The sequence below is a fragment of the Coregonus clupeaformis genome, chromosome 25 (assembly GCF_020615455.1).
Source record: "Coregonus clupeaformis isolate EN_2021a chromosome 25, ASM2061545v1, whole genome shotgun sequence".
In the NCBI taxonomy this organism is placed as follows: Eukaryota; Metazoa; Chordata; class Actinopteri; order Salmoniformes; family Salmonidae; genus Coregonus; species Coregonus clupeaformis.
The window spans coordinates 1,007,148-1,220,314 of record NC_059216.1 but is presented as its reverse complement, the minus strand read 5'-3'; the positions used below and the strand labels follow the sequence as shown (position 1 = coordinate 1,220,314).

At 45.0% G+C, this 213,167-nt stretch overlaps 2 protein-coding genes across 2 annotated transcripts; one reads left to right on the top strand and one right to left on the bottom strand.

The window, feature by feature from the left end:
- The first annotated feature begins 38,042 nt into the window (after positions 1-38,042).
- Positions 38,043-171,131, top strand: LOC121539139 (leukocyte tyrosine kinase receptor-like). The gene is made up of 29 exons (XM_041847412.2): positions 38,043-38,195; positions 82,270-82,359; positions 85,629-85,778; positions 87,704-87,932; positions 90,233-90,378; positions 90,499-90,639; positions 119,690-119,839; positions 121,147-121,247; positions 121,622-121,782; positions 122,014-122,108; positions 137,599-137,697; positions 137,945-138,119; positions 139,431-139,581; positions 140,094-140,213; positions 148,409-148,565; positions 149,028-149,210; positions 153,159-153,257; positions 153,862-154,014; positions 154,263-154,376; positions 156,805-156,991; positions 157,117-157,207; positions 157,981-158,045; positions 158,790-158,919; positions 159,026-159,123; positions 159,217-159,309; positions 161,415-161,516; positions 168,045-168,179; positions 168,321-168,411; positions 168,522-171,131. The coding sequence occupies exons 1-29, from the start codon at positions 38,141-38,143 to the stop codon at positions 169,527-169,529; spliced, it is 4,569 nt and encodes a 1,522-aa protein (XP_041703346.2). The 5' UTR covers positions 38,043-38,140; the 3' UTR covers positions 169,530-171,131.
- A 1,757-nt stretch (positions 171,132-172,888) lies between these two features.
- LOC121539140 (inositol-trisphosphate 3-kinase A) lies at positions 172,889-199,046 on the bottom strand. The gene is made up of 7 exons (XM_041847413.2): positions 198,193-199,046; positions 177,532-177,631; positions 177,062-177,275; positions 174,946-175,150; positions 174,570-174,671; positions 174,125-174,196; positions 172,889-173,858 (listed from the first exon to the last, which is right to left on the bottom strand). Exons 1-7 carry the CDS (start codon positions 198,622-198,624, stop codon positions 173,631-173,633), a joined length of 1,353 nt encoding a protein of 450 aa, XP_041703347.2. The 5' UTR covers positions 198,625-199,046; the 3' UTR covers positions 172,889-173,630.
- Between the last annotated feature and the right edge of the window lie 14,121 nt (positions 199,047-213,167).

The window sequence follows — 213,167 nt, the reverse complement described above, 5'->3', positions numbered from 1 at the left end:
AAATGTTAAATGGCGCCAGGTTCATCATGGCTATTTTATTATAGGCTGTTTAATGCTGTGGTACGAACATGTTGATGACATAGCTTCCAAGATCTAACTTTCCAAGATAACATTTCACACCTGATTTGTTTCCCTGGTCAAATGCCTGGTATGATATACGGTATGTGTTCTCCATGACCGTCTCCGTCTATTTACCACTGCACAATGGAGAGCTGATTATTACAGAACACGTACATAACTCTTAATTGTTTAAGATGGTATTTTGATTGGTTAGTTTTTGTGTTTTTTTTGTCTCTGGGGAAATCGATGTTGTAATGTATTTGCCACAATTATTAAAACACCTTCAAAATAAGTCCAGAAGTGTCACGACTTCCGCCGAGGCTGCCTCCCCTCCTTGTTCGGGCAGGTTTCGGCGTTCGGCGTCACCGGCTTACTAGCTACTGCCGATACATTTATCATCACTCCATTTGTCTTGTCTTCAATCACACACCTGGTCCTTATTCCCTCATTAGTCATGGTATAAGTGTTCCCTCTGCTTCCTTGTCTGTGTGGGTGATTGTTTATTGTGGAGGTTAGTGAAGCTCGGTGGAGCTCGTGTATTGTGTATCGACAGGAGTATTTTTTCCTGTGTGCCTTGTATTTTCCAGTGCACCTGTTTTGTGCCCTGGAGTGTGTTTGACACATTTCTGCGTAAACCTGTATTTTGCGGATTAAAGCCTGTTATTCTGTGAATTACCCTCCTGTGCCTGACTCCTTCATCACCACCTCATCACAGAATCACCCACCCGCTTATGGAGTCAGCGGGAGAGACGCACATGCCTGGAGTCGTGGAACAGGTCCAGGAGCATTCAACTATGCTAGCCAGCTTGGGTGAAGCGATGGGTCGGGTTCTTCAGGTCATCCAACGCCTGGAGAGGAGAGAGCCCGATCCGTTGAGACCAGCTGGTCAACCGCATCCCGCCACCTACACCCCAGCACCTGGAGGGATCCAGATATCCCGACCAGGGGAGTTCGACGGGACAGCGGCGCTGTGCCAAGGATTCCTTCTCCAACTGGAGCTCTACTTCTCCAGCATCCGACCGGTTCCATCGGAGCGGGAGAAGGTGTCCGCCCTCGTCTCCTGCCTCTCGGGGAAAGCCCTGGAGTGGGCCAACGTGGTGTGGAACGAAGGAGGAGCCGCGTTGGAGAACAACGGGGAGTTCGCTCGCCTCTTCCGGGCGGTCTTCGATCACCTGCCCGAGGGTCGAGAGGCGGGCGAGCGGCTGGTCCACCTGAGGCAGGGGACGAGGACTGCGCAGGACTTCGCATTTGAGTTTCGGACGCTGGCAGCAGGGTCCGGGTGGAATGAGCGGGCCCTGATCGACCATTTCTGGTGCCATCTGCGGGAGGATGTCCGACGGGAGCTAGCCTGCCGAGACACCATGTTGTCCTTCAACAAACTGGTGGACATGGCCATTCGTTTGGACAACCTGCTGGCAGCCAGAGGACGTCCTGGTAGGGGTCTGCCCGTTTCCACCCCGGACGACTCGGATCCCGAGCCGATGGAGCTGGGTGGAGCCGCCGGCCGAGAGAGCGGAGGAGGACAGCGACAGTACCACTCTGGTGGCACGAAGGGGCAATACACCACACGTCATAGTCAACGTTCTTTTGGGCCGGGAGGCGGCAGGCAGGGCACTCTCGCATCACCCCAGGTATCGAACACCCACACTCGTTCAGAGCCCTCTGCTGCGCACTGTAAAATACACATCTCCTTTCCTGAGCACATGATAGTTCCCCAGTGTAAGGCGCTAGTCGATTCAGGCGCAGCTGGGAACTTTATGGATAGGGCATTCGCACACCGTATATGCATTCCATTGATTCCCCGCCATTCCCCGCCCCATCAGAGCACTTGATAGTCGACCATTAGGGTCCGGGTTGGTTAAGGAAGTTGCTGCACCAGTCACCATGATTACCCAGGAGACTCATTGTGAGCAGGTTACTTTTTCCATTATTGTCTCCTGCTTTCCCTGTGGTATTAGGTATCCCTTGGCTAGCACTCCACAACCTGACCTTCTCATGGCCGCAGAGGGTTCTCACGGGGTGGTTGCGAGAGTGTAGGTGTCTAGGTGTTTCCGTTGGCGCAACCACATTGGAAAGTCAAGACAGTACCTCCACCGTGCGCATTCCCCCTGAATACCTCGATCTGACGCAAGCGTTCTCTAAAACGCAGGCGACTAAATTACCACCTAATCGGGCGGGGGATTGCACGATAAACCTCCGGGTAGACGATGTACCTCCCAGGAGTCATATATATATACCCCCTGTCACAGGCTGAAACGGTGGCTATGGAAACATATGTCACTGAGTCCCTGCGCCAGGGGTATATACGTCCCTCCACTTCACCCGCCTCCTCGAGTTTCTTCTTTGTGAAGAAGAAGGACGGAGGTCTGCGCCCGTGCATTGATCATCGACCACTGAACAGGGAGACGATAAGATTTAGTTATCCTCTCCCCCTCATTCCTTCAGTGATTGAATCAATGCATGGGGCGCGCTTCTTCACCAAATTAGATCTCAGGAGTGCGTACAACCTGGTGCGTATCCGAGAGGGAGATGAGTGGAAGACAGCATTCAGCACAACCACAGGACATTATGAATACCTGGTGATGCCCTATGGTTTGATGAATGCTCCCTCAGTTTTCCAGTCCTTTGTAAACAAGGTGTTTCGGGACATGCTTGGTCGCGGTGTAGTGGTCTACATCGATGACATCCTGGTGTATTCCGCTACGCGCGCCAAGCATGTGTCCCTGGTTCGCAAGGTGCTGGCCCGACTGTTGGAAAATGACCTTTATGCTAAGGCAGAGAAGTGTATGTTTTTCCAGCAGTCCGTCTCCTTCCTTGGATACCGCATTTCCACCTCAGGTGTGGAGATGGAGGGAGATCGCATTTCAGCCGTGCGTAATTGGCCGACTCCAACCACGGTCAAGGAGGTGCAGCGATTCCTTGGCTTATCCAACTACTATCGGAGGTTTATCCGGGGCTTTGGCGAGGTCGCAGCTCCCATTACCTCCCTGTTGAAGGGTGGGCCGTCCCGGCTCCGCTGGTCTGCTGAGGCTGACCTGGCCTTCAGCAAACTGCGGGGTCTGTTCACCTCAGCCCCAGTACTGGCCCACCCCGATTCATCACTACCGTTCGTAGTGGAGGTGGATGCGTCCGAGGTTGGGATAGGAGCTGTCCTGTCTCAACGCTCGGGTACGCCACCCAAGCTCCGCCCCTGTACGTTCTTCTCGAAGAAGCTCAGCCCGGCGGAGCAGAACTACGCCGTTGGTGATCGGGAGCTGTTGGCTGTTGTTCGAGCCTTGACCGTGTGGAGGCATTGGCTCGAGGGGGCAAAACACCCTTTCCTCGTCTGGACGGACCACCGTAACCTGGAGTACATCCAGGCAGCGAGGATGCTGAATCCTCACCAGGCCAGATGGGCCCTATTCTTCACCCTGTTTGATTTCACTCTATCATACATCCCAGGTACGAAGAACGTGAAGGCCGACGCGCTGTCCCGGCTGTATGACACAGAGGAGAGGCCCAGCGACAACACTCCCATACTGCCGGCCTCCTGCATTGTGGCGCCGGTTTATGGGCGATGGACAAGGATATAGAGCAGGCATTACGCACGGATCCCTCTCCACCTCAGTGTCCAGATGGGTTACAGTACATGCCTGCTCTTATCCGTGATCGTCTGATCTACTGGGCCGTACAGTGCGCTGCCTGACCGGAAAATACTGGTGGGTCTACCTTGGCTAAGGATGTGAGGGTGTATGTCTCCTCCTGCTCAGTGTGCGCCCAGAGTAAGGCACCTAGGCATCTCCCAGCTGGTAAGTTACAACCTTTACCAGTTCCACAACGACCATGGTCTCACCTAAGTGTTGATTTTCTAACTGATCTTCCCCTCTCCCAAGGTAACACCACCATCCTGGTCGTTGTGGACCGCTTTTCTAAAGCCTGCCGCCTCCTTCCTCTGCCCGGTCTCCCCACGGCTCTGCAAACTGCGGCGGCCCTGTTTACACACGTCTTCCGGCACTACGGGGTACCAGAGGATATAGTGTCTGACCGAGGTCCCCAGTTCACGTCCAAGGTCTGGAAGGCGTTCATGGAACGTCTGGGGGTCTCGGTCAGCCTGACCTCTGGGTTCCACCCCGAGAGTAATGGGCAGGTGGAACGGTTAAATCAGGACGTGGGTAGGTTCCTGTGGTCCTACTGCCAGGACCGGCCGGGGGAGTGGTCGGTGTTCTTGCCATGGGCAGAATATGCCCAGAACTCTCTCCGCCACTCCTCCACTAACCTAATGCCTTTCCAGTGTATTCTAGGTTACCAACCGGTTCTGGCACAAGAGCCAGACCGAGACTCCTGCAGTGGATGACTGGTTTCGGCACAAAGAGGAGACATGGGATGCTTCCCACTTTCACCTCCAACACGCTGTGCGTCATCAGAAGGCCAACGCTGACCGCCACCGCAGTGAGGCCCGCGTCTTTGTACCGGGGGATCGGGTCTGGCTCTCGACCCGGAATCTGCCTCTCCGCCTGCCCTGCCGGAAGCTGAGCCCGCAGTTTGTGGGGCCGTTCAAAGTCCTGAGGAGAGTCAACAAGGTCACTTATAGGTTATTACTCCCCCCTGATTACCGTATTAACCCCTCGTTTCATGTGTCTCTCCTCAGGCCGGTGGTAGCTGGTCCGCTCCAGGAGGCTGAGGTGCGGGAGGTCCCTCCACCTCCTCTGGACATCGAGGGGGCCCCGGCGTACTCTGTCCGTTCCATCCTGGATTCGAGGCGTCGGGTGGGGGCCCTTCAGTACCTCATGGAGTGGGAGGGGTACGGTCCGGAGAAACAGTGCTGGGTCCCGGTGAGGGATATCCTCGATCCCTCCATGTTACGGGATTTCCACCGTCGCCATCCGGTTTGCCCTGCTCCGCGTCCTCCTGGCCGTCCCAGAGGCTGGGGTCGGCGCGCTGCTGGAGCCGCGCGTCAAGGGGGGGGGTACTGTCACAACTTCCACCGAGGCTGCCTCCCCTCCTTGTTCGGGCAGGTTTCGGCATTAGGCGTCACCGGCTTACTAGCTACTGCCGAGCCAAATTATCATCACTCCATTTGTCTTGTCTTCAATCACACACACCTGGTCCTTATTCCCTCATTAGTCATGGTATAAGTGTTCCCTCTGTTTCCTTGTCTGTGTGGGTGATTGTTTATTGTGGAGGTTAGTGAAGCTCGTGTATTGTGTATCGACAGGAGTATTTTCCCCGTGTGCCTTGTATTTTCCAGTGCGCCTGTTTTGTGCTCTGGAGGGTGTTTGACGCATTTCTGCGTAAACCTGTATTTTGCGGATTAAAGCCTGTTATTCTGTGATTTACCCTCCTGCGCCTGACTCCTTCATGACCACCTCATCACAAGGAGATTGAATATCACAAGTCTCTCTCTCAAAGGATGTTACGATAATTAGGTTAAAATAACTTAACAGATGTTTTCTCTCTTAAACACTCTCCTTTCTCTCCTTCCTGCTGCTATAACTTTGTTCAAGAGAGTCTGAGACAGATTACAGACAGGTCTCTGTAGACACAGAGCTTGAGCACACTGCTCCTCCAGAAAGGAGTCTCACCTGATTGATCTCCTCTGTTTCCTCCTGGAGCTTGTATATGATCCATTAAACCATCTGCAACACTTGGTAAAAGCTCATCCCAGAGGGCTACTCATAAACTATTTTATAGGAAGCATAGTCTGTCAAGTATTTATACTGAAATCAGAAATTGACAGAATTAGGTTGGGGTGGGATGGCGTTAGGCCTATTTCTACAGGCAGAATTTTTCCCACTCACCACACACCTTGCAATCTCAGTTCAGTTAGAATGCTCTTAAATGCTCAGCAACTTGTATGATTTTGTGTGCAGTTGCTATAGAGCAGAAACCAATTCTTAAGAGTTGCTGAAGCTGCCGTAGGAAGCGGCAGGTAGCTTAGTGGTTAAGAGTGTTGTGCCAGTAACCGAAAGGTTGCTGGTTCTAATCCCCGAGCCAACTAGGTGAAAAATCTGTCGATGTGCCGTTGAGCAAGGCACTTAACCCTTCTTTATTTTCTCTCCAAAACTCTTGAGAGTGCCGTCTTTAGCCAACTCTCTTACTATCTCTCTCAGAATTACCTTCTTGATCCAAACCAGTCAGGTTTCAAGACTGGTCATTCAACTGAGACTGCTCTTCTCTGTGTCACGGAGGCTCTCCGCACTGCTAAAGCTAACTCTCTCTCCTCTGCTCTTGTCCTTCTAGACCTGTCTGCTGCCTTTGATACTGTGAACCATCAGATCCTCCTCTCCACCCTCTCCGAGTTGGGCATCTCCGGCGTGGCTCACTCTTGGATTGCGTCCTACCTGACAGGTCGCTCCTACCAAGTGGCGTGGCGAGAATCTGTCTCCGCACCACATGCTCTCACCACTGGTGTCCCCCAGGGCTCAGTTCTAGGCCCTCTCCTATTCTCGCTATACACCAAGTCACTTGGCTCTGTCATATCCTCACATGGCCTCTCCTATCATTCCTACGCAGACGACACACAACTAATCTTCTCCTTTCCCCCTTCTGATAACCAGGTGGCGAATCGCATCTCTGCATGTCTGGCAGACATATCAGTGTGGATGACGGGCACCTCAAGCTGAACCTCGACAAGACGGAGCTGCTCTTCCTCCCGGGGAAGGACTGCCCGTTCCATGATCTCGCCATCACGGTTGACAACTCCGTTGTGTCCTCCTCCCAGAGTGCAAAGAGCCTTGGCGTGACCCTGGACAACACCCTGTCGTTCTCCGCTAACATCAAGGCGGTGACCCGATCCTATAGGTTCATGCTCTACAACATTCGGAGAGTATGACCCTGCCTTACACAGGAAGCGGCACAGGTCCTAATCCAGGCACTTGTCATCTCCCGTCTGGATTACTGCAACTCGCTGTTGGCTGGGCTCCCTGCCTGTGCCATTAAACCCCTACAACTCATCCAGAATGCCGCAGCCCGTCTGGTGTTCAACCTTCCCAAGTTCTCTCACGTCACCCCGCTCCTAAGCACACTAACGCCAACTGGCTTCCAGTTGAAGCTCGCATCTGCTACAAGACCATGGTGCTTGCCTACGGAGCTGTGAGGGGAACGGCACCTCTTTACCTTCAGGCTCTGATCAGTCCCTACACCCAAACGAGGGCATTGCGTTCATCCACCTCTGGCCTGCTGGCCCCCCTACCTCTGCGGAAGCACAGTTCCCGCTCAGCCCAGTCAAAACTGTTCGCTGCTCTGGCACCCCAATGGTGGAACAAGCTCCCTCACGACGCCAGGACAGCGGAGTCACTCACCACCTTCCGGAGACACTTGAAACCCCACTTCTTTAAGGAATACCTGGGATAGGATAAAGTAATCCTTCTACCCCTCCTTACCCCACCCCCCCAAAAAAAACATATTGTAAAGTGGTTATCCCACTGGCTATAAGGTGTATGCACCAATTTGTAAGTCACTCTGGATAAGAGCGTCTGCTAAATGACGTAAATGTAAATGTAAATGTAATTGCTCCTGTAAGTCGCTCTGGATAAGAGTGTCTGCTAAATGACGTAAATGTAAATGTAAATGTAAATGTAATTGCTCCTGTAAGTCGCTCTGGATAAGAGTGTCTGCTAAATGACCCCCCCAAAAAAAAAGAGGGCATAAAGAGGGCTCCATGCAAATTAAAAACATGGATTCCTCCACTACTGAAAACATATGAATAATACATAACAAGAGACTTAACAGTTGTAGACAGTATAATGATTATTTACGTGGAGTTGTCGTGCATCCGCCATTACTCAGCTGCAAACTTCCATGTAAAAACTCCTGCAGAACAATCCTGTGAGTCGTTTTTGTTGAACAACCTCATATTCAACTCAGTTAACCTTTTTCAAAGAGTGTTGTGTTATGACCTACTGCGCCATAGTAGAATTGACTATCAGAAGTTTGGGTCTCAGCCATCTTGATAAGCAAGATGTTTTATCAGGGAATAACCACACTTCCTGTAGTGAAGTGTGGAAAGACGACATAATTAACCAGGATGTGAGATGGGTTCTAAAGTCTAAACAACCGTACAGTAATAATGCATCTCTTTGTGTGTGTCTGATGTCTCATTGTGATTAAGACTGCCTTGTTTTTGAAGGTCTGAGATGAAGAGATGAAGAGAGCACCCCCCGGATGGGTTTAGCTCAGAATACAGACATGATACCTGGGACTACTGAAACAAAAGCCTGATATACAGTTGAAGTCGGAAGTTTACATACACTTAGGTTGGAGTCATTAAAACTCGTTTTTCAACCAATCCACAAAGTTCTTGTTAGCAAACTATAGTTTTGGCAAATCTACTTTGTGCATGACACAAGTAATTTTTCCAACAATTGTTTACAGACAGATGATTTCACTTATAATTCACTGTATCACAATTCCAGTGGGTCAGAAGTTTACATACACTAAGTTGACTGTGCCTTTAAACAGCTTGGAAAATTCCAGAAAATGACGTCATGGCTTTAGAAGCTTCTGATAGGCTAATTGACATCATTTGAGTCAATTGGAGGTGTACCTGTGGATGTATTTCAAGGCCAACCTTCAAACTCAGTGCCTCTTTGCTTGACATCATGGGAAAATCAAAAGAAATCAGCCAAGACCTCAGAAAAATAATTGTAGACCTCCACAAGTCTGGTTCATCCTTGGGAGCAATTTCCAAACGCCTGAAGGTACCCCGTTCATCTGTACAAACAATAGTACACAAGTATAAACACCATGGGACCACGCAGCCGTCATACCGCTCAGGAAGGAGACGCGTTCTGTCTCCTAGAGATGAACGTACTTTGGTGCGAAAAGTGCAAATCAATCCCAGAACAACTGCAAAGGACCTTGTGAAGATGCTGGAGGAAACGGGTACAAAAGTATCTATAGCCACAGTAAAACAAGTCCTATATCGACATAACCTGAAAGGCCGCTCAGCATGGAAGAAGCCACTACTCCAAAACCGCCATAAAAAAGCCAGACTACAGTTTGCAACTGCACATGGGGACAAATATCTTACTTTATGGAGAAATGTACTCTGGTCTGATGAAACAAAAATAGAACTGTTTGGCCATAATGACCATCGTTATGTTTGGAGGAAAAAGGGGACAGCTTGCAAGCCGAAGAACACCATACCAACCGTGAAGCACGGGGGTGGCAGCATCATGCTGTGGGGGTGCTTTGCTGCAGGAGGGACTGGTGCACTTCACAAAATAGATGACATCATGGGGAAGGAAAATTATGTGGATATATTGAAGCAACATCTCAAGACATCAGTCAGGAAGTTAAAGCTTGGTCGCAAATGGGTCTTCCAAATGGACAATGACCCCAAGCATACTACCAAAGTTGTGGCAAAATGGCTTAAGGACAACAAAGTCAAGGTATTGGAGTGGCCATCACAAAGTCCTGACCTCAATCCTATAGAAAATGTGTGGGAAGAACTGAAAAAGCATGTGCGAGCAAGGAGGCCTACAAACCTGACTCAGTTACACCAGCTCTGTCAGGAGGAATGGGCCAAAATTCACCCAACTTATTGTGGGAAGCTTATGGAAGGCTACCCGAAACGTTTGACCCAAGTTAAACAATTTAAAGGCCATGCTACCAAATACTAACTGAGTGTATGTAAACTTCTGACCCACTGGGAATGTGATGAAAGAAATAAAAGCTGAAATAAATCATTCTCTCTACTATTATTCTGACATTTCGCATTCTTAAAATAAAGTGGTGATCCTAACTGACCTAAAACAGGATTAAATGTCAGGAATTGTGAAAAACAGAGTTGAAATGTATTTGGCTAAGGTGTATGTAAACTTCTGACTTCAACTGTATGAAACAAATGTGACGGCTGGGTCGTATTCCTCTCCTGTCATGGCTGGGAGCCATCTGGAATAGCTGCTGGGCATGTCTGCTGTTTCAGACAGATAGAGCTAACTCTATCAGTGGGATGATGCAGCCTGTGGCCAATGTGCAGAAGGCTCTGTTCCACAGGCATCATCTCTGGTCTAAGAGTGCGTTAGAAAAGGAGGGGGTAAAATATGGTCGGTCTAGATAGTACAACTGTAACAGCTTATGGCCATTATGCATGGATCTTTGATACCTGGATGATTGATATTCATGATGAACATAACGTTGGTCTCATCCATCTCTCTGGTTTCCCCCATTTTTTCTCTCGATCCATAAGCCTAAACTGGTTCAATGGAGTGAATATGCTTTAACCTGATTGTTATAGTGAATTATCTTCAAAGGGCTGAATATCATTTGGACCTCCAGTGGCACGTTGTTGTAAAGTTCATGTTGTCCAGTAGGAGGCGCTGTTTGGTCATCTGAGAACTCCCTAAGGTGGCAGGCACACTGGGCCGATTGACCCGGTCCTACTAGAGGACTAGTGAGCCCCAGCATAAGTGGACAAAATTGCTGTCACCGGGTCCTAATGTCATTACCCACAGTAGGAATTCTGTGGGACTGATTATATTAATTTGACGACATGATGCTCTGGTGATGGCTTGGTTTCTCAACACTGCCCACATTGAGTCCAAGTTGTTCTCGTTGCAGACAAAAAAAACTAAGACAGGGTCAATACATACTTCCCTTTACTATGCTTGTGGCCACATACAGGCAGGCTTCTGTCTGGTATTCCAAAACGGCATCTTACTACAGCAGGTATTGTCATTCACCAACATGGTCTATAGAGCATTCCTGTCCACATATGGGAAGTTGAAGGGCAGATGTGTGTGTGCATGTGTACGTTCGTTGTGTGTGCATACATGTTTGGTGCTGGGGTTGAGGTCGAAGGTGGCTGATGTTCTTTCTTTTACTTTCAGGATGACGTGGTAGGAGAACTCAATAACTCACAGAGACTGTAAGCCATCTCCTTGTTGTTGAGGTAGATTACTCCTTTACAATTAATTAAACTGAGACAAGCATTGTGATTCAGTTAGTGGCCAGCAATAACTTGCCTTGTCACGCAACTGAGAGAGAGGCGGAGAGAGACAGTATACCACGCATTCTCTACCTCTGGCATGTGAGGAATATAACAACTCTATAAAGTTATTCATAGAGAGCAACATCAATTACAGGTTGCTAACACCTGCTTTACCTTTTGTCTTGTATGTATTTTAAAAAAAAAATCCTATCACGGTCATTATCATTATCACGGTCAAGTCATATCAAGTCATCATTATTATCTGCTAGCTGAGAAAGAAAGCAAGGCCTCCCCTTCAGGGCTATTTAGTCCTTTGTCCCAGAAGGCTAATAGAAATATTCAAGGTCGAGCCTCCCAAGTGGCGCAGCGGTCTAAGGCACTGCATCGCAGTGTTGCGGCGTCACTACAGCCTGGGGTTTGATCCCATAGGGCGTCGTCTGGGTTAGGGGAGGGTTTGGCCGGGGGGGCTTTACTTGGCTCATCGTGCTCTAGCATCTCCTTGTGACGAGCCGGGCGCCTGACAACTGACTTCGGTCATCAGTTGAACGGTGTTTCCTCCGACAGCTGGCTTCCGGGTTAAGCGAGCGGGTGTTAAGAAGCACGGCTTGGCGGGTCATGTTTCGGAGGACGCATGACTAGACCTTTGCCTCTGCCAAGCCCATTGGGGAGTTGCAGTGATGAGACAAGATCGTAATTGGATATTATGACATTGGGGAGAAAAATGGGGTAATAATTTCTTTTTTTAAAGGTCAATTACCACCTGAGCCACCAACCACTCATAGACTTTAGAGGGTGTTAGATATGTGAAATATTGATTGCCCACGGAAAGGGCACTAAAACCACTTTAAACATTACCACCAAGTGTCTCAAACATACAGATAATGTTTTTCATACAATCAACTCTATATATAGTACACTACACAAGACTGCAAACATAATTGTTTGTGTCTCTTTGACCACAGTAAGTTTTATAACATAGTCTGTATGGTTGATTGTGTCTCCCTCAATGCAGCAGCAAGGAATAGCTAAATTAATGTGTATTTCTCTTTAACATGTTGGATTAAATAATTATTGTCATGCTGATAGGACTCTATGAAACCAATAATTTAGAAGCCATAACTAAATGGAAAGTGCATTTACCTGTAAAGGATGTTAGATTCTGAAAATGCCCCATGCATTTGGTGGGCTTATTGAGTTTACCATATTGTATGCCTATTGATTCCTGCAATAATAGGAAAAGGTGTTTAATAGTTCCTGTAATATTAGATTTTATCCGAAAGTGAGTATTGATTTATACACAATCAGTGGTGGATATACTGAGGCGGAAACGTACGAAAACAGAAAGACTAAGGAAATTGTGTTTAAGTAGTTCAATGAGTTATAACTGTTCATTAAAGATGTATATACATGCTTTATTGTCTTATGCTTTAGAGATGAGGCATTGTGCAAGTGATATTTGACCAACTGGTATTTCTAAAGAGTATGCTATGGTGAATAACCGTCCATTTCGCAACTACGTCATCTGCACAACACGGGGTCATGTTTAAACCATTAATGACGCAAGTTTCCTGCCAGCATAGGTTGGGCTGGTTTGTGGATGAAAGCTTAGCTGACGTCTTTAGAGTATAAAGCCTTTGATACTAGCCGGACCCAGGACTCAGAGCAGACGGACAGACAGAGAACGAGCAGAATCCGAATGCCATGGTGATAGTCAGTCCGCAGAGTTTTCTCTCTCTGTAGTTTGGGGCTTGTTCATTATTTATCAGCTAGCTAATGAGGCACTATCCTTACCAAGTAGGGCTGAGAGAGACAGAGAGTGAGCGGAGGGGCCCGAGCTTGGCATGAAAGGGTTTTGATTGTCAGATTACAACTTCACACAACTGGGGGAGAATCTAGTCAATAATAAGAGATGGAATTCTAGCCTTTACCACCTCGCTCCTCTCTCAGAAGAATGGTGGGAGCTACCTGCAGCACATACAGAGAGGGTAGGCCAACCTTACCCTGCTGTTCTGTGTCTGTCGGCATTCGGTGATTCAGCCTGTGGGTTCCCATTCTCCAAAACTGATGCCCTGTTGATGCTAGAATTCAGAGAATTTTAGGTGACATTGCCATTTCCCTTGTATAAAGCTACTGCACGAAATAATGCCAAAACAAGGCATACTGTAGGTCACCTCGAGATACAATAGAGCTGTCCTCATATACCCGTCATGTATGCAGTGTCTGTCCTGATTGGAGCCCAGTCATTCATCGGCACCAAGCCCTTTTGTTTCAATCCATAAATACCCTAATGTTTGGAAATGACAAGTTCTTTGGTGGCTTCCCGCCCACAAAATTATTTCAAACCCTGACATTTCATGGGGGTGTTTTGTTCGAGCTCTCACCATGGAAATTAATATATCCTTACATAAGCTTTTTAAGCTTTTTAAGAACACTTTGAGAGATGGCTCGTCAGCCATCTCAAGGACTACAGATTATTTTACTTTGACCTTTACAGTTGGTAGTTTTTACATTCTGATCTTTTAAATAGTTTAATGTTCATCCATGTATTTCCTAGTTCTCTGCCTGTTCATAATGCACATGGCTTGAATTTACCGAGGAGAGACATGGAGAATTATAAATGGGCCATAGAATTGATTCAATATCGATACATCACACCACTAATCCCAGGCTAATGACTCATTAAAAAGTGAATGCACATTAACACCCAGATACTAGATAACCTAGACTGACAACATTAGTATCTCACTTCCCCATCACGCATGTGACAGAGGATGTAGCAGGAAAGTCCAATTAATTAATTAATCAGTGCCTGCAGCGTTTTGCAAGTATCAATATATCAAGCCATTAAGCCAGTCAATACCGAAGTGGTCATTCGGGACAAAAGACTGCTAATTGGATAATTGTTTAACACCATTCACTGTCTCCCCCCCAGGCAGGCGGATCATTTAGGTTAATTTGGGAAAAGTGCAGTGAGAGATGTAAAGAGCAGCGTTTGTGCCAGCTGAAGGCTCCCCGGGCAACAGACATTGATCCTCTGTGTGCTTTGTTTATCAGGGCTGCTGTGGGGAGATCATGCTTTTGGAAATGGAGGACTGAGGGCTCCAATTAGGTCTGCCGCCTGGCCTGGCACACACAGACCCCCTGAGTGTCTGTGGTAATCACTGACTGACCTGCCTTCTGTGTGTCTGTGGTAATCACCACTGACCTGGTCTGGAACAGAGCTGACTATAGAAATGTCCATAAAGAGGAATAACTTACTGTATATAACATACTACCCTAGGAAAAGTAAATACTGTAATGTGTGTATTCTGATAAACAAATGTGCCTTCAACTTTTTATGTTTCTGAAAATCTTCATTTTGCTACTGGTCATTGTCTTGTTGGCTACCTTAGTTTGTTAATGCAGTCCCATCACCTTCCTCTAGCGCTCACTCAGATGTCCCATTTGCTCCATTGCCCTGTTGCTCAAGATCTGAACTAACAGGACGACTCGCCGCTGGGTCATGACACCCACACTGTACCGTTACATGTACAGTGCCTTGCAAAATTATTCATCCCCCTTGGCGTTTTTCCTATTTTGTTGCATTACAACCTGTAATTTAAATTGATTTTTATTTGGATTTTATGTAATGGACATACACAAAATGGTCCAAATTGGTGAAGTGAAATGAAAAAAATAACTTGTTTCAAAAAATTCCAAAAAATTAATAACGGAAAAGTGGTGCGCGCAAATTTATTCACCCCCTTTGCTATGAAGCCCCTAAATAAGATCTGGTGCAACCAATTACCTTCAGAAGTCACATAATTAGTTAAATATGGTCCACCTGTGTGCAATCTAAGCATCACATGATCTCAGTATATATATTCACCTGTTCTGAAAGGCCCCAGAGTCTGCAACACCACTAAGCAAGGGGCGGCACCATGAAGACCAAGGCGCTCTCCAAACACGTCAGGGACAAAGTTGTGGAAAAGTACAGATCAGGATTGGGTTATAAAAAAATATCCAAAACATTGAACATCCCACGGAGCACCATTAAATCCATTATTAAAAAATGGAAAGAATATGGCACCACAACAAACCTGCCAAGAGAGGGCCGCCCACCAAAACTCACGGACCAGGCAAGGAGGGCATTAATCAGAGAGGCAACAAAGAGACCAAAGACAACCCTGAAGGAGCTTCAAAGCTCCACAGTGGAGATTGGAGTATCTGTCCATAGGACCATTTTAAGCCGTACATTCCACAAATCTGGTGTTCGCCAAAAGGCATGTGGGAGACTCCCGAAACATATGGAAGAAGGTACTCTGGTCAGATGAGACAGGTGAATAGTTATGCACGCTCAAGTTTAATGTTTTTTTTGTCTTATTTCCTGTTTGTTTCACAAAAAAAAATATTTTGCATCTTCAAAGTGGTAGGCATGTTGTGTAAATCAAATGATACAAACCCCCCAAAATTCAATTTTAATTCCAGGTTATAAGGCAACAAAATAGAAAAAATGCCAAGGGGTGTGAATGCTTTCGCAAGCCACTGTAGTTCTGAGCGGCAAGCTGAGCTGGGAGAGAGCAGTGCACACTTACATGACAGAATGGAGCACTGTGTGCTTCCTGGCAGAACCACGCTGGGAGATCAGCAGCAGCCTCTCCCTAGGTGCCGGCTCAAGGCACATTGTTTCCGGTTATTTATGTCTGCACCATTTGAAATTCCATCTGTACACCATCCCATGGGAACTGTGATTCTTTACATTCACAATTAATTATTGATTTCACTCTGATTTCCACCAGGAAATGTCCATTGTTTTAATTGTACAGTAGGGGATTTTAGGGACAGAGATAAAATGTGTTGGGCAAATTGTGGGTATGATTTATTGATTATAGGGTTTGAGGTGCCAGTGCATTGTTAATTGGGAAGGCTGTGCAGCACATGCAATACAATGTGGTATTTTGTATGATCTCTCGTTTTCTATGCTATCCCCTGCGTACTCTTGTCAAATGTCCAATATGATAGCTTAGATTGGACTTAAGTTAGTGATTTGGACATTTTGAATGCTATGATAATATTCATGAACTAGCTAGTTTGATTCCACACAGTGAGCCAATGACAAGGTCAGAGGATAAGATTTACATATTGTCTCCTTGGCCAGAGATTCAATTAATGTCAAAGTAAAAAAAGATTCTACATAGCATACATTGTTTCATGGTTTCAACTCCTGAGAGGTCCAAACTTTTCATTACATGACTTATACATTCTTACATTGCACTGTCAAAAGTGAACAATGAAGTGGGGGTATTACATTATTCCAGAGAAAGTCATGTTCTGTATGCATTTATTTTCTACCTTCCCTGGACATTAATAAATACATTAGAGACATGTACAACCATAACTTTACACAGACTGTAACGTTGGTGTCTGTCACATATTCTGTGGGAAGCCAAGGTTATGTATTTTTTCACTCAATCAAATCACTGCGAACACCTGTTTTTCTCCAGGAGGGTTACCACAGGAGTGCGCTAACATGCCTTGGAGTTCTGTTTAAAACATTCCAACCTGCAACAACACATATGGGGAGGTTTGGAATGTACCTCCACCGTTATTAACTCCTGGGTTCCCATTGCTGATAAATTCATTGTCAAATTTCACTAGGTTCCACTGGAAATGTTTCCCTACTTTTAAAGTAGCCATTAAAACTAAAGTTAGTGGCTCAGAGCTGAAACTTGATCCAGAAGACAAGTAATGGAGAAAGGTAGATGTGATGGTTCTGTGGAAGTCCCAACTCTTATCGGATCCTCCCTCTTCCTCCCTAGCTACCTCAGTTATTGTTGCAGTATTAGAGGAAAATGACAAAGATAGACTAGTACATTCTTCCCCACATTTGTGTGGAAAAAGTAGATTCAACCCTCTCATTGGCATCTTTGAGAAAAGGGGAATTATAAAACAAAGTGAAACTTCAATGGAACGCTCTGCCTACATGCATGTTCCTGATGTTAGAGGATAACAGGGAAAACCTGTCACGGGTGCTGTAGGTGGGTGTGGTGCAGGAATCAAGCGCAGGACGCAGAAACTAAGTCCAAAAGACTTTAGTGAAATATTCACTTAGTACACGAGCTCAACAAGCCCGGAGGCGAAATAAAGGCGCACACAGGCGTCAAACAAAAGGCGCACTAACATGTGCGAAAAACCCTCTCCAAAACAACGGAGGGAAACACGTAGCACAGAACACCAAACAGAAGCGCAATCACACACAACACCTGACACACACAACGAGAACTAAATAGGACACTAATGAACACTAACTGGAAACAGGTGTACAACATCAAGACAAAACCAAACGAACATGAAACATACAACGGTGGCAGCTAGTACTCCGGGGACGACGACCGCCGAAGCCTGCCCGAGCAAGGAGGAGGAGCAGCCTCGGCCGAAACCGTGACAGTACCCCCCCCTTGACGCGCGGCTCCAGCCGTGCGCCGACCCCAGCCTCGGGGACGACCAGGAGGACGCGGAGCAGGGCGCGCGGGATGCCCCCGGTGGAACTCCGACAGGAGAGACGGGTCTAGGATGTCCCTCCGCGGCACCCAGCACCGTTCCTCCGGGCCGTACCCCTCCCACTCCACGAGATACTGGAGACCCCCCATCCGACGTCTCGAGTCCAAGATGGATCGAACGGTGTACGCCGGAGCCCCCTCGTTGTCCAGTGGGGGCGGAGGAGTCTCTCCTATCTCACCTTCCTGGAGTGGACCAGCTACCACCGGCCTGAGAAGAGACACATGGAACGAGGGGTTAATATTCTTATTTTCAATAGGCAAATGTAACCTATAACACACCTCGTTCAGTCTTCTCAGGACTTTAAAAGGCCCCACAAACCGCCGACCCAGCTTCCGGCAGGGCAGGCGGAGGGGCAGGTTTCTGGTCGAGAGCCAGACTCGATCTCCAGGTGCGTACACCGGCCCCTCACTGCGGTGGAGATCGGCGCTCGCCTTGTGTCGACGGATGGCCCGCTGCAGATGGACGTGTGCAGCGTTCCACGTCTCCTCCGAGCGCCTCACCCAATCATCCACCGCAGGGGCCTCGATCTGGCTCTGCTGCCAAGGTGCCAGAACCGGCTGGTAACCTAACACACATTGGAAGGGGGTTAGGTTGGTAGAGGAGTGGCGGAGAGAGTTTTGGGCCATCTCCGCCCAGGGAATATACCGAGCCCACTCCTCCGGCCGGTCCTGGCAATACGACCTCAGAAACCTACCCACATCCTGGTTGACTCGTTCTACCTGCCCATTGCTCTCCGGGTGGTACCCCGAGGGAAGGCTCACCGAGACCCCCAAACGCTCCATGAACGCTCTCCAGACTCGGGAGGTAAACTGGGGGCCTCGATCAGACACTATATCCTCGGGTACCCCGTAATGCCGGAAGACGTGGGTAAATAGTGCCTCTGCGGTCTGTAGGGCAGTAGGAAGACCCGACATAGGGAGAAGACGACAGGCCTTAGAGAACCGGTCCACAACGACCAGGATGGTGGTATTCCCCTGCGAGGGGGAAGGTCTGTCACAAAATCCACTGAGAGGTGGGACCAGGGTCGTTGTGGAACGGGCAGGGGTTGTAACTTACCCCTGGGCAAGTGTCTGGGCGCCTTACACTGGGCGCACACCGAGCAGGAGGAGACATAAACCCTCACATCCCTGGCTAACGTGGGCCACCAGTACTTAGTGCTAAGACAATGCACTGTCCGGCCAATACCCGGATGTCCAGAGGAGGGTGACGTGTGAGCCCAGTAAATGAGTCGATCCCGAACCTCGAGCGGAACGTACTTCCGACCCACAGGACACTGTGGAGGGCTAGGGTCGGCACGCAACGCCCGCTCGATTTCAGCATCGACCTCCCACACAACCGGTGCCACTAGACAAGACGCCGGTAGTATGGGAGTAGGCTCAAAGGACCTCTCCTCCGTGTCATACCGCCGGGTCAGAGCATCTGCCTTACCGTTCTGGGACCCAGGGATGTACGTGATTTTAAATACGAACCTGGCGAGAAACATACTCCATCGAGCCTGGCGAGGGTTCAGTCTCCTCGCTGCCCGGATGTACTCCAGGTTCCGATGGTCAGTCAAAATGAGGAAAGGGTGTTGAGCCCCCTCAAGCCAATGCCTCCACACCTTAAGGGCCTGAACTACAGCTAACAGCTCCCTGTCCCCGACGTCATAATTTCGCTCCGCCGGGCTGAGCTTTTTAGAGTAAAAAGCACAGGGGCGGAGTTTAGGTGGCGTGCCGGACCGTTGAGAGAGTACGGCCCCTATACCGGCCTCAGACGCGTCCACCTCGACCTGAAAGGGTAAGGCGGGATCCGGATGCGCCAGCACCGGAGCCGACGCAAACAGGTCCTTCAGTCTCCCAAAAGCCCTGTCCGCCTCAGCTGACCACTGCAGGTGCACCGGACCCCCTTTCAGAAGGGACGTGATGGGAGCTGCCACCTGTCCAAAACCCCGGATAAACCTCCGGTAGTAATTCGCAAAGCCCAAGAACTGCTGCACCTCTTTGACAGTGGTTGGGGTTTGCCAATTACGCACGGCTGACACACGGTCCACCTCCATTCTCACCCCTGACGCGGACAACCGATAACCCAAAAAGGAGACCGACTCCTGGAAAAACAGACATTTCTCTGCCTTGACATACAGGTCGTGCTCCAACAGCCTCCTCAATACACGACGCACCAGGGCTACATGCTCGGCTCGGGTAGACGAGTACACTAGAATGTCATCAATGTACACGACCACCCCTTGCCCCTGCATATCCCGGAAAATCTCATCCACGAAGGATTGGAAGACTGACGGAGCATTCATCAACCCGTATGGCATGACGAGATACTCGTAATGACCCGAGGTGGTACTAAACGCTGTTTTCCATTCGTCGCCCTCCCTAATGCGCACCAAGTTATACGCGCTCCTGAGATCCAGTTTTGTGAAAAACCGCGCTCCGTGCAATGACTCCGTCATGGTCGCAATCAGAGGGAGTGGATAACTGTATTTCACAGTAATCTGATTGAGACCACGGTAATCAATGCACGGGCGCAACCCTCCATCTTTTTTCTTCACAAAAAAGAAGCTCGAGGACGCAGGAGAAGTGGAGGGCCGTATGTATCCCTGTCTCAAAGATTCGGCTATGTAAGTCTCCATAGCTTTTCTCTCCTCTTGAGACAAAGGATACACGTGGCTCCGTGGGAGCGCTGCTCCTGCCTGGAGGTCTATCGCACAATCTGTGAGGAGGCAACTGCGTCGCCCTAGCTTTACTAAACACAATAGCCAAATCCCCATATTCAGGCGGAATGTGCAATGCGGGCACTTGGTTTGGACTTTCCACCGAAGTCGCCCCCACGGAAACACCCAGACATCGCCCCTCACACTGAGCAGACCACCCATTGAGAGCTCTCTGTTGCCACGAAATGTCAGGGTTATGGGTACTTAACCAGGGAATTCCCAGCACCACCGGGTACGCAGGAGAGTCGATCAGATATAGCTGTATAGTCTCCTCATGACCCCCCTGCGCACACATCCTAAGTGGCGCTGTGATTTCCCTAATCAACCCCGACCCCAACGGGCGGCTATCTAAAGCATGAACGGGAAAAGGCTTGTCAACAGGCAGGAGGGGAATCCCTAAATCTAAACAAAACTTCCGATCAACAAAATTCCCAGCTGCGCCTGAATCTACTATGCTGGGAATGAGGTGCAACCTGTGGAAAACGAACACGTATACAAAAGTGCACAACAGAGAGCTCTGGGTAAGTGGGGCGTCTACTCACCTGGGAATGCTCCCCAGTGCGTGGCCTGTTGTCTCCTCCTCCTGGAGACCCTCCCCAGCACCTGGCCGCAGTGTGCCCTCCACGACCGCAATTGGTGCAGGGGACAGGCCCCCTCGGGCTCCTTCTCCTCCTTTCTCTAGCGCCAGCACCCCCGAGCTCCTTAGGGCTCGGCTCGGAGGTGCTGGAGGATGGAATGGACGGACCCCACTCGGGACGTCCACGGGTGGCCAGCAGGGTGTCCAGACGGATGGACATGTCGACCAACTGGTCGAAGGTGAAATTGGTGTCCCTGCAGGCCAACTCACGTTGAACGTCCTCCCGTAGGCTACATCGAAAATGATCGATGAGGGCCCGTTCATTCCACCCTGTGTCTGCCGCTAGAGTCCGGAACTCCAGTGCGAATGCCTGTGCGCTCCTCCTCCCCTGTCTAAGGTAGAATAGACGCTCCCCCGCCGCTTTGCCCTCAGGTGGATGGTCGAACACGGCCTTGAAGCGACGGGAGAACTCCGCGTAGGAGATGGTGGTGGCGTCTATCCTCCTCCACTCGGCGTTGGCCCATTCCAACGCCTTGCCCGTGAGACAGGAGATGAGGGCGGAAACGCTCTCGTGTCCCGAGGGCACCGGGTGTACAGTGGCCAGGTAGAGCTCCACCTGCAGGAGGAACCCCTGACACCCGGCAGCTGTGCCGTCATACGCCCTCGGGAGCGAGAGCCGAATCCCACTGGGTTCCGGACCTGGGACTGGTGGACCGACCGATGGTGGTGGCAAGGTAGGTGGAGGTGTGGGTACCCCTCTGGACTCCCATCGGTGCAGGGTGTTGATGACATCCTGTAGAGCGGTCCCCAGTTGTCTGATCTGGTCATCCTGGCCGCGGACATGCTCCTCCAGCGACTCAGGTGCGGCTGTTGCTCCTGCTGATTCCATTTATAAGGTGTGTGATTCTGTCACGGGTGCTGTAGGTGGGTGTGGTGCAGGAATCAAGCGCAGGACGCAGAAACTAAGTCCAAAAGACTTTAGTGAAATATTCACTTAGTACACAAGCTCAACAAGCCCGGAGGCAAAATAAAGGCGCACACAGGCGTCAAACAAAAGGCGCACTAACATGTGCGAAAAACCCTCTCCAAAACAACGGAGGGAAACACGTAGCACAGAACACCAAACAGAAGCGCAATCACACACAACACCTGACACACACAACGAGAACTAAATAGGACACTAATGAACACTAACTGGAAACATGTGTACAATATCAAGACAAAACCAAACGAACATGAAACATACAACGGTGGCAGCTAGTACTCCGGGGACGACGACCGCCGAAGCCTGCCCGAGCAAGGAGGAGGAGCAGCCTCGGCCGAAACCGTGACAAAACCACCTCATGAATGTTTGATGGATGATATGTAAAGCAGTGACGTAAGATCTCACACTTTATGCAGCTTTGAAATGTAAATATTGTTGCAAAGGGCTCTAGCTAAGAAAGTATTATTATGAATATAATAAACTGGAAAAGGCAATTACCATGCCAAACAACTAAACTGTCAATCAAAGTTCTAATCAAAGTTCTAATCTTTACATCTAAAATCCTTATTTTGTGATGTCAAGCTTCTTCCTTTTGGAAAACATAGTATCCTACTTTTTTGTTTGTTTATTTTACTTCATATAAAGGCTACACCTTGTATGGCTCCAACATCCTTGGGATTTGTCCAGTTGTCAATGGTGTGATTGTTGAGAATTTCATAAAACAAAGGGAACTCCTCAAAACAATGTCTATGCTGTACAGAAATCTCTGATTTCATTCATTCCATTGCAATAACATAAACAGACCACATCAAATGTAAGAGCTCCACTGACAGATGTAATTGCTGTAAGAGAAATAAACAAATCATTTCCATCTGTTTGTCCCCATGAAATGATTTAGAGACCTGTCAGTGGCTTTCTGATGGATTTACATGACCAGTGTAGTGTAGAAGAAAAGCTTATTTCTCTCAAATTTTGTGCATAAATTTGTTTACATCCCTGTTAGTGAGCATTTCTCCTTTGCCAAGATAATCCATCCGCCTGTCAGGTGTGGCATATCAAGAAGGGACAATAAAAGGCCACTTTAAAATGTGCAGTTTTGTCACACAACACAATACCACAGATGTCTCAAGTTTTGAGGGAGCGTGCAATTGGCATGCTGACTGCAGGAATGTCCACCAAAGCTGTCGCCAGATAATTGAATGTTAACATCTGAGACCAGCCACCCGGACAACTGATGAAACTGTGGGTTTACACAACCAAAGAATTTCTGCACAAACTGTCAGAAACTGTCTCAAGGAAGCTCATCTGCATGCTCGTCGTCCTCACTTGGGTCTTGACCTGACTGCAGTTCGGCGTCGTAACCAACTTCAGTGGGCAAATGCTCACCTTCGATGGCCACTGGCACGCTGGAGAAGTGTGGTCTTCACGGATGAATCCCGGTTTCAGTTGTACTGGGTAGATGGCGTTGTGTGGCCGAGCGGTTTTCTGATATTAACTTGATAAACAACTTACCCGTGTGCTACACATCATCCTGGCGCCACCACCTCCTGCTGCTGCTCACCTTACTATCCATGCAGCCCGCTGCAATGCTTCTTTGGGAAATCTAACTATAAACTAAAATTTTACCCGGAAGTAAGGACCATCCCGTTCATGAATACCATGGTCAAAAATGAGAAAACAACTGACTAACTGGACTCTATTCTTCCTCTATCGAAGTCTCCTTCGACAAGTCTCATATCCCCTTGTAAGATATTCTCTCTCTCTCTCTCTCTCGCTGTCTCGCCCTCTCTCTAGAAAAGCTTTTTTTCCACTTTGTGACCTGTTAAAAGTGTGATGAATGACTCAGTCCCATTAATCAAGCGCCAGCCTGTTTCTTTAGAATCAGATGTGCTAGATTAGGGTTGGAGCAAAAACCGACAGGATGGTAGCTCTCCAGGAACAAGGTTGGGCAGTCCTGCTGTAGACCTTCATTGTAAAACACTGAGTTTTAATCTATTATTTGGTGCCGTGAATATATTTAGTATAGTTTTATCTAAATGTTTCACTATTTTGATTTTTATTAAATTCACTGAGGATGGTCCTCCCCTTCCTGCTCTGAAGAGCCTCCACTGCTTCATATATACTACACTGAATAAAAACATAAACTCAACATGCAATTTCAAAGATTTTACTGAGTTACAGTTCATAAGGAAATCAGTCAATTGAAATAAATTCATTAGGCCCTAATCGATGGATTTTACATGACTGGAAATACAGCTATGCAACTGTTAGTCACAAATACCTTTAAATAAAAGTAGCGGCGTGGATCCGAAAATCAGTCAGTATCTGGTGAGACCACTATTTGCCTCGTGCAGCGTGACATCTCCTTTGCATAGAGTTGATCAAGTTTGATTGTGGCCTGTGAATGTTCTCCCACTCCTCTTCAATAGCTGTGCGAAGTTGCTGGATATTGGCGGGAACTGGAACATGCTGTCGTACACGTCAATCCAGAGCATCCCAAACATGCTCAATGGGTGACATGTCTGTTGAGTATGCAGGCCATGGAAGAACTGGGACATTTTCAGTTTTCTTACATCATCTAATTCGCATGCTATTGTACGACATATGAAACTATACGTCCTCTAATTCATATGATATTGTATGACTGCTATTCCATTCATAATGTAACCTAACATATCAGTGTCACAGATTTACATACCGAATAATACGAATTGCCCTGAGACCACGTTGGTTACCACCACAATGTACAGTATGACAAAAACTCCCCTCTCTAGTCCTCTCTATTTGTACCAATCAGAAATGTGGGCATTTGGTAGTAATTGTCCAAAACATCACTTTGTAATGCCCATGCATCTTCGCCCACTTCTGGTCCATTTCCCAAGCCTTTGGATAGGATTCAGACTGCTCTAGCAGCGCAGGGGGACCCATCATGTTTTATGGATGATGGTCCACTAAGTCTATGGTGGAGTAGGAACAGCAAGTCTATGGCTGAGTGGGAGCAGCAAGTCTATGGTGGAGTGGGAACAGCAAGTATATGGCTGAGTGGGAGCAAGAAGTCTATGGTGGAGTGGGAGCAGCAAGTCTATGGCTGAGTGGGAGCAGCAAGTCTATGGTGGAGTGGGAACAGCAAGTATATGGCTGAGTGGGAGCAAGAAGTCTATGGTGGAGTGGGAGCAGCAAGTATATGGCTGAGTGGGAGCAGTAAGTCTATGGTGGAGTGGGAGCAGCAAGTATATGGCTGAGTGGGAGCAAGAAGTCTATGGCGGAGTGGGAACAGCAAGTATATGGCTGAGTGGGAGCAGTAAGTCTATGGTGGAGTGGGAGCAGCAAGTATATGGCTGAGTGGGAGCAAGAAGTCTATGGTGGAGTGGGAGCAGCAAGTATATGGCTGAGTGGGAGCAGTAAGTCTATGGTGGAGTGGGAGCAGCAAGTATATGGCTGAGTGGGAGCAGTAAGTCTATGGTGGAGTGGGAGCAGCAAGTATATGGCTGAGTGGGAGCAGTAAGTCTATGGTGGAGGGGGAAAAGCAAGTATATGGCTGAGTGGGAGCAGTAAGTCTATGGTGGAGTGGGAGCAGTAAGTCTATGGTGGAGTGGGAGCAGTAAGTCTATGGTGGAGTGGGAGCAGCAAGTATATGGTGGAGTGGGAGCAGTAAGTCTATGGTGGAGTGGGAGCAGTAAGTCTATGGTGGAGTGGGAGCAGCAAGTATATGGTGGAGTGGGAGCAGTAAGTCTATGGTGGAGTGGGAGCAGCAAGTATATGGTGGAGTGGGAGCAGTAAGTCTATGGTGGAGTGGGAGCAGTAAGTCTATGGTGGAGTGGGAACAGTAAGTCTATGGTGGAGTGGGAACATTACTTTAATGGGGAAGGGAAAAGAGGCATGAGCAAATCTTTGTCCTTTTTTAGACAGTAGAACATTTTGTTCCAATGATGTCTTTCAGGACTGTTGTTATTGATATAATTGATACCGTATGGCTGTTGTGGTTTCTCATGGTTTGCATTTATGTTACCTATTCTATAGTGTTTTGAGATTTCTTACTGAGGAAGCTATAGTTAATGTATACGTACATTAACCTTCAATGTTCATAATTATCTATATAATGATCTATTACTGCTCATGCTCAAGGACAGGACTGTTTATTAATATATTAATATAGTCTCTCTCGTGCATTATGTCCATATCATATAATAGAGTAAGACCCAGAACCATTCAATTGCCTTTACAGTGTCTTTTACATTGACTACCTATTTTCTTTGGTGATTAAGTATGGACTTATCTATCTGATGACCTTACTTGTTGACTTGAATTACAGTTGATAGATTTTGACAGTTGATAGAAGCACTCAAAGGTCAGAATGTCTCTACTGCAGGTAAGTTGGCTTGGTGTTTGTATGGGAAATCTGCTTTTCTTCAACAAGATCTCTTCAATATTTCAAAAGTGACACAAAGAGCCTATGTTTTCCAGTGTGATGTACCTTAAGTGCTGTAGCGCTTTCCAATAATAATATCACTGGAAAGCAACATCTCGATGAGTGTTCCTCATACAGTGGAAGTGATTAATTGTCTGTGGGCCACGTGTGTGTGTGTGTGTGTGTGTGTGTGTGTGTGTGGAAGTGAATGTGTGCTATGTGTGTGTGCATATGCGTGCTATATGTGTGTGCTCGCGTGTGTATACCAACCTGTGTGTGTGGGCCCAGGGATATTTGACCAGAGTAGGCTTTCTACTGTCATGATGACATCAGCATGAGAAGGATGAAATACTCTCTCCTCTCAGCCTTCTGGCTCGCTGCCCAGAGCAGGTAATATGCAGGCCTTTCACCCAACACTCTCCTGTTTCTCATGGATGGATTATTTTTTACTGTCTTTGTGAATGGCTTTGCCAAGCTGTCCCTCTCAGTGTTTTATGGAAATGGAGATATAAAGTGACATCAACATTTGGCAGCTCCTTTAGTACTGCATATTTTTGCTGTACTAGAAGCTAATACAAGTGCATCACTCTTGATATAGAATTATTTAGGATGCAATGCATCAATATAATCCTTTTATAACATAATTTTCCTTCCTCATAATGCCATCTATTTTGTGAAGTGCACCAGTCCCTCCTGCAGCAAAGCAGCCCCACAGCATGATGCTGCCACCCCGTGCTTCACGGTTGGGATGGTGTTCTTCGGCTTGCAAGCAACCCCCTTTTACCTCCAAACATAACGATGGTCATTATGGACAAACAGTTCTATTTTTGTTTCATCAGACCAGAGGACATTTCTCCAAAAAGTACGATCCTTATCCCCATGTGCAGTTGCAAACCGTAGCCTGGCTTTTTTATGGCGGTTTTGGAGCAGTGGCTTCTTCCTTGCTGAGCGGCCTTTCAGGTTATGTCGATATAGGACTCGTTTTACTGTGGATATAGATACTTTTGTACCTGTTTCCTCCAGCATCTTCACAGGGTCCTTTGCTGTTGTTCTGGGATTGATTTGCACTTTTCGCACGTACGTTAATCTCTAGGAGACAGAACGCGTCTCCTTCCTGAGCGGTATGACGGCTGCGTGGTCCCATGGTGTTTATACTTGCGTACAATTGTTTGTACAGATAAACATGGTACCTTCAGGTGTTTGGAAATTGCTCCCAAGGATGAACCAGACTTGTGGAGGTCTACAATTTTTTTTCTGAGGTCTTGGCTGATTTCTTTTGATTTTCCCATGATGTCAAGCAAAGAGGCACTGAGTTTGAAGGTAGGCCTTGAAATACATCCACAGGTACACCTCCAATTGACTCAAATGATGTCCATTAGCCTATCAGAAGCTTCTAAAGCTATGACATCATTTTCTGGAATTTTCCAAGCTGTTTAAAGGCACAGTCAACTTAGCGTATGTAAACTTCTGACCCACTGGAATTGTGCTACAGTGAATTATAAGTGAAATAATCTGTCTGTAAACAATTGTTGGAAAAATTACTTGTGTCATGCACAAAGTAGATGTCCTAACCGACTTGCCAAAACTATAGTTTGTTAACAAGAAATTTGTGGAGTGGTTGAAAAACGAGTTTTAATGACTCCAACCTAAGTGTATGTAAACTTCCGACTTCAACTGAATATACAGTACCAGTCAAATGTTTGGACACACCTACTCATTCCAGGTGAAGCTGGTTGAGAGAATGCCAAGTGTGTGCAAAGCTGTCATCAAGGCAAAGGGTGGCTATTTGAAGAATCTTGAAGAATCTATAAAATATATTTTGATTTGTTTAACACTTTTTTGTTTACTACATGATTCCATATGTGTTATTTCATAGTTTAGATATCTTCACTGTTATTCTACAATGTAATTTTTTTTTTATCTTACTGTCTGTCTCTCTAGTCTACCAGACTTGAATAACAAAGATAATTTGAGACGGGGTGGGGGGGCTGCTGTATGGACTTGCCTTAGGCACTGTGCACCCCTCCAAGCCCAAATAAGTGACACAGTACTTTCAATCACTGTCAAGAGACTCTCTGTCCTCCAAAACAACTTTATCTCTAACTGCCCTAAGTGCTGGGCCTCCTTACTCCCTCTTGTATGATCACACTACTTTTGGTTTGGAGGCGTGGTTTGTGGAAAAATATATCCTACATTGGTGTTTTGTTCAAGGGCTCCACATAAGTGGGGAGATCTTTCTGTAGTAATCTGTCCATCTAATAAGATAAGGATCAGCTTTTTTGGATTTAGTACTACATTTTTGTGAATTTGCTTCAGGTTAGACGTTAGCTTGTAACAAAAACAAGTACTGTGTGTAGCCAGAAGGAAATTAAATCCAGTCATTTTCATTTGCCAGATTGTTTCTGAGTATTTGCCCCATCAAGAACCAAAACACTATCTCAAGTCCAAAAACGTTTCCTTCTTGAGGGTTTGGATCATAATTGAGGGGTAATAGCTTGTTCTGATAAACCTAATCTTAACTTAATTTCTTGCTGTTTGAAATAAGGCATACGGAGACCTTAACTATTTTTTACTATTTTCATATATCTCTGTGTATCTATATTATCAAACAATTTACAAACAAATCATGTAAAAAATATAAGAGCACCAGCAGCAATTGTAGAAGCAAAATCATCATCCCAACAACTCATTGAAATGTGCAGCTTTTCCATTTCTCTGAAACAATCCAACTTCTGAATCTGAACAAATCATTTAAATGTGGCTTTGGTTTCTATCCAAGCCTGCTACAGATGTAGGATCTTAATTTGAGCCAGTTTGCTACAGCAGGAAAATAATCCTGCAGCAACAGGAAATGTGAATTATTATGTGGATTATAATTCATGGACATTTTTGTAGGGATTTATACATTTTTCGTTAGGGAAAATCAAGTCTGGAATTCCAAAGTGGAAAGTTATCCTGCAAAACTTTTGACCACGACTGTAGTCTGAACGCAGTCAGCTCAGATGCACCCTGTGAAGATGGGGAACCTGAGCTCTTTGGCATTCACTGACCCATGAACAGATTCAACAATACAAGCTGTTCAGTCACATCATCCCACAGGGAGAGAGAATTGACCAGCCAGCAAATAAAGCATCTGTCCTTTGTATTCCCTATGCATCAACTGAGTTGTTTTCATATACATTGTGCAATCACTGTATAAATCAATAAGGCCTTGTAACGGTGACAGATGTTGAGTACTGTATCGTTGTAATGTATCTTATCATGAAAGCATAGCGAAAAAAATAAACATTGCCTCTAAAATAAATGACTATATTGGCAACCAAAAGGTGGCATCTTGAATTAGACTGCAGGCTAATTTATTTAGGAGAGCCTTTTCTCCAGATTCCACATTACTTTAGTGGAAAAATATGCTTAGAATAGTTCTGAGCCAACACTTCCATTGGACCTTTACATTTTCTGTTGGAGTTTATACTTGAGGTTGCATTGGGACTACTTTTAGTATTTTCTTGGTTTACAAATATTTATTTGGACTTGGACTTCCTTTCAAAGACTCAACCAGAGGTTCTGGTAGGACTAAGGTTTTCAGTTACATTGATAATTTGCTAATTGGCTCTGACAGGACTATTAATTTGTTTTTGATTATTAAATAATTATTGTGTTATTTATATTGAACCTCTTTGATTTTACATTTACATTTTAGTCATTTAGCAGACACTCTTGTCCAGAGTGACTGACAGGAGCAATTAGGGTTAAGTGCCTTGCTCAAGAGCACATCGGCAGATTTTTCACCTAGTCGGCTCGGTTATTCGAACCAGCAACCTTTCGGTTACTGGCCTAACACTCTTAACCTATCCGGTGTATGTGACAATAAAACATACAAATAATAATTTTATACACTATTGTTGCACTGACCAAGCGCCCCAATCTCTTATTTCTGGCAATTTTGTGGTTTATGCAAGTTTGTTACATCGTACCTGTCATTTTTACGGTTGATATTTAGGTTTGTTGTATGGCAATGTGAAACTTCAATGGTATATGTTGTTTTCCAAGCCTTGTGAGGACACTGAGACATCGGCTGTTGAGTTCAACCTTAGTGACAGGGGAAATACACTGCATTTGGAAAGTATTCAGACCCCTTCATTCACATTTTGTTACGTTAAAGCCTTATTCAAAAATTGATTAAATTGTTTTTTTCCCCTCATCAATCTACAAACAATACCGCATAATGACAAAGCAAAAACAGATTTTTAGAAATGTTTGCAAATTTATAAAAAATAAAAAACTGTATGCAGAAAAACTGCATGTATTTCTTAGTAAGAAAACAATCAGCTGGGTTTGTGGACTTAATACGCTGTCTAGTCACAGCAGACTCTGTCATCTACTACTGTTGACAGAAAGCTAAAGGTCATGATTTGAACTGTAGGCAGGGTATGATAGCGGCATTAGCAATCTTTGTGAAGGGAGATGTACTGTACTACTCTATCAGGGAACTTCAGTGGTACTTCCCATGAAATGATGGATGGGGCGAAATTTGGTTCAAATCAAACTAAATGAAACCCCAGGCATCATCTTATTTATCTCCAGCCAAATTAAATATGAATCTTTAAACAATGTGCTAAACGAGTTTCGTGCCAGAATGGGGTATCCACTATGTGCCAATCACTGCACATGGCTGCCATGCAAAACACATCTAGCGTAGATCAGCTTAATATTGCAGATAGATTGTAACTTCCATCAATGTAATTGTCTGCATCACTTCCAATCCCCCATGTTTTTTATATATATATTCCCCTTTATTACTTTCCAACCCCGCCACCCTTTCCCTACTTGGGGTAAACTAGTGAACAACAATGCTTAGGCCTCTACTTCCAGCTTATACTTACTATCTACATTTTATGGACACAGTCAATTTTACAATAATTATATTTTGTTTGTTTTTTTCTCCTGAACTTCTTCTACTCTCAACCTCTCCGATCATTTTCATGATGTCCATCCGGTTTGCTTCTATATGCCATATCTTTCTAACTGTGCTCTTTCCCAAAAGCTCCCAACATACAACCTACATACTTATTATGGACACAGTATGCTTACATTATTAGTTATCTTGTTATTATTTTGTTGTTAGTTGTTATTAGTCCCATCCTTCAGCTCCATTCAACACCTCCCATCTATCTCTTAACACCATCCATATAGGATTTCTATTTGCCATATATATTTCTGTGATGTTTTACAAAAATTCTGAACCTTTCTATTCTCATTGTTTCTACAGATTGTGTATTAAAAATAAACATTTTTGCTAAAAGTATTATTATATTATTGATTGATTGACTATGACTTTTCAGATCACCCAGTAATGCTATCTGCAAGGTTAGCTCCAGGTAAATATTGCAATCCTTTAGCCATTCCTGGACCTGTGTCCAAAAATAAGCTACAAATGGACAGTACCAAAACAAATGATCTAATGATTCTGTCTCTTCGCAGCAAAATCTGCAGAGCTGGGAAGATTGTATCCCCCATATAAATAACATTATATTGGTAACAAGAATTCTATATAATAATTTAAATTGAAAGATTCTAATTTTTGAATCCGGTGTCGTTTTGCGTATCAGTATACTTTTTAGTTTTAACCCTAAACTGGCACACCTGATTAAATTACTCAACTACTCATCAAGCCCTTGACTAATTGAATCAGGTGTGCCAGTTTAGGGTTAAAACTAAAATATGAAATGTCTGGGGGGGCCCGAGGAGAGGGTTGGGAAACCCTGCTCAGTAACATGGGCCATGGCTGGTCTACCGGGATCAATATGTCTTACAATAAACATGCTGTGCATTTGAAATTCTTGCCAGTTTTCATCCAATGCCTCTGCTCAGTAGAGGCATTGGAATGTGTGGAATGCACTGAGTGAATTGGACAGCTTTAAATGGTGAGGCATTATATTGAGAGGTGCCCCATAAATCGCTCAGAGCGCAGAACTGCTGGAGGACGAGGAAAATATGAAATAGGCCACAGCTGTCAGACATATCATGCCACTTTAATTAAATAATTAAGATAGGCTGATGTGGGTTAGTGGTTTTGAGGATTCAAAGCCCCCTTATTTTGCGGGAGCTCTCCCCCTTCTGTCTTAAACGAGGCCATCTCTAAGAGAGGAGAAATGTCTGTTAATGAGCCCCAAGACAAAGCATTATCTCTGCAAGCAATTTAAAGTAATTACGTTCTGCTAATTCAATTGATTAAATATGTGATCATCCTTAGAGATGGCTGCAGTCATATGGAGTTCATGCTAGCATTGTGATGAGACCCCAGCCTGGCCCCCTAGTCTCCTGTCCTGTAAGGGAATTCTGAGGGGGCATAACACAACATTTGGCCCATAGACTTGCCCGAAACATGCAAAGTGACAGGGTAGAGCTATTTGTTCCAGTTCCGATCCTCATTCTATTTCTTCTCTTAAAGGGATATTTTGGGATTTAAGCAATGAGGCTAAAATCCCTTCAGAAAGTATTCATACCCCTTGACTTATTCCACATTTTGTTGTGTTACAGCCTGAATTCAAAATGGATTAAAAACATATATCATTCTCACCCATCTACACACAATACCCCATAATGACAAAGTGAAAACATGTTTTTACATTTATTGAAAAATAAATACAGAAATATCTAATTTACAAAAGTATTCACAACCCTGAGTCAATACTTTGTAGAGGCACCTTAGACAGTGATTACAGCTCTGAGTCTCTAAGACCTTTCCACATCTGGATTGTACAACTTCTGCCCGTTATTCTTTTCAAAATTCTTCAAGCTCTTTCAAATTGGTTGTTGATCATTGCTAGACAACCATCTTCAGATCTTGCCATAGATTTTCAAGTAGATTTAAGTCAAAACTGTAACTCGGCCACTCACGATATTCACGGTCTTCTTGGTAAGAAACTTATGTTTTAGGTTATTGTCCTGCTGAAAAGTGAATTCATCTCCCACTGTTTGGTGGAAAGCAGACTGAAGCAGGTTTTCTTCTAGGATTTCGCCTGTGTTTAGCTCCATTCTGTTTCTTTTTTATCGTGAAAAACTCCCCAGTCCTTAACGATTATAAGCATACCCATAACATGATGCAGCCACCACTATGCTTGAAAATATGGAGAATGGTACTCAGTAATGTGTTTTATTGGATTTGCCTCAAACAAAACACTTTGTATTCACGACAAAAAGTGAATTGCTTTGCCAAATTTTTTTTTGCAATCTTACTGTAGTGCCGTGTTGCAAACAGGATGCATGTTTTGGAATATTTTCATTCTGTATAGTCTTCCTTCTTTTCACTCTGTCAATTAGGTTAGTATTGTGGAGTAGCTACAAAGTTGCTGATCCATCCTCAGTTTTCTCCTATCACAGCCATTAAACTCTGTAACTGTTTTAAAGTCATCATTGGCCTCATGGTGAAATCCCTGAGCGGTTTCCTTCCTCTCCAGCAACTGAGTTAGGAAGGATGCCTGTATCTTTGTAGTGACTGGGTGTATTGATACACCATCCAAAGTGTAATCAATAACTTCACCATGCTCAAAGGGATATTCAATTTGTCATCTACCAACAGGTGCCCTTCTTTGCGAGGCATTGGAAAACCTCCCTGATCTTTGTGGTTGAATCTGTGTTTGAAATTCACTGCTTGACTGAGGGACCTTAGAGATAATTGTATGTGTGTGGTACAGAGATGTGGTAGTCATTCAAAAATCATGTTAAACACTATTATTGCACACATAGTGAGTCCATGTAACTTATTACTGCTGAACTTATATATGCTTGGTGTTGAATACTTATTGACCCAAGACATTTCAGCTTTTCATTTTTTATTAATTTGTAAAAATGTTGAAAAACATAATTCCACTCAGTTTAATCAATTTTAAATTCAGGCTGTAACACAACTAAATTTGGAAAAAGTCAAGGGGTGTGAATACTTTCGTTCTACTAAGCTTACAGTGCTTTGCAAAAGTATTCATCCCACTTGGCATTTTTCCTATTTTGTTGCATTACAACGTGTTAATTTAAATTGATTTTATTTGCATTTCATGTAATGGACATACACAAAATAGTCCAAATTGGTGAAGTGAAATGAAGAAAATAACTTGTTTCAAAAAATTCAAAAAAATAAATAACGGAAAAGTGGTGCGTGCATATGTATTCACCCCATTTGCTATGAAGCCCCTAAATAAGATCTGGTGCAACCAATTACCTTCAGAAGTCACATAATTAGTTAGATTGCACACAGGTGGACCATATTTAAGTGTCACATGATCTCAGTATATATATACCTGTTCTGAAAGGCCCCAGAGTCTGCAACACCACTAAGCAAGGGGCGGCACCATGAAGACCAAGGCGCTCTCCAAACACGTCAGGGACAAAGTTGTGGAGAAGTACAGATCAGGGTTGGGTTATAAAAAATATCAGAAACTTTGAACATCCAACGGAGCACCATTAAATCCATTATTAAAAAATGGAAAGAATATGGCACCACAACAAACCTGCCAAGAGAGGGCCGCCCACCAAAACTCACGGACCAGGCAAGGAGGGCATTAATCAGAGAGGCAACAAAGACACCAAAGATAACACTGAAGGAGCTGCAAAGCTCCACAGCGGAGATTGGAGTATCTGTCCATAGGACCACTTTAAGCCGTACACTCCACAGAGCTGGGCTTTACAGAAGAGTGACCAGAAAAAAGCCATTGCGTAAAGAAAAAAATAAGCAAACATGTTTGGTGTTCGCCAAAAGGCATGTGGGAGACTCTGGTCAGATGAGACTAAAATTGAGCTTTTTGGCCATCAAGGAAAACGCTATGTCTGGCACAAACCCAACACCTCTCATCACCCCGAGAACACCATCCCCACAGTGAAGCATGGTGGTGGCAACTTCATGCTGTGGGGATGTTTTTCATCGGCAGGAACTGGGAAACTGGTCAGAATTGAAGGAATGATGGATGGTGCTAAATACAGGGAAATTCTTTCAGTCTTCCAGAGATTTGAGACTGGGACGGAGGTTCACCTTCCAGCAGGACAATGACCCTAAGCATACTGCTAAAGCAACACTCAAGTTTTTTAAGGGGAATGGCCTAGTCAAAGCCCAGACCTCAATCCAAATGAGAATCTGTGGTATGACTGAAAGATTGCTGTACACCAGCGGAACCCATCCAACTTGAAAGAGCTGGAGCAGTTTTGCCTTGAAGAATGGGCAAATATCCCAGTGGCTAGATGTGCCAAGCTTATAGAGACATACCCCAAGAGACTTGCAGCTGTAATTGATGCAAAAGGTGGCTCTACAAAGTATTGACTTTGGGTGGGGGGGTGCATACTTTCGCAAGCCACTGCACATATGGAATTGTTTTAAGATGGTCATACCATGGATCATTAAGCTATTTGATTTGGAATTTTAGGACCCCTCTATGTATAAAAAAATATACAAAAAATGTATTTGGTAAAATATTGAATCTGGCCTTTACTACTATACCCCAAAGAAACGCATTGAATAACATATTCATAAATGGGAAAAAAGACAGTCAAAAAATGAATCATAAGCAATAAGGTTTTTAAGTGTATGTCCTATAGCTAGTCGGTGTAAGAAAGCTCAGGAAATATTTTTTGGACACAAAACTACCTCCATACTTCCATTAATTTGTATGGGTTACCTTCAGACAAGTCCCGTAGACGAGTCCCGTGACACTTGTGGGGGTCGTAGAGCAAAACGGAGAACACCATCGTGTTCGTGCGCGTCTCCCCTTTCCACAGTAGCCCAAACGGCCGGACGGTACAGACAGAAGTTGGCACATCGGCGGTACCGACTTCAGGCGAGTTCTTAATCAGTAAAATGCAGAAATGCTTTAGTTATAAATGCACATTGCTCTAAAATATGTTTTGCACTAAACTACACTCGAAGATTGCCTTACAAATAATTCCCAGTGTAAGTTGCATAATAAATACAGCTCTGATAAATACACCCCTTATAAGTGTGGAGCTGAGATAGCTGTGGCCTTTAATCTTCACTTGTCTCCATCAGCACATTGTAGGCTCTTATTAGCAGGTTATTATGAAGTGAAAGGCGTATCCATAGTGTGACGACCCTCCCACTCTGTCTGCCGTATTCTCTCTTTGCTCTTGTTTCCTTATTAGGATGCCGGTGGGCGGAGTTGGGAGGGTCGTCAGCTACATGGGAAACACCTGGGCCGGGTGTGTCCCAGCATAAATGGACCTCTTCCACATTCATGAAAGAGACTCTCTCCAGGCAGATACTTTGACTTTGGTTGTGGTATTTTTGTGGCCTTTTTGGTGGTTTGCTTTGGCACTTCTCAACACTTTTCCATATTACATTTATGCAAGCAAACACTCACTTACACTACTGATTACTGATTACACACCCCATTGTTATTTCAGTTAGTTTACTTTAGTTAATAAATATATACTTTAAGTATTCCTTGTCTCCACGTGTCTCCCTTTTGTTACGAACTTGAGCCGGTTCGTGACAATAGCCTGTATTGAAAACATATGTCAGACACTACACATGGATGCTCGACATAGTACAGTTCTATGTTACGAGAGGAGGACTGGTGAATTATAAGAAATTCCATGATTTCGCTGAAATATGACACAGTAAGAAGAACCCAATGGCATAATGGGACCATATAGAATAGAGGAATGGACTTTTGCACTTTGCAATAGAGACTGTATTTCAGGTGTGCATTGTTTTTCAAGTAAACAGTAATTTGGTCTTGTGAGACCTAACATATTACTTCCTATTTATTTGTCTCTAACTGAATCATAAGTCGGATGTCATTCAGTCCAAACATAAGGAGGGAAACAGTGAGTTATTGTAACCTTTAATTGCATAACTAGGCACCTTTGGCTGAATAGATACTGAGCCTCTAATGACTGAAAACTGCTCAATGAAGTAACCCAAATGCAAGGTAACATACTGTAGGCTCATCATTGTTTCCTCTTGATACTACAGCTGGAATTCAATCAAACAAGTACAACTGGAAAGCTCTACTGTGGAAAAAGCATATAGATTATGTGCAACAGGCAGTGTTTTCTGAGTAAAATAAAGAAAACCTCAGATTTATGCAATGCAAGGTTTAATGGAATCTGACCAAAGGTCTTCAAATGAACTTATACTATATATTTTCCCTTTAAAAAAAAATGATTTAAAGTAACTGTCCAGTGAAAATATCACTTTTAAATGTTACTATTCTGTTAACTCATACCCAAATAAGGTTGTTGACTCGTTTTATACTCGTATTTGTGGCCAAAGCATACATTTGAGAAAAAAACACTTAAAACCCCCCATCTCAAACTTGTATCTCAAACCGACCATTTCAAAATGCTTGCTATCTCCTCATAGAGAATGATATCATCCTGTCTCATTGGCTGAGCTAACCAATCAGCAGTCAACTCACATTAATATTTTTAATGACAGTATATGCCCACACCATTCTGTTGTTGTGGTATGCCCACACAATTCCAACACAGAGAAGCTGCTTTTTAACATACTTAATTAAACAAATTTGGAAGGAAAAGTATTTCACTCACGTTGTAATTAATTACAGGTCATATTTCATACAAATCTGAAAACACTGGACAGTTACGATTTCTTAATGCAAGCAATACACCATGGCATGACCATACCAACCCCCAAAGCAGCGTAAAGCATGGCACCACAACTGCTCGGGAGAAACGACAGGCAGGCGTTAGGACCAAGTTTCTGAGTAGGCAGAGGTAGTAACCCAAAGAGAGAGAGAGGGAGTTTGAGTCTGTCACGAGTTCAGACCCAAACGCTGCAGCATCAGCATCAGTATGTACTATTAGGCTACTGCAAGGGGGAAAATAAACTACACGTGAAAAGAGGCTGCGCGTCCTTGGGACTTGGTGATCTCTAAATTGGCAAAATTGCAAAATAGAGACCTCTTTCCAGGATCCTTCCAAAAAGAGCCATGGATTATATAGGAAGACATACTTTTATTTATATTGCGCTCAGCGTTTTGATAGGTAAGTAACCTACTAGCTAGTCATTTATTGATAATCTGCTTGGCTATATTTTGGCACTTATATTACATCAATTTCAGTAATGTTTTTTTAATCGCTTTAGTTTGGTGTAGGTAGGCTTACTAAACTGAGTAAATGTTATTTGAAGTTTCAACATCAGTTCCCCTCACGGTCATGAGATTCGTCTTCTCATATAATAGGCATATTAATCAATTAACTTTATTGTGCGATTGTTACACTGTCCCGACCAAATTTCATTATGGTAAACATAATTTTGGAGTAATTTAGGGCTCTATTAAATCTGTATCACTGAAGCGTTACAGATTGGGCGCTAGAAATGTAAAAGTAATTTCCGATTGATCTGACATATGCAGCGTTTACCGGGAATGCAGTCTCCGCGGGAACATCGCCTTTAAATTTAAATCATGCTGTACCGCAGAATTTCCGTGATACGGATTGAATGGATCTCTTAGAGTCATTTTCAACTGAGTTGCTTCTGGAAAATTGCTATTTGACAGGCAACGTGATTCTTGAAAGTTTGAAACCCTGCATATTTGGAATGGTGCTGGAGTATATCAAAACACAATATCCACATGGATATATGTCCATGTTGTCAATATTTAGCCTACTTAACTGTGCTTCATACTTTTTTCGTACTGTAGGTTATGTCCTTGATTTACCTGTATTCCCTTCTAAACTAGAATAAGCCTTCATTGTCCATACATTATGCAAATCCTCCCAATCTCCACAATCAGTAATGTCTCAATCAGATAGTTCCTGAGGTGCCTGCTTGTACATGTCTGTTTTAACTGTAGCCTACATTTCTGAATATAGTAGTTCTTTAGAAAATGGGCACACTGTAAGTTTACACACACAACCCACTGACTGTTTTATGAGGAATTATGACTTCACTCCCACACACTACCACACACTTAGTGCCTTATGATTTAGCATTAGCAACAAATCAGCGTTTTCTCAATTAGTTTTATGTAAATATGACATGAGAACACTCATGTAAGATTCATGAAGTTCAAATGTAAATTTAATCTGAATAATTTATGTAATGTTGTTTTGATTTGGTTAAAAAAATAAAGTACTTGCATAATTTTCTGTCAACCTTTTAAGGAGAAGAATTATAAATTCTATAAAAAAACTCCAAATTATAGTAGGTGGTTTTGCTCTGTTCGATAGTGGCTGATTTCTTTATAGTTTTATGAAATCGTTATTGCTATATATCATGGCAAAAATATTCCTTAGATGATCATTGAAGTATTTCACATCAAGTGTGTTAATTACATCAGAACAAATTAGTAATTACACTGTAATTAAATTGTATCAGGGGAGAGTAGAAGTCACTCCCTATTTTACTCATATACCTTAATCTCTTCAATGTGAGAACCAGAACTCTTTTATAATAATAATATGCCATTTAGCAGACGCTTTTATCCAAAGCGACTTACAGTCATGCGTGCATACATTTTTTTTGTGTATGGGTGGTCCCGGGGATCGAACCCACTACCTTGGCGTTACAAGCGCCGTGCTCTACCAGCTGAGCTACAGAGGACCACTCACAGACCTTTATTCCAAATCAAATCAAATCAAATTGTATTTGTCACATGCGCCCAATACAACAGGTGTAGACCTTACCGTGAAATGCTTACGTACTTTATTACTCTGAGTAGTGCAGCTGCACAGATTCTATTATTTTGGTAGTCATCCCTGGTCATTAAAACTGAAGGGATGTCTTATAGATGTGCACCCATCACCAGAATGTATCCAATGCATCTTATTGTAATATACAGTGGGGGAAAAAAGTATTTAGTCAGCCACCAATTGTGCAAGTTCTCCCACTTAAAAAGATGAGAGAGGCCTGTAATTTTCATCATAGGTACAGGTCAACTATGACAGACAAATTGAGAAAAATAAATCCAGAAAATCACATTGTAGGATTTTAAATGAATTTATTTGCAAATTATGGTGGAAAATAAGTATTTGGTCACCTACAAACAAGCAAGATTTCTGGCTCTCACAGACCTGTAACGTCTTCTTTAAGAGGCTCCTCTGTCCTCCACTCGTTACCTGTATTAATGGCACTTGTTTGAACTTGTTATCAGTATAAAATACACCTGTCCACAACCTCAAACAGTCACACTCCAAACTCCACTATGGCCAAGACCAAAGAGCTGTCAAAGGACACCAGAAACAAAATTGTAGACCTGCACCAGGCTGGGAAGACTGAATCTGCAATAGGTAAGCAGCTTGGTTTGAAGAAATCAACTGTGGGAGCAATTATTAGGAAATTGAAGACATACAAGACCACTGATAATCTCCCTCGATCTGGGGGCTCCACGCAAGATCTCACCCCGTGGAGTCAAAATGATCACAAGAACGGTGAGCAAAAATCCCAGAACCACACAGGGGGACCTAGTGAATGACCTGCAGAGAGCTGGGACCAAAGTAACAAATCCTACCATCAGTAACACACTACGCCGCCAGGGACTCAAATCCTGCAGTGACAGACGTGTCCCCCTGCTTAAGCCAGTACATGTCCAGGCCCGTCTGAAGTTTGCTAGAGTGCATTTGGATGATCCAGAAGAGGATTGGGAGAATGTCATATGGTCAGATGAAACCAAAATATAACTTTTTGGGAAAAACTCAACTCGTCGTGTTAGGAGGACAAAGAATGCTGAGTTGCATCCAAAGAACACCATACCTACTGTGAAGCATGGGGGTGGAAACATCATGCTTTGGGGCTGTTTTTCTGCAAAGGGACCAGGACGACTGATCCATGTAAAGGAAAGAATGAATGGGGCCATGTATCGTGAGATTTTGAGTGAAAACCTCCTTCCATCAGCAAGGGCATTGAAGATGAAATGTGGCTGGGTCTTTCAGCATGACAATGATCCCAAACACACCGGCCGGGCAACGAAGGAGTGGCTTCGTAAGAAGCATTTCAAGGTCCTGGAGTGGCCTAGCCAGTCTCCAGATCTCAACCCCATAGAAAATCTTTGGAGGGAGTTGAAAGTCCGTGTTTCCCAGCGACAGCCCCAAAACATCACTGCTCTATAGGAGATCTGCATGGAGGAATGGGCCAAAATACCAGCAACAGTGTGTGAAAACCTTGTGAAGACTTACAGAAACCGTTTGACCTGTGTCATTGCCAACAAAGGGTATATAACAAAGTATTGAGAAACTTTTGTTATTGACCAAATACTTATTTTCCACCATAATTTGCAAATAAATTCATTAAAAATCCTACAATGTGATTTTCAGGATTTTTTTTCCTCATTTTGTCTGTCATAGTTGACGTGTACCTATGATGAAAATTACAGGCCTCTCTCATCTTTTGAAGTGGGAGAACTTGCACAATTGGTGGCTGACTAAATACTTTTTCCCCCCACTGTATTAATGAATTTACTAACTAAGCATTTGTTGTGGTTATAATGTTCTGCTTATTTAGTCAAAAAGACGCAGGGAATTTCAAGCATTTATATAATATTTTGATAACAGACGTATCGTGTAATTGAGTGTGAAAACAACCAAAACAAAGATTGATTTATAGTCTGCACATTTGTAGATCATCTTCTACAAAGTTAGTTCTGTTTACTAGCTTGCAAGTTATAGTGGTAGCTACAACATATAACAATATATTCATATCAAGTTATAGCCAATGTGAGCAAGACCTTTAAACAGGTCAACATTCACAAGGCCGCGGGGCCTGACGGATTACAAGGATGTGAACTCAGAGCATGCACGGACCAACTGGCAAGTGTCTTCACTGATATTTTCAACCTCTCCTTGACCGAGTCTGTAATACCTACAGTTGAAGTCGGAAGTTTGCAAACACCTTAGCCAAATACATTTAAACTCAGTTTTTTACAATTCCTGACATTTGCTCCTAGTAAAAATTCCCTGTCTTAGGTCAGTTAGGATCACCCCTTTATTTTAAGAATGTGAAATGTCAGAATAATAGTAGAGAGAATGATTTATTTCAGCTTTTATTTCTTTCATCACTTCATCAGAAGTTTACATAAACTTAATTAGTATTTGGTAGCATTGCCTTTAAATTGTTTAGCTTGGGTCAAAGGTTTCGGGTAGCCTTCCACAAGCTTCCCACAATAAGTTGGGTGAATTTTGGCCCATTCCTCCTGACAGAGCTGGTGTAACTGAGTCAGGTTTGTAGGCCTCCTTGCTCGCACACACTTTTTCAGTTCTGCCCACAAATGTTCTATAGGATTGAGGTCAGGGCTTTGTGATGGCCACTCCAATACCTTGACTTTGTTGTCCTTAAGCGATTTTGCCACAACTTTGGAAGTATGCTTGGGGTCATTGTCCATTTGGAAGACCCATTTGCGACTAAGCTTTAACTTACTGACTGATGTCTTGAGATGTTGCTTCAATATATCCACATAATTTTCCTTCCTCATGATGCCATCTAATTTGTAAAGTGCACCAGTCCCTCCTGCAGCAAAGCAGCCCCACAGCATGATGCTGCCACCCCCGTGCTTCACGGTTGGGATGGTGTTCTTCGGCTTTCAAGCAATCCCCTTTTTCCTCCAAACATAAAGATGGTCATTATGGACAAACAGTTCAGATCTTTGTCCCCATGTGCAGTTGCAAACCGTAGTCTGGCTTTTTTATGGCGGTTTTGGAGCAGCGGCTTCTTCCTTGCTGAGCGGCCTTTCAGGTTATGTCGATATAGGACTCATTTTACTGTGGATATAGATACTTTTGTACCCGTTTCCTCCAGCATCTTCACAAGGTCCTTTGCTGTTGTTCTGGGATTGATTTGCACTTTTCGCACCAAAGTACATTCATCTCTAGGAGACAGAACGCATCTCCTTCCTGAGCGGTATGACGGCTGTGTGGTCCCATGGTGTTTATACTTGCGTAGTATTGTTTGTACAGATGAACGTGGTACCTTCAGGCATTTGGAAATTGCTCCCAAGGATGAGGAAGAGGTCTACAATTTTTTTTCTGAGGTCTTGGCTGATTTCTTTTGATTTTCCCATGATGTCAAGCAAAGAGTCACTGAGTTTAAAGGTAGGCCTTGAAATACATCCCCACGGGGGGCCAGTATAAAAAAAATAAAACATTTATGTACTCACTAACTGTAAGTCGCTCTGGATAAGAGCGTCTGCTAAATTACTAAAATGTAAAATGTAGGTACACCTCCAATTGACTCAAATTATGTCAATTAGCCTATCAGAAGCTTCTAATGCCATGACATCATTTTCTGGAATTTTCCAAGCTGTTTAAAGGCAACTTAGTGTATGTAAACTTCTGACCCACTGGAATTGTGATACAGTGAATTATAAGTGAAATAATCTGTTTGTAAACAATTGTTGTAAAAATTACTTGTGTCATACACAAAGTAGATGTCCTAACCGACTTGCCTAAACTATAGTTTGTTAATAAGAAAATTGTGGAGTGGTTGAAAAACGAGTTTTAAATGACTCCAACCTAAGTGTATGTAAACTTCCGACTTCAACTGTACATGTTTCAAGCAGACCACCATAGTCCCTGTGTCCAAGAAAGCAAAGGTAACCTGCCTAAATGACTACCGCCCCGTAGCAATCACGTCGGTAGCTATGAAGTGCTTTGAAAGGCTGGTCATGGCTCACATCAACACCATCATCCCAGAAACCTTAGACCCCCTCCAATTCTCATACCACCCCAACAGATCCACAGATGACACAATCTCAATCTCAATCGCACTGCACACTGCCCTTTCCCACCTGGACAAAAGGAACAGCTATGTGAGAATGCTGTTCATTGACTACATCTCAGCGTTCAACATCATATTGCCCACAAAGCTCACCACTAAGCTAAGGACCCTGGAACTAAACACCTCCCTCTGCAACTGGATCCTGGACTTCCTGACAGGCCGCCCCCAGGTGGTAAGGGTAGGCAACAACACATCTGCCACGCTGATCCTCAACACGGGGGCCCCTCAGGGTTACGTGCTTAGTCCCCTCCTGTACTCCCTGTTCACCCACGACTGTGTGGCCAAGTACGATTCCAACACCATCATTAAGTGTGCTGACGACACAACGGTGGTAGGCCTGATCACTGACAACGATGAGACAGCCTATAGGGAGGAGGTCAGAGACCTGGCAGTGTGGTGCCAGGACAACAACCTCTCCCTCAACGTGAGCAAGACAAAGGAGATGCTCGTGGACTACAGGAAAAGGAGGGCCAAACACGCCCCCATTCACATTGACGGGACTGTAGTGGAGCGGGTCGAGAGTTTCAAGTTCCTTGGTGTCCACATCACCAACAAACTATCATGGTCCAAACACATCAACAAAGTCGTGAACAGGGCACGACAATGCCTTTTCCCCCTCAGGAGACTGAAAAGATTTGGCATGGGTCCCCAGATCCTCAAAAAGGTCTACAGCTGCACCATCGAGAGCATCCTGACTGGTTGCTTCACCGCCTGGTATGGCAACTGCTTGGCATCCGACCATAAGGCGCTAAAGAGGGTAATGCGTACAGCCCAGAACATCACTGTGGCCAAGCTTCCTGCCGTCCAGGACCTATATACTAGGCAGTGTCAGAGGAAGGCCCAAAAAATTGTCAAAGACTACAGTCACCATAGTCGTAGACCATTCTCTCTGCTACCGCACGGCAAGCAGTACCGGAGCACCAAGTCTAGGTCCAAAAGGCTCCTTAACAGCTTCTACCCTCAAGCCATAAGACTGCTGAACAATTAATCAAATGGCCACCCGGACTATTTGCATTGAACCCCCCCGCTGCTGCTACTCGCTGTTTATTATCCATGCGTAGTCACTTTACCCCTGCCTACATGTACAAATTACCTAGACTAATTTGTACCCCCGCACATTGACTCGGTACCGGTACCCCCTGTATATAGCCTCATTATTGTAATTTAATTTTTAATTTTTAATGTTTTACTTTAGTTTATTTAGTAAATAAATAAGGTCTTGTAAGTAAGCATTTCACGGTAAGGTCTACACCTGTTGTGTTCGGCGCATGTGACAATTTTTAGTTTTATTTAATCTTTATTTAACTAGGCAAGTCAGTTAAGAACAAATTCTTTTTTACAATGACGGCCTACCAAAAGGCAAAAGGCCTCCTGCGAGGATGGGGGCTGGGATTAAAAAATAAATATATATAAAAATAGGACCAAACACACATCACAACAAGAGAGACAACACAACACTACATAAAGAGAGACCTAAGACAACAACATAGCATGGCAGCAACACACGACAACACAGCAAGGTAGCAACCCAACATGAAAACAATATGGTAGCAACACAACATGGCAGCAGCACAACATGGTAGCAGCACAAGACATGGTACAAACATTATTGGGCACAGACAACAGCACAAAGGGAAGAAGGTAGAGACAACAATACATCACGTGAAGCAGCCACAACTGTCAGTAAGAGTGTCCATGATTGAGTCTTTTAATGAAGAGATGGAGATAAAACTGTCCAGTTTGAGTGTTTTTCGCAGCTTGTTCCAGTCGCTAGCTGCAGCGAACTGGAAAGAGGAGCGACCCTGGGTTGTGTGTGCTTTGGGGACCTTTAACAGAATGTGACTGGCAGAACGGGTGTTGTATGTGGAGGATGAGGGCTACAGTAGTTATCTCAGATAGGGGGGAGTGAGGCCTAAGAGGGTTTTGTAAATAAGCATCAACCAGTGGGTCTTGCGACGGGTATACAGAGATGACCAGTTTACAGAGGAATGCAGTGATGTGTCCAATAAGGAGCATTGGTGGCAAATCTGATGGCCGAATGGTAAAGAACATCTAGCCGCTCGAGAGCACCCTTTCCTGCCAATCTATAAATTACGTCTCCGTAATCTAGCATGGGTAGGATGGTCACCTGAATCAGGGTTAGTTTGGCAGCTGGGTTGAAAGAGGAGCGATTACGATAGAGGAAACCAAGTCTAGATTTAACCTTAGCCTGCAGCTTGGATATGTGCTGAGAGAAGGACAGTGTACTGTATAGCCATACTCCCAAGTACTTGTATGAGGTGACTACCTCAAGCTCTAAACCCTCTGAGGTAGTAATCACACCGGTGGGGAGAGGGGCATTCTTCTTACCAAACCACATTACCTTTGTTTTGGAGGTGATCAAAACAAGGTTAAGGGCAGAGAAAGCTTGTTGGACACTAAGAAAGCTTTGTTGTAGAGCGTTTAACACACAATCTGGGGAGGGGCCAGCTGAGAATAAGACTGTATCATCTGCATATAAATGGATGAGCGAGTTTCCTACTGACTGAGGTATATTGTTGATGTAAATTGAGAAGAGCGTGGGGCCTAGGATCGAGCCTTGGGGGACTCCCTTGGTGACAAGCAGTGGCTGAGATATCAGATGTTCTGACTTTATACACTGCACTCTTTGAGAGAGGTAGTTAGCAAACCATGCCAAAGACCCCTCAGAGACACCAATACTCCTTAGCCGGAGTATATAGGACGCACCGTGGCTGCCTTCCAAGCAATGGGAACCTCCCCAGAGAGGAGAGACAAGTTAAAAAGGTCAGAGACAGGCTTGGCAATGATAGGGGCTGCAACCTTAAAGAAGAAAGGGTCTAAACCATCTGACCCAGATGGTTTTTTGGTGTCAAGTTTAAGGAGCTCCTTTAGCACCTCGGACTCCGTGACCGCCTGCAGGGAGAAACTTTGTAGCGGGGCAGGGGAAAAAGAGGTAGGAGCATCGGGACTAGTCGCATTAGAAGGACTGGAAATGTTGGACGAGCAAGGAGGCATGGCTGAGTCAAATAGGAATCCTGACTTAATTAAGTGGTGATTAAAGAGCTCAGCCATGTGCTCTTTGTCAGTAACAACCACATCATCAACATTAAGGGACATGGGCAGCTGTGAGGAGGAGGGTTTATTCTCCAGGTCTTTAACCATTTTCCAGAACGTCTTGGTGTTAGACCCACATAGAGAGAACTGCACCTTAAAGTAACTAGCTTTAGTTTTCCGGATAGCCTGAGTACACTTATTTTTTCCGGATAGCCTGAGTACACTCATTTGCCTGAACAAGAGACAGTCAGCCAGAGTAAAAGTGTGCCAAGCCTTTCGCCAAATGGAATTCTTGAGGTGGAGTAACTCTGCCAGATCACGGTCGAACCAGGGCGGAACCTGTTTGTAATTCTCATTTTCTTTATGGGGGCATGTTTGTTAACAATATCTCTGAAAATATCAAAAAAGAAGGTCTAAGCATCTTCAACAGAGGGGATCAAGCTGATTCTATACCAAATTACAGAGGCCAGGTCATGAAGGAAGGCTTGCTCATTAAAGTTTTTTAGCAAGCGTCAATGACAAATCAGGACAGGTCGTTTCACTGAGTAGCCATTACGAACACAGGCTGTAAAACAGTGATCACTAAGGTCATTACAGAAAACACCAGACTGATACCTATCAGGATTATTTTTGAGGATAACATCAAGGAGAGTAGCCTTTCCTGGGTGTTTGGAGTCATACCTTGTGGGATTGGTAATAATCTGAGAAAGATTTAGGGAGTCCCATTGCTTTAGTACTTGGTCAGGTGGTTTAAGCATGTCCCAGTTTAGGTCATCTAGCAGTACAAATTCAGACTTAGTGTAAGGGGCCAGGAGAGAGCTTAGGGCAGGTAGGGAACAGGCCGGTGCTGATGGTAAAATTTGATTTGAAGTTAAACATGTTCAATCCTTGACCTTGAAGCAATACCTTAAAAGGCAAGAAACATTAAAAGTGACGCTTCACTCAGCAGAAAGCAAATGCCAATCATTGTTTCTCTACTGATCTTATGTAGTATTGCCAGGTAGTGCTTACATACAGTGCCTTGCAAAAGTATTCATCCCCCTTGGCATTTTTCCTATTTTGTTGCATTACAACCTGTAACCTGATTTTTATTTGGATTTCATGTAATGGACATACACAAAATAGTCCAAATTGGTGAAGTGAAATGAAAAAAATAACTTGTTTCAAAAAATTCTAAAATATTAATAACGGAAAAGTGGTGCGTGCATATGTATTCACCCCCTTCGCTATGAAGCCCCTAAATAATATCTGGTGCAACCAATTACCTTCAGAAGTCACATAATTAGTTAAATAAAGTCCACCTGTGTGCAATCTAAGTGTCACCTGTTCTGAAAGGCCTGCAACACCACTAAGCAAGGGGCACCATGAAGACCAAGGAGCTCTCCAAACAGGTCAGGGACAAAGTTGTGGAGTACAGATCAGGGTTGGGTTATATAAAAATATCAGAAATGTTTAACATCCCACGGAGCACCATTAAATCCATTATTAAAAAATGGAAAGAATATGGCACCACAACAAACCTGCCAAGAGAGGGCCAACCACCAAAACTCATGGACCAGGCAAGGAGGGCATTAATCAGAGAGGCAACAAAGAGACCAAAGATAACCCTGAAGGAGCTGCAAAGCTCCACAGCGGAGATTGGTTTATCTGTCCATAGGACCACTTTAAGCCGTACACTCCACAGAGCTGGTCTTTACGGAAGAGTGGCCAGAAAAAAGCCATTACTTAAAGAAAAAATTAAGCAAACACGTTGCATGTGGGAGACTCCACAAACATATGGAAGAAGGTACTTTGGTGAGATGAGACTAAAATTGAGCTTTTTGGCCATCAAGGAAAACGCTATGTCTGGCGCAAACCCAACACCTCTCATCACCCCGAGAACACAATCCCCACAGTGAAGCATGGTGGTGGTAGCATCATGCTGCTGAGATGTTTTTCATCGGCAGGGACTGGGAAACTGGTCAGAATTGAAGGAATGATGGATGGCCCTAAATACAACTTGAAGGAGCTGGAGCAGTTTTGCCTTGAAGAATGGGCAAAAATCCCAGTGGCTAGATGTGCCAATCTTATAGAGACATACCCCAAGAGACTTGCAGCTGTAATTGCTGCAAAAGGTGGCTCTACAAAGTATTGACTTTGGGCGGGTGAATAGTTATGCACGCTCAAGTTCTGTTTTTTTTTGTCTTATTTGTTGTTTGTTTCACAAAAAAAAATATTTTGCATCTTCAAAGTGGTAGGCATGTTGTTTAAATCAAATGATACAAAATAGGAAAAATGCCAAGGGGGATGAATACTTTCGCAAGCCACTGTAGCTCACCAATGACATTGGTTTTCTGGTGCATAGTTGATTAGCTGCCCTTCTTATCCACATAACTGATTAAAGAACTCATCCAACAGTATGCTTTGAAGGTCATCTCAGTTAAGTTTACTAAACAAATATTCCCTCAGGCAAAACAGGAAACAAAAATATGATATGACCTCACTCTGAATTACCATTTGGTATCATTTTGACCTCTCTGGCACACTCAATTAGGACTAATTCTTCTTCTAGCATAATAATGGTCGGCAGGTAGCCTAGCGGTTAAGAGTGTTGGGACAGTAATTGAAAGGTTACTGGTTTGAATCCCTGAGCCAACTAGGTGAAAAGTATGTTGATATGCCCTTGAGCAAGGCACTTAACCCTAATTGCTCATGCAAGTTGCTCTGGATAAGAGTGTCTGCCAAATCACTAAAATGTAATGAAAAGAGAGTATCTACAACTTAATATGCAGCACATGTTTGAGACTTCATTATTCTGCAAGATGACAAACATTTCTTCCTGTAAATGCCAGTTAACCAATACCAGAATTATGCCTCTTTGTCTGTCTAAATAGCCCTGTGCATTGTTTGGGTTTGGACTTTTGCTTTTAGTATGATTGAAGAAGCAACTGCCAGAAGTAAGGAGGGAATCCAAACCTGATTTGAGGTTACTTAAGAAAATATCACTGATTCATGAGAATATCCATGCACGACTCAAGAGACGCTCTCATTGGAATTATAGTGGTATGTACTGTAGGGCTTTTTGTTCATTGTATACTTTTCAATAGCCAAGATTGGAAAGGAGGAGACCAGCTTACAGTATGTCTGTGACCTATTCAACTTCATTTGTGTTTTGATAAGAAGAACTGAAATAAACGTCTGATCCCTCCTTCCAGTAATGCTTAGTATTCTGTCTAGGGGGAATGAACACTAAAAGCAGACAGCAGAGGAATGTATCTATATGTTGTATCTGAAATCTACTGTCCACACTTGCAGCAGCTTCACATTCATTTCAATTAGATGTAATCTAAACTCAATTTGATTATTTTGAATTTATTTACGAGCTGAGTGAATTCAAGGCCACTTACCTTTTTCTTGGAACAGATCCAATATATAAAATAAAAAACGAATGTTGAACTTGATGTGAGCAGCAGGCATGAGTAGAGTGGTAAATTGATTAGGTTTTGCCTACACAACATGGCTACTGGAGAAAATCTCAGTTGGGAGGGAGCTCCTGTCATTAGACTACTGCTATAGTAAACAGTCTTTGTGCATAGACTATACATCATATTGAATTCTGTCTATGTTGACTGTGTGTCTGTATTCTGTTGGTATAGTGTCTACTACTGGCAGCACCGTCTCACTAAGGCACATTTTGGGTAGGTGATTCTGATATTATCGTAGATACACGACCACTGCAGAAGTCTTCAGTTTACAGTATTACAAGTTCAATGCAGAGCACATGCACATAGCTTTTTTGGGCTATGTTCCTGCTCATTGACTGGGCCGGTATTGTAGATGAATTAGAAGGCTGTACTGTAGTAGAGTTTCAGTTTCACTTCAGAGAGACACTAGAATGACTAGAGCAAAGCTCTGCCTGCTGGGCATCATGTACTGCTGGAGTGACATAACATGAGACTGCAGCTCTGCATGTTAGGCCCAAGGATGCCAGCTGCTAAGCTTTAAAATGGAAGAGTTGATCAGGCCATTGTGAAAACCTGTCTGTACTATAAAGCACAGGGGTTCCTAAACTTTTTTGGCCCACGACCCTATTTTGGTATCTGAATATTTCCGCAACCACACCCATGTGAAAAACATTATGGACTGTAATTAACAGCCAATGTTTACTTTTTTATTTGGGGCTATGGCAGTCAATTGAAAAACATTCTAACAGTATATCTGATTGTCTTCTCAACTCACCATCACATACCTTTAATGTGGGGCAGTCAAATTCAAATTAGTCTGACATAATGTTTCTTATCTCACCACCACTAATGAGATGGGTGTGCTTGATGCATGTAGTGTTGGAGCTTTTCAAAGTCAGGGGGTGTGGTCGACAGTGCGCACCTCATCTCTGCAGTCACATCCAACCTGGATCAATATTTGGTTTTAATACAGACGAAAGCACTGAATCCAGCTTCACACAGATATGAGCTGGCAAAGTGTAGCCTACCAAGAGATTTATGGTGCTTTCAAGACGACTGGGAACTCTGAAAAATACGAGGTCAAATCATGACGTCAGTGATCTTTAGGTCAGAAAGTCAGAGCCCCAGAAAGAGGCCAGAGTTCCCGAGTTGGAATTCTGAGTTGGATGACCGTTCAAAACGATTTTTCCCAGTCGGCGCTTGTTTCTTTCCGAGTTCCCAGTTGTCTTGAACGCACTGTGTCGGAAGTCGGAGATTTACGAGTTCCCAGTTCCCAGTTCCCAGTTGTTTTGAACACGGCATTAATGCTCAGAGGGAGACGGCAGGGTATTCCCTTTGAGTCCCTTTGACCTACCCGCCGGAGCCCCATCTGTGCAAAAGCCCACCATTCGTTCCCATATAGAATCAGTGTTTCGTCAATATACAGTGAGGGAAAAAAGTATTTGATCCCCTGCTGATTTTGTACGTTTGCCCACTGACAAAGAAATGATCAGTCTATAATTTTAATGGTAGGTTTATTTGAACAGTGAGAGACAGAATAACAACAAAAAAATCCAGAAAAACGCATGTCAAAAATGTTATAAATTGATTTGCATTTTAATGAGGGAAATAAGTATTTGACCCCCTCTCAATCAGAAAGATTTCTGGCTTCCCAGGTGTCTTTTATACAGGTAACGAGCTGAGATTAGGAGCACACTCTTAAAGGAGTGCTCCTAATCTCAGCTTGTTACCTGTATAAAAGACACCTGTCCACAGAAGCAATCAATCAATCAGATTCCAAACTCTCCACCATGGCCAAAACCAAAGACCTCTCCAAGGATGTCAGGGACAAGATTGTAGACCTACACAAGGCTGGAATGGGCTACAAGACCATCGCCAAGCAGCTTGGTGAGAAGGTGACAACAGTTGGTGCGATTATTCGCAAATGGAAGAAACACAAAAGACCTGTCAATCTCCCTCGGCCTGGGGCTCCATGCAAGATCTCACCTCGTGGAGTTGCAATGATCATGAGAACGGTGAGGAATCAGCCCAGAACTACACAGGAGGATCTTGTCAATGATCTGAAGACAGCTGGGACCATAGTCACCAAGAAAACAATTGGTAACACACTACGCCGTGAAGGACTGAAATCCTGCAACGCCCGCAAGGTCCCCCTGCTCAAGAAAGCACATATACAGGGCCGTCTGAAGTTTGCCAATGAACATCTGAATGATTCAGAGGAGAACTGGGTGAAAGTGTTGTGGTCAGATGAGAACAAAATCGAGCTCTTTGGCATCAACTCAACTCGCCGTGTTTGGAGGAGGAGGAATGCTGCCTATGACCCCAAGAACACCATCCCCACCGTCAAACATGGAGGTGGAAACATTATGCTTTGGGGGAGTTTTTCTGCTAAGGGGACAGGACAACTTCACCGCATCAAAGGGACGATGGATGGGGCCATGTACCGTCAAATCTTGGGTGAGAACCTCCTTCCCTCAGCCAGGGCATTGAAAATGGGTCATGGATGGGTATTCCAGCATGACAATGACCCAAAACACACGGCCAAGGCAACAAAGGAGTGGCTCAAGAAGAAGCACATTAAGGTCCTGGAGTGGCCTGCCAGTCTCCAGATCTTAATCCCGTAGAAAATCTGTGGAGGGAGCTGAAGGTTCGAGTTGCCAAACGTCAGCCTCGAAACCTTAATGACTTGGAGAAGATCTGCAAAGAGGAGTGGAACAAAATCCCTCCTGAGATGTGTGCAAACCTGGTGGCCAACTACAAGAAACGTCTGACCTCTGTGATTGCCAACAAGGGTTTTGCCACCAAGTATTAAGTCATGTTTTGCAGAGGGGTCAAATACTTATTTCCCTCATTAAAATGCAAATCAATTTATAACATTTGTGACATGCGTTTTTCTGGATTTTTTTGTTGTTATTCTGTCTCTCACTGTTCAACTAGTCCTACCATTAAAAATTATAGACTGATCATGTCTTTGTCAGTGGGCAAACGTACAAAATCAGCAGGGGATCAAATACTTTTTTCCCTCACTGTAGCTACACAGCACACTGAACATCCCATATGCCGTTTCATGCTTGGGAATTGTGAGAGAAAAATATGTCCTCATGAATAGCATCCCCCGACATGTATAGCGAACAAAAGTTAATATATGGGCATCTCGGCCCTCACAGCTAACATCCATTTGGAGAGCATAAACTGGGGAGTTTGAGTCGTTTAGAGTTGCTAGAAATACTGTTACAGACTACAAAGGGAAGCACAGCCGCGAGCTTCCCAGTGACACAAGCCTACCAGACGAGCTAAACCACTTCTATGCTCGCTTCGAGGCAAGCAACACTGAAGCATGCATGAGAGCACCAGCTGTTCCAGATGACTATGTGATCACGCTCTCCGTAGCCGATGTAAGTAAGACTTTTAAGCAGGTCAACATTCACAAGGCCGCAGGGCCAGACGGATTACCAGGACATGTACTCCGATCATGTGCTGACCAACTGGCAAGTGTTTTCACCGACATTTTCAACATGTCCCTGACTGAGTCTATAATACCAACATGTTTCAAGCAGACCACCATAGTCCCTCCGTGCCCAAGGACACTAAGATAACCTGTCTAAATGACTACCGACCCATAGCACTGACGTCTGTAGTCATGAAGTGCTTTGAAAGGCTGGTCATGGCTCACATCAACACCATTATCCCAGAAACCCTAGACCCACTCCAATTTGCATACCGCCCCAACAGATCCACAGATGATGCAATCTCTATTGCACTCCACACTGCCCTTTCCCACCTGGACAAGAGGAACACCTACGTGAGAATGCTATTCATTTACTACAGCTCAGCGTTCAACACTATAGTGCCCTCCAAGCTCATCACTAAGCTAAGGATCCTGGGACTAAACACCTCCCTCTGCAACTGGATCCTGGACTTCCTGACGGGCCGCACCCAGGTGGTAAGTGTAGGTAACAACACATCTGCCACGCAGATCCTCAACATGGGGGCCCCTCAGGGGTGAGTGCTCAGTCCCCTCCTGTACTCCCTGTTCACCCATGACTGCATGGCCAGGCACGACTCCAACACCATCATTAAGTTTGCCGACGGCACAAGAGTGGTAGGCCTGATCACAGACAACGATGAGACAGCCTATAGGGAGGAGGTCAGAGACCTGGCCGTGTGGTGCCAGGATAACAACCTCTCCCTCAACGTGACCAAGACAAAGGAGATGATTGTGGACTACAGGAAAAAAAAGAGGACTGAGCAGGCCCCCATTCTCATTGACGGGGCTGTAGTGGAACAGGTTGAGAGCTTCCACATCACCAACGAACTATCATGGTCCAAACACACCAAGACAGTCGTGAAGAGGGCACGACAAAGCCTATTCCCCCTCAGGAGACTGAAAAGATTCGGCATGGGTCCTCAGATCCTCAAAGAATTATACAGCTGCACCAGCGAGAGCATCCTGACTGGTTGCATCACCGCCTGGTATGGTAACTGCTTGGCCTCCGACCGCAAGGCACTACAGAGGGTAATGCGTACGGCCCAGTACATCACTGGGGCCAAGCTTCCTACCATCCAGGACCTCTATACCAGGCGGTGTCAGAGGAAGGCCCTCAAAATTGTCAAAGACTCCAGCCACCCTAGTCATAGACTGTTCTCTCTGCTACCGCACGGCAAGCGGTACCGGAGTGCCAAGTCTAGGTCCAAAAGACTTCTCAGCTTCTACCCCCAAGCCATAAGACTCCTGAACAGCTAATCATGGCTACCCGGACTATTTGCACTGCCCCCCCAACCCATCTTTTTACTCTGCTGCTACTCTGTTAATTATTTATGCATGGTCACTTTAACTCTACCCACATGTACATATTACTTCAACTACCTCAACTAGCCGGTGCCCCCGCACATTGACTCTGCACCGGTACCCCCCTGTATATATAGCCTCCCTACTGTTATTTTATTTTACCTCTGCCTCTTTTTTCTCAACACTTTTTTGTTGTTGTTTTATTTTACTTTTTTATAAAAAATAAATGCACTGTTGGTTAAGGGCTGTAAGTAAGCATTTCACTGTAATGTCTGCACCTGTTGTATTCGGCGCATGTGGCCAATAAAATTTGATTTGATTTGATTTGATTTGAACTGAACTAAATGACTATTTCCCCATAGCACTCACTTCTGTCATCATGAAGTGCTTTGAGAGACTAGTCAAGGATCATATTACCTCTACCTTACCTGCCACCCTAGACCCACGTCAATTTGCTTATCGCCCCAATAGATCACAGACGATGCAATTGCCATCACACTGCACACTGCCCTATCCCATCTGGACAAGAGGAATACCTATGTAAGAATGCTGTTCATTTGACTATAGCTCAGCATTCAACATCATAGTACCCTCCAAGCTCATCATTAAGCTCAAGACCCTGGGTCTGAACCTCGCCCTGTGCAACTGGGTCATGGACTTCCTGACAGGCCGCCCCCAGGTAGTGAAGGTAGGAAACAACACCTCCACTTCGCTGATCCTCAACACAGGGGCCCCACAAGGGTGCGTGCTCAGCCCCCTCCTGTACTCCTTGTTCACCCATGACTGCGTGGCCAAGCACGCCTCCAACTCAATCATCAAGTTTGCAGACGACACAACAGTAGTAGGCTTGATTACCAACAATGACAAGACAGCCTACAGGGAGGAGGTGAGGGCTCTGGGAGTGTGGTGCCAGGAAAATAACCTCTCACTCAATGTCAACAAATCAAAGGAGATGATCGTGGACTTCAGGAAACAGCAGAGGGAACACCAGCCTATCCACATCGACAGGACAGGAGTGGAGAAGGTGGAAAGCTTCAAGTTCCTCGGCATACATATCACTGACAAACTGAAATGGTCCACCCACTCAGACAGTTTGGTGAAGAAGGCGCAACAGCGCCACTTCAACCTCAGGAGGCTGAAGAAATTTGGCTTGGCACCTAAAACCCTCACAAACTTTTACAGATGCACAATTGAGAGCATCCTGTCGGGCTGTATCACCGCCTGGTACGGCAACTGCACCGCCCGCAACCGCAGGGCTCTCCAGAGGGTGGTGCGGTCTGCCCAACGCATCACCGGGGGCAAACTACCAGCCCTCCGGAACACCTACAGCACCCGATGTCACAGGAAGGCCAAAAAGATAATCAAGCACAACAACCACCCGAGCCACTGCCTGTTCACCCCGCTATCATCCAGAAGGCAAGGTCAGTACAGGTGCATCAAAGCTGGGACGGAGAGACTGAAAAACAGCTTCTATCTCAAGGCCATCAGTCTGTTAAATAGCCTTCACTAGCACATTAGAGGCTACTGCCTATATACATAGATTAGAAATCACTGGCCACTTTAATAAATGGAACACTAGTCACTTTAATTCTATAATATTCTACTGTATCTTAGTCTATGCCGCTCTGACATTGCTCGTCCATATATTTATTTATATATTCTTAATTCCATTGCTTTACTTAGATTTGTGTGTATTGGGTATATGCTGTGAAATTGTTAGATATTACTTGTTAGATATTACTGCACTGTCGGAGCTAGAAACACAAGCATTTCACTACACCCGCAATAACATCTGCTAAACACGTATATGTGACCAATAACATTTGATTCGATTTGATTTTATGGGTATGCTTGTAATCGTTAAGGACTGGGGAGTTTTTCCCGGATAAAAAATAAACGGAATGGAGCTAAGCACAGACAAAATCCTAGAGGTAAACCTGCTTCAGTCTGCTTTCCACCAGACGCTGGGAGATGAATTCAACTTTCAGCACGACAATAACCTAAAACACAAGGCCAAATATACACTGGAGTTGCATACCAAGACGACATTGAATGTTCTTGAGTGGCCTAGATACAGTTTTGACTTAAATCGGCTTGAAAATCTACGGCAAGACTTGAAAATGGCTGTCTAGCAATAATCAACAACCAATTGACAGAGCTTGAATAATTTTTAAAAGGATAATGTGCAAATATTGTAGAATCCAGGTGTGCAAAGCTCTTAGAGACTTACCCAGAAAGACTCACAGCTGTAATCGCTCCCAAAGGTAATTCTAACATGTATTGACTCAGGGTTGTGAATACTTATGTACAGTGGGGAAAAAAAGTATTTAGTCAGCCACCAATTGTGCAAGTTCTCCCACCTAAAAAGATGAGAGAGGCCTGTAATTTTCATCATAGGTACACGTCAACTATGACAGAAAAATGAGATTTTTTTCCCCAGAAAATCACATTGTAGGATTTTTTATGAATTTATTTGCAAATAATGGTGGAAAATAAGTATTTGGTCAATAACAAAAGTTTCTCAATACTTTTTTATATACCCTTTATTGGCAATGACACAGGTCAAACGTTTTCTGTAAGTCTTCACAAGGTTTTCACACACTGTTGCTGGTATTTTGACCCATTCCTCCATGCAGATCTCCTCTAGAGCAGTGATGTTTTGGGGCTGTCGCTGGGCAACACGGACTTTCAACTCCCTCCAAAGATTTTCTATGGGGTTGAGATCTGGAGACTGGCTAGACCACTCCAGGACCTTGAAATGCTTCTTGCGAAGCCACTCCTTCGTTGCCCAGGCGGTGTGTTTGGGATCATTGTCATGCTGAAAGACCCAGCCACGTTTCATCTTCAATGCCCTTGCTGATGGAAGGAGGTTTTCACTCAAAATCTCACGATACATGGCCCCATTCATTCTTTCCTTTACACGGATCAGTCGTCCTGGTCCCTTTGCAGAAAAACAGCCCCAAAGCATGATGTTTCCACCCCCATGCTTCACAGTAGGTATGGTGTTCTTTGGATGCAACTCAGCATTCTTTGTCCTCCAAACACGACGAGTTGAGTTTTTACCAAAAAGTTCTATTTTGGTTTCATCTGACCATATGACATTCTCCCAATCCTCTTCTGGATCATCCAAATGCACTCTAGCAAACTTCAGATGGGCCTGGACATGTACTGGCTTAAGCTGGGGTACACGTCTTGCACTTCAGGATTTGAGTCCCTGGCGGCGTAGTGTGTTACTGATGGTAGGCTTTGTTACTTTGGTCCCAGCTCTCTGCAGGTCATTCACTAGGTCCCCCCGTGTGGTTCTGGGATTTTTGCTCACCTTGTGATCATTTTGACCCCACGGGGTGAGATCTTGCGTGGAGCCCCAGATCGAGGGAGATTATCAGCGGTCTTGTATGTCTTCCATTTCCTAATAATTGCTCCCACAGTGGATTTCTTCAAACCAAGCTGCTTACCTATTGCAGATTCAGTCTTCCCAGCCTGGTGCAGGTCTACAATTTTGTTTCTGGTGTCCTTTGACAGCTCTTTGGTCTTGGCCATAGTGGAGTTCGGAGTGTGACTGTTTGAGGTTGTGGACAGGTGTCTTTTATACTGATAACAAGTTCAAACAGATGCCATTAATACAGGTAACGAGTGGAGGACAGAGGAGCCTCTTAAAGAAGAAGTTACAGGTCTGTGAGAGCCAGAAATCTTGCTTGTTTGTAGGTGACCAAATACTTATTTTCCACCATAATTTGCAAATAAATTCATAAAAAATCCTACAATGTGATTTTCTGGATTTTTTTCCCCTCAATTTGTCTGTCAGGGTTGATGTGTACCTATGATGAAAATTACAGGCCTCTCTCATCTTTTTAAGTGGGAGAACTTGCACAATTGGTGGCTGACTAAATACTTTTTTTCCCCACTGTAAATGAGATATTTCTGTATTTATTTTTCAATTGTGTGTAGATGGGTGATTATTCCTTATGTGGAATAAGTCAAGGGGTATGAATACTTTCTGAAGGCACTGTATGTCCGCATACAGGCAAGTGCACAGATAGGGGTTAACCTGTGCCCGAGAACCTGCCCCTTTGCCCTCCCACTCGCCAAGTGCCCTTTTGGGTAGTGGTATACAGTCTTGCAAAAGTATTCATACCCCTTGGATTTCTTCCCATTTTTTTGTGTTACAAAGAGGGATTCAAATGGATTTAATTGACATTTTGTTGTCAACAATCTACACAAAATACTCTAATGTCAAAGTGTAAGTATTATTATTATTTTGATTAATAGAAATGAAATAGTCATTGCAGAAGTATTCAGTTCCCTGAGTCAATATGTGTTAGAAGCACCTTTGGCATCGATTACAGCTGTGCGTCTTCTTGGGTAAGTATATAAGAGCTTTGCACACCTGGATTGTGCAATATTTGCGCATTATTCTTTTCAAAATTCTTCAAGGTCTGTTAAGATGTTGGGGATCATGGCTAGACAGCGATTTTCAAGTCTTGCTATAGATTTTCAAGCAGATTTAAGTCAAAACTTGGCCACTCAGGAACATTCACAGTCTTCTTGGTAAGCAACTCCAGTGTAGATTTGGCCTTGTGTAATTTCCTGCTGAAAAGTGAATTCCTCTCCCAGTCTCTGGTGGAAAGCAGACTGAAGCAGGTTTTTCTCTAGGATTTTGCCTGTGCTTAGCTCCATCCCGTTTTATTTAATAATGAAAAAGTCCCCAGTATTTCTGATGTCAAGCATACTCAAACCATGACGCAGCCACCATCATGCTTGAAAATAAGGAGGCAATTACTCAGTGATGTGTTGTATTGGATTTGCCCTAAACCTAAGGCATTGCATTTAGGTCAAAAAGTGTATTCCTTTGCTGTGTTTTTTTATTCTTTCAGTATTACTTTAGTGCCTTGTTGCATACAAGATGCAAGTTTTGGAATATTTGTATTCTGTATATTTTTATTTTTGCTCTGTCATTTCGGTCATTATTGTGGAGTCACTACAATGTTGTTGATCCATCATCAGTTTTCTACATCACAGTCACAGTCAACTCTGTAGCTGTTTTAAAATCACCAATGCCCTCATGGTAACATCCCTGAGCAATTTCATTCCTGTCCAGCAGCTCAGTTCAGAAGGACGACTGTATCTTTGATGTGTCTGGGTGCTTTAATATATAATCCACAGCATAATTATTAACTTGACCATGCTTAAAGATATATTCAATGTCAGATTTGTTATTGTTACCCATCTACCAATCACTGGCCATCTTTATGAGGCTGTCGAAAAGCTCCCTGGTCTTTGTAGTTGAATCTGTGCTTGAAATTCAATACTTGACTGAGGGACTTTACAGCTGTTGGATGTATGGGGGACAGAGGAATAGTTAGTCATTCAAAAATCATGTCAACCCCTATTATTTCACACAGAGTAAGTCCATGTAACTTATTATGTGATTTATTATGTGAACTAATTTAGGCTTGCCTAAATAAAGGGGCTGAATACTTATGCAACTACTATATTTTAGTTATGCATTTTTTATTTATATATATACAGTACCAGTCAAAAGTTTGAACACACATACTCATTCAAGGGTTTTTACTTATTTTTTAAAACTATTTTCTACATTGTAGAATAATAGTGAAGACATCAAAACTATGAAATAACACATATGGAATCATGTAGTAACCAAAAAAGTGTTAACAAATCAAAAAATAGGTTATATTTGAGATTCTTCAAAGTAGCCACCCTTTGCCTTGATGACAGCTTTGCACACTCTTGGCATTCTCTCAACTAGCTTCATGAGGAATGCTTTTCCAACAGTCTTGAAGGAGTTCCCACATATGCTGAGCACTTGTTGGCTGCTTTTCCATCACTCTGCGATCCAACTCATCCCAAACCATCTCAACTGGGTTGAGGTCGGGTGATTGTGGAGGCCAGGTCATCTGATGCAGCACTCCATCACTCTCCTTCTTGGTAAAATAGCACTTAAACAGCCTGGAGTTGTGTTTTGGGTCTTTGTCCTGTTGAAAAACAAATGATAGTCCCACTAAGCGCAAACCAGATGGGATGGTGTATCACTGCAGAATGCTGTGGTAGCCATGCTCGTTAAGTGTGCCTTGAATTCTAAATAAATCACTGACAGTGTCACCAGCAAAGCACCCCCACAACATCACACCTCCTCCTCCATGCTTCACGGTGGGAACCGCACATGCGGAGATCATCCGTTCACCTACTCTGCGTCTCACAAAGACACGGCAGTTGGAACCAAAAATCTCAAATTTGTCTACAAAGAAAAACTCTCTATTTTGGACTCATCAGACCAAAGGACATATTTCCACCAGTCTAATGTCCATATTTTGATTTGTTTAACACTTTTATGGTTACTACATGATTCCATATGTGTTATTTCATAGTTTTGATGTCTTCACTATTATTCTACACTGTAGAAAATAGTAAAAATAAAGAAAAACCCTGGAATGAGTAGGTGTGTCCAAACTTTTGACTGGTACTGTATATAAGTATATATACACATTATAGAGTATTTTGTGTAGATTGTTGATAGAAAAGTACAAAGAAATCAGTTTTAATCCCACTTTGTAACACAATAAAACGTGAAGAAATCCAGGGGGTCTGAATACTTTTGTATATTTTTTTGTATACAGTTTTTGTCGTTGTTGTTCTCTACCCACTGCGTGATGTGGTCAAGTTCTTCACCTCCCACCTCACCCCCCACCCCCACCCTGTCCATTGGTTGGTTTCGCCTGTTGGTCTACCCTGTACGGAGCTTGCGTGCTCCAGGTGTTAAAAAATGCATGGCTTGAGAAACAGTCACCTGTCGAGTGTGTGTGTGTGTGTAGCGAGCTACCTACTTTAAATATCAACAGTACTGCCATACCAGCTGCAGCATAACATTTGATTAACATCATCATCAATATTGGATTTGTTTGGCTGATACCCGCAGCAGAGAGAGGCAGAAAGACATAGAGAGGAGTGGCTGCATCTACAGTGCCTTGCAAAAGTATTCATCCCCCTTGGCGTTTTTCCTATTTTGTTGATTACAACCTATAATTTAAATTGATTTTTATTTGGATTTCATGTAATGGACATACACAGAATAGTCAAAATTGGTGAAGTGAAATGAAAAAAACTACTTGTTTCAAAAAATTATAAAAAACTAATAACGGAAAAGTGGTGCGTGCATATGTATTCACCCCCTTTGCTATGAAGCCCCTAAATAATATCTGGTGCAACCAAATACATTCAGAAGTCACATAATTAGTTAAATAAAGTCCATCTGTGTGCAATCTAAGTGTCACATGATCTGTCACATGATTTCAGCATATATACACCTGTTCTGAAAGGCCCCAGAGTCTGCAACAGCACTAAGCAAGGGGGTTATATAAAAATATCAGAAACTTTGAACATCCCACGGAGCACCATTAAATCAATTTTTTTAAATGGAAAGAATATGGTACCACAACAAACCTGCCAAGAGAGGGCCGCCCACCAAAACTCACGGACCATGCAAGGAGGGCATTAATCAGAGAGGCAACAAAGAGACCAAAGATAAGCTCCACAGCGGAGATTGGAGTATCTATCCATAGGACCACTTTAAGCCGTACACTCCACAGAGCTGGGCATTACGGAAGAGTGGCCAGAAAAAAGCCATTGCTGAAAGAAAAAAATAAGCAAACACCTTTGGTGTATGCCAAAAGGCATGTGGGAGACTCCCCAAACATACGGAAGAAGGTACTCTGGTCAGATGAGACTAAAATTGAGCTTTTTGGCCATCAAGGAAAACGCTATGTCTGGTGCAGCAAACCCAACACCTCTCATCACCCCGAGAACACCATAGGCAGGGACTGATGGATGGCGCTAAATACAGGGAATTTCTTGAGGGAAACCTGTTTCAGTCTTCCAGAGATTTGAGACTGGGACGGAGGTTCACCTTCCAGCAGGACAATGACCCTAAGCATACTGCTAAAGCAACACTTGAGTGGTTTAAGGGGAAACATTTAAATGTCTTGGAATGGCCTAGTCAAAGCCCAGACCTCAATCCCATTGAGAATATGTGGTATGACTTTAAGATGGCTGTACACCAGTGGAACCCATCCAACTTGAAGGAGCTGGAGCAGTTTTGCCTTGAAGAATGGGCAAAAATCCCAGTGGCTAGATGTGCCAAGCTTATAGAGACATACCCCAAGAGACTTGCAGCTGTAATTGCTGCAAAAGGTGGCTCTACAAAGTATTGACTTTGGGGGGGTGAATAGTTATGCACACTCAAGTTTTCTGTTTTTTTTGTCTTATTTCTTGTTCGTTTCACAAAAAAAATATTTTCCATTTTAATTCCAGGTTGTAAGGCAATAAAATAGGAAAAATGCGAAGGGGGGTGAATACCACGCAACTCCATCCCTTCTTCAGTCGGGAGTTGCACGTGTCAGGGCAGCAGAAACACAGGTAGTCTAGACAAAAACACAAGTAGTCTAGCTAACCACCCTATACTAAAATATCCACACAAGCCTCTAGCCAGCCAGCCATATATCATTAGTTAGAAGATATCATATTTAAGAGCATTGAAGATAAATCACAATCAGTAAAAACAAATTTGAGCTAGCTAACTAACATAATTACATCAGTCATCAACATCAATGATCAGCTGACAACCCACCCTCTTTTCCCGATCATGTCTTTAGGAGGCAGGATATCTGGATGTTGTGGGCTTTTAGTGTAAAGGGAAGGACAGGGGTCTGAGGGACCCCTGCATCTAATTCAAGCTTAGCTGCCACCAATTAAATTATAAATGTAATTATGGAGTTACATTTTTGGGAAATGCCAAAAGCCTGATTCACTGCATATGAATAGGTCCATAGAAGTTTGGCGGGAAAACACCAGCATTTTGCTCCAACAACAGACCCTGTATTTTGTTGCAGACTTGCGGCGCAGTAGCCATGTTTTTCTAGTGGTCAAATAGTATTTTTGGGTAGGACGAGGCAAGTGGCAGCATAGACCCTGTTCCCTGTTGCGTTTAGTTAGAATATCAAAGAGGAACTTATTACAGCTGTAAGCCTGGATATTTCCATCATATCTCTGTGGTCAGCCCAGATCTATGGGTTCCTCCTGAACAAAGTCCTCCGAAAATTGCCAATTTCCACTGAAATGAAATCACTGTCGTGTTATTTTTGCTTGCTGATTGACAGAGAGCAGATTCTACCGAGTTTACTCATGACAGTTGAAAAATGTGTGCTCTTGAGGATATACAGTGAGGGAAAAAAGTATTTGATCCCCTGCTGATTTTGTACGTTTGCCCACTGACAAAGAAATGATCAGTCTATAATTTTAATGGTAGGTTTATTTGAACAGTGAGAGACAGAATTACAACAAAAATATCTAGAAAAACGCATGTCAAAAATGTTATAAATTGATTTGCATTTTAATGAGGGAAATAAGTATTTGACCCCTCTGCAAAACATGACTTAGTACTTGGTGGCAAAACCCTTGTTGGAAATCACAGAGGTCAGACGTTTCTTGTAGTTGGCCACCAGGTTTGCACACATCTTAGGAGGGATTTTGTCCCACTCCTCTTTCAGATCTTCTCCAAGTCATTAAGGTTTCAAGGCTGACGTTTGGCAACTCGAACCTTCAGCTCCCTCCACAGATTTTCTATAGGATTAAGGTCTGGAGACTGGATAGGCCACTCCAGGACCTTAATGTGCTTCTTCTTGAGCCACTCCTTTGTTGCCTTGGCCGTGTGTTTTGGGTCATTGTCATGCTGGAATACCCATCCACGACCCATTTTCAATGCCCTGGCTGAGGGAAGGAGGTTCTCACCCAAGATTTGACGGTACATGGCCCCGTCCATCGTCCCTTTGATGCGGTAAAGTTGTCCTGTCCCCTTAGCAGAAAAACACCCCCAAAGCATAATGTTTCCACCTCCATGTTTGACGGTGGGGATGGTGTCCTTGGGGTCATAGGCAGCATTCCTCCTCCTCCAAACACGGCGAGTTGAGTTGATGCCAAAGACCTCCATTTTGGTCTCATCTGACCACAACACTTTCATCCAGTTCTCCTCTGAATCATTCAGATGTTCATTGGCAAACTTCAGACGGGCATGTATATGTGCTTTCTTGAGCAGGGGGACCTTGCGGGCGCTGCAGGATTTCAGTCCTTCACGGCGTAGTGTGTTACCAATTGTTTTCTTGGTGACTATGGTCCCAGCTGCCTTGGGATCATTGACAAGATCCTCCCGTGTAGTTCTGGGCTGATTCCTCACCGTTCTCATGAGCATTGCAACTCCACGAGTTGTGATCTTGCATGGAGCCCCAGGCCGAGGGAGATTGACAGTTCTATTGTGTTTCTTCCATTTGCGAATAATCGCACCAACTGTTGTCACCTTCTCACCAAGCTGCTTGGCGATGGTCTTGTAGCCCATTCCAGCCTTGTGTAGGTCTACAATCTTGTCCCTGACATCTTTGGAGAGCTCTTTGGTCTTGGCCATGGTGGAGAGTTTGGAATCTGATTGATTGATTGCTTCTGTGGACAGGTGTCTTTTATACAGGTAACAAGATGAGATTAGGAGCACTCCCTTTAAGAGTGTGCTCCTAATCTCAGCTCGTTACCTGTATAAAAGACACCTGGGAGCCAGAAATCTTTCTGATTGAGAGGGGGTCAAATACTTATTTCCCTCATTAAAATGCAAATCAATTTACAACATTTTTGACATGCGTTTTTCAGGATATTTTTGTTGTTATTCTGTCTCTCACTGTTCAAATAAACCTACCATTAAAAGTATAGACTGATCAATTCTTTGTCAGTGGGCAAACGTACAAAATCAGCAGGGGATCAAATACTTTTTTCCCTCACTGTATGTAATCACAAGAGCCCAGTCTCCTGTGTATTCAGCCTGGTCTCATAGACTAGACGTAACATAGTAAACGTCATAGCCAACGTTAGCCAGCTAGCTAGCGTTAGCCACCTAGCCACCTAGCTAATGTCAGCAACAACAAAATGGAATTCGTAACATATCATACGTTTAGCAAATTCATAACATATTGTACCTTTAGCAAATTTGTAACATATTGTATGAATTGCAATTCGTAACATATTTTACCAATTGCAATTCGTAACATTTTGTACAAATGGGTAATTTGTAACATATCATACGAAATGGATGATTGACATCAACAAATTAATACATACCATACGAAACGTAACAAATCATACTAAATTGAGTCTCGGATTTACGTAAAGAGAAATATGAAATGCTCTGAGACCAGGTTGGTGTATTTGATCATCTGCAGCGCTGCTCTCCTTGATGTGTATCTTAAATAATCCTCCTCCTCACCTTATAAAATAAATACACTTAACCATCACACTTAACCATCACCCCCTTCTAGCTCTGACTCTACTGACAGATACGTTATGTACTTTCTATGCCTGTGATATGTGGTTGTCCCACCTAGCTATCTTAAGATGAATGCACAAACTGTAAGTCGCTCTGGATAAGAGCGTCTGCTAAATGACTAAAATGTAAATGTTAAATGTGTTAGTGCTGTGTGTCAGAGTTCTGGTGGACAGCCCTATACGATATGTCTGGAATGAGTACGAAAATAAAACCTGAAACACAATTTCCTGTGGTGGGTCAGACCTCTCTGGTGGAATGAGTTTTTGGAATTCAATGTTCTGTTATCATAAGTTTGGTTCTATTTGTCTAATGGAGAACAAACTACTTTAATTCCTAGCAACAGGGCTTAAATTCTTCAGATTGACATCTTCCTAATCCTTTAGAATAATGAGGTTCATTGGAGAAGTTGTTGGTTGACGCCAGAGTTACTTCAGTCTGTCTCGACAGTAAGTCTGGTACCAGTCACAAACTAACAGACCTTAATGCAAATAGGCTAACCAATTAGGTTGCTGGATTTTTCATTTTCCCTGCCCTAGTGGGACAAATGAAAAGGGCAATATTCCTCCCTGAATGGATACCAGTCAGGAGGAGACATGTCGACCTGTATAGTATAACATTTGAAATATGATTGGGATGTACTTAAGACATAAGATATGAATAGGAAGGACTGCAGAAAGTAATCCCTTGTTTTATTTGATAATATCTCTACAGGGTAAGGAACTGGTTAAGGAAGCTGTTTTCATTAATTAAACTCAGCTCTATATGATATGACAGGTATGTGAAAGCCTTCAGTGAACCCCTGTGCAACCCTCTTAGATCACTCTTTCATCTAGCCACAGATTGCTCCATTAAGACCTAAATTAATTTAAACATTCCTGTTAACAGGCTTGGTGAAGAGCACCTTGCAAGTATGCAGCCAATGTGCTAGCGGTTTCACTGTCCTGGAGCCTAATGAATGAGTGTTGCTACAGTGATCAGGCTGGTTTTGGCCTGTCATGTTCTTCTAATGAAGAGTACAGACGTGTGTTCAACAGATGTGCTGCTCTGTTTATCAGTGAGTCCACTGTCTGTCTCATCAGCTCACTTCTCTTCTTTCAAGATACAGTCACATCCAAAATGATTGGCACCCTTGATAAAGATTAGCAAAAAAGACTGTATAAAAAGCTATATTGTATGCAAAAAAAAAGGGAAAATTATATTATTTTATACTAATACAATTGCTCAGAGAAATACATTTCGTTTAACAAGTAAACATTTTTTTTGCTAAAAGATAGGTGTCAAAATTATTGCCACCCATAAAGATTATTATACATAAAATCAAACAAAATAAATTCTGCATTAATATTCAGCTTTTTAAAAAATGAATCTCATCTTCAGGAACTGTATTGTGGCCTTCAATGGCTTCCTGTTTAACTGGGGTATAAAAATGTGGTAACACGTATGTAAAATCGCTTTGTCATCCATCAACATGGGGAAAGGCAAAGAACTCACAAATGGAAAGGGACAAATTATTGTTGACTTTCATAAATCAGGCAATGGGTACAAAAAAACTATACAAATATACCACTTACCACTATTAGGGCAACAATTAAGAAGTTTAAAACCACTGGAACAGAGGTAAACTTGCCTGATAGAGGATGCATGTGTATTTTGTCCCCACACATAGCGAGGAAGATGTTTCGCGAGGTAAAGAGTCCAAGGGCCACAGTTGAAGAAATTACAGAACTTGGTCGCATCTTGGGGTCACTAAGTCTCCAAATCTACAATTAGACGCCACCTCCCTGCCAATAGGCTATTTGGAAGGGTTGCCATAAAAAAAGCATTTATTGAGGGCAACCAACAAATGTAAATGCCTGGAGTTCGCTAAACGGCATTGGCACTTGGATTGGAACTGGGTGCTATGGTCAGATGAGAGGAAAATAGAGCTCTTTGGCCACGCACCGCAGTGGTGGGTTTGGCCTTGTAAGAAGGATGCATATGCAGAAAATAACCTCATACCTACTGTAAAATATGATGGTAGATCTTTGATGTTATGGGGCTGTTTTGCTTCCACTGGTCCTGGGGCCCTTGTTAAGGTCAACGGCATCATGAATTACCAAGTACCAGGACATTTTAGCCAAAAACCTGGTTGCCTCTGTTAGGTGGCTGAAACTTAGCCACAAGTTGATCCTCCAAGGCAACGACCACAAGCACAAATCAAAATCTACAAAGAAATGGCTAATTGACCACAAATCAACATTTTTCAATGGCCATTTCAGTCTCTGGACATGAACCCCATTGAAAACCTGTGGTTTGAATTGAAGAGGGCAGTCCATAAGTGCAGACTGAAGGATATCAAGGATATGGAGAGATTCTGTATGGAGTAATGGTCTAAGATCCCTCCCAATGTGTTCTCCAATATAATAAAACATTATAGAAAAAGGCTAAGTGTCGTTATCCTTGCAAGGGGAGGGTGCACAAAGTATTACAATATAGCTCAGTATTTGTATTATATATTTTATACAGTTTCTTTTGCTCATCTTCATCAAGGGTGCCAATAATTTTGGATGTGGCTGTACTTTACTCCTTAGCCTCAGAGAGCAGAGATCTGGTTTGTATTCAAGTTCAAACATATCTGCTTCACTCACTAATGGCTCAGGTTCAGATGATACTGTTTAGATATTACAGTGGGGGAAAAAAGTATTTAGTCAGCCACCAATTGTGCAAGTTCTCCCACTTAAAAAGATGAGAGAGGCCTGTAATTTTCATCATAGGTACACGTCAACTATGACAGACAAAAGGAGGAAAAAAAATCCAGAAAATCACATTGTAGGATTTTTAATGAATTTATTTGCAAATTATGGTGGAAAATAAGTATTTGGTCAATAACAAAAGTTTCTCAATACTTTGTTATATACCCTTTGTTGGCAATGACACAGGTCAAACGTTTTCTGTAAGTCTTCACAAGGTTTTCACACACTGTTGCTGGTATTTTGGCCCATTCCTCCATGCAGATCTCCTCTAGAGCAGTGATGTTTTGGGGCTGTCGCTGGGCAACACAGACTTTCAACTCCCTCCAAAGATTTTCTATGGGGTTGAGATCTGGAGACAGGCTAGGCCACTCCAGGACCTTGAAATGCTTCTTACGAAGCCACTCCTTCGTTGCCCGGGCGGTGTGTTTGGGATCATTGTCATGCTGAAAGACCCAGCCACGTTTCATCTTCAATGCCCTTGCTGATGGAAGGAGGTTTTCACTCAAAATCTCACGATACATGGCCCCATTCATTCTTTCCTTTACACGGATCAGTCGTCCTGGTCCCTTTGCAGAAAAACAGCCCCAAAGCATGATGTTTCCACCCCCATGCTTCACAGTAGGTATGGTGTTCTTTGGATGCAACTCAGCATTCTTTGTCCTCCAAACACGACGAGTTGAGTTTTTACCAAAAAGTTCTATTTTGGTTTCATCTGACCATATGACATTCTCCCAATCCTCTTCTGGATCATCCAAATGCACTCTAGCAAACTTCAGACGGGCCTGGACATGTACTGGCTTAAGCAGGGGGACACGTCTGGCACTGCAGGATTTGAGTCCCTGGCGGCGTAGTGTGTTACTGATGGTAGGCTTTGTTACTTTGGTCCCAGCTCTCAGCAGGTCATTCACTAGGACCCCCCCGTGTGGTTCTGGGATTTTTGCTCACCGTTCTTGTGATCATTTTGACCCCACGGGGTGAGATCTTGCGTGGAGCCCCAGATCGAGGGAGATTATCAGTGGTTTTGTATGTCTTCCATTTCCTAATAATTGCTACCACAGTTGATTTCTTCAAACCAAGCTGCTTACCTATTGCAGATTCAGTCTTCCCAGCCTGGTGCAGGTCTACAATTTTGTTTCTGGTGTCCTTTGACAGCTCTTTAGTCTTGGCCATAGTGGAGTTTGGAGTGTGACTGTTTGAGGTTGTGGACAGGTGTCTTTTATACTGATAACAAGTTCAAACAGGTGCCATTAATACAGGTAACGAGTGGAGGACAGAGGAGCCTCTTAAAGAAGAAGTTACAGGTCTGTGAGAGCCAGAAATCTTGCTTGTTTGTAGGTGACCAAATACTTATTTTCCACCATAATTTGCAAATAAAGTCATAAAAAATCCTACAATGTGATTATCTGGATTTTTTTCCCTCAATTTGTCTGTCATAGTTGACGTATACCTATGATGAAAATTACAGGCCTCTCTCATCTTTTTAAGTGGGAGAACTTGCACAATTGGTGGCTGACTAAATACTTTTTTTCCCCACTGTATATGGATGTTGAAGCTGTATTTTACAGTCACTATGGATGGACACATAATGTATCAGAAAATGATCTAATAGAAAATGATTACACTTGGATTCAAATCACTAAGCAATTTTTTAAACAATAATAATAATAATAATAACTATTTATAGAGCGCTTTTCAATAACAAATTAACAAAGTGATTCATATAAATAAATACAAGTACTACAAAGATACAGAGACAAAAAAAGGGAGAAGTAAAACTAAATACCTAAATAAAATCATACATTAAAAAACGTTTTATATATTTGGGTTTTCCTGCAAGCCTGATCTCCTAGAAGTTACTACTATTTTAAGCTCATGGGAGTGTTATTCCTACATGTTTTCTTCAAATCAAATGGTGATAAACTATACCCTCGTGGTTAAATGTGTTTGAAGGTAGTGGGTTGGATCAGCACCAAGCTCATTTGTCAGGTTTAATTGTCCAGGCCATATCACCACAAAAACATTCCTTTGTGAATAAAGAATAATGATGATTCCTTTTGGCAGGTCTTGTAACCTTCATCAAATAATGTGTTATTGGCAGTAGTTATTGGTCAAATATAGTCTACTACTTGGACCTTCAGCAAATAGGAAAAGGCTATACAGTGAGGGAAACAAGTATTTGATCCCCTGCTGATTTTGTACGTTTGCCCACTGACAAAGAAATGATCAGTCTATAATTTTAATGGTAGGTTTATTTGAACAGTGAGAGACAGAATAACAACAGAAAATCCAGAAAAACTCATGTCAAAAATGTTATAAATTGATTTGCATTTTAATGAGGGAAATAAGTATATGACCCCTCTGCAAAACATGACTTACTTGGTGGCAAAACCCTTGTTGGCAATCACAGAGGTCAGACGTTTCTTGTAGTTGGCCACCAGGTTTGCACACATCTCAGGAGGGATTTTGTCCCACTCCTCTTTGCAGATCTTCTCCAAGTCATTAAGGTTTCGAGGCTGACGTTTAGCAACTCAAACCTTCAGCTCCCTCCACAGGGAGTGGCTAGGCCACTCCAGGACCTTAATGTGCCTCTTCTTGAGCCACTCCTTTGTTGCCTTGGCCGTGTGTTTTGGGTCATTGTCATGCTGGAATACCCATCCACGACCCATTTTCAATGCCCTGGATGAGGGAAGGAGGTTCTCACCCAAGATTTGTCGGTACATGGCCCCGTCCATCGTCCCTTTGATGCGGTGAAGTTGTCCTGTCCCCTTAGCAGAAAAACACCCCCAAAGCATAATGTTTCCACCTCCATGTTTGACGGTGGGGATGGTGTTCTTGGGGTCATAGGCAGCATTCCTCCTCCTCCAAACACGGCGAGTTGAGTTGATGCCAAAGAGCTCCATTTTGGTCTCATCTGACTACAACACTTTCACCCAGTTCTCCTCTGAATCATTCAGATGTTCATTGGCAAACTTCAGACGGGCATGTATATGTGCTTTCTTGAGCAGGGGGACCTTGCGGGCGCTGCAGGATTTCAGTCCTTCACGGCGTAGTGTGTTACCAATTGTTTTCTTGATGACTATGGTCCCAGCTGCCTTGAGATCATTGACAAGATCCTCCCGTGTAGTTCTGGGCTGATTCCTCACCGTTCTCATGAGCATTATAACTCCACGAGGTGAGATCTTGCATGGAGCCCCAGGCCGAGGGAGATTGACAGTTATTTTGTGTTTCTTCCATTTGCGAATAATCGCACCAACTGTTGTCACCTTCTCACCAAGCTGCTTGGCGATGGTCTTGTAGCCCATTCCAGCCTTGTGTAGGTTTACAATCTTGTCCCTGACATCCTTGGAGAGCTCTTTGGTCTTGGCCATGGTGGAGAGTTTGGAATCTGATTGATTGATTGCTTCTGTGGACAGGTGTCTTTTATACAGGTAACAAGCTGAGATTAGGAGCACTCCCTTTAAGAGTGTGCTCCTAATCTCAGCTCGTTACCTGTATAAAATACACCTGGGAACCAGAAATCTTTCTGATTGAGAGGGGGTCAAATACTTGTTTCCCTCATTAAAATGCAAATCAATTTATAACATTATTGACATGCGTTTTTCTGGATTTTTTGGTTGTTATTCTGTCTCTCACGGTTCAAATAAACCTACCATTAAAATTATAGACTGATCATTTTTTTGTCAGTGGGCAAACGTACAAAATCCGCAGGGGATCAAATACTTTTTTCCCTAACTGTAAAAGGTAGTAACACTGATGCTCAGAACATTGTGATACGATTCTGGGCTGTTTCTGTACCCAAAATCGTTCGTCTTGAGAGTTAATCTTTGTTGTGCTGCTTTCAGTTTTCAGTCTTATTCAGTTCTGGTTGTTTAGAGTCAGTACAGAACTTTATAGCTTTGTTTCTGGCATTTCTGATGACTTATGAAAGATGGTGATGAGTGAGTTGTACATGCATTCAATGGTCCATTGGAAGAATAGCACAATGGTCTATGCCTTTTAGCTCCAGTAAATTGCCCATGCACTGTCAAAGCTCTATTATTAGTCTATCCCTCTGGACATCCTCTCTCAGTGCGTACAGCACCATTCTTTCTTTACACCCTGCAGAGCTTTTAACACCAACATGTGTGATATGTGTAGCCTTTTCTGGATGAATAGACAGTGGATGACTCAAACAGGATATATCCAGCAAACAGGGGACGTCCTGATGACTTTACGCGACCATTTCGCAATGTCCCGGGGACGTCATAACTACTCATTATTGTTTGCAGGGTAAACTAGTGTCAGTTGGGAAATATGCAGACCACCGATTCTAGTTAATGTCGCTCTACAACTAACCATGCCTCAGGATTTGGATATGGTTTTCATTAAAACAAGACTGGAAATAAATGGCTCCCTCCTAAAGGGAAATTCATCTGTGAATGATTTATTTTCCTGCAGATGATATCAAGTATTATACGTTTTGGGCACTCTTTTGGTCAGAATACAGTTTGGAAATATCTGAAATAGCTCAGTATTGCTTTATTTCCGAGCGGGTCGAGAGCATCAAGTTCCTCTGTGTTCAAATCACTAAGAACTGAAAATGGTCCACACACACGCGCACAGTCATGAAGAAGGCGCGACATCGCCTCTTCCCCCTCAGGAGGTTGAAAAGGTTTGGCATGGGCCCTCAAATCCTCAAAAGGTTATACAGCTGTACCATTGAGTGCATCTTGACTGGCTGTATCTCTGCTTGGTATGGCAATAGCACCGCCCTCGATCGCATGGCAATACAGAGGGTGGTGTGGACAGCTCAGTACATCACTGTGGCTGAGCTCCCTGCCATCCAGGACCTCTATATCAGGCAGTGGGAAAGGAAGGTCCAGAAAATTGCAAAAGACTCCAGCCACCCAAGCCATAGACTGTTCTCACTGCTTCCGCAAGGCAAGCGATACCGGTGCATCAAGTTTGACACCAACAGGCTCCCGAACAGCTTCTATCCATCCCCAAGCCATAAGACTGCTAAATAGCTAACTAAAAGGTTAACAAAATGGCTACACGGACTATCTGAGTTGAACGTTGTATTTATTTATGCTCACTCACAGGGCCCTACACACTCGTGCACACTGACACCCCAACACACACACAAACACTCACTTCATTTGGTCACACACATAATATGAACATACATTTATACTGACTCTACATGCACGCACGCACACCCACTCACATACAATCATCATATACGCTGCTGCTACTCTGTTTATCATATATCCTGATGCCTAGTCACCTTACCACTATACATACAGTTCATTCGGAAAGTATTCAGACCCCTTGACTTATTCCACATTTTGTTGTGTTACAGCCTGAATTCAAAATGGATTACATAGATTTTTTCCTCAACCATCTACACACAATACCCCATAATCACAAAGTGAAAACATGTTTTTTTAAATGTTTGCAAACGTATTGAAAATGAAATACAGAGATATATAATTTACATAAGTGTTCACAGCCCTGAGTCAATACTTTGTAGAAGCACCTTTGGCAGCGATTACAGTTGTGCGTCTTTCTGGGTAAGTCTCTAAGAGCTTTCCACACCAGATTGTGCAACATTTGCCCATTATTCTTTTCACAATTCTTCAAGCTCTGTCAAATTGTTTGTTGATCATTACTAGACAACCATTTTCAGGTCTTGCCATACATGTTCAAGTAGATTTAAGTCAAAACCTCCCTGGTCTTTGTAGTTGAATCTGTGTTTGAAATTCACTGCTCGACTGAGGGACGTTACAGATAACTGTCTGTGTGGGGTACAGACATGAGGCAGTCATTAAAAAATCATGATAAGCACTATTATTGCACACAGATTGAGTCCATGCAACTTATTATGTGACTTGTTAAGCATATCTTTACTCCTGAACTTATTTAGGCTTGCCATAACAAAGTGTTTGAATACTTGGTGACTCAAGACATTTCAGCTTTGCATTTTTTATTAATTTGTAAAAATTTCATAAAACATAATTCCACTTTGACATGATGGGGTATTGTGTGTAGGCGTAGTGACAAAAAACATCCCAATTTAATCCATTCTAAATTCAGACTGTAACACAACAAAATGTGGAAAAAGTCAAGTGGTGTGAATACTTTCTGAAGGCACTGTACCTCTATCACTCCAGTGTCCCTGCACATTGTAAATATGGTACTGGAACTGACTAAGCCTGTATATAGTATACTTTGTTACTTTCTCGTGCTCTTCTTATGTCTTTTTTTTTTTTCTCATGTGTTTTTGTTCCACCTTGTGTTATTTTTACTACTACATTGATATTGATTACTGCATTATTGGGTTTGGAGCGTGCAAGAAAGGCATTTCACTGTACTTGTGCAAGTGATATTACAACTTCAAACTTGAAACTAACCCACTGTGTACGGTTACCCTTGGAAGTAAAAAATTGACTATGAAAATACAATGAGCAAAACACTCCAGTCTGAGAACTGTAGGCTACAGTGTTCCCTGAAATAAATATCTTTCAAGTCCATTTTGTGTTTAAAAAAAAATATGTTTTACTGTAGGTCTTTGTTCTGTTTCTCAGACCTCCTCAGAGCATGAAAGGTGTGAGGTGAAATTGAAGTCATGCAAACAATTAAAATGACTCAAACGTACCCAAAAGGCTGTTATCAAGAGTAGACATTTCACATTGGTACCAAGTGTGGGGTTTTTGTAGTGTGTGCCCGGTACACCAGATGTTACCCTTGTAGTTTGACTAGATATGCAGCACGGCAAGGGGGGTTATGAACCCAGGTTTGTGTGATGGAGCTGAAATGCTGTGGAGTACCATCTTTGTTCTCAGACGGTGGGGCGTTGTCTCTTAGATCAAGTGGCTATAGTGTAAGTTGACATTACTCTTCCCCAGTGGGACTCAGAGGGGATAAAGCCTTTCTGAAGCAGGTAACACTTGGTCCAGAAATTTGAGTAAACAAATAAAAGGCTGTGGAACCAGTTACTTAATAATTAGTTGAATCAACTAGATAATTTTTTTGACAGTGCAGCCAGCACGCAACACAGCCTGGACCTGAATCACAGGCTCCGTTCTGAGGCTGGGGCTGTACTAGCTAATGAGTCAGATCATCCATTCCTGGCATGTCTGAAGACGACCAGATATCCTGCGATTGATGATTGAATATAATTGTCTTTTGTTATATATTTTTTGCCAATCTTAGGGAGTCATCTTAACTTTGGTCTCCACATGTGACATTAACCTTTTACTGCAGTGGGCTAAATCAGGGTCAAACAAAGTGTTTCTTGGTAGTCTTTAACAAATCTACTTTCAAAAAAAAGTATACACCTCACACACATGGTTATAGGATTTTTAAAAGAAGACACCTGTACCATGTCAGATATAGATTCAATTTTTAGTTTGTATCCCAATATTACACTTTATATACATCACAGAAGACTGAAATATAACAAAACCATTTGACATAGAAACATCGGATTTTCAGCTGGTTTAACATTCCACCCATGAGGCCACTAGGTCATTTGACTGCAGAAAATGGCTACACAGTCAATCAATTCCTTACTCTTTGCCATATTTGATAGCCAGTAGCTAGCCAAGAAGCCAACGCCCCCAAAGTAAACATCAATTTATGAGTTTTAATGTTTTCTTCAGCGTGTTTTTGAACCAACAATTGCTTTATTCTTAAGCCAAGGGCTTTTTTTGTATAGCTTTTGAATGTCAAGCAGTCTCTGTGAAAATGGCATTTAAACTGAGAAAATATGTTGGTGTTTGCAGTGAAACTGCGGCATCTTAACGTATATACTGTATTTACAGTCCGACCCCATTTAGCGAACTGCTTTTAATAACTACATTTCTCAAGCATGGCAAATGTGACCTTGTCTCTTATGTTTGTCTTACATACAGACTGTACATTGTCATGTGAGCTTTTCATACAATACTAGTATTGTCTTATTTCGATTGTCTCTTTTGTCCAGTCTTGTTGAGTTATGCCGACCCACTGTGAAACCCCCTATCCCTGTTAGTGTATGTTGATCCTAACTGGACCGTGGGGGTGTGTCACATGATTGGTCCATTAACCCCTAGGGCTCTGATTGTTGGCCTTGTGTCCTGTTTCCGGCCCTCCACTCCATAGAGCTAAAACTGTCATGTCCCATTTATTTTTGTGTGACTGTGTTGTAGTCACAATTCGGCGATGGTTGTTTCTAATTCGGCTCACTTTCTATAATTAATCTGTTTATACACATTTGATCTATTTCAATCCTTTCTGCTGAGTTCCTGTTTGGGGAGTCAGAGATGTAAAGCGTGTCGGTAGCCTGGAGCCTTCCCTTACAGAACAACCACATGATTCCACGTGGAAAATCACATGATTTCACATGAAATTTCACATGTGAAATCATATGAAAACTGTTTTTGGAACACTTCACATGTGATCACATGTTTTCACATGTGTAGTTCAAATCAAATCAAATTTTATTGGTCACATATACATATTTAGCAGATGTTATTGCGGGTGTAGTGAAATGCTTGTTTCATGTTATCACATGTTGCTTTACATGTTGTCACGTGTTATCACATTAACTTCACATAAGATCACATCCGATCACATGAAATTCATGAGTTTTTTCCATAAGAGTTGAGTCAGAGGGATCAGTAAACATGAGTAGGGCTTTATAGAGGTTTTTGTGTTAAAGCTCGGACACACCAGCAGGATTGTCATATGTTTGCCAGACGACAGTACTTAGCACATCTGAACAGAGTGACAGAAGTAAATCTCTTTTGTGTTCACATAGCAAAGACCTTGGAAGTCGTCAGCCACTAGCCAGATGACCACAGCTAGATAACTACCTAGCAAGATGACAAAGAAACAATTTAATTCACTCTCCATAATCCCATACAGCCAGTGCCAGCCCATAGCCAAATGTTTAGCTAGCTAGCTAACTTGAGCATATTCGCTAGCTAGCACAACATAGCTAGCTAGCTAAGCACAATGCACTAACTCGGCAGCTGATACAGGCAGATGTTTCATGGAAACTAGCTAATCCATTGTGATTTAATTATAATGTCAATACTAGCTACAGTGGTTAGGTAGCTTGGAGTAAGTATTTAGTGTTGTGTGCATTGCGTCTGTGCACAGCCTACATTGCATATGATGTGTGACTGGCTCATCTGTGGATGTACGGAGAAAATGCCCTATTTTTTCCTTTTATTTTGTTGGCTCTCCCACGTGGGGGTTCGTGCTCTCTGATTGGCTCAAAGTCAAGTTGTAGGCCACTGACCAGCATTGCGATTCTGCAAGTAGAAATGGTAAGTTCGTCGGTACCGGGTCGGCACACAGCAGGTACTGCTTTTCTTCTAGCAAGAGAAGGATTGCCTCCAACTACAGCCTGGTCTCATAGGCTAGACTTAACATAGTAAACGTATCATATTAGTATGATATGTTACGTTTGGTATGGTTACATAAGACAGAAGGTTACATCCCTTTCCTGCAGTCAATGACCAAAAGCGCCCTCTTTGGCCTCATGGGTGGAATGTCATTAATATTTTTCATAATTTCATAATTAATAAAGATATATATTTTTTAAACAGACCAAAATCAGGTGTTTCTATGTCAAACAGTTTTGTTATATTTCACTCTTCTGTGATGTATATCAAGTGTAATATTGGGATGCTAACTCAACATTTAATTTAATTCAACCATATATCTGACATGGTACAGGTGTCTTCTTTGTTTTAAGCCATGTGTGTGAGTTGTATACTTTTGTTTCAAAGTAGATTTGTTTAAGACTACCAAGAATCACTCTTTGTGACCATGATTTAGCCCACTGCAGTAAAAGGTTAAGTCAAAAACGAAAGGAGGGTGGTTGGTCAGGGTGGATGGGTAGGCGTATAAAGTGAAGGTCTAGCAATCCAAAGGTTGCATGTTTGAATCTCATCACAGACAGCTTTAGCATTTGAGCTAATTAGTAGATTTTCATCTACTTACTACTTTTAAGATACTTTGCAATTGCATAGCATGTTAGCTAACCCTTCCACTAAAAATAACAATAACCCTTTAGCTAACCCTTCCCCCGACCTTAACCTTAAACCTAACCTTAACCCTAACCCCTAGCCTAGCTAACTAACGTTAGCCACAGCAAATTGGACTTCTTAACATATCATATGTTTTCCAAATTCATAACATATTGTACGTTTAGCAAATTCATAACATATTATATATTTTAACTCAGAATATAATATACGAAATGGATGATGGACATCCACAAACTAATACATACCATACAAAACTTAACATACAGTGCTTTCAGAAAGTATTCACACCACTTTACTTTTTCCACATTTTGTTGTGTTACAGCCTGAATTTAAAATGTATTAAATTGAGATTTTCTGTCACTATGCCTATGCACAGTACCCCATAATGTCAAAGTGGAATTATATTTTTAGAAAATTTTACAAATTAATTAAAAATGAAAAGCTGAAATGTATTGAGTCAATAAGTATTCAACCCCTTTGTTACGGCAAGTCTAAATAAGTTCAGGAGTAAAAATGTGCTTAACAAGTCACATAATAAATTGCATGGATTCACTCTGTGTGCAATAATAGTGTTTAACATGATTTTTGAATGACTAACTCATCTCTGTACCCCACACATACAATTATCTGTAAGGTCCCTCAGTCGAGCAGTGCATTTCAACCACAGATTCAACCACAACGACCAGGGAGGTTTTCCAATGCCTCGAAAAGAAGGGCATCTATTGGTAGTAAAAAAAAAAAAAGCAGACATTGAATATCCCTTTGAGCATGGTGAAGTTATTAATTACACTTTTGATGGTGTATCAATACACCCAGTCACTAAAAAGATACAGGCATCCTTCCTAACTCAGTTGCTGGAGAGGAAGGAAACTGCTCAGGGATTTCACCATGAGGCCAATGGTGACTTTAAAATGGTTACAGAGTTGAATGGCTGTGATTGGAGAAAACTGATGATGGATCAACAACATTGTAGTTACTCAACAATACTAACCTAATTGACAGAGTGAAAAGAAGGAAGCCTGTACAGAATAAAAATATTCCAAAACATGCATCCTGTTTGCAACAAGTCACTAAAGTATTACAACAACAAAAAATACAATGTGAATGAATACAATGTGTTATGTTTTGGTCAAATCCACATTTCTGAGTACCACTCAAGTGGTGGCTGCATCATGTTCTGGGGATGCTTGTAATTGTTAAGGACTGTGGAGTTTTTCAGAATAAAAAAGAAACAAAATGGAGCTAAGCACAGGCAAAATCCAAAAATCCTGGGGATGCTTCAGTGAATGTTCCTGAGTGGCTGAGTTACAGTTTTGACTTAAATATGCTTGAAAATCTATGGCATGACTTCAAAATGGCTGTCTAGCAATAATCAACAACCAACTTGAAGAATTTTCAAAAGAAAAATGGGCAAATGTTGCACAATCCAGGTGCCTCTTAGAGACTTACTCAGAAAGACTCAGCTGTAATCGCTGCCAAATGTGATTCTAACATGTATTGACTCAGGGGTGTGAATACTTATGTAAATTACATATTTCTGTATTGAATTTTCAAAAAACATGTTTTCACATTGTCATTATTGGGTATTGTTTTACATTTTACATTTTAGTCATTTAGCAGACGCTCTTATCCAGAGCGACTTACAGTTAGTGAGTGCATACATTTTTCATACTGGCCCCCTGTGGGAAACGAACCCACAACCCTGGCGTTGCAAGCGCCATGCTCTACCAACTGAGCTATTGTATATAATGGGTTAGAAAAAATATATATTTAATCAATTTTTAATTCAGGCTGTAACACAACAAAATGTGGAATAAGTCAAGGGGTATGAATACTTTCTGAAGGCACTGTATCATACTAAATGGGGTGTCTCGGATTTACATACAGAATAATACGAAAAGCTCTGAGACCAGGTTTCCCACTGCGATAAGTACCTATCAGCAGTGAGATTTTCGGTGTGTTTCATGCTTTAGAATCCCTAACCCTCTGTAAAACAGAGCACTCACACTTGCAATATTCTCTTTGGCTCATCTGAATAGTTTATATATATTTTATTTTTAACACATTCTGAAAGCCTCCTTGAGATCCTAGATGACGATGGATGCCTCCTGTGGTATAGAATAAACAGGCAGTGAAATATGGTTTCCAGAATTTGTTTATCCAAGTGGTTTATTTTAATGTAAAACTGACCAGGAGTTATAAGTTCCAGCATGATCCCCTCCACAGTTATTTGAACTGAGTAAGTGTGGACAAGTTGTAGCCAAAGGGTTTAGTTGATAATTAAGTTCAGCTGATGCTATTGAAATGTAAGGACAGATTCAGGGAGGAGGCATTCTTAACTACTATGATTAAGAGAAAGATCTTAATGTCCCATCCTCTATAAATAAGCTAAAGGTTTTATTGCCAAGACTAAAAGACAGGCCCAGCCTTTTGTGTTTGATCTGTGTTATTTGTGTATGTCAACAAGAGGACTTAATATACTGTATGTCAATCCAGAGAGAAGGTTATGAGCTGTTGCGTTATGGTTACCTTGTATTTAACTTATTGTCCCAGTTTTTCATTAACGCTAAATTGGGATTTTCAATGAATAGATACCATGAAAATGACTTGTATTTAAAGGCCTCATCAGGGAACATTGAGTAAGCCAACTATACTTATGTTTGATGGATCTGTTTGTCAGTATGTTATTTTGCGTCAGTGGTGTCTTCTACTTGTCTTGATTGAACTGGCTGTTCTTGCAGCTATGTTTATCGACAGGCCCCAGGGTAGACAATATCTCTCATTTGAACTTTAAAATGGAATGACAGCCTGTTGTCCCGCTGTCTAATAGTCCTCTGCTGTCAACCATGTTGTGTGGAAACACTAGGGACACACAGTCAATAACAACAATCATGTAACCACTTGTCTCTCTCTTTCGCTCCCTCGCTCTCAGTTGGCAGCTCCAGCCATGCTCTACTGGACAAGTCCCTGGAGGAGAGCTTCATGTTTCCCTATCACTTGAGTCCTGAGGACGAGAGCCAAAGTAAGAATCAACCACACCAAGCTGTTTTTCATTAGGAGACCTGGGGAAGAATGCATGATTGACTTATTAAATAAATCACATAGAACTCTCTCCCATATCATCAGTATGAAATATTCAGTGTCTACAGATGTAGGATCTTAATTCGATCACTATTTTGTTGCTGATAATTTTCCTGCACAGCAGGAAATGTAAACTTGTAGTGTATTTGAGTTTTAAAAATGCTTCTAAAGTTTGTAATTTCCACTTTTAAATTGTATCAACCACTACACAAATGTGCATGAATTATAATCCCCATAATAATTCACTTTTCCTGTTGCTACAGGATAATTTTCCTGCTGCAGCAAACTGGATCAAATTAAGTTCCTACATCTGTATGGAACCCAACCTGTTTAGTGTCATTAATGATCATGTGTGTCAGGGACAATGGGGTTCCGGTGTCTGTTGCTATTGAATGTGTTACGTTATAGGGCTGCCGTTTCTCTTAGGTAGTAGTATGTGTGGTCTGCAGAGAGTGAATCAATGTTTAAAACTATAGAAAGCACTAATCTAATACCCAAAAGTAACTACTATTCATGTGTAATTACATGATTCTGACATGCAAAAACGTGGTATATTTGGAAAGAAGACATCTGGGAGATTATGAGGAAATGATCAGAAGATAGATAGGAGTTACATAGTTCAGAATACACAAGATCAAGCACAAACAAAATAACCGTTTTTTGTTGTTGTTTTTTTACTCATCTTTCATTGACAAGCGATAAGTAAATTATTGATGACTAGAGCTGCAAACACATCAGATGGCTTCCACAACATGTGAACAGAAAAAAAAATGGGATTGATAGACCTAACAACTGGAAATGGGCAGATGTTTTAGTAAGTGGTGTCAGGTGTGGTCATGGGATGTTTCCAAGTGTCCCTAAACCTCTCCAAAGTGGCATATGTCTGTAAATTAGATAATTCCAGTGCTATTACATATTTGCAATCCCTAAATGCTATTTGTTCAGTATAAAAACACAATTTCTACCATGTCAACCTCACTCAAACATTGTGGTGGTGTTATGGGGTATCCAGGGTACATTCAAGTGTCCTTTCAACCTCTCCAAAGTGTCCGAATGTGGTAATTGCACTTTTTTTGCACACTGGATGTGCCTAAAAGTTATTGTTCACTATAAAAACTAAATTTCTACAACATCAACCTCTCTCAAACATTGTGGTGGTGTCGGGGGACATACAGGGGATATGGATCATATTTTTGATGCGCAAAGATATAGTCACTCGGTGGACATTCGATGTTGCCATTAAGTCATACATCATCAGATAACATTGGCAATAGGCTAGAGTTGTTCCTACCAATCTAATGATTCATTTGATACCCCCCATGTAGCTATAGCTAAAACACAGACCAAATCGAAGCTTACCTTGTAAAATGTTTGCTGTTTGGTGAAAACGTTGTGTAAAATAAACATTTTGACTCTCGGGGCTGGTGATCAAGAACGGTAGGTCATAGGCAGACAAATAAGATATCCTCATGATCTGTGGAGTCCCGGCTTTCGGTGTGTATCAACGTATTCCATGTTTATTTCATTTATGCTTCACAACGCTAACCGGAATGTATGTAGCAGCCATCTTGAAATGGGGTCATTGGCTCGGCCTGCCCTTATAAATTCGTATGCCCATATATGGTAGTACGTCATACCAAAGATTTGAAGGCACCGATCAATAACCAAGATACTCAGCTTTCGGCAGACATCCTACTTTTGCAGATAGGGGCTACCGTTCTCATACCAGACTGAATTGAATAAAAAAAATCGAATAGGGTCCCCAAATATTATTAAGAGTTAAATGAAGACCCTCTTGAAATTGAGTTTCACACAAAAATCCTCATCTACATTGTTTATTTACGACCAAAACTTGTCTTTATAGTAACCCATCCAACTGCATTTCAATAAAATGGATTTCATTCAATTTTCCACCTAACCACTTCCATTCTGATATTTCTGTGTCCCAGAGGAAAGCGATGTGGTTTTCTTATTAGTGGTTTCACTCCTTCAGGACCCATCACATGACTCCCTCCACATTCACTTGGGTTAGATTGGGATTGTTAGATTCCCCATGACAATTATGGAGCCCCTAAAAATGTATATTTTCCTCTTCCAGACTGACATTCCCTGGTCTTCTCTGATTAGTTGTTTTTATGTTTGATCATTCACAAATCACTAGTTGGTGCTAGGCTTCATCAGACACCAAGGAACGTTCTTAGTCTGCACTATAAAACACTTTTGTATTGTCTTGTCGGTGTCTTGTTGGAGGAATGCTACATATATCCTGCACTGTACTTTGGGAAAGTTCAAGCGCTAATGGAATCAGTCTGAATAAGGTCATTTTAATCAAGCCTGGTTGATGAGAAGAAAGTGTACTGAATATGTACTGACATGAGTCATTTGTGCGTGAGTGTGTGTGTGTCTAGTAGCATTATGTTAAATTATGGCTTTTTGTTAAGGCTCAGATATGCTTTATAATGGGTTTTCAATGTTAAACCCCCCGAAAAATTCAACTAATTATGCTATATGCCTGTATTTGGTTTGGCATCTGCTGTTCTTAGAAATAGTCAGAGTGGTCTACTTATTGTCACTGACAAATGTGCTTTCAGGTAATGCATGTCAGAAAGCTCCTTTGGTACAAGTGGAAAGTGTCAGTGACCGCTATGAGGCTACCAATTATGTGGATCACTCTGCATTACTTGTCTGAATATGTTCCGAATGACAGTAGAAACAGTAAAGCCTTCTAACTGTGGTAACTGTACCAAGGACATGTAAATACTTTAGCCAATTTACTGTAACCATAATGGTTTCAAATGATAATTGCCCTGAAATTTGGTTCATTTCTACTAATTTCACCCATGGGCATTTGGAGTTTTACTTCTCATGTAAGGAACTACTGGTAGAATGGAGTATACAGTTAAGGAGTTGTGATGTCCTCATCTCATCATACTTCTGAAGCAGGCAGCCATGTTGGCCTAAATTGGCATCAGATGAGGATCATTAGTTCCATGTCTTTCTGTCATTCATTTGTAGAATTAGGTTCAACTCATTTGATTACAATCAGGTGGAGTTTCCCTCTTGATTTCCATGTTGATGTGAATGAATACGGTAATGAACACAGTACAATAGAAATGACATCCTGCAGTGGCCAATGTTTAGCAAGAATGTGTGACCAGTCCATAGAGTCAGTCTCAGACCTAATGGATCTCTTTATCCTCACTCCTGCAGCTACCTCTTGTGATTTTGAATCGCCTTGCTCCTGGACCTTCTCCAATCACAGCATCAGAAATGACTGGAGGGTAATGTCACCACAGCAACACAGATCAAGCACACAGGCCATGAAGCCGGTCAGCGACCATTCGGAGGGGAGCTCTGACGGTAAGGGAGGAAGCACAGTCACAAAGAGAATACTCCATGTGTGTTTCACTCACACCTTTAATGTGCTACTCCTTTCATCTCACTGAGAGCATAGTGTAGTATACTGTATACAGGGAGATGTAATGGAGTCGTTAGAGAGATGGCGACGTGTGTTGAGCACTGGGGGGGACCCAGCCAAAAGAAAAGGGGCTACGGTGTGTAACACTGTAAGTAGGTATACAGTGCATTCGGAAAGCATTAAGACCCCTTGACTTTTTCCGCATTTTATTATGTTACAGCCTTATTCTAAAATTGATCAAATTAATGTTTTTCCTCATCAATCTACACACAATACCCCATAATAACAAAGCGAAAACAGGTTTTAAGAAATTTGTGCACTTTTTAATATATATATTTTTTTTTTACAGAAATACCTTATTTACTGAAGTATTCAGACCCTTAGCTATGAGACTCGAAATTGAGTTCAGGTGCATCCTGTTTCCATCGATCATCCTTGAGATGTTTCCACAACTTGATTGGAGTCCACCTGCGGTAAATCCAATTGATTGGACATGATTTCGAAAGGCACACACCTGTCTATATAAGGTCCCACAGTTGACAGTGCATGTCAGAGCAAAAACCAAGCCATGAGGTCGAAGGAATTGTCCGTAGAGCTCCGAGACAGGATTGTGTCGAGGCACAGACCTGGGGAAGGGTACCAAAACATTTCTGCAGCTTTAAAGGTCCCCAAGAACACAGTGGCCTCCATCATTCTTAAATGGAAGAAGTTTGGAACCACCAATACACTTCCTAGGGTTGGCCGCCCTGGCCAAACTGAGAAATCGGGAGAGAAGGGCCTTGGTCAGGGAGGTGACAAAGAACCCGATGGTCACTCTGACAGAGCTCCAGAGTTCCTCTGTAGAGATGGGAGAATCTTCCAGAAGGACAACCATCTCAGCAGCACTCCACCAATCAGGCCTTTATGGTAGAGTGGCCAGACGGAAGCCACTCCTCAGTAAAAAGCACATGACAGCCCCCTTGGAGTTTGTCAAGAGGCACCTAAAGACTCTCAGACCATGAGAAACAAGATTGTCTGGTCTGATGAAACCAAGATTGAACTCTTTGGCCTGAATGCCAAGCGTCACGTCTGGAGGAAACCTGGCACCATCCCTACGGTGAAGCATGGTGGTGGCAGCATCATGTTGTGGGGATGTTTTTCAGCGGCAGGGACTGGGAGACTAGTCAGGATTGAGGGAAAGATGAACGGAGCAAAGTATAGAGAGATACTTGATGAAAACCTCCTCCAGAGCTCTCAGGACCTCAGACTGGGGCGAACAGGACAATGACCCTAAGCACACAGTCAAGACAATGCAGGAATGGCTTCGGGACAAGTCTCTGAATGTCCTTGAGTGGCCCAGCCAGAGCCCGGACTTGAACCCGATCAAATATCTCTGGAGAGACCTGAAAATAGCTGTGCAGCCACACTCCCCATCCAACCTGACAGAGCTTGAGAGGATCTGCAGAGAAGAATGGGAGAAACTCCCCATATACAGGTGTGCCAAGCTTTTAGCGTCATACCCAAGAAGACTCGATGCTGTAATCCCTGCCAAAGGTGCTTCAACAAAGTACTGAGTAAAGGGTCTGAATACCTAAAAACCTGTTTTTGCTTTGTCATTATGGGGTATTGTGTGTAGATTGATGAGGGTAAAAAAATGGCTGTAACGTAACAAAATGTCGAAAAAGTCAAGGGTTCAGAATACTTTCCAAATGCACTGTATGTGCAGTAGGATAATGTAGCATATTTCCCCTCATCTTTTTGATGTGTTGTTTTGCTTTAAAATCAACTGAAAATACTGCTTTCAGTCAGAACAATACAAATACTTCCCTTTGGGTTGGGTTTTTCGTCCAAACATTTCAAATTATTGTCTGTCTCCCTCCCTTTCTAGGTCACTTCCTGCTTTTGAGTCCCTCCTCTTCCTCCAGGGCGTCTAGGAAGTGTGAATACTATATCACTAGTCCAGTGGTCTACAGTAGTGGCCCACTATGCCATCTGCAGCTGGCCCGCTTTGAGTCGGGGCTCACCGCTGGAAATCTCTCAGTCTTAGTGAAACCAGTCAACTCAGCATCTGTCATCAGCACGTCAGCTCTCAGTGGCAGAGCCCAAGATGGCACCAGGTCAGCATGTTTTGATTTACGCTCATGTTTAGCCTCTTATGTTTCGATTTTAGGCTCATTTTTATCTTCTTATATTTTGATTTTACTCAGTACTTTACTCAGTATGGAATGACGGGGTTGTTTTAAGGAAGACATGGGTCAATCTGCTGCAATGCACTGAAGTGCAGGTTCTTGGGATGCCTAGAGGGACTTGACATACAATAAGTTTTACATATGGCATGGAAATACCACGACAACCCTTGACATAGAGAGAGATCACCTTTGTGTACATATTCTTGGGCCAAAGTTAGGCACAGCCATTCTGGGACCAGATAAAAGCCTTTTGGTTCCAAATGCAGACCCTGAAATGAATTTGGACATAACTGGTCTGGACAGTAGCGGGGAGGGGTGGGCTGTGGCTATGCAACAAGATTATACTCTGGCCTCTTTATTTGTAGAGTAATGGAGTGCTTGTCCATTATGAAAGAGGTTTTAACTCACAGACAGTAAGATGGTGAGTACTGGGGATAACAGGACACCTCAATCACCACTGGAAGCAAGACATCCTGTGTGAACAGGAGTGGAAATAGAGAAGAAAACAGTTGGAAGTCAACACAGAATATACAGTAATGTAGGATGTAATTTGTTTTCTATGGTTCGGTATGAAACCTTGACTATGTACAGGTACATTAGTACATAGTAGCTATGAACAGAGCTGAGGTATTAATAGAAGTGGGCAGTTAAGAGCATCTCTTGAATAAAGGCATAGCCTGTCATGAAAAAAAAAACTCATCAGGGTTTAATCTTGGATTTGAAAGGTGATGTACACGTATTTCATTTAGCTTCTCATATCTTAGTCAATCCACACTACCTAAATCAGTTTGGGAGTCGTCTTCTAACGTGAGCTAGCTAATCTATAAATATTCATTGGTGGGGCGATATGCTGCTAGGTTCTCTGACAGGTCTCAGATAAAGGGATTTGAGAATTACTGGATTTCTCGGTTCCAAATGAAAGTTGTTTAAGACGCCATGCAGTGGGGTCTCATAGCTCTTGTGCTGTCGTTGAGCTCAGGGAACCTCAGGTAGATGGTTATTGTATGGTATTGCAGGAGCAGAAACATCATAGAGCCAATGTGAAAACAGTCTTCCCACTGGGCACAGACGTCAATTCAACGTCTATTCCACGTTGGTTCAACATAATTTCATTGAAATGACGTGGAAACAACATTGATTCAACTAGTGTGTGCCCAGTGGGCTTCAAGCACATATTCAACCACAAAGACCAGGGAGGTTTTCCAATGGTTTGCAAAGAAGGGCACCTATTGATAGATGAGTTTTAAAAAAAAAAAGCAGAAATTGAATATCCTTTTGAGCATGGTGCAGTTATTAATTACTTTGGATGGTGTATCACTGCACCCAGTCACTACAAAGATACAGGCGCCCTTCCTAACTAAGTTGCCAGAGAGGAAGGAAACCACTCAGGGATTTCATTATGAGGCCAATGGTGATTTTAAAACAGTTGCATAGTTTAATGGCTGTGATAAGAGATAACTGAGGATGGATCAACAACATTGTAGTTACTTCACAATACTGACATAAATGACAGAGTGAAAAGAAGGAAGCTTGTACAGAATAAAAATATTCCAAAACATGCATCCTGTTTGCAATAAGGCAAGTGGCCAAGAAATTAACTTTTTGTCCTGAATACAAAGCGTTATGTTTGGGGCAAATCCAACACATCACTGAGTACCACTCTTCATACTTTCAAGTATGGTGGTGGCTGCATCATGTTATGGGTATGCTTGATATCGGCAAGGACAAGAGAGTTTGTTAGGATAAAAAGAAACGAAATCGAGCTAAACACAGGCAAAATCATAGAGGAAAACTTGGTTCAGTCTTCTTTCCAACAGACACTGGGAGACAAATTCACCTTTCACCAGGACAATTACGTAAAACACAAGGCCAAATATTCACTGGAGTTGCTTCCCAAGACGACATTGAATGTTCCCGAGTGGCCTAGTTACAGTTTTGACTTAAATCGGCTTGAAAATCTATGGCAAGACTTGAGAATGGCTGTCTAGCAATGATTAACAACCAACTTGACAGAGCTTGAATAATCTTTTTAAGAATAATGTGCAAATATTGTAGCCAGAAAGACTGCCAAAAGTGATTCTAACATGTATTGACTCAGGGGGGTAAAATAACTATCTAATCAAGATATAAGAGTTTTATTTCCCATTTTAAAAAAAGAGTTATACTTTTTCTTCCACTTTGACACATACACACACACGCACACACACACTTAACCCTCTGTTTGCTAGGAATAGGGCCCAGTGGGAGGTGCTGGAGGCGGTGATTGGAGAGGTGGATGAGCCCTTCCAGGTGACCCTACTCTACTCCACCTGCCTGGGGAAGGATAGGGGTGCTCTGGCCCTCGACTCCCTGGACCTCATAGACTGTGACATGGGTACGTTATGAACTACATCTCCAAACATCAATAGAAACATCAAAATGCAATGATTTTTTAACTTGAGTGTATTATGGTGGACTAACCCAGAAGTTAAATGTGAACTCTTTCATGTTCCAGGTCACCATGACTTAGAGCTGGGCACAGACTGTGACGAGAGCACGTCTATCCACTGTGACCTGGGAGGCTGCATTGACAAGACTAGTGTGTGTGACTTCCACAGTGACTGCCCCCTAGGGGAGGATGAGGGATTTATCTGTGGTGAGTCTGTGAGGTCTTCAACAGTGCAACAACGTTACATGACATTACTCATGGGCCAGGAAAAACTCTGGGCCATATGTACTGTATGTGTACGTTGCATCTGATCTTTCCAAGAAACATGTTGTTGAAGATGTGTATATATTGTATCATACTTTGAGAAATTGGATGAAGAAAAAAATTACTGCGAGGGTTGGTGGTATTTAGATAATTATTTTGCACTGGGAATATTTTTTAAAAGTGGCAATATTTCGAGAATAAAGTGGCAATATTTCAAGAATAAAGTCTAAATTATATTTAGTAATTAAAGTGGCAATATTTCAAGAATAACGTGGCAATATTACGAGAATAAAGTGGCAATATTTTGAGAATAAAGTGGCAATATTTTGTGAATAAAGTAGCAATATTACGAGATAAAGTGGCAATATTACGATAATAAAGTGGCAATATTTCGAGAATAAATTAGAAATTACATTTTGTGAATAAAGTGGCAATATTTTGAGAATAAAGTGGCAATATTTTACATTTAGATTTACATTTACGTCATTTAGCAGACGCTCTTATCCAGAGTGACTTACAAATTGGTGCATTCACCTTATGATAGCCAGTGGGACATCCACTTTACAATGTATTTTTTAGAGTATATTTTTAATTTTCATTTGTTTTATATATATATATATATTTAATGATTTTTATTTTGTGGGGGTGGGGTAGGGGGATGGTAGAAGGATTACTTTTATACTATCCCAGGTATTCCTTAAAGAGGTAGGGTTTCAAGTGTCTCCGGAAGGTGGTCAGTGACTCCGCTGTCCTGGCGTCGTGAGGGAGCTTGTTCCACCATTGGGGTGCCAGAGCAGCGAACAGTTTTGACTGGGATGAGCGGGAACTGTGCTTCCTCAGAGGTAGGGGGACCAGCAGGCCAGAGGTGGAAGAACGCAATGCCCTCGTTTGGGTGTAGGGACTGATCAGAGCCTGAAGGTAAGGAGGTGCCGTTCCCCTCACAGCTCCGTAGGCAAGCACCATGGTCTTGTAGCAGATGCAAGCTTCAACTGGAAGCCAGTGGAGTGTACGGAGGAGCGGGGTGACATGAAAGAACTTGGGAAGGTTGAACACCAGACGGGCTGCAGCATTCTGGATGAGTTGTAGGGGTTTAATGGCACAGGCAAGGAGCCCAGCCAACAGCGAGTTGCAGTAATCCAGACGGGAGATGACAAGTGCCTGGATTAGGACCTGTGCCACTTCCTGTGTAAGGTAGGGTCGTACTCTGCGAATGTTGTAGACCATGAACCTACAGGATCGGGTCACCGCTTTGATGTTAGCGGAGAACAACAGGGTGTTGTCCAGGGTCACGCCAAGGTTCTTTGCACTCTGGGAGAAGGACACAACGGAGTTGTCATCCGTGATGGCGAGATCATGGAGCGGGCAGTCCTTCCCCGGGAGGAAGAGCAGCTCTGTCTTGCCGAGGTTCAGCTTGAGGTGGTGATCCGACATCCACACTGATATGTCTGCCAGACATGCAGAGATGCGATTCGCCACCTGGTTATCAGAAAAGGGGAAAGGAGAAGATTAATTGTGTGTCGTCTGCGTAGAAATGATAGGAGAGACCATGTGAGGATATGACAGAGCCAAGTTACTTGGTATATAGAGAGAATAGGAGAGGGCCTAGAACTGAGCCCTGGGGGACACCAGTGGTGAGAGCACGTGGTGCAGAGACAGATTCTCGCCACGCCACCTGGTAGGAGCGACCTGTCAGGTAGGACGCAATCCAAGAGTGAGCCGCGCCGGAGATGTCCAACTCTGAGAGGGTGGAGAGGAGGATCTGATGGTTCACAGTATCAAAGGCAGCAGGTAGGTCTAGAAGGATGAGAGCAGAGGAGAGAGCGTTAGCTTTAGCAGTGCGGAGAGCCTCCGTGACACAGAGAAGATTGAATGACCAGTCTTGAAACCTGACTGGTTTGGATCAAGAAGGTCATTCTGAGAGAGATAGCAGGAGAGTTGGCTATAGACGGCACGCTCAAGAGTTTTGGAGAGAAAAGAAAGAAGGGATACTGGTCTGTAGTTGTTGACATCGGAGGGATCGAGTGTAGGTTTTTTGAGGAGGGGTGCAACTCTCGCTTTCTTAAAGATGGAAGGGACATAGCCAGCGGACAAGGATGAGTTGATGAGCGAGGTGAGGTAAGAGAGAAGGTCTCCGGAAATGGTCTGGAGAAGAGAGGAGGGGATAGGGTCAAGCGGGCAGGTTGTTGGGCGGCCGGCCGTCACAAGTCGCAAGATTTCATCTGGAGAGAGAGGGGAGAAAGAAGTCAAAGCATAGGGTAGGGCAGTGTGAGCAGGACCAGCGGTGTCATTTGACTTAATAAATGAGGATCGGATGTCGTCAACCTTCTTTTCAAAATGGTTGACGAAGTCATCCACAGAGAGGGAGGAGGGAGGGGGAGGAGGAGGATGATTCAGCAGGGAGGAGAAGGTGGCAAAGAGCTTCCTAGGGTTAGAGGCAGAGGCTTGAAATTTAGAGTGGTAGAAAGTGGCTTTAGCAGCAGAAACTGAGGAAGAGAATGTAGAGAGGAGGGTGTGGAAAGATGACAGGTCCGCAGGGAGTCTAGTTTTCCTCCATTTCCGCTCGGCTGCCTGGAGCCCTGTTCTATGAGCTCGCAATGAATCGTCAAGCCACGGAGCAGGAGGGGAGGACCGAGCCGGCCAGGAGGATAGGGGACATAGAGAGTCAAAAGATTCAGAGAGGAGGATTGAGGAGGCAGAATCAGGAGATTAGAGGGAGAAGGATTTAGCAGAGGGAAGAGATGATAGGATGGAAGAGGAGAGAGTAGCGGGAGAGAGAGAGCGAAGGTTGCGACTGCACATATCCATCTGAGTAGGGGCAGAGTGAGTAGTGTTGGAGGACAGCGAGAGAGAAAAAGATACGAAGTAGTGGTCAGAGACTTGGAGGGGAGTTGCAGTGAGATTAGTAGAAGAACAGCATCTAGTAAAGATGAGGTCAAGCGTATTGCCTGCCTTGTGAGTAGGGGGGGACAGTGTGAGGGTGAGGTCAAAAGAGGAAAGGAGTGGAAAGAAGGAGTCAGAGAGAAATGAGTCAAAGGCAGACGTAGGGAGGTTAAAGTCACCCAGAACTGTGAGGGGTGAGCCATCCTCAGGAAAGGAACTTATCAAGGCGTCAAGCTCATTGATGAACTCTCCAAGGGAACCTGGAGGGCGATAAATGACAAGGATGTTAAGCTTGAATGGGCTAGTGACTGTGACAGCATGGAATTCAAATGAGGAGATAGACAGATGGGTCAGGGGAAAAGAGAGAATGTCCTCTTGGGAGAGATGAGGATTCCTGTGCCACCGCCGCGCTGACCAGATGCTCTCGGGGTATGCGAGAACACATGATCAGACGAGGAAAGAGCAGTAGGAGTAGCAGTGTTTTCTGTGGTAATCCATGTTTCCGTCAGCGCCAAGAAGTCGAGGGACTGGAGGGTGGCATAGGCTGAGATTAACTCTGCCTTGTTGGCCGCAGAACAGCAGTTCCAGAGGCTACCGGAGACCTGGAACTCCACGTGGGTCGTGCGCACAGGAACCACCAGATTAGAGTGGCAGCAGCCACGCCGTTTGAAGCGTTTGTATGGCCTGTGCGGAGAGGAGAGAACAGGGATAGACAGACACATAGTTGACAGGCTACAGAAAAGGCTACTATTTTGAGAATAAAATGGCAATATTTCGAGAATACATTTGAAAATGTAATTTTGACAACAATTGCTAGGCATTATTTTGAGATAAAGTTGCAGTTATATTTCAAGATTAAAGTAGGGGATTTGGTTAATTGCATGATTCCTGGTGCCACCATAGAAATGCCTTAGTTAGATAACGTGGTGAAACTATAATTTAAAATTGGCTTTAGTAGCAAGGAAATCCTTGCTCTTTTAGCACATAATAACCATATTATTATAAGTATTAGGACCTTGAAGAGGTTGTGCCGCAGATTGGGTCTTTTCATAAGGAGGAACCACACGGACTTAATGGCTGTGATAAGGTATTGGCCTTTGTGCAGTGTAATCAACAGTAATGGACAAATGCAAGGCTACAGATGGTTGCATCTTCGTGCAATTCAGAGAGGTTTTGTAGTAACGCAAGACACTATAAGACAGATAATCAAGTTGATCGATCGTCAGGTCAAGGTGTGGAGCTTAGGTACGCACGACGCATGAGACGACGGCAGTACACAACCAAAGGTCCCAACGCGCTGTGGCATAAGGACGGATATGATAAACTGGAACCATATGGTATTGCAATACAGGGCTGCATAGATGGCTTTAGCCGTTATGTTTTGTGGATGGAAGCTTAAACCACAAACAACGACCCAAAGGTAATAGCAGATTACTTCATAACATGTGCTAAGCGTTTGGGAGCGTGCCCAGAGAGGGTCCGCGCTGACAAGAGGCACCAAAAATGGGCACGTAGAAAAAATGTAGGTGTGTCTACGCAGAAACCACAACGACAGTTTTGCCAAAGACCGAAGTTTCCTTTATAGATGTAGCACTGCAAACCAACGAATTGAATCATGGTGGGCAATATTAAGAAAACAAAGTGTGCAGTTCTGGATGAACCTCTTCCAAAACCTCAAAGAGGATGGACACTTCCTGGATAGAAGTCTGATAACGTTCTGCTTCCTTAAACTTGTGCAGGTAATAATCATGTTTATTATACCTTGCTGATGAAACAATCACACACACACACACCCCACCAGCAGCTATTCTTAACACTTGTTTTTTTTATCTGCATTAAATTGGTGAATTTACCTATTACTTGTTCTTGGTGAGCTTGTGCAGTGACCTTGGCCTAAACTTAGCATGTGAATATTTTTTTGTATTATGTATACAGGATGAGCTTGACGAGGACGTGAGAACATGGAATTCACTCAAGATCAGACCGAGGGCAGGTCACGGTGTGGCTGGAGGTCGTCCAGTCTTGATGTACACAGTCCCACAGATGCATGGTGGTGAGGACAACCTGATGAAAATGCGATGAAAATGTATTTGACCTCTAGTGTCTTATAATGGAGGAGAGTGAATGGGATGATCCTACAACTGCATCTGCTGCAGCTGAACTGTAGACTCTGTTGAGGACTGAGATACTGCATAACATGTAACCATTCAAAGTTTTTCTCAATTGCCCAATAGATATAGACATTCTCAATACAAATTGAATCTAGCATTCAAGAAATGTATATTTACTGTTTGCAACACCAAGTAAAGGATTTCCTACCAGCCTAACACCAGTGAACCAAAGGCAGAATCTGCAAATATATGAATGAATATGATCAAAGTTATTCTGCTATAGGTCTAACTGTAAGTCGCTCTGGATAAGAGCATCTGCTAAATGACTAAAATGTAAATGTATATGTTATTATGACCTGCTCCAAGATCCAAAAAGGATGCCTAAAATGCCAGAAAAGTGTCATATCTATCTATGGGAGTTGGAACATTTCTGTAAATTGATCTGAAGTGACAGTTTGTATGGCCCCTCATGCGATGAATGTCTCACATCAAAATATTGTGTTCTTATATCGTGGACAATAATAAGTATATACAAATGTATGAAAAACACATTGTTTAATAAAGCAGCATCCTAACATCATCTTCTCTGCACTCAGACTTCAGACAACATTTAACAGGTAGTAAAACCTATTGTAAAAATAGGCTAGTAACACTGACAAACCCTTGTGGGGCATATCAAATGTGAATAAAACAACGTGAGTACTTGAGCACAACTTGTTAAAACTTTGTGACAAAACATTGTAACATTCAGTAAGGCATGTGTTTAGAGAACACATTTTACAGTAGGCAGACTGACATAAGAGAAACTGTGCCACCTACCTTTTACAAACATTCTCAGACTTTTAAACAATACATTTTTTCCCCCTTTTCTAAGTTTATTCATTCACTCAGAGTACCTGGAGCACACCAAGGTGTGCAAACTTTTTTCAAACAAACAAGCTATTTTTGAAACCAGCCACAAACCTATGGTAAATTGTAGGCACAGACAATTATCCATGTCTGTTAAGGACCTCCCATCATCTCAATTTCTCTTTACAACATTCATAAAACTTTTAACAGTTTGTCAAATAAAAAACAGTGTCAGATTAAAAGCATGTCTCAACACTGGCAACCTTCTCAGCAAGTGCATACAACATTGCAAAAAACAGTTAAAGGATGTGTTGATAGGCTACATTGTAACCTTTTTGTCTGACTCTTCTAGAGGACGTGTTGAGAGAGCACATAATGCTACACAATGTCCATTACCCAGATATTGCTCTGTAGAACAGCATTGAATTCGGCACGAATCTCAATATTGTATATTTTCAGATGATGCTCCACCTCCTTTTGCTTTGTGGACATACCTGCTGGGAATTTCGACAGTGCTGCCACCTTTTTAGGTGATGGTTTCAGGCTGTTGTACATCTGTGTCAGCTGCTCACCATTCAGAGGGATCTGTGGTTGGGCCACCTCTCTCCAACAATCAATCACAAACATTGTGTTTTGCACTAGCTCTTTGTGTGATATCTCATGCAAGATCTCTGCAATGTTCTCTGCTGTAACTCTCCTTCGGCAGCCATAGTTGTCAAGGATGTCCAAAAGGTAATCAGACTCAACGGATGAAAAAGCTTTCAATGCTTGACTGAGGATCTCTCGCTCCTGGCAGCTTACAAACTGCAGAAAGCTTTCGTTCAAGTCACTGTGCACTGCACCGAACAGCATCTCTTCCACAAAAGAGGACATTCTCCAAGCTTGATTGGTAGTTATTGGCAATCTTGGTAACCCTTCACAATAACTCTTCCAATAGCCTTCCAAGTGTCAGCGTTGAAATCATGTCTGAAGAAGGGCATTTTCAGTGTTGTTCCGAGTGTACAACGGTCATAGAATTCTTGCCAGAAACTACTGAACACATCCCTCAGGGCGCCTGATCCACATCCTTTTTCTTCAGAGTTATCTGGTGGTAAATGTCTCACAGCCAGTGGTTTTGGTCAAAACCTCTGGGTCAGAGTACACTTCAAGCATGTCACTGAAGCAGTTTGCATGATGTATGGTTATGATCTTTGTACTCTCACTGAAGGTGGACGTTGGTGCATCTCATCAGGTTCATAAGGCTATGTGTCATCCAGGTTTGATTCAACCTCTAAGGGTGGACCAAATGTAATCTCAGGGTCTGGTGTATCATTAGGGAGACCACCAATCACTTCTGAAAAGGCTTGAACAACAATATATTTCTGTAAGTTCAGTTCAGGGTAATGCTGATCTGTGATGAAATGGTCAGCTCTGATGACTGGGTGCTTAAAGATGATGGGAATATCTGGGCTGACTGGATAATCAGTGATGCTTGGCCCATGTTGACTGACCTCTGATACTTGGTATTCATCCGAGACAATGAACTCAGTGCTGTCATATTCATCATCGTGAGACCAATCACTCAAAGGCTCAGCGATGGAAGTGTCTTCAAGTGTCTTGCAATGGCTTAGTTGCAATATAGAAACTCAACTTGGGTAGATTGGCTGTCTCATAGATTGTGCCATTGGAAATATCAGCTGGAATTGTGTTTTGCTTGAAGTGCCACACCTCAAACTCAAAGTCAGTCTCAAGGCCTTTGCTGGATTGTCAGTTGCAGAAGAAAATATCCTTTCCCTCTTTCAGGATCTCAGTAACTCCTGCACTGCAGTCCATAACAACCTTTCTGGTGCCTCCTCCTTGCTTTGCTCTGACTTGTTTGGTGTCCTTGTTATCTGTGTGAATCCACCCTACTTCAATACTGCGAGTGCTTGATCTTCCTCTAGTCTTCCTCTGGTCTGCTTCCTCTGGTCTTCCTTTGGGTTGAGAGGTTTGGGGATCCTCTTCCATATTGCTTGATTGCTTTCTTAGTTTCAGCTTTCCATAAGTTTTTCAAAAAGGCAACATTTTCATTTTGAGACTGGCTTTTGATTTCGGCAGAAATTGACAAGAGCAATCCTGTCTCCATATCAAATCAAATCAAATCACATTTATTTGTCACATACACGTGTTTAGCAGATGTTATAGCGGGTGTAGCTAAATGCTTGTGCTTCTAGCTCCGACAGTGCAGTAATATCTAACAATTTCACAACATATACCCAATACACACATAAAAGTAAGGAATGGGATTTAAGAAAATATACATATATGCACAAGCAATGACAGAGCGGCATGGACTAAGATACAGAAGAATATTATAGAACAGAATGCAGTATATACATATGAGATGAGTACACCATTAAATCCATTATTTAAAAATGGAAAGAATATGGCACAACAACAAACCTGCCAAGAGACGGCCGCCCACCAAAACTCACAGACCAGGCAAGGAGGGCATTATTCAGAGAGGCAACAAAGAGACCAAAGATAACCCTGAAGGAGCTGCAAAGCTCCACAGCGGAGATTGGAGTATCTGTCCATAGGACCACTTTAAGCCGTACACTCCACTGAGCTGGGCTTTACGGAAGAATGGCCAGAAAAAAAGCCATTGCTTAAAGAAAATGATAAGCAAACACGTTTGGTGTTCGCCAAAAGGCATGTGGGAGACTCCCCAAACATATGGAAGAAGGTACTCTGGTCAGATGAGACTAAAATTGAGCTTTTTGGCCATCAAGGAAAACGCTACATCTGGCGCAAACCCAACACCTCTCATCACCCTAAGAACACCATCCCCACAGTGAAGCATGGTGGTGGCAGCATCATGCTGTGGGGATGTTTTTCTAATCAAATAAAATGTTATTTGTCACATACATGTGTTTAGCAGTTATAGCGGGAGTAGCAAAATGCTTGTGCTTCTAGCTCCGACAGTGCAGTAATATCTAACAAGTAATATATAACAATTTCACAACATATACCCAATATACACAAAACTAGTAAGGAATGGAATTTAAGAAAATATACATATATGGACAAGCAATGACAGAGCGGCATGGACTAAGATACAGTAGACTATTTTAGAATAGAATGCAGTATATACATATGAGATGAGTAGTGCAAGATATGTAAACATTATTAAAGTGACTAGTGTTCCATTTCTTAAAGTGGCCAGTGATTTCAATAGGCAGCAGCAGCCTCTAATGTGCTAGTGATGGCTATTTAACAGTCTGATGGCCTTGACATAGAAGCTGTTTTTCATTCTCTCGGTCCCAGCTTTGATGCACCTGTACTGACCTCGCCTTCTGGATGATAGCGGGGTGAACAGGCAGTGGCTCGGGTGGTTGATGTCCTTGATGATCTTTTTGGCCTTCCTGTGACATCGGGTGCTGTATGTGTCTTGGAGGGCGGGTAGTTTTGTGATGAGGTGTGAATGAAGGAGTCAGGCGCAGGAGGAAAAACAACGAAGTCCAGAGTTTATCCCGTTTACATAAATAAAACGCACCGAGCGTCAAAACGAAACTATCACAAGGGAAATATTCCACCTTGGCAATAACAAATGGAAGAGTAGCTCAACCGAGCTACTCGCTCTCACAATGAACCAATCACTAATAAAGACAAGGGGAACAGAGGGAACACTTATACACATACTAATTAGGGGAACGAGAACCAGGTGTGTGTGATTGACAAGACAAGACATGACAAGTGGAGTGATGAGAATGGGATCCGCAGTAGCTAGTAAGCCAGTGACGACGAACGCCGAAACCTGCCCGAACAAGGAGGGGAGGCAGCCTTGGTGGAAGTCGTGACAGTATCCCCCCACTTGACGCGCGGCTCAAGAAGTGCGCCGACCCCGGCCTCGGGGACAGCCAGGAGGACGCGGAGCAGGGCGAGTCGGATGGTGACGGTGGAAATCCCTCAACAAGGAGGGATCGAGGATGTCCCTCCTTGGGACCCAGCACCGTTCCTACGGACCGTACCCCTCCCACTCCAAGAGATACTGAAGGCCCCCCACCCGACGCATCGAATCCAGTATGGAACGGACCGAGTACGCCGGGGCCCCCTCGATGTCCAGAGGAGGTGGAGGAACCTCCCGCACCTCAGACTCCTGGAGCGGACCAGCTACCACCGGCCTGAGGAGAGACACATGAAACGAGGGGTTAATACGGTAATCAGGGGGGAGTAACAACCTGTATGTAACCTCATTTATCCTCCTCAGGACTTTAAACGGCCCCACAAACCGCGGGCTCAGCATCCGGCAGGGCAGGCGGAGAGGTAGATTCCGGGTCGAGAGCCAGACCCGATCCCCCGGTACGAAAACCGGGGCCTCCCTGCGGTGGCGGTCAGCGTTCGCCTTCTGAGGACGCACGGCACGCTGGAGCCTCGGTCTGGCTCTGGTGCCACGGTGCCAGGACCGGTTGGTAACCCAAAACACATTGGAAGGGTGTTAGGTTAGTGGAGGAGTGGCGGAGAGAGTTCTGAGCGTATTCTGCCCATGGCAGGAACACCGACCACTCCCCCGGCCGGTCCTGACAGTAGGTCCGCAGGAACCTACCCACATCTTGATTCACCCTTTCCACCTGCCCATTACTCTCAGGGTGAAATCCAGAGGTCAGGCTGTCCGAGACCCCCAGATGTTCCATGAACGCCTTCCAGACTCTAGGCGTGAACTGGGGACCTTGGTCGGACACTATATCCTCTGGTACCCTGTAGTGCCGGAAGACGTGAGTAAACAGAGCCTCTGCAGTTTGTAGGGCCGTGGGGAGCCTGGGCAGAGGAAGGAGGTGGCAGGACTTCGAAAAGCGATCCACAACCACCAGGATAGTGGTGTTACCTTGGGAGAGGGGAAGTTCAGTAAGAAAATCAATACTAAGGTGAGACCATGGTCGTTGTGGAACTGGTAAAGGTTGTAGCTTACCTGCTGGGAGGTGCCTCTGTGCCTTACTCTGGGCGCACACTGTGCTGGAGGAAACATACACCCTCACGTCCTTAGCCAAGGTAGGCCACCAGTACTTCTCGGTCAGGCAGCGCATTGTACGACCGATACCTGGATGACCAGAGGAGAGTGTTTTGTGTGCCCAGTAGATCAGACGATCACGGATAAGCGCAGGCACGTACTGCAGCACAGCTGGACACTGCTGTGGAGATGGATCTGTGTGTAATGCCTGCGCTATATCCGCGTCCATCGCCCATACTACCGGCGCCACAATGCATGAGGCCGGGAGTATGGGGTGTTGTCTCTGGGCCTCTCCTCTGTGTCATACAGCCGAGACAGTGCGTCTGCCTTCACGTTCTGTATGAGTGTGTGAAATCAAACCGGGTGAAGAAGAGGGCCCACCTGGCCTGGTGAGGATTCAGCCTCCTCGCTGCCCGAATGTACTCCAGGTTATGGTGGTCTGTCCAGATGAGGAAAGGGTGTTTCACCCCTTCGAGCCAATGCCTCCACACCGTCAAAGCTTGAACAACAGCCAGCAGCTCCCGATCACCAACGCCGTAGTTCTGCTCCGCCGAGCTGAGCTCTTCGAAAAGAAGGCACAGGGGTGGAGCTTGGGTGGCGTGCCCAAGCGTTGGGATAAGACAGCGCCTATCCCTACCTCGGACGCATCCACCTCCACTACGAACGGTAGTGATGAATCGGGGTGAGCCAGTACCGGGGCTGAGGTGAACAGTCAAAACTGTTCGCTGCTCTGGCACCCCAATGGTGGAACAAGCTCCCTCACGACGCCAGGACAGCGGAGTCACTCACCACCTTCCGGAGACATTTGAAACCCCACCTCTTTAAGGAATACCTGGGATAGGATAAAGTAATCCTTCTACCCCCCAAAAAAAAAATGAAAAAAAAATGAAAAAAATAAAAAATAAATAAAGACAAATAAATATATCAGATAAAAATAAAAACATTAAAAAAAAAAAAACATTGTAAAGTCGTTATCCCACTGGCTATAGGGTGAATGCACCGATTTGTAAGTCGCTCTGGATAAGAGCGTCTGCTAAATGACGTAAATGTAAATGTAAAAACAGACCCCGCAATCTACTGAAGGCCAAATCAGCCTCAGCAGACCAGTGGAGCCGGGACGGCCCACCCTTCAACAAGGAGGTAATGGGAGCTGTGACCTTGCCAAATCCCTGAATAAACCTCCGATAGTAGTTGGCAAAGCCAAGGAAGCGCTGCACCTCCTTCACCGTGGTTGGATTCGGCCAATTACGCACGGCTGAAATGTGATGTCCCTCCATCTCCACACCTGTGGTAGTAATGCGGTATCCAAGGAAGGAGATTGACTGCTGGAAAAACTCACACTTCTCTGCTTTGGCATAAAGATCATTCTCCAGCAGTCGGACCAGTACCTTGCGAACCAGGGACACATGCTCGGCGCGCGTAGCAGAATACACCAGGATGTCATCGATGTAGACCACCACACCGCGACCAAGCATGTCCCGAAACACCTCGTTCACAAAGGACTGGAAAATGGATGGAGCATTCATCAAACCGTAGGGCATCACCAGGTATTCATAATGCCCCGAGGTTGTGCTGAATGCTGTTTTCCACTCATCCCCTTCCCGAATACGCACCAGGTTGTAGGCACTCCTGAGGTCTAATTTGGTGAAAAAGCGGGCCCCATGCATTGACTCAATCACTGAAGGAATGAGGGGAAGAGGATAACTAAATCGTACCGTCACCTTATTCAGTGGTCGATAATCAATGCACGGGCGTAAACCGCCATCTTTCTTCTTCACAAAGAAGAAACTCGAGGAAGCAGGTGAAGTGGAGGGACATATATACCCCTGGCGCAGGGACTCAGTGACGTATGTTTCCATAGCCTCCGTTTCAGCCTACCACATGGAATACACATGACTCCTGGGAGGTACAGCGTCTACCCAAAGGTTTATCGCGCAATCCCCCTCCCGATGAGGTGGTAATTTAGTTGCTTGCGTCTTGGAAAATGCGAGCACCAGATCATGGTATTCGGGGGGAATGTGCACGGTGGGTGTACCGTCTGGACTTTCCACCGTGGTCACACCAACGGAAACACTTAGACACCTACCCGGACACTCACGCGACCACCCCGTAAGAATCCTCTGCGGCCATGAAAAATTGGGGTTGTGAAGGGCTAACCACGGAATACCTAAGACTACAGGGTAAGCAGGAGACTCAATAATCAAAAAAGTGATCTGCTCAACATGCGTCTCCTGTGTTATCATGGTGACTGGTACAGTAATCTCCTTAATCAACCCGGACCCTAATGGTCGACTATCAAGTGCTCTGATGGGGAGTGGAATGGGTAGGGGAACCAATTAAATGCCTTGACGGCGTGAAAATGCCCTGTCCATAGTTCCCAGCTGCGCCTGAATCGACTAGCGCCTTACAATGGGAAACTACCAGGTGATCGGGAAAGGAGATAGATAAGGTACAGTGCATCGCAACGGGCTCTGAACAAGTTTGGGTGTTCGTTACCTGGGGTGATGCGTGAGTACCCTGCCTACCGCCTCCAGACCCAAAGGAACGTTGACTGCGACGTGAGGTGGATTGTCCCTTCGTGCCACCAGAGTGGCACTGTCGCTGTCCTCCTGCGCTCTCTCGACCGGCGGCTCCCCCCAGCTTCATCTGCTCGGGGTCATAGTCGTACGTAGTGGGAACGGGCAGACCCCTACCAGGACGTCCTCTGGCTGCTAGCAGATTGTCCAGCCGGATGGCCATGTCCACCAGTTGGGAGAACGATAGCATGGCATCACGGCAGGCTAGCTCCCGTCGGATGTCCTCCCTTAGGTGGCACCGGAAATGGTCGATCAGGGCCCTCTCGTTCCACCCGGACCCCGCTGCCAGCATCCGGAACTCCAGCACGTAGTCCTGTGCGGTCCTCGTCCCCTGCCTCAGATGGACCAGTCGCTCGCCCGCCTCTCGACCCTCAGGCGGGTGATCGAAAACGGCCCGAAAGAGGCGAGCAATCTCCCCGTAGTCCTCCAACGCGGCACCTCCCTCGTTCCACACCGCATTGGCCCACTCCAGGGCTCTCCCACAAAGGCAGGAAACGAGGACGGATACCTTGTCCCGCTCCAGTGGCGCCGGCCTGAAGCTGGAGAAATTCAGCTCTAGTTGGAGCAGAAATCCCTTACATCACGCTGCCGTCCCATCAAACGCCGTTGGCCGGGATATCTGGATCCCTCCAGGGGCTGGGGTGTAGGTGGCTGGATCTGGTTGACCAGCTGGTCTCGATAGATCGGGTCCTCTCCTCTCCAGGCGTTGTTCTACCTGAAGAACCCGATCCATCGCTTCCCTCAAGCTGGCCAGCATCGAGGAATGCTCCTGGACCCTTGCCACAACTCCAGGCATGCGGTCTTCTCCTGCTGACTCCATTCAGCGGGTGAGTGATTCTGTGATGAGGTGTGAATGAAGGAGTCAGGCGCAGGAGGTAAAACACCGAAGTCCAGAGTTTATTCCGTTTACATAAATAAAACGCACCCAGCGTCAAAACGAAACTATCAAATCAAATCAAATCAAATCAAATTTTATTGGTCACATGCGCCGAATACAACAAGTGCAGACATTACAGTGAAATGCTTACTTACAGCCCTTAACCAACAGTGCGTTTATTTTAAACAAAAAAAGTAAGAATAAAACAACAACAAAAAAAAAAAAAAAAAAAAAAAAAAAAAAAAAAAGTGTTGAGAAAAACAAAGAGCAGAAGTAAAATAAAGTGACAGTAGGGAGGCTATATATACAGGGGGGTAACGGTGCAGAGTCAATGTGCGGGGGCACCGGCTAGTTGAGGTAGTTGAGGTAATATGTACATGTGGGTAGAGTTAAAGTGACTATGCATAAATACTTAACAGAGTAGCAGCAGCGTAAAAAGGATGGGGTGGGGGGGCAGTGCAAATAGTCCGGGTAGCCATGATTAGCTGTTCAGGAGTCTTATGGCTTGTGGGTAGAAGCTGTTGAGAAGTCTTTTGGACCTAGACTTGGCACTCCGGTACCGCTTGCCGTGCGGTAGCAGAGAGAACAGTCTATGACTAGGGTGGCTGGAGTCTTTGACAATTTTGAGGGCCTTCCTCTGACACCGCCTGGTATAGAGGTCTTGGATGGCAGGGAGCTTTTCCCCAGTGATGTACTGGGCCGTACGCACTACCCTCTGTAGTGCCTTGCGGTCAGAGGCCAAGCAGTTGCCATACCAGGCGGTGATGCAACCAGTCAGGATGCTCTCGATGGTGCAGCTGTAGAATTTTTTTGAGGATCTGAGGACCCATGCCAAATCTTTTTAGTCTCCTGAGGGGGAATAGGCTTTGTCGTGCCCTCTTCACGACTGTCTTGGTGTGCTTGGACCATGATAGTTCGTTGGTGATGTGGACACCAAGGAACTTGAAGCTCTCAACCTGTTCCACTACAGCCCCGTCGATGAGAATGGGGGCGTGCTCAGTCCTCTTTTTTTTCCTGTAGTCCACAATCATCTCCTTTGTCTTGGTCACGTTGAGGGAGAGGTTGTTGTCCTGGCACCACACGGCCAGATCTCTGACCTCCTCCCTATAGGCTGTCTCATCGTTGTCGGTGATCAGGCCTACCACTGTTGTGTCGTCGGCAAACTTAATGATGGTGTTGGAGTCGTGCCTGGCCATGCAGTCATGGGTGAACAGAGAGTACAGGAGGGGACTGAGCACGCACCCCTGAGGGGCCCCCCGTGTTGAGGATCAGTGTGGCAGATGTGTTGTTACCTACCCTTACCACCTGGGGGCGGCCCGTCAGGAAGTCCAGGATCCAGTTGCAGAGGGAGGTGTTTAGTCCCAGGATCCTTAGCTTAGTGATGAGCTTAGAGGGCACTATGGTGTTGAATGCTGAGCTGTAGTCAATGAATAGCATTCTCACGTAGGTGTTCCTCTTGTCCAGGTGGGAAAGGGCAGTGTGGAGTGCGATAGAGATTGCATCATCTGTGGATCTGTTGGGGCGGTATGCAAATTGGAGTGGGTCTAGGGTTTCTGGGATTATGCTGTTGATGTGAGCCATGACCAGTCTTTCAAAGCACTTCATGGCTACAGACGTCAGTGCCACGGGTCGGTAGTCATTTAGGCAGGTTATCTTAGAGTTCTTGGGCACGGGGACTATGGTGGTCTGCTTGAAACATGTTGGTATTACAGACTCGGTCAGGGACATGTTGAAAATGTCAGTGAAGACACTTGCCAGTTGGTCAGCACATGCTCGGAGTACACGCCCTGGTAATCCGTCTGGCCCAGCGGCCTTGTGAATGTTGACTTGCTTAAAAGTCTTACTCACATCGGCTACGGAGAGCGTGATCACATAGTCGTCCGGAACAGCTGGTGCTCTCATGCATGCTTCAGTGTTGCTTGCCTCGAAGCGAGCATAGAAGTGGTTTAGCTCGTCTGGTAGGCTTGTGTCACTGGGCAGCTCGCGGCTGTGCTTCCCTTTGTAGTCTGTAATAGTTTTCAAGCCCTGCCACATCCGACGAGCGTCAGAGCCAGTGTAGTATGATTCAATCTTAGACCTGTATTGACTCTTTGCCTGTTTGATGGTTCGTCGGAGGTCATAGCGGGATTTCTTATAAGCTTCCGGGTTAGAGTCCCGTTCCTTGAAAGCGGCAGCTCTACCCTTTAGCTCAGTGCGGATGTTGCCTGTAATCCATGGCTTCTGGTTGGGGTATGTACGTACGGTCACTGTGGGGACGACATCATCGATGCACTTATTGATGAAGCCAGTGACTGATGTGGTGTACTCCTCAATGCTGTCTGAAGAATCCCGGAACATGTTCCAGTCTGTGCTAGCAAAACAGTCCTGTAGCTTGGCATCTGCGTCATCTGACCACTTTTTTATTAACCGAATCACTGGTGCTTCCTGCTTCAGTTTTTGCTTATAAGCAGGAATCAGGAGGATAGAGTTATGGTCAGATTTGCCAAATGGAGGGCGAGGGAGAGCTTTGTATGCGTCTCTGTGTGTGGAGTAAAGGTGGTCTAGAGTTTTTTTCCCTCTGGTTGCACATTTGACATGCTGGTAGAAATTAGGTAGAACGGATTTAAGTTTCCCTGCATTAAAGTCCCCGGCCACTAGGAGCGCTGCATCTGGATGAGCGTTTTCCTGTTGATTAATGGCCTTGTACAACTCATTCAGTGCAATCTTAATGCCAGCATTGGTTTGTGGTGGTAAATAGACAGCTATGAAAAATATAGCTGAAAACTCTCTTGGTAAATAGTGTGGTCTACAGCTTATCATAAGATACTCTACCTCAGGCGAGCAAAACCTCGAGACTTCCTTAGTATTTGATTTTGTACACCAGCTGTTGTTTACAAATATACAGAGACCGCCACCCTTTGTCTTACCGGAGCCAGCCGTTCTGTCCTGCCGATGTAGCGTGTAGCCTGCTAGCTGAATGGTATCATTGTTGTCGTTCAGCCACGACTCCGTGAAACATAAGATATTACAGTTTTTAATGTCCCGTTGGTAGGATAACCGTAATCTTAAATCGTCAATTTTATTCTCAAAAGATTGAACGTTGGCTAATAGTATTGATGGGAGAGGCAGTTTACTCGCTCGCCGTCGGATCCTTACAAGGCACCCCGACCTACGTCCACGATATCTCCGTCTCTTCCTCAGGCGAATGACGGGGATCTGGGCCTTGCCGGGTGTCTGTAGAATATCCTTCGCGTCCGACTCGTTGAAGAAAAAGTCTTCGTCCAATGCGAGGTGAGTAATCGCTGTCCTGATATCCAGAAGCTCTTTTTGGTTATAAGAGACGAAGACGAAGGGAAATATTCCACCTTGGCAATAACAAATGGAAGAGTAGCTCAACCGAGCTACTCGCTCTCACAATGAACCAATCACTCACAAAGACAAGGGGAACAGAGGGAACACTTATACACATACTAATTAGGGGAATGAGCACCAGGTGTGTGTGATTGACAAGACAAGACATGACAAGTGGAGTGATGAGAATGGAATCGGCAGTAGCTAGTAAGCCGGTGACGACGAACGCGGAAACCTGCCTGAACAAGGAGGGGAGGCAGCCTCGGCGGAAGTCGTGACAAGTTTGCCCCCGGTAATGCGTTCGGCAGACTGCACCACCCTCTGGAGAACCCTGTGGTTGTGGGCGGTGCAGTTGCCGTACCAGGCGGTGATACAGCCCGACAGGATGCTCTCAATTGTGCATCTGTAAAAGTTTGTGAGGGTTTTAGGTGATAAGCCAAATTTTTTCAGCCTCCTGAGGTTGAAGAGGCTCTGTTGTGCCTTCTTCACCACACTGTCTGCATGGGTGGACCATTTCAGTTTGTCGGTAATGTGTACGCCAAGGAACTTGAAGCTTGCCACCTTCTCCACTGCGGTCCCGTCGATGTGGGTAGGGGGGTGCACCCTCTGCTGTTTCCTGAAGTCCATGATCATCTCTTTTGTTTTGTTGATGTTGAGTGAGAGGTTATTTTTCCTGGCACCACACTCCCAGAGCCCTCACCTCCTCCCTGTAGGCGGTCTCGTCATTGTTGGTAATCAAGCCTACTACTGTTGTGTCGTCTGCAAACTTGATGATTGAGTTGGAGGCGTGCATGGCCACGCAGTCATGGGTGAACAGGGAGTACAGGAGGGGGCTGAGAATGCACCCTTGTAGGGCCCCAGTGTTGAGGACCAGCGAAGTGGAGATGTTGTTTCCTACCTTCACCACCTGGGGGCGGCCCGTCAGGATGTCCAGGACACAGTTGCACAGGGCGGGGTTTAGACCCAGGGTCTCGAGCTTAATGATGAGCTTGGAGGGTACTATGGTGTTGAATGCTGAGCTATAGTCAATGAACAGCATTCTTACATAGGTATTCCTTTTGTCCAGATGGGATAGGGCAGTGTGCAGTGTGATGGAAATTGCATCATCTGTGGATCTATTGGGGCGGTAAGCAAATTGAAGTGGGTCTAGGGTGACAGGTAAGGTAGAGGTGATATGATCCTTGACTAGTCTCTCAAAGCACTTCATGATGACAGACGTGAATGCTACAGGGCGATAGTCATTTAGTTCAGTTACCTTTGCTTTCTTGGGTACAGGAACAATGGTGGCCCTCTTGAAGCATGTGGGAACAGCAGACTGGGAAAGGGAGAGATTGAATATGTCCATGAACACACCAGCCAGCTGGTCTGCGCATGCTCTGAGGACGCGGCTAGCGATGCCGTCTGAGCCGGCAGCCCTGCGGGGGTTAACATGCTTAAATGTCTTAATCACGTCAGCCATGGAGAAGGAGAGGCCACAGTCCTTGGTAGTGGGCCTCGTCAGTAGCACTGTGTTATCCTCAAAGCGGGCGAAGAAGGTGTTTAGCTTGTCTGGAAGCGAGACGTCGGTGTCGGCGACGTGGCTGGTTTTCTTTTTGTAGTCTGTGATTGTCTGTAGACCCTGCCACATACGTCTCGTGTCTGAGCCATTGAATTGCAACTCCACTTTGTCTCTATACTGATGTTTTGCCAGTTTAATTGCCTTGCGGAGTGAGTAGCTACACTGTTTGTATTCTGCCATATTCCCAGTCACCTTGCCATGGTTGAATGCGGTTTTTCGCGCTTTCAGATTTGCGCGACTGCTGCCGTCTATCCACAGTTTCTGGTTAGGGTAGGTTTTAATAGTCACAGTGGGCACAACATTACCTATACACTTCCTGATAAACTCACTGTCACTGTTTCAGTGTATATGTCTAAATTATTTTCGGAAGCTACCCGGAACATATCCCAGTCCGCGTGATCAAAACAATCTTGAAGCGTGGATTCCGATTGGTCAGACCAGTGTTGAATAGTCCTTAGCACGGGTACTTCCTGTTTGAGTTTCTGCCTATAGGAAGGGAGAAGCAAAATGGAGTTGTGGTCAGATTTGCCGAAAGGAGGGTGGGGGAGGGCCTTATAACCATCCCGGAAGTTTGAATAGCAATGGTAGAGGATTTTAGCAGCGCAAATACAACAGTCGATATGTTGATAGAACTTCAGCAGCCTAGTCCTCAAATTTGCTTTGTTAAAATCCCCGGCTACAATAAATGCAGCCTCAGGATATGTGGTTTCCAGTTTGCATAAGGTCCAGTGAAGTTCTTTGAGGGCCGTCGTGGTATCGGCTTGAGGGGGGATATACACGGCCGTGACTATAACCGAAGAAAATTCTCTTGGGAGATAATACGGTCGGCATTTGGTTGTGAGATATTCTAGGTCGGGTGAACAGAAGGACTCGAGTTCCTCTATATTACTACAATTACACCACGAGTCATTAATCATGAAACACACACCTCCGCCCTTCTGCTTCCCGGAGAGATATTTATTCCTGTCTGCGCAATGAACTGAGAACCCATCTGGCTGGACCGATTCCGACAGAATATCCCAAGAGAGCCATGTTTCCGTGAAACAGAGTATGTTACAGGCCTTGATGTGTCTCTGAAAAGAAATCCTTGCCCGTAGTTCGTCGACTTTGTTAACTAAAGATTTAACATTAGCGAGTAGAATACTTGGAAGCGGTGGGTGGTGTGCGCGCCTCCTAAGTCGGAGCAGCAGGCCGCTCCGAGTGCCTCTCCTCCGCCGGCGATGTTTTGGGTCAGCCGCTGGAATCAGTTCAGTTGTCCTGAGGAGAGCAAACAAAGGATCTGCTTCAGGAAAGTCGTATTCCTGGTCGTAATGCTGGTGAGTTACCGCCGCTCTGATATCCAATCGTTTTTCCCGGCTGTATGTAATGATGCAAAACACTTTCTGAGCTAATAATGTACAAAATAATACATATGAGGGTATGTAGCTGGCCATATCTGCGTCTTCCATGATCAGGACAACATCTTTGTCAATCTGTGGAGAAAGAAATATGATATAAAATTCTAAGCATTTAAAATAGTGTACATTGTCATTTCATTATTTTATCCGCATTACATTGCCCTGACGTGGATAACTGCATAGAAAACAGCTTATGAAAATAAAGTACTTTTTCCACCACTGTACTTCCATCCAAAACCACTCATTCCTTTAATTTACAGTGTTAAATAACACTAAAATGTTTCATTTTGCCGTTATAATAAGGTTGGTAGCAACATGGAAAATCGTTGTGGAAATCTGTTGCAGCTCAAGTTGACTACAAAATCCACAATGCAATGCTCTCTCTCTATGGGCTGGCTGGCTAGCTGGCTAGCAAGCAAACGTAGCTACACGCAATAGTACCAAAGACAATATCAGCATGTAAAGTAGCTAGTTAGCTGTAAAATCCCCTAAACAAATGGCACTATCAATTTAGGAGTCTACAAGAGTGTGCAAAGCTGTCATCAAGGCAAAGGGTGGCTATTTGAAAAATCTCAAATCTCAAATATATATTGATTTGTTTAACACTTTTTTGGTTACTACATGATTCCATATGTGTTATTTCATCGTTTTGATGTCTTCACTATTATTCTACAATGTAGAAAATAGTAAAAATAAAGAAAAACCCTGGAATGAGTAGGTGTCTCCATACTTTTGACTGGTAGTGTATATATCCACTGAGTGTACAAAACATTATGAACACCTGCACTTTCCATGACATAGACTAACCAGGTGAATACAGGTGAAAGCCATGATCCCTTATTGATGTCACTTGTTAAATCCACTTCAAATCCGTGTAGATGAAGGGGAGAACATACAGTTGAAGTCAGAAGTTTACATACACCTTAGCCAAAAACATTTAAACTCAGTTTTTGACAATTCCTGACATTTAATCCTAGTAAAAATTCCCTGTCTTAGGTCAGTTTATTTGAAGAATGTGAAATGTCAGAATAATTATTTCTTTCAGCTTTTATTTCTTTCATCACATTCCCAGTGGGTCAGAAGTACACTCAATTAGTATTTGGTAGCATTGCCTTTAAATTGTTTAACTTGGGTCAAACCTTTCGAGTAGACTTCCACAAGCTTCCCACAATAAGTTGGGTGAATTTTGGCCCATTCATCCTGACAGAGCTGGTGTAACTGAGTCAGGTTTGTAGGCCTCCTTGCTCGCACACGCTTTTTCAGTTCTGCCCACACATTTTCTATAGGACTGAGGTCAGGGCTTTGTGATGGCCACTCCAATACCTTGACTTTGTTTTCCTTAAGCCATTTTGCCACAACTTTGGAAGTATGCTTGGGGTCATTGTCCATTTGGAAGACCCATTTGCGACCAAGCTTTAACTTCCTGACTGATGTCTTGAGATGTTGCTTCAATATATCCACATTATTTTCCTTCCTCATGATGCCATCTATTTTGTGAAGTGCACCAGTCCCTCCTGCAGCAAAGCACCCCCACAGCATGATGCTGCCACCCCCATGCTTCACAGTTGGCATGGTGTTCTTCGGCTTGCAACAGCCCCCATTTTCCTCCAAACATAAAGATGGTCATTATGGCCAAACAGTTATATTTTTGTTTCATAATACCAGAGGACATTTCTCCAAAAAGTACGATCTTTGTCCCCTTGTGCAGTTGCAAACCGTAGTCTGTCTTTTTTATGGCGGTTTTGGAGCAGTGGCTTCTTCCTTGCTGAGCGGCCTTTCAGGTTATGTCGATATAGGACTCGGTTTACTGTGAATATAGATACTTTTGTACCTGTTTCCTCCAGCATCTTCACAAGGTCCTTTGCTGTTGTTCTGGGATTGATTTGCACTTTTCGCACCAAAGTACGTTCATCTCTAGGAGACAGAACGCATCTCCTTCCTGAGCGGTATGACGGCTGCGTGGTCCCATGGTGTTTATACTTGCGTACTATTGTTTGTACAGATGAACATGGTACCTTCAGGTGTTTGAAAATTGCTCCCAAGGATGAACCAGACTTGTGGAGGTCTACAATTTTTTTTCTGAGGTCTTGGCTGATTTCTTTTCATTTTCCCATGATGTCAAGCAAAGAGGCACTGAGTTTGAAGGTAGGCCTTGTAATACATCTACAGGTCCACCTCCAATTGACTCAAATGATGTCAATTAGCCTATCAGAAGCTTCTAAAGCCATGACATCATTTTCTGGAATTTTCCAAGCTGTTTAAAGGCACAGTCAACTTAGTGTATGTAAACTTCTGACCCACTGGAATTGTGCTACAGTGAATTATAAGTGAAATAATCTGTCTGTAAACAATTGTTGGAAAAATTACTTGTGTCATGCACAAAGTAGATATCCTAACCGACTTGCCAAAACTATAGTTTTTTGTGGAGTGGTTGAAAAACGAGTTTTAATGACTCCAACCTAAGTGTATGTAAACTTCTGACTTCAGTTGTTGGTTAAAGAAGGATTTTTAAGCCTTGAGGCAATTGAGACATGGATTGTGTGTGTGCCATTCAGAGGGTGAATGGGCAAGAAAATATTTAAATGCCTTTGAACGGGGTATGGTAGTAGGTGCCAGGCACACCGATTTGTGTCAAGAACTGCAACGCTGCTAGGTTTTTCACACTCAACAGTTTTGTGTATCAAGTATGGTCCACCACCCAAAGGACATCCAGCCAACTTTACACAACTGTGGGAAGCATTGGAGTCTACATGGGTCAGCATCCCTGTGGAACGCTTTCGACACCTTGTACAGTCCGTACCCCGACGAATTGAGGCTGTTCTGAGGGTAAAATAACAGCAGTAATGTATGTTAGTGGTGGTGACAAACAACACTGGGCATAACTCTAATAGCCAATTTGCTGGAATTATTGTTGAGAGTGTCTTGACGTGACTTACTTTAATGTATGACTGTTATTTATCGAATCGCCTAACTTTGTTTAATTGTCACTCAAATAAATTAATCATGTAACAATTAACTCATTAGGAATTTGGGGCACCACGGAAGAAGTTGTTTAACGAGTCACCATCTCCCGAATTAAACTCTTAGAAGATATATGTTACATATAATCGATAACAGTCACATATTAAATAATTACCTCTTATCAGTCTCATTCTGAACGTCGCATAATCCTTGAACCTGCAAGAACCCTGACCTTATTGATGAATCAGCAATACACAAATTGGCTTAAGTATTTATTCACTAACTAACTAAATAATAACACAATACAAACACACATAGGTTATTGATTACTAACGTAATACAATGAAAACAGGTCCCTAGTGGACTGGACTAACATTAGCATGAATGCTTGGGTAGTGGAGGGGTCTGAATGGAAGGGAGAGACAGAGATTCAAACTATCGTAGTTACTTTGGAAACTACGCTCACAGTAATCATAATACTTATGCACCATAATAATCGCTCATTCGGATTAGAAATGCAACATGTATTTACGTGTTGCTGTCCTCGATAGTTGAGTTGATCATGTAGGTCTCTGGTTTGCCCACCAGAGATCTCAATGTCCTTGGTAGAGTTTCTGGTTGTAGTGGTGGTTAGAATGGATACTTCAGATGTACCAGCTGTTGTCGGAGAGGGATTGTCCTTTCCAACTTGTGTCTTTAGTGAAAGTTCTCTAGACAACTATACATGCCAGCTGCAGACTGAATTGATAAGGTATAGTGCATTGTCTTCTTCTTCACCTCGTGTAGAGGTTGAGAGTTTCAGAGTTTCTCCATTTCAAACGTGTGGACTAACGTCTCACGTTTTCTGGTCTTTCTAGTCTAACCATTTTGTAACGTGTAGCTTCAACTTCACGCTTTTTGGTTCTTGTGGAGTGTCAACCATTTTAAGCCGTGGGGCTTACTGGTCTGGTAGAAATTCAATCATTTGCAACGTTTGGCTCATGCTTCACGTCTGCTGCTCTGAGGTGAATTTCGTCACAAGGATTTTTATGCACTCTGGGTAAAAGTGGCGTTCCATCATGTTTGTGCTCATCTGGGCGTGGCCACTGACTGAGAACAAATCAATATGGAAAACAATAATCTCATCTAGAATGCTAAAATCACATTGTTATCTTCAAAAAAGTATTATTATACTTAATCATTTGTTTTATACAACAAATAGATGCAAACCTCATAACTGGGAAGTGTACCCCCCCAGAGATACAGTTATGTTGTTTCACCGTCTTTAATGACATCACAACATAGTCATGAATTTGACGTGATTGTTCTTTAAGTCCCCACCAACCATTTCCCACATACTTTTAAGTAGGAATGTTGTTTCATTATCCACTTTTGGATGTTGGAGTTTTGGCGGGAAGACTTCCTTTGTTAACAAAGGGGTCCTTTCTCCCAATACTTCATGGCAAGGAAGAGAAAGTCTCTGCAAGGAATTTACGACCGGTCATAAAACTGGCCCCCAGGAAAGGGGGTGCTCAAACCTTTGCCTAGCAGGAATATTTGATCCTCAGCCCATGAGGGCAAGTCATGACAAGAGAGTACTCCATGTCCATGCAAAAATACTACACCAATGTAGCACCTAATCACTGACATGTAGGCCTTAAGTGTTAGCCTACTTCCACTGTTACCTGATCCATAACCTGTAACTTAAGCCTGTAATTTAAGCCTGTAAGCCTGTAACTTGACTAGTTATGAACCTGTAATCTGGTTCACAAATTCTGCTGCCTTCGGTGTGAGGATGTGTCAAGTCAGGATCAACATTCTTCATGCAGACTGAGAGCAGAGCTCTGCGCAATTCTGCTACCCTTATGAATGGCCCTACACACCTTCTGCTCCTCCAACTTTGAGAGGGACTCTTCTGTGACCCCATGGTCATGCAGGAAATCCGAGATGTTGATGATTGACATCTTTAAGAAGCTGGACTGCTAGCTACACATGTCCTGTGTAAATAGATAGATGTTAGCATATCTAGTGGTGCCAAAAAGTTGTGTTAAACCCAGTCATTTTGAACGGGGACTGTTTCATCTAAATTACACTATAGTGACCTGGAAATACGATGACATTGCTAAAGTAGGTAAATATTTAGCTGGAAACAACTTTGAAATCATCATCAGGTCGTCAAATTTACTTTAGTAGTGACAATGTTGTCATTAGGTAACAAAGTTCATAAAAATAGCTAGCAATGATAACGTTAGCTAGCTATCTAAAATCCACTGGTCTCTCAATCTAGCTTGCTAACATTATACTGCATCTAAAGTCAATCTGGCAACATAAAAATGATGACAAAGGTTTTCTTACTAATTATTTGCCTCCTTTTGAAATGTAATTTTTATAAGCCACTGTAATGAACAAACTCGATTTACAACTAGCGTACAAAAAATCTAAACGTTTTTGACTTTATCCACAAAATGTAATTTCGACTTCATTCTCGAAATGTTGCCACTTTTTTTTAAAGTACTAACCGGGCAAAAAAAGGTTATTTAAATAAAAAAATCTCTCTGCACTTGGCCCTAATAATCTTCTGTAGATAGGCCTACTCCATAATACATATTTTGCTTAGATAAAAAAATGTACTCACTAAAACAATATTATTTCAAAGTATATTTTATAACGTTGGATCAGATTATGTTTGAAACATCTTGGGGAAAAAGAGTTTCCACATTTTTAAATCACATCATTTTTGTTGAGTATTCACATTAATTTACATTGGAATAATTTAATGCAATTGTGAGTGGAGAGGGATGTGCCAGGCCAAAATGACAGAGTGTTGTGCTACTGGCAGGGTGCATGCTGCTTGCATTAACTCTATTAAAGTTTAAGTCCATGATAAATTGTTAATCCTTTCACTGGAGGCAGTGTATTAGTCAACAGTAAGTGCTCTCCTCCTCTCTATGTCTCAGTCCCTTATGCTAAGAGCAAAGTGTAACAACCACTAGATGGACATTGCATTAAGAGACGGAAATGTGCCAAAAGTGCCAGCCAGAGTCCTCCCACTAAGGCTAATACAGTGGGGAGAACAAGTATTTGATACACTGCCGATTTTGCAGGTTTTCCTACTTACAAAGCATGTAGAGGTCTGTAATTTTTATCATAGGTACACTTCAACTGTGAGAGACGGAATCTAAAACAAAAATCCATAAAATCACATTGTATGATTTTTAAGTAATTAATTTGCATTTTATTGCATGACATAAGTATTTGATCACCTACCAACCAGTAAGAATTCCGGTTCTCACAGACCTGTTCGTTTTTCTTTAAGAAGCCCTCCTGTTCTCCACTCATTACCTGTATTAACTGCACCTGTTTGAACTCGTTACCTGTATAAAAGACACCTGTCCACACACTCAATCAAACAGACTCCAACCTCTCCACAATGGCCAAGACCAGAGAGCTGTGTAAGGACATCAGGGATAAAATTGTAGACCTGCACAAGGCTGGGATGGGCTACAGGACAATAGGCAAGCAGCTTGGTGAGAAGGCAACAACTGTTGCCGCAATTATTAGAAAATGGAAGAAGTTCAAGATGACGGTCAATCACCCTCGGTCTGGGGCTCCATGCAAGATCTCACCTCGTGGGGCATCAATGATCATGAGGAAGGTGAGGGATCAGCCCAGAACTACACAGAAGGACCTGGTCAATGACCTGAAGAGAGCTGGGACCACAGTCTCAAAGAAAACCATTAGTAACACACTACGCCGTCATGGATTAAAATCCTGCAGCGCACGCAAGGTCCCCCTGCTCAAGCCAGCGCATGTCCAGGCCCGTCTGAAGTTTGCCAATGACCATCTGGATGATCCAGAGGAGGAATGGGAGAAGGTCATGTGGTCTGATGAGACAAAAATAGAGCTTTTTGGTCTAAATCCACTCGCCGTGTTTGGAGGAAGAAGGAGGATGAGTACAACCCTAAGAACACCATCCCAACTGTGAAGCATGGAGGTGGAAACATCATTCTTTGGGGATGCTTTTCTGCAAAGGGGACAGGATGACTGCACCGTATTGAGGGGAGGATGGATGGGGCCATGTATCGCGAGAACTTGGCCAACAACCTCCTTCCCTCAGTAAGAGCATTGAAGATGGGTCGTGGCTGGGTCTTCCAGCATGACAACGACCCGAATCACACAGCCAGGGCAACTAAGGAGTGGCTCCGTAAGAAGCATCTCAAGGTCCTGGAGTGGCCTAGCCAGTCTCCAGACCGGAACCCAATAGAAAATCTTTGGAGGGAGCTGAAAGTCTGTATTGCCCAGCGACAGCCCCGAAACCTGAAGGATCTGGAGAAGGTCTGTATGGAGGAGTGGGCCAAAATCCCTGCTGTAGTGTGTGCAAACCTGGTCAAAACCTACAGGAAACGTATGATCTCTGTGATTGCAAACAAAGGTTTCTGTACCAAATATTAAGTTCTGCTTTTCTGATGTATCAAATACTTATGTCATGCAATAAAATGCAAATTAATTACTTAAAAATCATACAATGTGATTTTCTGGATTTTTGTTTTAGATTCTGTCTCTCACAGTTGAAGTGTACCTATGATAAAAATTACAGACCTCTACATGCTTTGTAAGTAGGAAAACCTGCAAAATCGGCAGTGTATCAAATACTTGTTCTCCCCACTGTATGTTTATTTGGACCATTCTCTGTGGGTTTTATAAGATGACTGTTTCTCCAAGACACCCATTGAAACTGAAATACCATTATTCAACTGTAATTTGAATTGAAATGTTCTTTTAAATTGCAGCTTTGTGACATTATACAGTGAATTTATCAATGAGTGAAAACATGAAGGTACAGTCAATGCTTGCGGCCCTTGCATCAATGCTCACAACAACACCATTAGTCATAAAAGCCCTCTTAACGCTCACAGGTTGACGTTTATTGTCATGAGTCTTGTCCTAGAGGCAGAACTGAGCGATTTCCCTTTAGATATGCCAGTTGCAAAGTAAAAATCGGCTATATTGTAAAGATTCATTTAAATAAAAATGTGCTTTTTTGGTCAAAATATTAGGTTAGGGTTGGGCATTAGGGTTAGCAGTGTGGTTAAGGTTAGGGTTAAGCACTCTGCAGAGCTGCCTCCAGAACATGATTCATGACGAAAAACACTAACCTGCTCAACACAATCAAAACACTCATCCTTCAATGCGAAGAATAGTTCCCACATGGAGAATAAAACTTATCCCTCCAGTAATGATGTCTATTGAATAGTGGAACCCTGGAGAGATGACATGGGTTCAGCACAATAGGATAGCCTTTCTTTCGCACATTCAAGAGCCAATACGTTCTGAGATGAAAATATAATGTGCTGGAGTGCTCAAATTGGTATACAAGCTGCTCTTTAAAAAGGCTAGTCAATAGATCTAGTCACCACATCCTATTTTATCATTTTATATTTATAAGTATATAGGGCACTGAATGAGCCAGTGAATTGAGTATGTTTTGGTCCACTGTGTCCCCATGGAGACTCTCTGCCCTATGGAGCCCACTGTTCCTTTGAGCCTGGGTCTTGTGGCTGGTCAACGTCCAATGAGCTGTCCTCTTGGAGGAGGGTCAGTGGGGAGGAACTGGGAGACAGTGAAGACATGCTGGGGACAGCGCTGCAAAATACACAAGGTAAATTGTGCAAAACACACCAGGTCAATCAAAGGTAACCAGGCCTAAAATTGCTGGGTAACACTTTATTTGAAGGAGGTATACATGAAGACACCTTTATGAGACCAGACATAAATAGCGGTTGGGTATTACAGTGTGCTGTATAAAGTACCAATTTTACACTAGACTGGTCCTCATCCTGGAAATTGGGTATTTTCTTGATACTCAGTCACTAAACACTAGTGGACATACAGTGTACTGAAAATAGAGTTCAATCTTGCAACCCTCTTGTCGTATGTGCCATACAGTATAAGCACCTTTTGCACCCAATAGGTAATTGACCAGGAATAGTAAATGGAGATATGATGGTGTCAGTGGAGGCTGCTGAGGAGAGGACGGCTCATAATAATGTCTGGAACGGAGCAAAAGGAATGGCATCAAACACCTGGAAACCATGTGTTTGATGTATTTGATACCATTCCACCGATTCCGTTCCAGCCATTACCACGAGCCCGTTCTCCCCAATTAAGGTGCCACCAACCTCCTGTGGATGGTGTCCTACAGCTGTAGAGTTCGATGTATTCTCTGAGAATTGGTTTTCAGGTGCTGTTGAGTCTCCTCTCCATCAGGTCCTGGAGCTAGGAGAGGGGAACTACAGTATGAGAAGACTGTGTATAGGCAAAGACGATCCTCCAGGTTTCTTTCCACGTTTCTCATATTACACAGAGACCGGAAATCCATTTTGTTCTTTATGACTCCAATGGGATTTTCATTCCAATTCAAGTTTTCAAAACATTGGGGAATCTAATGCCTTTGTATGCCTAAAGGAGGAATGCCCTATGGGGTTATCACTGAATAGAATGACATCCTTTGGACAGTTTGTCGATGATTTACAATCAGTTATAACACCTGAGTATTATGAAGCCCAGCATTTTTACATTTACATTTAAGTCATTTAGCAGACGCTCTTATCCAGAGCGACTTACAAATTGGTGCATTCAACTTAGGATAGCCAGTGGGACAACCACATCTCGATCACAATAAGTACATTTCTTTAAACAAGTCAGTGCTAGCAGGAGTATGGTGTGATGTAAAACATGTCCTGTTGCTGCTGAAATGATTTCCATTCATTTTCTGCATTTCAGTTTATAGCTCCAATTGGTTTCAGTCCAAATCGACAAGCACTGTGCCAAGGCAATATTTATTGTTTTTGAGATGAGGACTGAAAGAATGATTTCTTCAGAGCTCTATCAGTCATGCCCTGTTGACTGGTGCACTACATCAGTGTCAGCTCCCCTCTGTGTTGCGGTTATCGGCTTCTCCCCCAGGGCACTTCCTGTTCCTGGCCGTGAGAAGGAATAGTTCCAGTCATGAGGTGTCTGTCCGGAGTCACTCCTTCCCCCAACCGGTCTCTACCACAGCCTGTCAGGTGAGAGGTGTAAATTGACCTATCTATCCAGCCACCCAATGGCTTCCTTACTGATGAGATAATCTCCCCTTCTAACAACATGCTCACTGATGACTCACTGATGAGTTCTAGACATCCTCATTAAGGGAGTTTTAGAAACACCCTCAAAAGATGCCAGAATCACACAACCATAGCCAAGGCCTGTCTATTGATTTGAATTTTTTGTAATTAGTCTGTTTTTCCCCCCCAGACAGCTGGTATATCATAGAGAGCAGTAATATGGTACTACACACAGAATATCAAACTTCATACAGTTTTAAGTCATGTTAAAGTCTTCAAACAGTATGTCATGAAATTCACTAATTCACATCCCTTCTGGATGTCTCTGTCTGCAGTTGCATTTCTCCCTGTATCTCTATGGGGAGTTTAATGGCACCGTGCTGCTGTCACTAGAGGAAAACAGTACTACCACATCCCCGTTGGTGTGGGAGAGGTCTGGACAGTGGAAAGACAACTGGCAGGACATCTCTCTACAGCTACCTGCCCTCCTCAATGGGTATGGTGCCCTAATGTACTGCTTAATTACTGACCTGAGGTGTCAACACATAACGTTACAGTACATAAAGTTCAGAGTTAGAGTTTATTGAGTGATTGCAGTTTGATAAATGATTACTGTGAAAGAATGTGAAAGAATTTAGGGTATTTTAATAAAGCATAAACTAATATGAAATCTAGATTGAATGCCATACTGTGTTGCTCTCCATTCATTGTATGTGTGTTCGCCCAGGTTCCACCTCAAGGTGAAGGCTCTGTGGGGACCAGGCTCCAATGCTGACATCGCCCTAGATGACATCGCCCTGGGGGCAGCATGCTTTGACACAGGTAGCCCTCCATGTACACAACACAAACAGTCAGCTCTCAATGTAGATACTGTAACATACTGTATGGCTAGAGTACAGTGGGTGACTATTTGGAGGGCTCCCTAAATGTTTTAAGATTACATTTACTGATTGACTGATTATTTTGGCCTCCTGAGTGGCACAGTGGTCTAAGGCACTGCATCGCAGTGCTTAGGCGTCGCTACAGCCTGGGGATCGATTGGCCCAGCCTGGGGTTCGATTGGCCCAGCACCGTTTGGGTTAGAGGAGGGTTTGACCGGCGGGGCTTTACTTGGCTTTGGACTGTGTTTCCTCCGACACATTGGTACGGCTTGTCTTGTTGGGTATGTATGAGTGTCTGAGCTGTGTGTTAACCGGTTAAACAGACAGCTCAGTACTTTTAACACGTCAATACCTCTCACATAGACCAGTAGTGATGTAGTCAATCTTTCCTCTACTTTGAGCAAGGAGAGATGATATGCATGATGTTGATATTAGCCCTTTGTGTACATTTAAGGGCCAGACGTGCTGCTCTGTTCTGGGCCAACTGTAATTTGCCTATGTTATGCGAGCAGTGTGTTAAGAAGCAGTGTGGCTTGTAGGGTCATGCTTTAAAGACACGTCTCGACATTCCCCTCTCCTGAGACCGTTGGGGAGATACAGCAATGAGACAAGGTCATAACTACCAATTGGATATAACAAAATTGGGTAGAAAAAAAAATAATATATTGTGACGTCACGAGAGGCTACACAGCTTTCAGCGGGATTGCTCAAGTAGTGCAAGGAGACAAGGTTCAAACAAAACAAGGATTTTATTATAGGTCTTGGGAAATTAACGAAAATATAACAAAATTCTGTTCTCTTGTGGCTCTTTAAGGGTTAACAGTTCAGGGGAGGTCTCTTCCACATCCAAAATCATAATTCTCACTCGCTCAGATAACTTTTCCCCAGCCTTACTGTAGTCCACGTTGCAGCTAGTGGCCAACCCAGCAAAAAGTCCTTCCAAATGTCTCTCACGTATTTCCACAGGTGCATATATCCAAAGGTGAGTATTTCCCAAAGGTAAGTATCTCCAAATCCTTATATTCCTCATGGAAGTGGACGTGCAGCACTCTTGTCCTCCAGAGAGCCCAGGTTGGAGACTGTGTCTCTTCCCTTCCCAAACCTTCAGCTCATCAGCTCCTCATTTGTTTCAGCTGCGTGGGAAGATTGGCCATAGAGGGGTGGAGTTCCCGACCATACCAGCAGATGGAGCCATAGCTGTCTGGGTTTTCAGCCACCTCAGGGGGATGTAACGTCCCTCCAGGACACAGCCTCTCGTGACATCCACATCCCCCTCCTCGGGACCGACGTCCTCGTCGGGTAAAGGCAGCGAAGAAGGCATCACGCCGGGAGAGGGCGTCCGCATTGCCGTGGTGCTTGCCAGACTGCTCTCTCTTCAACTCCTCCAACTCTAGGACCAGGGACTCCGCCTCCTGTTGTCTCTCCTTGAGTTTCTTACTGAACGCATCAGCCTTGGTTTTAGCAGAGTTTAGCTTCTGTTGAGCAGCTTTCAGTTCCTTCTCTCTCTCTGCCTCCGCATTCTTCATCTTGTTCTCCAACACCTTGTACTTCTCCTCTGCCTTCTTCTGGACCTCCTTACTACTGCGCAGGGTCTCCTCACACTCCTCGATGGTCCTGCGCAGCCTCTCCAGCTCCTCCTGTTGCTTAGGGAAGGAGCTCTGTTGGAGTTTAGCCTGGAGGATATCTAACTCTTCTGTCTTCATGTCTAACTGTTGCTTTAACAAACGATACCTCTCAGCGGTCCCCTTCAGACCAGACAGTTCTTTGTCCAGATTCTGTAGCTCCGTCTCTGTGTCGGTCTGGGCACCTGCCATCCCTATCAGAGCCCGGGGCGGGAGTGAGTAACTCGGAGGATTGCACCGGAGCCTTCCCAGGATGAGTCTTGCCTCTCCGTTTCCGAGGTACTCGGGTTATCCTCTCCTGAGACTCTCTCCAGAGTGGGTAAAAGGCTGGGCAGTCTCGTCCAATTAGGACAGGGACGGGGAGGGAATCAACCACCCCCGCCGTCGTGTGTATGGTTCCCCGTGTGCTGGTCATTGTAAGTTTAGTAATGGGGTATTCTCTGGTGTCCCCATGGACACAGGAAACTGGGAGGACTTTCCCCGGGGTCAGACACGTTGGGCCCACCAAATCCTTACGCACCAGGGTGGCCCGGCTACCAGAATCCAGTAAGGCCTCCACATCATGGTGATTCACAGTTACCGGGCAGGTGGGGGGTCGATCTGGGCCGCCATCTACGACTCCCAAGAGCGAGGCAAAACGGTGTGTGGGTGCTGAGCTGGAGGACTCCGCAGTGGGCATAGGTTCATCGGCTGGTTTCCCACACTGCCAGGAGATATGTCCCATCTCCCCACACCGGTAACACTGTCGAGTTTCCCCCCTCCTGGTGTACTCTTCTTGGACCCGCCTGGTTTCTGGCTCCCCCTGGAGCCGGGATAAGTCCTGACGTGGCTGGGTTCGAGACCTTGGGGTCCTTTGGACGGGTTCTTCCCATTTGTGGTGGGGCCGCACTCCTGGGGTCTTTTCGGGAAGCATTCAGCATCTCCGCTGTGGCCTGGTACTTTTCCACAGCTTCCACGGTCAGATCAGCCGTGGTCAAGGCCTGTTGACTGATGAACCGTTTTGCCTCATAAGGCAGGGGCGCGTAGGTAACGATCCACCACAACGGCCTCCACCACCGCCGCTGCTGTATTCCTCTGCGGATCCAGCCATTTCCTTGCGATTCGGACAAGTTCATGCATCTGCGCCCGAGGAGGTTGGTCTGGTTGGAAGGTCCAGCTGTGAAAGCGCTGGGCCATACCAAACTTTGTGAGTCCATATCTGCTGAGGATCTCAGACTTCAGGGCATCATAGTCAGTAACCTGGTCAGGGCCCAGGTCCCGGACAGCATTCAGCGATTCCCCGGTTAGAAAGGGGGCTAACAGACCAACCCACTGTTGCTTGGGCCAGGCTTCCCTAGTGGCCGTGGCCTCAAACGCATGCAGGTATGCCTCAATGTCATCGGTAGCTCCCATCTTAGATATAAAGTCACTTGCCTTTATTGGGCGGGTATTTTGGACAACCCTCTGTCTCTGCAACTGCAATTCCTCTGCCTTCAGAAGGTTGGCTTTCTTTTGCTCCTCCAAGAGAGCCACGTTTGCTTGCATCTGGGCTTGCTGGCCAGCAACAAGGGCTTTCAATATGTCCTCCATTTCAGTCGGCGGGGAGCCTACGGCCAACTTGGAAAACTGGGTGATCAAACCTTCGGTATCCTCCTCTGACATGCACTATTAACGCTTGAGCGTGCCCGTATTCTCCACCATCTGTGACGTCACGAGAGGCTACACAGCTTTCAGCGGGATTGCTCAAGTAGTGCAAGGAGACAAGGTTCAAACAAAACAAGGATTTTATTATAGGTCTTGGGAAATTAACGAAAATATAACAAAATTCTGTTCTCTTGTGGCTCTTTAAGGGTTAACAGTTCAGGGAGGTCTCTTCCACATCCAAAATCATAATTCTCACTCGCTCAGATAACTTTTCCCCAGCCTTACTGTAGTCCACGTTGCAGCTAGTGGCCAACCCAGCAAAAAGTCCTTCCAAATGTCTCTCACGTATTTCCACAGGTGCATATATCCAAAGGTGAGTATTTCCCAAAGGTAAGTATCTCCAAATCCTTATATTCCTCATGGAAGTGGACGTGCAGCACTCTTGTCCTCCAGAGAGCCCAGGTTGGAGACTGTGTCTCTTCCCTTCCCAAACCTTCAGCTCATCAGCTCCTCATTTGTTTCAGCTGCGTGGGAAGATTGGCCATAGAGGGGTGGAGTTCCCGACCATACCAGCAGATGGAGCCATAGCTGTCTGGGTTTTCAGCCACCTCAGGGGGATGTAACGTCCCTCCAGGACACAGCCTCTCGTGACATCACAATATATATATATATAAATAAAATAAGAAAGGGGCCTCTTTCATATAGATACAGCTAATTAGATTCCTTAAAGGACAACCTGTGATGTGGCCTATATCACTGAATCGTGGCATTCACCTGAGTGATGCCATGACATTTGTGTAGGAGGACCTGAATACATTCTAGTTAGGACACAGTAACATTCAGTGGAGAGCAATGCCCCATAACAACTGCTGATCCACCCCCATGGAGTTGCAGATGAGACCGTTAATAGAGCATGTCTTAAGACTGGAAACAATAGAGCCGTTGAAGAAGAGTCAAAGACAGAGAGGAGTCTTAACCGAAGAATGTTGCACGCAGATACGTCGGCTAACCGCCATCTCCAACTCAGCTGGAGAGCTCCCCTGGAAGCCCACACGCTGCCTGATTGCTTCTGAAAGGGGAAAACCGACCGTAGAATACTTCTCCCCGGGATTGAATCCGCAATCTGACAATAAAATCATCGGGTTCCAGTGTCATATACGTTTTTGTCCCACTGGAGCACCCATCTTCTTCACTCCATCGATTGTTATCTACCATGAAGCTCTTTGGTCCGGAATTTGGGGGGAAGCCTGCCAACCTTAGTTTTATTTGATAGGCATTGTACCCAGATGCGGTTGGGTAAATATTGGGAGGGAGGAGGGGGGATTGCAGAGGTATGCCCAGTCTCGTGCAAGGCATGCAGGTTGGCGACTCCAAACAGGCGCCAGTTGGGCGTGATATGATCAGCATGCAGATTTATCGGTCCCGATTACGTTTTACTGTAGCACATCTCCAGACCATCCAGAATTCCACAAATAGTTGCAGCTAAGTCATAACCTCCCTTATCTTGTCTCCTGCTAATACTTTCACGATTCTATTGTAGTCCGTGTGGGTTATAATGACATTATGAAGGGCAGCTCTGAACAGTTGAAACTGGATTTTAAAGAGCTGATTGACTCTCTGTTAGACACAAACAAAAAACTGATCATATCTGGCGCTGTGCCCTCTCTGAATCGTGGAATTGAACGCTTTAGCAGGATTCTTGCTCTTCACAACTGGCTACGTGATTATTGCAGCTCAATGGGTGTAACTTTTGTTGACAATTTCGATACCTTTTGGAAACAAAACACGTTTTATAAGGAGGATGGGATCCACCCAAATCATTTGGGGTCCTGGATCCTTTCACAACATTATAATGCTGCATTGAGACAATGACTTATCAACTTATCAATGACCCAAGCCCAGCTCAGCTAATCCCTACCATTGTGATGCAGAGTTGTCATAATGCTTTAGCAAATGTACATTACACCAGGGGCGTCAGTAGATACAATATAAGTAACCTAATTTATGTCCCTCTAACTGCCCTAAATGCCTCTGCTGATCCTACAGCTATTGTATGCAGTAATCATGTGCCTAAGAACCAGATTTATACTGTTAGCACTGAGCCGGTGTGCCCTAGGAGGAAGTCCACTGTGTGCAGCTCACCCTGCACTAACATGAAGAACATGAGCACATCTACTGCTGCTAAGCTTCCCAGTAAAGCAAGAAAAACAAGTAAGCATCCCAGAAGAAAAGTGCTCAAAATAGCCTACGTTAACATATGTACAGTGAGGGAAAAAGTATTTAATCCCCTGCTGATTTTGTACTTTTTCCCACTGACAAAGACATAATCAGTCTATAATTTTAATGGTAGGTTTATTTGAACAGTGAGAGACAGAATAACAACAACAAAATCCAGAAAAACGCATGTCAAAAATGTTATAAATTGATTTGCATTTTAATGAGGGAAATAAATATTTGACCCCTCTGCAAAACATGACTTAGTACTTGGTGGCAAAACCCTTGTTGGCAATCACAGAGGTCAGACGTTTCTTGTAGTTGGCCACCAGGTTTGCACACATCTCAGGAGGGATTTTGTTCCACTCCTCTTTGCAGATCTTCTCCAAGTCATGAAGGTTTCGAGGCTGACGTTTGGCAACTCGAACCTTCAGCTCCCTCCACAGATTTATTATTATTATTATTATTATTATTTTCTATGGGATTAAGGTCTGGAGACTGGCAAGGCCACTCCAGGACCTTAATGTGCTTCTTCTTGAGCCAGTCCTTTGTTGCCTTGGCCGTGTGTTTTGGGTCATTGTCATGCTGGAATACCCATCCACGACCCATTTTCAATGCCCTGGCTGAGGGAAGGAGGTTCTTGAGCAGGGGGACCTTGCGGGCGCTGCAGGATTTCAGTCCTTCACGGCATAGTGTGTTACCAATTGTTTTCTTGGTGACTATGGTCCCAGCTGCCTTGAGATCATTGACAAGATCCTCCCGTGTAGTTCTGGGCTGATTCCTCACCGTTCTCATGATCATTGCAACTCCACGAGGTGAGATCTTGCATGGAGCCCCAGGCCGAGGGAGATTGACAGATCTTTTGTGTTTCTTCCATTTGCGAATAATCGCACCAACTGTTGTCACCTTCTCACCAAGCTGCTTGGTGATGGTCTTGTAGCCCATTCCAGCCTTGTGTAGGTCTACAATCTTGTCCCTGACATCCTTGGAGAGTTCTTTGGTCTTGGCCATGGTGGAGAGTTTGGAATCTGATTGATTGATTGCTTCTGTGGACAGGTGTCTTTTATACAGGTAACAAGCTGAGATTAGGAGCACTCCCTTTAAGAGTGTGCTCCTAATCTCAGCTCGTTACCTGTATAAAATACACCTGGGAGCCAGAAATCTTTCTGATTGAGAGGGGGTCAAATACTTATTTCCCTCATTAAAATGCAAATCAATTTATAACATTTTTGACATGCGTTTTTCTGGATTTTGTTGTTGTTATTCTGTCTCTCACTGTTCAAATAAACCTACCATTAAAATTATAGACTGATCATTTCTTTGTCAGTGGGCAAACGTACAAAATCAGCAGGGGATCAAATACTATTTTCCCTCACTGTAGATTAAGAAACAAGGTTCATGAAATCAATAATTTGCTAGTAACAGATGACATTCATATTATGACTATCTCTGAAACTCACTTAGATAATACCTTTGATGATACAGTGGTAGCAATACAAGGTTATAACGTTTACAGAAAATATGGAAATGCCAATGGTGGAGGCGTTGCTGTTTATATTCAGAACCACATTCCTGTGAAGATTAGAGAGGATCTCATGTTAAATACTGTTGAAGTAATATTGCTACAGGTTCATCTGCCTCACCTAAAGCTCATTCTGGTGGGAAGCTGCTATAGACCACCAAGTAATAACAGTCAGTATCTGGATAACATGTGTGAAATGCTTGATAATGTATGTGATATCAATAGAGAGGTATACTTTCTGGGTTTTTTAAATATTGTCTGCCTTTCATCAGGCTGCCCACTCAAGAGAAAGCTTAAAACTGTAACCAGTGCCTGCAACCTGGTTCAGGTTATCAGTCAACCTACCAGGGTAGTTACAAACAGTACAGGAATTAAATCATCAACATGTATTGATCATATCTTTACTAATGCTACAGAGATTTGTTTGAAAGCAGTATCCAAATCCATTGGATGTAGTGATCACAATATAGTAGCCATATCTAGGAAAACCAAAGTTCCAAAGGCTGGGCCTAATATTGTGTATAAGAGGTCATACAATAGGTTTTGTACTGATTCCTATGTTGTTGATGTAAAGAATATATGTTGGTCCGTGGTGTGTAATGAAGAGCAAACAGACACTGCACTTGACACATTTATGAAATTGCTTATTCCAGTTACTAATTAGCATGCACCCAGTACGAAAATGACTGTAAAAACTGATAAATCCCCGTGGATTGATGAGGAATTGAAAAATTGTATGGTTGAGAGGGATGAGGCAAAAGGAATGGCAAAAAAGTCTGGCAGCACAACCGATTGGCAAACATATTGCAAATTGAGATAATGTGACTAAACTGAATAAAAAGAAGAAGAAACTACACTATGAAACAAAGATAAATGACATAAAGAATGATAGTAAAAAGCTTTGGAGCACCTTAAATGAAATTTTGGTAAAAAGGCAAACTCAGCTCCATCATTCATTGAATCAGATGGCTCATTCATCACAAAACCAACTGATATTGCCAACTCCATTAATTATTTTTTCATTGGCAAGATTAGAAAACTTAGGCATGACATGCCAGCAACAGTTGCTGACACTACACATCCATGTCACGGTTTACTAAGCCAGAACCCAGAAGCAGACCAGGACAAGGTAGGTTGAAACAAAGGTGAGTGTTTATTTAATAGATCCACGAGTGAGGCTGAATAATCCAGGGAACAGAGCGGGTGGCGTGGATGGGTTGTTGAGGGTGCAGTGGTAGGTCCAGTAATGGCTCGGCAGCCGCCGACCATCAGGCAGAGGTTGGGTGAAGGTTCCGGATGAGTGACTGCAGATGGAACAAAACGGAGGTAAGTACAAAACAAGCAAACAAGGTGCAAAACAACAAAACTAACGCTACATGCTCTAAGGCTGATCCACTGATAAACATACTGTTCATGGCTAACGATCCGGCAGGGAATGGATGTCAGGTCAGAGCTTATGAAGGTGATGATCAGGGCCAGGTGTGCAGATTGCTGATGGAATGCAGGTGTGGAAATCAGGAGAGCTCCCGCCTAGCAACGTAGCCCGGCAACCAGGCAGGGAGCGTTCCAGAACCCTCGGGAAACTGGAGATCCCGAGCAGAAAAACTAATACACAGACAGGAACCGACTCAGACTGCCGGAATCGTTACAGTACCCCTCCGACCAACGCCACCGGGCGGACTCCCCGGAGCGCCAGGATGGAGGCGGTAGAAGTCACGAATGAGGTCAGCATCTAGGATCTGTCGCCGCGGAATCCAACTCCTCTCTTCAGGACCATACCCCTCCCAGTCCACGAGATACTGGAAACCCCGGCCCCGCCGTCTGGAATCCATGATGCGTCGCACCGTGTAGGCAGGACCACCTCCGATCATCCGAGGAGGAGGAGGAGGAGGCGGAGGAGGCAACAGAGGACTGAGGAAAACAGGCTTGAGGCAGGAGACATGAAAGGTGGGATGGACTCTGAGCGTCCTCGGTAGTTTGAGTCGAACTGCCACCGGATTGATCACCTTCTCCACCACAAACGGACCAATGAACTTCGGTAACAACTTCCTAGACTCAGTCCGTAGAGGAAGATCCCGTGTGGCCAACCAGACCCTATCTCCGATGGTATAGGTGGGAGCGGGGATCCGGCGACGATTCGCCTGGAGCTGATACCGGTCCGAAACTCTAAGGAGTGCCTTTCTGGCCCGATGCCAGGTCCGGTGGCAACGACGAATATGGGCCTGAACAGAGGGCACTGAGAGCTCCTTCTCCTGAGAAGGGAACAAGGGGAGGTTGGTAGCCATACAGGCACTGGAAGGGAGACATCCCAGTGGCAGATGTAGGGAGAGTATTGTGGGCATACTCAACCCAAGGCAACTGAGAGACCCAGGAGGTGGGGTTGGAGGAGACAAGGCAGCGTAGCGTGGATTCCATCTTCTGGTTGGCTCTCTCCGCCTGACCATTAGATTGGGGGTGAAAACCAGATGTGAGACTGACTGTAGCTCCAATGGCCAAACAGAAGGACTTCCAGACAGCAGAGGTAAACTGAGGGCCACGGTCGGAAACGATATCACTGGGCAAACCGTGGACCCTGAAAACCTCCCTAACCAGGATCTCGGACGTCTCCGAGGCAGAGGGAAGCTTGGCAATTGGCACAAAGTGGGCGAACTTGCTGAATCTGTCCACGATAGTCAGAACGACCGTGTTCCCCTCAGAAGAGGGCAACCCAGTGACAAAGTCCAGGGCCAGATGCGACCATGGTCGCGGGGAATAGGAAGGGGGTGAAGTAGTCCAGAGCTGGGCCGATTGGTACTCTTATTCTGCGCACACACTGGACAGGCAGCAACAAAACCCCGAGTATCCTCGGCCATGGCAGGCCACCAAAAAGCGTCTGCGAAGAAACGCCATCGTCCGAGCCACGCCAGGGTGACAAGCCATCTTGCTGGCGTGGGACCATTTGAGGACAGCAGGACGAACCGACTCAGGCACAAACAACCGACCCGGGTGGACCGTTACCGGGACCGGGCTGCGTCCGAAGGGCCGCCATCACCTCCTCCTCAATCTTCCACATAACTGCTCCCACGACGCAGTTCGGGGGAGAATTGTCTCGGTCTTGGACCCACTCTCTTCCGTCTTGGAGAACATCCGGGACAAGGCGTCCGCCTTGCCGTTCTTAGATCCAGGTCGGAACGTCAGGGAAAAATTGAATCGTCCGAAAAACAACGCCCACCTGGCCTGACGGGAGTTGAGACGTCTAGCCGATTGCACGTAAGCAAGATTCTTGTGGTCAGTCCAGACAATAAACGGTTGCTCCGCCCCCTCCAACCAGTGGCGCCACTCCTCCAAGGCAAGTTTCACCGCGAGAAGCTCCCGGTTACCCACATCGTAGTTCCTCTCCGCAGGCGAAAGGCGACGAGTAGTAGGCGCAGGGATGGAGTTTACTGTCCGTGGAGCATCGCTGCGACAGGATGGCGCCAACTCCCACATCAGACGCGTCCACTTCAACGACGAACTGACGGCCCGTGTCCGGTTGAGAGAGAATCGGTGCGTTGGTGAATCGCCTCTTCAAATCCAGAAACGCTCGATCCGCCTCCGGATTCCACTTGAAGGTCCTGATACTGGAAGTCAAGGCAGTTAACGGAGCGGCCACACGGCTGTAATCCCGGATGAATCTGCGGTAGAAATTCGCAAACCCCAAAAATCTCTGGAGCTGCAATCTCGTACCGGGCTGGGCCCATTCCAGAACCGCTCTAACCTTCTCCTGGTCCATCCTAATCTCTCCCCTGGAGATGATGTACCCGAGGAAGGATGTCGTGTGGGCGTGAAACTCGCACTTCTCGGCCTTCACGAACAGGCGATTCTCCAACAATCGCTGCAGAACCTGCCGGACATGCTGGACGTGGTCGGAAGGTTCCTTCGAGAAGATCAGAATGTCATCCAGGTAAACAAACACAAAGAGACCGATCATATCTCTCAGGACGTCGTTCACCATACTCTGGAATACCGCTGGAGCATTGGTCAGTCCAAACGGCATCACCTGATACTCGAAGTGACCCATCGGTGTATTGAAACCCGTCAACCACTCGTCCCCCTCTCTGATCCGGACCATGTGATACGCATTGCGTAGGTCTAGCTTGGTGAACACCGTAGCACCCTGTAAGGAGTCGAAGGCAGAACTCATCAAGGGCAGGGGATACTTGTTCTTGACCGTGATGTCATTCAACCCCCGATAATCAATACACGGTCGAAGAGAGCCATCCTTCTTACCCACAAAGAAGAATCCTGCCCCCAGGGGGTGATGACGAGGGACCGAACGAGACCAGCAGCTAGGGACTCCTTGATGTAGGTCTCCAAAGCCTCACGTTCAGGTCGGGAGATACTGTATAACCTTCCCTTGGGGTAGACAGCTCCAGGGAACAGGTTGATGGCACAATCATATGGTCGGTGGGGAGGGAGTGACAGAGCCTTCTGCTTACTGAACACTTCCCCCAAATCGTGATATGTCTCGGGAACCAGGGACAAATCTGGGGGTTTAGCCTCAATCACCTGACTGGGAACCGAATGGGGACAGGCAGTCTTGAGACAGTTAGCATGACAATCAAGGCTCCAACTCGTTACCTTGCCCGTCACCCAATCGAACGTGGGATTGTGTTCCTTCAGCCAGGGGTATCCAAGGACCAGAGGAACATGGGAAGACGGCAGAATGAAGAATGAAATCATCTCAGAATGATTCCCCGACAACAGCATCTTAACCGGTTCAGTCCTCATCGTGATACGTGCCAGACTACTGCCGTCCAGAGTGGTAGCTTCAATGGCTTCCGGCAATTGCTCCTTGGAAAGCCCCAGCTGTTCCACCAACTCGGCATCAAGAAAGCTTCCATCGGCACCTGAATCGATAAAAGCGTTAATCGCTAAGTTCTGATTCCTGTTCATAAGGGTAGCCGGGAAACGGGGTCTGACAGAGGTATTGAGAGGTCGAAACTGGCTCGCTAAAAGTCCTCCCAACTTTAGCGAGCCGCGCAGTTTGACGACCGCCGGGAACAAGTGGCGAGGTAATATCCCGAACCACCACAGTAGAGGCAACAGTTAGTCCTACGTCTGTGTTTGCGCTCCTCCTTGGTTAACCCGTGCCGCCCCACTTGCATGGGTTCAGAATCGGGAGACAGGACCTCTCCACTAATCCTGTGTGGTGGACGATGATCGACGTATTCTGGTCCAATCCCCGACCCGACTGGAACCTGAGAAGCTGATCGGTTGGACGGGACCCATTGCTTCTCCCTCCTTCGCTCTCGGACTCGATTATCCACCCGAATAGACAAGGCTACCAAGCTGTCCAGGTCACTAGGCTCCGGATAGGAGATCAACTCATCCTTGAGCTGCTCCGACAGACCCTGGTAAAAGGCCGCTTGCAGAGACTCCTCATTCCACCCACTCTCCACAGCCAACGTCTTGAACTCGATCACGAAGTCGGCCACGCTGCGAGTTCCTTGGCGAAGCGAAACAGGCGCCTAGCTGCGTCCCTCCCTCGGACGGAATGGTCGAAGAGCTTCCTCATCTCGGCCGTGAACCCCTGGTATGAAGCCATGCAGGGATCCTGTCGTTCCCAAACGGCTGAAGCCCACTCCAGCGCTCGACCACGCAGCAACTCAATCACAAAGGCTATCCTAGCCTTGTCTGTGGCATAAGAGTAGGGCTGTAGATCGAACACTAACCCACACTGCATAAGGAAGGAACGGCATCTTCCCAGCTCCCCCTCATATTTATCCGGCGTCGGAACCTTGGGCTCACGGAAGGACACAGCTCCAGAAGCGGCAGGCGAGATGGGTGAAACCGGTAGTGGATCCTCCACCGGAAACTTGCGCTGGTTCTGGACCTCCGTCAGACCGGTAGAAAGGTTCGAACTGACAACGCGATCTCCTGTAGTACCGTGCTATGATGGCCCAACATCTTCTCCTGATGGGTAATGGCATGGCGAACAGAGTCCAGGTCCGCTGGGTTCATTACTGGCCGGATCGTTCTGTCACGGTTTACTAAGCCAGAACCCAGAAGCAGACCAGGACAAGGTAGGTTGAAACAAAGGTGAGTGTTTATTTAATAGATCCACGAGTGAGGCTGAATAATCCAGGGAACAGAGCGGGTGGCGTGGATGGGTTGTTGAGGGTGCAGTGGTAGGTCCAGTAATGGCTCGGCAGCCGCCGACCATCAGGCAGAGGTTGGGTGAAGGTTCCGGATGAGTGACTGCAGATGGAACAAAACGGAGGTAAGTACAAAACAAGCAAACAAGGTGCAAAACAACAAAACTAACGCTACATGCTCTAAGGCTGATCCACTGATAAACATACTGTTCATGGCTAACGATCCGGCAGGGAATGGATGTCAGGTCAGAGCTTATGAAGGTGATGATCAGGGCCAGGTGTGCAGATTGCTGATGGAATGCAGGTGTGGAAATCAGGAGAGCTCCCGCCTAGCAACGTAGCCCGGCAACCAGGCAGGGAGCGTTCCAGAACCCTCGGGAAACTGGAGATCCCGAGCAGAAAAACTAATACACAGACAGGAACCGACTCAGACTGCCGGAATCGTTACAATCCAAGTATATCTGACCAAATTATAAAAGACAAGCATTGTAATTTTGAATTCCGTAAAGTGAGTGTGGAAGAGGTGAAATTATTATTGTTGTCTATCAACAATGACAAGCCACCGGGGTCTGACAACTTGGATGGAAAATTACTGAGGATAATAGCGAACGATATTGCCACTCCTATTTGCCATATTTTCAATTTAAGCCTACTAGAATGTTTGTGCCCCCAGGCTTGGAGGAAAGCAAAAGTAATTCCGCTACCTAAGAATAGTAAAGCCCCTTTACTGGCTGAAATAGCCGACCAATTAGGCTGTTACAAACTGTTAGTAAACCATTGGAAAAAATTGTGTTTGACCAGATACAATGCTATTTTACAGGAAACAAATTGACAACAAACTTTCAGCATGCTTATAGAGAAGGACATTCAACAAGCACTTAAACAAATGACTGATGATTGGCTGAGAGAAATTGATGATAAAAAGATTGTGGAGGCTGTTTTGTTAGACTTCAGTGCGGCTTTTGACATTATCTGTCATAGTCTGCTGCTGGAAAAACCTATATGTTATGGCTTTACTCCGCCTGCTATATTGTGGATACAGAGTTACCTGTCTAACAGAACACAGAGGGTGTTCTTTAATGGAAGCCTCTTCAACATAATCGAGGTAGAATCAGGAATTCCCCAGGGCAGCTGTCTAGGCCCATTACGTTTTTTCAATCTTTACTAATGACATGCCACTGGCTTTGAGTAAAGCCAGAGTGTCTATGTATGCGGATGACACAACACTATACATGTCAGTTACTACAGCAACTGAAATGACAGCAACACTTAAGAAAGAGTTGCAGTTAGTTTCAGAGTGGGTGTCAAGGAATAAGTTAGTCCTAAATATTTCTAAAACTAAAAGCATTTTGTTTGGGACAAATCATTCACTAAACCCTAAACCCTAAACCTCAACTAAATCTTGTAATAAATAATGTGGAAATTGAGCAAGTTGAGGTGACTAAACTGCTTGGAGTATCCCTGGATTGTAAACTGTCATGGTCAAAACATATTGATACAACAGTAGCTAAGATGGGGAGAAGTCTGTCCATAATAAAGTGCTGCTCTACCTTCTTAACAGCGCTATCAACAAGGCAGGTCCTACAGGCCCTAGTTTTGTCACACCTGGACTACTGTTCAGTCGTGTGGTCAGGTGCCACAAAGAGGGACTTAGGAAAATTGCAATTGGCTCAGAACAGGGCAGCACGGCTGGCCCTTGGATGTACACAGAGAGCTAAAATTAATAATATGCATGTCAATCTCTCCTGGCTCAAAGTGGAGGAGAGATTGACTTCATCACTGTTTGTATTTATGAGAGGTGTTGACATGTTGAATTCACTGAGCTGTCTGTTTGAACTACTGGCGCACAGCTCGGACGCCCATGCATACCCCACAAGACATGAGGACACACCAAAGGTCTCTTCACAGTCCCCAAGTCCAAAACAGACTATGGGATGCGCACAGTACTACATAGAGCCATGACTACATGGAACTCTATTCCACATCAAGTAACTGATGCAAGTAGTAAAATTAGATTTAAAAAACAAATTAAAAAACACCTTATGGAACATTGGGGACTGTGAAGCAACACAAACATAGGCACAGACACATGCATCCACACACACGATAACATACGCACTATACACACACATATGTGGTAGTGGTGGAGTAGGGGCCTGAGGGCACACAGTGTGTTGTGAAATCTGTGAATGTATTGTAATGTTTTTAAAATTGTATGAACTGCCTTAATTTTGCTGGACCCCAGGAAGAGTAGCTGCTGCCTTGGCAGCAGCTAATGGGGATCCATAATAAATACAAATACAAATACAAATGTGTCTGTCTCCTTCCTCTCAGATCTCAACTCCCTGCTGCTCGGACACAGATTGTTCAATGAAATGGACTCCATCAGTGAGCTAGATTTCCTCAGCCCCCTCCCAGAGCCCTCTGCCTCAGGTACACTACAAGCTGTTCCAATTAAATATATTTAGCATTTCTATGACCAATGACCTTTGCAATTTTCGCAGTGGTTTTTCCACAGCCATTTTGCATAATAAACAACGTGCTTCCATTAATGTAATTTACTTTGATTTCCTCAGCAGCTGTGCTACCATATGTCTGTCTGTCTGTCTTCTTTCGGTGCAACACAGGGAGTTTGTTTGTTGACTGACATGTGACTTATATGTATGTCTCCTCTCTTCAGAGGTGTCCCTGATGACCTGGTGGTTTACATCCTGTGGGGCCAGTGGCCCCAGAGGCCCCACCCAGGCCCAGTGTGACAGCGCGTACCGCAACACCAACGTCAGTGTCACTGTGAGTAAGGACGGCCCGTTCAAAGGAGTGCAGATCTGGAGGGTACCAGCCACCAACAGATACATGTGGGTGCAAGTTTTGATATGTTCTTCTAATGTTGTAGAAACATGAACGCCACAGACAACAACTGTTTTTGCAATCGGAACACTTTTGCACTAGACTAAACCATAGGGTAGAGATGCTTGAAACAAGCCCCTTGACCAATGATTGCATCTGTACATCAATATTGACAGCTGGCAGCACAACCTGAGAAATCAGTCAACTGATTAAATACAGGTTAAATACTACTCTGTATCAACTTCATGTCACGTATCTGCTAGACCGATCAATATAGGCAAGTCTCTGGAGTATCAAGATTGATTTCCACATCATCCAGGTTAGGGGAGGGAGAGTATGACGTGGGCTCAGCCCCTGCCTGCCTTCCTGCACTGTGTGTGTGTGTGAGTAAGACTGGGGCAGAGTAAGAAGCATGACTCACTGGATGGAGACTTAGATTAGTCTATCTGTGCTCACTCTCTCTCGCCCTAATCTGGCCCCTACCAAGGTTCCATGTAGAACCATTTCCACAGAGTGTTCTACATGGAAATCAAAAAGGGTTCTACCTGAAACCAAAAAGGGTTCTACCTGGAGCCAAAAAGGGTTATTCTATGGGGACAGCCGCGTAGTCTGGGGGCTCAGCTGAGCTCTGATTACAGTAAAACTACAGCTATGTCAATATTAACCATGATTTGAGCTGATGAAACAAGTTAGTGTTCATCTGTCAGGCACAGCCTTGACTTTGCCGCTGTTACAGCCTGATCCGAAGTGCTGTGAAACTTCTGATCCACTATAGAGACCAAAACCGGCTTGACTTCTTTGACTCCTTTCTGCAATGTTCACTCCGTCTATTAGTTGAGTAGCCACTGTTATAAGGTCACCCAAGCCCCAAGCACCAAACATGGCCTTCAGTGGTCTCATCATGTGTTTACTGCATAGAAATAGAATGAATATAATGGGCTTGTAAGCTCTAACCCTGGCAATCTGACTGGTAAACTTGTAGGTACACTCGCAATTGCTGCCTGATATTGTGATGCAATAATTTCTATGGTATTTTGGAATGTTCTATCAACTGATGCTGGAATGCCATGGTAATGTAGCATGCTCATTTCAAATGATGCTAACTTATTTGGCTCGTACAATGGAATGTATTTTTTGTAATGTCAGTTGAGTTGATTCAACAAATCACAGCACATATTGAAGGGTACACTTCCTGCTTTTACTTCCTGGCATAGGCGCACTCAAAATTGCTGCCAGTCCACCCATTATGCCATCATTGACTTGAATAAAGACACACTTTCTATTCATTCCATTTCTATGGTTTACTGTGCCCTCCTTAGGATCTCAGCCTATGGAGCCGCAGGTGGCAAAGGAGCAAAGAACCACAACAAGCGCTCCCACGGGGTCTTCATCTCAGCCATCTTCACTCTTGAGAAGGGAGACATCCTGTATATACTGGTGGGACATCAGGGGGAGGATGCCTGTCCAGGAGTGAGTCGTAGAGGGGAGAGTTAGGCTACCTCGGGTGACATTATGGGTGGATAAACGGTCACACTTTATTTGGATAGTCCGGATTTTCCATTTGTAGATGCTCTACATATGGCCGTACTATCAACAGATATCTGTTGATAAGTAACTGATTGCTAAGGTTACGGTTAGGGTTAGAGTTAGGTTAAGAATAAGGGTTAGGATAAGGGTTAAAGTTAGGGCTATGGTTAGGGTTAAGTTTAGGGTTAGAATAATGGTTAAGGTTAGGGTAAGAGCTATGGTTAGGGTTATTAGATAGTTAGTTGAAATGTTACTGATATCCAAATAAAGTGTTACCGGATAACCTGCTGTTCAAATATGTCCGACTCATTTTAGTGAGCGTTAACTTTCCTTTCAACTTTCTGCTATCTCTGGTACCATCCTGAAAGTCTTTACCTCCTGATGGTATGAAAGGAACATCTCAGACTTGCAGCCACTCTCTCTCTGATCTAACCGCATCCAATTGTTCTCTGTAGAGAAATCCCCTGACACAGAAGATCTGCCTGGGGGAATCCTCGGTGATAGAAGATGAGTTCACTGGTGAAGAGTGGGCAGGAGGAGGAGGGGGAGGCGGAGGAGCCACCTATATCTACAAGGTAAGAGACCATCCTCTTTACCTAACTTGAGTCAACTGTTCTCTGCCTTTATCTCATCTCCACAAAATGAAAGCCATGATGGTGTCCATCAGAAGCACATGTAGCTGTTAGATATTACATTTTAGTCATTTAGCAGACGCTCTTATCCAGAGCGACTTACAGTTAGTGAGTGCATACATTTTTCATACTGGCCCCCCGTGGGAATCGAACCCACAACCCTGGCGTTGCAAACGCCATGCTCTACCAACTGAGCTACACGGGACCCACAGGGAGTTATGAACCGATTGATAAGCTTAGAAGAACTTCTGAAGCCATTCTAAAATATAATTTATCATGGTATTTATCTACAGATGTAGTGTTACAAGCAGTAGAGGTCAGATGTTATGTTAACTGGTTTGTACAAGAGCCCTTTAACCTAGAAGTTTTATCTCTTTGAAATGCTGGATTGGCCCCTAAGCTGCATTATGGACTATGACAGAGGGTAGAGTGGTACTCTTAAAAGCAAATTGCAGTCAAAAAATGTGATTTTCCTGTGTTTTATATATATTTCCACACTATGAGGTTGGAATAATACTGTGAAATTGTGAAAATTATGATAATGCCCAATAAGGGCTCTATTTCTGGCTGGCGTTAAGGCGGCACTAGTGTCAAATGCACAATAGTTTGCATTTTCCAGCCCTAACACCAGGTTTACCTGTCTAATATCAGCTCGCTTGCGCTCAGATAGGCGGGGTGGAAATATTTAAGGTGTGTCCTTAAAAACATAATCCAAACTGCTAATTTCAGGCAGCGCTGATAGGGATATTTAAGACCAACCAAAAGCTGGTTTTAGCGGTACCGCAGTTGGTTATGGCATGAATTCTGACAGCGGAACCGCAGTCTATCCATCCGTGAAGCACACTGCCCATGTGCGCATGGAACATGGGTAGCCTAATGTGCTTTTGGTGCCTGTATACTTCGTATTTAGAAACATTTAATTAAAAACCAAGCTTTGTCTGCCCAATGCGAAGTAGTCAAGACTGTCGATAAAGGGTTTGGCTCCTGAGACCGCTTGGAAATAAATCTTAATCACCAAAGCTTTATTAAAATATCTAGTTTGAGAGGAGTAAAACAGTGAGCTGATATTCCCTTTTTATCTATGCATTGTAAGCAGGCCCACATTATTTGAGCCATGCTGGTCCCGTTTTGGACATGCGTAAAAAACCCCTCCATGATGTAGGCTACGTGTCCATGCCCATCATGAAACGAGAGATGAGAACCTTGGTGAATAATGTTGAACCTCGTATTTAGAAGTTATCTGTAACCGGTAAAAATGTCTTGTTTTCCGTTTCATATGTTCAAAACCCAAGCCTTCCATTAGGCCTGCTATAACGAAGGCTGGTTCAACAGCAATCTGTCTTTTCTATCCTAGAGATTTTATGACATCATTACATTTGACATTTATTTATTGTTGTTGTAAAAAAACAACAGATTTGCTTGTTTTTTATTTTATTTTATTACAACCAAACTTATTAGAATGATTCACCTTCCTGGTTGTATGGTGACAACGTAAGTGGCACACTTGTAATGTAACTTCTGGAGATGTGTGAATGTGATCTGATCTGTAAGAGGGTTCCGATTATGTTCATAAAACATAGGCCTATTTGGGAGCAGTATAACAGTGAGTGGACATTCACCCTTTCTGTCAGCTTCCTGCCTCCTGTTTGTCTCCGGGCCTCTAGAGGTCATCTGTGTTCCCCTCTGCCTTAGTTCTTCCTCGTGTGTGTCAGCTTCCTGCCTCCTGTTTGTCTCCGGGCCTCTAGAGGTCATCTGTGTTCCCCTCTGCCTTAGTTCTTCCTCATGTGTCCTAATTAGCTTGATCCAGGTCACCTGTGCCTTGTTTCCCCTTGTGTATTTTAGCTGTGTGTTTTCCCCTTGTTTCTCACTTGGTTATTGCGTCCTGACTATGTGTCTCCTGCTTTGTCCCACCGTGTCTGTCCTAGTAAGTTGTTCAAAGTTATCTTTAGTTTGTTTTTCTCCCCTCGTGGAGTTGTTTTGTTTTGCCTCCTGTTTTGGAACATTAAATCTACTTGCCTGGAGTATTGCCTTGGGTGTTTCATTTGGGTCCTACAACACCTCCTCTGTGGCTAAGGGGTAGTACCCCCAGCTCTCCACATCTGAGACCGGAGTTTCTAGCCCGGTTTGTGACAGAATAACCAAGTCAATCATGGACCCAGAAACACTCAGTTCCCCGGACCTGTTGGCGGTGATCACTCGACATGAGGCTTCTTTCCAGCGCCATGAAGCCGTTCTCAGCCGACAAGAGGAGCTGATGGCTAGTCATTCTCAACTCCTGGCCGAAATGATGAGTTCCCTCCGCCAGCTCTTTGAACGCCTCCCTGGTCCTCTCCCTTCCCCCAGGTCACCCCCCAGTGACGACAGGTCGTCTCGGTTGGCGGAGCCCCGACTACCACCTCCCAAGCCCTTTTCTGGGGATCCAAGCTCTTGCCAGGGTTTCCTCACCCAATGCTCCCTCACCTTCGAGCTCCAACCCTCAAGTTTTCCCACAGACCGTTCCAAGATTGCCTACATCATTACCCTTCTTTCAGACAAGGCGCTCGCCTGGGCTTCTGCGGTGTGGCAGTCCCAGGAGGCCTGTTGTGACTCCCACGCTGCATTTGTAGAAGAGTTCAAGCGGGTGTTCGATCATCCTGTCAGTGGGCGGGAGGCTTCCAAGCGCCTACTGTCTCTCCGTCAGGGGCCCCGAAGCACGGCAGATTTTGCCATTGATTTCCGGACCATAGCAGCAAGGAGCGGATGGAATGATGAAGCGCTGAGGGTCTGCTTTCAGGGAGGGTTATCTGAGCCCCTTCAAGATGAGTTAGCCACCCGAGAACCAGCTGGTGATCTCGAGTCCCTCATAGCCTTGGCCATCCGCCTGGACAATCGTCTAAGAGAGCGGAGAACGGCTCGCCGTCAGGTGTCTCATTCCCAAGTTCCTCTGAGCAGCTCTGTTTCTCCTGTTTGGACTCCGTCATTCAGAGCTGCCCCGGCTCCTGAACTGCTCCAGGATTCCCCGGAGAGCATGCAGTTAGGCCGTTCCAGGCTTTCTCCCAACGAAAGGGAACGTCGCATGAGGGAACGTCGGTGCCTCTACTGCGGGGTTGCCGGCCACTTCCGCTCCACTTGCCCCGAGCTTTTGGAAACGCCTGTCCCCGCCCAGCTACAGGAGGGCTGTGATGGGGAGAGTTAGAGCGCCTCCTACTAACGCTGTCCTGGCTATTCCAGCCACTCTGTCCTGGGGGGGCCACCAGCATCGGGTCCAGGCTATGATCGATTCCGGTGCCGCAGGTGATTTCCTGGATGTAACCTTGGCTAAGGAACTTAAGATCCCTACCCAACTACTTCCTCAACCCCAGGCAGTTACAGCCTTAGATGGCAGACCTCTGGAACCAGGAAAGGTTACCGAGGCGACTCAGTCCCTGCGACTTACTATCTCTCAACACCAGCAGGAGGAGACCTTCTATCTCATTGACTCTCCCGAGTATCCTATTATCCTGGGTCACCCTTGGCTATGCAGACATAATCCCCAGATCGACTGGCCTACGGGCACCATTCTAAGCTGGGGTCCCGCCTGCCAACTCACCTGCATGCTTCAGAGTCCCTCAGCCCCTAGTACCCAGTTTCAAGAGTCTGTTGACGTCTCCCGAGTCCCCAGTGTTTACCATCGGTTCAAGGCAGTGTTCAGCAAGGCCCGGGCTACTTCCTTACCGCCTCATCGCACGTATGACTGTGCCATTGATCTACTCCCTGGGTGCTGCCCTCCTAGAGGTCGGATCTTTTCCTTGTCCTCCCCGAGCACGCAGCTATGGACACCTACATTAAGGAGTCCTTGGCAGCCGGCCTCATCTATGCCTCTACTTCCCGGCTGGGGCGGGCTTCTTTTTTGTTGAAAAGAAAGACGGGGGTCTTAGGCCTTGTATTGATTACCGGGGACTCAACAAGATCACGGTTCGGAATCGATACCCCCTTCCTCTCATGGCCACTGCTTTTGAGCTGCTTCAAGGGGCTTCCATTTTTACTAAGCTGGATCTCCGCAATGCTTACCATCTCGTGCGGATCCGGCAAGGAGACGAATGGAAGACGGCGTTCAACACGCCCACGGGGCACTATGAATATCGGGTGATGCCGTTCGGGCTCACCAATGCCCCCGCAGTATTCCAAGCCCTGATTAATGATGTTCTCCGGGATATGCTTAATCTGTTCGTCTTCGTGTACCTGGACGATATCCTCATCTTCTCGAGGTCACTGAAGGAGCATGAGGGGCATGTTAGCAGGGTTCTCCAGAGGCTCCTTGACAATCACCTCTACGTTAAGCCTGAGAAGTGTGAATTTCATGTTTCTCAGACTCAGTTTCTCGGGTTTATTGTCACTCCTGGGCACCTAGAGATGGATCCCAAGAAGGTCAAGGCGGTCCACGATTGGCCCACACCTGCCACGGTCAAGGAGGTTCAACGGTTCATTGGCTTTTCTAACTTCTATCGGAAGTTCATTAAGAATTTCAGCTCGGTGGTAGCCCCCTTGACGACGCTTACCAAGGGAGGAGGGACCAAGATTCACTGGGGTCCGGGAGCAGCAGGGGCCTTCGAGGATCTCAAGCGCCGCTTCACGTCTGCTCCGATTCTGGTGACCCCTGACCCAGAGAGACCTTTCGTGGTGGAGGTGGACGCCTCAGAGGTGGGGGTGGGAGCCGTCCTGTCACAGAGGGGTGCGGATGGGAGATTACACCCTTGTGCCTTCATGTCTCGCCGCCTGTCTGAGGCCGAGCGCAACTACCACGTGGGGGATCTAGAGTTGCTTGCGGTAAAACTGGCATTGGAAGAGTGGCGCCATTGGCTTGAGGGGGCTCAGCACCCTTTCCAGGTTCTCACAGACCACAAGAACCTGGAATATCTCCAACAGGCTAAGCGGATGAACCCTCAGCAAGCACGATGGTCCCTTTTCTTTAATCGATTCCAGTTCCTCCTGACTTACCGACCTGGCACCAAGAACGTCAAGCCGGATGCTCTGTCTCGAGTCTATTCTCCCGAGTTACAAGAGAAGCCCTTGGCATCGATTATTCCGAGGTCTAGGATCGTTGCACCTCTTCAGTGGGAACTAGAAAGAGGGGTACGAGAAGCTCTTGTCCAGGAGCCCGATCCAGGCGGTGGTCCTGCCGGTCGCCTGTACGTTCCTCTCTCTGTTCGGGGCCGCGTCTTGCAGTGGGGTCATGAGTCGCCCTTGACATGCCATCCAGGCAGTGCTCGCACACTGGAGTTCCTCCGACGGCGGTTTTGGTGGCCGTCCATCAAGAAGGACGTGCAGGTCTATGTTGAGGCCTGCCCTGTGTGCAACCAGGGAAAGTCGACACGCCAGCGACCCCAGGGACTGCTCCATCCCTTACCTGTTCCTCGAAGGCCATGGTCACACCTTTCTCTGGACTTTGTTACGGGACTTCCTCTATCCCAGGGCAACACCGTCATCCTAGTGGTGGTAGACCGGTTCTCTAAGGCTGCCCGGTTTATTCCCCTGCCCAAGCTGCCCTCGGCTAAGGAGACTGCTGAGCTCCTCATGAACCATGTCTTCCGGATATTTGGTATTCCCCTGGACGTGGTCTCTGACCGAGGTCCCCAATTCTCGTCCCGGTTTTGGGGGCCTTCTGCAGGCTTGTTGGGGCCACAGCCAGCCTATCGTCGGGGTTCCATCCAGAGTCTAATGGCCAAACGGAACGGATTAATCAGGATCTGGAGACCACCCTGCGGTGTATGGCGGCCAGTAATCCCACGTCTTGGGCCACCTATATCATTTGGGCTGAATATGCCCACAACACCCTCCAGTCCTCAGCCACCGGATTGTCCCCCTTCGAATGCCAGTTCGGTTACAACCCTCCATTGTTTCCAGAGGAGGAGGCGCAAGTTGGTGTTCCCTCGGCCCAGCGCTTTGTCCAACGCTGTAGGCGGACCTGGAAGAAGGCCAGGCGTGCCCTCCTTCGGACCTCCCAGAGATACCAAAGTCAGGCTAATCGCCACCGCCGGACGGCCCCTAGTTTCCGAGCTGGTCAGAGAGTTTGGTTGGCCACAAAGAACCTGCCCCTCCGGGTCGAATCCAGGAAGCTTTCCCAGAGATACATCGGGCCTTTCCGCATTGCTAGAAAGGTTAACCCTGTGTCGTATCGTTTGGTTCTCCCTCGCTCCCTTAGAGTTAACCCCACTTTCCATGTTTCACTCCTTAAACCTGTCTTGTCTTCTCCCTTTGCCCCCCACGCAGACCCCGCCACCTCCCAGGATCATTGACGGCCAGCCAGCCTACACAGTCCGCCGGATACTGGACTCCCGGAGGGTCCAGAACTCTCTGCAGTATCTGGTGGACTGGGAGGGCTACGGGCCGGAGAAGCGCTCCTGGGTTCTAGCCAGGGACATCCTGGACCCAGGTTTGATCCGAGATTTTCGCACCCTGGGGCCAGGGTGTTCTGGAAGGAACGTCAGGAGTCGTTCCTAGAGGAGGGGGTCCTGTCAGCTTCCTGCCTCCTGTTTGTCTCCGGGCCTCTAGAGGTCATCTGTGTTCCCCTCTGCCTTAGTTCTTCCTCGTGTGTGTCAGCTTCCTGCCTCCTGTTTGTCTCCGGGCCTCTAGAGGTCATCTGTGTTCCCCTCTGCCTTAGTTCTTCCTCATGTGTCCTAATTAGCTTGATCCAGGTCACCTGTGCCTTGTTTCCCCTTGTGTATTTTAGCTGTGTGTTTTCCCCTTGTTTCTCACTTGGTTATTGCGTCCTGACTATGTGTCTCCTGCTTTGTCCCACCGTGTCTGTCCTAGTAAGTTGTTCAAAGTTATCTTTAGTTTGTTTTTCTCCCCTCGTGGAGTTGTTTTGTTTTGCCTCCTGTTTTGGAACATTAAATCTACTTGCCTGGAGTATTGCCTTGGGTGTTTCATTTGGGTCCTACAACACCTCCTCTGTGGCTAAGGGGTAGTACCCCCAGCTCTCCACATCTGAGACCGGAGTTTCTAGCCCGGTTTGTGACACTTTCTATTTATATGGGATCTTTGCCCAGCTACTGTGAAAAGTTTGGATGTGCGTAAAACCCTCCATAGTCTGCATTGTTCTAATATTAAAACAAGTTGTTGTTTTGAGAATTTGATTCTAATTATTCATTCTCTTTTTAGGCCTTATCAATAAGAAATGTAATCTTGCTTATTGACAATGTTTGGCATGTCAATGCTCAGCCATAATTACAGTAGGCCTAGCCCCAATATCAGTGTGAATGCTATTGAAGCCGTGCAATTACGTAGAACAATATGGACTGCAAATGGGTTCAAGTTAACGTATTTAGCAAAGATAGGTCTACATTTAGTTATTTCGTTTCTGTAAGCCATTTAACAAACTATAATGGACTAACATTGGAACTGGAGTTGATACCAAGGCAGTACATAAAAGACTGTAAATACACAACTTGAAGCAACCACATACAGTATTTCGCCATGGAGCACGTCTGATTGGCCAGTGAGGGGCCAAGCCTAGACACACCCACAACTTGTTTATTCATCAAAACCCAGCCCTTTCGCGCCAACGCCAGCAAGTGCGCCGATAATTGTGTAAAATAGCAAAAATATTTCTGACACACCCATTAACCTATAGCGCTACTGCCTGCGCTTAGATTGACCATTGCATTCGGTTTGTTAAAATAAAGCCCTTAGTGTAAGAGCTTTTTGAAAAGACCGCCTGAAGTTTCAGCCTGTTTTAAATAATATGCCATTTAGCAGACACTTTTATCCAAAGCGACTTACAGTCGTGCGTGCATAAATTTTTGTGTATGGGTGGTCCCGGGGATCGAACCCACTACCTTGGCGTTACAAGCGCCGTGCTCTACCAGCTGAGCTACAGAGTTTTGGCTCGCCTGGTGACATCACCAGCGATAAATTACAGTTCCAATCCTCTCTGCCAATAACAGGTAATTTTCAGTTTTCACCTCCCCGCTCAGACCACTCCCAGACAGTCCTAGCAAATTTCTTGCTTGAGAAAATGCTCTTTACTAAGAAGCTTTATTTTTTATTTTTTTACCATTTTAATTGAAAACAATCACAGTAAGGTTTAATTGTTACCCAGAAATAATTTGATATTGAGATAAAAATGACTGCATTGGACCTTTTAAGCTGCTATTGTGTTTGACTGTGCCCCCTGCCAGATGGAGGGTGGGGTGCTGGTGCCTCTACTGATAGCGGCTGGTGGTGGAGGGAAGGCCTACCTAGAGGACCCAGAGAGCAGCCTGGACCAGATTCCTCTGGAGCAGTATGAGAACGACACAGTGGCCTCCAGCTCCAATGGCAAGACTGGAGCAGCAGGTTGGTCGGGTTGCCCCATCACTTCACCCCCTCCAATTTTCCCTTCCCTCTGAGATTATCTTCACAGAGCTAGCTATCTGCTTCTTGAAAACACATGGCTTTCATTTCTCTGACTGCTAAAGCTCCTACTTGAGCGTCTTCAGTAGAACGTGTCAGAGAAAGGGCAGGAGTGCATGTGTTTGTATCAAGCTGGCCCTGACCCCTGGTTATCCTATGGGTCCGCTCATAATCTTGGTTGCAGCCTTTTGACTTATGCAACTATTGAAAAGGGAGAAAATACATACTGTATATGGCAGTACTGTATTAATGTACTTGGAAAAGATTAATGGAACAATTCCAGTAAATCCTCCTTGACCAGCGGGGTCTTGTGGAGCAATTATCGGAACATCTTATGCAAACATCAATGGAAGAAGTGTTTAGAGAGCGTGATGGCTAAATGAGGTGTGTGTGTGTGTGCTGCAGGGGGAGGTGGAGGCTGGAAGGACTCGTCCAGCCAGCTGTGGGCTGGGAAGTCTCTCCTGGAGGGGGCCGAGGGGGGTTCTTCCTGCCCCCAAGCCTTATCCAAACTGTCCTGGGCCACCTTCGGGGGGTTCGGAGGGGGAGGGGGAGCCTGCACTGCTGGAGGAGGAGGAGGTGGATACAGAGGTAATCTAACACATACACATAATAATATTTACTGCTTTCCTATGTGCCATACTGTACTGTTAGGGGTGTTATTATAGTATTTAAGATCCTCCCTCTGTAGCCTCCTGCTCTTTTCTAGCTGGGATGAATCGGACAAATACATTTATGCTGGAGAATTTCCATTGGCCCCAAGGAAAGGGGCAGGCTGATAACATTCACTGCTTTTCTGTCTTTATCTGGTATAATTTAAAAGTCGTGGATTGGTGACAGAATAAACATCCCTCTCTGAATGTTGTGATATTATGAGACAGATTAAACCCATACTGAGATCATGAAAGATCCTGTTCTTTGTTTTGGCTGGGGAAGAAAGTTCTACTTAATTGACTGATAAGATTGGAGGTCCATTTGGCTCCTCTGCAAAACATGGCACACACTGAGAGGAGATATGTACAGATTGAGAAACATTCGATTTCTTTCAGCATCGTTAATATACCACACATACCACACATACTCGCTACACCCACAATAACATCTGCTAAACATGTGTATGTGACAAATACAATTTGATTTGATTTGATACCCAAATCAAATCAAATCAAATGTTATTGGCCACATGCACCGAATACAACAGGTGTAGACATTACCGTGAAATGCTTACTTACAGCCCTTAACCAACAATGCATTTATTTTTTAATAAAAAAAGTAAAATAAAACAACAACAAAAAAGTGTTGAGAAAAAAAGAGCAGAAGTAAAATAAAATAACAGTAGGGAGGCTATATATACAGGGGGGTACCGGTGCAGAGTCAATGTGCGGGGATCACCGGCTAGTTGAGGTAGTTGAGGTAATATGTACATGTGGGTAGAGTTAAAGTGACTTTGCATAAATAATTAACAGAGTAGCAGCAGCGTAAAAAGATGGGGTGGGGGTGGGGGGGCAGTGCAAATAGTTTGGGTAGCCATGATTAGCTGTTCAGGAGTCTTATGGCTTGGGGGTAGAAGCTGTTGAGAAGTCTTTTGGACCTAGACTTGGCACTCCGGTACCGCTTGCCGTGCGGTAGCAGAGAGAACAATCTATGACTAGGGTGGCTGGAGTCTTTGACAATTTTGAGGGCCTACCTCTGACACCGCCTGGTATAGAGGTCCTGGATGGCAGGAAGCTTGGCCCCAGTGATGTACTGGGCCGTACGCACTACCCTCTGTAGTGCCTTGTGGTCGGAGGCCGAGCAGTTGCCATACCAGGCGGTGATGCAACCAGTCAGGATGCTCTCGATGGTGCAGCCGTAGAATCTTTTGAGGATCTGAGGACCCATGCCAAATCTTTTCAGTCTCCTGAGGGGGAATAGGCTTTGTCGTGACCTCTTTACAACTGTCTTGGTGTGTTTGGACCATGATAGTTTGTTGGTGATGTGGACACCAAGGAACTTGAAGCTCTCAACCTGTTCCACTACAGCCCCGTCGATGAGAATGGGGGCGTGCTCATTCCTCTTTTTTTTCCTGTAGTCCACAATCATCTCCTTTGTCTTGGTCACGTTGAGGGAGAGGTTGTTATCCTGGCACCACACGGCCAGGTCTCTGACCTCCTCCCCATAGGCTGTCTCATCGTTATCGGTGATCAGGCCTACCACTGTTTTGTAGTCGGCAAACTTAATGATGGTGTTGGAATCGTGCCTGACCATGCAGTCATGGGTGAACAGGGAGTCAGGATGTCCAGGATCCAGTTGCAGAGGGAGGTGTTTAGTCCCAGGATCCTTAGCTTAGTGATGAGCTTTGTGGGCACTATGGTGTTGAATGCTGAGCTGTAGTCAATGAATAGCATTCTCACGTAGGTGTTCCTCTTGTCCAGGTGGGAAAGGGCAGTGTGGAGTGCAATAGAGATTGCATCATCTGTGGATCTGTTGGGGCGGTATGCAAATTGGAGTGGGTCTAGGGTTTCTGGGATAATGGTGTTGATGTGAGCCATGACCAGCCTTTCAAAGCACTTCATGGCTACAGACGTCAGTGCTACGGGTCGGTAGTCATTTAGGCAGGTTATCTTAGTGTCCTTGGGCACGGAGACTATGGTGGTCTGCTTGAAACATGTTGGTATTACAGACTCAGTCAGGGACATGTTGAAAATGTCAGTGAAGACACTTGCCAGTTGGTCAGCACATGCTCAGAGTACATGTCCTGGTAATCCGTCTGGCCCTGCGGCCTTGTGAATGTTGACCTGCTTAAAAGTCTTACTCACATTGGCTACGGAGATCACATAGTCATCCGTAACAGCTGGTGCTCTCATGCATGCTTCAGTGTTGCTTGCCTCGAAGTGAGCATAGAAGTGGTTTAGCTCGTCTGGAAGTCTTGTGTCACTGGGTAGCTCGCGGCTGTGCTTCCCTTTGTAGTCTGTAATAGTTTTCAAGCCCTGCCACATCCGACGAGCGTCAGAGCCGGTGTAGTACAATTCACAGTACTGACTCTTTGCCTGTTTGATGGTTCGTCGGAGGGCATTTCTTATAAGCGTCCGGGTTAGAGTCCCGCTCCTTGAAAGTGGCAGCTCTACCCTTTAGCTCAGTGCAGATGTTGCCTGTAATCCATGGCTTCTGGTTGGGGTATGTACGTACGGTCACTGTGGGGACGACGTCATCGATGCACTTATTGATGAAGCCAGTGACTGATGTGGTGTACCCCTCAATGCTATCTGAAGAATCCCGGAACATGTTCCAGTCTGTGCTAGCAAAACAGTCCTGTAGCTTAGCATCTGCGTCATCTGACCACTTTTTTATTAACCGAGTCACTGGTGCTTCCTGCTTTAGTTTTTGCTTATAAGCAGGAATCAGGAGGATAGAGTTATGGTCAGATTTGCCAAATGGAGGGCGAGGGAGAGCTTTGTATGCGTCTCTGTGTGTGGAGTAAAGGTGGTCTAGAGTTTTTTTTCTTCTGGTTGCACATTTAACATGCTGGTAGAAATTAGGTAGAACTGATTTAAGTTTCCCTGCATTAAAGTCCCCGGCCACTAGGAGCGCTGCCTCTGGATGAGCGTTTTCCTGTTCACTTATGGCCTTATACAGCTCATTCAGTGCAATCTTAATGCCAGCATTGGTTTGTGGTGGTAAATAGACAGCTATGAAAAATATAGATGAAAACTCTCTTGGTAAATAGTGTGGTCTACAGCTTATCATAAGATACTCTACCTCAGGCGAGCAAAACCTCAAGACTTCCTTAGTATTTGATTTTGTGCACCAGCTGTTGTTTACAAATATACACAGACCGCCACCCCTTGTCTTACCGGAGTCAGCCGTTCTATCCTGCCGATATAGCGTATAGCCCGCTAGCTGTTTGTTGTCCATGTCGTCGTTCAGCCACGACTCGGTGAAACATCATATATTACAGTTTTTAATGTCCCGTTGGTAGGATAACCGTAATCTTAGGTCATCTAATTTATTTTCAAATGATTGAACATTGGCTAATAGGAATGATGGAAGAGGCAGTTTACTCGCTCGCCGTCGGATCCTTACAAGGCACCCCGACCTACGTCCACGATATCTCCGTCTCTTTCTCATGCGAATGACGGGGATTTGGGCCTTGTCGGGTGTCTGTAGGATATCCTTTGCGTCCGACTTGTTGAAGAAAAAATCTTTGTCCAATACGAGGTGAGTAATCGCTGTCCTGATACCCAGAAGCTCTTTTTGGTTATAAGAGACGATGGTAGAAACATTATGTACAGAATAAATTACAAATAACGCGGAAAAACACACATAATAGTACAGTTGGTTAGAGGGCTGTAAAACAGCAGCCATCTTCTCTGGCGCCATTCTATATTCAGACCTTCTTTGTTCAAAATAAAGATTGGCAATTATAATGTGAGCATATGTTATGCAAGCAATAATAAACCATTGTTATTATTAGCTCAAACATAGACTTTTAGAGCATCAATCTCTTTGAAATCTCTCTGCATGCATTTATCTTTGATATCGTGTTTAATCTAAATCAAGGTGGCGATGCAGCACTGACTGATGATATCACAGCGGGCGGTCAGGATGGCATCTCCTTTGTTAATCCCATGGGGGAGATATTTCTCCAGCCGCTGGCAGGTAAGGCTTTCTCCTCCTACATCAGTGTCACTGGGGGCCAGGAGAGAGGAGAGAGGAGGGAGAGAGCAGAGAGAGAGCCCAGGCCGTAACACAGAGGTCTGTGTCTCTCTATCACCTGACTCTAATTCAGTGGGAGAAGAAGGGATGGGCTCCTCAGGCCTCAGACACTCGTTAACTAATTCAGGGCCTCACGGATCCTGTTGATCCTGGTGCCATGCTGTCTGCTCTTTTTTTGCTGATGTAGAGGAACAGACAGCCCCTCAATTCTTTACGGCACGACAATGTCATTTGTGTCCAAAGCATGTGCCGCCAATGCAGCCCGGAATACAAAGCAGTCCTCTGTGTAGTGACAGACATGAGAAAGACACAAACTAAAACAGATCAACTGACCCATGGCCATGCACTTCACAGTGAAACCATGATTTGTTTAAGAATTGAACTCCAGTGTTTGACAATGTTATGAAGAAGAGAAATAACTCTGATTGCGAAACATCTTCTCTTTTTAGTCATAGATATTGCTAAGTTGACCACTGCTTGTGCTACAGCATTCTTATTGTGAGATTCATGTGGTGATGTAACTTCCTCTGTCATCCTCTCCACTCAGCCATGGAGAGCCATGGAGAATGTGAGATCAAGGTGCAGCTCAACTGCAGTCACTGCCAGACCCAGAGCTGCAAACGGGACGAGGACACTCAACTCATCATCTGCCTCTGTCACAACGAGGAGGTGCTAGCCAGTGACAACGTCACCTGCACAGGTAACAGTCAAGGAAAAACCCAAATTTACTAGATGTGTTTTGGGATCATGAATGCAAAATAAACAATTCTGTCCTTGAGAATTTCACAGATCTGCCACTGTGTTTCTCATTAAATGGTACTCTCATAAAAGGAGAGAAATGGAATGGAAGGAACTACCTCTCTAGTAATCCCATTGTATTTGATACATTGTTATGATCTGAGTGGTTCTCCATCTTCCCCTGCTTAACCCTGACCTCTGACCCCCCAGCAGCCCCTCAGGGCCTCGCTCCAGAAGGCCAGCTGTCCTTGTCCCTCATCCTGGCCGTGGTGGCATCCACCGTGGTGACGGTCATCATCCTGACCTGCGCCAGCCTCACCCTCAGTAAGAGACTCTTCCAGTTCTGTGTTGACTCTGTGCCCTCCACCTTTCACCGTCTGTGAGCTGTGAGCTTCTCTCCATGCCAATGATACTGTATTTAACTTTCAGACAATGAAAGCATCATGAAAAGGCAGGAGCTTGGCATTTTAAACCAAGCTGTGGTTTAATGTTTTCTCTTTGAGGGAAATGTGTTGGATGAGAGTGAATGGCGGAAGTCCATGATTCAACACTGCAGTTAAAAGCCATGAAGATATTTGTAGAAAATAGTACAAAAGGTGGCCTTTTAGGAATTGTTGCTTATATCCTCTTTTGGGAAATCCCCATTGACAAAAATGGGTTTGTCTTGTCAGCCCTTGGGCATTATATTTCTTCCAGATATCAAGCCTGGTAGAGACTATACTAAACTGATTTAACTGAGATACACATACTTTTGGTGGGCGTAAGGGATTACAGTGAGCTTAACCACCTTTCACTCTTGCACTTTATTTCAGACCACAAAATCTAAGACGTTTCTGTCAGAGTGAAGGGGTTGGCTAAGTATTCATTTAGTTGTCTGGCACATTGGGATTGATGGTCCCAAGTATGTGCAATAACATATACTGTTTATCTATTCATGCTTAAAAATGCACATTGGACAAATCTCCACACCAGTAACAATTCTTACCCTCTATACTTGTTTTATAATCACATGGGTTTATTTTAATTCAAGGTGAAACATGGTTTAATCGCTTAATGCTAATGATTGCACAATACACCTGCTAAAAGGAATGATTAGGGAATTAGGGAAATTACTGCTATTAACCTTTAAATTGTACCTTTGATTATTCTGCTTTGGAAACATTGAGGAGTCAAAGAGAGAATAATAATCTATTATACTAATATTAGTGTCTAACCTCATCTTGCCAATTGGTGATCAATGATCAATATCATAATGAATGCTGCTACTGTGTTATATGTGTACTTTATGTGTGCTCATGCTCCAAAAATGTACCAATTGTCTTATTAATTTTTGGGCCAGAAATGTAGGACAGTGAGGGATTATTTTATGTTTCTCTTTGCACTGTTCCCTTTTTGATGACCGTGTGCTGCAATAAGAGGGGATGGGAATTCTGGCAGTGTAGGACTCTTACTTTCCTGCCAGTGCTGATTAAGGAGTGTCTAACCATGGAGTGTCTTACCATGACAGAATGTTACTTAAGCTTTAAAAGCACTGTGGTAGTGACTCATCACTTTGCATAGGCCCGTCGGGATCCAAGCATTACTGCCTTACTGTGAAATGATCTACTCTAATCCCCTATACTCCTCTCACATGGTGTACATCGCTCAACTGTGGAGGAGTTAATACTAACAACAATTAAAATACAGTGTCAGGATATTAACGGTTAACTACATGTGATAGATAACTTTTGTCCATGAAGGCAACAAACATCCCACTGGGCACAGACGTCAATTCAACATCTATTCCACGTTGATTCAACCAGTGTGTGCACAGTGGGATGGTATAACACTTCACTCCACGGTGAAGCTTTGGTGATGTCAGACAAACTGACATCACCAAATATCAACCTTCCCTCTATGTCAGTATGAGATCCTCATATTTAGAGTTTGACTTGTGCACTAACTGTAACACACTGTGCCATGACTGAAGTGTAACTGTACTTTTTTCCATTGCTAAATAAATAAAACCTGTCATTAACACAAAGCTTCACTGTGGAGTGAAAGTCCCTTTGCGTAAGACCACAGAACTTTCCAATAAGCCTCAGAGGAAGTGATATCAGAGCTGCTTCCTGTCTCCAGCACTGTCAATTCAAAAGGCATACTGTACAGTATCAGTATATAGTTTCACTATATCCTTAACACACAACATGCATAACACACACAACACAACACACACACAACTCAACTCAACCCAACCCAAAAGCCAGATGGTCATGCAGCCCCACTGTGGCCCATGGTGAGGTCCCTTCCAGGTGGAGACAGACCTCAGACAGTTAACGTTGTCTCTTCACCTGAGCTCTCCCCCATGTAGGTTGGTAGTCTGTCCACGGCCCCCCCACTCCTCCCCCCGAGCGTCGCGTCTGTCTGCATCTGCAGCTCGACGTCACGGCAGAGGGCACCTCTCACCGCCACGCATCGCCCCCCAGGGCCCCCACCCAGCCCCCCAGGCAGACTACCAACCTGCATCGGGGCCGCGGGCCGCCTCCACGGAGGGTGAGTCCTCGGTCCTCAACTCACAGACTCACAGCTAGTCACTGACTGGACCAGGGGCAGAGGCCAGAGTTTAGAGGACAGACAGACATTAGGGTAGTGTGTCTGATGCAGGGCTAGTGTGTTGTTATGTCTCTGATAGGTACAGTATAGCAACAGTTTGAAGCAGAGGGCTGTATGACAGTAACCAACACTGTCTTCCTGGTCTCTCTCTCTCCTACAGTATACTACCGTAAGAAGAACCAGCTGCACGCGGTCAGGCTGCGTCTCCAGAGCCCAGAGTACAAGCTGAGTAAGATCCGGTCATCCACCATCATGACAGACTACAACCCAAACTACTGCTTCGCTGGCAAGGCTGCTTCGCTGAGTGAGCTGAATGAAGTACCACGCAAGAACATCACCCTCTTCAGGTAGTCCACACACACAGTACAGCTGACTGAGCACTGAGCTATAAGCTATAATGTGCATTACATGATGGAGTGAAGCTCTGGAGTGAAGCTCTTTGTCACCTGTCTGGCTTGGTGTGTGTTTGCAGGGCATTGGGCCATGGAGCGTTTGGGGAGGTGTATGAAGGCCAGGTTCTGGGGATGAATGGAGAGAACACAGTCATGCAAGTGGCTATAAAGGTCAGTTCCTCTAACTTCGGCTCCATAGCTCCTCCATGACTAAGAATACATCAGAACAGTTGAAATTATATAATTCCTCTTGGGCATTGCATATGCATGAATAGCCAAAACCCAGGAGTAGTAAGAAGATGTTTAATATTGATAACCTTTTGACTAAAATGCTAAGAGTAACTAAGAGTATTCCTCCTCTACGGCAGTTTCTCTCTACTTTTCCTTCATTATATGCACTGCTGGTCTGGTGTATTTACACCTGCCTTAAGAAAGGCTCTGGCTGGGATGTGGACAAAAAAGGTTGCCTGTTTGCCTCTGTGTTGTAAGTAACAGTGACGTACAGACCTATAACCTAACAAAGAAGATCATGCTGGTGACCTTTAAAAAGACTCCAACACTGATCTAAAGGTCATTCTGTGTTTCGCTGTGACACGACATGTCTGTTTGTATCACTTCTGCTTGGAAAAATGCAGGATGCAACTCAAACAATGACTGATTACATTATAATCTAAGAGTAGGTTTAAAATGTAACATCATTGCATCATACATACTGTAGACGTCAACATTGTACAGAACATAATTCATTAATTTAGTAATTCTGCTACATATATTAATTCATTCATAGATTTTCCTAGAAAACCTGGTATGAAAATCAACTGTAATTTCCTTGGGTGAATCAGCTGATGAGTGCATGCCATGGGGTGTCTCTCTCTCTGTATGTGTTCTGTTCTGATTAGGGCCTGACTGGCCTGACTGCCTGTTGGTAACTTTCTGCTCCACAGACTCTTCCGGAGATCTGCTCCGAACAGGACGAGATGGATTTCCTGATGGAGGCCCTGATTATGAGGTGCACTAGGCTGGAACACACAGGGCCTCATCTACTTCCTCTCTCTCTCTCTCTCTCTCTCTCTCTCTCTCTCTCTCTCTCTCTCTCTCTCTCTCTCTCTCTCTCTCTCTCTCTCTCTCTCTCTCTCTCTCTCTCTCTCTCTCTCTCTCTCTCTCTCTCTCTCTCTCTCTCTCTCTCGCTCTCTCACTCACACACACACACACACACACACACAGTAACATAGTGTAATGTGTGAGGCAGGCAGACGAGACCCAAACACTGTCATACTATCACTTAGCGCTCTGCATTGTAATCTGCTGCTATGTTTCATTCGCTGCTTTTTTGTAACCAGCTCCCCAGCTGTTGTTAATCATAGTGAGTCAGGTAATTCATCGCCATCGAGGAAACAGCAGCTGGTTGCCAGAAGAAATCTGTCTCGCCTCCAAATGGAGTTCTGCTGAAAGCATTAGAAAGAATCTTTGTCGAGCAGATGCTGTCGGGCTAAGGCAGGCACAGCAGAGTATATAATAAGCAGCTTGGGTTAAATTGGGGCCCGGTGTGTTTCCTGATGATTTAATAACACTAGACACAGTCTAGATGTAAACACAGACGCATTCATGAATATGTAGATGCCACAATACCACATCAAACATAGCTCGAAAAAACAGTCCTGTACCCTGAAGCCATTGCAGCTGGTGTCTGGCCAACTCTCCTAGCCTGAGGTACAGTAGTACATTCACCACCGCTGTTCTTGTGTGTCCACAGTAAGTTCAGTCACCAGAACATAGTGCGCTGCATCGGGGTGAGTCTGCAGATCCTGCCCCGCTGCATCCTCCTGGAGCTGATGACTGGAGGAGATATGAAGAGCTTCCTGAGACAGAACCGACCCAAAACGGTCAGTAGCAGAGTGTCTCTCAACTGCCTCAACTGTTCAACGACCCTATGGGTCTGTATAGGTGTCTGTCAGTAGTAATGGTTTTGTGTGTGTGGTGTTTTTTCAGAGTCAGAGCTCCTCCCTCACCATGCTGGAGCTGTTACACATGGCCAGAGACATCGCCTTCGGCTGTCGCTACCTGGAGGAGAACCACTTCATCCACAGGTTACCATGTCCTCCTACCAAACCATTAACCTTTTGTATACAGTATTCATACTACATAAAGAGTTATTCAATGTTGTTTGTTGTGTGTTTCAGAGATATAGCTGCCAGGAATTGTTTGCTGACCTGCCCTGGACCAGACCGAGTGGCTAAGATAGGAGACTTTGGAATGGCGCGTGATATATACAGGTACACTTAACCACCAGTTCTCTCTGTCCCAATACCATGCTGCTTGCTGCTTCAGTTCAGCATCCACCAAACGTGATCTTAACGCCGTGTGATGTTTCATTTCTCCATTCTGTGTTTTCCCTAGCTGAAATCTTAACGTATCTGTTGGATCATCAATCAATCAATCAATTTTATTTTATATAGCCCTTCGTACATCAGCTAATATCTCGAAGTGCTGTACAGAAACCCAGCCTAAAACCCCAAACAGCTAGTAATGCAGGTGTAGAAGCACGGTGGCTAGGAAAAACTCCCTAGAAAGGCCAAAACCTAGGAAGAAACCTAGAGAGGAACCAGGCTATGAGGGGTGGCCAGTCCTCTTCTGGCTGTGCCGGGTGGAGATTATAACAGAACCATACCAAGATGTTCAAAAATGTTCATAAGTGACAAGCATGGTCAAATAATAATCAGGAATAAATCTCAGTTGGCTTTTCATAGCCGATCATTAAGAGTTGAAAACAGCAGGTCTGGGACAGGTAGGGGTTCCATAACCGCAGGCAGAACAGTTGAAACTGGAATAGCAGCAAGGCCAGGCGGACTGGGGACAGCAAGGAGTCACCACGGCCGGTAGTCCCGACGTATGGTCCTAGGGCTCAGGTCTCTCAGTTGGCTTTTCATAGCCGATCATTAAGAGTTGAAAACAGCAGGTCTGGGACAGGTAGGGGTTTCGTAACCGCAGGCAGAACAGTTGAAACTGGAATAGCAGCAAGGCCAGGCGGACTGGGGACAGCAAGGTGTCAGCATGACCGGTAGTCCTGACGTATGGTCCTAGGGCTCAGGTTCTCAGAGAGAAGAGAGAACGAGAGAATTAGAGAGAGCATACTTAAATTCACACAGGACACTGGATAAGACAGGAGAAGTACTCCAGGTATAACCAACTAACCCCAGCCCCCCGACACATAAACTACTGCAGCATAAATACTGGAGGCTGAGACAGGAGCGGTCCGGAGACACTGTGGCCCCATCCGAAGAAACCCCGGACAGGGCCAAACAGGAAGGATATAACCCCACCCACTCTGCCAAAGCACAGCCCCCGCACCACTAGAGGGATATCCTCAACCACCAACTTACAATCCTGAGACAAGGCCGAGTATAGCCCACAGAGGTCTCCACCACAGCACAAACCAAGGGGGGCGCCAACCCAGACAGGAAGATCACGTCAGTAACTCAACCCACTCAAGTGACGCACCCCTCCTAGGGACGGCATGAAAGAGCACCAGCAAGCCAGTGACTCAGCCCCTGTAACAGGGTTAGAGGCAGAGAACCCCAGTGGAGAGAGGGGAACCGGCCCGGCAGAGACAGCAAGGGCTGTTCGTTGCTCCAGAGCCTTTCCGTTCACCTTCACACTCCTGGGCCAGACTACACTCAATCATATGACCTACTGAAGAGATAAGTCTTCAGTAAAGACTTAAAGGTTGAGACCGAGTCTGCGTCTCTCACATGGGTAGGCAGACTGTTCCATAAAAATGGAGATCTATAGGAGAAAGCCCTGCCTCCCGCTGTTTGCTTAGAAATTCTAGGGACAATTAGGAGGCCTGCGTCTTGTGACCGTAGCGTACGTATTGGTATGTACGGCAGGACCAACTCGGAAAGATAGGTAGGAGCAAGCCCATGTAACGCTTTATAGGTTAACAGTAAAACCTTGAAATCAGCCCTTGCCTTAACAGGAAGCCAGTGTAGGGAAGCTAGCACTGGAGTAATATGATCAAATTTCTTGGTTCTAGTCAGGATTCTAGCAGCCGTATTTAGCACTAACTGAAGTTTATTTAGTGCTTTATCCGGGTAGCCGGAAAGTAGAGCATTGCAGTAGTCTAACCTAGAAGTAACAAATGCATGGATTAATTTTTCTGCATCATTTTTGGACAGAAAATTTCTGATTTTTGCAATGTTACGTAGATGGAAAAAAGCTGTCCTTGAAACAGTCTTGATATGTTCGTCAAAAGAGAGATCAGGGTCACTGTATATGGATCAGTCTAGTCTCGCTCCATGCAGTGAAGACTCGAGAGTACTATACCCATTGAGTTATAGAGGAGTTTGAGACACTAACCATGACTCATTCTCCTCCACAGGGCCAGCTACTACAGAAAGGGTGGCCGTGCCATGCTGCCCGTCAAGTGGATGCCCCCAGAGGCCTTCATGGAGGGCATATTCACCTGCAAGACTGACACCTGGTAACCCATTCACTCTATTACATGATGTATCCAAACTGTAGTTGAATGACTAGTAGCAGTACAGTGCCTTCAGAAAGTATTCATACCCCTTGACTTATTCCACATTTTGTTGTGTTACAGCCTGATTTTTTTTCTCAACCATCTACACACAATGACAAAGTGAAAACATGTTTTTAGAAATGTTTGCTAATATATTGAAAATGAAATACAGAAATATCTCATTGACATAAGTATTCACACCCCTTTGCAATGACACTCCAAATTGAGCTCAGGTGCATCCAATTTCCTTTGATCATCCTTGAGATCAACTTAATTGGGTCCACCTGTGGCCAACTCAATTGTTTGGACATGATTTAGAAAGAAACACACCTGTCTATATAAGGTCCCACAGTTGACAGTGCATGTCAGGAGCAGAGTGGTCTCCATCATTGGGAAATGGTAAAAATATGGAACTACCCAGACTCTGCCTAGAGCTGGCCGTTCGACCAAACTGAGCAACCGGGCAAGAAGGACCTTGGTCAGGGAGGTGACCAAGAACCCAATGACCACTCTGACAGAACTACAGAGTTATTTTGCTGAGATGGGAAAACCTGCCAGAAGCACAACAGTCTCTACACCACTTCACCAATCTGGGTTTTATGGGAGAGTGGCCAGACGGAAGCCACGCCTGAGAAAAAGGCACATGACAGCACACCTGGAGTTTACAAAAAGGCACATGAAAGACTCTGAGAGCATAAGGCAAAAGATTTAGTGGTCTGATGAGACAGAAATTGAATTACCGGTCTAACACAATCCCTACTGTGAAGCATGTTGGTGCCAGCATCAATCCCCGCCTTATCTTAGCTCATTGGTCACCATAGCAACACCCACCCGTAGTATGCGCTCCAGCAGGTATATCTCACTGGTCATCCCCAAAGCCAACACCTCCTTTGGCCGCCATTCCTTCCAGTTCTCTGCTGCCAATGACTGGAACAAATTGCAAAAATCTCTGAAGCTGGAGACACTTATCTCCCTCACTAACTTTAAGTATCAGTTGTCAGAGCACCTTACAGATCACTGCACCTGTACACAGCCCATCTGAAATTAGCCCACCCAACTACCTCATCCCTATATTGTTATTTATTTTGCTCATTTGCACCCCAGTATCTCTATTTGCACATCATCTCTTGCACGTCTATCATTCCAGTGTTAATACTAATTGTAATTATTTTGCACTATAGGCTATTTATTGCCTTACCTCCATAACTTGCTACATTTGCACACACTGTATATATATTTTCTGTTGTATTTTTGACTTTATGTTTTGTTTTACCCCATATGTAACTCTGTGTTGTTGTTTTTATCGCCCTGCTTTGCTTTATCTTGGCCAGGTCGCAGTTGTAAATGAGAACTTGTTCTCAACTGGCTTACCTGGTTAAATAAAGGTGAAATAAAATAAAAAAATTAAAATGCTATAGGGATACTTTTCAGAGGCAGGGACTGGGAGACTGGTAAGGATAGAGGGAATAATGCATGGAGCCAAATACATGGAAATACAGAGTGAAAACGACAATCAAATCAAATGGTATTTGTCACATGCGCCGAATACAACAGGTGTATGTCACGAACGTTGAGAGACGGGTCGGACCAAGGTGCAGTGTGAAAAGCGTACATGTTTATTAACTAAATAAACATTCAACAAAACAAGAAACAACGTAAACGTGAAGTCCTCAGGTGAAGTACACATACAAACCTAAACGGAATAAGATCCCACAATACACAGTAGGCAATGGGCTACTTAAGTATGATCCCCAATCAGAGACAACGAGCGACAGCTGCCTCTGATTGGGACTCACACCCAACCAAACCTAGAAATACACATCTAGATCCTAAACATAGAAATTCTAACATAGATCCTCACGCCCTGACCAAACCAACTAAAGACAACCGGCCTCTCAAGGCCAGGGCGTGACAGTACCCCCAAAGGTGCGTACTCCGGCCGCACCAACCTGACTCATTAGGGGAGGGTCCGGGTGGGCATTCAGCCTCGGAGGCGAATCCTGCTCCGGGCGTGACGACCTCTCCCTCTCTGCCTCCCCGTTGCGCCCCTGATCTGGTCTGGACCTCGGCGCGATGCTTCCCCTCTCCTTCCTCCCACAATGCACCAAGCCCTGTCTGGACCCTGGTGTGGGAGACCCCGAACCTGGAGAGGGGCTGACGTCTGGGCCTGGATCGGCAATCCTCCCGCGATGCACCAAGCCCTGTTTGGACCCTGGTGTGGGAGACCCCGAACCTGGAGAGGGGCTGACGTCTGGGCCTGGATCGGCAATCCCCCCACGATGCACCAAGCCCTGTCTGGACGCTGGTGTGGGAGACCCCGAACCTGGAGAGGGGCTGACGTCTGGGCCTGGATCGGCAATCCTCCCGCGATGCACCAAGCCCTGTTTGGACCCTGGTGTGGGAGACCCCGAACCTGGAGAGGGGCTGACGTCTGGGCCTGGATCGGCAATCCCCCCACGATGCACCAAGCCCTGTCTGGACCCTGGTGTGGGAGACCCCGAACCTGGAGAGGGGCTGACGTCTGGGCCCGTATCGTCAATCCTCCCGCGATGCACCAAGCCCTGTCTGAACCCTGGTGTGGGAGACCCTGAACCTGGAGAGGGGCTGACGTCTGGGCCCGGATCGGCAATCCTCCCGCGATGCACCAAGCCCTGTCTGAACCCTGGTGTGGGAGACCCCGACCCTGGAGAGGGGCTGACTTCTGGGTCTGGAGTGGAGCCGCTGACCGGAGCAGAACTGGGCACCGGTGGAGCGGACTGCTCTGGCTCCGGAGTGGAGCCGCTGACCGGAGCTGAACTGGACCCCGGTGGAGCGGACTGCTCTGGCTCCGGAGTGGCGCCGCTGACCGGAGCAGGACTGGACCCCGGTGGAGCGGACTGCTCTGGCTCCGGAGTGGAGCCGCTGACCGGAGCTGGACTGGGCACCGGTGGAGCGGACTGCTCTGGCTCCGGAGTGGAACCGCTGACCGGAGCTGGATCAGGCACCAGTGGAGCGGATTGCTCTGGCTCCGGAGTGGATCCGCTGACCGGAGCTGAACTGGGCACCGGTGGAGCGGACTGCTCTGCCTCCGGATTAGAGCCGCTGACCGTTGCTGGACCAGGCACCGGTGGAACAGGCCGGGCCGGACTGGCGACACGCACCACTGGTCTGGTGCGAGGAGCAGGAACGGGCCAGGCCGGACTGGAGACACGCACCACAGGTCTGATGCGAGGAGAAGGAACGGGCCAGGCCGGACTGGAGACACACACCACAGGTCTGGTGCGAGGAGAAGGAACGGGCCGGGCCGGACTGGGGACACGCACCACAGGTCTGGTGCGAGGAGCAGGAACAGGCCGGGCCGGACTGGGAACACGCACCACTGGCCTGGTGCGGGGAGCAGGTACGGGCCGTACTGGACTGGTGAGGTGCACTGGTGACACAGTGCGTAGAACCGGAGCAGGATATACTGGACCGTGGAGGCGTACTGGAGGTCTGGAGTGTACAGCTGGCACAACCCGTCCTGGCTGGATGCCCACTTTCACACGGCACGTGCGGGGCGCTGGCACAGGACGCACTAGGCTGTGAACGCGCACTGGCAACACAGTGCGTATCTCTGCATACCTAGGTTCCTCTATGAACACACGCTCCGTCTGTTGCCTGACCAGCTCCTCTCTCCTTGCTTCCACTACTTCCTTCTCCCTTTGAGCCTCCTGTAGCGCCTCCCTCTGAACGGATAACTCCTGCTCCCTCTGAGCTAACAGCCCCCGTAACGTGGTGGCCTCCTCTCTCAGACTCTCGATCCGCAGGTCTTGGAGGACCTTTAAAATAGCGGCCTCCTCCTCTCTAGTCAGCCCTTTCACGGCCTCCTGCTGTCTCATCGTCCACCCCGTGAGCCCCCCCAAACATTTTTCTTGGGGCTGCTTCTCGGACTTCCTCTTCGGCCGGCACCGTTGATGTCGCCGTTGATCCTCTCCTACCCGGGCTTCCTCCTTCATTGCCTTACCGTAACAGACGGCCTCCTCCTCGGTGATTCTCCCCCAACCGAGGAGGACATCTACCAACGTAGCCTCCCGCTGTGTCCCGGGTGTTTGCTCCTCCTGGCCACGCTGCTTGGTACTCGTTTGGTGGGATCTTCTGTCACGAACGTTGAGAGACGGGTCAGACCAAGGTGCAGTGTGAAAAGCGTACATGTTTATTAACTAAATAAACATTCAACAAAACAAGAAACAACGTAAACGTGAAGTCCTCAGGCTATACACATACAAGCCTAAACGGAATAAGATCCCACAACACACAGTAGGCAATGGGCTACTTAAGTATGATCCCCAATCAGAGACAACGAGCGACAGCTGCCTCTGATTGGGAATCACACCCGGCCAAACCTAGAAATACACATCTAGATCCTAAACATAGAAATTCTAACATAGATCCTCACGTGACAGTGTAGACCTTACAGTGAAATGCTTACTTACAAGCCCTTAACCAACAATGCAGTTTTAAGAAAAATAGAAAGAAGAAAAATAGAAGAGCAGCAGTAAAATAACAGTAGCGAGGCTATATGTTCAGCAGTCTTATGGCTTGGGGGTAGAAGCTGTTAAGAAGCCTTTTGGACCTAGACTTGGCACTCCGGTACCGCTTGCCGTGCGGTAGCAGAGAGAACAGTCCATGACTAGGGTGGCTGGAGTCTTTGACAATTTTTAGGGCCTTCCTCTGATACCGCCTGGTATAGAGGTCCTGGATGGCAGGAAGCTTGGCCCCAGTGATGTACTGGGCCGTACGCATTACCCTCTGAAGTGCCTTTCGGTCGGAGGCCGAGCAGTTGCCATACCAGGCGGTGAGGCAACCAGTCAGGATGCTCTCGATGGTGCAGCTGTAGAACTTTTCAGTCTCCTGAGGGGGAATAGGTTTTGTCATGCCCTCTTGTCTTGGTGTGTTTGGACCATGATAGTTCGTTGGAGATGTGGACACCAAGGAACTTGAAGCTCTCAACCTGCTCCACTACAGCCCCGTCGATGAGAATGGGGACGTGCTCGGTCCTCCTTTTCCTGTAGTCCACAATCATCTCCTTTGTCTTGGTCACGTTGAGGAAGAGGTTGTTATTTACATTTACATTTTAGTCATTTAGCAGACGCTCTTATCCAGAGCGACTTACAGTTAGTGAATACATATTTTTTATTTTTTTCATACTGGTCCCCCGTGGGAATCGAACCCACAACCCTGGCATTGCAAACACCATGCTCTATCAACTGAGCTACATCCCTGCCGGCCATTCCCTCCCCTACCCTGGACAACGCTAGGTCAATTGTGCGCTGCCCATGAGTCTCCCGGTCGCGGCTGGCTGCGACAGAGCCTGGATTCGAACCAGGATCTCTAGTGGCACAGCTAGCACTGCAATGCAGTGCCTTAGACCACTGCGCCACTCAGGAGACCAGTTATCCTGGCACAACACGGCCAGGTCTCTGACCTCCTCCCTATAGACTGTCTCATCGTTGTCGGTGATCAGGCCTACCACTGTTGTGTTGTCGGCAAACTTAATGATGGTGTTGGAGTCGTGCTTGGCTCTGCAGTCATGGGTGAACAGGGAGTACAGGAGGGGACTAAGCATGCACCCCTGAGGGGCCCCCATGTTGAGGATCAGCGTGGCAGATGTGTTGTTACCTACTCTTACCACCTGGGGGCGGCCCGTCAGGAAGTCCAGGATCCAGTTGCAGAGGGAGGTGTTTAGTCCCAGGGTCCTTAGCTTAGTGATGAGCTTTGAGGGCACTATGGTGTTGAACGCTGAGCTGTAGTCAATGAATAGCATTCTCACATAGGTGTTCCTTTTGTCCAGGTGGGAAAGGGCAGTGTGGAGTGCAATAGAGATTGCATCATCTGTGGATCTGTTGGGGCGGTATGCAAATTGGAGTGGGTCTAGGGTTTCTGGGATAATGGTGTTGATGTGAGCCATGACCAGCCTTTCAAAGCACTTTATGATGATTTACGTTCCAACAGGACAATGACCCCAAGCATACATCGAAAGCAACACTTGAATGGCTTCAGAACAAGAATGTGAAAGACCTTGAGTGGCCCAGACTTGAATGCCATTGAAAATGTGTGGAAAGACTTCCCACTCCCCATCTAACTTAACAGAGCTTGAGAAAATCTGAGAGAAAGAATGGGAGAAAATCCCCAAATCCAGATATGCAAAGCCGATACAGACATACCCAAGACGACTTAAAGCTGTAATTGCCACCAAAGGTGCTTCTACAAAGTATTGACTCCGGGGTGTGAATACTTATGTAAATGAGATATTTGTGTATTGCATTTTCAATACAATAGCAAAAATGTCTAAAAACGTGTTTTCACTTTGTCATTATGGGGTAATCAATTTTTTATTCAGGCTGTAACACAACAAAGTGTGGAATAAGTGGAGGGTTCTGAATACTTTCTGAAGACACTGTATGTGTAAATTGGACAGCAGCAGATTTCTCTTATCAACTATTTTAACTGACCTCTGTTCTCCCTCTGCAGGTCGTTTGGAGTACTGCTCTGGGAGATTTTCTCTCTAGGCTACATGCCATATCCCTGCAAAACCAACCAGGAGGTTCTGGAGTTTGTGACGAGTGGGGGGAGGATGGACCCCCCTAAGAGCTGTCCCGGGCCTGTGTGAGTAGATCAGATTGAGCTTATGGAGAGTTAACTCTCTTGACGGGAGTTTATAATGCATTTAGGGCCGTTGCAAGGCAATATGCAGTTTTAGACTTAAATCCATTATTGAGTCTGCTTTTCTCCAACTCTATTCTGTAGGTACAGGATCATGACTCAGTGCTGGCAGCACTGCCCTGAACACAGACCCAATTTCTCCACCATTCTGGAGAGGATCAACTACTGCACTCAGGTAAATAAAAAAATAGGTACTGGCCCACTCGCAGCCAGGGATGCATTTTCTTTACAACACTCACCATACATATTCACCGTTTTATATTCTCTCTCTTTTCTTCCGCCCAGGACCCTGATGTGATCAACACGCCCCTGCCTGTGGAGTACGGTCCCACAGTGGAGGAGGAGTTAAGCACTGTGATCCGCCCTGAAACCCCAGGCAGTCTGACCCCTCTGCTGGTGGCCCACTCTGCCTCCCAGGAGGTCTCTCCCCAGATCACGTCGCTGCCCCAGCCCCACAAGCCCCATCTGCTGCTGCAGAGGCCCCAGCAGCTGCCTCAGGAGGTGGCCTCCTACCGCGAGGCCCTGAAGCCCTGCTGGGCTGAGCCTGTCCCTGCTCCGGGTCCAGGGATCTGCCCTGGTGCCTGGCTTCACCCCGAGCCCCTCAACCGGCCCTGCTCCAGGGACAGCTCCTTCTCAGGCAGCCAGAAGCTAAAAAACAAGACCAAGAACCTGTGGAACCCAACCTATGGCTCCTGGGTGCTGGAGAGCTTTGGTCGGGGGAAGACAGCCCTATCTCATACCAAGTCCATGCCCCTGTCCAGCAGCTCCTCTGCCCCCCAGGCAGCCACCCCTACCTCTGAGTGCAACCAGTCTGGGTGCGATGGCAGCAGTGACCTCCATGCCCCCAGTAGTCTGTGCTCCTCGTCCTGCCAGGCCCTCTCCACTTCCCAGCCCCAGAAGGCCCAAGCAGGGGGAGCCAGTGGGGGCCAGACCCTGGGCATGGACCTGGCTAAGCTGCAGAGCTTCCCCTGTGGCAATGTCAACTATGCCTACGATGAGCAGAGCTATGAGGCAGAGAGCCTGCCCCTGGTGGTGCCCAAAGGCCCAAAGCCCTGCCCCAGCACCAGTGCCAGCACCAGCTGTGCCCCCAGCACCTCTTTCTCCTCGTCCTTCTCCTCCTGCTCAGGGGCAGGCCTGGGTGTGGCCTCCTCCTGTATGCCCAAACTGCTACTGAAGCGCCATGCCAGCTATGGACACGAGGATGTGAGGAGACACACCAAGCCTGAGAAACCCACCCGGGACAGAGACTCAGGCTTCTCTCTGTCTGAGGACCTCAGCGTCACCCCTGTCTAACCCTGGCCCCTGGGTGAGCGGAGCAGAACACTGGAACAGACCCCACACCTCACTGGCAATGCACAGGAACACACTATTGGAGATGGCAGACATTTTCACCAAATCATTTTCACTCCCTTTTTGTCGATTCATTGTTTTGTTTTATAAAGTTTTGGTACTACTGATGATGCGTTGTAGTTAGTATAGATGGTGTGAGAATTAAATGAAAGCCCACAGTAGCAAGAAAACACAACAGCTTAAATATAGAAGGAGATGCTGCTTTGCCTGGAGACAGGTAGCATGTTCTCTTCCTGAGGTGGAATATGACACAACCCAAGAAGGCCGTCAGTGGCACAGAAGCACACCCAAGCCTCAGAGGATTTCTAGGCCCTAGCTGGATTCATCTGCATCCATTCAAATGTGCAGCGTCTCCTCTGGTTCAGGGCTCTTTTGTTAATCCATTCCTTTCTTCTCTGTTTATAACATTACCTTGTTAGGTTTACACTGGAATTAATGACTGGGATTGACTGCTAAATCAATACTGTGAAAACAGATAGGAAGCTCTGGTTGCCTATGCAGGTGATGGTAAGGCAGAAAGGAGAATTTCAGTATGACTAGACCAGAGAGAGTGTATGAACTTGTGATAACAATTATAATGACTTGTGCTGTCTACTGTTCCCTATCTGGCTCATAAGCAAAAGTGAATCTCTTGTTTAGAATTGTCATAGTTATTTTGTAGATAGCATTTACATTTTATTAATACTGTAGTCTGTTTTACTGTATTATAGGCATTGACTACTAATACTTCACCCTCTCTACATGCATTTAATCTTATGGTGACTGTTCTCACTCTTTACTGAAGAGTGTTTTAGAGACACCAAGAGCAGGGAATGTGGTAGTAGGAGCTCCTCTGTAATTTGTCCATCTTGTTCCAACACGGAAAATGTTAATACTACTGACTTTCACCTTGGCTACACCAATATATTAAATACTATTATTTCACATTGGAATTCCTATGTAAACTGGACTAACTCATTCAATTTGTAGCAGTTATACTTCATTTATAACTTCATTTATAACGTGTTTTTGTATATGTTTATGTGTCTTGTAGTTGATCACTGCCATTGGGTCTGCAAGAGCACTAGTGTTTGTGATCTAATACTCTACACTACCTCTTATACTCAGCAGGGGGCAGCACTCTCATGCAATACCAAATAGTTTGTATTTGTATTTCACTAGAGGGCTTGCTTGCTATTTATGACACAATAACATTTATTATTGTTATGAGTTGTTGTTAAAGCAGTAAGGTTGCTGATATACATGTTAGCTTATTACACTGAAATAAAGTTTACTGGTTGCAATAATGTTAGGTTACGATAATGTTATATGGTTCCATTATGCACTTTGTAGCCACCTCAAAGTCTGACGATATTTGTGAATGGAGCCTAAAGGTAGAAAAGTCTTGTCATGCTCTTGACAACATCACTATTACTCATGATTTGTAAATCTGCTGAGACCTTGAGGGATTGTGTTTATTTTAGGATCCATGGGAGCCTATATACAGTTGAAGTCGGAAGTTTACATACACCTTAGCCAAATACATTTAAACTCAGTTTTTCACAATTCCTGACATTTAACCTAGTAAAAATTCCCTGTTTTAGGTCAGTTAGGATCCCCACTTTATTTTAAGAATGTGAAATGTCAGAATAATAGTAGAGAGAATTATTTCTTTCAGCTTTTATTTCTTTCATCACATTCCCAGTGGGTCAGAAGTTTACATACACTCAATTAGTATTTGGTAGCATTGCCTTTAAATTCTTTAACTTGGGTTAAACGTTTCGGGTAGCCTTCCACAAGCTTCCCACAATAAGTTGCATGAATTTTGGCCTATTCCTCCCGACAGAGCTGGTGTAACTGAGTCAGGTTTGTAGGCCTCCTTGCTCGCACACGCGTTTTCAGTTCTGCCCACACATTTTCTATAGGATCGAGGTCAGGGCTTTGTGATGGCCACTCCAATACCTTGACTTTGTTGTCCTTAAGCCATTTTGCCACAACTTTGGAAGTATGCTTGGGGTCATTGTCCATTTGGAAGACCCATTTGCGACCAAGCTTTAACTTCCTGACGTCTTGAGATGTTGCTTCAATATATCCACATAATTTTCCTTCGTCATGATGCCATCTATTTTGTGAAGTGCACCAGTCCCTCCTGCAGCAAAGCACCCCCACAGCATGATGCTGCTTCCCCCGTGCTTCACGGTTGGGATGGTGTTCTTCGGCTTGCAAGCCACCCCCTTTTTTGTCCAAACATAACGATGGTCATTACGGCCCAAAAGTTATATTTTTGTTTCATCAGACCAGAGGACATTTCTCCAAAAAGTACAATCTTTGTCCCCATGTGCAGTTGCAAACCATAGTCTGGCTTTTTTATGGCGGTTTTGGAGCAGTGGCTTCTTCCTTGCTGAGCGGCCTTTGAGGTTATGTCGATATAGGACTCGTTTTACTGTGGATATAGATACTTTTGCACCTGTTTCCTCCAGCATCATCTCTAGGAGACAGAACGCATCTCCTTCCTGAGCGGTATGACGGCTGCGTGGTCCCATGGTGTTTATACTTGCGTACTATTGTTTGTACAGATGAACGTGGTACCTTCAGGCATTTGGAAATTGCTCCCAAGGATGAACCAGACTTGTGGAGGTCTACCATTTTTTTTTCTGATGTCTTGGGTGATTTCTTTTGATTTTCCCATGATGTCAAGCAAAGAGGCACTGAGTTTGAAGGTAGACCTTGAAATACATCCACAGGTACACCTCCAATTGACTCAAATTATGTCAATTAGCCTATCAGAAGCTTCTAAAACCATGACATCATTTTCTGGAATTTTCCAAGCTGTTTAAAGGCACAGTCAACTTAGTATATGTAAACTTCTGACCCACTTGAATTGTGATACAGTGAATTATAATGAAATAATCTGTCTGTAAACAATTGTTGAAAAAATGACTTGTGTCATGCACAAAGTAGATGTCCTAACCAACTTGCCAAAACTATAGTTTGTTAACAAGAAATGTGTGGAGTGGTTGAAAAATGAGTTTTAATGACTCCAACCTAAGTGTTTGTAAACTTCCGACTTCAACTGTATTACAGTGAAGAACCCCCCTATATGGATTTTACCTGGTAAGGTACAATCTCCTAAACAAATGTTTGTCTGTGAAAACAATTGTATTTTAGTTCACATATTTTCCTTAGAATATTGTGTCAAGGCTTAATTTCTGCAGATCCAAAGTTGTGTGCCTCTACACAGAAGAACAAATGCTATAAACTCTATGCAATATACTTGTTCTTGTATACTTCTACCCCAAATAAATGAATAAATATTTCTCTCCTTTGTGTTTTGATAAGTGTTTTATAATACAGCAAGACAGATTTTTGCTTGTACATATGACAGAAATCCCAATACACAACCATTTCTAACTCATTGGGACAAGGCAATAGTGTTTTTCTGAGGTTAGTCTCATGGACTGTCATAATACAATACTTGCTAGAAAAAGTGATACATTTTTCATTCATCCTTCGTCATGATAATGAGATGATCCTAAAGACGCACTGGTGTATGTAACTGTATTAGAATAGAGTATGCCTAATGTCTTCAATAAAGTTTGAAAAATACAAAATAAAATAGAACATGCTTGATTATCAAAAATGTCAATCAATCAAATCTAATGACACCTTGGAATATGGAATGGGTTGGATTTCTATGCAATACTGTCCCTTACATCGATAGTATTGTATGGCTTTCTAGAATATAATCACAGGTTTCTGTCTATTCATTAATTTGCATCCCCTAAAATCTATAGTTTGTTCACAAGACACAGACATACTTTAAAAAACTCCCTCTCTTATCTCCATGCTACAATAGTTTCAACAATACGCTGAGATACAATTTGTTGTGCTCAATACAGTAAGTAGGTAAGCTGTAAGTTTGATTTACACAGTATGTATACTTTGTGATTGACGGGACCCTTGAGACTGTATATTACTGCCAGGGTCCTCTAACTACTAGAATGGTGTAGTCCATCTCTCCCAGGTGGCCATAGCTTAAAGGCACTCATTAGTCCATTTACTAGTTTATGAACTAGTTTCTTCACTAGTTCCTTTGTTAGTCAAAGAGCCCAGTGTCCTCATCAGGTTGTCCAGTCCCCACATGTATCCGTCCTCTCGGTTGCCCTCCTGCCAGGGTATGCAGTGGTCCAGAGTCTGTCCCTCTGGTAAAGCTGTAGTCTTGCCAAAGTCAATGAGCCAAACATCAGCTTGCCCAGTGTGGTCATGAATGAAGAGGAGGGAGCTTCCAATCACCTTGGAGAGAGAAGACTTGTACTCATTACAATATCCACTGGCCATACACTGGTTGAATCAACAGTGTTTCCACATAATTTCAATGAAATTACATTGAACCAACGTGGAATAGATGTTGAATTGACGTCTTTGCCCAGTGGGTATAATCATTCATATTATTTACCGGTCTGCCTCATAAAAGCTCTTAGATGTGTTTAATATATCTAATGTGATGAACAAACGTTAACAGAAAACAGGTGCAGATGAACTAAAGTTTCTATATTCACCTCGTGTCTCTTGAAGAACTCAGATGACTTCAGGGCTTGTTGAATTTCTTCTAGTTTTCTCAGGTAGGAAATCTGTATTAGAGAGGCAATATGATTATTCTGGCTGTAGAGTTGAGACTTGGGAGCCTCCCTTGATAAATTCATTAAATCAATAGAGGTTATATGTCTAGGTCGTTCAATTCTATTTGCTATCTGTCATTCCAACAGGATCTACTGTAGTGCATATTGCCATGTGGGTTGCTCATCCTATCCAAATATTTACCAATGTGTCCAATCTTACAAAAGACAGGTAAAGTCAAACCAATTTGTTTGACTCTTCAAGTATTCACTTTACATGTAACATGTACATGTACTGTATGTCTCTATTTGTCTAAGAATCAGCAGACCATGCAAATGAATGCGGATGCAACACCATAACAGGTAAGACTAGTAGCTGTCAACCTACTAGTATGTTTGTGTTGTTTGTGGCAAAGTCCCTGAAGACCTGTGTGACATCCTCCTTAGACCGGGTCTTCTTGAAATCCGTATGGCACGTCCCGTCAGCTTTCTGAAAGAAGGAACAGTCAATATGTTGATAAGCAGCACTGTCCACGTGCAACAGGGTCAAGGCTTCAACATGACTTCATTACATACAGTATGTAATGAACTTCACATGAAAAACTGTGCAACATTAACCATAAAAAATGTTTTTAGTCCAGAAATAAGGCTTTTGTATATGTTCTGGTTTAAATGAAAAGGGATCTCTGTGGTGGCGTTTTGAGTGAACACTGACTGAATTCCTTCCTTTATGTTGACACACATGTTGACACACGGGTACTTGCTTTGATGCCTTCGATGCGGAAGCCCAGTGTGTGTGTGGAGCTGAGGGTCTCTCTCCACTGCATATAGCGGGGTTTGGTGACGGCCCTCTGGAGGTGCTCCTGGGGGCTGGGGGCCTCACTGTCCACCTCCAGCATCTTGTCAAACAGGTCCCTACGGAGCTTAGGTCGCTCTCGGGCTCGAACCAGCTCCTCCTCCAGATACGTCCTGAGGAGAGGACAACAGGGAGAGACACACTGAGGGGCCATGACACTATTTAGCACCCTCACAGCTAAGTGACTTTTCATTTGGTCTTGTTGTGTATGATAGCTGAGTGGCATTACAGACAATGGCATGTTATACTTAAGCAATAAAGCCCGAGGGGGTGTGGTATATGGCCAATATACCATGGCTAAGGGCTGTTCTTAGACATGACGCAAAGCGGAGTGCCTGGATACAGCCCTTAGCCGTGGTATATTGGCCATATACCACAAACCCCAGAGGTGCCTTATTGCTATTATAAACTGGTTACCAACGTAATTAGAGCAGTAAAAATAAATGTTTTCTCATACCCGTGGTATAAGGCTGTCAGCCAATTAGCATTCAGGGCTCGAACCACCCAGTTTATAATATTACTTTTTTATGCTTTGGATGGTAGAATTGACTTGCTAATTCAACATGTATCGCTAAAGCGTTACAGATTGCGCAATAGAATGTAAAGGTAATTTACGATTGAGCCGACATATGCAGCGTTTACCGTAATGGAAGTCTCCGCTAACGCGGGAACATTGCCTTTAAATTTCAATCACGCTGAAACGCTGAACTTCCACTATGTAGATTGAATAGAGCCCTAAGTCTTATTTGGCAGAGTCCTATGTGCAGTGAATTTCAGTTTCATTCTGCTAACTGAACTTCCTCTGTATAAAAGAAGGAAGCCAGGAGGAGACTCCAAAGTACACAGCATGACTGTTAGTTTAATTGTTTGACAGTATGAGTGTGTGTTAGCAGTAGGTGAAAGAGCTTGGGTGGTTCTGTGTGTTTGTCAAAAGGGAGTCACCAGGGACACCCTATGCCTGCACTCCATCTCCCCACTTTGTGTGTGTGTGTATGTGTGTGTGTGTATGTGTGTGTGTGTGTGTGTGTGTGTGCGTGTGTATGTGCGCGTGTGTGTGTGTGTGTGTGTGTGTGCGCGCGTGTGTGTGTATGTGTGTCTACATGTGAGTACGTGTGTACATGAGTGTGTGTGTATGTGGTTCTTTCTGGCTGTGTACAGGAAACATGTGGCTCAGTAGTGATGGCCTCTCTGTGTGCCTTGACGCACAACCCACTGTGTGTGGCAGGAAATCCTCAGAGAACCAGTAACAACAGGTGTTTTATCAAGAGCAAACAGAACAGGTTGACAGTCTGTATGTTCTACTATCAGGAGCAGTGAGTGACGTGTAAGAGGGATATTGGTAAATTACAGTAGTCCAACAGTGATTTGTTAGTATTATCTCAACATTGCTTAATACCTTGTTGCACCTAATCCACCTATAGGGCCAGACATATGTAGTATTCTGCACATTATTATAGAACAGACATACTGCTGCTCCCTACTCACTACACCTTCTCCCTACTTACTAATGCTGCTCCCTACTCTCTACTGCTGCTCCCTACTCACTATTGCTGCTCCCTACTCACTAATGCTGCTCCCTACTCTCTACTGCTGCTCCCTACTCACAATTACTGCTCCCTACTCACTACTGCTGCTCCCTACTCACTACTGTTCCCTACTCACTACTGCTGCTCCCTACTGCTGCTCCCTACTCACTACTGCTGCTCCCTACACACTACTGCTGCTCCCTACTCACTACTGCTGCTCCCTCCTGCTGCTCCCTACTCACTACTGCTGCTCCCTACACACTACTGCTGCTCCCTACTCACTACTGCTATTCACTACTGCTGCTCCCTACTCACTACTGCTGCTCCCTACACACTACTGCTGCTCCCTACTCACTACTGCTGCTCCCTCCTGCTGCTCCCTACTCACTACTGCTGCTCCCTACTCACTACTGCTGCTCCCTACACACTACTGCTGCTCCCTACTCACTACTGCTATTCACTACTGCTGCTCCCTACTCACTACTGCTGCTCCCTTACCTCACTCCCATCTTGCAGTCCATGACACTAGGTCTATCAAAGTTGACCAGTAGATCTGTCATATGTAGGAAGGGATCCCCATCCCTCTCTACAACACCATGGTATCCTGGTACAAAGTCCTGGAGCACGTCTCCCTGCAGTCTCTCAAAACACAGCTTCTCATTCTCAGAGAACTTTTTCAGAATGGTGCCTTCTTCGCCAGCTTTGAAATTACCTGGAAAAGATAAGCAATGACACACTGACATTCCACAGCAAACCACTAACGACTGCCAGTTTCAGATGGAATCTGACATTGTGTGTAATGGGTTAGTATTGTATTAAAGTGACCAGTAGTATACAGTAGTCTCTGTGTCTTGTGTTCTTTATTTTGTGTGGAAGATGTACAGTACACATCATCTTACATTAGTGATTCGTTCTTGGTATGCTGCTGTGATAGGTGAGGGGTCATGTCCATGATGACTGTGTTTTACCTTTGTGTCCAGCTAGTTGAACCCAGGACAGATTTCTTCTCTGGGGGGAAACAAAAGGCCAGTTGACGATAGCCTTTATCTTCCACCAAGATTTGCTCTGCTGAAGAAGGACCAAGCACAGGAACAGTCAGCTTTACCTCTATGGATTATCTGGCTCATTATTAACCAGGCAGAGACACTGTCCTCAAGACAGCGCTCACCAGTAGGGTGGATGTAAATGAAGTTGTATAACGATAATAATCTTGGATAATGATCATGATTTGAATTCAATTGATGACGGACAGCTGTCTAAATCACTTGGCCACTGTTACTTGAGTAATTTGCTACTGTACGTCACTAACCCTAGCTTCATGTCCTCATCCCGGCTCAACTCTAATCCTAGCCTCAAACCTAACCCTGACCCAAGCCTTAACCCTAGCCTCAAACCTAACCCTGACCCAAGCCTTAACCCTAGACTCAAACCTAACCCTGACCCAAGCCTTAACCCTAGACTCAAACCTAACCCTGACCCAAGCCTTAACCCTAGCCTCAAACCTAACCCTGACCCAAGCCTTAACCCTAGCCTCAAACCTAACCCTGACCCAAGCCTTAACCCTAGCCTCAAACCCAACCCTGACCCAAGCCTTAACCCTAGCCTCAAACCTAACCCTGACCCAAGCCTTAACCCTAGCCTCAAACCTAACCCTGACCCAAGCCTTAACCCTAGCCTCATCCGCAAACATATTAGTCTCTTACATGTTGTCATTTCTGTGGAACTCACATTTCCCTACCAGCTGCTGTGTATGGTCGCACTTGACTGACTTGCTGCTGCCATGTGATTTGCATTAAGACATAGTCATGGAGATCTTGTTCAACAAGATCTGGATGATTCAGACAGAGAAATTATGACTTTGTTTCCCTATGTGTGATGAGATGTTGAGTGAGTCACACATCATGTGACTCACTCAACCGGGAGACCCATGGGCGGCGCATAATTGGCCCTGCGTCGTCCAGGGTAGGGGAGGGAATGGCCGGCAGGGATGTAGCTCAGTTGGTAGAGCATGGTGTTTGCAACGCCAGGGTTGTGGGTTCAATTCCCACGGGGGGCCAGTATGAAAAATAAAATAATGTATGCACTCACTCTGCTAAATGACTAAAATGTAAATGTAATGTTCACAGCAGACATGCTTCACAGACAAGTACTTAGCACGTGCTTGATGACACAGAAGTGATACATAATGTTATTTTTTAGATCGATTTCACAATAGCTCGATGTACAGTGATTCAGGGTTATGACTGAGACAGAGGTCGGAGGTCACTATTCAGTATGCTGAGATTGCAGTAAAAGGAAGTAAAGCCCTGGTAATTGGCTTCAGTGAAAGAACACTACTCATTCTATTGAGTGTAAACACTCAAAACAAATAACAGAACCCACAGCCACTCTGAAAGGTCAAGTGATATGCGCCACTCGCTGGTGTTGTTGATGTGGCGTATAAAGTTGAATTGTTGTTGTAATAATAGCCAGCTGTGTGGGTGTCATGTTTCCACACAGTCCTTCAACTCTCTCTCAAACACATAACTAACAGCCAATAGTAATACTGACAACCTATTCATCAACATGTATTTTAAAAAAGCCCTGTGCTCTGTCAAGATAAGGAAATATGAACATATAGTCCTTTCATTTGTGGCTACACAGTAATTCTAAAAAAGTGAAGTAGTGTAAAAGATGAAGTAGAATTTCAACATTGTAGTAGGTGTTTCAATTCCTGAAAATAAATGCTCAATTTTAACTGTATGCAGTGTGTTATCTCACAAACTACAATACAACGCAATGTTTGTGAAAAATGTTTCTTTCTATAACCCTCTAGATAATACATACCTGGTTAGTTCTGGGACAAACCTTACTTTGTAAAGCCGGGCCTATTGTGGTTCACAGACTAACAGAAAATAAGGCATCTACAATCAGCTGCAAATAAAGCCTACTACATATTAACTTTACCAATTACAATGTCATAACAGTAACAAGAACAGGAACAAGGGAGTAACAATACTGTATGATTCACTCAAGCTGTTGATTCACTCAATACTGTATGATTCACTCAAGCTGTTGATTCACTCAATACTGTATGATTCACTCAAGCTGTTGATTCACTCAATACTGTATGATTCACTCAAGCTGTTGATTCACTCAATACTGTATGATTCACTCAAGCTGTTGATTCACTCAATACTGTATGATTCACTCAAGCTGTTGATTCACTCAATACTGTATGATTCACTCGGTTTCTCAACCTGGCACATTCTAATATGAGCATGCATTAGCATACGTGTATTTGACAAATTGCTAGCATCAATAAATGTGATGTCATCAAAATTCACTCCTCTTTTTCACTACAAGTCACTGTCATACTGGAAATACAGAGAACGGGTAACCTAGAGTACAAAGTAGTAGTTTTCTTGCTGTGTTGAAAGTTCAATACCTAAATGTCAATGTGGCTGAAATTGGCACACAACCATTTGTCATAGACTCATAGGACTATGGGGGTGACTTGTAATGTAAGTGTGGGGGCTGACTGGACATTTTATCTGCTATAAACAAAGGGTATAGAGAGTTAATGCAATCTCTCTTTTCAGATGTTTTGAATGACTAGAAAGATCAATGAAATGGTTGGGTATGAGAGCTTTTCAAGTGGCCTGCCCCTGTTGAAACACTGAACACTGAGCAGTGTTCCACAATGTACACAGCCCATCCTTCCCTTCCAGTAGGGCCAAGCAATATGTATTCAGCGTTTTTAAAGGAAGCTGACAGGAATGGCCTTCTATGGAGATGGCTGAGCATAGCTCTGAAGAGTTACACAGACGTACAGACACCGATGTCGGAGACAAAGTCAAATATGGCTTCTGACAACAAGCAGATACAGAGGCCTTAGAAGTCCCACATGTTTTTTACGTTCATAAGTGACATTATTTGAAAACTTTGTTGGATCATCATACACACAGCAAATTCTCCAGTGTTAAAAAAACAAAACACTGAGTGTGTTAAATCAACACTGAAATGTTGAGTCTGTGGACCCCTATAGACACCGGAACAATGTTAAATTAACATACTGCTTAGTGTAAAGCCTTATTCAAATATTTCCCAGAGTGCCTTTCCTTTCAAGGCCTGCGGTATGGCCTGAGGTATGAACTTGGGTACAATTATGCACTCATTACTGACCTTTGTACCACTACAGAGACAAGTGTTTGTACCCGTTTAGGAACAAATCTAAACCTTTTTTTCTGAGAGTGTAATACAATGACCTGAAACTCATCAGGCCTGCAAGTCACATTATGCTGGTTTAGGGAAAGTGGATACCTACACTACCAGTCAAAAGTTTGGACACACCTACTCATTCAAGGGTTTTTCTTTATTTTTACTATTTTTTACATTGTAGAATAATAGTGAAGACATCAAAACTATGAAATAACACATATGGAATCATGTAGTAACCAAAAACGTGTTAAACAAATCAAAATATATTTTATATTTGAGATTCTTCAAAGTAGCCACCCTTTGCCTTGATGACAGCTTTGCACACTCTTGGCATTTTCTCAACCAGCTTCACCTGGAAAGCTTTTCCAACAGTCTTGAAGGAGTTCCCACATATGCTGAGCACTTGTTGGCTGCTTTTCCTTCACTCTGTGGTCCGACTCATCCCAAACCATCTCAATTGGGTTAAGGTTGGGGGATTGTGAAGGCCAGGTCATCTGATGCAGCACTCCATCACTCTCCTTCTTGGTCAAATAGCCCTTACACAGCCTGGAGGTGTTGGGTCATTGTCCTGTTGAAAAACAAATGATAGTCCCACTAAGCCCAAACCAGATGGGATGGCATATCGCTGCAGAATGCTGTGGTAGCCATGCTGGTTAAGTGTGCCTTGAATTCTAAATAAATCACTGACAGTGTCACCAGCAAGCACCCTCACACCATCACGCCTCCTCCTCCATGCTTTACGGTGGGAAATACACATGCAGAGATAATCCATTCACCCACACCCCGTCTCACAAAGACACGGCGGTTGGAACCAAAAATCTCAAATTTGGACTACAGACCAAAGGACACATTTCCACTGGTCTAATGTCTATTGGCCCAAGCAAGTCTCTTCTTCTTATTGGTGTCCTTTAGTAGTGGTTTCTTTGCAGCAATTCGACCATGAAGGCCTGATTCACACAGTCCCCTCTGAACAGTTGATGTTGAGATGTATCTGTTACTTGAACTCTGTGAAGCATTTATTTGGGTTGCAATTTCTGAGGCTGTTAACTCTAATGAACTTATCCTCTGCAGCAGAGGTAACTCTGGGTCTTCCATTCCTGTGGCGGTCCTCATGAGAGCCAGTTTCATCATATTGCTTGATGGTTTTTGCGACTGCACTTGAAGAAACTTTCAAAGTTCTTGAAATGTTCCGTATTGACTGACCATGTCTTAAAGTAATGATGGACTGTTGTTTCTCTTTGCTTATATGGACTTAGTCTTTGACCAAATAGGGCTATCTTCTGTATACCCCCCTACCTTGTCACAACACAACTGATTGGCTCAAACACATTAAGAAGGAAGAAATTCCACAAATTAACTTTTAAATTTTAGTCATTTAGCAGACGCTCTTATCCAGAGCGACTTACAGTTAGTGAATACATATTTTTTTTATACTGGCCCCCCGTGGGAATCGAACCCACAACCCTGGCGTTGCAAACGCCATGCTCTATCAACTGAGCTACATCCCTGCTGGCCATTCCCTCCCCTACCCTGGACAAATTGTGCGCCGCCCATGAGTCTCCCGGTCGCGGCCGGCTGCGACAGAGCCTGGCTTCAAACCAGGATCTCTAGTGGCACAGTTAGCACTGCGATGCAGTGCCTTAGACCACTGCGCCACTCAGGAGCTCAATTAACAAGGCACACCTGTTAATTGAAATGCATTCCAGCTGACTACCTTATGAAGCTGGTTGAGAGAATGCCAATAGTGTGCAAAGCTGTCATCAAGGCAAAGGGTGGATATTTGAAGAATCTCAGATATAACATATATTTTGATTTGTTTAACACTTTTTTGGTTACTACATGATTCCATATGTGTTATTTCATAGTTTGGATGTCTTCACTATTATTCTACAATGTAGAACACAGTAAAAAATTAAGAAAAACCCTGGAATGAGTAGGTGTGTCCACATTTTTGACTGGTACTGTAGACAGTTGCACAACTGAATGCATTCAACCGAAATGTGTCTTCCGCATTTAACCCAACCCCTCTGAATCAGCGATTGCAAGGTGCAAGGTGCAAGGTGATGTGTATTGGAATCCAGCCAGTGTGGTGATATCCAACTTTTTGAATTTTGTATCACACGCAATCTGTATTCAGAATGACTGCCAGGGTTGGGAAGGCTAAGCTATGAAACTACCTAAAGAATCTAAACTGGAACAACCATTTCAGTAATGGATACAATAAGTCTAAGTAACATATTGGATTAGTTTAGAACATTTTGTAATTTATATTTGAGTAGCATAGGGATCATTTATTAATAAATCAATGTACATGCAAAAACATAGATATTGAAACAAACAATTCAAAAAATCAATATGCAATAGAGCATGCTGGGAAATATGAGGTACAAGGTTTTGGTTCAAAGTAATGTGTATGAGTTTAAGGCCCCTGTTGTCATGAGCCCTCTCACTCCACCGGGTTACCACCTTAATTTGTTTCCACTATCTTCCACTCTGCTCACCTCCCTCTCTCTACTCAGCCTAACTAGCTCCACCTGTCCCTGCTCTGCTCGGCTCTAATTACTCTGCCAGCTGCGCTGCATTACCCACTAACCTCTCCCAGTATTTAAGGCCCTGTCTTTCAGCTCTCCGGTGTCAGATCGTCTGCAAAGCTCACACCCGGAACCTGTTTGCTCGCGCTTCTGGCTCACCCTGGTTTTGTGACCCCGGACCTGCCTGTTTTTTGGATACTCTTCTGCCTCAGGAGATCCAGACCTGCTTCTGCCATTACGACTCCTGACTACTCTTCAATCCCGGTAACTCTGACCAGCCTTCTGCCTTGCTACTACGTATTTTGGATTTCCCTTGAACTGTACTGCTGCCTGGTTTCATTCCGCCCTGTTGTGTCTGTGTCTCCCCCCCAGGACTTCTGGACCACCCACCACCGGCTTCATAGGACGCATCGCTGCCACTGGGGGGGCACAGACCCAGCGCATTGGACGGGATCCCTGTTACCCCTGGAGCCTTCATTCACTCCCTACTTCCCTTTTCCCTTAAGTTTAATAAACTTTCTGGTGTGACGCAATTGTGGTCCTCTGGTCGTCTGTCTGAATCGTGACAGTACGATCTGACCATTATGGACTCAGCGCACACTTTCCCGACATGGAAACCGATGAGCATGAGCAGCAGTTCCAGCAGCAGCAACAACAACTCGCCATGATCATTCAACTCCTCACCAACCTTACCCCAGCCAGTCTGCCCACCAGCCCAGCCCCGAGTTACCTGCCCCGGTCATTGCAGCCGCTGCTCCGGAACCCAAGATTGGAAACCCCGAGCGGTTCAACGGCGATTCAACCCAGGTCCGGCCATTCCTGACTAGCTGCCGACTTCAGTTCTCCTTGCAGCCAAGGACCTTCGCCACGGAGGGGGCTAAAGTTGGGTATGCCATCACTCACCTGACGGGCCGAGCTCGACTCTGGGGAACAGCAGAGTTCGAACGTCAAACCCCCGCATGTGCAACCTTCGACCTGTTTGCTGAGGAGATGCTGAAGGTGTTTGACCTGGATTCACCCACCGCAGAGGCGTCTCGTGAACTGTTCAGTATTCGACAAGGCAGACGTACAGTCGCAGACCATTCCATCGACTTCCGAACCCTGGCTAGACGAAGTTCTTGGAACACACCATCGTTGGTGGACGCGTTCTTCCATAGTTTGGCTGACTATATCAAGGACGAGTTGGTCTCCCATGAACTGCCTTCCACTCTTGATGAAGCCATCGCACTGACTGTCAGGATCGACAGAAGGATACAGACCCGTCGTCGTGAGAGGGGGCGCCAAGGTCCACCTACTACCGGCATTCGGAGAGATCCGACTGGGCTCCTGTCATCTACTGCCACTCACCCAGGTCAGCTTGATCAGTCTGAGCCTATGGAGATTGGGCGAGCCTCCTCACTCCTGCAGAGCGCCAGCGCCGCTTCACCTCAAACCTCTGCCTCTATTGTGGAGGTGATGGACATCGTGTGGTAACCTGCCCTTTAAAGGGCCGAAGCTCACCGGGCGTAGGGGGAGTCCGGTTGAGTTCAATGACCATCCAGTCCTCCGACCGCAAACCCCTGCTGCAAGTTCACCTCCGCCTCTCTGACTCAACTCACACCCTGGCTGCTCTGGTGGATTCTGGCGCCGAAGCCAACATAATGGACATCAAGCTGGCACGCCAACTGGGACTGGAGAACCTCCGTTTGACACCTCCTATTCCTGCCCGGGCACTGGACGGACACTTACTCGGATCGGTCACTCATGTCACGGCCCCGGTCTCGATGGGTCTGTCCGGAAACCATCAAGAAACTATCCAGTTTCACCTGCTCCCCTCTCCAGGCCAACCCCTCATCCTGGGTTACCCATGGCTCCGCCCGGCACAACCCTCAGCTCGACTGGGTGACCGGGGTGATCAGGGAGTGGGGAGAGGACTGCCACCGAACCTGCCTGCTTGCTGCCGCACTACCCCCTCGGCCAGTACCTACTAACTCCGCTCCTGACCTCTCCAATGTCCCAGAATGCTACCATGGTCTCAGAGAGGTGTTTAACAAAGCAAGAGCCACATCTCTGCCCCCTCACCGACCGTATCGACTGTGCCATCGACCTCCTCCCTGGAACAGCTCCTCCAAGGGGTCGTCTTTATTCGTTGTCTGCTCCTGAAAGAAAGTCCATGGAGGACTACATCAATGGCTCTCTGTCCGCAGGATTAATCCGTTCATCTTCATCTCCTGCTGGTGCTGGCTTCTTCTTTGTGGGGAAGAAGGACGGATCTCTTCGCCCCTGCATCGACTACAGGGGACTCAACGACATCACAGTGAAAAACCGTTACCCTCTGCCTCTGCTCACCTCTGCTTTTGAGTTGCTCCAGGGAGCCACTGTTTTTACCAAGTTGGATCTCAGAAACGCTTACCACCTAGTGCGGATCCGGGAGGAGATGAATGGAAAACCGCATTCAATACACCAACAGGCCACTACGAGTATCTGGTTATGCCTTTTGGCCTCACCAATGCTCCTGCTGTGTTCCAGGCTCTAGTGAATGATGTACTGCGGGACATGTTAAACAAGTTTGTCTTCGTTTACCTGGATGACATCTTAATTTACTCCAGAAACCTGTCTGAACACACCCGCCATGTCCAGCAAGTCCTTCATCGTCTTCTGGAGAATTCCCTCTACGCCAAGGCAGAGAAATGTGAGTTTCACGTCAAGACAGTGGCCTTCCTGGGGTACATAGTGGCAGAAGGAAGTATCCAAATGGATCCTGCCAAAGTATCAGCAGTCACTTCATGGCCAGTTCCGGAGAACAGAAAGAAGCTGCAACAGTTTCTGGGGTTTGCTAACTTCTATAGGAAGTTTATCCGGAACTACAGTACCGTTGCTGCCCCTCTCACTGCTCTAACCAGCACCAAGCAACCCTTCACCTGGACCCCAGCAGCCGACAAAGCCTTCAGTACCCTCAAGGTGAGGTTCACCTCCGCTCCCATCCTCCAGATGCCTGATGTGGACCGGCAATTCATTGTGGAGGTGGACGCCTCGGATGTGGGAGTTGGTGCTGTGATTTCTCAGTGGGCTGCGGAGGATAGGAAGCTCCATCCCTGTGCCTTTTTTCTCACGTCGGTTGTCCCCCTCTGAGTGCAATTACGACATAGGGAACCGTGAGCTGCTGGCTGTGAAGCTTGCCTTGGAGGAGTGGCGTCACTGGCTGGAGGGGTCCACCATTCCATTTCTCGTTTGGACCGATCATAAGAACTTGGAGTACATCCGCACGGCCAAAGCGGTTGAACTCCAGGCAGTCCCGCTGGGCCCTGTTCTTCACCAGGTTTAATTTCACTCTGTCATACCGGCCTGGATCACGCAACACCAAGCCAGACGCCCTCTCCCGTCAATTCCAGAAGGATGACACCCCCTCCAAGGACCCTGTGTCGATTCTGCCAAGTCCCTGCATCGTTGCAGCTCTGACCTGGGCTGTTGAGGAACAGGTGCTGGAGGCTCTCCGTAACCAGCCAGGTCCCAGCACTTGCCCAGCTGACCGCCTTTTTGTCCCCGAAGACCTGAGGTCCCAGGTCATTCAGTGGGGACATGACTCCCGCCTAGCTTGTCACCCTGGCTCCACCCGCACTTACAACCTGCTCGCCCAGAGGTTCTGGTGGCCCTCTCTGAGGAGGGATGTACGGGAATTCGTCCAAGCCTGCCCCATCTGCAACCAACACAAGTCGTCCTGCCAGCCCCCAGCCGGATTGCTGCAGCCCCTGCCTGTGCCCAGACGTCCCTGGTCTCACATCGCCCTTGACTTTGTCACGGGGCTGCCCCCCTTCAAGTGGCATGACCGTCATTCTCACCATCGTTGACCGTTTCAGCAAGATGGCACACTTCATTCCCCTCCCCAAGCTCCCAACCGCCAAGGAGACCGCCCAGGTGGTCCTGGAACACGTCTTCCGGATCCACGGACTGCCAAGGGATGTTGTTTCTGACCGTGGTCCACAATTCTCCTCCGCTTTTTGGAAGGAGTTCTGTCACCTGCTGGGAGCCACAGTCAGTCTGACTTCCGGATTCCATCCCCAATCCAATGGGCAGTCAGAGCGGGCTAATCAGGAGCTCGAGAAGGCACTGCGATGCATGACTTCACGCAACCCCCCACTCCTGGTCGCAGCAATTGACATGGGTGGAGTACGCACACAATTCTCTGACCTGCTCTGCCATCGGTATGTCCCCTTTCCAATGTGTTTATGGATACCAGCCTCCTCTATTTGCCAGCCAGGAGGAGGAGGTTACTTGCCCATCTGCACTTGCTTTTGCCCGTCGATGTCGCCGCACCTGGTCACAAGCCCGAGCCACACTCCTCAGGTCCGTTGCCAGCTACACTACCGGGGCCAACCGTCGGAGAATTCCTGCTCCCACCTACCATGTTGGTCAAAGGGTGTGGTTGTCATCGAAGAACCTGCCACTCAGGGTGGAGTCGCAGAAGCTGGCACCTCGGTTCATTGGCCCATTCCCTATCATAAGAGTGATTAGCCCAACTGCTGTCCGGCTCCAACTGCCTAATTCCCTGAGGGTGCACCCCACTTTCCATGTGTCTAAGATTAAGCCCATCCATGAGAGTCCGCTGGTTCCTGCTGCGCCTGGTCCTCCTCCTCCACGGCTCGTCGATGGTGGTCTGGTTTACACCGTCCGCCGCCTGCTTCGGTCCAGACGGAGGGGTAGGGGTCTCCAGTACCTCATTGACTGGGAGGGCTATGGACCTGAGGAAAGGACCTGGGTGCCAGCTAGTCGGATTGTGGATAGGACTCTCATCACCGCTTTCCACCAACGGCATCCTGATCAACCTGCAATCCGTAGGGGCCGCCCCAGAGGGGTCCCCTAACCGTCCGGCCCGCTCGGCTTCCTGTCCTGTGCCTGATCCTGTCTCGGGACCTGTCCCATCTCCCGACCACGGCCCTCCGGCTTCCTCCGAGGATGAGGACGTTCTCTCGGACCGTTCGGAGGAGTTCTAGCCCTCCTCCGGCTCCCCTCCTCCCGCCCGGCGTGGTGTTGCTCTTGGGACTTCTGGGGCCGTCCCCTTGGGGGGGTTCTGTCATGAGCCCTCTCACTCCACCGGGTTACCACCTTAATTTGTTTCCACTATCTTCCACTCTGCTCACCTCCCTCTCTCTACTCAGCCTAACTAGCTCCACCTGTCCCTGCTCTGCTCGGCTCTAATTACTCTGCCAGCTGCGCTGCATTACCCACTAACCTCTCCCAGTATTTAAGGCCCTGTCTTTCAGCTCTCCGGTGTCAGATCGTCTGCAAAGCTCACACCCGGAACCTGTTTGCTCGCGCTTCTGGCTCACCCTGGTTTTGTGACCCCGGACCTGCCTGTTTTTTGGATACTCTTCTGCCTCAGGAGATCCAGACCTGCTTCTGCCATTACGACTCCTGACTACTCTTCAATCCCGGTAACTCTGACCAGCCTTCTGCCTTGCTACTACGTATTTTGGATTTCCCTTGAACTGTACTGCTGCCTGGTTTCATTCCGCCCTGTTGTGTCTGTGTCTCCCCCCCCCCAGGACTTCTGGACCACCCACCACCGGCTTCATAGGACGCATCGCTGCCACTGGGGGGGGCACACACCCAGCGCATTGGACGGGATCCCTGTTACCCCTGGAGCCTTCATTCACTCCCTACTTCCCTTTTCCCTTAAGTTTAATAAACTTTCTGGTGTGACGCAATTGTGGTCCTCTGGTCGTCTGTCTGAATCGTGACACCTGTATTAGGATAAAACTAGGCCCTCAAAATAAGGCCTTACGAAATACATATGGTATTATATTAACAATGTTTTTTTATTTTTTATGACATCATATTCACTTATGATCTCACTTGGTGAAGTCCATAGGACTGAAAATGGATGAATGCAACAACCATGCTATGTCTCTGTCACTAACAAATACAGTCATGGGTGGTAACTCCACAATTTACTCGAAAGGCAAGGCACTTTGGGAAATATTTCAATAAGGCTTAAAATTAAGTAGTTTGTTCATTTAACAATGTTCCGGTGTCTATATGGTTTCACAGACTCAACACTTACAGTGTTTTTGTAACACTGGAGAATTTGCTGTGTAGGTATTCACAGCTACTTTTAAGTTTGAGGGTTTAAAACTACTGTATTGTCCTGTATTACTATTTTATCATTGCAAGCCATCAGTCAAGTGTTGAAGTCAAATACAGCACCACCCTCAGTCCTCCTGAATCATAGGTCTGGCGTACAGCAGCACCTGTATTCTGAGCTATAAGACAATGCTAAAACAAGATGGCCGCCTCCGACGAGGGACCAGGGTGATTTCAAAGTTTTTGAAGACCATCAGACATGAAGGGATTTAACTCAATTAAAGGAAAATTCCACCCCAAAACTATATTTTGGTATTTGTTTCATTAGTCCATTGTTGACATAGTCCCAAAATGTTTTGCTTGTTAGTACTCTAGTTTTCAAGATATGTAACTTTCAAAATATAGAAATCATCCCCGTATGATGCATTTTGCATCATATAATGCTAGGTTTTGGGATGAAATACAGTGTCTGTAATAAGTGTCTGTAATTACCCAAGTGATCAGCGCTAACTTGGCTGTTGATTAGATTCGAAAAATCCTTTCACATTTCTAAATGTGCTGTTTTTCACTTAAGGAGAGTGTTTCATTGTACTGCAATATAAAGACGAAAACGTTACTAAGATACTCAAAACAACTGATTATACCAGTATCACATGTACTGTATGTGGCTTAATGTCTTGTATATGAAAGGGTTGTAGACTAATACATTAAGGAATGGATGTTTAATACATTCATCAGAAGGCTTACATCCATTAAAGAATGAAGAAGCACATGTCAGAGAAGAGACGTCTTTCCAGTTATCATACAACACAGTGCTGAACTATAGCCTAACCCTTCCTCTCCTTTAGGCTCCTTGGCTCTTGGCTAATGTAACCTAATAAACACGCAAGACAGTGCTCGTTGAGCTCTTTGAAAGCATGTAGGTCAATTCATATAATACTTGTGATCAAATAACCACCTCAATGTTATTACTTTAGACTGTAGACAATTAGACCCTGCTTTAAGATATGTTCTATATATTGTCTGCACTGTGATTTGAAGTTAAGAACAAATCTAGAAACTTTTCAACAACCTTCAACATTGTTTTTCATCCAAACATGGTACTGTACTTGGAAAATACTGTAGATAGATTATTACTTTATACAGAAGAGTTTACTCAGTCATAATAACCAAATTATTTTAGACCAGATCTGATCTTAACTCTACCCACATGTACATATTACCTCAACTACCCAACAAGCTGGTGCCCCCGCACATTGACTCTGCACTGGTACCCTGTATATAGCCTCCCTACTGTTATTTTATTTTACTTCTGCTCTTTTTTTCTCAACACTTTTTTGTTGTTGTTGTTTTATTTTACTTTTTTATTAAAAAATAAATGCATTGTTGGTTAAGGGCTGTAAGTAAGCATTTCACGGTAATGTCTACACCTGTTGTATTCGGCGCATGTGGCAAATAAAATTTGATTTGATGTATGCTAGTAGACAAGAGTCCCTTATCTCTACGTATGTAATGCTCTCAGATAATCACAGAACAGACATTTCAGTAACTGAAAAAGAGCACCACCAACTGGTGGTGGTCTCCAAAGAGGTGCATAGGTACAACTGTCCCAGCATCCCGGTTAGAGGATGTTAGGAACACCAGTTAGGAAGTCCAGGGTGGAGGCTTGTCCATATGAAAAGGTCCAAATGTGAGTTGATGTGGACAGGAGTTCACAGAGGTTGTCTCAACCTGCCCTCCTCCTGGAAACAACTAAAGCAGGGGTGTCAAACGTACGGCCCGCGGGCCGGATCATAATACTCAGTCATAATAACCAAATTATTTTAGACCAGATCTGATCTTAACTCTACCCACATGTACATATTACCTCAACTACCCAACAAGCTGGGTAGAGTTAAGATCAGATCTGGTCTAAAATAATTTGGTTATTATGACTGAGTAAATGCGCTGCAATTTTTCAATAAAATAAACTGCTGTTCCAATTGCGTCCACTGGATGGCGCAATAGCAATTGTGTTAAGCAAGCAAACTGTTTATACCGGGGCAGAGCAAGTAGGTCAAGCACGTGCAGCCAATGAGCTACTTTGTTTTGCCCGCGATATTTATTATGGCTTCTACTTTTAACATTATGTGCTTTGGCACCCTCATTGCCCCAATATGTCTCTGTCAAAAAAGAGAAAAGTGGACGCAGAGTGCAGAGTGTTCCAAGAAAAATGGTCATCCTATTTAATCACGGAATTGAATGGGAAAGCTGTATGTTTGGTAGGTTCAGAGCATGTTGCAGTGCTGAAAGAATATAACCTTCGTCGCCACTATGTGAGTCTTCATGCCGACAAATATGACAACTTTCAAGGACAGCGGAGATGAGAGAAGGTGAATGAACTGTTGGCGGGTCTGAAGAAACAGCAGTCTGTGTTTACTCACAGCCGAGACATCAGTGACGCTGCAGTGAAAGCTAGCTACCTCATTGCTAATGAAATCGCAGTGACTTCAAAACCATTTAGTGAGGGTGAATTTGTAAAAACATGCATGATGAAGGCAGCGGAGATTGTGTGCCCTGAAAAGCGGCAGGCTTTTGCAAATATCAGCCTGACAAGAAACACAGTTGCAGACAGGATTTCCGATCTTTCAGTGGATTTGGACAGCCAGTTGAAGCAAAAAGTAAAGTCATTTATTGCGTTTTCGGTTGCAATTGATGAAAGCACGGACATTACAGATGTTGCACAACTGGCCATTTTTTCATCCGCGGAGTTGATGACACATTGACCGTCACCGAGGAGTTCGTGGAGTTGGTGCCGATGACAGATACAACGACAGCAGCTGATATTTTTACCGCACTCGTCGGGCGCGCTGGACAGGGTCGGAGTGGACTGGTCCCGCGCTGTCAGCCTGGCTACAGATGGTGCGCCCTCAATGATCGGGGAAAAAAGCAGGCGTTGTGACAAAGTTCAGAGAGAAAGTGCAATCTGCAAATGGAGGACGTGATTTTTTGACTTTTCACTGTATTTTGCACCAGGAGGCTTTGTGTTGCAAGTCATTAAAGATGGATAACGTCATGAAGGTGGTCATCCAAACTGTTAATTTCATCCGATCCAGAAGCCTGAATCACCGTCAGTTTGACAGCCTTCTCAGAGAGAAAGACCACATCTATGGCCTGCCATACCACACTGAGGTAAGATGGTTAAGCCGAGGTGCTGTGCTGAGGCGTTTCTTTGATTTACGAGAAGAAATTGAACAGTTCATGGAAGAAAAGGGCAAACCAGTGTTAGAATTTCATTCCGCAGAATGGATGCCGGACCTTGCATTTATGGTGGATGTTACAGAGCACCTGAATAACTTGAACAAACAGCTGCAAGGGCGCAACAAAGTTGTCACGCAGTATTATGACAGCATACGTTCTTTCAAGTTGAAGCTGTCATTGTGGGAGACGCAACTTGCCGGTGGTGATGCAGCTCACTTCCCCTGTCTGAAAAATGTGTGCGCGACCCAACATGTGGCAGACATGAAGCGGTTCAAAGATAAAATAACTGGACTGTTACAGGAGTTTGAGCAACACTTTCAGATTTATGTTTATATGTTTTTATGTTGATGTGCTATTGTTTTTAATTGATTTTATTTTATTTGTATATTTAACCTATTCTTGACTCTGTGGTTCTTGCACTTGTTTGGGGAACAGGATTTCATTATTTTTATCTACATTTCTGCCTGAGAAATGACACCCTGATATAGTTCTGTGATCTGTGAAACAGTTCTGTTAATCACTGAGGCATTGTGTGTTTGTGTGTTCTTTTTCTTTAGAATTTTCAAATAAACTTGACGTGTTTTATGATTAATAGTGATGTTGTGCTTGTACTATTTTGGACACACTGTCCTCAGGCTCCAGCTTTATGTTGTATGTTGATCGTATTAAAACAAAGAAAACAATCTGAAGTTGTTGTTTTTAAGTTATATATACCATGATTTTTCCGGTCCGGCCCACTTGGGAATAGATTTTCCTCCATGTGGCCCCCGAGATAAAATGAGTTTGACACCCCTGAACTAAAGAGTTCAGGGGCAGACTAACCTAACGTAGCAGGCGTAAAAGAAACGCCTGAAACTAGATCCCCTTCATACTGGTCTTGACGAGAAGAAAAATAACTGTCAGGGGAGGATCTCTTCTGCCCTGTTCAACCAATCCAGTAAATGTGGAGGAGGAGTTAAGATGGAGTATCGCCCTTGTTAACTTCCAAAAGCATAACTCGCGTCACAGGCTCTCTTTCTATTTCCTCTGAAAACCGGAACATCCGGTTGTTGGGGACTCGGCAGAGGCTAGGGGCAGACTGGAGTTTCCAACCCAAGGCGAGTTCCAGCAGGCTCCCTAGCAACCTCCCTAGCAATGGAGGTGTGAATTACCCTCAACTGCAGGACAATAATCAGGCTCTAGTCGGGGGATGGTAACCTACTTGATGCAGCCTGAGATCACAAAGTTTTTGTCTCCTAAACAGGCTGAGGGAGGAGGGTTTTCTACAGCTGCCCCAAATGTATGTAGTACATTTTTAACTCAGCGAAACACTCCAGTTGCCGCCCAGATCTGGTCCGGGAAGTGGATCCTGGCGCTGAATCTGGCGGTGTCCGGATGGCAGGGTTGAGCGTCAGACCCAATGCTGGTTGTGGGTCTACCTGCGGAACTGGTCCTGCAGGTAGAGGTGGAGCAGGCTGGAGCTCTGGCACTTGCTGGACTGATTGCAGCTCTAGCAACGTATCGGCTTGCTGGAGCTCTGTTGGTCGCATGGCAGGCTGCAGCACTGGCGATGGCTCGGCTGGCTCAGGTGCTGCTCGTGGTGGAACCAGTAAGGGTGAAGGAATGTGCTCTTCCTGCTGGTGGAATGTAGGCTTGGGCGGTATCCAGATTGTCATACCTACATAACGACCTTGTGCCATACTGGGATTTTCGGTAATACCGGCACTCAACCCCCACTCTGCCTCTGTAATCCAAAGGTTAGCAATGCTAACAAGTAAATGTAAAATCCCATAGAGAATGCAAACTAAATGCTAACGTTTTATACAGTCTCTGACCTAAACTATTTTCAGGACAGACATTCCAGCTCATAAAGTTATATAAGTAACTCAAAAATGCTACTCACAGTTTGCTGCACGCACAAAACAAATATTAGACAGCAAGGCTCTTGATCCAGGAGGGTGTTCCCTCTTACCAAGTGAAGCTTGATTTTGGAAGAAGCTAACAACTTAGCTAGATAGTTAACTAGCTACTAAATTAGCAAACCAAATGCACAACTGCAGAGCATTGCACACATTCTAGACAGTTAACTTAATAGTTATAAGATATCTAGCTGGAAAACATTTAGCTGTGAATTCCATACTGTAACTAGATCACCTGGGGCGTGCTGAACAACAGTGAGTGACTCACAAGGCTCCGGTGTCTCGTCTTTGTGTACTTGTAAACAAACACCACGTGACTCGGGACTACCGGTAAGCTTCATAAAGAAAACTTATGTGACAGGTGAAATGAAGAACGCAATCTTCTTTATCTCCTAACGTATTGCACAAGTTGACATTAGGTATTTACTTAAAAAGTAGCTACAAATATTCAAATGTATGAAAATAAAAAACGTCACATAAATAGTTTTAGCGGTATTGACGGTATTGAAAAACCATCCTGTGGCTATTTCCAAATACCCCGGTATACACAGTGTACCACCCAAGCCACAGAGGCTTGGGCAGTCGCTGGTCTGGCTGCATCGCTGTCATCAGGTAGACTGACTGGAACATTTTGGACGACGTGGCTGGGTGCAGCTCTGGCAACTGCTTGGCTGGCTCAAGGAATGGCAACAGGAGCCGTGGAGGCCGGGTTGGTTCCAGCGCCGGCATAGGAGCGTGAATGGATGCCCGTCGTTGCATCTGTGCGGGTGGCAGGCCTGGGGTCAACTCTGGCAGCTGCTGGGTGGACTTGCGCACAGGGGGCTGCATGGCTGGTTGAAGCTCAGGGTGCTGCGTTTCTTGCTGGACGTGCTGGAGTCCTGGTGGCCGAATGATGGGCCAAGGCGCTGGCGAGGGCACAGGCTGGAGAACCTCCTGGGGAGCTGGTGACCACCTGACATGCTGGAGTCCGGATGGCGGCTGAACTAGCTGGCGGGCCAAGCCGGGACCAAGCCGTTTGAGGCTGCTCCACTGCCTGGTACATAGGATACAGTTTGTCGGTTCTGTGGTACTCGGGACCTGAGGTGCAGGCCAGGCATTGGGGTGCTGCCAGTAACCAGGTGGAGGTAGTGGAGCTGGTGGCTGCTGGACAGGAGCGGGACTCAGGACCGGTGCTGCAGGGTTTCTGTGCCTGCGTCTTGCTTTCAGGGCCGTAGCTACATATGAGGACACCGAGGTCCAGACCTCTGTATATTTTTTAGAAATATACAGTACCAGTCAAAAGTTTGGACACACCTACTCATTCCAGAATAATAGTGTAGAAGACATTGTAGAATAATAGTGAAGACATCAAAACTATGAAATAACACATATGGAATCATGTAGTAACCAAAAAGTGTTAACAAATCAAAATATATTTTTGATTTTTGATTCTTAAAAGTAGCCACCCTTTGCCTTGATGACAGCTTTGCACACACTTTTTATATAGTTTTGGTCTCAACTTACTGTTGAGAGTTAGAATAGTAGAATACACAAGGTGCAATTTTGAAACTTGGTAGTGCATCAGCAGTTTTCCTCTTGTTATGTCACACACTGACAGTCACTCAATTAGCCCATGGCCATGTCAGTTAACATTTGTTAGATTGGTAAATTTACTCCCGAGTGGCGCAGTGGTCTAAGGCTCTGCATCGCAGTGCTAGCTGTGCCACTAGAGATCCTGGTTCGAATCCAGGCTCTGTCGTAGCCGGCCGCGACCGGGAGACCCACGGGACGGCGCACAATTGGCCCAGGGTAGGGGAGGGAATGGCCGGCAGGGATGTAGCTCAGTTGGTAGAGCATGGTGTTTGCAACGCCAGGGTTGCGGGTTCGATTCCCACGGGGGGGCCAGTATGAAAAATCTAAAAAATCTAATGTATGCACTCACTAACTGTAAGTTGCTCTGGATAAGAGCGTCTGCTAAATGACTTAAATGTGAATTAGTCTAGCCAGCTATCCAAACTTGTAGTAATCATGGCCGAATTACCAACCGGGCACGTGCCCAGGGGCCCTGTCCTCCAGAGGGCCCCCATTGATTTTGTTAGTAACTCTCACTCAGATATCACATTAACATGGCATAAGTCATGGCAAAATGTGTAGAATTGCAGAAAATTATCTTGTAAAACTGCAAAAAATTGTCCCCACCCCATAGCAAAATGTGTGAAATTGCAGGAAAACCTAGCTGTAAAACTGCACCAAAAAAGTTCTGTAAAGGAAACATATTTGTTTACTTTTGGTTAATAAAATAGTTTTTCTGCTAACAGATCTCGCTGTACTTAAATTATAGTTTTGAATCCCGGTGCTGAAATAATGTGAGTTAATGTGTAGCAGCTAATTGCATATCTAATAGGCTATGTGTTTGTAGATGTACTGAGGTGAATGAACCTACATCAGCCAAGGTGATAATGGATGGGGTAATATTTGCTTGTTTTTAAATTGTATAGAAATGCAATGAATGAACTTCAACTCCTGCCTCCCACTGGAATTTTGGTCCTCCCTTTCTCGCGCGGTGTGTGTGCCTGGTCTGGGGCATGGCATGCGGCATGAACTGCATCCTGTCACTACTGGTCATAACCCAGGACAATTGTTCCTATCCGGCTCGAAGGACCATGAGAAAGAACGTTGGTGGTCTGGAAAGAGGTACCGTTTCAAATCATAGGTACAACTGTCCCAGCATCCTGGTTAGAGGATGTAGAATGACCAGTTGGAGACAGATACACAGTTCACATGTTTATTACCACACTCAACACAGACACACACGGCAAACAAGAAGGAGTAATGGTGGAAGTGGAAGTGGAAGTGATAGTGTTTTATTTTCAGTGACGCACTAAACACCAGTTAGGAAATCTACGGTGGAGGATTGTCAACATGAAAAGGTCCAGATATGAGTTGATGTGGAGCAGTGTTTCCCAACCCTGGTCCTCGAGTACCCCCAACAGTACACATTTTTATTGTAACCCTTGGACAAGCACACCTAATTCAACTTGTCTACTAATCATCAAGCCCTCGATGAGTTGAATAAGGTGTGATTGTCCAAGGCTACAATGAACATGTGTACCGTTGGGGTTACTGGAGGACTGGAGTTGGGATACACTGATGTGGAGGACAGGAGTTGTCTCAACCTGCCCTCCTACAGGAAACAACTAAAGAGTTCAGGGGTAGACTGGGGTCTTCAGCCCCAGGCTAGAACACTGATGGGCTGACTGGGTGTCACATGACCATAGCCAGGAGAGTTCCAGCAGACTATCTAGCAATGGAGGTGTGAATGTCCCTCTACTGCAGGACAACAGTCAGGCTCTGTTCAGGGGATGATAACCTACATGATGTAGCCTGAGGTCACAAAGTTTCTGTCTCTGAAGACAGGCTGAGGGAGGAGGGTTTTCCACAGTAACTACACACAGTGATTGGTTGTTTTTACTACTACTAGTTACTACATTGATGCAAAGTTTGTATAACATTCACCAGTAAATCTGTTTTATAGCAGCCTCAGCCTGACAGGTAGATCAGGGTCAGACTGGGACTAGAATAGAATAGAATCCACTAGAAGAGAATAGAATTGAAGAGAATAAGCTAACTATTTTACCCCAGAGTTGCAATGCTCTGTAGGGTGTAATTACAATGTAACAACAATATGACTTTATTTGAATGAAGAATAGTCTATACTCACTTCACCCGTGTCCTCACACAAATGTTCTAAAGTGATATTTCCCTTGCTCTTTGTCTCGTTGTCACTCAGAATGTCATCCTCTGACTCTTCCAACATGATGGAGGAGCCTGTTGAGGAGATAGAGGAGTTTGACATTTTCCGTCGCAGAGAACCTTCCACATCAGCCCAGTCCTCCTGCTGGATCTCCCGCGAGCAGCCTCCATCTGTGGTTATTGTCACCTGCGGTACACGGTGCGCCTCCATCATACTAGTTTGCCCTTGAGTGGAGTTAAACTCAGGTAACCTTTCTTCTTTCATCTGGCAGAGTTCATCGCGAAGCTCAGATGCTCTGCGGCTTGTTCTGCGCTCTTTAACGAACCCATCACTAATACCAGCACCAGACAGCCCTGCCTCCTTGGAGAACTTACGCCTCTTCTCCCTCTCCTTCGGCATTCGACTGATGAACGTGCGCGAGTGTTCAAAATTGTACGGCGCAACGATTTAATGTAACCGCACTCAGTCAAACGTGGTCATCTCAATACAGTTGACCGACTATATTTGAGTGCAAGTCTCAGTGTATGAAATATTTTGCAATACTGCAATAGGTTTTCCTCTGTTTAGGCCACTGTCCGATAAAAGAGAGACGTTTCAGGCGGTCGTCATCGGCGGTCCAATGTGCTGACTGGTGTGTTGGGGAACCCCTTTCCTTAGCTCACATCTCGTCGACGGTGTTAACCAAAGACACACGCTTTTATCTTCCGCATTGATTTCGTCTCTCTTCCTGACTGAAATATAAGGTCAGTGCAATTCTGGATCCTTGGGACGTCCCTACACTAAACCTTAACCCCACCCTAACCTTAATCGTCACCATGTTAAATATCAACTTCAATGGGGGGTAGAGACGTCCTAAGGATCCCCAATAGCAATCCTTTTATTTTGAGTTTTCACATTACTTCCTCATTCAGTCTTGCACTCTGTAAAATAGATATCACCCACTGCGTTCAAGCGGTAGAGGGCCAAAACAGGCTACACCGGTTCCAGCTGTTGTAGTTGTCAACTGAACAAACTCTTACATTTTGTTATATGATTAACAAAATCAAGAGGGGTTCAAACGTCTCACTGAAAAACTACGATGTTGTATGAGACATATTTTCACTGTAGCTGCATAAAACCAAGGCAAGCCAAAGTTAATGTAACCCAAAGTGAATTGATGATCATTTTCCACTCATCAGATGAATGAGTCACCATTACGAACTGTCTCAGGAACCATGATTTATAATGGCATGATGTATAGTCAAACAAGTGGGCACACGCTGGTTAAATCAATGTTTTTCCACGTAATTTCAATGAAACAACATTTAACCAACGTTGAATAGACGTTCAATTGACGTCTGTGCCCAGTGGGAAATATGAGATGAGGGAGGAAACTGTCTGCACTATCAAGCCTTTAACATGTTGTTGTGGTATGGTTGCAGTCAGCAGACAGTAGCGATATTGTACACAGTTGTTAACTCACTGACCATAGATAGTATCCCTGGGTGTGTGTGTTCTGTGTATACATTAACTTCCTGTCAAATCCTATCCTACCAGAATATTGTTTTAGGACAGTGGTCACCAACCGGTCGATCGCGATCGACTGGTCGATCTCTAAAGCACTCCCAGTCGATCACCAAACATTTCTGTAAACCACCCAACGATAATGCCTTGATTTCCTATTTGTTATTCGTTTCGCGCTGTCGGCGGTAGGTGGCCTTGATTCTGAAGCCCTAGCGCCGGGAAGTAAAGGGTTCCCATTGTGAACCAGTTCATGTGTCTGAAGGTAGAACTCCGCCTCCCGCCAGCCCCAGAGAGCAAATCAAGTGCACCTATAAGCCTACCGCTGGCCAATCAAATAGCTCAGATCACTGTCTTCACTGTTTCCTGAAGCCATAGACAAAAAAAAAAATATTGAATGCACAGTAAAATTGATACTGTGAGATTTAAAAACGTTTAAAACCATGACTAGATGACTAGATGTGTATGTTAATGTTTAAGTTGTTATTCAGCACTGTCAACACTTAAGCCATAAAATATATACAGTGAGGGAAAAAAGTATTTGATCCCCTGCTGATTTTGTACGTTTGCCCACTGACAAAGAAATGATCAGTCTATAATTTTAATGGTAGGTTTATTTGAACAGTGAGAGACAGAATAACAACAACAAAATCCAGAAAAACGCATGTCAAAAATGTTATAAATTGATTTGCATTTTAATGAGGGAAATAAGTATTTGACCCCTCTGCAAAACATGACTTAGTACTTGGTGGCAAAACCCTTGTTGGCAATCACAGAGGTCAGACGTTTCTTGTAGTTGGCCACCAGGTTTGCACACGTCTCAGTAGGGATTTTGTCCCACTCCTCTTTGCAGATCTTCTCCAAGTCATTAAGGTTTCGAGCCTTACGTTTGGCAACTCGAACGTTCAGCTCCCTCCACAGATTTTCTATGGGATTAAGGTCTGGAGACTGGCTAGGCCACTCCAGGACCTTAATGTGCTCTTCTTGAGCCACTCCTTTGTTGCCTTGGCCGTGTGTTTTGGGTCATTGTCATGCTGGAATACCCATCCACGACCCATTTTCAATGCCCTGGCTGAGGGAAGGAGGTTCTCACCCAAGATTTGACGGTACATGGCCCCGTCCATCGTCCCTTTGATGCGGTGAAGTTGTCTTGTTCCCTTAGCAGAAAAACACCCCCAAAGCATAATGTTTCCACCTCAATGTTTGACATTTACATTTACATTTACGTCATTTAGCAGACGCTCTTATCCAGAGCGACTTTCAAATTGGTGCATTCACCTTATAGCCAATGGGATAACCACTTTACAATATGTTTTTTTTTTGGGGGGGGGTAGGGTAAGGGGGGGGGTAGAAGGATTACTTTATCCTATCCCAGGTATTCCTGAAAGAGGTGGGGTTTCAAGTGTCTCCGGAAGGTGGTGAGTGACTCCGCCGTCCTGGCATCATGAGGGAGCTTGTTCCACCATTGGGGTGCCAGAGCAGCGAACAGTTTTGACTTGGCTGAGTGGGAACTGTGCTTCCGCAGAGGTATGGGGGCCAGCAGGCCAGAGGTGGATGAACGCAATGCCCTCGTTTGGGTGTAGGGACTGATCAGAGCCTAAAGGTACGGATGTGCCGTTCCCCTCACAGCTCCGTAGGCAAGCTCCATGGTCTTGTAGCAGATGCGAGCTTCAACTGGAAGCCAGTGGAGTGTGTGGAGGAGCGGGGTGACGTGAGAGAACTTGGGAAGGTTGAACACCAGACGGGCTGCGGCATTCTGGATGAGTTGTAGGGATTTAATGGCACAGGCAGGGAGCCCAGCCAACAGCGAGTTGCAGTAATACAGACGGGAGATGACAAGTGCCTGGATTAGGACCTGTGCCGCTTCCTGTGTAAGGCAGGGTCGTTTTCTCCGAATGTTGTAGAGCATGAACCTACAGGATCGGATCACCGCCTTGATGTTAGCGGAGAATGACAGGGTGTTGTCCAGGGTCACGCCAAGGCTTTTTGCACTCTGGGAGGAGGACACAACGGAGTTGTCAACCGTGATGGCGAGATCATGGAACGGGCAGTCCTTCCCCGGGAGGAAGAGCAGCTCCGTCTTGCCGAGGTTCAGCTTGAGGTGGTGATCCGTCATCCACACTGATATGTCTGCCAGACATGCAGAGATGCGATTCGCCACCTGGTTATCAGAAGGGGGAAAGGAGAAGATTAGTTGTGTGTCGTCTGCGTAGCAATGATAGGAGAGGCCATGTGAGGATATGACAGAGCCAAGTGAATAGGAGAGGGCCTAGAACTGAGCCCTGGGGGACACCAGTGGTGAGAGCACGTGGTGCGGAGACAGCTTCTCGCCACGCCACTTGGTAGGAGCGACCGGTCAGGTAGGACGCAATCCAAGTGTGAGCTGCGCCGGAGATGCCCAGCTCGGAGAGGGTGGAGAGGAGGATCTGATGGTTCACAGTATCAAATGCAGCAGACAGGTCTAGAAGGACAAGAGCAGAGGAGAGAGAGTTAGCTTTAGCAGTGCGGAGAGCCTCCGTGACACAGAGAAGAGCAGTCTCAGTTGAATGACCAGTCTTGAAACCTGACGGGTTTGGATCAAGAAGGTCATTCTGAGAGAGATAGCAAGAGAGTTGGCTAAAGATGGCACGCTCAAGAGTTTTGGAGAGAAAAGAAAGAAGGGATACTGGTCTGTAGTTGTTGACATCGGAGGGATCGAGTGTAGGTTTTTTGAGAAGGGGTGCAACTCTCGCTCTCTTGAAGACGGAAGGGACATAGCCAGCGGTCAAGGATGAGTTGATGAGCAAGGTGAGGTAAGGGAGAAGGTCTCCGGAAATGGTCTGGAGAAGAGAGGAGGAGATAGGGTCAAGCGGGCAGGTTGTTGGGCGGCCGGCCGTCACAAGTCGCAAGATTTCATCTGGAGAGAGAGGGGAGAAAGAAGTCAAAGCATAGGGTAGGGCAGTGTGAGCAGGACCAGCAGTGTCATTTGACTTGACAAACGAGGATCGGATGTCATCAACCTTCTTTTCAAAATGGTTGATGAAGTCATCCACAGAGAGGGGGGATTCAGCAGGGAGGAGAAGGTGGCAAAGAGCTTCCTAGGGTTAGAGGCAGATGCTTGGAATTTAGAGTGGTAGAAAGTGGCTTTAGCAGCAGAAACAGAGGAAGAAAATGTAGAGAGGAGGGAGTGAAAAGATGCCAGGTCCGCAGGGAGTCTAGTTTTCCTCCATTTGCGCTCGGCTGCCCGGAGCCCTGTTCTGTGAGCTCGCAATGAGTCGTCTAGCCACGGAGCAGGAGGGGAGGACCGAGCTGGCTGGGAGGATAGGGGACATACAGAGTCAAAGGATGCAGAAAGGGAGGAGAGGAGGGTTGAGGAGGCAGAATCAGGAGATTGGAGGGAGAAGGATTGAGCAGAGGGAAGAGATGATAGGATGGAAGAGGAGAGAGTAGCGGGAGAGAGAGAGCGAAGGTTGCGACGGCGCATTACCATCTGAGTAGGGGCAGAGTGAGTAGTGTTGGAGGAGAGCGAGAGAGAAAAGGATACAAAGTAGTGGTCGGAGACGTGGAGGGGAGTTGCAGTGAGATTAGTAGAAGAACAGCATCTAGTAAAGATGAGGTCAAGCGTATTGCCTGCCTTGTGAGTAGGGGGGGACGGTGAGAGGGTGAGGTCAAAAGAGGAGAGGAGTGGAAAGAAGGAGGCAGAGAGAAATGCGTCAAAGGTAGACGTAGGGAGGTTATAGTCACCCAGAACTGTGAGGGGTGAGCCATCCTCAGGAAACAAACTTATCAAGGCGTCAAGCTCATTGATGAACTCTCCAAGGGAACCTGGAGGGCGATAAATTATAAGGATGTTAAGCTTGAATGGGCTTGTGACTGTGACAGCATGGAATTCAAATGAGGAGATAGACAGATGGGTCAGGGGAAAAAGAGAGAATGTCCACTTGGGAGAGATGAGGATTCCTGTGCCACCACCCCGCTGACCAGATGCTCTCGGGGTATGCGAGAACACATGGTCAGGCGAGGAGAGAGAAGTAGGAGTAGCAGTGTTTTCAGTGGTAATCCATGTTTCCGTCAGCGCCAAGAAGTCGAGGGACTGGAGGGTAGCATAGGCTCGGTGGGGATGGTGTTCTTGGGGTCATAGGCAGCATTCCTCCTCCTCCAAACACGGCGAGTTGAGTTGATGCCAAAGAGCTCCATTTTGGTCTCATCTGACCACAACACTTTCACCCAGTTCTCCTCTGAATCATTCAGATGTTCATTGGCAAACTTCAGACAGGCATGTATATGTGCTTTCTTGAGCAGGGGGACCTTGCGGGCTCTGCAGGATTTCAGTACTTCACGGCGTAGTGTGTTACCAATTGTTTTCTTGGTGACTATGGTCCCAGCTGCCTTGAGATCATTGACAAGGTCCTCCCGTGTAGTTCTGGGCTGATTCCTCACCGTTCTCATGATCATTGCAACTCCACGAGGTGAGATCTTGCATGGAGCCCCAGGCTGAATGAGATTGACAGTTCTTTTGTGTTTCTTCCATTTGCAAATAATCGCACCAATTGTTGTCACCTTCTCACCAAGCTGCTTGGCGATGGTCTTGTAGCCCATTCCAGCCTTGTGTAGGTCTACAATCTTGTCCCTGACATCCTTGGAGAGCTCTTTGGTCTTGGCCATGGTGGAGAGTTTGGAATCTGATTGATTGATTGCTTCTGTGGACTGGTGTCTTTTATACAGGTAACAAGCTGAGATTAGGAGCACTCCCTTTAAGAGTGTGCTCCTAATCTCAGCTCGTTACCTGTATAAAAGACACCTGGGAGCCAGAAATCTTTCTGATTGAGAGGGGGTCAAATACTTATTTCCCTCATTAAAATGCAAATGAAGTTATAACATTTTTTAAATGTGTTTTTCTGGATTTTTTTGTTGTTATTCTGTCTCTCACTGTTCAAATAAACCTACCATTAAAATGATAGACTGATCATTTCTTTGTCAGTGGGCAAACGTACAAAATCAGCAGGTGATCAAATACCTTTTTCCCTCACTGTAACAATAACAACAATAACACAATATTTTAGTTCTCAGTGTTTATTATGATTTTAGTGGCAAAGCAGAATAAAACAATCTAAATGAGTTAAATTCCCAGCAGAGCCCCAAGTCCAATGGATATATCCTCTGGCGTTTTGATGTTAATGCGTCGATGTTCTCCGTATCCATAGCCAGAATGATTTTGCAGTGCATGGTGATCTAACAGGTTTTCTGTTATATTCATCAGAGGTGTAGGGAGGGTGAAGTCTGTGAATCCAATTTTTTATTTATTATACAGATGATTAACAAAACATGCACACGACAGAATTCATCCCTTGGTTTTTGTGGTGAATGTGAATGAAAAAAACTGTTTTGATAATGGTTTTCATACACATACTTTGTCCATAATGTAGAGGCCTATGGGATATTCATTGAGAGGTAAGGGAGGAGGATGGTAAATGTGATCAGCATAACATACCAAAACAAATTGACATACCTTTGTATGCCTCCTCGTCTGTATACCTGCAGACACAGTCACAAAAGTTAGCACCCAATACAGCTAGCCTTCAACATATTCGTATAGCCTACATATTCTTACCTCTTTGTTGATTGATATCCATTGAATTGTGTCCATTTTCTGTTTTAGAAAGATTTGCACAAATACGAAAAGATAGATGGTATCATCATAAAACAATATACATTTAGATCATACAAAGGACAAACCTTACCTTAAATTGAGGAGGTCCTTACATTTTTCAGTGAAGTGTCTGCACCTGCTGTCCTTTCAAATTCAATTCCAAATGTTTCAGTTGGGCAGTTAGGTTCCTGCAAGAACCCCCACCAACTAAGGAGGTTCCTTGATGAACCCCACCACCTATGGGGTTCTTGAAATAACCTTTTGGGGGCCATTTTCAGTGCCAAGAACCCTAATGTTCTTAGAAGAACTTTGAGGATCTTAGAAGAACTTTGAGGATCTTAGAAGAACCCTTGTTGAACCCCTACTTTTTAGAGCGTATACCAACCCTACCTTGTCACAACACAACTGATTGGCTCAAACGCATTAAGAAGGAAAACATTTCCACAAATTAACTTTTAAGAAGGCACACCTGTTAATTGAAATGCATTCCAGGTGACTACCTCATGAAGCTGGTTGAGAGAATGCCAAGAGTGTGCAAAGCTGTCATCAAGGCAAAGGGTGGCTACTTTGAAGAATCTCAAATATAACATTTATTTTGATTTGGTTACTACATGATTCCATATGTGTTATTTCATAGTTTTGATGTCTTCACTATTATTCTACAATGTAGAAAATAGTAAAAATAAAGAAAAACCCTTGAATGAGTAGGTGTGTCCCAACTTTTGACTGGTACTCTTACTTAACAACATTGGCAGGGCAATTCAAGCGTAGCCAATATGCAGTGATAATGTAAACCTCATGGCTACAGAACTGTTTTTAATTGGTTAATGTTGTATAGGCTTACGTTTTTGAAGTAATGTTTTAAAATAATCTGAGTGGTAGATCTCGTCTTGACTCAGAAAAGGTCGGTGACCACTGCTTTAGGACATCAATTAGGATTTAGCTTCCACAGAATGAGGGATCCTCTATGCCAGCTGCATATGAGTATTTAGATATCTGAGGCATCCTAACTTGTTAAAAAACGAAATACTGCATCCTAACTTTAAGACAGCTCCTGCTCAGCAGAGCCTCCCCATTGGTTTCATCAATTTTCTTCAGAGAATTCTGCCAGCAGAGGGCACACATCTAGTAATTGCTGAATTCATGGAGAACAATGGAGATGTTCCATTCTCAGGCCTCCTGAGCTCTGCTGACATCCAGCGGCCGCATCTAGAACTGCATGAGAATAACATGGCGTCTGCCATTCTGGGGCAGAGTGGGGAGGGCTGCTCCAGCAGTCATCAGCAGCCTGTGTCCCCCAAACAACTGGGACTAGGGCCAAAGCCACAGGAGGCCAATCCTTGGAACCAGTCCTGAGCCTGAATTCAGCATGAAGTGGAATGATTTACATGCTGTTGAGATGACTGATTTGGGTTTAAAGTAATGTGTACATGTTCTCTCATACCAGGTGAACTGAATTGAAATACCATGTGGGTACCATGTGAATGCAGTAGATGAAAAAACTACAGAAACTGCCCATATCAAATAATATAACTTTATTTAGATCAAGCTAAAAAGTTGAAAAATGAACAAAGAAAAACCATGTCTAGCTAATGCACTTCTCTTCTAGGTGCCCAACGGTTTCCAGTCAGCAGGAGTGCTGATACAAGATGAAAGACCCAGGGGGCCAAGGGGCATGCAGGCGGAGCTCAGTGCACAGCAGGATAGGGCCGAACACCTGCAGCGAATCACCAGCCAGGAGGAGGAATTGGAACTGTTCAGGACCATTGGGAGAACAGAGATTTGAGTTCTGAGTTCTGAAAGTTACTGACAGTTACTTGATTCAGGGAGTACAACCTGCCACCCAGCCATCCAGCGGACACACACCTAAAGCCTAAAGGCTGTTATCTCGTGCCAGAGCACAGGGCGCAGGGCACACATGCCAGTAAGCAGCAAATTAGATTGTACTGTACAGTGCGGTATGGATCTATAATGATCTGTCTATATCTATAATGATTTAATGTGTAGTGAACGCACTGTGGCCCCTCTCTCTCTGTCTCTGTCTCTGTCTCTGTCTCTGTCTCTGTCTCTGTCTCTGTCTCTCTCTCTCTCTCTCTCTCTCTCTCTCTCTCTCTCTCTCTCTCTCTCTTTCTGTCTCTTTCTCTCTCTCTCTCTCTCTCTCTCTCTCTCTCTCTCTCTCTCTCTCTCTCTCTCTCTCTCTCTCTCTCTCTCTCTCTCTCTCTCTCTCTCTCTCTCTCTCTCTCTCTCTCTCTCTCTCTCTCTCTCTCTTTGAATTGTGTTTGCTTTCTACACCTTGTGTTTTCTTTATTGATCCTGTCTTTGATTACAGGATTCAATGAGGGCTGCTACGGCCCTGGGTATCGTTAATGTTTTATAAACCACTCTGTGGGATCCTACAGTACATAATGTGTTCTCTACAAGTATTGATTTATCGCTATGGTACAGCATAGAAGAATATCCTCACATTACCTCCTTTAGGAACGCCACCATCAGAGATAGTATGCCCAATCAGGGGCTAGTGTATGTGAAATTCCTAAAGGTTGCAAAATGGTGGTGGAGGGTTTTGTAACAACATTTTGTATGGTATGGGGTCAACTAATCAATACTTTGACCCAGAGCCTATATCATATGATGCAAAACGCAGCATCATATGATGTAAAATGCATCTTTCCGGCTGTATTTATGTATTTGGAAAGTTATATACCTTAAACAAATGGATTCCTGACATGCAAAATATTTTGGGACTATATCAACAATGGACTAATGAAACAAATACCAAACTTTTTGGGGGGTATTTTTTTGGTGCGGTCCAGACCGGCCTTGATTTTAACGTCCACGGACGTAGATTTTTGATCCGGTCTGGACACAATCTGAACCAATCATAGACATCCACAGACATCCGATCAGGACCAGCCTATATTTGGCCCAAACATAGTCGTTCAGATTTGGTCCGGTCAGGACCGGCCTTGATTTAGCCCAAACATAGACGTCTAAAATTGGTTCAGATTTGGTCCGGTATGGACCGGACCAAATCTGAACCAATCATACACATCTCTGTTTCACAAGTTTGTACAGCACAGTGCAGCACAGTAGAGCGCAGCAGAGTACAGTACATTACAGTACACAGTACAGTAAAGAAAAGTAGAGTATAGTACAGTAGAGTACAGTACAATACAGTAGAGCCCACTAAAGTACTGTAAAGTATAGTGTATTGTATTGTACCCTACTTTACTGTAATGTACTCTACTGAACTAAACTGTACTGTAACGTACCGTATTGTACTGTACTGTACTCTTCTGTGCTCTACTGTACTAAACTGTGCTGTACTGTACTGTGATGTTCAAACTTGTGAAAGATAGCCTAGATGTCTATGATTCGTTCAGATTTGGATCTGGTCCGCACCGACCAAATTTGCACCTGTTTGGGGGTGGAGCTCATTCTAATAATACCCAGCATGCTTTGCAAGTGTTTGTTTTTCACATTTACATTTAGGTCATTCAGCAGACGCTCTTATGCAGAGTGACTTACAGTCAGTGCATTCAACTAAGGTCGGTAAACAACAACATACAGTGGGGAGAACAAGTATTTGATACACTGCCGATTTTGCAGGTTTTCCTACTTACGAAGCATGTAGAGGTCTGTCATTTTTATCATAGGTACACTTCAACTGTGAGAGACGGAATCTAAAACAAAAATCCAGAAAATCACATTGTATGATTTTTAAGTAATTCATTTGCATTTTATTGCATGACATAAGTATTTGATACATCAGAAAAGCAGAACTTAATATTTGGTACAGAAACCTTTGTTTGCAATTACAGAGATCATACGTTTCCTGTAGGTCTTGACCAGGTTTGCACACACTGCAGCAGAGATTTTGGCCCACTCCTCCATACAGACCTTCTCCAGATCCTTCAGGTTTCGGGGCTGTCGCTGGGCAATACGGACTTTCAGCTCCCTCCAAAGATGTTCTATTGGGTTCAGGTCTGGAGACTGGCTAGGCCACTCCAGGACCTTGAGATGCTTCTTACGGAGCCACTCCTTAGTTGCCCTGGCTGTGTGTTTCGGGTCGTTGTCTTGCTGGAAGACCCAGCCACGACCCATCTTCAATGCTCTTACTGAGGGAAGGAGGTTGTTGGCCAAGATCTCGCGATACATGGCCCCTTCCATCCTCCCCTCAATACGGTGCAGTCGTCCTGTCCCCTTTGCAGAAAAGCATCCCAAAATAATGATTTTTCCACCTCCATGCTTCACGGTTGGGATGGTGTTCTTGGGGGTTGTACTCATCCTTCTTCTTCCTCCAAACACGGCGAGTGGAGTTTAGACCAAAAAGCTCTATTTTTGTCTCATCGGACCACATGACCTTCTCCCATTCCTCCTCTGGATCATCCAGATGGTCATTGGCAAACTTCAGACGGGCCTGGACATGCGCTGGCTTGAGCAGGGGGACCTTGCGTGCGCTGCAGGATTTTAATCCATGACGGCATAGTGTGTTACTAATGGTTTTCTTTGAGACTGTGGTCCCAGCTCTCTTCAAGTCATTGACCAGGTCCTGCCGTGTAGTTCTGGGCTGATCCCTCACCTTCCTCATGATCATTGATGCCCCACGAGGTGAGATCTTGCATGGAGCCCCAGACCGAGGGTGATTGACCGTCATCTTGAACTTCTTCCATTTTCTAATAATTGCGCCAACAGTTGTTGCCTTCTCACCAAGCTGCTTGCTTATTGTACTGTAGCCCATCCCAGCCTTGTGCAGGTCTACAATTTTAACCCTGATGTCCTTACACAGCGCTCTGGTCTTGGCCATTGTGGAGAGGTTGGAGTCTGTTTAATTGAGTGTGTGGACAGGTGTCTTTTATACAGGTAACGAGTTCAAACAGGTGCAGTTAATACAGGTAATGAGTGGAGAACAGGAGGGCTTCTTAAAGAAAAACTAACAGGTTTGTGAGAGCCGGAATTTTTACTGGTTGGTAGGTGATCAAATACTTATGTCATGCAATAAAATGCAAATAAATTACTTAAAAATCATACAATGTGATTTTCTGGATTTTTGTTTTAGATTCAGTCTCTCACAGTTGAAGTGCACCTATGATAAAAATTACAGACCTCTACATGCTTTGTAAGTAGGAAAACCTGCAAAATCGGCAGTGTATCAAATACTTGTTCTCCCCACTGTATAACAGTCATTGCAAGAAAGAAAAATCTATAACTGTTACTTAGTATGTCATTGAAGTTGAAGTGGTCGGTTAGTTTATTCTGTACATTAGACTACTTTAAACATAATCGCTGGCAGTTTTAATGCTTTTGAAAAGCTAACGTAAGTGCATGTGATAATGAATATTTTGTCGCAATCTTGAGTTGGCTCCTCTTTCCTATTGAGAGGCGTGGACAATTATTATTGTGATATAATACTTACTTAATTGAGAATGCATAGTAGCTGAAATTTGTCCATAGAATCAATGACCAAAAAATACATATTTTCAATGTCTATAAATTACATATTTTCAATGCCCGGAGAATATGTATTTTCGATGTCCGGAAAATACGTATTTTTACCTTTCATTCAGCACCTCAAATGCACGTGATGTCAACGTCTGGAAAATACTTCTAAAATACATATTTTCAATGAAATGTAGCTTACTGGGTTATCACCACAATGTGCTTAAAGGGCCAACCAGCTGTTGAAACAATAACAAAGCGACTCCCCACCACTGTTTTGGTAAAAAGCTGAGGGATGGGGCTGGAGAAATGTAATCACTCTCAAATTCATAGACAGTTATGGATGCAAGGACTGACCATCCATTATATTAAAATGATAGTTTTGACCATGTTTTTAGGCTATACAGCATTTGTTTACTTTGTTTACAAAACATTGGAGGTAAACAAGCTTATATTTTGGGTTCTGATGGGGTACGATAGTTAAACTAAGCTCATGAGGCATTTAAAAGTTATATTCCTCAAGAATCAATATCATTCAATTATAAGTCCAAACATGGATGTAGCAACTGCTGATTGCTTCTTTAAGGCAAGTGTATGATGTAACATATTGTATGTCACCATCCAAATGTATGACCTTGTTGAAGTTTAAAGGTCAACCTGTACCCGTGAACTGCAACAATCATATCATGGAGCCAAATAGCCTTGTCTAATAACTTTCTGACCAGTCTGAAAATGAATGATGAACACATGTTATTGACATCTATGTTGGGTCAATAACTTTAAGTGAACAATAGAACAAATGTCTAAACGCATGTTGTTCCATCAGAACAAAACAATCACCGTTTTTTTTCCCCCAATCACGGAGAAGAGGCTAATCAGATCAAAACATATGGGTGCAGGTCTGGGCATCGGCAATACAGATAGAAAACAACAGATCCAGGCCCAGCCACTATAGATTGCTAGTTAAGCGTTGGATGAAACCGTTATATAATGCAATGTCCCTGATGTGACATCTGGCATTTACTGTTGAAGCTTCTGCGAGGTTAAAACCAAAATCAATCCACCATTGACTCTGTCAGTGTGCGATGGAAAGCTAATTAAAGCCTTGAGGCTCAGCTGGTCTTTTTATGGAGCACCTCAGCAGCAGCAGCAGTAGCAGTAGAAGCAGCAGTAGAAGCAGCAGTAGAAGCAGCAGCAGCAGCAGCAGTAGCAGAAGTAGCAGCAGTAGAAGCAGCAGTAGAAGCAGCAGCAGCAGCAGCAGTAGCAGCAGCAGTAGCAGAAGTAGCAGCAGTAGAAGCAGCAGTAGAAGCAGCAGCAGCAGCAGCAGTAGAAGCAGCAGTAGAAGCAGCAGTAGAAGCAGCGGTAGAAGCGGCAGCGGCGGCAGTGGCAGCAGCGGTAGCAGAAGTAGCAGCAGTAGAAGCAGCAGTAGAAGCAGCAGTAGAAGCAGCAGTAGAAGCAGCAGCAGCAGCAGTAGCAGCAGCAGTAGCAGAAGTAGCAGCAGTAGAAGCAGCAGTAGAAGCAGCAGCAGCAGTAGCAGTAGAAGCAGCAGTAGAAGCAGCAGTAGAAGCAGCAGCAGCAGCAGCAGTAGCAGCAGCAGTAGCAGAAGTAGCAGCAGTAGAAGCAGCAGCAGCAGCAGCAGCAGCAGTAGCAGCAGCAGCAGCAGCAGCAGCAGCAGTAGCAGTAGCACTAAACAGATCATTCATGTCCGTGTCTAGTTCCTTTCATAACGCATAAATAATTAAAAGTCAGTCATGCTAGCTACACAAGTGGACTACACATCTCGAATGTTCAGAAAGTGAAGCTTTATGTTGCAAAATTCTCATTGACTAAAATGATATTGTATTTAGTTGCTACAGTACTGCTAGCTGGTAGTGTTGGCTAGCTAGCAATGGCTGCGGTGTTGACTTTGTTGAAAAACGGCATCACTGCGAACAAATGTAGCTGGCTAGCTAACCTCGATAGTTTCTCTATACTACACCTTTATATTTGATACAAAGACAGCTATGTAGCTAGCTAACATTACACTAATCAAATCATTCCATTGTAATGTAATGTGTGTCATATTACCTGCGGAGCGAAGTACAGCATGACTACTCTCTCCAACTCCTACTATGGGTATGGCTTGGTATGGGTATGGGTATGGCTTGGTATGGGTGTGGGTATGGCCTGGTATGGGTATGGGTATGGCTTAGTAAGGGTATGGGTATGGCTTGGTATGGTGGGTTTAGAGCTGAGTTGTGTAGAATAACTTCAGAACCACACAGTTCAACTCCACAACAAGGGTATGTGATCCTCTGCTTGTCTTCATGGTCATGCTGTGTGGTATAGAGCACCTTTAGTCCCAAACAGATAGAAGGGGAGTTAAATACATATC

What these genes read in the sequence shown, in the direction of transcription:
- LOC121539139 (XM_041847412.2), top strand. Translation starts at nt 38,141, where the DNA reads ATGGATTATATAGGAAGACATACTTTTATTTATATTGCGCTCAGCGTT. An exon ending in CCAGCCACCAACAGATACAT is followed by an intron (nt 138,120 to 139,430) that starts GTGGGTGCAAGT and finishes TGCCCTCCTTAG; the next exon opens with GATCTCAGCCTATGGAGCCG. An exon ending in ACCTGCAAGACTGACACCTG is followed by an intron (nt 161,517 to 168,044) that starts GTAACCCATTCA and finishes CTCCCTCTGCAG; the next exon opens with GTCGTTTGGAGTACTGCTCT.
- LOC121539140 (XM_041847413.2), bottom strand. Translation starts at nt 198,624, where the DNA reads ATGCCGAAGGAGAGGGAGAAGAGGCGTAAGTTCTCCAAGGAGGCAGGG. An exon ending in TGTGTGAGGACACGGGTGAA is followed by an intron (nt 177,632 to 198,192) that starts GTGAGTATAGAC and finishes GTCCTTCTTCAG; the next exon opens with CAGAGCAAATCTTGGTGGAA. An exon ending in AGTTCTTCAAGAGACACGAG is followed by an intron (nt 173,859 to 174,124) that starts GTGAATATAGAA and finishes TCTCTCTCCAAG; the next exon opens with GTGATTGGAAGCTCCCTCCT.